The 288,358-nt window shown below is 38.8% G+C and overlaps 2 long non-coding RNA genes across 4 annotated transcripts; one reads left to right on the top strand and one right to left on the bottom strand.

Moving 5' to 3' along the window:
* Positions 1-84,914: 84,914 nt before the first annotated feature.
* On the bottom strand, positions 84,915-272,973 carry LOC122462565. 3 transcript variants are annotated; one of them, XR_006285201.1, is made up of 4 exons: positions 272,696-272,971; positions 272,154-272,270; positions 153,274-153,312; positions 84,915-86,364 (listed from the first exon to the last, which is right to left on the bottom strand). It is a non-coding gene; the product is annotated as an uncharacterized LOC122462565 (long non-coding RNA). The 3 variants fall into 3 exon arrangements; XR_006285199.1 differs by lacking the exons at positions 84,915-86,364; positions 153,274-153,312 and adding an exon at positions 234,548-236,326; XR_006285200.1 differs by lacking the exons at positions 84,915-86,364; positions 153,274-153,312 and adding an exon at positions 266,328-266,763 and having other exon boundaries at positions 272,696-272,973.
* LOC119563700 lies at positions 110,215-144,702 on the top strand. The gene is made up of 4 exons (XR_005222245.1): positions 110,215-110,288; positions 131,794-131,843; positions 138,629-138,685; positions 144,569-144,702. It is a non-coding gene; the product is annotated as an uncharacterized LOC119563700 (long non-coding RNA).
* Positions 272,974-288,358: the final 15,385 nt, after the last annotated feature.

Genomic DNA, 288,358 nt, shown 5'->3' with positions numbered 1-288,358 from the left:
AGTGTGAGCCCTGCTAGCCTGAGTCTGTTGACCCAAGCTAGGAGGCTTGCTCCATACCCATAGACTAATCAAAACACTCCTTAACCTTTTCTTTGTTAGACTATATTGAGCTCCTTGAATCTACCACTATAAAGTGGTAGATGTGGTATATCTTGACTTTAGTAAGGCTTTTGATACTGTCTCGCACGATCTTCTCAAAAACAAACTAGGGAAATACAACCTAGATGGAGCTAATATAAGGTGGGTGTTATAAGGTTGGAAAATCGTTCCCAGAAAGTAGTTATCAGTGGTTCACAATCACTGGAAGGGCATAACGAGTGGGGTCCCTCAGAGATCGGTTCTGGGTCCGGTTCTGTTCAATATCTTCATCAATGATTTAGATAATAGCATAGAGAGTACACTTATAAAGTTTCATAGATTCATAGATATTAAGGTCGGAAGGGACCGAGTTTGTGGATGATACCAAGCTGGGAGGGGTGGCAAGTGCTTTGGAGAATAGGATTAAAATTCAAAATGATCTGGACAAACTGGAGAAATGGTCTGAAGTAAATAGGATGAAATTCAATAAGAACAAATGCAAAGTACTCCACTTAGGAAGGAACAATCAGTTGCACACATACAAAATGGGAAATGACTGCGTAGGAAGGAGTACTGCGGAAAGGGTTCTGGGGGTCATAGTGGATCACAAGCTAAATATGAGCCAACAGTGTGACGCTGTTGCAAAAAAAGCAAAAAACATCATTTTGGGATGTATTAGCAGGAGTATTGTAAGCAAGACACAAGAAGTATTTTTCTGCTCTACTCCGCACTGATTAGGCCTCATCTGGAGTATTGTGTCTAGTTCTGGGCACTACATTTCAGGAAAGATATGGACTAATTGGAAAAAGTCTAGAGAAGAGCAACAAAAATGATTAAAGGTCTAGAAGCCATGACCTATTAGGGAAGATTGAAAGAATTGGGTTTGTTTAGTCTGGAGAAGAGAAGACAGAGGGGACATAACAGTTTTCAAGTACATAAAAGGTTGTTACAAGGAGGAGGGAGAAAAATTGTTGTTCTCAACCTCTGAGGATAGGACAAGAATCATCATCATCATGTTCCTATTACGCCTCTGGCATTTAGGGCAGGATGAAGCTCCTCCATTCCTGTCTGTTTCTGGCTAGTCTTTCAACGGTTCCCCAGCTGTGCCCCAGGTTTTTCAGCTCAGCTTCCACAGCTCTTCCCATGTTGTTTCAGACAGCCTCGTTTCCGCTTGCCTTCAGGAGTCCATCTTATTGCTACTCTGGTGATGGAATCAGTTTTCATCCGAAGCACACAACCGATCCATCTCCAGTGCCTCCTGCCAATGATGGTGCTCAGATCCTCTTGGCTGCACTGTATCAGTAGATCTTGGTTTCAGATTGTTCTGGGCCAAAAGATACTGAGGATTTTTCTGAGGCAGGTTGTATGGAATGAAGACAATTTGGGCATGTCATACTTTCAACACTACTTTATAATGCAGAATGCTGGGGAATGAGAAAGTACGCAGCTCTGATAAATCTTGTGTTTGGTTTTGGTGTTGTATTTTGATGATTTCCAGACTGTATTTAAGCTCCTGAATGTGTTCCTGGCTTTACTGATTTTGTTCCGGATGTCCTGGCTTGTTCCACCATTCTGGCTGATGATGCTGCCCGAGTATGTGAATGTTCAACATTGGTGAGAACATAATCCTCTATCCATATGGCGATGGTGAGGCAATATTAAAGGTCATGATATCTGTCTTATTGCGGTTGATTTTCAGTCTCCAATTTGCTGGCTGAATGGTTGAGTCGAGTTGTTTTTTCTTGTATATGGTGTTGGGTATGTGATAGAGCGACACGTTTTCTGCATTATTATCGATCATTCTTAAGGCTACGATTTAGTCACGGAGGTCGCAAAAGTCATGGAATCTGTGACTTCCAGAGACCTCCGTGACTTCAGCGGTGGGGAGCTGCAGGGACCCACACTGCCTGCGGGGCTGGGAGTTCTGGGGTACCCCCACCACCTCTAGAGGCCCCGCAGCTCCCGGCAGCCGGATTACCTCCTGAGCGACATAAGTTACACAGACCTAAGTGCCGGTGTGGGCAGCGCTATGAGGGTGGGATACCAGAGTTACCACAGCTCATTGGGGGGTGGATTAGTTAAGTCGATGGGAGAGCTCTCTACCCATCGGCTTAGAGCGGCTACACCAGATAGCTTGCATTGGTGTAGCTGTGCCGCTGTAAGCTCTCTAGTGTAGCCATAGCCTAAAACATTTGCAGAAAGAAATCAGAGAAAGGCACAAACACAGTTGATTCAACATTTGCTCTCAAATCTGAATGAATATTCCTGGGGATTTCTCCCCCCTCCTCCTGCCCTCCACACTAGTTGCTTGGCTAAAGACAACAGTAAGTCTAGTTAGCAGCAAGAGAGGGAAACCAGAGAGCTAAATAAGAAGGAAAAATTGGTGGTGGATTTTCAGAAGAAAGTGATAGGAAGCAAGTAATGAAGGAAGGATTAGGAAAACAAAAAGGTGTGAGGAGTGAAGGCCATTAAGAGGTTAAAGCAGCATCAGGGATAAGTCAATTAGAAAGGGTTTAGACAGCAGGCAAGGTATAGTATGAAATATGTGCAGGTTACAAGAATGGGAAGAGGGGATTAAGGTCAGTGAATGCTGGAAAAATAGGAAAAGTTATGTATATGCAACACACACTTTTTTTTTTTTTTAATAGTAAAACAAGTGGGGCCTGATTTTCAACTTGCCGATGCACAAATGCCATTGTATGCCAGCTTTACATTGGCAGAATAGTACATGTGAATATACACAAGTTTACGCTGGGAATTTACACAGTGAGCAGCTATGCCATGCTCTGGGCACTCTCACATAACTTAACTACAAGCACCAAAATCACACCACAGATTATTCTCCCACCATGACAAATATATAGCCAAATAAGACCCCATCATCATAAAAACCTCCCCACCCTCAAAGTGTCTGTAATAAAGTGTCAGGACTTTTCTGTTTACTCACCCAGTTAGCAGATATTAGATCCCTACGGCAGGTGCAGTTTGTTAACTCCACTCTGACTATAAGCAAGGTGGGAATGACTCTGGGTAGAAATGCTCCACAGGAGGACTCCTAAGAAGAGCCAAGCCTGAGGAAATGATTTGGGCTGGGCCTCAGGCTGTATTAATATTATTTATCTTGTGGATAAACCCTAAACCCAGGAAGGAGTGAATTTGACCTTAAAGAACACGTACAGACATCTGTTGTAGGAGATCACAGGATCTCTCAACTCTTCCAACTGTGCTCTTCCCTGCTAAATTTCTCTCGAGAGAAGATAGTCTGGCAGACCTCCTGGGCAAGGAGGAAATAAAATCCAGGCCCAAGAGGCCTTCATAAAGAACTTCATATCAACTTATGTTATAGAGCTGGAGGGAAGGTTTTTCAAATTGTTTTGACCAAAAAAGTTCCCTTTTCAAAACCAATATTTTTTGCTGAGAATTGTCAACATTGTGGTTTTTGTAAATTTTTTCATCATTTAAAAAAAAAAACCAACTAATTTTGCCAAAATCTTGCCATAAGCTGAGAATGGCTGACAGGGGATGGATCACTCAATAATTACCCTGTTGTGTTCATTTCCTCTGATGCATCTGGCACTGGGCACTGTCAGAAGACAGGATCCTGATCATTGGTCTGACCCAGTATGGCCATTCTTATGTTCTTAAAATGGTTTCCCAAAAACAAAGTGCAAACTTTTTGTTAAAACAAGAAAAAAAATTATTGTAATAAATATTGTGAACAATTTAACATAAGGGGTCCATTTTGAATCATGCAAAACTTAAAACAAACGTTTTGAAATTTCTCATTTAAAAAAAAATTGACTAGCTTTTTTATATCCATATGGCTTTTTTGGCCACACTTCGAGTAGTACCTTTGTCTCCAAATAGTCTCTCTGAACATTTTAAACCAAGAAAAACTATAAAAATTGGGTATTCATAGGATGAATTCTCCTTTTTCAATTCAATGGCAAAACTGTCTCTGATGCTAGTGGAAACAGCAAAAAGAACGAGGAGTCTTTGTGGCACCTTAGAGACTAACAAATTTATTTGGGCATATAGGGTTCTTTCCTAAGGCTTACGGCCTGATGTAAGGCTCATAAAAATCAGTGGGACTCTTTCCATTCACTGCAATAGGTTTTGGATCATCCCCCATATTCCATGCTGGCTAAGGCTCTGTACAATCCTATTTAATCAGTCTGGATTTACAGTGTGTAACGCAAGGCAGAATGTGGTTCTGATAGTCCACAACGGGAGCAATCTGGAAGAAGTTAAACACGTTACACAGATATAGCATGTTTATCTAAGTAACAATGCAAATCAAGAAGGGGTAAAATTCTGAGACAACAAGAGTCAGGTTAAATGTAATGATGGATGGTCTTGTTGTTCTAAGCTGTGTGACTAAAAAAGTAAGGGATATAATTTTAAAAAATCTGCCCATTTTGATTGTGTGTGTTTTATAGGTTGTTGTGTATGTATATAATTTATGCCCTATTTTTTCCTTCAATTTTAACCTGAAAAACAATAAATTATATAAATAAAAAATAGTTTAATTCCCCAGTTCAATATTTATTTGATGTGAAAGTTTTTATATGACTACCCATTTTGGTGGCAACAAGTTTTCTGCTGAAACAGGAGTTCATCTGGGTCCCTCTGCTGTAATTTTCTGACCACAAATATATCACTTCATTCAGAAAAGATTAAAAGAAGGGTTTTGCATTTGGAAAGCTGAACGTTTTCAGATAATTGTGTTTACACAATAAACTGTACCAGGCAATGTTACAGTCTGAGCTAGATTCTGTCCAGATTTATGCTCTGAACAAGTTTGGGAACCACTGGACTAGGGCAAAGAGATGCAAAAGTGAGGACACAGAAAAAGAGAATCTGGCTGAAATAAACAAACTCTCAGACATAAAAATGCCCAGAGCAGCACTTGTGTAACAACCACCATAACACAAGGCTTCACTGACCTTCATCCTTCTTTCCTGCCTACTTCCTTCCCTCCCTCCTGAAGGTCACTTTTAATTAGCCTTATCTTTTGCCTTCCCTCAATTTGTCCCAAATAAAATCATGTTAACAAGAAGATGATTACAGATACTTTTGCTGAATCTAATGTTTAATTTTCTTAAGATCCACTGGAACCTTCTGTCCAGAACTTTCAGATTCCTCTGAGGTTCACTTAAGTCCTCATGTCTTGCTCTGAAGAGAGAGATCCTACAGACAAATTGTACTTGAACACAATCTTTGTAAAAGCCTGTTCTCAAGCTTGAGAACTGGGTCCAAAAGTTTTCTGGAGATTTATTCTGATTCCTGGCATACCTTGCTACTAGAGCTGGTTGGGAAACTTTTTTTTCCCCCACAACAAAAATGACTTTTTTCCCATTTTCATCAAAAAGTAGATTTTTTCATGAAAATTTCTGTTTTCATGAAAAAGCCTTCTTCCATCAAAAATGTTCTGATGCAAAGCTTTTGTCCAGCTGTTACATCAGGGGGGATACTGCAAAATATTTGGTAACATCTGGTTGAATAAGAACCAGAGATTCACTACAGTATCCGTGACCCATGCATTTACTTGTCACTCACATTTATGCAAGCTTGGCTGTAGAAAGAGCTGTAAACAAATCATGCAAAGATCCATTTGAATATGTATTCCTACAAGTGTTTGTGCTGTTATCTGGAAAGTTCTTGGTGGGTTTAGGAGGTATCCAGTCAGGGAGCAAACACAGTACCATGGGCCCATTCTGATACTCACCATGAATGGGAGCCTTACTCCAGGAATAGTCCTCATGATTTCAAGACACTACTCCTGGAATGAGATAGCAGTGCTCAGGTTGCATTGTATCAAAATCTGGTTCTATCTGACTGAAGTGATCCATGGTAAGACAAATAAATAATAATAATAAAATGGTTCAGGGTGGCCACTGAATTAGGAATACTGAACACTCAACAATAGTCATGACAAACATTTCCCACACAATCCATAAAGTAACAAATATTTGCATGAACTGTTCAAATAATTCCGGAAATACACTGTTTGCTGTGAATACTTTCCCCAGCTCTAATCCCTGTAGACTATGCCAGCAAAGCACAGCCCTACACAAGGGTATGTGCACCTGCACCACCCTGCGGAGTGAACGAGAGGTGTTGGTCTCTTTATGGGGTGCAGAATACTTCCCCGACACCAGCAAACCACTCCAAGTGGAACTGTACAGTGAGGGAGGATGATGGCTCCTGTAACAGGGTGCTGGCCACAAGGTTCTGAGCCAGGCCCTTGTTAGCCCAGCCCCAATTAAGGGGTATTAATTGGTGCTGGCTGGGTATGGCTCGCCTAAGGGCTTCAGCAGAAACACCTGCTGGCCTTATCAGACAGGCGGCTATATAAAGCTAGCAGAAAGGAAGCTAAGGGGGGAACTGGAAAGGGAGGAGCCTGTGGCGATAGTTCCCTGCTTGCTGAAGAAGCTATCTGTCCCCCAGGGAGCTGGGTGGAATGGACTGTATATAAACGGTGGTGGGAACTGACACGGTGAATAAAAGGGCACTGGTGCTGGCACGCTACGCGGTCTCCGACTGATTTGTGGCACGAGCAGTGAAGGGCTCCATTACACTCCTCTTCTCCTTTCGTGGATGCTAGGGCTCCAGTTGAGCCTGTGCTCTTGAAGGAGGACTGGGATAGTGGCTAAAACTCCAGTCAGTTTATACACAAGCCACCTAAAGAGGGAGAGGCCCCTTACTCCCTACTCCCCTCAGCAAATGTTACATAAGGGATTAGTATTACTAAAAGAATTTAGCTTTGTGTTGTTGTCTAATTATCGAAGTATACAGCATCTGTTTGTTTATTTGCTGTTCCGCAGACAGACACACACCAAATTCCACAGTCCTTGCACAGAGAAAACTCCTATTGACTGCAATGGGAGTTTTGCCTGAATAAGGACTTCAGGACCGGGATCAGTATGTTAGCAAGACACATTGGAATATTTTTTTCTTAAATCCTGTTATTTTCAAACTCAAGACTCCCCCCAGCCCTTATTCATCTTACAAGTCCTAACCATAAAAGGTGACTAGTATTTAAAATACCTTTCAAATGTAAGTGCTACCTATCAACATTGTAGCATGAAATTTAACAACTACTAACCAGTCTGAACTCAGAATCTCTCATTAAAGTAGGGTAAAGTTTTAAAATTCTTTTTTTGTTTCTAAAGTGGGAAATATTTTGCATACTAAATTTAAATAATATTTAAATAATCTCATTAAAGGGGAGGGTATTTCTTGTCCACACAGCTCCAAATCCATCCTAACATTTACCGAAGCACTACTTTGTAATTGCTATGCTGACGAAGAATCCCATGTGTTCATACTGTCACACTACAAAAGTAAGTCAGTTGTGGATTAAGTTCCATATGGTCATTTAATTGATTTAACAAACATAGCTAAGATAAAGATACTTACGCGGTATTGAAAAAAGCGCACACTAAGACCTGACCATCTTCTGCATGTTTCCTGCGCTGCATTCTGTTGGCACTTCCTGTGAGAGCAATACAGTCAGCAGGAATTGAAAGGCATAGACAATACACAGAGAGGTTTTTTCCCCTTGTAATCCATTACACAAAATACATACCATAGGCCCAGTAGCACTTTTTTTTTTAAATTAAAATATCAAAAGTCTCTTCCTTTTACAGCTGAAAATGACACACTGGCTGAGATTTCAGCACAATGTTTTCAAGCTTAATTGCCATGGTTTCACTTCCAGTCCCACTTTTAATCCATTTTTAATCTCTTAAAGAGGACACCGTTCAACAACTGAAATCTGATTTCTATACATCCCAGTGAAATACAAGCCTTAAAGGAATATTTTACTGCCCCTCTGCTCCTTCTGGAGACCTGATCTCTACCTGACTGGCTGGCTTTAAGTTTTAATCTTTGAGTAGATAGGTTTGTGTTTCTTTGGCTACCCTGTGTCACATGCTGAGACAGTGTCAATCTGTAGGAAATTTCTAGCCCATTTAGAATTCTACATTTTATAAATAAGGAGAGCAAATGTAAGCTGTGGTCAGTTTCCTAACCTTTTACTGCTGAGTTTATTAATCACCAGTCCCTCTTACTGCCTACCTCCTGTGCGAGTGTTCAAAATCCTATTCAAATTGCCAGAGCTAACTTCCTCATCAGAGAATGATACAAACTCAAAGGAGGACAAGTGTTGTTTATTGGCAATTACCATGAAAGTCCTTCCTGTAATTAACCCCAGCTTCATGGACACTACTATTTGCACATCAGCTCTCTCATAAACAGGGGCTCCATTTCTATTATTGTTGGGGAAGATGAGTCACTGGAGAAGAATGCTTATCTCAAGTCAGTTTTTAACTAGCTTTTGTCTGCATGAGATATTAGTCATTGGTACCTACACGATTGCAAGAAAGTCAGGGTTTGGGGCTTTTTTCCCCCTCCCTTCCTCTCCTCCCCTTTTTCATGCATTCAGGATGCATGAGTAACAGCATCAAAGCGGAGAAACTTATAAAATTCTCCTTTCAGTTAAACATAGGCTTTGCCTGTATGATCATTGAATCATAACCAAGAAGAATTCCAGCTTCTGCTTGGCTAACAGGAGGTCTAAAACATCGAATAACCAGATGCTTGGTCTGTAGGCCATAAAATGAATCCTTCGCCATTGTCTCTTTAAGATTTTTCAAGCATTCAAAGAAAGATGAGCTACAAGTCACTCACTGTCTGCCTTGCCTGACATTTTCTGCAAAATGAAACCCCTGCTTACAAAGAAAAAGGAATATAAGCAAGCCCACTGCAAAGCAGTTTGATAGTTTTTTCTTCAGTTAGAAATCCTTCATTTATAACTGAAAAGTTTCAACAATAGGAAATGCCACTAAATACAAAATCATACTGAACGTGGACATATCTGTCAAATCATCCAAGGAGTCAAAAGGCGGCTGCAATTCCTTTATCTCTTTTAGGACCTAGTTCTGCAAGGAGATGCATGTAGGTGGGAACCCTCTGCCCATGCAGGGTCCTATGGACTTCAGTGGGGGTCCACGCAGGAGCACAGATCTGCCTTCACTAATCTTATTGCAGGATCCGGGCTCTTGGCTCTGATTCAGCAAAGCACTTAAGCACGCACTTAAATGCTTTTCTGAATAGGGATGAAATTACTCATGTGCTTTGCTGAATTCGGGCCTTAATGAAGACTTATCAGTAACAGAGCACAAAGCAACCAGCATGTCTCCTGGAGCATGACTACACATCATATACAATACTGGAGAAGATGAGAGAAAAAATGTCAACCTGAACCTAGGTGTTCTTCAGTTAAAACTCCATTGAAGGGAGTTTTCATTTGTCTACTTTTATCTAGTTTATCACATGTAGCTCCACTGAAAAACAAAAGCATTACTAACTGGGATTTAAAATTCGTGCCACACGAAATGTTTTGAATAGCTTCATTTTAAGTCTCCGGAGTACTGATTCCAGGGAGTTAAATAAAATTCTGCAGCAGTTTGTACAAACTGTGAGGCAACAGATAGGAATATTCCTCTACTTTAGATGCAATTTGAATGGGTAGTTGACATTTTACTCTTAATTTTCTCTTGTGGGAGACAGAAGAAAACAGCAGTGCAAAGAGGGTTGGATTCTCAACATGCAGAAGGCTATTTTTTAATGCCTACATTATGGTAAGAATCTATATTTTTACCAGAAGTCCTTGTTTTTTAAGGGTAAACCCTACATTTGACCAAAGCCAAGATTCACTGCTATGCCACTGACAAGATTTTTCCAGCACACCCCGTTAACTCTAACCAACTGCAGACATAAGTTGTGTAAAAGCGTCATTCCCCCAGCCCAGTGCGAGTGGCAACTGAAATCTGGATCTTTGCCACATCAGTTGTGCAATTCAGATCCCAGTATTTATAGAAGCAAGATGGTCAGTGCACCAGCATACTAATGCATTCACCCACCAGACTGGCCAATGTTAGCATTTTATAATTAAAGAAAAAATACACATTGACAATAGAGGCTACAGATAAAGGCGACATGACGACCGCATCACCTCTGAGCTTATTGTCTATTTAAAGTGTAGTTTGTTAACCCATTTTTAATGATTTTAGCCAATTTAGCCCTGGTTTTGTTTTTAGTTTTCACAAATAATCAACTAAAATAAAGGCAAATGTCTCTATTATGCTGCTTTATTCCACTTCTTTCTGTTTTGCACATATGAATACTTCTCCTTGAGTATGCACAAATGCACAATTTTTTCCCCTCTGAATTAAAATCTCTCTGGTTAGTATGAAAAAAAATTAACTGCTTTGTTTCAGGAAAGCTAGCTTAAAAACATGTTATCAGGACATTTAAAGCATTTCACCAGTTGAAAAATGTATGATGCTCCATCCAATAGGTGGTTATTTTACTGAGACTTTTCTCTTAAGCACTTTCCTAGGGATATAAGATTTCCAAAAAGGGGCTGAAATGTTTTTTTAAAAAAATCTCAAAATCAAACGGTATATCTCTTTAGTTTGCCACACTGAAATTAACAAAACACCAGTCTCCCAAAGAGAAAGAAAGTGCAAGGCTTGCATTAATTTTTACAAGTCTGATACTATATAAAGCTTTTGCCATAAAAAATTTTTGAATTCAAAATTTACCGAGGGTAGGACAATAGAATTACAAATACTGGTATTTTTTTTAAAAATCCTATAATGAGGTGTAAATGTGACACTTTTTGAGCAGAATGTGGTATAATTATTTGAATATAAAAAGTAAGATGTATTTATTAATTGTCTTGGAAGATGATTCCCTTTTGCATGGGAGGTCTGGGAAGGGAACACTCTTTGCTGTTTCTAGGTACTGGAACTAATTACATGCAATGGAGTTACTTTATTCCCCCCCCCCCCCGCCCCCCTTGCGTTTACAGTTTACGTTTCTATAACAAAACGGTCCCTTGCTCTGTCAACAAGTTGTGAAGTCACTTGCTCAACCTTTTCCCTCTCATTCCGGCTGCTATTCCTCCTCTTCTTGGGTCCTGTTTAAATTTTTGCATTTCCTGATTTTTATCTTGGGAAAACAAAAGGCAGCTGCTCTAAGTTACATAAAACAGCAAAGTGACTCTGCTAGGTAGTGATTTGCAGGTTCTCAACAGTGAGTTGTGTGAACTGAAAAGGGGAGTGTCACATTGCAGAGCTCTTTTCTCTCTCCCTCTTTCTACAGCTGTATTTCTAATCAGCAGAAGATACATCTTGCTTGGAGTCAACCCTTCTTTCTCCCTGCACATTCTTAACCTTCTATCTTATACATGGATCACTGGTTAGCTTAGAAATGCACAGACACAAAAGGGGGAGCTGACATGTGAGGCTGGATGGCAATAATGGCTGTTTATAAGCCTAATCCATCACATTTAGTAGACACCTCCATTTTTGTCCCTCTGAAAAGGTATAAATAATAAAATGGTATAGCTTCAGCTCAGAGGTGCCTTGGTAAATATTTTAACTATTTACAAGATTGCACCAATAACAAAAGCAGCATCTGTACCATCAATATCGAGGCCTCTGAATCATTAGAAGAGAACCCAGATGGTTCTTACAATTCACCAACAATAAAGTGCCTTCATGACACAGCTTTTGTTAACACGGTTAACATTTTTTTCATATGATGTTCAATATTTCAAACTTATTCCTTTTTCTCTGAAGAATGGCTTTGTAAATATCCTTTTTGCCTTAAAAAAAAAAAAAGTTAATAAGGGCCCATAAAGACGAGGGAAATGTACATTTCTGAGCCCAGTTCACATAGAACTCCTAACAGTTTGGAATCATTCATTGTAAATAACCCAAATATTTAGATTAGCGATGTTTTCTTTTTCACCCACATATTATCTGGAGCACTTCAAGGTTAGCTTTGTGTCAAAGCTCTCGATAAACTCAAACTGCTACTTGGCTACTTGGGCAGTGTTTATGGTTTTTACTTGATTTTACTTCACTTACGACTGCATCACATCAGATCAACAGCATATCACGCATGGTAGTAAAACACATGCCAAAAAATTCAGCAGAGACAAAATTACTCGTGTGGGTTTTCCAGTTAAAAGCAGACAGGCCATCTCTGTTTGGGGATAAAATGATGGTTTTGCTGTGCATCACAAAGTGAAACTGCTTTGAAGTGGTAATATACCACAATTTAAATAGTGCTACAGATCACAGTTTGGATTTTCAAAAAATGACTATTCACTTTGGGTGCCAAATTTAAGACCCCATGAAATAGCCTGGATTTTGAGAAAGTGCTGAATACCTACCATCTGAATACTCGGTGCCCTTTAAAGTGTCTCATGTTGGGCCCCCAGAAATTGAGACATTTCAAATTCTTAGTCACTTTTGAAAATGTTGGGCATGCATGTTGTAAATCAGATCATGCTTTGAGGGCCCGATTCTGCAAACAGGTCAGTAATGTTACTGACACAAGCAATGCCATTGATTTTAATGAGACTACTCACAAAAGTAATGTTAGTCACTTTCTTAAGTAGTAGCAGAATCAGGCCCTAAGAAACAAATTCATTTTAGGTCGTGAAGTTTATATACTTCTGATAAAACCTTTTGTTTCTACTTAATCAAATGTTTGGACAGATTGTGAGAAATCAATGGCTGTAAGTAAGCAACCCTATGTAGGAAAATTAGCACAGGTAAGAAAGAAAAAGAAGAATAAATGCAAATCAGGTTTTGCTCCTCTTCCCCCAGCTTTTCAAGAAGGAAAGGAAAGATAATGTGAAACAGAAAGATTGTTAACCAAAAACAAACATCTCTCCAAACATACAAGATACTGTTACATGGAGTTCAAATACTTTCCATTCCAAAAACTATGCAAAATAGTACCTTAGAAACCAATCTATTTTAGAAGCAATCCCTAAATATTGGTGATTCCCATTTTGAAACTTTGGTCAATAAAATTAACAGCCGTCTTATGAATGGAACATCACACCTCTAAATGAGCTCAAGCTGGTGTTGTTATTGTCCGTGGAATGTGAGATTTACATTTCACAGCTCCTCACCAAAGTAATGAATGAATCTGATCTCGTAAACAAACAATTCCAGTTTCGTGTTGTTTCAATGGCCTTCCAACAATGTGCCTTTGCCACAAAGAAAAATATTTATCATGTTTGTGTTCGCCTCTGATTCTAAATGGGACCATAATAAAACGACACCATAAAAAACATTTTCACAGCTGAGTTTGCAATTTAATAAACAGATGCAGACAGCAGTCTTTGGAGACCAACAATTAAAAGTAAATAAACGAGGCAGAGGTTCCCTCATATCACAATGGGAACAACACTTAAATAGGCCTCCAGCAGCATGGAGAACAGACTGGGGTATGCACAGTGCTCTTGAATTTTTGTCCAGCATCTACCTTTGAAGTATGTTGTTTACCTGTTATCATGATGTCAATGAAAAAGCTTCAGTCAGTTCCAATGATTTCAAAATAAGACCAAAACACACCACAGATATACAAATTGCATAACTTTCTTATCACCACATATTGACACACTGGGCAACAAATATTTTCAAGCACAGAATTCCTGTTGGTCAGGGTGAAATAATTCACTATTCAATTCTATTCCTGACTCTCCATGTTCTCAGAAAATGCCATCAGTGTTTCTTTCAGTGGAAAAGTTATTGTTTCATTTAAAGATCTATGTCCTGAACACAAAAAAAGTATATTTATGTCTTCGCATTACTATAGATTCCAGGTAGCATAGCTCTGGCTTCCATTGAAATTGATGGGAGTTTTGCCATTGACTTCAATAACAGCAGTTAGGCCAAAGCTAAACACTCTTGAAAATCTCACCTTTAGTGAAATACACTAAAATTATATTTCTGAAAAAATGTCTACTGTAGCTGGCTGCAACCATCTTCACCATTTTTTTTTTTTTAACTTTTATCAGCAGCCGCACACAATAAACCCCACTTGCGCTATTTGGATCAAATTCAGCCCTCAGGTAAGTGGCTACGTCAGCAGATGCAGTTCCCACTCTGTTTCTAACAAGTCTACACACACTTGATGTGGTCCCTTGTTTTTATTGCTAATTAAAAAAAAAACATCAGCTAAGCTTTCTCTTGAGCTTGGCTCTTTCCAGTGTTTTTCCATGCAGGAATCTTCTGTCACTAGCCATTAGTTGTCCCTGTCTCTGAGAGAAAATCAATTCCTTTCATAGTCACAGGTTGGAGTTACTAGGTCCTAACTGGTCTGACATCAGAGTCAGTCAGCGCAGGTATCTTCATAGCTGTACACGGTCCCAGCAACTCTACTCAATCCTTTGTAGGAGCAGGCCATATGTTGGGCTAGTTTCAACTTAATATTTATTTCACCGATGTCCTAATAAATACACCAATTAGTTCACTTTAAAAAAAATCCTCTAAGGTTTATTTATAACCCCCCATCAAAACAGCAGTTTTTAATTGAAACATTGGGCCTGATACAGGGAGTTTTGCCTACGCATGGACTGCAGGATTGGATCTAAAGACAGATTTTAACTACAGAATCATGAAACAAAGAAACTATCAGACACACACCTGTTTAATACGCAGAGGATGCATGGGGTTTTTTGACACAGAGGCCCATTTCTGGTTCACTACTCTGTGTCAGCAACTCTTCTTAGGCCTCACATACTCATAAGAACATAAGAAGGCCATACTGGGTCAGACCAATGGTCCATCTTGCCTAGTGTCCTGGCTTCTGACAGTGACCGCCGGTGCCAGATGCTTCAGATGGAATGAACAGAACAAGGTAATTTATTGAGGGATCCATCCCATCATCTAGTCCCAGCTTCTGATAGTCAGAGATTTACTGATACCCAGAGTATGGGTCTGTGTCCCTGACCAGCTTGGCTAATAGCCACTAATGCACCTATCCTCCATGAACTTGTCTAATTCTTTTTGAACTCAGTTATACTTCTGACCTTGACAACATCCTCTTGTAACAAGTTGCACAGGTTGACTCTGTGTTGTGCAAAGAAATACTTCCTTAGGTTTGTTTTAAATCTGCCTCTTGATTTCATTTGGTGACCCCCAGATCTTGTGTTACGTGAAGGAGTGAAAAACACTGCCCTATTCACTTTTCCATGCCATTCATGATTTTATAGACTTGTATCCTATTCCCCACTTCTTGAGTCATTTCTTTTCTAAACACTCCCAGTCTTTTCGTATGGAAGCTTTTCCATATGTCTAATCATTTTTGCTGCACTTCTTTGTACTTTTTCCAATTCTAATATATATATATTTTGAGATGGGGTGACCACAACTGCCTGCAGTATTCAAGGTATGGGCACACCATGGATTTATAAGGTGGCATATATTTTCTGTCTTCTTATCTATCCCTTTCCTAATGGTTCCTAATATTCTGTTAGTGTTTTACCCTGCCCCTGCACATTGAGCAGATATTTTCAGAGAACTATCCTTGATGGCTCCAACATCTCAAGTGGTCACAGCTAATTTAGACCTCATCATTTTGTATCTACTGCTATACACATCATTCAAACATGGATTTCTACCCATAGAGATTCAATGGTACTATTTCATAGTTAAGATTTTACAATATTTGACTCTGCTTTCTTTCACATACAGTGTTGCTCCTCCACCAGGTTTATGTGATGTCTATTATATCAATATAATCATTTAATACCAGGCATTCAAGATCATCCATCTTAGTATTTAGACTTCTTGCATTTGTATACAAACACTTATAACATTTTTGAATATTGAACTGTCTGCCTTCAAGTGATGTAACTGAATGGGAGTCCTTTACATTTGACAATTTCTCTTCAGTTCCTACCTTTATTATATCAACTTCTATCCTCTCCTCTTTACTAGGATATAGTGTATCCCCTTTAATAAATCCTCCCCTAAGGGATGTGTGTGTCTGACTCATGTACTCCTCCACATCTGTTGGCTTCCCCAGCCCTTAGTTTAATAACTTGTCTATGACCTTTTAAATTGTACATGCTAGCGATCATAGAATATCAGGGTTGGAAGAGACCTCAGGAGGTCATCTAGTCCAACCCCCTGCTCAAAGCAGGACCAATCCCCAATTTTTGCCCCAGATCCCTAAATGGCCCCCTCAAGGATTGAACTCACAATCCTGGGTTTAGCAGGCCAATGCTCAAACCACTGAGCTATCCCTCCCCCCCAATGGTTCCATTTTCTTGCTTGCTTCTGGTACAGGCCCCTCCTTTCCCCAAAAGTACTCACTACACCTGTGTTCACTGTTGTCATGATATATACCCAAAAGAGGGCATATAATAGCTCATCAGAAAACTAATAGCTCACTGATCATTAATAGTCCTGAATGAGGTATATATAGGGTGTGTACAAAGAGTTATGGATATGTGTTCGAATTATGTTCTTAAAATGTGTTTGGCAAGTAGTGCATAAGCCAGTCTGCCCTAGACAAGGCATGTATATTTGTTTATCTGACCTACCTGGTTGTCAGGCAGAGAAAATGAAGATACATTTACATACAAGGTAAACACAGCCATCAAGTTAACAAGGGGAGAAGGTAACAAGTGGGAGAGGGACCAGCATGAAGTGTTCACCAGACCATATGGAGTCTCTTCCCAGAAGGTGAAAAGGAACTGTATCTGAGAATACATTTCAATGGTTTACTGGACTTTAAAGATGGGATCTGAACCTCAAATGATAAGTAATTGAATCAACTGATTGTATATAATATTACTGTATTAGAAAAGTGTATCAAGTAAGGTCTTTTCTGAAAGCGAATGACATGATTAAAATCACTGCGAAATGTATGTATTAACACTACATGAGGAATTATGAATACTCACTGATATTATGATTTAAAGTCTATGGCCAAAGGGAGAAAAAGGTTTTCTTCCAGACAGGATAGAATGCAGCTCTCTACCTGTTTCCAATGAAACTGAGCAAAGTGTGACCAAAAACACGAGAAGCCTCATTTACATATCAATCAGCAGGGGAATGGGAGGTCCATAGAAAGGGAAGAACAGCATGAGGTCATCCAGAGATTGGGAACAAAACAGTGAGTTTGGGAATATGTGTAATGATTTAATCTATTTCCCCATGTTAAGTATCCTCACACCTTCTCGTCAACTGTCTAAATGGGCCATCTCGATTATCACTACAATTTTTTTTCTCCTGCTGATAATAGCTCATCTTAATTAATTAGCTTCTTACTCCACCTTTTCATGTTCTCTGTATGTGTATATATCTATCTATATATTTTCTTACTATATGTTCCATTCTATGCATCCGATGAAGTGGGCTGTAGCCCATGAAAGCTTGTGCTCAAATAAATTTGTTAGTCTCTAAGGTGCCACAAGTATTCCTGTTCTTTTTGCGGATACAGACTAATACGGCTGCTACTCTGAAACAGGACAAGCAGTGACAACTTCTGACTGGTCTGAATTGCACCTCAGAATTGACAATAACTGACATCTTATTAGGTTAAAATATTAATTGAAATTGTTTCAGTATGCAGAGGCAAATCCATCTAGTAAACTTGTTCTCAGGTGATTATTTAGGCTCTGATCCAAAGTCCAGTCAAATCAATGGAAGCGTTTCCATCGACTTTGATGTGCTTTGGGTCAGGCGCTTACAGATGCAAATGTTTCATTCAACCACCGTGTTAGCGCGGCCACTGTTAATTATTGAATACTTAAAAGCCAACCGAACATTTCTAAGGCCTAAGATGCAATTGCCAGTCTCTGTAGAAGAAGCTACTTTCTTAAAAAAAAATTTTATGTGAATTTAGTGCTTCTACCAGGTGAGAGATCTAGAGTATTAAGTTGTATATTTTGATGCAGGAGGCTTGAAACAGATCCTCAAAGTTATTTAGGTACCTAACTCCCATTGTGGCACCTAAGGATCTGGATCCTGGTCTTGTTCCTGTTGAAGTCATTGGCATATCCCTACTGTTGTAAACAAGAGCCTGAATAATGGCACTCAAGGTTCTTCACTGTTCCTCAGTCTTGAGAGTTTCCAGCTGTGGTCTCTGTTGAGACAGTCTACATTGGAGCCTACATTGTCAATTGGAGTGAGGGTTTTTTTTTGTTGTTTTTTAAAAGGAAGTTTGATTGCCAGAGTTGTGTGTTCCTTTCTGTGCCTGATCTACAGAGGATGTGAATTTATTACAGCACCCTGTACACAAGCTAGGTCTCTTGCTCAAGCTGCATCGACTCATGCTTTTACTTGTGGAGGTCTCCATTTCAATCACTTCGATATTGGCCAGGATTGTATTAATTACATCGATACTCCACCAATCGTAAATGGATGAATTAGAGTCTATTCCCTCCTTTGCCAGAAGATTTGGGCAAATCAAGTTCTTCATGCCTCAGTCTGCCTATTACTAAATTGGGATTAATAATAGTACTTGTAACAATCGATGTTTTGTGAAGCTGAATTTAGGAATGCTTGTAAAGCCCTTTGGAGGTCTACAGAAGTTCAATTATTAATATTGTTAATTATGTGAAATAAAGAAGACCGCATTTTCTCAAATGTTGTCGGTTACTATATAGTGCAATCCATGGTCTACAAGCACTTTGTACACATATGTTTTATACATTTGACTGGTTGTGAGCATATAAATGTTTTAAATTAAATGTTTGCAAACTCAACAGCCCCAGCGCTGTCCATTTTATTGCTTTGCTGTATTCTTGTTGCTGTATGCCTGCCAAGCTCATCTAATCAAACACAACTATCTAACTGCAGTCAAAGTAAGTGGGAGTATTTATGAATCAATCTACTGCAGAAAATATGAAAGAATACAGTCATTGCAATATTTAATAAACACAGCTCAGAGGGATCCAGAAAGTGGCATTTCCCTGCTTATTGTCTGGTCTTTCTAAAACTGTGTGCTGCTTTTCTGTGCCTTGCATAATTTCATTTATACTTTTTTTAAAGAAGCATAAAGGCCAAATTATCTTTAAAAATATACTACATACAAAAAATCAAGCTAAAATTGAAATTAGGAAATGCCAGAGTAAATATTGTCTGAGCAACCTCATTTGAGTCTCCCTCCTCAGCCTACTCGTCCTAGTCTCTCTCCATCCCACTAGTTCCTTGCCCCAGACTCTTTGCTCAGCCACTCCAAGGCATTTGGGGCCAGCTTCTGATCTCACTCACATCAGTGTTAAGCAGGAGTGACACTAGTGAATTACATGGACATAAGTGAGACCAGAAACAGGCCCAAAGTGCAATAAAATGGGAATATCAGACCCAGGGTATAAAATATGCTTCAATTTTATGGGATGCTGTCTTCAGCTATGCTTTACAATTTTAACAGGACTGTCGGGCCAATTTTATCCTTGGTGTAACTTCAGTGGACTCTGACCTCAAACAACAGTTATGCCAGGGATGAATCTGGCCACTGTATAAGGTGATGGTCTCTTAAGTGGCTTCTGCCCCTGTCAGCATGTTTTGGTGCATTGCTTTTAGCAAATTATTACACTGCAGTTAAAATGTTGAATGGGATCATCTGACCCCTTTTGGCACCGTTTGATTTAAATGCTGTGGGATATCCTGCTAATTTACACAGAAGAGCTCAAGTTTCTGAGCAAGCTTGAGTAGCCTGAACTGACCAGTCAGAGGCCACAGTTTTTCTTCAGAAAAGGAATAAAATTCTGCAGAATACAAAGGATTCAGTTCAATTGTTCAGCTCAGAAAACACTATGAAAAGAATCTACAAATATTAAATCTCCTGCACTCTGTGGGGCCAGAACTTCCTCTGGTGTAACTAGCATCAACTCATGGAAGATGACAGAGCTACAGAGGATCTAATTCTAAATCTTATTTGTGATCAACACAAGTTTGGGTTATCTGCTTGTTAAAGATTTCAGACTCTATTCTGTAGTTCAATATCCCTTTTATAGAAACAAAAATTGGATAGCTTGCTCTTTGTTTCAAATCCATTAAGCAACTCATCTTATCAAAATGAAAACAAAAGCAATTCTCTTTGAAATGGAAAATATTAACAAATAAGGCAGAGAAAGGGACAAAACGAAAATTTTAAAGACATTATTTAGAAGTAGGTGAAACTGAAGCATTCAAGGATAACAGAAATCTGGTAGATATTGAATACGTTCAAGTTCACAGCAGCTGCAAACAGTTCAACTTCAACCCTATCATTGTCAGCAAAAACAAATACAAATTTGCCCTGAAGCAAAATAACATTAGAAAAATCAGGAAGAGGATAGACAGACAGACAGTAAGTTATGGATATAAAACTCTTTGTACCCAAACCAATTAACCCTAACCTAAGGCAACCCTTTTTCTTCTAGCCCTTCATTTAAAGGTTTTACGATTTATAGCCTGTTTTTCTCAGGGGAGGTCTAGCTCTGCTCTGATTTCACATTTCACAGCAGTCCATGTGTAATCCTGCTGCGTCACAAACCACACAATCTAGCTGAGATCAGGAAATCCACTTTTCACAAGTTGGAATAAACTGGAGCTAAACTGCAGCCAGAATCCACTTCTAATCCAACAGGGTGTCCGAGTGTGCTATAGGAAATGACATCCTGAGAGTGCTGGTCATCATAAGCAGCTGTTTTCTGATACGATGTCCTTTGGAAAGCCAGGTTGTTTGAAACTGAGATGAATATTTAAATTCTGAGCTGGAAATGTGGAGTTGAGCTATAAAATGTAATTGGTTTTAAAGTTTGTTAAAGATAAGAAACCCTCTTTATTTCCATAAGTGGACTCTGGTTCAAAGGACAGAAAATGATATATACTGAGTTGAGTCACATTAAAAGAGTCACATTCATTTAAAAAAAATAATGTGCTCTACAGCCGCAAAAAATAATCACAATTATTTGTAAGTAAAAGACAAAAAAAAAATCCTAAATATGTAAATCATTACAAGTAACTGATCACCCACTTTCAATTGTTTCCTCCTTTCCTCCCCACGCTGGGGGTTTGTCTCTCTCTATTTCCCCCTCCCCCCCCCTTTTTTTTTGTGCCAGGACCTTTGCCTTTAAATTAAAAACATATACAAATTGAGTTAGTTGTCTGATGCTTATCTGCTGTCTGTCTTGCACTGCTGTGATTTCAAGGAGCTTGATTCCAGCTTCTGCCTCAAACAAGCATCTCCTGCTTTGCTTGCTCCCTGTGCAGGCTTTGAAACACCACCCATGATGCCTTGCAAATGCATTGACTTTCTTCCCCTTTAAAATGGGACATGCTTGAAGATGAGCACACTGTGGAACCAGGCATGGAATTCTGCTCACTTTTATCCCTGCACACTGATAACCACGGGAGGAGAGCTCACTGGGAAGTAAGTTGGAAGAGGATATGGGAGCAGGACCCTCCACAATTACTGGTTCAAGAGGGATAGAAAAGTCCAGCAGGAGGGAGCAAAAGAATCGGCAACCCCAAGCGTTTGGGAATCATGAGATTATAAAATTTACATTCTTTTTATTTGCCTTCTGGCTTTTGAGCCCTCACATTGCACTCAGATCATGTTTCCAAGCTTTTCTCTGCAATTAGCAACTTGAAAACTTCCCTGCAATTAACAGCTTGAAACTTACTTTTTAAAAAATAAAAGCGGAGATTCTGTTGGAATCTCTTGACTCCAGGAGCTGGGGCTTTTAGAAAAGCATCAAATTATCACAAGAGTTGACAACACTAAAGGAGGAAACTGCTGGAGAAGCTTGATGCCTTAGGCCCCAATCCTGCAAGGAGTTCTCTGATGGTGGACCCCTATACCTATGTGGAACCCGGCTAAAGTCAATGGAGCTCTGTGTTTGTGCAGGGGACCACTATGTGGAGTTCCTTGCAGGATTGCATACGATCTGCCTAGGAAACAGAGCTCACCCTGTATATTTTGCAATGTGTACAAAGACATGACATAACTGATCACAATTTTGTTACTAATTTAATGGGGGGAAATGACTTTGCAATGAAATAGGGACATTCTGGCATTCAAAGACAATCAAGTCAGGACATGGGATATTTCTTTGGAATTCAGGACAATTGGCAACCTCAACATGAACACCTAAAACAGAGCTTCCTGAGCACTTTAGGCATCTGCTGTTAAAAGGTAAAAATAGAATCCTGAAAAAAATGACAAATGCATGTAAGTACCTTTTGGAAAATATCTATAGATGCTAATAGGGGTGGAATGTAAAGTCTCTAAAATCCTATGGAATGTAATAAAGATTTGTATCCCTCCTCTAGAATTCTTTAGGTTGGTTTAAAAATTAGAAGAGTTTGACTAAATTCTATAGGACTTTTACCCACGGGAAAACAATATACTGACAAATAGATTCCTCCATTCCTGTTTAAGGCTGTGATCCTGGGAAAGGCTAGTGCACATGGTTGGCATTATACGTTGTCCTATTAACTTCATAATATGTGAAGTTAGGCCTTAGTTCTGCACAGACATATGCTCATACTTAAGTCTTTATTGTCAGAAATGTTGGTCAACTCTTTCTTTTTTCCCCCCTCTATTATTTATAGTTTTACCATACTATCTTTGCAGCTCCCATTTTGAAAGTCCTCTGAGAATACGCATCACTCATACGCAAATGAAGAAATCCTGGCCTCACTGAAGTCAATGGAAGTTTTGCTATTTGTTTCAGTGGGGCCAGGGTTTCACACAAGGTGTCTGCACGTCAGTAGACTTCTTTAATTTTGCAGACTTCGAGCAGAAAAGATGTTCACCTGCTCCACAAATACAGAAGCAGAGAAACATACCTACATGAACAAGGGAACACAGATAAATGAAGGGGGAAAAAAAGCTTTAGAATGCCTTGAGCCAGACAACTTTATTATGGTTTAATTTGCATACCATAGCTCCACAGTAAATAGGTGGAAGTACAAGTTTCAGGATTATATATCCTCCCCCTCCATCACCACTACGAAAACACTTGTGCTAAACACCTTTTGTTTTCCCATTGTGAAAACTAGTTCTAAAATTGTCTTATTGCTTGGGAGGAAATACTCATCCCACAGTGGTCTGGAGTAAAATACGTAGGGATGCTCGTTCAAAGACACAAAGATGTTTTGTTGAAATTGTATGATGCCTACAAAGTGCAGCTGTGCCTCTTATTATCACTATATACATTTATTTCTGAATGTATATTTTGCACATCTTAAAAGTGGGCATAAACCAAACCTCAAAAAGGAATCAACATTGTTTCCAAGTGTTTTTCTCATTATTTCAATAGCACCTTGGCAGATTAAGTTAATAAACTCATTTTAGGGAACAAAGAGGAGAGTTAGCTTGTAAACTGTGGCCCGTACTATCACCAGCTATCCTGCCAGCAACTCACAGATGTAGATCACCAGGAAGCTGAAAATGAATTTGAAGAAGTCTGAGGGTAGATCCGTATGTCTAACATATGGTACCCATCCCAAGATGTGATTTTGCATCTGTTGCATATTTAGGTGTTGATTTTCTTATAATCTATGGTGAAAATCTCTGCCCTTTGAAAAACTCTAAAAGTAAATAGGGAAATTTGGCCCTAGTATAAGCAGGTATAATTATATTGAAGTCAATAGAGTTCCATGTGTTTACAATACGGATGATTTTTCACCCAGAAAGAACTGGCCAGGAACTATACATTCAGCTCCCAGTGAGTTCAAGCAGCTTTAGGAAAACTGCATCTTACAGCTGCCTGTGCAGGCTCAAACACACCATTATGGCAGCCAGGACTCTCCAGAGAACAGTGTGCTCTGACTATATCCTCATCCTCTGTGACACAGTCCCAGCACGCCCACTGTGCTTAGGGCTGGAAGGAGAAGAGTAGGGCTGACTCTCTGCCATGTAGAGATTCCCCCATAATGAGAAAATCCCTAACTGGCCATTTACACCAGCTTTAGGGCTGACCTATGTGACCAAAGTGGCCTTATTGTGGCTGTTGACCTGACCCTACTATTGAATAGCGATAGTCCCTCACTCTCTAATGCCTTATCTTTTGCTCTTTTCGGTCTGGCTGAACATTGCAACATACCAACCACCGTGCAACATTCAACCTCTCTTCCTTACAGTAGCTCTTCCTACCACAATGTCTGTGTCCGAGTACAAAGGTTTATAGGTAATTCAGAACTGTTAATTTGCCACAGCTATACATTCCTACTACCATACCCTCCCCCACTCCCATTTAATTCCTGATTGAGCTGGTTACACCACAAGCTCACCCAATGGGTGAGCAGGGAAGCAAGACTGCCAGGGAAGCATTGGTAAAAATGAAAGATTCAGAGATCTTGCAATCAGTAACTACTAACTCACCTTTTAGATACATGTCCTAATTTCTTTACATGGAAAGGATCCACTTTGGATCTTTGCAATGTGGTTGGCAATTTAAGAAGGGGGCGGACGAGGTAAGAACATAAGACCACATGAATGGCCATAGTGGGACAGACCAAAGGTCTATCTAGTCCCATACCCTCTCTTCTGACAGTGGCCACTGCCAGATGCTTCAGAGGCAATGAACAGAATGTGGCAATTTATCAAGTGATCCATCCTCTGTTGTCCAGTCCCAACTTCTGGCAGTAAGAGGTTGCTTAGAGAATGAGGCTGAATCCCTGACCATTCTAGCTAATAGCCATTGATGGACCTTTTAAGGCAGTTGCACTCCTCTTACCAATAACAGACTCTGTCCATGCCCCTTCCTCCATTACTCCACTTAGCGGTGGAGCTGGGGGCAGAACGGGGAATGGAGGAGCGGCTGAGGCTAGAGGCAGAGCTGGTCTGGGGGCAGAAAGGGAGTGAGGGAGGAGATAGAGCTGGACTGGGGGCTGAAGAGGGTTGGAGGCAGAGCTGGTCTGGGGGTGATGCAGGGCTGGAAGTGTGGTGCTCCCTCAGTGGGGGCTGGCCCCAAACGTTCCTCCACATCCCCATGAGTGGGCACGCCCCACAATTCGCGGACCACTGCTTTAAGGTAAAATCCTTAAATTCTTTAAACCTTTTTTGCATTTGTAGAGACAAGGAAGAGCTGCCGTCCTCTTCCCAAGCTTGGCTGCGCTGTGACTGCTTTATTGAAGTCTAAGGCCGATTGCCCTGACTGGCTGCTTCTAGGGTCACTTTCTTATGACCTGTCTGTCAGGAACTCTTGCTCTTCTTGAGTGCTACTTCTGTCTCCCTTATGTCCAAGTTGGGTGACAAACCACATGCATTGATGACTTAGCAAAACACACTTACCCCTTTTCCCAGGGTGGGGTGCTTCAGGCAAACATTGCCAGCCTGTTACATTTGCCTGAGGTCCTTACATGCCCCCCGCCTATTACCCACCATACCCAAGCACCTCAGATAGGCGCGCGCAGCACATTTCATTAGGGTGTGCACCCAGGGAATTTTTTTTTTTTTAAAGGCGAACATTTATTGAATACTCAATCATAAAGGGCATTATTTTTATTCATCCAACAAACTAAAGTAACTAAAACTTAACTAAACTTAATTATTTTTAATTAACAACTAAACCTTACTTAAAAAATACAAACTTAAAAAATGACACACAAAATACCAAATTTTTGCTGTAGTGATAACCAGGTGTATACAAAGATACAGTCAATTTTCATGATCTTTATCTTTAGCCAGATAATGAGCTAACCCAAATTGACCAAAACACATTAAGGTTTCTTCATCTTCCTGTCCTGGAGAATGAGACGATGCTCACCAGTTGTTATGGACTTAAATTCCTCAGTCACCTCATTGCAATTAACTGACGAAGCCAATTCTTGTTCAATGTACAAAATCATGAGTGAGTCGAGGTGCTGTTGGGACACTGTACTTCTTAGTTTGTTTTTTAAATGTGCTAGTTTCGAAAAGGCTCTTTCACATGAACAGCTTGTAACAGGTAAGACTGCAAAGCATGGAACAGATTTCTAAAAAGGCCTGGAACATGGAAGACCGATCCGATTCCTTTAGCCAATCAAGCCATTCTCTGGTGGTGTTCGTAGTGCTATCTTTAGGAACAGATCCGTCACAACCCCGAAGCAATCTGACTTCAGCTTCCAACTCATCCAAGGACACTTTAAATTTGTTGGCAATGATTCTCATATCATCCCTGCCAATGTCTAAGCTCAGCAATTTTTCCATTGCGGTCACAATTTTACAAGTCTCCTGTTCAAATCGCTGGTCAATGCCGGTAATCATTGAGTCTAGGAGTGGGTAAAATGAAGTTATTCTCTCCTGCTCCTCTTTTGTATCAAAGTGATGCTGGGACCCAAACTGGTCAAAAATAGACTGAGCATCAACTGTTAATAGTCTCTGAACAGACACAAAATGTTCAACTGGACTATGTTTTTCATTGCCAGTTTCTGAATCCCTTATCAATAAATGCTGGATCGGTGTGACCTTTCTTGCTGCATCATTAGAGGAGAAGAAATGGCAGTAAAAGCAAAACGCTGCATCCTTTGATGGGCTATATTCTAACCACCTATACTTTTCATACCAATCGGACTGAAAACTTCTTTGTTTATTCCCTATTTTACTTCTAGGAAACATGCTCAATCTAAGCTGATAAGGACCTCTAGATAATCGAGACCAGAGTTCTAATCTGTTTTTTGGAATATCACAGACCGAGTCATCAGATGGAATGTTTGATGGCTTTGAATAGAAACTATGCTGACCTGAACTAAGAGACAAAGTCTGTTTCTGTTGGTCATTACTCAGTTTATTGCACGCACTGGAACTGGTGGCGGCATTCTCTTCACGTAAGTTCTTAACCAAGGAGTCTGAAGTATTTGCACTACTATCAGCACATTCATTATAATTCAGTTTGTCTGCTCCTTTTCTTATCTTAACAACGAACCGATCCATATTTTAAAATTAAAAGGGGGTATCATATGAATGAATTAAAACGTAAAGCCATGGGCTTGTTATGCTATTTCAGTAGAGTACACGCGATAAAGATTACAAACACTTTAGACACTGCGCTGGGAACACCTGACGCGGCCGCTTATGCAGGTCAAAGAATTTTCTAGAATAGTAGTTGGAGGGGGAGGGAAGGACCAATGGTAATGCAGTGCTGCAGTAGTGGGGACACATACTGCGAGCAAACATGGGCTTTCTATACATTTCTACAAACCTATATTATGCAATTAGGCGCTTATTGCATAATATAACAACCCATACTTTAAAACTAAAAGAGCGTATCATGCGATTAAATTAAAATGCAAAGCCACTTTTTTTTTTTTTTGAGACATTAGGGTGTGCTTGGGTACACCCAACACACCCCATACGCATGCCCGTGGCACTTCACAATCTTTAGTGTACCTGTACTCACAAAACCCCTGCAAGGGAAGGAAGTTCCTTATTTTATAGATGGGGAACAAACAAACTAAGTGACTTGTACAAGATCCCACAGGGAATCTGTGAAGGAGCAAAGACCTGAACTCAGGTCTTCCAAGTCCTAAACTAACCAGTGCACCATCCTTCCTCTCCTTCCTTACCGTGATGACTTACAATTTTACATACTCAGAACAGTAAAGCTGATTTTTTCCCAAGCGCTTGAGGATCAGGACATTTTTCATAATCTATAGAAAACATATTGGACCCTACAAATGCTCAGAGCCTTCCCAACAATCTTAACAGGTGATGTTCATACTTCAACAGACCTTAAGCAGTTCCTTACATGTCTAGTAACTCGGAACAACATCACCAGTAGTTTGTTTAAATCATGTTCCAAAAACAAGCAAACCCTGTCAGATACTAAGCCATTCGGAACATCATTCTCCTGGGGTTGTCTAGTACTTACATGTGAGCAGTCTTACTGAAGTCAGTAGGGCTGCTCAATGGGTTAAAAACAGCTTCATGTGAGTAACGGTGCAGGATCAGTGCCTAAATAAGAAAAATGACCAGGGGAAAAAAATGATGATTTCCCCCCATTGTTATTAAGTTAGAAGCAAACGTTTATATTACGGTAGTGCCCAAAGCCCATCAAGATCAAGGCCCATTGTGTGATTGGGCACTGTTCAAACACAAATTAAGAGATAATCTGTGCCGTGGAGGGTTTATTACCTCTAACCAGACATGCACCGTTACCCTATGACGTTGATTGTAAGAGCAGCATTTATATGCTGCCTTTACAGAAGGAGCAGCAAATGTTTATTCCAGAAAGTTTTTCATGACCAAGACAAATGTTTGCCTGGAATTTATGATCATTTCTTTTGAAGGGAGACCTTTTACTTTACAAGGTCTCTGTTCATATTTGTTTCACCATTAGAGTCGATCCTTTCACTTTTTCCATCCTATTTCACCTGTTTTCTGCAGAAGTCTCCAACGTTTCACTACTGATTTTACACAATCCACCATGTATTAATGAGTGCGTATCTTTTTCTTCTCTAGAGTCCATGTGTCTGAGCTACATTCTTTTACCAGAAGCATATATCAAGTATAAACATTTTTCATATTAAGTGTGAGACTGAGTTTCACAACGTCATTAGGCTGAGATTTTCAAAGAAGCCTCAGGGATCTAGGTGCCCATTGAAATTCAGTGGGAGTTCAGGCCCTTTGAAAATTCCAGCCTTGACCTTTTGGACTGTGGTACTACACCGTTGCCTCTCGTGAGATTTTTTCTAAATTTGTTTTACCAGAGAAGCTATCCAAGGTTGATATATTCCACTTCTTTAACTTCCTGACTTCCAAAAGAGTTACTATTTACAATCCCACATATGTGGATCTCTATGTAGCTGTGTACCAGTGAATATGGTTTTCATTGGGCGCAGGTAGCATTCAGTCCCAATTTCTATTTTGAAATGTTTTGTACTTCTACTGGATGAGCAGGTCGATATCATCTCTGGATCTCAGAGAGTTCAGTCACTGTTTTCCTATGGCTCCATTTTATTGGGAATCCTTAAGATGAAGTGTGAAGAGCTTTCGCAAAAAGAAAAGGAGTACTAGTGGCACCTTAGAGACTAACCAATTTATGTGAGGTGCCACTAGTACTCCTTTTCTTTTTGCGAATATAGACTAACACAGCTGCTACTCTGAAACCTGCGAAGAGCTTTGTAGTAGACCTTTCTGATTTCCAAATGTGAACATTCTTCTTTATATTTTGGCTTTAAGATACTTATTATTGTGGAGCTGGATGAAGGATATTTTTAAAGAGTTGACTGTTGCCATTAAAAACATCCTTGAAGTCTGTATGCTAAATACTGATAGGGCACTGGGACAGGTCACAGTAAAAACATGTGCCCCAGCTGAGAAATATGCAACAGAAGCCAAGTACCACAATCCCATGGCAAGGATTTAACTGCCAGGGGAAAATGTTCTGTATGTTTATATTACCCCCTTGACCTGACATTGAACCACATATGAACCCAGTGCAGAATATTCCTGCTCAGATTAGGAATAACCTGAATAAAGTCGTTAGGATGGGGGGATACGCTCACTCATGGCATTAGTGTATCTGACTTGAACCATGAAGCAGAGTTCCAGAATTTAGCCTCGTGAATATAATGGACAGCTGTAAATTCCAGTTAGCCATTTTCCAAGTATAACTGATTTATCATATGAAGGTGGATTATTTTGACAACAGTTCAATTAGAAAGTTGTTTATCAATTGGTAAGAATTCATACCCACAGTGCCTGAATTACTGCAGTTCAGTGCAAAAAACCGCTCAGCTCACAAAACCTCACACAAAAAACTGTTACTGACACAGAGAAACAAGACTTTTATTGACACAGGCAGTAACACGAGAAGTTTGTTGTTCCTCTGGCCTCTTTCGTCATTTGTTTTATGTGAACACATCTACAATAACACTGTTCTCTGGGATGCTTCATTTTGATGTATGTTCTGAAGAATTTTACAGTGCCCTTGGATAATATGCTTTCTGCATCCCTTGCATTGCAAGGGTGAAGAGGGGTTGGGGGGAAGGATGGCACAGAGAGCCTCTTTCACCCTACAATCCCTCAATGGCACATACAACAGCAAAGTAGGATATATTCCTAACCTGCTCTTCAGTCACAGGTATACAGCAGTATTAAAATTACACAGGTGTACTACAGCATTAGGGAATGTAATCAGCCAGCTAGAGAGGATAAATGGAGTACAGGCTGGCTCCCTGCTCATGTACCAGCATAATATGCTTTCTGAAGTAGCATAAGAGGTGACACATTCTACATTTCCCAGGATCACTGTGAGCTTGCTCAGAGAACCCACATCTTTAATTTTTCTGTGCTTCCCTACTTATTTTGGCTTCTGGATGCTTCAGGATATTGGCCTTTCTGGTTTTAAATAAATAGCTATCTTCTATATTTTATCTACTAGCCAGCAATAGATGTCTTGTCTCTCTGTAACTACTGTTCCATCATTTTCCTTTAGGCAGAACATCCTATTGTCCTGCTCAAACCTTACCTACCTTCTGTTTCTCCTGCAGGCTATTCTTTACCATTTTGAATTGTTTTGGTGTCTTTGTGCCTCAGCTATTTGCTCTATACCAGCGTTCCTTATTTCTGTCTATATATTTTTGTTCAGTTTCTTGACACAACTTTACTACACCAAGACCCAGACACCAAGTGTTGCTGCCATAAGTTAATGGCAAAACTGAGTTCAGATGGGAGCAGGAGTCTGCCCTTTGTTTGCACTGCTACCTTGTACTTCTCATTTAAAACTCGTGTTTATGGTCTTTATGCAATGAATGGAATCTATTCTTCAGCTGGAAACTGTAAATAAACAGTAGAGTACAAATGTGAAGAAATCTAAAATTGCAAAAAGGGTATATAGAGGGTGCCAAAAATAAAGTAGATTGGCAGAAAATAGTTTAGCAAATCTCAAAAATACTGTGATACAAATCTTGTAAATCAACAAAGACTGATATTTAAAACATGTTTAATCCATGTACAAATTTCTAGAATATATTGGGGAAAGTTTTAGTATAAAATTACTGACGACTGGAAATTATCTGCAGAATTTTATAACTAACTACTTACAGATGGAAATATAAATTACTTCTCAGACAACATAGCTAGCATAATGAAACTCATGTTTAATAAAACATGAATGCAGTTTGTTTTTGCCAGGTTCAGAGAAACCATCATTATTCTGATGCCAGAAAAAATGTTGCATAAGTTTAGCTTTCAACACCAAATTTTGCAACCGGGCATTCAATCTAATTATCCTGAGGTAATATATATTTTGTTTTAAAAGTTTTACTTTTTTAATTCACAATGTACAGCATTTGAAGTTACTAAGAAATATGGTTCTTTCAACTATACTTTAAGAACTGCAAACTTTTAAAACAACCATAGAAAAACCTACCATTTAAAATTTTGAAAGGAACATTTTAAAATATTTCTGTTACATCAAAATATTATTTATCACCTAACAACAACATTTGGCTAACTTATTAGCTGTTGAATAATAATCAGCCAGGGCAACCAGGAGTCATGAACTTGAATCTTTTGCTAAGTAGAAAGAAAAGTTCCACACTTTTGGAGGTCATATTTCAACTTTCCAGGAAAACCACTCTAGGTATGTTTCACCTACATCACTGCTATGCTGAGTATTTAGGAATCCATATAAATAGGCTATGGGTAAGGCTGTGAGTTTGTCACGGAGGTCACGGATTCCGTGACTTTCCGTGACTTCTGCAGCCACTGGTGCAGCTGGGGCAGCCTCAGGCCACCGCCCCTCCCCAGCAGCGGCAGGAGTTTGGGTGGGGGGCTCAGGCCTGGGGATGGGGTGCGGGAGGGGGTGAGAGCTATGGGCAGCACTTACCTTGGTGCGGGGGCTCCCCAGAAGCGGTGAGATCACTTGGCTCCTAGGGAAATGTGCGGCCAGGGGGCTCTGCACACTGCCAGCCCTGCCAATCTCCCTCCTGCCCCACCCCCAGCACCAGCGTTGGTCCTGGGCCTCACGCGACCGCCAGCGGGGATCCCGGGCCACATGTGCCGCCCCCCGCCATCCCCCCCCCCCCCAGCACCCACGGTGCCCCCAGTCTGCCCCCTCCCACCCAGAGGACCCGTGTCACTTCTGGGCCGCCCCTCCCCCAGATCCCCCACCCCCTGAGCACCCGCAACACTCCCAAGCCGCCCCCTCCCTAAGATTTAGTCAGGGGTATATAGTACAAGTCATGGACAGCTCACAGGCCGTGAATTTTTGTCTATTGCCTGTGACCTGTCCCTGACTTTTACTAAAAGTACCCGTGGCTAAAACGTAGCCTTAGCTATGGGTAACATGGCCTGGGGGATAAGGCATCCCAGTAAAGCATCACTGATGTTAGAACTCTATTATTATTATTTGCAGGCTTGGGTTGCATGTTGTTCCAAACATTTATATTTTTATATTTCTAGAGGATTCCATTATTTCCCCTCTTGAATGTAAAACCCACTTTTCTATTCTATTATATATATCTGAAAGAACTAGTGTATCGTAAGTAAGAAGGAAAGGTGACTAAGTTATCGACAAAGTTACATTCTGGCATTTCTGTACAGCTAAGATTTCTTCTTAGTGATCTTTCTGATAGTCTGAAATTATAGCATATTGCAAAAACTAAGCATACAAACTTGCTTGCAAAATGTGGGAGATGCCATATATATATATCAGATCTGGTTAAAGTCAATTAACAACCCTCATTGATGTTTCAATCATCCAACAAGAGAGCAGGAACCAGACACTGTGACTATTGGGCAACTACACAATGAAGAATGAACAGGAACAAGTCAGAATGTATAGTTTGCAAATAAACCCACAGGCCACTTTAGCGAATACTTAAGAATCATGAAGGAAAATCAGGATGTGTTAAAAAATGACTAGCCAAAAAAGGGGGCAGATTTGTAAGGAATATTTTTCCTAACCATTTGACCAGTATGTACGCACAATGACAGAATATTACTAAATAACTGTGGCCCAAAACTACTAAAGCATGAAAACACGTGCTCAACTTTAAGCATGCATTTAAGTGCTTAATGTTAAACACGTACTTATGTGCTTTCCTGATCAAGGTCCATATTGTTCCTAAATGGAACTGAAATTCACAACTAATTTCTGTTGCACTGACAGAAGCAATGATCTATTTCCCAATAGCCTAACACTTTTGTAATCATTACAGAATTTGAATCAGATAATACAAGAAACTAGTTCAAAAGCCACATCCAGAAACTGGGCAACAGAAGAAGATTAAAATATTTTTTGTTTTGTTTTTTTCTTTTTTGGCAGGGGCATATGACATTTGGAGTTTAGCCTTTCATAAAAGTCCATATCATTTTGTTGTTTACCCTTTCTTCTTTCTATTCAAAATCCCTTATCTGCAAACAAAGTTTCTCGGAACTTCACTTGTTTTTTAACCAAAAGTATCACAATGTTTTGAAAAAGAGATTATTTGAGATAGCGCAAATAGAAAAAAATAATCCCAAAGCAAAATTTTGTATATGCACAGAATGCTGAACTGTTGCATTGAATTTCAATTATTATATATATTTAACCATAATTTTTTTACTACAGTTCTCAATTGACTAAACTTTTTTGACAAAGAAAGAGGCAATGTCCGATTTTATATAGGCACAAAGGATATTGTTCCCCAGGCTATTTCAGTAAATACAGGCTACCAAAGAAATTACAAAGCAACTACTTGTTTTAATTGTGGAAGAAATGCACTCCTGGGTAGTAGTGACTCAGAGCTAACCCAAACTCTCTCTGTGAGCATTATACCTCACACATGACCTAAAGCCCATAATGGAAGGCATCCAGAAAAGCTGAAGTAGGATAATGAGAGCTTTTACTGAGGGGTTTCTCCTGAAGCCTACATATTCCCCACCCCCACCCCGCGGCCCTTTTTTTTGGTCAAGGGAAATATTTCCCAATAAATATTTGTGATGGCCTCTAGCTCCATACTTTTCCTCAGATATATCAGCCAGAGACTATCTCTACTGCTCAGAAAAATCTAGGTTGGGGTAGACCTATTACTTATTTTTTATGTGCTTTAGTATAAATTCCTCAGCCTGTGAGTGTCAACAGATTATTCCTTTTAGAAGGGCAATTGAAACAAAGAAAAAGATAATTGGTTTCAGAGTGGTAGACGTGTTAGTCTGTATCAGCAAAAACGAGGAATCCTTGTGGCACCTTAGAGACTAACAAATTTATTTGGGCAAAAGCTTTCATGGGCTAGAACCCACTTCATCAGATGCATGGAGTGGAAAATACAGAAGCAGGTATAAATACATGAAAGGATGGGAGGCAACTCCCAATAGGATGTTAGATGTCTAATTACCTGATACGCATGCACAAAGGCCACTGCTGTGCACAAATCCAGTTGGGGCATGCAAATATACAGGCCTCAGATTGTCTTCCCAATCACATGGTTGTGCAAAAGTAGGCTCTGATTCATCAAACACTTATTACTGATTGCAGCGCCACAAGGAATCCCACTGAAGGGGTTCCACAGCCTGATCCAAACAGGCCCGTTGGAGAATTTGACTTTTTATCCTCACATGAAATTTTCATGTACCATAGCAGTCTGCATAAATCTTTCTTCTGAGACTTGTTTTAATCTAAAAAGCCAATAGATTGGACTAAATTCTAACCTAATCGAGGGTCTGTTTTTCCTACCACTGAAGTCAAGGGACTTAAATAAGAATAGGATCTGGCCTTACTACTTTGCAAGCCAAATCCAAAGGTTAAAAAACTCACGTGTATGCCCTGCAAAATCAAATGATTGGCTTAAAAGTCATGAGGCTTTTTTTGTTTAAATGTCATATTTTTATTTGTCTTCAGGCTTTTGGATCTTCAGGATGCCGTTCAGGTCACATTTTTAAGCTTTCCTCAACTGGTAGGGCTAGAAACATGGTTGCTTCTTTTTATGAAAGCAGAGAATCTCATGTGATTATTTGTCTCCAAAAGCTGGGGCTTTAGTAAAAACATCAAATATCATGAGAATTGCTATAAAATTCAGTGGAGCTCTATGGATGTAAACAGAGGCAGAAATTAGTCCAATGAATTTATGTAGTTCTCAATAGAGAAAGTAACTTTTACACTGTTTTTACAGCATGATATTTTTAGCAAGTTAATTCAGCTTCAAAATGTCATTGGCATTAAAATTCCCACATAGCGATATCCTACTTCACAGAAATGCAGTAAGTTACATTCTGCTATATAAAGGCAATTGCTAACTACATGTATAGATGTGTGCAATATGTAACTATACAGTAAGGATACATAAAGTATACACAAACAACCACAGGACATTCAACCCATTATTGTATGATTCTCAAATTACCTCTCTTAAATTACAATAACTATTCTGACAAACTCCATTTGCTTTCATAAATGCACTAGTTTTACCTTGTACAAGTCTTTCTAAAAATGAACTGCAACTAGGCCTGGTCACTCTTACACTTTCCCTGATATATGTCCCTTGAAGAATCTTATTTTTCTCTCAGTTTTAGTATTTATAGTCCCTTAAAAGCACAACCCTGCTCTTCTGAAGAAGCAGTCATTCTATGGTATAACAAATTATCTATTTCAACATGGTTGTAATACAATATATGTTGTAATACAATATATGCATTGTTTCAGAGTAGCAGCCGTGTTAGTCTGTATTCGCAAAAAGAAAAGGAGGACTTGTGGCACCTTAGAAACTAACCAATTTATCTGAGCATAAGCTTTCGTGAGCTACAGCTCACTTCATCAGATGCATTCAGTGGTTAGTCTCTAAGGTGCCACAAGTACTCCTTTTCTTTTTGCGAATATATGCATTGACATGAAAGTGCCGCACCATGTCAATCCTCAGCCCTTTTATAATTTTTGTACTATCATATCAGAGAATCATTTACCACCAACCAGTAAGCCTTTGAGGACCAGTACAATGATTTTCAGATGTAAGGAATCTCCTTGACAAAGCACTGCTGTAAGTAATCAGCTGAAATGGGCTCAGATGCATCTCTCTTGTGGCTTACTATAGACATCAATGATGCCGATTTTACCTACATCCATTGAACTGACAGTGGTAAAAGGGATTCATGAAGCTCACATTTGCTCATCTTCCCAGGGTCCAGGTATTGCCTTAAGGTATTCAGTACTAATGCCCTCATTTTAGAAGATTAACTTCCAAGTCCTAAGTAAAACTGAGATTTACTTTATACATCTGCAAGCTAGTATGACTAATCATACTGTGAACATTAAGTTGGATAAAATGGCCCAGGTATAGGTTATGACAATCTGAACACATATGTCAATTAAGGGTTGTACTGGGATCTAAAAATAATGTCAGCAAAATAATAGAGAAATAGTTAACATGGGATATGTGATAAATTAATAAAACCAATTTAATTTCTTTTACAATGAGAAAATGTTGACTTAAAATCTCGTTTTATGGCAACATCAAAGTCGCCCTGAGCCAGTGGCTCCTTGGGCTGACATGGTTAAGGCATGTCGGTTTCATAGACAGCAGTACACCACGAAGTGATGTGGTCTGCACCATGTCTGACTGCCTTTGACTGCCCTAACCCCATAGATTAGGTACCTATTTTGCAGCTAGGTGAACTAGAGGTGGCCGTTCAGTGTGAGATTGAGCATCACTTGAACCCAAGACCTTCAGGATTGTTGTTGAGCACTTTAACCACTCAGCCTCTGCACTTCACATGGGAGGTTACAAGAGCAGCTCTCATATTTTTTACTTCTTGTCTCTGCGGTAGGACTATGTTTCTCTGTTTCAGTCAGTAGACTAGCTGTACAATCTGTCTCCTGTGACACTTTTTTACATTAAAATATTCTGTGGTGGGACTGGGTGCCTCAAATATCTGGTAATGGACTATCAAGACTGTTACCTCTAGACTGTAATGTACAGTAAGCACACAGGAGCACAGCTCGTCAAAATTCAACATTTCTGTTTCACAGGAAATTTCAACATTTTAAAATCTGTTTTCATTCCAATTTGGAACAAACCATTCTGTACTGTTATGCGGATAATGGACTTAAGCCTTCATAACTATCAATCTGGAACTCACAAACACTAATTCATGAACTTTAATTAATATGCAGATGAGAGAAGTTGGCCCACTGCATTTGAAGTCCACCCAAACACTACGTTTGAAATCTGACAGTGAAATGGAATTTTTTTAAGGCCTGTGTTTCATGTGTGTGGAAAAAGCCTTGTCCACATAATGGTCAAGCAAGTTCAAGAACGAGGCAGGTGTCTATGTACATGACCTTCAGCACCAGAGTCTTCAAAACCAGAAAGCACTTACAGCCTCTTAAGATCCAATAACCAATTCTCGCTATTAACAATGGACCTGAAGGGTTAAATGAGTAACTAAAAGAGTAAGTTAAAGAGTAAAGGTTTTTAACTGAAGTTAAAGAATATGAGGATTTATATTGTTCAGTAAACAAAACATCTGCATTAGCCAAGCTGTTCAAACGAACAGGTATGTGAGGAAGCAGCTTGCCGCTATCTAGCACATTTATACGTGGCACACCATTTTCTCTGAAGTGCCACATAAAAACAGCCAAGTGGATTCTCCCTTATGTTCATTTTTGTACACAAATGTGTGTGTGGGAGTGTGTGTTCAAACACAGTTAAGGGACTTAACGATGGGTACCTGATCATTTGGGGACTGATTCTGGGCCACTGAAGTCAGGGGCAATTTTGTCACTGATTTCAGTGGGAACAGGACTGGAACCTTAGTTGGACAATTCACCATTTCACTAGCAGAAGGAAATGTTTTTACATCCTCAGATTGAGCTCCCTGGAAAGATAACTAAGCATTTTGGTAGCTACTTAAGTAGAACTGGAGGTGTTTGGTTACCAGGCTTTTTTCTTCAGCACCCGAGGGCAAAGAGCAGCTGTTAATGACACACTTACCGGAAAGAAGGTTAAGACTGTTGACACTGAACTATTGGCAGTATTACACTTCAACACTTGGCCTGCTCTGACTCAATATATTTATGCCAGTTCATGTTTTGCAGCTTCTCAGAGAGCTGAAATTTAGACCTCTGTAGGCAAGAGGGGAGGAACTGATGAATCACCTAAAAAAAATGAAATACATCTTTGTTTCTCTGATTTCAATAATACATGGAGCCCTGAAACTTGAATGTGTTAATTACAGGTGTTTCCAAGCAAACTATAGCTTGTGGGATGTACGTGTAGCTCTACTGAGCATGTTAACAATACACACAAAGTAGACACTCACAATAGTCTGAACCTGAAGGAATATTTAGAGTCGAAAGACAACAATTTATGTGAGCTGAAATCATAATTAAAATGTAATAGAAATGAACTCTTTCTCCAAAGGAATAACTTCAATTCAAAATAAAAGATGATCACACTCCCATATGCTCTTCTTAGCAGCAGCATCTAACTTTATTGCTGGAACAAAACGCCCTTTCTACCAAAGTATATAGCTAATCTTTAGCTACAAATAAACTGCAGAAAATGGGGGAGGAGAATAGTAACCTTGTATATACGCTAGTCCTTTCAAACAAGCACGTGCTTTCATTTCATACTGTGCTTCCTTCTCATATGTCTGTGATTAAAAATATTCACCAAAACACCACCAATCCCCTCTCCCCCCGCCATATTTATAAAACCCCAAGCCCATTTCCCATCACCTTCATCGTCCTCCTACAGGAAGGAAATGGGCCACGTTAGCCACATAAAACAATAAGTATGTCTAGCTGCAAAGAATCTAATGCTTTGCAAAAATGAGGCTGATGGAGCATGTGCTCTGTTCTCCTCTTTAGAATGTATTACTGGGAAAGACTGTTCGGCCTCACTCATTTATACAACAGCTGACATGCAACAAAACACACAGTTACATAGCCACAGTCTCATATTACGGAGAGGACGAAGTGCAATACTGTGGACATGCACCTCCACAGCACATAGGCACTATAGACAGGAGGGATGGCGGGATAGGGGGCATGGGCAAAGGGTCATTGCCCGACCCCTTCCTCCTCCCCCCACTTCAACACACACTTTTGAGAATCTAAAGTAGTCAGGCCGAGTTTGGGTGGCTTTGCAACCTTGTGCACAAGGTCACACCACCACTCACATTTGGTCTGGATGGAGAGGTGGCCAGGCCAAATTTGAGCGAGTGATGCTGTGACCTGTACACAAAGGATTGCAACTGCACTAAAATCTGGCCCATTTTGGGTTCCTTGCCCGTTGCCCTGCTACCCCTATTTTTGCAGTCCTTTTGGTGCCCATGCTACAAGCAGGAAACTTGCAAGCTTCAGGGCCCACGGGAGCTCCCAGCTTATACATCATCTTTAAAGAAGGTGCAGCATTTACTCCCTTCTGCAGATGATCAGCTATGGGTCTGCCACCTTCCCAGTGCATTTTTGCACAGTCTAGTTCCTTTAGTCCTATGGGTGAGATCCTCAGAAAGGGTAAATCAGAATAGTTTCACTGAAGTCAACGGAGCTATGCCAGTTTACATCAGCAGAGGATCTGGCTCAAAGACTTGATCAAAGATTTGACATAATCTGGTCTACGAGAAATATTACAAAGTTTATGATGGAAAATTATTGCCCCATCGTGGATTGAAAAAGTGATCGATAGTGGTATGCACATGAAATATATTTTTCACTCTAAACTATAAAAGTCTTCCACAATTTTACATCCAATCCATCTTAAATCCATCAAGCTGGCTAGTATGTTGCAGGTCTCACAGGTCTCTGGGCTCATAGAATTTTGGAATCTACCATATATTAGTGACATGAGCCGAATCAGAACCTATCACCCTCATCTGAAAGTTTATTTTTCACAAGAAAAATAAAATTAAGAAAAAGATGGGGCGGGGGAGAGGATAGTAGAAATTACTTCAATCAATAACCATGGGACAGGTTGTAATTGGTAACATTTTTTCGGAAAGCTTAGTTCCAATTGATGACCAGTGCTTACCGGTAGTGGAGGGGCCGACTGAGGCAGCTGGCTTCAGCAAAATGTTATTGAGCATGCTCAATCCATGTGAGCATGCTCAGTACAAGCCAAGCAGCAAATCTGGTGGGCACGTGACTCCACGTGCCCCCCCACACACACACACCATGCGTGGCCTACAGAACATTTGGTATGAGTTAACACTGGAAAGTATTAGAAGTCAGTGGTGTGACGGTGCTTAAAGATTTTCTCCTCTCTGCATGATGCAGTAAGAAAAACAAAGAAAGCAGGAAATGCCTTGGAAGTTAAGTTATAGAAGTCACTGCACTAATGACATTTTAGTACTAGAACAGAATATTTCTGGGAGAATCTGACATTTGATGGACAGCCACTACAAAACAATCATACAAAGTTTATGCTTCAAATAAACAGCAGAAAGCAGCCAGCCAGCCAGCCAGTGTTTAGAAGCCTTCTGGGAGTCTACCATAGACAGTGATACCATGATTAGAGAGCCCTGTTCATAGTACTGGCAATACAGTTTGGAATCATGGATAAAAAGAGAGCTGAAAAGAATCCTGTTGAAAACCTTGCTAAACAAATATGATGAAACTTGTCTCTCTGTCATGGTGCTCAGCCTGGAAAAATAAAACTAAGATTGTTTGAAACCTTTCTCTCCCTCTTTTCAACTGGGACCAATGGCAAGTGAGGATCTGGCAGTACCCACCACCCAGTCGGAGCTCTTATCTATCAGTGAGACTAGCAGAACTAGTTCTGTTATAATTCAAACTTCTTGCATTACTAGCGTTAAGAAGGTTTTAAGTCAGCAGCCAACATTTTTGAACCTAGAGGCCTAGAGTTAGGCTCCTAAATCCACTTTTGGCACCTAAATAAATGTGGCTTGATTTTCAAAGGTGCTCAGCACCAGCAGCAAAAGTTGGTCAGTTCCTCTAAAAATCAGGCCAAACTTGTATTGAAGTGTCTAAATCTGAATTTATGAGTCCTATTTTAGGCACCCTCGTTTGAAAATGGTGGCCAGAATACACCCATGAAAGGGCGTCAAAGGCTGCAGCAGCAGTCAAAAAAGCTAACAGAATGCTGGGAATAATTAAGAAAGGGATAGATAATAGGACATAAAATATCATGTTGCCTCTATATAAATCCATGGTACGCCCACATCTTGAATATTGTGTGCAGATGTGGTTGCGCCATCTCAAAAAAAGATATATTGGGATTGGAAAAGATTCAGAAAAGGGCAATAAAAATTATTAGGTGTATGGAACAGCTTCGGTATGAGGAGAGATTAATAAGACTGGGACTTTTCAGCTTGGAAAAGAGACGGCTAAGGGGAGATATGATTGAGGTTTATAAAATCATGACTGGTATAGAGAAACTACATAAGGAAGTGTTGTGTTATGAGAAGTAGTAAACAAGAATTAGGGGTCACCAAATCAAATTAATAGGCAGCAGGTTTAAAACAAATAAAAGGAAGTATTTCTTCACACACGGCACAGTTAATCTGTGGAACTCCTTGCCAGAGGATGTTGTGAAGGCCAAGACCATAACAGGTTTCAAAAAAGAACTAGATAAATTCATGGAGGATAGGTCCATCAATGGCTATAAGCCAGGATGGGCAGGAATGGTGTCCCTGGCCTCTATTTGCCAGAAGCTGGGAATGAGCGACAGGGGACGGATCACTTGATGATTACCTGTTCTGTTCATTCCCTCTAGGGCACCTAGTACTGGGCACTGTCGGAAGACAGGATACTGGGCTAGATGGACCCTTGGTCTGACCCAGTAGGGCCATTCTTATGTTCTTATCTACAGCGGTTGCAGATTTCCCTGAAACTATTGTTTCCCACCTTTCCAACACACAGAGGTTGTGTGGTTACTGGAAAAGACAAAAGCCTATTGATATAATGAATTTGGCTAACAATTATTTCATCCCAGTCTCCACAATGGCTGACAAACTACTGAGACAGAGGTGTGTAACAGAATGGATGGATAAACCAATGAAAAGGTGTGGCCGAACTTGCAAATGAAGTTTGGAGAATGCAATAGGGCAAGCCTGCTACTCTGACAGAACAATCTGAAGGGATTACTTTACAGATAACAATAGAGATTAACAGAAAAGCATTTTTCCATGGGAACAACTGATTCTTTAGGCACTGTTTGACTAGCAAGCATTTAGCAGTGTTGTTATGCAATTTCTGTATAATTTCAACAGTATTTCAGGACTTTCTCTGCTGGGCAAACATAGGAAGAGCACGGATATGCACTAATGGGGGGCAGAAGGAGATCAGAGTTTTTCTAACTTCCAGAAAGGGTGTGGGTTTGAATTCTGACTGGAGGTTTAGGTCAAATAAGATGTTACTTTATCAAAACCAGTCCAACAATGTCCAGGCCCTGCTCCTCGACTGCAACCATAAAGTGCTAGACACAGCTCAAGAAGTTCCCTTTACTCAGCATCTCCCCACCCCCAAACCTGGACCATCTGGGAATAGGTTCAGTCCCCAGTGTAAATCAGAGCAGCCATCAGTTACGGGAACATTACAGCAGCCTGGGATTCGAGAGGTACAGGGAAGCTCCAGCCACACCCCTTTTTCCTTAGCCACCCTCTCTCTGTGGCATCATTGTGCAGCGATGCCACTGAAGTCATTAAACCTTTGGTGTCAAGTTGTTCAGAAGGACCTGCATGTGATCAATTCTCTGTTTCTTTAAAGGATGCACAGAAGAGTTTTTATTCATCTCCAAGATGAAAAATCCACAATGTTTTATGACAACTTCTGTGAAGGTAATTCCTTCCTAAATACAGGGCACTACTGTGTGCAATGGTTCTCTTGCAACTTGCAAGCTAACTATCCATCCAGGTTAATTTATAATGTACTGAATTCTTGGTAAAACAAACACATGCAAGTACATTTGTATGTTTAAAAATATCCAGCCAGTTTCTATCTATCCTGTGGTGTTGCATAATTGTGTTCTAGTTATAAAATTCGCTATTGTAAATTACAAATGCAAGCAGTAATTTACGGGTCATAAATTAATCTTTAACCAAAAGCTCAAACTTACTTTGACACACAGAACGCTTAAGAACAACTTGAATAATTAATTTGCCAGGCTATCACTTTGGACTTGCAAACATTTTATGCTTTTGGCTTGCAAAAAATGAGCATCTGCTAAAAGAGGATCTGGTCTCTCATGAAGGAATGCTTGATTAGCCCTTTCACCTGACTGAATTTTTAATCCTAATGCTTCTGGAGGTTTAAGGGATTAATAGAACAATTTGTTATTGTTTGTTATTTCTGTTTTACTCCATTAACCGAGCTTACTGCTATTATCATTATTACTTCGAGCAGCATGAGGTACACATATATTTTATCAATAAACCTGTTCTTGACAATCAAGTACAGCACAGTGTTATAATGCCATGAGCCATAAAAAGGCAATGTCCATTGCAGTAGAACTTCGTGTTAGAACTTGTGTTAGAAACTTACATCAGCAGCAAATTTTAACCACAACCTATTTAAAACGGGATTTTTTGCATTAGAGTAACCTAAAATTAAGACACTGTATTCCTTTTTTCTTGTTGTTGTTCAAATAGGCCAGCATCTTTCATTTGCATAGGGAATTTCTGCAAGTGAAAACTAGCATTGAACTACCTTTTGCCTTCTTGTAGATGTCTGACTCATGCTATATCCTCAAGTTAGCCATCACACTTTTTTCAATGAATAAAAGCGAGTAGCTGGTTTCCGCACTTCTCAGTGGAAAGATAGGCTGCTTGCTGGGGGGAAGGAAGTGATTAACAAGAAAGAATAATGAATGACCATTCAATTCACTGTGATTGCAACCACAAGGTAGTCGTTTGGATACTTTGAATTTAGATCTACCCCATCTAAAGAGCTGCACTTAATTCTAGCCTACTGTGATTGCAGTATGCAAATAGCTTTTGCAGGAGTCAACAGGATGAAGTAAAAATATGCCACAGACAACTGGCCAATGTACAGCACATACTGTGTGCAATTCACCTCGGTGAAAACAATTTGTGGTATAACATTTTAAAAATGGAATTGTTTTAAAATGAAAATCATGTCACAAGGTTTTATTTTCTTTGGATATTTTTAAGTAATTAGCTACATTTTTTTTAAAAAATATGAGGCACACCATGAAGGTTACTTAAAATTAAGGCTCCAGCTAGTTGACAAAATATCACCTAGCTCTCTGTTGCCCCCTTCTCTACACACTTCCGTCCGCAGTCTTACTTCCATCATCTGTAGTGGAGCTAAGCATCGTTCAAATGCATTAAAGATGATCGGATATACTCAAAGTCAGCATATTTCATAAAGCTGGTCCATATTTTTTAATGTGAAATTTTATATAAATTTTATTTAAATAAATGGGGGAATGAAAATATTTTCAGGGGGTTTTTTTTGGGGGGGGGGGGGGGGAGTTAGAACAAGATTTACAGCTGGTTGAAATTTATCAGATTTCAAAATGATGAAATTTTTCAACTTTTAAAAATGTTTACCCTCCCCCCAAAAATAAATAAATGGGAAAATATTTGGAAGTTTTTATAATTTTTTTCCCTCCTGTTTTTCTATTGGATCTAGAATTTCAACAGTTTACTTTTATGTCAGATGAAAAAGCTTATCCTGACTGTTGCTGTTTCACTTTCATTTCTGAACAACATACCAAGCAGCACAGCATGCCTTCCAGGACGACGACTGGAAAAAGTATGATGTCAGAGACAGAAATGCCTTAGATTATTTATTCTGGGTCTGGATCTGTCTCACTGAGATGCAGTTGCTGAGATTCCAGAGCTAACATTCTCCCTACAGCCCAGTGGCCACCATTGCAGCTGCTGTAAAACTATTTGACTGCAAATACTTACATGAAAAATAGGACACACTAATGATTTCAGTTTTGCTGATTTCACCATTGGCCACTTTCCAGCCAAAGCTTGTCACTATAGCAACAGTATTGCCAACCCCAAAGACGCAGAAGTTATGCGTTAGACTGCCTCAAAAAAAAAAAAATCACAAGATTGGGCCAAAAATCACTTTTAAAAAGATTATATTGTAGTTTTGGTCTATCTTTTGATTTTTGAACTCTCCCCACCCCCAGGATATGTGTGACAATTCATGTCACCAACTCTCCCAGATGTAGAGAGTACAATGATTTTGTTTCCCCACTCTGCAAGCCCTCTGCCCCCCATTAATTCTGCTCCCCCATCTGCTTACCTCCCAGCCCCCATATCAAATCTGTTCATCCCCATGACATACTTTTGCCCTGAATTCACCTCTTGCACACGATGGTAATTACTGTCCTGATTAAATACGTGTGGCAACATTGTACACAAAGTTATAAGATTCCACTGTTTAGTGTTACTAAAACACATTCCAAGTCTGTGGAGTGTCCAAACCAGGTCCACAGAGACAAAGGGCAAGCTAACTCCTCTGCCAGGTGGAAACAAGGTCAATGGGCTATTACCTGTTAAGTGGCTATTCATTGGCAGGAAAAGGGGCATGGGAGAAAATCTACTTCTTAGCAAAGAAACAGCATGGGGTTACCGTACACACAGTCTGCCTGGCACCATACTCCCAGCTGAAAATACTTCTCAAAGGGAGGATAAGACTATAAAAAGAATACCAATGGACGCCACCCATCCACCACCACCCCGTCCGTTGATTCACTGCAAGAGAAGGAACAAAGGAAGCAGCTATTACACAGGAGGAGTAGTCCTGGCCTAAGAAGTTCGGGCAGTAAGACTGTTGAGAGCATTTGGTGAGAAAAACTTTACTTTGAATGTAACATAGTTTGTTAAGTTAGGCATTAGTTGCATTTTATCTTTATTTTTCTTGTAACCACTTCTGACTATGATGGCTCATTACCTGTATTTGCTTAAAATCGCTCTATTTGTAGTTAATAAACTTGTTTTATGGTTTTATCCAATTCAGTGTGTTTGAACTATATCGAAAAAACTCCATTTGGGGTAAGAAGATTTGTGCATATCATTTCTATTAATGAAATGATGGACTTTAGATAAGCTTGTATTGTTCAGGAGAGGGCTGGCCAGTACAGGACATACATTTCCTGCAGTGTAATTCAGGCTGGTAAGAGCTGAGATGTGACTGGCAGGCTGCAGGTACATACAGACCAGGCTGGGAGTGACTTACACACTGACTGGAGGCTACAGCAGCAAAGCAGAGTAAAGGGCACCCCAGGCTATAGGGCAGGAGAGGCACAACTACACTCCAGTCTAGATTGTACTCTGGGTATGTCATACACCCCCCACCCACCAGCTTCACTTCGGCTCCTCCTGCAGCTCCAGGGGTTCTTCACCCCCTCTCCCAGGACTGGAAAGCTGCAGCAGGGTCCCCTTCTCCCAGTTCCAGGTTGGGGGGCAGCTGAAGGAGTTCTTCACCTCCCTCTCCCCCTTCCCAGTCTGGGTGTTGCAGGGAGGGAGAGAAACAGAGGAACTGTCCTGTGCTCACAGGAGGAGTAGGGGGAAGAGAGAAAGGAGAATGATTGGCTGCTCTTCCGCAGATGGCAGGGAAGCAGGGAAGGCAGCCAATCAGGGGGCTTCCCCCACACCCCCACCAAGCAGGACTGAAATCTGGTAGCTGAATGGAGCTTCTTGTGACATTACAAGACTATCTCCAGCCCTGGCTGACATCCATTGACCCATGGAAAAATTACAGGGGTGAATGAGTTTTAAACAATTGGTTTAGTACCTTAATGTTGCTAAACCCATATTAGGAAGTGGGCCATTGTTCTTTGGCCACTCATATGAAAGGATTACCAACAACCTCTAGAGACTCCACTATCAGCTTTCTTTTCTATCCTGCACTAATATGTAACCATTTCTCAAGTGTCAGATTTTTCAGCAAAAGTTCTTCATTGCTGTCATGACATCATAAACACAAACCTTGCAGGTTTCACCACAAAGTGTGCCGTCCCTTTAGATCTGCTGTACAGTTCCGTCTGTTACCAGTATGAAGGATAAAACTGCACAGTATGAAGATTTTTCCCCAACACAGATCCAGTGTAAAGTGGAAAACAAACAAATGCACCCTTTTCTTTATGGAAACAAGGTTATGAAAGCTATCGGCCCCACGTTTGGAATTTTATTGACAAATTAAAATGAGTTGGATGTGACTAGCCTAGACTGACATATATAAAACAAAATCGGGGTCCTGATTTTCAGAAATGCTGAGGACAACTCAATTTTAAATCAGTGGGAACTGCAGGTGCTCATGCTTAGTACTTATGAAAATCAGGCCCTAAGTTCATTTAAAAATGGTTATATTTACTATTCACTGCTGCATAGTTCAAATAGGTGTGATAACAATAATGACATAAAGAAAAGGAGTACTTGTGGCACCTTAGAGACTAACCAATTTATTTGAGCATAAGCTTTTGTGAGCTACAGCTCACTTCATCAGATGCATAAAATCTCATGGGACTATTTTTGTTTTTTCACAATATTCTTCCAAAGTATCTATTAAGTTTACAGTATTGATCAAATCCCCAGAAGTTCTCCCAATTGATAAAAGGTGGTATTATTAATCTCTCACAAGAGGAAGCAAAAAAACCAAGGGAGAGGTGATTGGAAAGTAAGAAGGCACCTGGATTTCTGCTTGATAGAAGTTTGCTGTTGAAACAATCTGTTCAAATTTAATGAGCGGTTACATCATCAAGAACATTCTCTGCCATCATTTCACAGTAGCCAATCTTAACTTTTTAGAGCTTTTTTGAGTATTGAATTCAAAGTTATTGTGCAGAGGAAACAGGTAAAAATGGCTTATAGAGATGGTACAAAAGCTGCAGAGGGAAGAGACTCAGAGATCTTAATAGGAGACACCACAACCCCCCCCTCCCCATGCTTCTTTATTGCTAAATGGCAGGTTTCATTTCTGATGAAAGGATGAAAACCAGCCAAGGAGGTATAGAACATTTTAAAAACATTACTTTTTAACAATGATGAGAAACAGAATGGTACTATTTTAATATCCATATGTTATGAAGTCCATTTTTTATTTAGGAAAATCTATTTTAAATTAAACATCATAAGGCCACGAGCCATAACAAACAATATTTTTACCATATGTTCTGAATTATTACAAAGAAAACTGTTACCCTTCCTCCCCCTCCTTTGGACTGCCTTAATATACAAGTGTATTTGTGTCTGTCTGTTCAAGCTGAATGACTGAAACCACTACACGCCATTGTGTTAACTAATGGAAACATACCAGAAAGGATGTGTTCCCTTGGGGTACTTTATATCCCACATCTTTCACCAGCCCATTTTCCATATAATCCCCTTCTTGCAGAAGCTCCCCACAGCAAACCCCCAGTGATGATGACCATCAATCCAGATGATGTGGAAAGTTGCTATAATTTCTTTCATCTGTTGTTTTCCTATGTTCATGTGCTGTATGGTTTGATGGCAAGTTCCCTATACCAGGTGCTAAGAAATGGAAACTCATTCTGTAAGCGTGTGTGTGCGTACAGACAGACATGAGAGGACTGACCTGCTCAATGTTGGCAGGAGAATTACAGACTCCCTCCCTCTAAATTGTTCGGCAGCAATGCCAATAATTACTTTTGAAGACCAACTTTTGTTCTGCAGCCTTTGCAGTGTAGAATATCACTGAAATTATCAATGCATGGGGACACTGTTGGAGTTTTTAAATGTCTGGAAACACTAATGATGGAACTGCTTTGGGATTTCTTTGCATTTTTTTTTTAAATACAACATGCAGAAGTTTTGAGGGCTGAGTTAATGGCTACTACAGGTGCTCATATCCATGACGGCGCACATCTAATACTTTACAAGACTACAGTGTTAAAGCGCAAATAGTAAGCATCACTCACATTGGGTTGCCCTGCAAGTGGCATTTAGCTGCCATGGAACTTTCAGAAAGAGAAAATAATGTCAGGGCTTTGGAGCAGAGCCCGCGGAGCAGCTCCAGAGCCGTGGAGCTGCAGGTTTTTGCCTGGAGCTGGAGTGGAGCTGGAGCATAACTCCAAAGCCCTGAATAATTTCAATAAATTAAGGCTTTTCCATAACAACTAAGCATATAGCAAACATGCTATATACTAGCTCTGCCACTGCTTCACGTAATACAGCTCCAAGTACTCTTTCAAGAAGTTCAGTTTAGTACAAACAGAAAGCCACAGTGTTTAAGGTGGAATTCCAGATCTATTTATTTATTGTAAAGAGGCTGGAAGTGAAATTTACAGGAGGAGTGTCGGATGCCAGCCCTGGTGCTGGATAACTGAAGTTATCATGCGAAAGGGCAATTAACAAAAGTCTCAAAAGCCAAAACCTGCAAGATATTTAAAGTAAAACTTAGTGGAATTTACGCAAAGACATTTCTGGATTGCTCTGAATTTCATATAAACAAACAGAGCAAATGTGTTGTTTTATGAAATTTACATTAAAATTAAATATATTTATATGTTCAGTGTGGGGAGAGGGTGAAACATTCCTGAGAATCCTATCTTGCCGGAACATGCTATAGGATACATATTAGGCTACTATATTGATAATGGTGGCTACTTATGTGAAAGCAACCTTGATTTCTTGGGAAAACCTGGAACATATTGATAAATTACAGAGACGTAATTGTATCTCGCAGTTAAGGCCCCAACCAGCCTTTCATCCCTAATTAGGGTGACCAGATAGCAAGTGTGAAAAATCGGGATAGGGGATGGCAGGTAATTGTGCAGAGACAATAGGTAATTTGGGTAATTGGCAACTATATAAGAAAAAGCCCCAAATATCAGGACTGTCCCTATAAAATCGGGACATCTGGTCATCCTACCCCTAATCTTATCTGTTTGTTTTCCCTCTAACTCTTGTCTAAAAGAGTTAGAGCAGAAGATGAAAATTGAAACTTCCTTTGTTTCGTCATTTGCTCTGTCACTGATTCACTGTGAGGTTTCAGACAATTTGCTTAGTCCCTTGATGTCTCCGTTACCCTTCTGCAAAATGGTAGCATTATAGGAGTGTTGTGAACTTTAATTTACCAATAAAAATGAACAGATAATTTGTAGTGACTAACTGAATTTGCCTCTTTTCTATTTATTTACTGTCCCTCAATTTACAATTTTCTTTCAAAATACTTGCAGAATATTTTTTTCAAAAAATTATTGATATTTAGATTGTTTGCAGCAGTCCTTTGCATCAGATACTTGAAAATCTGAGCAGTGATGGTTACTTTTGATTGGACACAATTTTGATGGTTCCCTCTTAGAATCAGGTTTCTGGTGCAAACTCAAATTCATTTACAAATTCAAAATTTACTTCCTGTGAGTATTCTCAAATATCTGCATGAACTTTGCTGTTTATATGACTATTTCCTCCACTGTACATGTTTGCTAGAATATTCACGGAATTAGTGTGCAAAACTGGCAAGCATACTGTCAAAGACACTTCATTTAAAAAAATTAAAAAAGATACTTTTTGCAGAATTCATCCATCTCCGTTAATTAAATATTCATAAAAAGTTTGAGAGATTCTGTTCAAGTGCAATAAGTACTATTAATATTAAAACAATCAGGTTTTAAATATCTAGACAGGGGCCAGATTGTTCCAACTTCCTTTTCATACTACTAAAGATCCAGATTTGACACCATTACTCATATTGAGTAATACCTTACTTCATGAGTAATTCAACTGAAGTCAGTCAAAGTTTACATAGAGTAAAGTACTAGTCAATGTAAATAAGAATGGCAGTATCAGCCCCTAACTTAAAGGCTTAGCAACAATGGGACAAATCTGGAAGATTTTACTGTGTCAACTCTTAGGCAAACTCCTGACTAAAGATCAAGCTAAAATTGAGGACTATGACATAAGGAGAATTCCCCAGTGAAGTCACCACAAAGCATGTTGCCTCTTCTTTAGGTCAACAGGAGCTCGGCTTAAAGTCTGATGGCACAATCAGGCCTTAAATGTGGACTCTAAGATATGCCCATTAAGAGTATATTTATTAGCCAGTTCAACTAAGATATCTATTTCCTTGGCAAGGAAAGTTCAATAGTCAAACGGTTATTCTTATTATTGATCTCTGGAGCATGTAAAAAAAAAAATTAAGAGAAAAAAACCTAGTCACGCTAACCAGGAAATCTTCCTTAGCTCACTCTCTATAGTTTGGTGTCTGGTAACATGAACTTCTCACAGATGACTAGTAAATGTAACCAAGCCATCTTCCCACACTGACGTTTCCCTAAGCCAAACATATTTTAACCTCACTCAGCCCCCTCCAACAAATAAGCTGTTTTGAAAATGATTTCCAGGGCGATGCCTGTTGCCATAGAGATGACATTAAATGAAAAGGACAAAAAATATAGAGGGTGATAAACTGCATGCTTGGATGACACACTTGACTTCCAAGCTTGTGTTCAAACGAGGAATACATGCCAAGATTTTTATGAAAGACAAAATTAAAATGTATCGCTATCAAGCTGTAACTGACAAGGTATTGTGTTGTGGGCTGTTAACATAATGCTCCATATATTTATTGTTTGTCATTTTTCTGGCCTTGACAAAGGTCTCTCAGAGTTGTAAATCATACTATTAAATCTGTCCCTGGAAATGGAGGCTGTTTTGGAGAAGAAAAAGAAAACATGCAACTGAATCACTACTTATGGGTTTCTTGTGCATGACAGGTGACCTTAACTATCACATAAGGGATGACACTCAGAGTTTGGCATGTTTACAAGTGTCAGATTCTTGGCTTGTGACCTAATTTTGGGGGGAAAAAAAACAACATTTTTTTTCCCTTGAAGAAGACTGTTTACCTCTGCAATTTACTGTACATTTCATATGGATTAATTTAAATGCTCATAGTTTAATTCACAGGTTTTACAATATTTATTTTCTCAAAACACATGCACCTATTCAGAAAACTATTTTTTTCTCCTTATTTCTCTTATGCAGTGGGTGAGGATGCTTAGTAACCAAAGCATTCAAAAAAATCTCTGTTATTTTTCTATATATTGAGATACAACATAGTATACATTTTGGCCTCTGCCTACCAAAAACAGAGTTAAAGAAACAGCTGATGAGGTGACCAAGTGCAATCTGAATATACACAAAACAAGAGAGACAGATTTATCTGAAAGCAGTAACTACGCCCAGGGAAGTTTAAATAGAATTGCACCTGAGGCTGCTGAGAGGCGGGAAAAAACCCTCTTAGTGTTGTCAAATCTTAAAGTTGCAAGAAAAATGAATGCATTTTTACTTAGAGTTACAATACACGGTAAACCTAGTAACTGAGAGAACAATGCGTAGATGGTCATTGTTAATATGTAGTAAACTTCCATTGACTTCAGTGGTGATTCAGACCCTGACAGCATAACTCTAAACTTTCTAAGATACACAGAAAAATGTCGGGCCTGATACAATAAACCATCTGTACACTGAATGTCGGTGAAGTAAATGGGATTTCTCTGCATAGCGGGCTTATAGAATTTGGCCCTACACCTGACTGAGTTCTGTAATAAGAACTGTTCTGTTCTTTATAATATGGAAACATAACACAGCACATCAAATTCTATTTGACCAGTGGGGAGCAAAGATCGATCCTGGGTATGGCTGGGGACCATTCAAGTCCCTGGCATAAGTAAAAGCACACAAAAGGCTGTTCCAATTTGCAACTAACTGCCTATTGCCCCAAGGAGTTGATCCAGCAGCCAGGGATAGTTAGAGCCCAGAGGTGCTCTAGCCATGCCTCCTACATCATGGGTGTGTATTGTACGCCTGCTACACCAGCTCTACACAACCCAAAGTTCTCACTAGAAAGCATCCTTCATCTGCAGTCTGGTTTCCAGAGCAGAGGGATGAGTTTTGGATAAAGTTCAGAAAATCTTCTGATGAACTTTGAGTACTTATCCACACAATCTGCCAATCCTTTCAAGTTTGTTCCTCAAACCAATCTCCATTCCTCATGTTGGACTACAATCAATTTCCCCTTGACCTCAAAATGGGAATGTACACAATGTTTAATATACTGTATCCCTCTCTCTGTCTCTCTGTTCATTTATCCATTATCATGCATCTGACTGTCTGGACCAGGTTGAAAACTCTGGTACAACAATGAACTCCAGGACTTTTAGAATAAAGGCCATCTAACTAGACAAATACTGGTCAACAAAAATAACCCATATCTCTATTTATTGTGAGGCCTAGTCTTACCAGGCCCCCTTCCAAGGATACCATATATTGCTCTACAATTCCTGAAGGCACCACAGATTTTCATTAATTCTTCAGCTACTCCATTCACTATACCTCTCTCTAATCACTCTTTTTACTCTTTCCCTGAGCTGCTGTCTGCCACTTAGCATTGCTCTAAAATTAATCAATCCACGATAACATTGTAGCCACTCACTAACTTTATAACTCTCTCTACTGTTAAATCTATTCACTGCTTTTTACCTGTTAAAATGTCCCCTTAACCCTCTTCACATGAGGTCAAAAATCTCATGAGAAGGGAAGGATGAGTGTTTCTCTCCACCCAACAGAGATTGTGGATAAATGAAATGGTAAAGATGGCTTTATGCTATTAAATGCAAGACTGGTGGTTAACAGAATGTAACTATCCATGATTTAATTGAGATGAGCCCCCAGATACTATATATATCCTGGGTAGATTATAATGCTAGACTGATTCTGGCATAGTTAGAGTAAGTAGCTGACTATTCGGTAAAGCAGGAGCCTTTTGCAGCACCACCTACTATTGTAGACTGCCCAGTAATAATCATAAAAGTATTCTGAACTATGCTTTATAAAACTCTATTGAATTGGCCAAGTTCAAACAAGAGATAAGCTGCTCATTGCAGCACAAACTTCAACCAACCAATGCATTCTGCTGCTTACTTTTAAAAGTATGTCCTTCAGGAGTACACATGAGGAAAAAAAGGTGTAGATTACTAAACTCAGGTTCATTTGTTGTCATATAAAATTAGATGTTCATATTTCATACATAATTCTCTTTACAGAAAACTATTTTCAGTAGTTTTCAATTGGTGTAATATGATCAGACGATCACCTGCATTTATTTTCCTTTCCCAGGCCATTTAAAAAGGGTTGTAAAAGATCTTTTTTTTACGTTAATCTTCAAAATTCTCCTGAGATATAATCCTGAAGTCATCTTAAGTGCAATTACTATTAAGTTTTCATTTTTAACACAAAAAGGAAATAAAAAGCCACCAATGTAAATCCCTCGCTGCCAATGTGTTCTATATAGATAACATTTTTCAGACTTGTTTCCTTGTTTAAATCATAATAGGCAGTTGATTTCAAACTTCTTGTAGGCTAATGTAAGAGACGTGAGCATGGCAAGATCTATTGTGTTTAATACCATGTTAAAGGCATTCTAACATGTCCCCTTTTTCTCTTTACCTCTGTTCTCCAAGGAAACTGTATTGTTTTCATGTACTATTACTGTATATATAACAATGTATCTAATACGAGTGTTATGCCAATCGTAACTCAGAAGGGATTCTTTAATACTATTATAATCTTACAAATATATAACACCTAATGTATCTAATAAGTTATTCTGTGCATTATTGTAACTATTGTAATTCTGTAAGGCCACAGTTGCTTTAAGGTTGAAACTATCATAAGCATCCAGCTGAAGGGTCTGTGTAATCTCAACATAGCAAATAATTAAAGACCTAGGCCAGTCAGACTTTCTAAATGGTTTCTTCATCTCCAGAAGAGAAGAGCTTCCACTCCAAAAATGTGTGGTGACATGAAGATGTGACAGATATGGATATTATTTTGTGCCTTGCTTATACTTAAAAATATGTGAATCTGAAAGATAAATTAGAAGCCGTTGGAACAGAAAAAGGTGAGTTGACCACTTAGTCTTAAAAAATGGTCATCAATGATATCTAGGAATGAATTTGAAATGATCACTACAGTTATAGAAGTTTGACATAGAAATGTCTTCTAGTCATCAAATTAACTCCTCTGCCAGTACAAGATTTTTTCACTACTCTTATGTAGACCTGTAATGCTTTCCAGGATTAATGCAAAGCAATGAGACTATTCATGTGAGTGAAACAAACAGTATTTGGTCTTAACTATGATATCGTCTATGGAGGAAATTTACTCTGTGCAAAGGTGCAGCACCAGCTCTATGTATTACTTAAGTCTCACTTAAATGCTCAGCTACTTGAATAATTACTGTAAATGAAATTAATGTAAGTCTAACAAGTCAAGATGACTAAAGTTGCATTTAAGCTTCCTTTGCTGTAGACCTAACAGAAGCCAATAATTCTGAAACAGCTTCTGAAATCTCACTTCTTTTGTAGTCTAATTGGTTACATCAGTAAATTGCTGGCTGAGTGCTTTAAAAGGATGCAGAACAGGAATACAACTACAGCTTTATGGGAAGTGAGGTGTGAGGCCATTAAATGTTTTCAGTGCATCTGAATGTTTTTAATCCTACTGACCAATTAACTAGAATGTATCTTGGTGCAAGTAAAAATAGCAGTCTTGTTGCTAACTATCACAAAATATGTGATCCACGCTATAAAAACCACGTACATTAATAGGTAATTAAGTTTATTTTAAAGTGATGAAATTAACAAACACTAGAATGTTACCTACAAAAATGTTTATTTGATGGTGATACTTGCATGTTTTTGTGAGCCACGGAAAAGGAAAGAGCAAGGAGGAATGAAACAGTGCTAAAGGCAAGGATCTGAACCATTATCCAAAAAGGTTGAGTTAATTTTAAATTTACACCCACCAACCCACACAGACAAAGACACACATACATTTTTACATTACTACACTTTTTGGGTTCTGCCATGACTGAAAGAATCCAAACACAGGGAAAACCCTGGCCAAACCCAACAAATGGAAATCTCGTGAGAAAGCTGGACTTTGCCAGACTTCCAGGCCAATTTTCATATAACAAAGGTTCTGTGCTTTGGACATTTATGTGAACCTAAGAGATTCTCAGTTAGTGTAAATTGCCATAGCTGCCATGACTTCAGAGCTGTGACAATTTACACCAGTTGAGGATCTCCCATCAAACTTCTAAAATGTTTGGAGCTTGCATGTCGCAAGTACAGAGTACGGTACTATCTATCTGAAGCATGGTCAGCAAATTCAGTTTGGTTTGAAGACCTGCTTTGTTGATCCCATTTAGTCTTGATGTTGGTTCTAGTTTCTAATTTGATTGTGAGAACATCATGCTAGCAACATTAGATCAGGGGTCTATTCCCAGCTCCGTGGCCTGTTGGGTGACCTTGGTCAAGTCACTGCCTCTCCATGCCTTAGTTTCCGCAACTGTAAAATAGAACAATGATACTTACCCCCCTTTATAAAATACTGAGCTCTACAGATGCAAGTGCTATATAAAATATAGATATAATAATAATTATTATAATCAAAATGAAAACAAACTCAGATACAACATGGTTTGCTAAAATAAGGTTAAAGCTATAGTAGCAGCTGAAATATGCACCACTTTTGAAGGGTCAGATCTGCCAAGACATGGAAGGACCAAATTTGAAGTCTATACGAAATCAACCTCCAACCATGTGTTTGCTCTCTAAGACTACTCCAATTCATGCAGTGTCAGTTGGCAAACAAAATCACTCCTGTTTTTGTTGTTGTTGCTGCTTTAAAGGGTTATTAACAAAGGGAACTGTTTTATGTGGCCATTTTACTGGCCAAGGAACAAATCAAGGGACTGCTTGAGAGATCTGAGCTGAAGTGATTTGGTCTCCATTCTTCATAGGTCTATGATAAACTGTTTTATTAATGTTCATTAAGTAGTTTACATAGTTAAATTACAGACGGGTCGCTGTCAACCCTGGTAGAGAGGCTCTACTTGCAAAATTTGGATTTGAACTTCTTCAAAGTTCAGGGAAGAGAAGAAGACAGTGTATCTGTTGCTCTGGTTCAGGGTCACGTCTATTTAAAAATCCAAATAAATATTTACTGTTTTGTAAACACCTGTAATATTTCTTGCGATTTATTAGCCTAAACTGGAAGATACTTACATGTGTTCTTAATTGAGTATGAGTCTATTATTAGGGTATGTATTAATAAATATTATCATCATTAACAACATTTGTTTGAGTTTACATATGAACAGATATGTTTGACCTTTTGGACGCAGATGCTCCCATATTAAAATCCCTCTGAAATTTCTAGGAAAAATAATAATATAAACCTTCATCTTATTTAATTTCCATACATGTTCTCCGGGCATTTGGTTTAGCTTCCAAATACTTGACCAAAACCACTGTAAGTATTGGAACATATTCAGCAAAGCCAAGGTCTAGAGAAGTCAAAGAGACATTAAAACTAGAGGAAAGCAAGTCTCAGACTCTGATAGCATCTCTTCTGAGGACGAATATTCTCCCTCAGATTTTGGAGTAAACAGAGCAACATTGCACCATTTCCTCATCTCTCTGTCCTACAGAGTTAATCAGGTCAACGAGTGACTTTTCATTGTGATGGTGCCCACAAATTTCAATCTAAATATCAGCTTGACATCTGTGTAAATTGCTCTACTTTTTAGAGGGGGAAGAGTAAATTTTGGCGAGGGGGTTCAAGAATTAGTACTTGCATCTGGACCCAAATTTTGCAAATGGATCCCATCTCTATACTGGGATAAACCAATATCCAAGCTGTAGGAATATCTGAATTTTGGAAAGTTTGAAATTTGTCTCCGGATCAAAAGTCTGCAGCTTGGGCCCATATCTAGAAAAAAGGGAACTCCTCTTAATCTGCTCCTCTGCCATACTGATCTTTGGGAATTTGGAAGCTGCTGATGCAAAGAAGAGAATTTTGCTAGCTGCAAAATCTCTAAATATTTTCAAATGGCTATTTTAATTTTAAATTACATATTAGATATGTTCTCAATACCATTTACAGTTTTTATATCTTTTTCAGGATATATATGACACACGTGGTTTATTTAAATGTATTATTTTAGTTTTATATAGAATATGGTTATAGCATAAAGATTATAATATCATTTGGCAATGTTAAATTACAGGGCTCAAATACGACACGATTTACTATGCATTACAAATTTCAGCTACATAGACATCTATTGAACAAATACTATATAGTACAACAACATACATATATATAGCATATATATGCTGGATATATCATGGTAGACTGGTAATTGTGCATATTAGGTCCAAAAGTAATTATCGTGAAACCTACACTCTCATTTTGGAGACTGAAATAATCAGGTATGTGCTGTGTAATTACATGGTGATTCAACATGTAAATATCATGTTACCATCAAGCACTTACAGTATCATGTAAATAAAGAGAACTTGTCTGATTATTTGTGCTCCGACTTGAAAAAATACTGACATTCAAAAGTTTTGAATTATTTTCTAAATGATTTTTACAAACAAAGCATGAGCAAATGCAAGAACAAAAGCAGCAAAAAATATATGACCATCCTAAACTAATATAATCCACTAAAGAGGACACTGACACACAAATTTTATGGATATCACAAAGTCCTTAGACCAAAAAAAACAAAACAGTTACATCATCACAGGCAAATTAGAGAAAACCCCACAAAAATGGCAGTTCACTACTTTTTAATACAATCCACAAGACAATGTTTTGTGCTCCATCTGCTGACTCGACATTATTCATTCCTAGTAATATATTCCAAGAGCTACTGTGACAGCAGAATCTGTGCTGCCAATAATACCCAAACAAAGAAGCCAGTGACACAAAGGGGTCTTCAACCTGCTTCAGTCAGTCAACTGAGCATACCCTCAGCAGGTGGAATGCTAAGCAGTAGCAGCTGGCCATAACTGCCTTCTTTCCACCTGCTGCCCCACAATGGGCACAGAAGACATGCCAGAGTTGAGGAGGAACTCAGAGAAGCCTTTAGGCTGCCCCACAGTTGGGAGGAAAGGAGAGATGGGTTACAGCAAGCTTTTCCCCTCTACTTCCCTCTCCGCAGCTGCACTGAATTGAACCCAATCACACTACAATTTTAACATCAGGTTTCAAACATCATGGTCTGGGATCATTGGGCAGATCGCAATTCTGTTCTTCATAAGGATTGTAAAAATAGCAGTCCGTAGAAAAGGATAAAATAGGTAATTTTTTAAAAAAATGTACGCATTAAGTAGCTGTCCTAATTGCCATCTTTCTAACTCTGACCTCCAACAAAATTAGTCTAGCCTTTTGTCCCTGGGGCTACTTTTCCTCCCAGGTCCTTGTTACAGGAATACTACATCTCTGATACTGAAAACATTTAAACATGTGACTAAACTTTATGTATGTGAGCAGTCCCATGCAGTTCAATAGAGCTACTCACATGTGTGAAGTTTTACTCAAGTGCATAAATGTTTGCAGAATTGGAGCCTAAATGTTGGCAATATGATTAACTTTTATACAGGCAAGGAGCAAATAATTGCTATGAATTTACATATTATTAGTATTATGATGGCAGAGATAATTGCTTTATTCAATTCTCAGGACCCACATGTATTACAGAAGTTTAAGAATCAACCATGCCTGAAAACTTGGAGGCTATAATACAAAGAATAACAGATTCTTAGTTATAGGCGTATAGGCAGTATGCCATATTTTCCCAAATTATTCACCATGCAGGACAACTGAGTTTGGAAATGAATGATTGCTTCCTGTATTTGTGGAAATGGACTGAATTAGAGTAGCAATTTATATTACATCTTCAGGAATGTCAGTCACTACTCACTCCTCTCAGCCAAATGCTAGACAAGCCATTATGAAGGACTCCACTCCCATCTGCAAATCAGAGGTAGAGAGTATCAAAGCATAACAACAGAAGAGGAAAACCCGATGACATTCTGTAGCATTCTCTCCTCATCTTAACTTGCTGCATTAGAACCTTTACTTACTCCTACTGACAACTGTGAGAACAGGAGGTTAGCGTATGCATGTGCACATGTATAGGGAGGTCAGGGAATAGGGAAGGGGCCTAGAAATCAAGGTGGTGGTATAAAATATAATAATATAAAAAGTTCACCATCATAATGTACCCAGGGCTCTGCATGTGTTTTCGTTGTGTTGTTGCTGTTACATAAAAATTCTGCAAATAGCAGAATGGAACCAACTAGCATTAAAACATGAATGGAGGGATTATAGGCAGAAGCCTACATAACACTGGTTACTCCAAAGCTATGTATGGTGACCAGTTATACACGGGTGCACATTTGCAAACGGAGAAGAGAATTCATTTCTCTGTTTCTTATTATGCATATGTTCAATTCCCAGTTCTGTAGGTCTCCATGATGCTACTGTAAAACAAATATTAACAGCAGGAGCCACTTGGGAGTTTAATTTCCATATTTATTCCAAGATAAATTTATTTTTCCTTATATACCAAAACCAGTTAAACGGAAAATCTATTTTGGTGAAGAATTATTTTAAGATTTTAAGGGAATTTCGTTTTTGTGAACAGGACAGGATTTTGAAAAAGGGGCATGACATCTAGTAATTAGGCAAGCACAGTTACTATATGCCAGGCCACAACAGTGCAAGCTTTCTCCATTTTGCCCTGATAACATGCCTCAGTGGTGATCTAGAAGGACCAGTCTTCATGGCCATTCAAATCTCAGCCTTCTATGCCAACAAAGGTATTTATTGCTTAGTGCCCATTATGGCAGTGGTTTCTGTCTACTAGGAATTGGAAGGAGATTGAAAATTCACTTTGCGCAGGCTGACATACAAAGGTTGGACAGAAACAGATTTCAGTTACCACAGACATAGGCCTGTGAAATAGATGTGAAAGGATCTATCTCACTATCTCCCAGTCAAGATAGGTTTTGACATGTCAATTTTCAGCAGATGTAATGTCCATATTTCTTTCTTCCCTCGGTATACTGAGTTTGTATTAGTCCACTCTGTTCTGTTGGGAGTTACCAAATTTCATTTGATTGGTAGATGCCCAGAGTTGCATCATTCTCAACATTAGCTCTAGGGTTCACATTAAACTCCTCCAAGAAAAAAGGATTATGATGACAAATAAATATAGGTACTATTCATAGCTTCTAGATCTATTAAACAGTACATCAAATCTTCTCAGATGATGAAAGAGCAAATATACTTCTCTTTTTTAGAATGAATTGTAATACTCACAGCAATATTTTAAGATAATTAAAATTCAATGAAACATTTAACAAATATTACACCAAGTGTTTAAAATGAAGGTATGAACTGAAATTACTAACTCTGTATGCACTGTTTACGTGCAAAACGACATCCATGGATTAAGCTATACGTTTTCTACAGTCAGTAAGAAGGAAATAAAGTCTCTTTTCTTTAAAAAAAGGAAAGGGGAAGGTTAAGGTATTTGAGGTGATTTACTGGACCACCATAGGTTTCTGAATTGAAGTGATCTTTGGCCACCAAGTCCACTAATGAGTAATGTCAGAGCCTGTTGGAGACTGGAACATACAGGCCTACACTCTGTCTCGTATCAAATGCAGAAAAGCGGTCCCCTGTAAATTTTATGACTGCAGTGTCAAAAGTCTTCCATCCAAATAGCAGTAAATATTCTAATGAAGTCTGGAAGCAAAGCTATTTGTAATTGCTCGGGGCTGAGAATTAAGATAGCCTGTTTCTAGTTAGTCAGTCATTAGAAAGATCTAACATCCATGGTAAATGGTTTCCTGTTCTGAGTACTTAAATCTAGTTTTAGTAAACACAACTTCCTGAACATTTATTTAGTTTCAACGATATACCAACTGGTCAGTTGTTGTTTTTTTTTATGGTGGCCACTGACTCTTCTCAGAGCATCACCTGAATACAGTTATTTCAAACATATTTCTTTAGTAAACCAAGGGGCCCAATCTGGTAACCACCTACACGTGTGTATTTGCAGGATTGGGCCCCAAATGCATAACACCAAAATACAGCATAGTAAAAGTAAAAGTATAATCAACATATTGTGGGTATCCAATTGTGAAACATCCTCCATCACTTACTCAGAGTGTTTAAGAAGGATGCGGCAAGGATAGCCATTATAACCTTTTACCTCTCAGGATCAGTTTCATTTGTCATTCTTAAATCATGGTACTAAATCAAAATTATAGCTGTGAAGAAACTCATTGATACTGGTTTGAAGGGATTTGTGCAAATATTTTGTTCAATTTGAAATCTTCTTGGATCTCAACCTATGAGTTTCACTTTGAGTTTCAGCTTCAGGTGTTGACATAATTGAAAACAAACAGCAGACAGAATCTCTGAGTTTTATCTGGTTTCAGCATGAAATCAGTCATACCCAAGTCTCACCATACTGTGTCCTGGTACTCCTGAAAGTTTAACTGTATTGCAAACTTTTTAGGCAAACCTGGCTGAGTTTTGATTTTGTACTGAAATATGGTGAGTTTAGAGTATCCATAGCATTAAAAATATAATGTCCCCTAGAGGAAGATGTTTCTGGTTCTACACAGAGAAAGATATACACTTTAATTGACCAAACATTGGACAAAGATTTTAATTAATCAAAATGTAAATTAAAATGTGTTACTTGGATCAGTCCTTGTTAAAAATAACATAAGTTTGCTTTTAGGGACACAGAGCAACCGTGGAATTAAGTGAACATTGAATGTACAATGTATATCAGCAAGGTTTTCAAAAGCGATTGGTGATTTTGGCTGCCCACTCAGAAAAAGCTTAATGGGTCCTGATTTTCAGAAAATGCTGCACCTGAACCTCTTAAAATCAGGCACCTTAAAATTGTCTCAATTTGAACAGACAAAAATAGAGGCACAAAAAATCTCCAGTCACTGCTGAAAATCTTGTCCATCATTTTACTTTTAAAGCATTTGGTGATCACTGGGGAAGAAAGACGCTATTATAAATAAGAGATCATTAATCAGAGAAATAACTTTTCAAGGAATTTCATATGCAAATGGTCTTGTTTAAGAGTGAAATTCTCCCCTGGCTTAGAAGGAAGTTAGCAGTAAAAATACATAAGATTCCTAGCAATGCTAGGTTTGAAAATTACGCTCAGCCTAACTTTGGTCCCTGTGACAAAATCCAGTCAAAATTTTCTTATTTCCAAAATTTCCCCCTAATTTTCCTATAATGTTTTTAACTGGGATTTTCTTTGAATTGCTTAGACTCCTTGGAAAACACCACCTTAATCTCACATGATATTCAAGATAAGAAATGTTAAAGCATTCTTTTTACACATTTACTTCCTTATCAAGAAATCATTTACAAATCTTTTAATTAAGCGTCAGTAAGCTATTTGATAAAAAAAAACCCAGAACACCTTAAGTGAGAAACCGTTGAGCTTATTTTTTCTATTTTTGACATCAGCTGTCCCAACTTTTCCCCAAATAAATTGTAATGAGAGGTTTCTTCATGCATTTCAGGTCAACAAATCTGAATTTGTTATATTCCCGATGTGCTCTGAATAGTTCAGTGGGCCATGTTCTCAGTCTTAGATTTCACATTACTGCACATAGCACTCATAATTTAGAAAGAAAGAAAAGATCAGAAATACAATAACAGTCCTCACTATTTATATTTCTACACTTTCTCAAATAAAGATTTTTCATTTAAATGTGTATTTGATGGAATAAATGTCCCATTTTTATGTTCTTTGACAAAAGCTATGAATTATTAATTTGTCATTGTATTCACTGAACAACTGTAATTGCAATTAAATGTCTGAAGTTAGTGAAAAGAATTAAGGAAAAAGATTTCTTTATAAAAATTCATGAAAACATTTCCATAAATTCTTTTGAAATAATTATAGAGCCTCATAATTCTTTATGAAATTGCACCTCAATATTCAATGCACCCAAAATTATTATTTTAAAATAATTCATTTTAGCATGAAAAATAAAGACTTTTAGTTGCTATTCAACCTGCTTTAAAATTAAAGCCCTGATTCAGCAAAGTAATTCAGCATGCTACTAACTAAGCATGAGTAGTTTGTTGAAGTCACTTGCACTCTAATGGCAACTTCATATGACCTTGTATCAACAAATTGGCACATCTGACTGTCACACATTCCAAGTATTTGGAAAGTTAATCTGGTTTTATGTTGCTGAGGTTGCCGGTAACGTTATCTATTGGCAACAGACTTGAAAGCCTTATATCCCTATATATACACATATATGACAGCGTGTCCAGCAGTTCATTCTTGACTGCCTTCTAGGTTTGGGGTTCAAACAGTTGGTACCAATCTCTCTCGGAAATAAACATAACAAAAGTTCTTAGACTACAGTCATGAAACAAACACTGTCTTAATGCAGGTCTACAGTTAATTTCCTATATTGCACTAACAGAGAAGCTGAGGATAGTGGCCAAAGGCAGGCATTGGAAAACATTTTAAGGGAGGAGCAGAGCATTTTCCCTTTTTAGGTAGGGGATGGATATGGGCAGTCAAATGTACCTTAGTGATATTCAGAAACATTTGGTTACCTTGAACAAATGGACAGGTTATTTTATTGTTTACCCATGACTAGTTTCTAGCCTGTAAACACCTGTAGAGTTATCACATCCCCTCTTTCCCATTGTGTAGCCAGGCTACCTACCTATGTACAAGACCTTAAATTTTGTTTCTCTTCTCTGAATTTTCTCCAGTTTGTCTATATCTTTCAAATACGAGATATACATAACAGAATGCAACACTTGAAACATTGTTTCATTAGAGCCCAATACAGAGGTTAACCATCTCCCTGCTCTGTGTCCTGATGGCTCTGAATATGCAGCCCAAAATCACATCAACTTGTTTTGTTGCTTTATCACTCTGCAATTTCATATTTAGTTATCTGGATACTATTACTCTCTTTTGGTATCACAACCTCTCCACTTCCTCCCTCTGAGCTTTGCTTTATTGTATGATTGTACCTATATATCAGTTGAAATATTTTTAGTTAAAAGATATGCAGTATTAGGGTTACGATTTCAAAACTGGCTAGAAATGTTGGGTGTCGTGGTTTCGGGGTACCCATCCTGAGACACTTTAAGGGGGCAGGTACTCAGCATTTTATATAAAATCAGACTATTCAGTGGGGTATATATACAGTCTGTGGATTAGTATGTATTAAATCATGTTTGCTTCCTCTGTTTGTGTTTGAAATCTAATAAAGAATTCATTTTATAAAATGGGGAAGTAGATTCAAAGCTATCTCCAGAAAACCCAGGAATTTCTCATTCTGGCACCAACAGAACATATCACAAGTATCTAGCACATGAACAGTTGACTACTTATTCTTAGTCCTCCATTTTTAGACTTCTCTACCCCATTCTGGCTTAACATTATTATAAGAGGAGTGACGACAGTTGGGATACTGCAGCGAGAGAGCAGTAGCGAGTTCTTTGGGGTGGGGGGGGTTGGATATTAAATATATATGTGCTAGTATTTAAATCTGAGAAAGGATCATTTGGGGTAGAGAACATCTTGCAAATTAAACAATGCTTTCCTAATTAAGCAAATGTTTGCAATTCTTGGGTGAATGATCTTTGCTGGAGCTATGAAAAGATATATAAACCATAACAGAAATTAACATTTGTAAGCTGGGCTCTGACCCTGGAACTGATTGTACGTAGGTTCAGCCCTGCATCCTCAGACACTCACTTGAAAACTGGCCTTCAATTTGGACACAGGTTTTATGTGAATACATCTTTTGTCATTCACTGAATACACAAAGTTTCATGGGCCTCTGTTTATAGTTAACATACCTACTGTGGATAAATTCAGTCAGATCAGATGCGTCTACAAGTGAGATACAACGTCTTCCATCAACATCGTCATCTCTACAGTCACAATGAGTGAGCACACTAACTCAGTACCAGATGACTATTAGTCACAGGAGTAGACAGCAATACAAGGGTAAACAATGCCTTCATTTTAGTTTATGATTCTGCGGTTTATGTTCCAGGAGTTTTCAATTTTTGTCTCATGTAGTCACATCAACTCACAGAACCAAATAGGGAGATATATTTTCATATAAAAACACTGCCTCATGGCCTTTACAGTTATTTCAGGATGAGTAATATTCAAGAATATGATTAAGTAACTGCTTACTTACTTAAGTAACTGCTTACTTACTCACAGGGAACATATATGTGAATTTCCTAATGAATACAGTTACTCCTAGGTCAATGAGACATCTTTATTTAAGGTCTCTTCCTCACTCTTACCCTAAAGTCATCATAAATCTCCCTAACATATATGACAATCACTTGTTGGTACATGAATCAAGGGACATGACATCAGCCAAATATTAAATTACTACCCATAAAAGCTATGCTTAATTGCTAATTCTGTTTTTTTAAATCTTTCCATTCTTTTTCAGACTATCATTTTCCTTAAGTGCTCTCCAATTATATGGGAAAGAAAATAAAGACAGAATTTCCAGAGTATTATTTGTAATCGTGCCTATAGTTTTTTATATTATTTGTATCCCAGTATACTACTCTAGACTTTAATTTGTCCTTTGAGTCTCTGCATTTAAGAAACTAATTGGTTGCATGTTTCCAGGGTATACTGAAAATGAACTCTGACGGGAACCAAATCAGAATCTCTTTGAGAGGCACGGGCTTGGGGGGAAGGTGTACAATTAAAACTACACCCTATTATATTTTTGAAACTATTTTTCTACTCTAATTCTGGGATAGCCAAAATCTTGTTAACAGCAGGTTTTTGTTAATGTTCAGCTGAAGATAGCACAAATCTCTCTATACACATCATCCCCCTACCCATAAGGTCATAGTGTGAGGGAAAGCTTTGGCTAGACTGGCACTGAACAGACACGCCTGAGGAAGGCACCTCTTTCCCCCTTGACTACTCCATCCTCCACATGGAGCTGTGGTGCGCTGGGGGCGATGGCAGAGGCTCAGCCTTTGCTCCCATTATGGTATTTGAAAAGTACAAAAGTACCTCATTGGTCTTAGAGTGCTGGGAGGGGCACAACAAGCTCTATGCAGGCAGGGAAGACCTATCGGGTAGGCAGAATGGCTTAGTGGATAGAGCACTGGATTGGGACTCAGGTGCCATGGGTTCTATTTCCAGCATTGCCACTACCCTGCTGGGTGACCTTGGGCAAGTCACTTCAGTTCTTTGTGCCTCTGTTTCTCCATCTGTACAATGGGGATAAATGATGCTTATCTTCTTTGCGAAGCACTCTGCAATCTGCTGATGAAAAGCACTGTATAAGAGCTAGCTGTTATTATTGTCTAGCAACCCTTCCTAGTGTGGTTTAGGCTGGGTTGTTGAAAGTTCAGTGCTGAGTGTCTCAATGTGATTTGGAGTTTCATGACCATATCATGATCATGGGAAGGAAGTTGGCCACTACAAATCAGTGAGGACTGTATGAGGTTTTCATGGCATTGGGAAGCTTGACTGAAGAATCTTGTATGTTTATCTTGTTGCAGCATGGAATGGTGGTGGTAACAATGGTCCAATTTTCAGGATCCCAACTCAGAGCACAGGGCCTGGAAGCACTGGTTAAGACCACAGTCTTAAAATGTCCAAGTTGGCTTCAAAAACAAAAAACAACCAGGCTACCACAAAGGCTGAACATCTCTCAGCATGAAAGCTCATTGCCGGATCCAAGTTCAGACTTAATATAAATGAATGTAATACCATTTAGCTTGTTTATATAGGCCAGAAATCTGTGCAAGCAGTCATGGTATTTTCCAGGGTCACCTATAAGACTGATGCCTCCACCTTATTTCACTAAATAGAACCAAATACCTCTTGATATGAGGCCAACTTCTTTTCTAGAAAAAAGAATTTCTGCTAAGAAACTAATGGTTTCACAATATTGTTTTGACTATTCACATACACTTAACACATTCTTAAATAAAATATAATAATCCACAAGAAAGGTTATGTTGTATTTAAACATGTCAGCAACTGGCACCATTGCCTACTGTTATAATTCAAGGACAATCAATGCTATGCTATTGTCATTAATATAAATTAATCAATAGGCAGAAACTTTAATATAAGCCTAATTATGAGTGTCTCTTCGCATGAAACTAAAGATATTGAAAATGTTGACACTGGGGAAGTGTCCTTGGACCAAAACTCATGCATAAGTCAATAATCTATTATGATTTTCATTTTGCAGAAGAAGTGCTATTATTTCAAAAGGTCTCCAAAAATCAATTTAGCATTTGGTATATCTGTGTAATCATGACATCCTAATTAAAATATCCAATCTGAACAGTACACAAGATGATGTTTAATCTCTAATCAATGAGTACTGAGTGCAGAAATTATAGATGCATTAACTTTTTTTAAATGCACTTTACTACTTTTTCATAGATTTCATATTCTCTTATACTCCTAGTAGCCTTTTTTGTACCCCCTGAAAAAGTGCACATAAAATAATTCTTCATTATAAAAGAAAACAGATAATTTCGAACATCAGAACATGAGAGAAAAATGCCTTGGTTTGGTTCTTTTAATTGGTACTGTATTTATATTTGTTATCATTACAGGTAATACTTACTTGGTATACTCTGAGTTTAGATAGACCCAGCCAAAAGATTTTATTGTGAACTCTTTGTAAGATTAGGATGCATGTAGTGAAGAAATTCTTTCACTAACACCTCAGTTACCTAACATGAGGGATCCTATATTTTTAAAGGCACCCTTAACCTTATATTGCCTCATACCTCCCATCACTTTTTCATTTTCCAGCTACTCTGTTATCTGCATTATTGATTTTGTGGATACAGTCACCGAATAACAAGAAAAAGAGCAGAATTCCATTTTGCTTGCAGAGTAAAATACCCCACGTACCACCCAGTACATTTCCTTTTGAGAGCTCATCAGTGTGGAGGATAGATGCTCCATTATCTGTGTGTCAGATGATTATCTAAGAACTTAATTTAATCTCCATTACACCCCCCTTCATATTTCAATTAAATATGCTATCAGAATGTTAACATCTTTGAACCTGATATTTCTTCAGTTAATTTCCCACTAAGAGGTGCTAGAGAGTAACAGATGTTATAATTATGCAATTATTAAGCATATTTAACAGTCATTCTCTCAAGGGTTTGTGGTGGGACTGGGAACATTGGAAAATTAATCTAGTGGCAGTACGCTTCTGTTGTGATCTATACCACTACAATCCGCTATAGTCCTCCTTATATGTGACACAAGCATTTTTGTACTGGTGTAAAGGAGGTTAACATATTAGCAGATTATGCTTCAACCTAGATTTCCTATGCTAAAGTGATCTAAGGATTTATAAGTGCATGGCCACATTGTGCTTATTCTATGGCATGACAGATCATTCTAAAGCTCTTTTGACCAAGGTGTCAGGAATTATAATAATAAAATATTATCGACTTTTGATCACCACAGTCAAATGCTTCCTTAAGACCTGCAGATGATGAGCTTCTCATTTTCAGCTGGACTTAAGTGTATGCAGCACCTCCATGGATCCACAATTAAGTCCTAAGATATCACACCAGGCAGCTCTTCCACTGAATTGTACTATGTGTGTGTTATTCTTCTCCCAGTTGCAAGGAATCATTCCATTTCCAACTTACAACAATCACAATTTAACATGAGATTTAAAAAAATCTCTCACTGCTGCTGGTACACTGGTAAAATGGCAGCGTGGTCAATCAGCACAACACATAGCTCAAGATTCCTTTCCTTATAAGAACATAAGGATGGCCATACTGGGTCAGACCAAAGGTCCATCTAGCCCAGTATCCTGTCTTCCAACAGTGGCCAATACCAGGTGCCCCAGAGGGAATGAACAGAGCATGTATTCATCAAGTGATCCATCCCCAGTCGCCCATTCCCAGCTTCTAGCAAATAGAAGCTAGGGACACCATCCCTGTCCTGGCTAATAGTCATTGATGGACCTATCCCCCATGAATTTATCTAGTTCTTTTTTGAACTATGTATCACAATTGTAAACTAAAATATGTACCAATAAGCCACATCTAAATATACCAAGAACTTTAAAACCATACAGATTTTCTAACTGCTTTTAGTGATTCAAATTTAAATTAATTGTATGTTCAGATTTTACGCTTTTTATTAATGGCAATCTGGACATGCAATTGCCTCTTCTCAACTTCCCCCTCCCTCCATGCTGTTCTGTCCACCCGTCTGTTAATTTTATGTTCCTGGATTTTATATCTGCTGTTTGCTCATGATTTTGATCTCTACCTCTTCCCCATGCCCTTTAGGACCCCTTGCACAATCTATTCCCTGGCAGATTTTCTGTATCCTGTAGTCCCAAATAGTAAGATTTCCCTGTGCCTCGTATTAAGCACATTTGAAAGCATGACAGGTAACTGTGTTACATCATGACCTGGTGTTACCTACACTAGTCTCATTAGGGGCCTGACTCCAAAGCCCACTGAGGTCAATGAGCTCAATGGGCTTTAGATGAGGGTCTCAAGAGAATTTATCTTCTGTAACTGAAAGTGCTGAAAAATTCTTATGGGTGGACTTCAAAAAGTACGTCACTTTTTATTATAAAAACAAATTTTAAAAAATTTCATTGGAAGAGGCTTTATATATAATGTAAAATAAAATAGATAAGCTGTATGGGTTGCAGTAAGTGCATGGAAGTTACCCATATTCTTTAGAATAGCAAAAACAGGAATACGAGCTGCCTTTAAACACATGGGCCTCCTTAGTGCTCCTGGCAGGTCTTAAATGGCCTAGCTGGACATTTTACTGTAAATCAGATTGTAAGCTCTCTGGGTCCAGGACTATCTTTGTTTGTACAATGCCTAGAACAATGGTGGCCTGGTTCAATACAAATAATGAACAATAATAATATGTTAAGTTTTCAGCCATGTCTTTGTGGTCACTATGATTATACCCAAAGCTGGAAATCTGAACTCCTGAATTCTATTCATAACTCTGCTACTGTCTTACTAAGTAATGCTAGGCAAGCTACTATAGCCTAAACTTTCAAAAATGGCATTCCTTGGGACATACATAATCACTGAATGTAAAAAATAAATAATTAAATGGACATACCTACCGTCCCACTGTACCTCACAGAGGTTGAGAGAGATTTGTTAATGTTTATAAACCACTTAGAGCTCTTTGGGAGAAAGGTGCCATGCATATGCAAAGTATTAGTATATTTTAGTCCCCTGACACAAAGGGGATACAAAAATATCCCTTTCATAATAAATAAATAAAAATAATAAATAATAATAATGCAACTGATTTAAATTCAAATAAAGCATTGATCTGTGTATTTAATCTTTTGCTTCAAACACAAGCCAGATCCTGACCTTTGCAGCAAAAAGTGGTTGGAAATCTTAAACAGGCAGCTGGGGATTTTTGAGTAATGGGAAAATCCTTTGTGGTACAGAGTGGAAATAGGGGGTGTGATGGGGAAATGAGAACCCAGATTAATCCTAGGATCAGGGATGCAGAAAGGTACCATAAACCCACCCTGCCCCCACCTCCTAGCTGTGTTGATTGACCCCATAATCTGGGGGACTAAAAATGTTGTGAATAAATTGCCTTACTCTTCTTTTCCAGCATATTGGTTAACTTCTGTATGCAAGAGGGTTTTATGTATCAGAAATGACTATTTTTACACACTCTCCCCTTGGGGTGCAGTACAGTATAATCTATACTTATGTGCTTTTTCATGTACTGTGCTTGTAGCCAAAATGCGAGACCAGCTATGAGAAAATTAAATAGAACAAGAGCTGCCATGTGCTCCACAATTAAAGGAAACACTAAGTAGCAGCAATGGGAATTAAACAGGACAGTGTGTGATGCCAAATACCAAACGTGCAACCAAAATATCTGCCAAGCCTCCCTTATTTGTTACGATTTTTCCATATTTAGGTTAATGCATATAATTATGTATCCTGCAGTGGTAACAGGACTATGCTCAAGACCTTTCACAGCATATGTTGTTGGCACAAATATCCTCTTTGGGGGGGCGGGGAAACTTGGCCAAGATTACATTTGTTGATTTTATATTGGCATCCTGACTGTGCCTAACAGCTGGCCCTAAATGTAATGAAACCACGTTGCATTTATTCAATTAAACAACTATGCAGATTCTTCAAGCATATATGTGCATGGATCTCCTATCTCTCTGTATATTCTTTAACCAGCTTTATGACTGGATGACCCCCTGTCTATTAGTTTTGCTTTTTCTTGACATTTGCAATGGGAGTGTGAGCCAAAATTACTTTGATTTTTTTGTTTTGGTTTTAGTTTTATTGCTATCCCAATTCATTTAAACTGTATAGACAGAAATCCAGTTTGAAACACCACTGAATGTATGCTGATACACTTTTGACGGTGCTTTAATGCCTGAACTTCCTAGGTGACATTAACCCACGCTGTCCTCCTTTCTCTACTTGATATTTTTTCCACCAAGGTATTCGAAAGTACTTTAAAAAAAAAGGGTTTGAATACTTATTTAAGGATATTCCAATGAGCTATTTGCTGTAGAAAACTAGTCACTCTCAAACATCCTACTCCCTGAATGATTCTGAAGTTAGCACCTCTGAAACATTTTCCCCTATAGACGTAGCATGAGGCTTGATTCTGATCTCACTCCTTTGGTGCATGAGCCATAATTCTCCGATGTGACAGGGCAGCCTACAGCCAGATTATCCAACCATACTAGGACCTCTCCAGTGGCATAAGGATCCTCGGGTGGTGCAGAGCTGATGTAATGAGCCCAGTGATCTCTGGATGCCATAACAGTCCCTTTAGGCTACCGGTAGCCCACGCAAATTAGAACAACTTTCAGGCTACTCTAAATAACACAGGGGACCAGTGTAATATTTTTATTGGCATTTGCATCTTGTAAGACAAAGTTTGGACAGAATACAAAAAGAATTTTGAGACGATTATAGCTACATTAGCATTTTTATTCAGGACCTGAGCCATAACATTTTGAGCTTCTAAAGGACTCAAGAATATATGATAAGTTATCTGAGCCAAATACATAGGGTGAAATCCTGGCCCCGCTGGGAGTTTTGCCATTGACTTCAGTAGGGCCAGCATTTCACCCAATAAAACCTAACATTGATTTATTTGTTCTCTCTCTCATAGTTTAGTGGCGAAAGCCCAGAAACATATGGAAAAATCTATCAGCAAGACTTTATTGTACAAATTAGCTAGTCCTGGGGTCAGATCGTCAAGCTATTAAGCCATTTGAGCTATAGAAATGGAGTTACTACTAGACTTGTGGGAATAATTAGCAAAAAAATAATGTATTAAAAGAATTCGGCCCTAAGTTTCTTTATCAATTGCCTGTGAAAAAATTTGATTTTGTCAAATATATCTATTATTCAGAACTGATCATGAGGGCCTAGATTGCAAGATCGACTATTGGAGCATGCAGGAAGTGTAGGATGTTCCTCCATGTCAGGATGCAAAAGTCTTAGAACATGGGACTTCTTAGGAGCTGAAGAAAGTGTTGTATGCCCCATTTTAAATCCAGGAATCTCCCTTTTCAGATGGTACAAAGCTCTATTTATCGATCAAGTCCACATTTCCATAGCATCTGTGTGCTTAGCACAAGATTTCAGATGCTTTGCTTGGAGGGCAGGGAGATAAGTGACCTCCCAGTATTAGGGTAAAGTAGAGGAGTGAGAGGTATATACTGAAGTCTGCTAATGGGATGGAGGGGGGAGTATCTAGTCTGTATGTCCTCTTTCATCACCTGTGGAGATATTCATACATTTTAAGATAAGAAGAGAGTATGATGATTGTTTAAATCTGACCTCCTCCATAACAGATCCCAAAGAACCTCACACAGTAATTTATTCATCAGGCCCATAATTCTGTTTGAACTGTAGCACATCTCTGAGAAAGATACCCAGTCTTCATATCTATAGCCATGTGAACATTTATCATGTGCCTCTGAGTATTGCCACCCGTGCCCACTAATTCATCTCCTCTGGAACTATTCTAACATTCCAAAACACTGAACAACTTGAAATATCAAACCAATATCAACTTGAATAGAAACAGGCAGAGAAAAAGTTGTCATAGAAACTGTGACTGGAGTCCCAGGGGAGTCAACTGAGGTCACTCAATTAGGGTGACCTGCAAAGAATGGGACAGACAATCCCCAAAGCTCGTGGATAGTCCAATACTTAGATTTATCAAACCAGCACAAAACAGCTTCTATAATACCTCACTGGTTACCCATAAGCCAACAACACAGTTCCCTTAGAGTAACCCAGCCTCAGGCCTCCACCTAGACACCCAAGTCAAATAGGATGAGGACTACTGAAAATCTTATTCATCATATAAAAAAGTTCTACCAATCCCAAATGATCGGATACACTACCTCCCAGGTTAATGAATATTCCAGATCTTACCCAAATACACGCTTACAGACAATTCTTATTAACTAAACTAAAATTTATTTTAAAAGAACAGAGAATTGGTTAAAAGATCGATATACATACAGATATGAGTACAATCTTGAGATTCAGATTCATAGCAGAGAGGGTGAACTTTGTAGATGCAAACAAACAGTTAATAGGTTATACTCCAATGTTTATATTCAGGACAGTCCAGTCAGGACTGGGATCTCAGCCTTATGGCTTAGGCTTCCCCTGCATGAAGCCTCAAGCAGATCTGAGATGACAGGATCAGGCCCCAAGCCATTTTTATACAGTTTCAGGCCTTCTTTGACACCTCGGAGTCCTTATACGAACAATAGGCACTCATGGGGACTTTGAAGTGGACCCATTTCCTAAGCATTGTTGACCTTTACCAACATATACGTAAATACACAAAATCACAAACATTATCTACCCATATGTTTTTAAGGGTTGAAGTCATTTATCCTGCAGGATACTTAACCCTTTCTGGGTCACAGAAACGTTTATTTTTTTCCTCCAAAAAGTGGAATTAAAATAGAATTTCCTATATGCTACCAACTCCAACCCCCATCCCTTTCCCCAAAACACTCACCCAAAGACCAGCAGAGGCTAGATTCACCTGTGTATCATTTACAGTTTTTTTATGTTTAAAAATGTCATGACTTTAAAGTTCGCTATCTTGTACTCCTACTCCTGTAGAGATAGATAAGGGAGTTTTATACCATTGTAAAGGAGAGATTCCCAGCTTCTAGACCCGCAAGGCTTTCAGATATCAGACTTTAAAGCTATGACATGGTTGAATATTGAGAAGTTCTTTCACACAACATTTAGAGGTTTTTTATGGCTCCCACTGTGCATAATATACTTTGACTTGTGGCAACTAAGGCACCTGGTTTTACAGAGGGATATGAAAAATAGTGCTAATAAATTTTATAAAAACTCACTAAAACATTCCCAGAATAGCTTTTCTCTAACATCTGTGACATATGTAGAATGCCTGATGGCAATGGCATGATGAGCTATTGTTTGGGATGTCTTATGGCTTAGTCACTTGAGAATAATATACCCATTACAAAGCTCAGACTGATATAAGCTTTCATACCACACCACATATTCCGTATTTTATTTTATATAAAGGATGGCCAGCCAACAATCTACTTCCAAAGGGAATTGCAGAGCCTCTACAAAGTATAAGAGGGATGCAGAGCCCCAGCCCTCAAAGAATCTATGCTACTGGTGCCTCACTTGCCTACAGAAACTACAGAAAGTTTACCTACCTAAAGAATTAGGTGGGCCACTTTTGAGAGCACGGCATGACAGCCTGTGCTCACTGGGGCTAAAGTGGTAGCCCAGCTTTGACGCATTATGTACAGCCATTTGTTGGCAGTTTTCTGTAAAACGTTTCAGATTAAATAGGGCATTATCCAAAGCCCACTGAAACCAATGAGACTCTTTCCACTGACTTTAACAGTCTTTAGATTAGGCACTTGGAACCAGATTTTCACCTAGTGTAGGTCCACTGACTTCAGCAGAGCTACCCCGATTTACACCATCTGAAATTCAATCTTGTCCTTAATATTTATACTGTTGTAAATGGTGCATGCTTTTATAAATGTAAACAAAACAAATATAGCTGTTTTCCCGGGTTTATGAACACAGTACAGCATTTTGGTCCTTTTAGAAATTGAGATATAAATCACTTGGGGGCAGAGTCTTAGCTGGTAAAGATCTACATAGCTCCCTTAATTGTGATTTACGCCAGCTGAGGATCTGGCCCTTGGGTCTTTGTTTTTTCTAATTGCAGAAAGTACCTGTCCACAGCATGTATACATTTTTGCTTAAAAACCCCATTCTTTACATAAGAGCATGATTTAGAAAACATTCTGAAGCCAGAAAATGGGATTTTTTTTTAGTGCTGAGTCTGAACAATGACTCTTCAGATTTACTTGTTTATAAAAAAAAAAATGTATAAAGTCTGAAAACTTATTTGCCAAGTTTCAGCCTAGCGTAAATAAAAACAGTTCAGTTAAATACTTGTTAAAAAGAGTTTTATAATAGAAACATGACTGGCGTAGGCCCTTAACTACACTGGTGCTGCCAGGTGACGCTATACTGCAGTGTTTATTTAAGGAAAACCACACAACAGGGTGTGTGTCCGTAAAGTTGTACACACATGCCTTGGGTACATTGTGAAGCAAAGGACCAAAATGCCCTGTGCCTTCTCTACCACAGAAGTGCGCACTGTAGATCTTTATGACTGTACACTTGAAGTGCTGTTATTCCCTACATAAACACTATTATAGCAGCGTCTGGCAACGAGATATAAAATTAATTTTACTATATCTAGTTAACGCTATATTACCTTATATCACAGATAAATGTTTTAGATCTTTTCACAAAGTTTGATAGATCATTTTATTTTATTCCACAGATTAGGTTTGGCTTTGAAAAAGCCTAATAATGATTTTTTTTAAACCATACTAGTTTCTGCTAGTCACCTTCACTGGGAACATTTATCTATATGGGCTACATATTAAGTGAATTGAAATAAGAGGAACTGTTGCTTTCAATTATGTTCTATTATCTTTGCACCAATCTTACATTTAAAGTTACAACAGAAGCAGTTATAATATAGAAGCAGAAATAATTTGGCATAATCAGGATCTAACTCTATTGAAGTAGACAATTATAAATTCGGTCCATTTGAAAACATGGCTAAAAAGAGGTTTTACCAAATATTTTAACAAAATTATGAATTCTTCAGAGCATACCAATGCCTTTGTGAAATGTAATGTAATCCTATAAATAATCATTCACTCCTCTCGTCCCTATTCTTCTATTTACAATAAAATAAAGTTGGGAATATTTCAAGTAAACATCCATATCTTTTATATAGACAAACACACACATAAAATCTGACCCTCTGTTCTTAATTTAATTCAGCAGTTGGCTACACATGGCCAGAAATAAAAAGCTGGAGATTTCCACTGGCTTTAAAATATGATCCAACATTTTAGCAGCAATTACTATTCCCATGACACCTAACCAAGTTTAACAATGCATAGTAGCAAGCAAGCTACAGATGCTTCTTGTCATGAGAATATTAAAAACAGGATAGAAGATTATGTAATTCATTCTTTCTACAAATCAAACAAGCTGGCAATGAACTGAACTGATTCAAAAATGTTTTTGCAGTTTTGGCCTAAACATGAAGACCATATGGAGACTGTCACATATACTCAACTTAATTGCCTCTTCAATGTCACATCCAGAACTGCCTATGTTGGAAAGTAAGACATCCATAGATTCTCAACTTGGGCATGGTGAGACAAACTCCTTACTCACATTGGCAAGCAGTTATTTACAGAGTGGCCCAGTTGACTTCATTGGGACTACTCATAGTAGTAAAGGTATCAGATCTGTAACATAGTCCACAGCCAGGTTACCTTTGAGTAGTGTAAAACTAGATAGTATCTTTTAAAAGAAATCACTGGTCACCATTAAAACTTCATCATTTGCCAACAGGTTTTCTTTGTTTTTTAAAAACAGAAACAATGTAGGTCTATAAGGGCCTGTGTCCACAAGGAAATAGACCATCACAGCTATAGCAGAATAATTACTACTACTTACAGTAATTATTCCACAATAAAGTCACTTTTATTCTGGAATAGAATGCCAACCTAGGGGAGTTATATCAAGTTTGTCTGAAGTCCCAGAATTACAGAAAGGAATGAACACCCTCTTTTGTAAATCAAGCACCTTCAAGGAGTAACCATTTGGGAATTCAAAACTTGAGACATCATGTCACTTATGAAAATTTTGACCAATTATTGTCTTTTATTCAAGCTGACAATTCTTAATCCAGTATTCAACAGATTCTGTATTTTCAAGTCCTTTCCTATGTGAGGGACTGTTTTAATACTCTAACTTCATGAAACTTACAGAGAATTTTCACAATGAACCTTATATGCTTCTCCATACCTATAGTTTGGTAATAATCAACGTTCAGGGCGCCGATTCTGTGGTTTGTCTTAAAAACACTTGAGAGTCTGAAAATGTTCAGCTAGTGGTATTTCTAAGAGACAAGGTGGGTGAGGTGATCTCTTTCATTGGACCAACTTCTGTTGGTGTGAGAGAGACAAGCTTTTGAGCTTACACAGAGCTCTTCTTCAGGTATAAGATTGAAAGCTTGTCTCTTTCACCCACAGAAGTTGGTCCGATAAAAGAGATCACCTCACCCACCTTGTCTCTCTAATATCCTGGGTCCAAACAAGGCTGCAATAACATTGCAAACAACTATTTCTAAGCCGGCACTTTACAAACTCTCAAGTGATGTTGCTTGTGGAAGTCTGAACTTAAACTACCAAGTAGGGTGACCAGATGTCCCAATTTTATAGGTACAGTCCCAATTTTGGGGTCTTTTTCTTATGTAGGCTCCTATTACCCCCCACCCCATCCTGATTTTTCACATTTTCTGTCTGGTCACCCTACTACCAAGTACATCTTGCAAAGTTGGCTTCACTGCTCCCACTCCTACAAACTGAACCCCAATGCCAAACAAACCCTGCAGGGCTATGGATGTAACAACAACAGTCAGAAACAATGATTTCTTCTGTGTTTCTTCCAGAAATGGTCATTTTCTATGGGAAGTAAATGGCTGACATCTAGTATTAAATATTATTTTTATTAGTAACCTCTAGTATTTATATAGTAATTTTTACCACAAAGGTGATAAAATCTTTCAAGATTACAGATCAAGGCGGTATGCCAGCAGACCACAGCTCACTTTACTATAAAAAGGTTTAAAATATATTTGGGATATATGAGGCTCCAGATGTTGTACTGATTTGCCAGTAATAGGAATATTTTGGATAAGTCAGCTACTTACAAGAGTTATTTATTGGAAAGCAACTTCAAACACCACATTGTATTCTAGTCTTGTATTATTTGCTCTGAAGATGTAGCATTTTGTAGATCCACTGAATTCATACTAGGAATTCATACCTCTTCCAGATCCCAGGTCAATTTTGCTTGTGGGGAGAGTATCATAATATCTTTGTTGTGATACCTCACGACATGTGTGATCTTTTACATATACATGTTAGAATCTTACCAACTTTGGTCCTGATTCTGATCCCCTAAATTGTATTGACAAATAGTAACTTTTTGAGTACTCTCACAGAAGTCAGTGGGACCACTGAGAGAGGCAGGTACTACTCAACAAGAGGAAGGAAATCAGAATTTGGCCCTTCTAATCTAGGAACGCTAACCAATACTAAAAAACCCTTGAGCTTTAAGAACTTATTTTCCTTCCTTCCTACCACCAGAGAGAAAAACATGCTTCAAGAATTTCTGCCACCTTTGTTCAAAAAAATTTGGGGGGACTAAACCTAAGCAATTCAAGCACCCGTATTACCTTGGGTCAATCCCTGAATTCCATGAGAATATGCAGAATAGGACTGAATGAAATAAGTGAAAAGTTCTTCCATTTACTCTTGGTGAATAACACCCTACTTGTATTGATTTCAGTTATAGGACTTGTGGAATGAGGTACTACACATTGTGACTAAGAGCAGCAGAATATAGCCCTGAGTAAGGACCCCCAGATTGGTTCAACTGTCAACTAGCAAATCTGTAATAATACATGTACAACTACATAAATTGCCCATACTGTAAATCAAATATGACATATGTATATACACACACATTTTATATGCTATATTGTTTTTTCTTTTTCAATTATTTGATTCAAACTATAACTTTTTTTATGAAATTGAACCTTACTGTAAAAAAATCACACTGCAAATTAACAGTGAACATGCCATTAAAATGCTAACTAGAGATTGGCACAGAACACCTAAGGAATTCATAAGGGTGTTTACAGCTAAGGAATTTATAAGGGAACTTATAGCTGGGAGGAAACTCAGTGATAAGGACACCAAGCTTGGTGCCGTCTGCACTGCATATAAAATTAGACTCTCTCGCTTCATTAATGTGTTGAGACGAATGCCTGATGACTCTTTAGGTTACCTGAGTGTTATAAGTAATAATTTTGTTTAAAAGGATATGACAGCTGTATTAATATAAATGCCAAAAGGAAAAATTACCATAAGAGATAAATTATTACAACAGATAAGTGATTATAAGCACTTCCAAAGCACCTAGCACCTAAGAGAGATTTACACACATCTAGTAAAACTTTATTTTCTCTAATAAATGTATGTGTAAACACCATACACCTTTATAATCTAAGTCTGATTTTCTAGATTTTTGTTTTTTCTTAATTTATTTCTTCATTGTAGGCTACAAGGCTCTAATCATCCAACTTTGTTTGTAGGTGCACTTCAAAAGCTTTCTTTTAGAATCTTACATTTGATTTCTGGGACGTATTTTCTTGTTAACTTTTAACATATGTACCCTGTAGGCATGATTCACACAAGTCTCTGGAATTCTAAGGAAATGATGATCAGTCACGGAAATGTGTAAAGATTCAAGAACTCTGGCAATTTTCACTTCAAATGTTGTCAGCGAGTTACTATTATAAAAGTACTTTTTCTCACCACTTCACTGTAAAAGAAAAAAAATCCTTAATACAACATAGCTTTGAGAAAAGTAGCACATTTAATGAACGCCACCTCCTGAAGGTATATTTCCTCAAAGTTGATAACTGAATCAGTTACATTCAGAGAAATGCTAACTAGAGATGAGGTGCTCAGAATGGTTTGGAAAAAGTTTATACCTTGATGCAAGAAGGAGGCTGGCGGCAGGGAGTAGCTAACCAACCAACAGACAAAACATATGGTTGAACATTAATGGTCCTAATTAAACACAGAAATTAGGTTCCACAATAGTCTAAATGTCAACATTACTTTTTGTTTAATGGCATCTTTGGAAAGGCCAAGTCAGATGCCTAATATACATGTAGATATTTGTTTAAGTAAGTCATGGGTTGCTTTTCAAAACTTGAAAAGTGCTCCTTGACTCAGTCAAGAGCCGGTAAAAATTAAAAGTAATGAGCTCATTTCAATAAAAATTTATGAGACTGGTTTCATGCTGGCAAAATGGGTCCTGCAGGCAGTGTCCCTCCACCTGCTTGCCAGAAAAAAAAATTCCTCTATTTCAAAATATTTTACAAATCTTTTAACAGGATATTAAAGATACAGCTGCATCTGTATAGGAAAGTTGTAAAGGCTCTGTGTGTCTTTGACATTATCAGTACCAGCCGTTTTACAATGCAAAAGGAAAACGTTAAAAAAAATCAGGAGTCGTTATTATATTAATTGAAACCTCTCATGAACATGTATTAATTATGATGAAAATGAGTGGTGTCACAACGTCAATGAAATATTTTTGAACTTTGTTATGAAACTACAGTTAATATAGCAAGGACAAAACACAAAATTAAACAGAATGAAAGTGTTTAATAAAAAAGGATCTAACTCAGGCTTCCAGTAGTGAAGCTGTCACTTGTCTTGCCACACTGGACCCAATTCAACCTTGGATCTCTTGAGTCAATGGAAATAAACTAGGGATGATTTTGGCCCATCATGCCTATGATAAGATCAAATGCATTTACGGTATACAAAATGATCTACAGTTAATGGAGACCTGGGGCCATATCACAGAATGATCACACTTTTCTTGCAGTGTTTTCAATGACTTGTGAGGGGTGGGTAGGAAGGGGGTGTTCAGAATGGAGATTTGGGATCATCTTTGAAGGACATCTGAAAATGCACCCACAAATTTGCAAACACATTTATTACCATTAAAAAAAACCTCTCAGATTCACATACAAAACAATAATTAAGTATTCCAAAAAAACCCCTATCATTATCAAATGGATACTCTAGCAAATCACACAGATACATTTGTGAAGGCCCTTTTGAAAATGGGGTCCTCCAAGAATATACGCACACAAAAGAGATGAGTAAATGACTGAGAAATTCTTAATTCTCTTGTTTTGCATTGTGATACTAAGGATATTTAACAATTCATAATTATACGTAGTACATATTGAAAATAAGATGGTTGGGTGTCCAGTTAGAGATTTGTAACACAGAATTTAACTATCCTGAGAAGATCAGAATAGCAACTAGCATGACGACAAATTCTGACCTGGACGTTCACTGTGAATGTTACATCTGGTGAGAGATCATGAACAATAAGTGACTTGTAACAGTGAGCCCTTGCAATCAGTGAGCCTAATTCTGCACTCATTTACAGCCGGGTAATGGGGTGTGTGTGTATATCTCACTGAAGAATTGGACCCTATGTATTCTGAAATGCTTGATGTGGCATAATATATTAATGGAATATAATGCGAACTGACATATCCTAGTGAGCCCCGTCGGATATACACACCAGACTACATTGTTTTATATATTCTAGAATGGAAGTAACTATAAAAAACTCCTAATACTGCTAAATAGAAACGCTTAACGGCTTAGAATGACCAGGTAATGTACAGCAAATTTGAAAGGGTTTCACACTAATATTTTATCTAAAACTATGTCACTTTCTTGTTTAAAACTGGCGTTTACATTTTTCCTACCACTGGCTCAGGTGCAACACCTAGCATGGTGGAAGGTAACTTCAGGTGTTAAATCAACACTGACATCGTGTGCCACTCAGAATGTCAAAGCAGATGCTGGCTTTCTCTTCTTGAAAACACTTTCTTAGGCAGCTTCAGACATCTGTGACACTCATTCACTGAATTGGGGCGATATAGCCCTCACATACCCACAGGGTGTGGATAAAGTTATCTACCATCCATGCTACTCATCTTGACGGTCCAAGTTTCTTAATCAGTGATAAATCTGTGATAATTCTTTGCTTCGTTGAATGTGTTTGAAGAATGGGGCTATGTGATCAGATTGATTAATGCCAGATTGGGACTGTAGAGAAGACCCACCTATAGAGTTGCAGAGTTTCAGGAACGGTTTTCTACCAGTCAAATTCTATGTACCGTTACCAAGGAGAGTGGTGGTGAAGGAGGGAGGTCATCAAACTGAGGCTTCCACAGTTCCAAGAATGACTGTAGCTCCATTACTGAAGGGAGAATGCACTGATGCTTAATCATAGTGAACCCAATGAATATGCACATGGATATCACATGTACAGCCTTAAAAATTACGTTGTAAATCAGCATGACATGGAAATTTAAGTGCTACTCTTATACTTTTCCAAAAACATTCAGGACCATAAGCTGAAACAGCAGGAGGACAGAAATAATTTATACATGTCTATGTAGAGTTATACTGTATATTAACAGAGCGCATTCTGTAAAAAACAGTGTCTGAGACACAGCTCTTCACATTATAACCATGCTACTAATAAACAAGTAAGCTATTCTTAAAGGAACGTGCACATAAAAATTCATATGTTTTCTTCCTACCTTGCACCAGTTTTTTTTTCCGTATTTATTTTTCTATATTTATAGTATTACCATTTCAAAATATGGGCTGTTCCAACCCCATATGTCTCACTGAATTTATCTACGGCATGTGCAGCCATCAAATTTCATTTAAAATTGGCTAAAAGGGAGGAGGAGTAACATTTGCAAGGGAAATGGTATGGAGATTTTTGTCCTTATCCTGTGTTTTGCCTTTGCTCTTGTGTATTTAGATATTTAGATGTTATAAATACAAGAGTATTAGTGTCCAGACCCAGGGAGCTGCTAGGTGCTGACTCTTTCTGGAAATCTGGCCATAAATGTGCCAGGGTGTTCTTCATTTCCCTGTAGGTTTTTCCAACGTATGTATATTTTTTTCTATATAGGCTCAAACATTAGTGCATTGGAAGATCATATTCCCCCAAAAATGCAGCATGATAGTAAAAAGAGAAACATCTTTGTTAAAAGTAAGATGCAACATCAACTGCACAAGTTATAAATCCACTTTCTTTTAGTAAAATGTGACCTTAGCACTACTGCATTCTGTTTTTCTTCTCTGAGGTGTTGTTGACACTGTCGGCACCATCTTCAAAAGCACTGTATGCCTTTGTGTGGTATAAAACCAGTAGGCTTCTAATTTTGCCATCAATCATATTTAATAGCATATGCTATTAATGTAATTTTGTTATTGAAGATTCCAAATCTATTCAGTGGATTGCATAAGACAATTATGGTTTTTGTTACATGCATGCAATCAGATATCTTTTTAAATTAGAGCAATTAAACCTGGTCATTATAAATGGTAGAGTATGAAATATTCATTAAATAACAGGTGATATGGCATTCTTTTGTTTTGAAATAAATGACATTAGAATAAAATAATGAGATTTATTTTAATTATTTCATTTTTAAAAATATATATAAAGATCTGCTTAATGGAAAGCATTTCTGAGCTTGGGAAGTATCACTTATCCTTTTTATGTGTGCTCTATCTTGATTTTGCAGATATCTGATTAACAACACCTCCCAACATTGTACAATCTGAAGATCTGTAATAGACTTTTGCCAGCAATGAGGAAGTTCTCCAAGTTTTTCTATAAAAACCCCTCATATAGACTATGTGCAACTTTTTACCTGCAATTTTAAGGGTTCTGGACTCATTTGACCCAATTCATTTATCTGAACAAATTGTACATATTTTATATAACAATATCATGTGGGTTGATAAACTTTTTCATTCCAACGTTTTCTATTGCTACGTGTTAATAACTGATTAAGGAATGATGTAGCAGCCTTGATGACCATACAAGTACTATAGGGTGAATACTAAATTGAGAACACAGCAAACTTATAGGCAGCAAGACACTATTGGAAGAAAGATATATAAAGCATTTGGGATTATTTTCATTAGAAGCCTTTAAGTGGTCAAGATGGAACTTAGGGATGTTGAAAGAATTAGAATAGTTATTGGTCTTTTATATTCTATTTCACGTGTACACTCACAGGCACACTCTTATTTTCATAATTATATAGTGAATATCATGTACACCCCAGCTTACTTTTTAATAGTGACCATCTATTATTACTCTAGGTCACATCTGGAGACAGTTCCATTAGCTGTGTGTGCATGAAGCAGTGTGGGCCAGTGAATTTCACTTTTACTGAACACTACACACATGCCAGCTAGGACTTGAAAATGGTGTGCAATAAAAGCCATGGTACAACTTAGCTGCGTTCCAGAATATGTAATACCTAACAGTATTAGGTGAATAACTTGATCCCTTGAATATTTGAAGATAATGACTATCTCCAATGACTGGTTGTCTGGATATTTTAGATGTTTGTTTTGTGGTGACTCCTACAGTTCATAATTAAAGACTTAAAGGAAGGCTTCAGGAGATTTTGCTGGTCAGACCAGAAAATACACATGTAGTGTATAATAATAACATAAGCAAAAAAGAATTTTAAAATGACAGTATTATTCAATAGAAGACATTTTAATACACATTTCATATTCATATTCCCTAAAATGCTCAGTGTTGAACATCAGAAAAAAGGAAAGTGTGCAAGCACAATGCCGTTTAATTATTCCTTTAGCTATAGATAAGACAACCATCAGTGCTCTTAGGAAGAAAAGCAAGATTTAAGACCAAAACTGTGCCCCTACACACTTAGGGGACATTAGACTCGGAGGTTCCCATCACTGAGTTCTCTGCTTTCATTCATTGGGAGGTATGGGCAGGGTCTACCCCCAAAGAAGATAGTGATGGTCTGTTCCACAAACACCATAGATCCAGGGAAGTCACAGAGGACACTGATCCATCTATGCAGTGTCCTGTGCTTCTGTGTGGAACTCTGGGTCCTTTCCTGGGTCTTTCGCAACATGACTCCAGAGTTACCACAGTAATAGGCACCCCCCACTCCAGAACCCTCTTTCAAGTAGCGGTAACCCACAAAGGAGCGCGCTGCAGAGACCTGAGGCTGTGATAAGTTTCTCTGGAGAATACTGTGCAGCCATTAAAGGGGGGAAATGATGTGCATTCTGCCTAACCCTGAGCCTAGCCCTCACATACCTCCTCCAGCCAGCTCACTAACTCACTGCCCCCAGATGGATCCTGGACATGCAGAGAACTTGACAGAATTTGTAGAACGGAGGAAACTGATTGAGCTGAAGCTTCACTTCCAGGAAATCGACACAGGGAGAGTCCTCTCCACACACGCTGAAGAGGGGTACAGTCAGGCCCATAGTTGCGTGCATTGGTCATGTTCTTCTAATGCCGGTTCTAATCAGCCCAGTCTGTTCTCAAAATCATTTAATTCTAATTTGGAAAAAAAAAAAAAGGAGTGGACTAATTTTAGCGTCAAACTACAGGCAGATCATTTACACTTTAAAACTTTCACAAGCAATAGCGTACGCAATGCTGCTGCATGTGAAAGGAAAAGAAGCCAGCAATAACGGGCACTAGTTTTTACAAAAAGTTTGCTGCAGCTCACAATACATATTCTAAATATTCATCTTGGCAGTGAACCTTTGATGGGGGCTGAAATTTAGAATACTAGGTCTCTGTGCAGTAGTAAATCATATTTTTAATAAAAAGCCAGTTTGGTTGTTTTTAAGTATGAGAGAGTACAGCAAATACATAAGTCAATGTTTCTGATTGCTTTGTGCTCATTCAAATGTGTTTTTATGTAATTAAATAAAAGTTGGCAACTATTTTATTTCAATAACGTGGGATAGTGCATTTGTGCAGTGGTTAAAACAAGTGAGATATTTAACTTGGAAAAATGCTACTATCCATGTACAATCTGTACTTTTCATAAAGCTTATACATGATGCAACATACATAAACTAACATCTGCTTAGTCTTCAGTTAGGCAAATTTCTGATCCTCCCTACACCAAAATAAATCCATCAAATTAAGCCCATTCTTGCTCCTTCTACCAACCCAAACCCCTCATTTGAATGCATAACTCATCTACCTCTTTTTTCCCTTTTCTCTTGATACTGGTGCTACTGGGTTCTTTTCTTCACTCCTTCTGGAACTGCACTAAGGAATGGCAAAGTAATTTAATCGTCCTTCATTTAAGCACGAGTAGTACCAGCTAGGTTCAAGATAAGGATACGTTTTAATGCTTTACTGTATCAGGGCCTTAACTCTCAATCTCATGACCACTGTAGTTGATGCCTGCTTGGCTTCCCATTCTTTCTGATACGCTACCATACATTTTTTTCATGTTAACCTGTGGAAGATACTGTCAGATTTTCCTATAGCTATATCGAGGTGGGCAGATGTGTAAGCCATCTGAACAAACATAGCTGGACCACCTCCAAGTCTGTTAAGATATGAGCTTGCAGTACAGTAGTTTCTTAGATTGGAAAGAGGTGTTCCAGATTGTACAATGAAACACCTGCAGCTTCTGACTTTGCACAGATATTCCCCTTGATAATGAAGTCTCACAATAAAATGCTTCACATTCTGACGTAGAATGTCAGGCATCTATTCAGAACTGAAATTTAGGGCAAGGTCCTACAGGGATGTGGAAGAAGATTAAGAGAGAGTATTGCCACCCCTGACCACAGTGCTTTGTTACTTACAAACCTAAGAAGTGTAGTAAGATGAGGACGGGGAAGCTACAGACTGGCAACAACATATAACTCAACATACAGGCATTAAGAAGCTGGGTGTGAAATGCAGGCCTTGATATTCCATACATCTTGCAGTAAGAAAATATCTTTTATGCAAGAACTCAGTTTTATTCAAAGGAATTCAACCTGCATCGTAAAATACCCTAAAAATCAAGTGGATGTATAAAGCTTGAGGATCGTGTTTTCTTAGCTCACTGAATAGAATATAGATTTTTCCACTTGCAAAGAGCAGAATATAATATGTTTATACATTTGGGGCCTGATCCGCAACTGGTGTAATTTGGCATAACTCTAGTGACCTCAACAGAGTTACGCTGATTCATTGCAGTTCAGGTTCTGGCCCTAGAAATCTACCAAGAAATCAAGGATAAATATAAAGTAGAAAGGAAGCATTTGGGGGAGGGAAGGATAGCTCAGTGGTTTGAGCACTGACCTGCTAAACCCAGGGTTGTGAGTTCAATCCTTGAGGCAGGCTATTTAGGGATCTGGGGCAAAAACTGGGGATTGGTCCTGCTTTGAGTAGGGGGTTGGACTCCTGAGATCCCTTCCAACCCTGATATTCTATGAGTGTAATGACATTTAACTGTGTCATGGTTTGGCGATGAATAAGAGAAAGATACTTCACATTTCTGAGAGTGCAAGCTGCCCTCATGGTTGCCCCTGCTCTCTGTCTCTTAGAAGTGCAGCTCTTAAGTATACTAAAGCAAGTTGCTGCTTCTGGTTAACAGGAGTAGTAGCTGATACTAAAAATTGCCTATTTACATTCACATGACTACACGTACCATCTTATCTGGGCCTTATCTTTACCCTTGTTGTACCCACATTTCCCCTAATCACCACCAGTGGTCAAGTTTAGAAACATTCTAGAGATTTAGAAATGTTTACTGGGACTCTTTTCTATATCACTTCACTGTAAAGCCGTAAGTCCAAATATGCAGGCTTCTTACGGAGAAATAAATATAGCCAATCCATTTTTACAATAGTTAAAACAGAAATTTCTGAAACTGCTCTTCTGTGCATACCAATGAGTCAAATTTAGATACCTTCCAGGGGTAGAACACATGCCATGTGATTCCCGTCTCCACCGCCAATTGGAGTACTGAGTATCTCTCTCCCATTTTTGATCCTGAAGGTTTAGGAGACATTAGGCCTTTTACCTCTCCCTGGTAAAGGATTGACTAAACTGCTATCCTCAATCCCAGGCCCACATGTGGTTTCAAGGGGACAACAGGGAGAAATTCCACATTTGAGAGGAAAAAGGGAAAGATTTTTATGGAGGCTGATGTCTGTCTGAAGCTGATCAAGGGTTTGGAATGATAAAAGTAGCCCTAGCTGCGGGGCGATTAGTACACAAGTTGACAGTCAAAGGCATTTGTACAGATAACATGAGTAAAAACAATGAATGATATAACGGGGAAGAGAGAGGGGTGGCAGTAAAGGTGAGAAGGAATAGCCCTTTCTATGCAAGGATCTCTAAGCACTTTAGAATCATTAATACTTCCAGCACAATTATTGACAGATAAACCGGTAAATTAAATCCACTGTATATGTGTGTAAACTAATGAGACCACACAAACAAGCCCAAGACAGGTCTGTGAACAGAACCCACAATTCCCAGTGACCACCACCTTTAATTACTATAACCCTTTTATATAACAAAAATACTATGTTCATTATCACAGAAAAACTCAGAACTATTTGCTCTTCCTATACAATAAATTTAGGATATCAAGAAGGTGAAACAAAAAGCAAATGAATCAATCACATACATTAATGGATGTTTCAAATCAATTTAACCTGGATTGTAATACATTTTCTTAATGACAAATCAATGTCAAAAATAATGAAAGAACTAATGATTTTGTCTGTTTCTCCAAAGTCTCACTTGTTACGTATGGTTGTATTGTCTGCCAGACCTGGCAGTATTTACTGAGTCCAAAAAGCTATATTAGAAATAGGATTCTAAAGCTCTCATGCTTTTCAGTACAAAGTATGTATACAGAACCTTCTCCCCCCACAAATTTCAAGAGGCATGAGAGAAAGAACTGCTTAAGATGCTTCATTCAACCTTTGCCTACTCCCCACCAAAAAACAGCAGGTTAGATTATGTTATTTTTAGCTTTGCTTGAATTAAAGACTGCAAACTGAATAAACATTACACACTTCATCTCATTTGGGTGGCTACTATTGATATAATTTTGCTAGCGTGTCTTCTAAGTTCTCTCCCCTTTGAGACGCCAGAGCTAGATTCAAAGCTCAAGCCTTTGAGACAAGCAAAAGTTTATGGGACTAATTCTCATTGATCTTAAAGCTGCTGTTCAAGGGTGTGGCAGTATAAAGGCCTTAAAGAAGGCACAAATCACTTTTACATATTATTAGTATTTATTTATTTCTATTATATATTTGTACAGCATCTAGCATGATGGTACTAATGTAACAAAGAGACAGTCCCTGCCCCAAAAGCTTACATTTCTAAGTGTAAGATAAGACAACAGGTGGATATAACAAAGGGACAGATAGAGCATAAGGTAACAATGGTCACAGCACACCAGCTACTTAACTATTTTTTGTAGACATCATGGCAGAGAAGAACTTTAAGGTGAAATTTGAAGACGACAATGGGTTGGCTTTGCAGATATTTACGCAGCACTCCTCCCATGAAAAAGGGATGGACTGGGATAAGGTGGAAAAAGTGCTTGATGGATTTTTTTTTTAATAGGTAACATTTGCAAATGAAGGTAGGGGATGGCATTTCAATACTGTCTGAGAGAGGGTCAAGTGGAGACAAGCCGTAAAGGACCTTAAAAGTAGAGATAAGTAGTTTGCATCTGATGCATAACAGGGGAAGTGGGGGGGGGGGTGGAGGATGGGAGGGGAGGGGGGAAGAAACACTTAGGCTATGAGCCAGGAAAATTATGTTTAGAGCAGCATTTTGAATGAATATAAGAAGTATAAAATGGGATTGTTAAGGCCAGAACGGAGAATGTTGCACTGGTGAGATACGAGATGAACAGGACCTGACGAGAGATTTATAATTACATATGATGCATTTCTTTATTAAACAAGCTTTGTGGCTACCATGGTACAGTGATATATACTGGGTACACAAGGAATATATTATTGCTGGTTGCAACCAGGATGAAGATCTATGGTATTGATAAAACTGGTTCAAGTATTGCTAAAACACATATTTGTACACTATAACCATTGGAAAATTTTAGTTCATAAGAATGCTTTTCAAGTAAGCTGCTAATACGCAAAGAAAGATCACTGAAACTCTCAAAGATATGCAGATCAAAGATACGTTTACACAGAGGCAAAAATGGATCTGTATAAACTTTTGTCTCTGATCATGCCAAAATAATATATAAAGGGCAGTCAATCATTTAAAGAAAAACATTTGCCCATTCTTTATTTTTATTTATTTTGAATTAAACCATAATTGAAAGGTGCCCAGCACCTTAATACACAGATTATATACTGTTGTACCATGATACATAATGATCAAACTAGAGTGAGGCTGAAATACGATCTAGGAGATTTGTAATCCCATTGAAATCAACAAGTTTATGAGCAGCATTTGGACCACTTTTGGTTGGTGTCTTGACAGTTGATTCTTGTGATAAAAAATGACCTGTTCTTTCTGTGCTTTTAAGGGGCTGATGGGCACTGTCTAGTGCTAAACATAATGCATGGCAGCATCTTCAATACCAAGTTCTGCTTATATATTGTACCTCAAACCTAATTTGCAATACCTGTTTCTTTTCCAGTGCTGAGCCTTTTTTGGACACCGATAAAAATGGTGAATTGTTACAGATTTGTGAAGAGGCCTAACATCCATCCGCAGGGGGCTATGCTAAGGTTAGCAAGCTAATTTCACTTGTGACCCAAGACAGACTTTTGAACCCATGTCTTCAGAGGTGAAGAACCAGGATACTAAACTTGAATCATTCAAAGCTCCCTTGCCAGCATAACCAATGTTCTTAATAAGATCGACAGAACTGTTGGGGAAACTGTTCAAAAAGAACCCACACCATTCCTTTAACATGTAAAACTTAATAAAATATTTACAGTACCAGAAGACTGATAAAAAGCATCAAATTATATTAACTGTAGCCTATGAAAATTAATGACAATCTTTACTATTGGAAACATTTTCTAAGACAAATGCATGTTTAAAAGATGAACTGTTTTAAGTATCTTTAATGTGTACATATATGTCCATTGCAAATAGGAAGGAAATACAACAGTTCTGAAAAACCAAAGGGTTTTTATCCTCACCATTTTTTTTTTTTTTAAAGATTGTGTGGCATTTGAAAGAGGATACACAATTTTTGCTGCTCTCCTTATCTTTCGGATTCCGAGGACCCAACCCCATTAGAGAATACCCAAATGACTTCAATGGGAATTTTGGATGACTATCCTAATATAGGGCAGAACTGACAATTAGGGCCTAATCCTAAAATATACGCATGCAACTCCCATTGCTGCCCATGGCACCTGAAGGCAAAACTCCAGTCCTAAGTGAATTTCAGTCTTCAATTTTTATTATTTTTTTATATTACTGTAGCACTTGGAGGGCCCCAACCAAGATCAAGGCTCCATTATACTAGGCACCGCAGAAATGGTGCTCACTCTTTTTGTGACCTTGAGTAAGTAATTAACCTCCTTGTGCCTCAACCTCCCCGGCTGTAGAATTAGTTGAATGAAAAACAGATGCTGCCTCAAAGGTGAGCTCTCCTGGGCAAATAAATTAAACAAACAAACATTTTACATTTTACTGGCGAATAGCTCTTCTGTATCTCCTTCAAGCCAGTAGTTACAGTATCTTGGTAGTCTAGCGTAGTTCTAAAACTTGACTATGGATAAGGATTCTTGTGAAGAAAGACTGTTGCTAGCCATCCTTTTATATACAGCACGGCAAAGCAGGCAACTGCTCTTCATGAGTTACGCTCCTTCACTGTAGTCTTCAACATTATGCACTTGGTTACAATTTACCATCTGCACGATGTATGTTAATAGCTAGTTGCTAGTATTCAAACATACAAAAAACCACATCCATCTGCCATGTAGTTCAGCCACACATAATTCAATCCCACCTTTAGACAAAACAACTGCTGTTTACTCACAGGCTGACAATGAAATTAAATGATTGATGACATGTGCAGCTACCATCTAACACTCAACCAAATGCGCTCTTAGCATTTAGTCTTCACCTGTTCCTGTCATAAAACAAAATGGGCTTTTTCAAAGTAATTATTTGTAAAGGAAAAAAAAAGTTTCACTTCAGCCAAAGCTCACCACTCTGGTGTCTTCAAGTAACCACCAGCAAAATGGTAGTGTTGTTTCTCTTTCCCGGGCCTTATTTTTAGTTATCCACTTAGGTGAATTACATTTTCTTTATACGTTTGTAAGATGAACACATACCAACATGAAAATAAAATTCTGACTGGCACATGATATAGTTTTCAAATAATTTAGCAAATGTCTCAGTGCATCATAAACTCATACTTTTAAATGATTCCATTTCTAGCAGTAAAATAAAAATCTTCCATTATAGTCACAATTACTAGACGCCTATTATTGATACAAACCAACCAACATTCTAACTCATTGGTATTAAATAACATCTCTCTAGGATTTCAATCCATTCTTGGAAAGCAATCAAAGACCTCTTTTCTGTAAGACTGTTATGCATAAAAAAGCATTTGATTGTTGCATTGAAGTGTGCACTCTATGTGTAAAAAGGTGTTTATGGGGTTTAGTACAGTACAGTTAATACCCAAGCAACACCAAGCCCTTTTATAATAGAGAACCCTTACTGAGAGGATATATATTGTTCTTTTCTTCAAGCACACAACATACACTTGCATTGACCGGTGGTCTATAATATAAATCTGAGCTGAACTAGTTTCAAGCTCACAGCTCTGTCCTGCCCCCTTTAAGAACAGTAAGGAGAGTGGTCACTTTAGATAAGCTATTACCAACAGGAGAGTGGGTTTGTGTGGGGTGGGGGGGGAGAGAAAACCTGGATTTGTGCTGGAAATGGCCCGACTTGATTATCATACACATTGTAAGGAGAGTGATCACTTTAGAGATAAGCTATTACCAGCAGGAGAGTGGGGTGGGGGGAGGTATTTTTTCATGCTTTGTGTGTATAAAAATATCTTCTGTATTTTCCACAGTATGCATCCGATGAAGTGAGCTGTAGCTCACAAAAGCTTATGCTCAAATAAATTGGTTAGTCTCTAAGGTGCCACAAGTACTCCTTTTCTTTTTGCGAATACAGACTAACACGGCTGTTACTCTGAAACCTGTCAGTAACGCTTTTGTACTTTGTTCAAAATAAACAGCAGTGTTTGAGAAATGCGTGCCTACAGTATTTCAGTACAATGTATTGTAACAGCAGCATTGTATTTACACTATGCTCCAAAAATCAGGAAACAACATATGTTGTGTAGTAGGAATACTTTTTTACTTCAATATCTGTGACCAAATAGAAAGTGCATGGGAGTGCAGAGAGACTCAGATGAACAACCCTCCCCACAAAAAGAGAGAGAGAGTATAAAATTGATATACAGTTACATAAAGGATGAATTTAGCTTACACCGTTTATGAATTCAAACCCTGACCTGGCAAAGTACCTACACACGTGCATAACTTTAAGCACATGAGTAGCCCAACTGAAGTCAATGGGAGCTGTAAGCATGCAAGCCTAAGGGCAGAATGTGGTCCTATTTATTCATTCCTATGGGGGAGGAGGGAGGGTTTCAGTGGGTGGAGCAAGGAGGAAGGAGGAAAGAAAGTTGTTCCAAAAACTGAATGCATAAGCAGCAAAAATAGGGAACAGTTCATGCAAGATTTGACCCACGGTGGGATTTGCAAAAGCGCCTAAATGACTTAGGAGTCCAACTCCTATTGAAAGCCAATCTGAGCTGAGCTCGAAAGTCATTTAGGCACTTTTAAAATCCCACCCTGGGCCAACGCTTGCATGAATTGTTCCCCTTCAGTATTTATAAAATTACTTCATTTTGCAAGCAATCATCGTACCCTTGCACTAGCTTGGCTGTCTAAGTGTGGAGGCAAATAGGCATGGATTTTCTATCACTATGGCCCTGATTCTGCAAAGCACTTAAGCACATGCCTCACTGTAATAATGAGCAGTTCCACTGGATCCGTTGGGATGATGTACATATTTAAGATGTAACACATATTTACCTGCTTTCTTGAATTAGAGCCTATTTCAGAAGAGACTAACCATTTCTTCACACAGGTAACTTGCAATTTTCATCCTCTGCACTCTGTGTGCATTTTGTGGCAAATATGTCTATATGAGAGACTGAGATAGTACTAATCTATTGCTGTAGACCATGTAATAGGAAAACACCATACATTCAAATAAAATGAAAAAAAAAAAAAACTGATGGAAGAGAATACTGGCTCCAACCACTGTGGTGTCCTGTCTCTCAGACACTTCAAACCATTCAAGTTCATTTACTGAGCCAACCTGAGTTACAGAAGCACTATAGCTGTTTCATGACCACTTACTGCAGTCTGTACACAGGCAAAACTCCCACTTACTGTTCTTCAGAGAATACTGCATAAGTAACAAAGAATGTCTGTATTGAATGGCACGAGATGCTTCTGGGAAGTAGTGCGGAGTATATGTATATTTATACTTATTGTTGCAGAAACCAGACCAAACAAATGTAATATACACTATGTAAATCAATATTCGGATGAACAGAGGGCCAGATAACATGGATAAGAAAGTATAAACTGACTCACCATCCAACAATTAAGTCAAAGTGAAATATAGAGTTAACATCTAATTACAAGAAAAAACTGTGAAGTATGTTATAAAGTCAAGTGTTTGCACAGAAACATTTTTGCTAGAAAGCAAAGTGGTAGCTCATTTGCATGTTTCTTTTTGTTAGCACACAAAGGAGTCAAACTGCTAAAATTAAGATAGCAAGTTGTTTGAAAACCTCATTTTTAAGCAGAATAAATTAGGTTGAAAGCAGTGATTTTATATATTCCTGATATTTAGACTGTGCATCTGAAGTCCATGTCTGTCTGAAAAAACAGTTCTGATCCATTAAATGTTCATTTTGATTTGCCATGGACTCTTCTGATTTGGGGCTTGATCATCAAGGTGATAAACATGCTGGCCCTGGTCCAGCAAAGCCCTTAAACGCAGTGTTTACTTTAAATGTGTAAGTAGTTAAGCAAGTGCTTAAGTGCCTTGCTGCGTAGGGTCCAGATCAAGAACAAAACAAAAGGAAAGTCCTCAAAGTAAGTTGCTTCCATGCTTTTACAAATTATTATATTTCCTTCTTCACATACGTGTCAATAGTTTACACCCCTCTGCCATGGTGTGAGAATGCCAAACGAGAGGTGAGCCATGAACCTCCCCTGCTCAAAAGTGAAAATGTGTGAATACTATAATGTGATTCATCCGGCTGAATTTTCAAAGCAGTGTAGGGGAGTTAGCTACACTTCTTCCATTAACTTGAATGGCAGGCAGGTGGCCCAATCTCCTGCCCTGCTTTAAAAACCTCAACCATAGTTCTTTTCCCCTGAGACTCTCAACATTTTTTAGAAGGATTAATTAAGACTCAACACTCCTTTTAAGGACCGATCTTGCAGTATTCATACAGGCATGACTTTTACGGACACCTCGGAGAGCGTGGCCTGCACAAGGACTGCACGATTTGGCCCCTCTAGGTAACTGCTACAGATGGGTGATTAGGCTGATCTGGATTTTGAATTTTGATCTTGGATTTTGGTCAATTTCATGGTCATTAGGATTTTTAAAATCGTTAATTTCATGATTTCAGCTATTTAAATCTGAAATGTCATGGTTTTGTAATTGTAGGGGTCCTGACCCAAAAAGGAGCTGCGGGGGAGGAGGTCGCAAGGTTATCGTAGGGATGGTTGCAGTACTGCTACCGGCTGCTGGCATGGTGTGGTGTTGCCACTCTTACGTCTGCGCTGCTGCCTACAGAGCTGGGCCCTCGGTCAGCAGCTGCCGCTCTCTGGCCACCCAGCTCTGAAGGCAGCAGCACAGAAGTAAGGGTGGCCTGGTACGGGATTGCCATCCTTACCTCTGCACTGCTGCTGCTGGCTGGGCGCCGCCTTCAGAGCTGGGCGCCCGGCCAACAGCCGCTGCTCTCCAGCCACCCAGCTCAGAAGGCAGCACAGAAGTAAGGGTGGCAATACCGTGACCTCCCCAAAAATAACCTTGTACCCCCCCCCATAACTTCCTTTTGTGTTAGGACCCCCAATTTGAGAAATATACAGATTTCACGGTCCGTGATGTGTTTTTCATGGCAGTGAATTTCATAGTGCCCTACCTATCATGCTACCCTGGAAAGGCAGATGAGGGAGCTGATTCTCTTCCTAACCACACTGAAGATCCAGGAAGGCATATAAAGCCCCACCTCCTGCAGACAACTTCAGGAAAGTGAGGGAGGCCATAGATTTGTTGTGAGGGAAAGGGAAACATGAAAATCCCATATTGGATTAGGCCTGTAGTCCATCTAGTCCAGTATCCCATCACCCATGGTCACCAGAACCAGATGCTTCAGAAGAAGATGCAGGTGTGGTATTGGGAAGAGAAGACACAGAGGGGAAGGGGTAGGTTTCCAGAACTAGGAGGCCTCAGAAGCTAAGGTTTAGGTTTTATCTGTGAATCTGAACATTAGGGCCTCCAAAAATATTTACACACTTGGGAATGGGGATTTCCCTTAGGGCCAGCCTAGTGTAGGGCTCTCAGTTCCAGAAACAGAGGGGTAAGCAGTAGTGGCAGACCCCTGGTTTTTATCCTTTTCACATTGGCCCTTATAAATCCATCCACATCTCTGAAGAGAGAGCTCCATCTGGATCTTAAGATACAGGGTAATTCTATCTTGCCAGACCCCTTGAGGAAGCAGCAGGGAGTAGTTGGAGGAGCCAGTCAGACTTGACAAATCAAGAACAGTGAGGAGACCAGTCATCCAGCTCCTGCAGGCTTTGGAATCTGTTGGGAGGAATAGTCAGAGGTGGGTCCAGCCTGTCTTCTCATGTCCCTACATTATTTCCATTTGCCTCATGACTCAGATTAATAAACTAAACAAAGCAAATAACCCTTGCTTCTTTCCAGACTGCCTTACAGCACCTAGACATCTATCTGACTTGTGCTTTCAACACTGTCTGTACGCTGTACCCACTGCTAGGCACCCATTTGTCAGTTCCATCTTCCCCTACGGTATTCATTAGGTAGCACACATTAGCTTCCCACACTTGAAACCAAACCAACACAAAGGCTAGCAACTGTGAGCTCTTACCATTCCCTAGTAACCATCTAAAAACCAAGCAGATCATGGATTTCACCGCGCAAATGAGAAGACATTTATTAGAAGGATGTTTTCTAGCTGTTAAATTCTTCCTAACTAACACTTTAATTTCCTTTGGTCTTTTATTTTATAAAGAGGTTTCCAAACTACAGTTTTTCCTTTTCCTATAAGGAAATCCCATGGAATCCCTTCAGAACGGATGGTACCTCCGGTCCCTACCCTATATGCACATAAAATAAATAATTTAGTAATGTCAACACTGGGAGATAAAATCCCCCAAATGCATTAAAAAATGAGCAGAAAATAAAAAATGCCATAGCACACTACGGAAAACACAGACGAAAAGCTTGACTGACCTGTGCTAGTGAAAGTGGACACAAACTATTTCCTCAGTTGTTCCTAAGCAGTGGAATTCAGGTTAGGGAATGGAAGTGGTTTTTTTGCACTGGGGGTTTCACTGTAGATGCATTTAAAGAGTCCTGCTGGCAATGACTGTCTGAGATCAGCTGGGAGATTGCTTAACTGCACCTGAGCACCATAGTTCTAGCCCTATTTGGGGAGTGCTGTTCTGACCAAATGTAGGTCCCTTCTTGGCAGATTTTCCACTGCTGGAGACCCAAACCAAACACAAGGTGTCATATAAGCCAAAAGATAAAGTGACTAAAATAAAAAGGGAGTGGGAAACAAGCAAGGATTAAATAAGAGTAAAACTGAGGAACATCTGTTTTTCTCCTCCTATCTTAAAAAGAAATGAAAGACACTCGAATCAAACAAAAAAAACCGTGGTCAAGATAGGTAGGGCCCTGCAAATTTGAAGATATCCCTGGACGATGTCTGCGGAATGAAGATCGGATGCAGACACAAAGATAGGCACTATCTGTGCCATTACCAGTTTAAATAGCATTAGAAGATGATGTCTTGAATTTCAAAATACCTATTTACTTAAAAGTAGAAGAGCAGTTGCAAACATTCCAATCACTAGCATGGAGGAGTCTGTGAAGGAGTTGTATAAACCTGTCCTTCTCAACATAAAGGACAGTCTGCCTGCCTTAACTGTGACATAAGCCTGCACAAGATTTGCAGGGGGAGAGGGGGGGAAGAAAGGAATACAGTGGAAAATTGATGATGAGGGAACTGTAGCTCGTGGGGAAATAAATATGCTACCCCGGGAGCTTCCTACTATTCATGATTTCTCTAGCGACATTTATGATGGTTGGTGCTATTCCAAAAATGCAGTCATTTATCTGTTGGGAGCAGAGAAGGCAAGTAGGTTCAAACACTTTTTCTGATGTTTTTCTAACACCCACTCACTTTCCTTTGCATCTGCCACAGCTGAGAATATGGCCCTGTCTTTCCAACCTTTTGTACACAACTATGCACATCTGCAGCACTGCATACTGATAATAATGAAGTGATGCTTGGGTGCTGAGGAAGGGAACGGTACACATACTTACCATAACTTGATACTCAACTCAAACTCAACTCAAATTTTCATCAACTGACCACTATGTCCTTTAACACACTGCTGTTTCCCAGTGACACTTGGGGAAGAGCTTGCAAATGAGTGCATAACCCGAGGTTGGCCTCAAGAGAAATCTATGCCATCTCAGGGAGTATTATTAGGACTTAATATTGGGATTTGAGGAGTATGCTCCTGAAAACTTATTAATACTCAAATAAGGATGGTAAATCCTTGAAATCCTATCAGCAATGTAAGCATTAAAGCCTAACAAATCATATCAGAAAAAAATCTGTTCATGTAGAGATTGAAGATTACACTATTTTATGTGACAAACCAGAGTTGAATGACAATTACTAACAAGTGAAGTCTAATTACATTTACAAAAAAAAAGTCTGCAAACAGTTAAAAATTGTTCTGCAAAGACTTAGAATAAATGGACCAAATGACTTCACATGATTATATATACCCAATGCAATGATACTGTACACAACCTAAGCCACATGTTTGTACAGGAGAATATATTAAACTCCATCTGTTTTAACCATTTTTAATGTTATAAATTAAGAAAACATCAAAAATGTCAGGAAACAGCAAGTACTTCTTTGTTGTCTTTCAGCTCTATATTTATTAGACAAGTTTGTTATCAAACTATTCCTCCAAACATGAAAAGAACAGCAGGCCTTCTGGAAGGCCAGATGGCTGCTGTGGTTTCGAAACATGTTCTGGAAGGGTTATATAGTTTACATTTTTCTTTTTCGTAAAGAATCATGTGGGATGCGGCATGGTTCTCACAGAAACAAAACTGCTGCAAAAGAGCCAAAGGGTGGGGGGAACTACTAGATGATATAAAAGAAAATTATCAGTGTCATTCAATCTCGGAGTCCTTCTTCCAAGGAAGGGGAAAAAAAGAAGTTAGCTGCAAGGAAAACAGAAAAATAGTGAAGAGGAAGAGAAATAGAGGAGTAATGCTTTTAGAGTTGGTCAAAACATTTTTGATTAACTAAAATTTTGTTGAAATATGCTTTTTTCAAAGCAGTAACATTTCACAGACACAGCAGTTTCAATGAAAACTTTGGCAAAATGAAAGGAAAGACAGGAATGTCTCTTTCACACTACAGCCTGGTGGTTAGGGCACTGTCTTGGGATGTGGGAGACCCAGGTTCAAGACCCTAGAGAGTACCCTCCCACTTTCCAGGCCAGGACTCTAACCATAAGCCCATACCCACCCTACCTTCCCAAATAGAAAAGCTCAGGTTGCAATCCAAAACATGGACATTTTGACACAATCTGGTTTTGAAAAAATGTTTGAAAGGTCTTTTCATTCCAATGTGGAATAAAAACACTTCAAACCCTCAGAAGTTGCCATGAAATTGAAATGTCTTTCTTCAGCCAGCTGTAGTCCTGAAATCTTTGAGGAAAGAGGCGTGCAGAAAGACTGAAGGTGTGGAAAGGAAAGAACCACCAGTGAATGGAACAAAGAAAATAACCACTCGTAATTGTTCCCTGCCTCTGCTTCAAAGCCACTCATCCCCTCAGAAGCATTTTATGTCACTGAAGGATTTTTCCCCTTAGAAAACTTGCATGACATTGCTGAATTTCCATCTCAAGGATTTTTTGAGAAGCGAGGGTCTCCACAAACCATGATAGGAGGAGGTATTCCTGAAGAACTTCTTATTAGCAAAGAAGAACATAAACTAAGTAAGAAATAAAAGGGTTTAAAGGTTTTAATTTCTACAAATGTGAATTTTCTTTCTGCCATGATTTTTCATCTCAATAAGACATCTAGGGAAAGGATATGCATATGGTATTTCAGGAGATGCCCCAGGAATGCTTTTGATCAGTGAGATGCAAGATGCTAGCAAGACTTCTCTCTTGATACAAATGGCAATACGAACACAATGAGAATTTTTCTTTTTTTACAATTACAACTAGCCATCGCTATTTGATAAAATGCAGATGTGATAAATTGTACATGATAAATTGCTTTTACCATGCAATTCTGGCCACTTCCCATGCCACCCTGCACATTTATCTATCTCACCCATTTCAAACCGCTGAGCAGCTTCAGTCTCTCTTTTATTTCCAGCCCTGTAACTTGTAGAGAAATGTTTTTCCCCCCACTCCTACTGCCCATCACATGATATTTCCCCATCAAAAATCAAACAGCCAAAGATCCCAGGCATATTCAGTCCTTCAGGATTACTGACAAGCATAAGGTTGGATATACCAAAATTCACCACTTTCCACTGGGATAATTTGTCCTGGGATGTGTCCTGTCCAGGGAAGCCCCAAGATACCAGTCTTCAAAGTCCTGACATCTCGATATAGAGAAAAATCTATCTCAAGTGGTTTTGTGAGGATTTAAAAATCCACTGGTTATATTTTTCCCCTCTCTGCCAAGTTGGTCTCACCTCTTCTGCCTATGAGATTTCTAGTACTGCTTTCAGTTCTAGAGTCCACTGGTCTTTGTACATCAAGAGCACAAAGACTGTGTGTGTTGGCCAGGTTCACAAGGGATGAACGGGACAGCTCCTGGCACATCCACACAGGACTGGGCACAGCCTAGTCCATTATGCATCATTTTAAATTAATACAATATTTTGTAATACATAGGTACAATCATTGCAAAAGAACATGTGATAGTGTGTGGTGGGGTAAAAGGTGTATTGACATACATTTGGGTTGGCTGTTTTGTTCCCAAAGAATGAAGCCCTATGTGGGTTATACTGGACTTCCCAAATGAGTGCCAAGAAAATATGAATAACCCCATAAGCCATCATGTATTCCACTTATCCCACAATCAGACAAGTTTATTTAACCACTATGGCTGATAATTTAAGTCTCCACCTCTGCTTTTAGCTGCGTTGCCCAGGAAGAGCCCCAGGAAAGAAGGAACTGTGACTCAGAGAATCGCAACTCCTTCCCTGCTTCCCATTTGCTTGTGGGTAAATTAATTTTGCAACATTGCCCTGCTTCGCATCTTCAGTACAAAAAGCAGTATAATGGAATCAATGACAGTAAGACTTGCACATCTGAAGACAGAAAAACCTCAGTTCAAGGCTCCTATGCATCAGATATAAGAATCAGAATGACTGAATTAATCAGTGTTTTAATACGTTCATATTACTGGTTGTACCCCACGGAGGTGGAATCCATTTTTAAACAATCTACTCTCCTTTTTAAGTGGGATTCAGTGTTTGGGCCGGAGGGGGGGTGGTGGGTAATCTTTCCAGTGACTCCAAGACTAATATTCCAGGCAAACACGTTCTTAGTGTTCTCAGCAGACTATATAAAGATTAGAAGAGCCTTAACAAGAAAAGCTTTGGTAGAATAATGAGAAATAACCAAAATGATAACAAGACACTTTAATGCTATGTATATCAACTGATATGATACATTCTTTGAGAAATCCAAGACTTAATTCGACCTTGCAGGGGAGACAAGGCTGTTGTCCATGCACCTGATTTGAAGTAACAACAATACTGGGTTTTGAATGCATGTTGTATGTGGGTTTGTTTTTTTTTTTAGCTGAAAAACTGTTTTTAACTAAACCATATCTAAAAAAGTAACACTCTTGCAAGGGCATTGCACATATACAACAAAAGGAGTGATTCAAAGACAAAGGCCATCACAGAAGCTTTTGGGTTTCTCCCCACCAACGTATATTTTTGATCCAGATGATTTATAAGAATCCTTAGTCCAGGCTAAAAATAAAATTTTTAAATTCCACCTGCCTTTATTACTTTTCTCTTTTTCCTTCTCTTTTAGTTGTCTTTTTAAACAACAAATTTACTTATTTTATTATTTTGCTTCAAACCAGTATTTAATAAACTCTGAGTTCTGTATTTTAGTGTTCATCACATACTTAAGTGAGCTCAAACAAAACTACATTTTCTTCAGCCAAAACATATATTTTATTGATGTTGTGCCTGTGATAATGATGCAGGTGAATTTTATCATTCCTTTCACCCTACTGGTAATGAACAAATTCACTGCTTATTACTTTGGACTTGATCTCTGGCAAAACACTACTGGAACAAACAATTTGATTTGTCAACACCTTTAGAAGGACTCCTCAATCAATGTCACGAATCCAAATTTAAACAGCAAAGCACATTTGACTGCAAGACCCCAGACTGATTAGAGCTCCGAGTTCAGTGAATTGCACCAGACAGGACAGCAATCAGATTATTAACTCCACTTGAAAATACTCTCTGCTGCCTGGGATTAGCATGCATATTTTGATATAGATCGATAAGCAATCTCCTTTCTATAAGAAATGCCTGCAACATTCATTTGGCTGATCAAAGGTATATATCAGCTTGCTGTGACAGGTAGCTATTGTTTCCTGTTTTCTTTACAGAAGAGTCTCTATTAAAAAAAAATCTTTGGATCCCTTTCACCTAGTAGTGGAAGCCAACAGAGAGTCACAAAATTCCATCAACTTCTCAATATTGAAACACAGTCACTACAGAAGGGACTTTTGACTCTTTTGAACAACTTAACCCATTTCTACTTCTTTATTCTTTTTTTCAAGAAACAGTGAGCTGCTTGCCTTCTTTCCCAGAGCCCAACCTTTTCCTGATATTAGCCTCCATCTTACCTACAATTTAATTAGAGATGGATAAAACTGATTTTGTGCTTTTGCATTTTGCAGACTTAAGTAGCTTGGATATGAACTATCTCTGCTTCTGGATCTGCAAAATCTGAACTTGCGTGGTGAGGTTTTACGTAACCAAACCACCTTAGTTAGACTAAACAGAGAGGACTATCCACATAGCCATATCAAATTTTGGTGGTTCAGATAAAATGAAGTCCTGACCTGGCTAGTGGTTGCAAAATGAAAATCTAACTGTTAAGGTTTTCCAAAACAAAAACAGCCTTCTCAGCTCATTCCTTAACTACTTCTGGATTGGAACATTTCCCTCCTTCTGTACTTTTGATCCTGTTGAAACCAGAATGGAACCATATTTTAACCAAACACAGCATGGGAAGTAAAAGAAAGAACTATCTACAATGAGACTTGCAGAATGCAACTCTCAAAGTGTGTGTGTACATTTCCATAATTTAAAAACAAAATAGACAAGATGATGCCTAGTGCATCACCTAAACACAGTTCCCCAGCATAAGCTAAACAACCATTCCCTGAGTATCATGCCATTCAAAAGTAGATTAATATGACACTGCTCCAAGTAGGACACATTCTGTCAGACCAATGTGGGAAAGTGGATTCCAAAATCGAGGGCTCTCCTCTAAGAATGCATCCTGGTACCCAGGCATTCAAACCTGGGGCAAAAATCAATCTGACTGCACTCATCTGTTGTAATGAAGCACAGTGGTTACAGCAATAGCATAAGAAGCCAGAATGCAGGTGTCCGTCCATCACACACCCAACCCCCAGTATGATAAATTTCATCTACAGGTAGAAGAACAAAGTGTTTCCAACATATCTTTAATTGGTGAAAAGGCTTCCTGAAGCTACAAGCAATATACAGTACATGTTCACATGCAGGGTCTATAATAAGAAAATGTTTCATTTGTATGTACAAATTGGTCTTTGCATATGCAAACTCACTAATCTGCATACTGTATTCAGTAAGAGCAGCCCTTACCCAAGCTGCCTAGAGCTGCACTCTCCAACGCATCATCAAGGATCTACAACCTATCCTGAAGGACGACCCATCACTCTCACAGATCTTGGGAGACAGGCCAGTCCTTGCTTACAGACAGCCCCCCAACCTGAAGCAAATACTCACCAGCAACCACACACCACACAACAGAACCACTAACCCAGGAACCTATCCTTGCAACAAAGCCCATTGCCAACTGTGTCCACGTATCTATTCAGGGAACACCATCATAGGGCCTAATCACATCAGCCACACTATCAGAGGCTTGTTCACCTGCACATCTACCAATGTGATATATGCCATCATGTGCCAGCAATGCCCCTCTGCCATGTACCTTGGCCAAACTGGACAGTCTCTACGTAAAAGAATAAATGGACACAAATCAGACTTATAACAAGAATTATAACATTCAAAAACCAGTTGGAGAACACTTCAATCTCTTTGGTCACTCGATTACAGACCTAAAAGTGGCAATACTTCAACAAAAAAACTTCAAAAACAGACTCCAACGAGAGACTGCTGAATTGGAATTAATTTGCAAACTGGATACAATTAACTTAGGCTTGAATAGAGACTGGGAGAGGATGGGTCATTACACAAAGTAAAACTATTTCCCCATGTTTATCCCCCCCCCCACCTCCCACTGTTCCTCAGACGTTCTTGTCAACTGCTGGAAATGGCCCACCTTGATTATCACTACAAAAGGTTCCCCCCCCCCCCCCCCCGGACTCTCCTGTTGGTAATAGCTCACCTTACCTGATCACTCTGGTTACAGTGTATATGGTAACACCCATTGTTTCAGGTTCTCTGTGTATATAAATCTCCCCACTGTATTTTCCACTGAATGCATCCGATGAAGTGAGCTGTAGCTCATGAAAGCTTATGCTCAAATATATTTGTTAGTCTCTAAGGTGCCACAAGTCCTCCTTTTCTTTTTACTGTAGCTCAGAATTTTCATAGCACTGAACACCGTGAGCATGGCCCTTCCTGTGCCTGATTTCCCCCTAACTAGCCCCTGCCATGCCTCCTATGCCATGGGAGGCAGTGTAGGGCTATTTACATCAGTCCTATATGGTTTCTGTGCTGGTGAATTCTCCCCTGATGCGATGCAGTCTGTTTATATGGTCAGAACAGCATACAGGGGCTGGGACAGGGATTTGAACCAATGTGCGTAATTTATTTTCAACAGGAAATAATTTTTAGATTCCTCATATAGCTTCACCAGTGTCTTGCCTTGCAGTGTGGCTTTTATTCTACTCCGGGGCCTTCCCTTATCAGAAATGTGAGACTACTATTTAAGGGATTATTTATAAAATTGAAAAAACTTCCACACTGGACTGGAACTTCAGGAGAACTCTAAGTTCCAAAATAGTCACTCACCAAACTATAATTGTGTTTCTCTTATAGTACTTGAAATGATGAAACAGGATTAGGAACATAAACGGCTTTTCTCCCTTTCAGGGTAAATGCTGTGTGATGTGCTCATTGTGCACATATCCTATGATACCATTTCAATTATCAAGTCCCCAAAAGAAGATGTGCAGCCATGTTTGTCTACATAAAGCAGACAACACCCAGAGGCATTAATTCATGTGTGGTGATTTCAACAGGTGCACCAACATGCATAAATATTAAATAAGACCAAAAAGCTTGTCATACTACCATCATCATCATCATCTGCCAACAGTTACTAGACACTAGTATCTGACAGCACATTTTAGCACTAGAAAATAAGAATGGAAATAGCTGTGACAAAGGCTGTTGTGATTTTGTAATTATTCTGACCGCTGTATTTATTTCTAAGTTAGACTTAAATCATGTCCAAGGAAAAGGCAGCAGTTTTCTGCATATGTTACTGGCTTTCCTTTTTAACATTAAGCAAATCAAGCACACTTTATACTGTAGCAATATACCCTGAGTGTTAAATACAATGTATTGCACACGATATGTTTTTTTAAATAGCTCTGCAATTAGTTACATTTTTTTTAAAAGATCACTTATACTGTGAAATGTTTTGTTTTCGATATGCAAGATGAATAGCTCTTTATTTCTGTTCAAATGAACCAGAATTACGTGTCACAAAAAAGTGGAGCTTACTTTCTCATATTTTAACGGTTAAAAGACTTTTTGGACCGTATACAGAGTTCCTTAAAAACAAACTGCTCATCCCCAAAAAATCACAAAGAACCCTACGAAATGGTTTGCATCAAGTCTCAACTGTTTGCTCAAAAGAATGATTTAAAATTAGTTTTTGTAAAATAATATTTGTGGTTATGTAAGATCAATATCCATTTTTCCCTTGCATATTTCACCAGTGAAGTCAAATAAAACATTTGGTAAAGTCATACTTTGTATATTACCTATAAAGGGTAAACGTCTCTTTATAAACTAAAGATTAAATCTGCAATGGTTATCCAGATTACTGAATTTGCTAAGAGGATCAATGGATTTAATATTTTTCTTAATTCAGAATAGGGTAATTGCTTATTCTTCCTGAAACTAGTGGACAGGACTGGTATTGCCTCATTATCTTTCACAACAGCAGGAAGTTCAAATAGACAATACAAGTTGTTTTCCTGTAATGGCTCTTTGACAACTGTGCAACCTACATTTTTATACTGCTCTAATATTTGATTAAGGAATCTTAGATTAAGAAGAAGGATTTCAAGATATGCGTCCTTAATCTCTAAGCTTCTTAACATGCTAGTGATTTCTTTAATGTATTAAAACAAACCACATAATACATTGTCCGATTTCAGTTGTGAAACTCTTTGCTATAGCATTCATTGTATTGTTACGTAGAGAAGAAAAGTGGGTCATCCTGTTAGATACACACATTCATTTTTTAGTCCCATTTAATCCCATTTCCCATTTAGTCCCACTTTAGTCCCATTTCTTTTGTGTAGAGGAACGTTGTAGCAGACTCTTTAAATACGAGTCTGAAGACAAGGTCCTTGGCCAAATAGGTCGGGGCTGCATTCAAGTACAGTAAATGTTTGGAATTTATACTTTTAATAGTAAAATAATTAACTTGGTTTTCTTTAAAAAATGAAAATGTAATATCTGCTAAAACCTTGTTATAAAAAAACTTGCTTTTGTGTTTTTAATTTCACTATTACATGATAAGCTACAGTAGGAACATAAACATAAAGGGGAACACAAAGAAAAAAAACTTTGGTTATAAAAAATAGTTTATTCCACATCACTATGAATAGGTTCCTGGAATATTTGCAAAATTTTGGTTGCCTCCAGTCTCACAAATAAATCATAATAAATGTAGACTTAGACTCTTAGGTCAAATGTCTCTATAGGAACTTTTACCAGTGCCTATATCCATACATCCATTACCATTCATCCTGTTCATACCACATTAACTGTTCTGCTGACTCCTTTCTCTAGGTCGGTTTCAGCGTTAACCTAACTGATACACACTTAGCAATGAAGCCAAGGCGGCAGAATCACTGATTTTAACAAGAGGATTCCCTGAAAAGAGTCTAAAAGCCAGCAGAGTCTTCTGACAAGAGGTGTGTCTTCTGACCGGCGTGTAGGAAGAGGTGGAGCCAAGGTTCCACCCACACCTCAAACATTGTTGCTCACTTGCAAGCAGGAGGGAGTAAGCAGAGGAGTTACATCGCTTGCTCCTACCTACCGGGAACGAAGATAATCGCAGCACATACAGGAGTATAAAGTAGAGTAATCTGAGCAACAATCTAACTGAAAGTGACTCAGTGGCAGAGATACAAAGAGCAATCAGAAGTTCTTGTATTTTAGTCCTTATCTCAGACTACACCTTCCTCTACTTGAAATAATCCATCTAATTTATGCTTGTTAACTTTGAAATGTGTGTGCAGGGGAAATCTGTTTTTCGTAGAGCATCCATTTGGAAGAAAATTAATCTTTATTAAACTTAGTGGGAGCCTAATACGGCACCTGCATTAATTGGACATATTTTATTTACTCATTCAGCACTTTATAGTGCATCCATTGCCATGGCATGCAGGTTCAGCTACGAAAAACAAACCTCATTTTTAAAATTTGTTTATCATGTAATATCCCCGCTTCACTGCAGCATGGCAAGTTACTAACCAGAGGGCATATCTCAGCTAAAAATAAAAAAAAGAAACTGGTTAAAAATAGTTTCTTCCATATCACCAGAATTTTGGGGTATGTTTGTTTTTAAAACAAAGATGGGCCAAAGCTGGTACCCTGTATCCAGACACACCAACACAGGAGACGTTTGGATCAAGAGCTTTTTCTATCATCCACGTGTAAACCTAAACCCGACTTACCAAAATGGAAGAAAAAAGTTAGAGGTGGGCTTTAGGCTTCCCCTGAGTGGTGATTTTCTACCTGGGTTGTGGCTGCCCTCAATATTTTCCTTCTACGTGGCTGTTTGACCATTGAACTGAAGCAGTTCCACTCATACTGCCATTTCATTGTCTACGACAAATCGTACTGTCTATGAGACTTCTTCAGATTCAATAAATCATATTAGAAATCAACTGTGGGGACTGAGGTTAGCCGAAACTCAGGGTATTCATTCACCTCATCCACTGCTAGTTATAGGCTGTAATTAGAACATTCAAAACCACCACCATATAGCTGACTAGTCTTTATCCCAGAACCGTACAGCAACAAGAGAATTTCATATTTTAAACAGAAATATTAGTACAGCATACTCTAGCACCATCTAACTAACTTCCCAGGTAATTATCTCCACCACCTATTTCTCTCTCTATGGAACAGCCACAGTACTTACCAGAAATAACAGAATGCTGAGATAACACATTGTTTCTGTGTCAAAGTCATAAGTCGAGCTAAAAATTAACAAACATAAATTTAAATATATTTACAGTAACACCACAATAACCAGCATAACAAATGGAGCATTAGAAAGAAAATTGACATTAAGCTACAAATGACTGGACTCTTCCCCTGGTGAGCTAAAACTAGCTCAGCCAGCAGAGAGACGTGACCTATCCTGTACAACATAAAGCAGCATTAATCATGTCATACATTAGTCTGTACAACACAGTAACTTAGGCCTTTGCACATCAGTCCAGGTTGGGGCAGGAACAACCAAGCAAGCTCCAGCCACTTCTGAACTAGATCATCCTTTTCAACGGAGCCTATAAGAAGATGTGATACATGGGCACACAAGCCAAAGGTGAGCACAAGGAGCAATTTCCCTTCATTGCACCTTACAGAAGCACAGTTCCCACTGATGGTGCTGGGAGGGTTGGCAGAATAATTTGTGACATTCCTTTAAGAGGTGAAGCATGCTTCCTCCTCATGTGTCCAGCCAGTTACTCTGGCCAGAGAGTACAGGGCAGGAGCCATGGCTCTGCCTATTCCCTCCCCATTTGCTTCTGTGGAGATGGAAAGCAAACATTAGCACAGCTAAAAACGTGTGACCAAGGTCTGCTTAAGAGGAAGGGAAACCTTACTCTTCCTATTCTCCTAAACACCCAGTAAGGGCTTGGTACAACCTAGGCTTCTATTAACAGCATTCAACTGGGGTATTTCAGGACTTGTCCATCTCTAAATAGGAGACACAGTAAAGCAAAGCTAAATGTTAAAGGAATTTTGGTGCATAACTCGTGTGTGTGTGTGTGTGTGTGTGTGTGTGTAAAAATGTTGCCTGAATTTGGGCCTAAATATCCTCTTTAAAAATAATAATAATGTATTATTCTGTGGACAAGGGAGGGAAAGCCACTATGTACAATGACAAAGTCAGTTAGCATAGCTAACATCTCCTCTCCAACTCTTGTGTTTGAGGTGTTAGCTTGGCTATCTTCAACTGGCATTGTTGGTGCATAAACACAAGTTCTCAATAGGAGCTACTGAATGCCCAGCACAACTGATCACCTGACCTGTATCATGCAGTCTAGGACAACAGAGACACTGCCTCATCAGTGATTCTTCTCTGTCTTAGGCCAGGTCTACCCTACACACTTACTTCGATAATCTACGTCTCTCAGGGGTGTGAAAAATTCCCACTCTCTATGCATATAGTTATACCGATCTTAACTCCCTGTGTAGGCAGCGCTATGTTGGTGGGAGAATGTCTTCCAAGACGAGCTACAGCAGCACAGCTGTGCCGATGCTAGTGTGTAGTGTAGACCTGCCCTTACAGTCTACAAATCCACCAGTATAAAACTAGTGTAAAAGTGAAGAGTATAAATTCCATACAATTATTTTAAACACGTGACTGATAAAAACCCTCCTACCTGTCAAACAGAAAAGCCTTTGAGTTTGACAGTTTCAATGATAATTTCTTTTAACTGAAGATTTTGATCCAGGGAATAGGATACTATTGTTTAAATGAGGGTATATTTAGACTGCCATTCTATAGGAGCTGGATGTACTCAGAGGAAAATAAGATAACAAGATTAAATAACTGCAATAATGTGGCATACAAATAATGGGAGACTCTAAATTTGCATTTAACAGACTAGGGAATACAGTATCTGCTGTTTGTGGCCACTGTACTATAAATGTGGAAGGAAATCCCCAGGGGTCTTATAATAAGAGAAGAGAGAGAGAAAGAGAGAGACAAGCTTTCAAATGATCACTGCTGAACTGTGGTATGAGAAAAAAAATTTAATCTGCTCAGGACACTTACTCCTTATCATAGCGTGTCTTCAAAAGAGATTTAATTACTTAAGCTTGGATATGTGTGTCGGTATATGGCATGTTACTATATTGGGATTAATGCTCTGAAGCATCTTCCCTTGTCACCTGAGATTTTCTCTGAATGATTCTCATGTATAACTAAACACCGTGTTTAGCATTTTGAGTCTTATGTAAGAGTCCTTCTGCTTCAGTATCCACAGAGCTAAAAACAAGTGACCAGTTTAAATGACATTCCCAGGACCTTTGAGTGTAATTAGTTTTGTATCTTATCAGTGGTAGAGACTGTAGATGTAACAGAGAGCGGCTCTTACCTACCCTACGTACGTGTTCACAATTGAAGAAGATTGTGATTAAAAAAGGGGCATCTAATAGGACATCTCAGATTGTTAAATGTATTTGAGCTATTTATTATCCATCTTTTTATTTACAAGTGGCAGGTATGATTAATATATATATATAGCTAGTAGGAATGGTGCAGCAGATTATATATTTACAACTTTTATCATTTTAGAGCCATATGATCCTCAGGAAAGAAAAGAAATTAAAAAGAAAATTTCTAAAGGACAGCAAGGCCAAAAAACCACTCAGACTAGTACCGACACTAATCCAGTATTCAGGATAGTACAATTATTGTATGTGAGAACAGAAGGTAGCCTGGAGATGGCTCTCTTTGTGTTGAAGTATTTCATCAGGTAAATACAATTGATAGTTTCAAAGGTGGTGTCATTTATAAAAGGTAAAATACAGTTTACTGCTGTTCATGTCATTTTAGGCTGGCGCAATCCAAGAACTGGCACACTGAACACAAACATAAGGGGGCCAATTCCTTTATAGACCCCAGCATACTTTCAACATTCCCCAATAATGAATGATGTATTGTGAACTATTTAAATATAATTAAGCACCACAATGTTCCTATCATAAATATAAAGAGAAGGGTAAACCCCTTTAAAATCCCTCCTGGCCAGAGGAAAAATCCTCTCACCTGTAAAGGGTTAAGAAGCTAAAGGTAACCTCGCTGGCACCTGACCAAAATGACCAATGAGGAGACAAGATACTTTCAAAAGCTGGGAGGAGGGAGAAAAACAAAGGGTCTGTGTCTGTCTGTATGCTGCTTTTGCCGGGGACAGAACAGGAATGGAGTCTTAGAACTTTTAGTAAGTAATCTAGCTAGGTATGTGTTAGATTATGATTTCTTTAAATGGCTGAGAAAAGAACTGTGCTGAATAGAATGACTATTCCTGTCTGTGTGTCTTTTTTGTAACTTAAGGTTTTGCCTAAAGGGATTCTCTATGTTTTGAATCTAATTACCCTGTAAGGTATCTACCATCCTGATTTTACAGAGGTTATTCCTTTACTTCTATTAAAAGTCTTCTTGTAAGAAAACTGAATGCTTTTTCATTTTCTAAGATCCAAGGGTTTGGGTCTGTGGTCACCTATGCAAATTGGTGAGAATTTTTACCAAACCTTCCCCAGGAAGTGGGGTGCAAGGGTTGGGAGGATTTTGGGGGGAAAGACATGTCCAAACTACATTTCCCAGTAAACCCAGATACAGTTTGGTGGTGGCAGTGGAAATCCAAGGGCAAAGGGCAAAATTAATTTGTACCTTGGGGAAGTTTTAACCTAAGCTGGTAAAAGTAAGCTTAGGAGGTTTTCATGCAGGTTCCCACATCTGTACTCTAGAGTTCAGAGTGGGGAAGGAACCTTGACAGTTCCCATTTCCTATGCAATGAAAACTGTGGCCCCAACACTGCAATCGGATCATTGCAGGCAGCCCCCGTCCCCATGCACAGCCACAGTGATTTCACCAGGGGATTTGCATGTGTCCGGGGTCCAGCCACGCAAATCCAATTGCAAGATCATGGCCAGTCTGAGTAATAAAGTAAATAGATACATGCAAGTATTTTTTAAAAAAAATATGTCATTTTACTTTTGGCATGTCTTAACTCCTAGAGCAATAAGACTCTCAGCCACAGAACACGATGAGATAAAACTCTTTTGTCCAAACGCTGGCAGAGTTATAAAGCTGCCTTTATTTTCAAAGTATGTAAATGGCATTAAAGTTAAGGTCACAGGGATATGTGGATTGATTCTGTGTTTTACATGTCAAGAAGCAGTTTGGCATTCTGCAGAAAAAAAATAAAGACATTAATATTAAAAACCTCCCATGCTTATAAGCCAACCTGAACTGAATTTTCATTAAATACTCTACGCTTTTGCATATTTAACCATAGCAATAGGTGAATACTGAACACAGCATAATTTAGACACAGCAGTGTCCATTTATCAGCCTTTCACCCAAACAATGAATATTTCTTTAACCAAACAGGTTATATTCTTTCCACCATTATCTACTTTTGAGCATAAGAGCTGGAACTAGGGGTGCTGCAGCACCTCCTGGCTTGAGGTGGTTTCCACCAAATACAGGGTTGGCAGTTTGGTTCAATGTCTGTCAGCACCTCCACTATACAAATTGTTCCAGCACTCCTGCTTTTGAGGGAATATACTGCCACCCTCAACTCAGGTGCATGGGATGCAGGAGTCAGAGGACCGGGTGTAGCTCCAATATGTATTCGTGTGGGTGGGGCAGTTCTATACATCCCTCAGGCTTTAGAGTATGGAACCATTTGGAGCCCAGTGTGTATTAATATGCAGGGGTTTGATCAGTTTACAAATGACTCTGCACCAGACAAAACCAGATGGGGGGGGGGGGGGGGGGGGCAGGCAGGGCAGAGTGACCAGGCAGCTGCTGCCTGATTGCTTCATGGTCATCCTTCCAATCCCTTCAAAATTGCCTTGTACAAAGCTCATTTTCTCAGGCTTTGCCAAGACCAAGAAGATTTGGCCTTTGTTTACAGCAAGAGTAAATGACACTTCAGTTCCTGAGTGACCCTTGGCCATGTGACTGCTATTGTACTAAAAGGTTTTCTGGTATTCAAACCTCCTTATGCTTGAAGCCTTCACTTGCTACAGAAATAAGGTATTAAAGAACCAAGAACAAAATTCCTTCTAATACCAACCAGCTTGTAAAGTAACTCCCTGTAAAGAGCAAATCTAACATAGTAAATTGGCCACTGGTCTTCCAGCTCTCAGTGGCTAAGTGAGAGCCAGCCGTTTGGCATGCAGATAAAGTATTCTGATAGACCTTTCAGCAGGGTGGGAGTTTAGAAGATGATTAAATAACTGCCAAATGATTCATTTGTGAGCAAGTAAGCTTTTTTTTTTTAAAACTGATATGTTTTACTTTACAATACATGCTTTCTTTAGCTTCTACTGCACTGGGTTGAGCCCTGCAAACTGTACTTAACATTTTAATATGAAATCATTAAAAGAAACATATTTTGCTTTCCAAACAACATTCTCCATTTGTGATTAATTTATATTAATGAAATTAAGCACTGTTTCCCTAGTGCCAACTGAAAATTACTCTCTCTAAACGTCAGCAGCACATTTCATGCCTGTTTGGTCCAAATTAGGACTTAGGGAACAAGACTACAATAGCTGGGCTGGAAGATAGAAAGGCAGAAAGAACGCCAGTGTTCTGTCTGTGTCCAGAAGCTTTAATAAAGAATAACGCCTTTGCATTCAGTATAACAGAGTCTGGTTTCTCCTCTGCTGTGAGAGAACACTACTCTATCCACTGAAATTGTTTCTGCTATTAAACACATTTGAGAGTCCCTCTAAGATCTTAATAACTAGTCTGCTCTGGGCTAAGCATATTAAAGAACCAACACTGAAAGATAAGAAAGTGCCAGCCAGCTACACTACCTGGAAGTCTCAGACTACATGAGTCAGTTCAATTCATGGTGCTTCACTAATGCCAGCTCAGTGGGGAAAAAAGAGGTCAGTATTAGGAACAAAGGACAGGGGACTACTGAAGAAAAAAGAACATTTTCTATCTATATTTTAAGGGCTTGGGGGAGGGGGTGCTCAGAATAATTATAGTAGCACTGAAGTAAATGAGCATACTTTTAAATATCATCCTGATTCACAGGTGCCACCCACTTAATTGCTTCTTTCATAAATTCTGCACGTTCTATACATCATGTGAAAACATCAAAAAAGGTTTTGCATGAAAAGCATGAAAAAGGAATGTTATGTTGTAGTGCCTCACCTACTAAAGGTAAAGCCTCCCGCTGCTTGTAACTAGAGCCAGGTTCATCATGTAGTCTGTAGGCAGATGATGTAGGCAGATGATATTTTGTGTGTGAGATAGCACAGCTAAAATATTCTGTTAAGGAGAGTTGTCTTCCATTCCTGCTCTTAGATAAAATCTTCTTGTTGAATCCTAAGAATGAGGGCCATATTTAGCTCATGAAGACTTGAAACTACATGACTGAATTTCCCCCTCCTGTAAATTCTGCAGAGGTCATAGCACCAGAAGAAAGATGTGCGGCTAACTGGTGAAGATTCTTTATTATTATTTGCTGGATGAAAATCACTTGTGTGTTAACTAGCTATATCAAGGAGGAAAGAAACTTTATCTGGAGCAACCACTGAAAGAAGAGGTGGAAATCCGCCTCCTGGAACTGCCCTTGAAGAAAGAGATGCTAAAACCTGCATTAGATGCACCACTAGTCATTGCAGACTACGAAGAGGTCACCCTAACCAAGTTTGTTAAAGCAGGAACAGCTTGTTAAACTTGAATGGCAATTTTGAGGGAAGGACTCCTGAAAACTAGAACAAGACAATACCTTGTAGCAGATGATGGATAATTGCTGTGATTTTTGCCTGCTTGAAATTCTCTATCTGTATTATGTGCTTTATTTTGTTAAGAAATGGCTACATTTCTTCTGAAATCCCCCTGGAGGAGTCAATCACATACCTGTGCCTAGGACATAATGGGAAGACTAATGCTAATGAATGCTTTTCTGAAGGTAAATTGTATGTTAATACTATTTTCACGTATGTATAAAAAAAACAGGTAACCCTAAAGCATTACTTCTATAAGAAGTGAAAAACCATTCATATTCGCACAAATATGTTGGGGTCTGATTCTGTGCACAAGACCGGACCATAAAAGGTGCCTAACTAACATACATGTTTTGGATGCCACACTTTAAGAAATAAATCAGAAAGAGTCCAGAGGAGAGCAACAAAAATTATAAATGGTTTAGAAAACCTGACTTATGGGGAAAGATTAAAAATACGGGTCATGTTTAATTTTGACAAAAGACTGAGGGGGAACCTGTAACATCTTAACATATGTTAAGGGCTGTTAAAAAGAGGATGGTGATTGATTATTCTCCATGTCCACTGAATGTAGAACAAAAAATATTTAGCTTAACCTGGAGTAAGGGAGACTTAGGTTAGATATTAGGGAAAACTTTCTAACAATAAGGATAGTTAAGTACTATAATAGATTACTAAGGGAGGTTATGGAATCCCACTCATTGGAGGTTTTTAATAACAGTTTGTACAAACACCTGCCAGGGATGGTCTAGGTTTACTAGTTCTGCCTCAGGGCGGGGGGATGGTCTAGGTCAGTGGTGGGCAACCTGCAGCCCACGGGCTACATGCAGCCCATCAGGGTAATCTGATTGCCACCCACGAGACATTTGCTGATGTTGACCATCCGCATGCACGGCCCCCTGAAGCTCCCAGTGGCCGCAGTTTGCCGTTCCCAGCCAATGGGAGCTGCAGGAAGCGGCAGGCCGCAGGGACGTGCTGGCCACCACTTGCTGCAGCTCCTATTGGCCGGGAATGGCAAACCGCAGCCACTGGGAGCTGCGGGCGGCCATTCCTGCGGACAGTCAAAGTCAGAAAAATGTCTCCCAGCCCGCAGATTACCCTGATGGGCCGCATATGGCCCGCGGGCCACAGGTTGCCCACCACTGGTCTAGGTAATATTTAGAGGTCCCTTCCAGTCCTTCATTTCTGTGATTCTATGTTCTCCCAAAGATATTCAGTAGTTGCTCTTACAGAGGCATGGGCAGCCTTTCTGGGCCATCTTCAGTCAATGCTGCTAAACCCTCTTGCTCCCTAAAGCTCAAGTCATCCTTCAAAAGATTTCACATTGTACAGATCCTCCACAGCAAACAGCGACAAAATAGTTAGATAGCAATTTTTGCTGACTAACACTGCTTTTTCTCTTGGTCAATGGGTAAATTTTTGCTCTTTCACCAAGCGAATGATAAGAATGTCCTGTTTTCACTGTGCACATAGCACAGGGCATAGTTGTAACCAAGAATAATATGGTTACTGCAAAAAAAAGACCTTCAAATAAGCAAGTGTCCACATTGTTAAGGAGAAGAATTGGACACAGTATATCTTCTAGAGCTCTCAAATTCTAAACACAACTCTCACCATTTAAGTCTGGGATGTGATGCTCTACCACTACAAGAGCTGAGAATCTCCTATCAGGGATCTCTCTCTTTCTGTCACAGAAACATAAATATTGCCTCACTGATAATTTTGCAGGGGGTTATAAACTATATAGAGTAAAATCTTTAAAAAATGACTTAGGAATCTAAGTCCCATTTTCAAAAGAGCCTTACGTGCCACTGCATGTTCAATGTGACTTAGGAACTTTTGAGAAGTTGACCCACACTCCCTTTATCCTTATCAGAGAGGAAAAATAGTCTAGTGGTTAAAACAGCAGTGGGGACTTGGGAGACCTGGGTTCAAAACCTGCCCTCAGCATAGACTTCCTGTGTGACATTGGGTAAGGCACTTAGCCTCTCCGTGCGTCAGTTACCCATATATAAAATAGGAATAATAGTATTTCCCTATCTCACAGAGGAAGTGACAGGTTAAATGCATTTAAGACTATGAGGATCTCAGATACTGTAATATGACCCCCAATTCAAGTTCCTAGAGGAATAGCTCATTAGGGAGATTTCTTTTTGATGTGTTGTGTGTGTTTACTAAATGGTATACAGTCACCGTCACAGTCATGATTTACTTGACACTTGCCAAATGCCCAACCGATAAATGTGGAGGACTCAGACAGAAAAGACACCACAAATGCTAGTCAAAACTGTACTGAATTGGCCATAAACAGAATTCTGCAAATAATGAGAAAAAAATGCCAATTTGAAAAAATGATAAAAGAAGTGAATATCCAACAAATGTTACACAACCATCTGTAGAGCCATCATCTTTCCATACCACTGATAACATCTTTGGTCTTCATAGAGCAACATTTCATATGAGAGAATCAGCAGGAAGTGCTGGGGAAGCTGCCAGATATAGTAAATGTCTGAGCACACCCTTCCTTTAACCATAAAGCATTATGCTCGGTTTCAACTACTGCTTTTGGCCCTTGTAACACCAAATGCTACCATTCAGAGAACAATTACTCCCATCTTGCCAGACACTCCAATATGGGATATATGGAGCTTGATCTTCAGAAGGTGCTACGCACCTACAACTCCAAGTGAATCAACAGGAATTGTGGGTGTTTGGCACCAATGAAAAATCAAGCTCATGTTGTCTGCTTAGATAGCCAATATGCCGTTATCATCTTCACAGCGGAAGTGTGTGTGCAACTGTAAAAGGCAGAACTGAAAGTAATGAGCAAATACTTGGACAAGAAGATGATCTCCCTAGGATACATGGACATGAAAAGGTATCAAATAGTTTTTTCAAGGTATTCTTCCTATCATAAATCATTAACTAGATGAGACCCATCTAATGTCCATTTCCACTATTGTATGCAAAATTATTCCATGGTGGTACAGTCCTTAACTGAGAGGCAACCTAAAATTGTATCCTTCATATGAAACAGCAAGCACCCCCGACAACTACCACTACAGTAAAGGTCTTTTTCATTTAGCCATGTGAGAAGTGGGCCTGGATGGAGATTGGAAGAGACCATCTAATACACTGGTTCAGGAATTTTGTAAGACTTTGAAGGGCAAATTTTATTGTAAGATGTCCTCAGACATAGGGTTTAATAAAGTTCCACCTCCTTAAGGGCCAAACGGGATAAAATTTCTCCTCCATTTTCCCATCCTGCCATTTGAGTGAAATCTCAAAAATAGATACTACTGTATTTCAGTGTGTTTCCATTTCATTTTTTAGCGTGTAATGTTTTGCTAGTGCTCAGGACCGGAGTCAGGCTGATCGGGAAAGAGAAAGAACACTTTTAATAAATTCCAAAGCCCTCAGTTCTATCTGCGTTTGCTTGGGCTTCTGGAAAATATCTAGGCATACTCAGCAGTTTACTGCAGACCTTATCTTTGCCACTGTCATACTAACATACTATCTTCTCATTTGCATAGTTACTTCCATGCTAATCACTTATTCTATACCTTGCCAATGAGCGGAGAGCCAGGCTTAACACTCACAGGTGGAGCTCAGCATAAGAGGTAGTGTATGAGGAAGGACTGACAGAGGTTTCCGTTGCAGAGAGTTGACTAGCATGGTATTTTACCATTTATTAGTGGTTCACCAAATACTAACTCTCTCCTAATACAACTTCTCCATTGAGCACATCTGTGGATCTTGCCTCCAGTTGACAGAATTTTCCGTGCATGACTCCAAGGACCCACATCATACCCACAAGAATATCAATATTTCTCTCAAGGAATAATGAGCATTAAAAAAGCTTTCTAAAGAATGAATCATCCAAATTTAACAGCAAACACAACCCTAAATATGTCCTGCAGGACTGCACAGACGGTTTTCTGTTTTTAACGCTGAAATGTTGTAGTGTACCCTGCACACAAACAGTAATAAAAATCTATCACTTAATCATTTACATGTTGTGTAAAACAGCAGTCTCCTCTTAGTTAAGAGCTGCTTTATGTTGTTTTCATCGATACAAATGTTGCCCAAGTGATTGTGTGGGAGAATACAAGAACAGACTGTAATAAAATTAAAAATAACTTTCCAAGGAAATAGTATTTGGAAGGATTAATTACAGAAGTTCAAACAGGAGGCCATATGCTTTTCCCCTCTTTATAGTAGAACATACAGTGTGCCTGTAATAAAATCAGGGGATGGAGATGGGGAGGGGGGAAATTGTGTGTGCTTGTCAAAGCATACGATAACATCGAAGCACCAGATAAATAAGCAAGATATTTTTATGATTTTATAAGCATCCAAATGCAACCTAATTTCTTTGGCTGCTCCACCTGTGCATTAATATTTTAATTAATTGTGGTCAGTTGTAATATAAAATGGAGAGCAGATTTATTTTTGCATATATATTTTTATTTCTGAACTGTTAAATATCTGTATGAATTTGGGACTGCATATGTCATTCATCTCCTCTCTGGGTTTATTATTTTAAATGTAAAACTGTCTTCTCAGTTCCAGTCATCTAAGTTACAGAGTAAGAGCTATAAGAACTAGCCCAGAAATAAAGGTTTTCCTTGGAACTTAAAAGAATCACATTTATTCTTGCAGTCTCTTTTCAAGCAGACAGAACAAAAATGAAAATATAACCTTATTTTATTTTATCCTGGTGCCAATATATTTTCATATATACTCCCAACATATCAGGTGTTTTAAATAAGTGTTAGTGTTTTAAAAGATTCATAGTTATATAGGAGTTCTGACAATATGTTTTAAGGACTTTTTCAGCATGGTACGTCAAGACCAGATTTATGTACATTTTATGTCAATCTGAATAAAAGTACCTTATGCTTGTAGCACAATATTTTGTTCTGCTTAAAAATTAAGCTTACTTTGGAGAGACTCAGTGATTGATCCTGCTTGCACTGCTATCAATGGCAAAATCCCATTGATTTAAGATGTATTAGGTTCTAAGGACCAAGTTCTGTAAGGTGCTTCACTGGGACTACTCACATGCTTAAAGCTAAGCATAATGGGTACACTCAATCAGGGCCTAAAACATTAACTTTGGGAACTGGAGTCCAGCGTTCTATTTTCAGGGAAAAATCTTTACATCTTTTTCTTTGGCCTGACCAGTTTGAGAAAAATACCTTGATGAAGAGCTCCATAAGGTACAACTGATCAGTTTTGTTTTTTTCAGCTAGGATTGTGGAGTTGATAGAATTAAACTAGAATTTGTCAATGGAAAATCAGAATAAAGATGTAAAATGAGTTAGAGAGGGCCATAAACTTTACTCCCAGCAAGGCAGATATAAGCTGCCAGGAAACCAAAATCCCTCTAAGCGGGGAGGGATAGTTTAGTGCTTTGAGCATTAGCCTGCTAATCCCAGGGTTGTAAGTTCAATCCTTGAGGGGGCCATTTAGGGATCTGGGGCAAAAAGTGGGGACTGGTCCTGCTTTGAGCAGGGGGTTGACTAGATGATCTCCTGAGGTCCCTTCCAACCCTGATATTCTATGATTCCTTTCAGATTTTTTATTTTAATTTCTATTTATAGTGGTTTTGAATTTAGGATGATTAGTCTTTCCACCACCATTTCTACATTCTTTGCTGCCATTTCATTAAACTAGATCTCTGGGATTTTTTGTAACTTTTCTTCATTTGGGTCACTGTCATATAATTCTCATAACAGTCTGTTGATATGAGAATGCTAAATATTTTGAAACCTAAGAACTCAGTTTAAATGAGATGAAGGCCAATGACAGGAGTTAATGTTACTAGATAACACCATTTTATAGTGTGTTGCCCTGGGATATCATGTTGCAATGCAGGGAAAGTGTTGATTCATAACATACCTTGAATCTTTTAGCCTCTGCTAGTAAGAGTTCTTAACATTGTGTTAAAGCATCATATTTGAAAGATATAAGTTAGAGAAAGAAGTTGTATTAAAAATGCAATAGATGAATAGGTAAAGTGATTGGAACACCCTACGTTCATCAAGCTGCAACTACTTTAGCCAATGTTTTCCTATAAAATGTTAAACTGCTTCAAACACAAAAAACAAATAATTGATCAATAGCATGTCTATTCACATATATTTAAATAAAAACCTAGAAAAGGAAACTGTAGATATATTGATATATTCTACACCAGGCAAAACAAATATATTCTAAATTACCTTTCCTGCTTTCTTTACATCAGTCTGTTTCAAATTCCATTGTGTGTAATAACATATCGATGCACTGAAAGTTTGTAATGTAAATCCATCAAGACTAAAGTGAAAAATCCACTAACAGTAGAGCTGGTTTCTATATTGTTTGGACATAATGCAGTACTCAGCCTAAATCATAAGGGAATAAGGCACTTAAAATAGGGTGTCACATTTCAAGGTAATAAATAGCAGATTGATTCAACCTCCCAGTTGATCCTGCAGTTTACTTATATACAAGATGGAAAATAAAGTACCGATGCCATTGTGATTTACTTCTTAGAAATGAGACACTCTATATTAGCTTAAATGAATACAAAAGTCCAGCACTAACAATTTATTACATTCCTAGTCCAAACCCTGTTCAGATCAAGTTGCATTCTTTCTATGCATACTGCACCACAGCTTGCTTCAGCTTCAAGTGAACTCATCATTGACTAAACAACATTTCAGCTCTTTTTTACACAATATCTGTGCTTTTATCTCCATGAGATTCTCCTTCAACAAGTCTAGGATTAAAATAAAATCTAATTGCATATTAGGTGTTTATTTCTCTTCCCCCCCCCCCACCCCCTGTATTTCAATAATTAAGAGAAGCTATTTTACTTCACAGTAACATATGCCACTTTTGCAAAGTTTCTTTCTTTATGAGATTCCTGGATAGGATGCCCTCTCCAATACAACAGTAGATGTGGGATTTTTAAAGAACTCTCAGCAAAGGCCTCTCTCTGCTCCTGCGGAAGTCATTTTACTATTGCCTCCAATCGGAGCACTTTTGCGAATCCAACCTTACACATGCAGCAGTTGTTCTGATGCCACTGATGAGGAAATACCAAAACTCTGTGTGCCGAGTCAGTGAAAGTCCTTCCATTAGTGGGAATAGGATTGGCACCTAAATTGGCATTTAATACTGAATTACTTAAACAGACTTACAAAAAGTAGGGAGGACCATTGTGTTGTGGTAAGCCATTGTTATTTCATCCATTTAATCCCTAGAGTCTTGGATGTTTGCTTAATAAGAGGAAAACTGTTTAAATTTCATTTTGAAAAGATTTTTGATCAAGGCCTTAGAATTAAGAATGGAAATTAGTCTTTTTTTTTCCTTTATGTTTTGACTTGCTAAAATTTACTAAATAATTTAATTGAAGATTCATTTATCTATGAAAAATTTTATAAAAGACTTTGTGGCATGTTCCAACCTGCCCCTTGACTTTAAACTCATCTAATCACATCTACATCCAAGTCACTGAAGGACAAATGCCTTGCCTTTATTTCACAAGTCAGACCTGTGTCCTGAACCAAATACAGTGACCTGGATCCAACGAGACTCCCAGAGGATCTATTTTAGATCTCTTCACCTGAGAAGTTTTTTTAATTTATTTTAGACTCAGCTGATCCTACAGAGCAAATTTACAAACATCAACCTGGCCTCTAAAAATACCAGTGCAATTTGACATGCCAACTGTTTTGTATGTGAAAAAAACCCATAGGTCTGTGCAAAAGACTTCTTTTGTGCATTCAAACTAGGAATGCACAAAAAATATGATACCTCTGCTCCTGATACAGCAAAGCACTTAAAATTAGATAAATTCATGCTCACGGATGTGAGCAATCCCACTGAAGTCAGTGTCAGAATTCAATAAGAGTTAGGCCAGTACTTACATACTGGAGCCTAAAACTTGCATGTACAGAAAGCTTGGTGCGTTTATCCTCTGAAAATGTGTCCCAGGTAGGTGTTTTTAATTATTTAAGTCACTTTAAATAATGGCAATAATAAAATATAAAAGTATATTCTATAAGTACCATAACACTCTATTTGAGATTACAATCAAGACGAGAGAGATACAAGTAAACTACAGTTCTCAGAAGTGGTTGACAACAGAGCTAATTTACAGAAAACCCCAAGACACTTTATTTACTTCCATATAAATGCTCTCATGTGCAAAAGTATCGAACACTGGTGTCATCTAGTGTTTCTCTAAGTCCACTGCAGCTTTTTCTAATAAAGGTGATAGGAATATAAATTGCATAATCATATGCACAATGCATTTTATGTTCAAATGAGTTTTCAAAATTCTAATAGTGCAACAGTGCAAACGCCAATACTTCAATTTCATGAAATTCATTTTATAGAGTAGTAACGTTCTTCAGATATGCATGGTTAGCAATGCCCTATTACTTTTGTTTCAGAGTAAGAAAAATTCATTGCTTCCTGTGGTTATCCCAAAACTATTATTAACCATCAGAGCATTAGTGTTCAATAACCAAATTAATTGACCACCAAAGAACTTACTAGAATTAACAACTGAAGTTTTTCTCTGGTTACCAGGGTTGTCAAATTTTGTTGTTTTATTGCAAGTCTTATTGGTGTTCTTCTCAAAGACCCAGCTCCTGGAGTTCTGCAATTATGTGAGAATCTCAGCTTTCATCAAAAAAAAAAAAAATGTTTCTAACGCTCAAAGTTGCAGAGAAAAGCTTGAACATATAAACTTTCAAGGCTTAAAAAACAAAAAGGCAAATGAAAATAACCCCATAATTATTTATTTTAAAATCTCTTGATTCTTAAGCCAATCTCACGATTTTGGGGCCCTGAATCATGAATTTCCAACACTTGGTTTGGCAATACTTACTGGGTCATTAGACAAGCTCTAATACTTTTTGTTAGAGTAGGCCTCTGGCCTGGTGTTCAGAGTCAAAATGTCCTTTCTCTCTCTCACCCTGCTGATGCTGTCCCATATCTCTCGACTCCTGTATGTATCTAGTGTGTGAGGCACTCTGGGATGGAAAGGGCTATATAAATGTAGTATAGGATGCTTCACAATGCATGGAAAGGTACTATATGCAGAAATCACACAATGCTGATAATTCTGGGTTTCTTCCCTCTCGATGAGGAATAGGTGAGTCCATAGTTAAGGAGTGGGGGGAAAGGCCAGCACAATAAACTTGGATTTGGTCCAATTTGATAAACTCTCCCTCTAAAGAAATTGACTAAATGGCGAAAACTGCTTGATGGAGGGAAAAAATGACAAATTCAACCCTTTTTGCTGCCCTAATCATTTGTCTTGAGCAGCAGATCAAAATTGATGTTGGCATGAAAATAAGTGTTTTGAAAAGATTGGGTTTGAAATGTCATGTTTTGGAAGGTAGGGGGGACATTTTGGGGGGGTGGGGGGATTGGGATTTTTTTTTTAAATGCAGGAAGCACTGTTGCTCTGCCCTTTATGCACTGTTTACTAGAGGAGATTGCTGTTGCTACATGCAATAAAGATAAGCTTTTTACCCAGTGGTTCTCAAACTTTTGTACTGGTGACCCCTTTCACATAGCAAGCCTGTGTGTGTGACCCCCCCTTTTAAATTAAAAACACTTCTTTACATATTTAACACCATTATAAATGCTGGAGGCAAAGCGGGGTTTGGGGGGGGGGAGGCTGACAGCTCACAACCCCCATGTAATAACCTTGTGACCCCCTGAGGGGTCCCGACCCCCAGTTTGGGAACCCCTGTTTTTACCATTCCCAATCACTTCTGCAATACTAAAACCACACACATCTTAAGTTTTCAAACTAAGCCCCTGAAATCAAGACATGGCTGAGAAGAGCAATTCAGGATGGTCTGTTTGGTGACAGAAACCCATTTAGGAAGCAACCTGGGGCAGTTTCTAAACTGCTCCCCACCAAAGGAGCTCCATTAACCGCAAGATGCTCTGGGTGCAATTCTCACTTTGTCAATCTGTGAAGGAAACATAGCCACTGGGAACAAAGGGAAGCTCCTCAGTGTATGTGAGCACTCAGTGATGGTCAGCGTAAAAAACAACAACAAACATGATGGGACGTGTGGGCTCATTATTTCCAGCACTCGCTGCAACAGAGTACAAATTATGTGGAGTAAGAAACACCATCAGTTTTTACATCAGGATTTCCTGAAACTTTTCTGGTTACTGCACCCTTTTAATGTCAACAGGTTTTTTTTTTTTAAAAAAATCTCCAAAATAGTGTGAGCGCTTGTGATCTTTTTCACACCAGACCATGTGAAATTCTGATTGGGATAAATGCTTCTCTGTTATTACCTACAATGTTTAGAATAAATTCGGGGAAGGAAGAAGGGACAGGATGCCCATGTGTTTCAACAGCACCTATCATAATGGGACCCTGATTCTGGCTGGCACCACTGGGTGCTATTGTAGTGTAAATACTCAATAGTATTTATAGACCAGAAAAAAATGATAAAGCAAAAGCCTTTTAAAATAGCTAAATGTGCTTGAATATTGAAAGAATCAAACAATGTAAAGGAAGATACTTGGGAGAAGTCACAAGATTCCTTATGGCCCAGTTTAGCAAAGCAGTTAAGCACATGTTTACAGCAAAACATACAATGGCTTTGTCTACACTACGCAGCTTTTAGCGCCACGGTTGTGTTGCTACAGCCGTGCTGCTAAAAGCCACACAGCGTAGCTGCAGTTTGTCAGCTCTCCTGCCGACAAAAAGCTTCCACCTCCAAAGAACAGCATTAGCATTGTCGGCAGGAGAGCACTGCTTGCTGTCGGCAAAACTTTTGTCTTTCGGGGGTGTGTGTGTGTGTGTAACACCTCTGGAAGACTAAAGTTTTGTCATTCAATTGCCAGTGTAGACAAAGCGTAAGTGTTTTGCTGAATCAGGATCTACTTGATTAAGTTTCATTCTTAATATAGGATTAAGGCATGGTTAAGGTCCCTGCACAACTTTGAAAACCTCAACCTAATTTCTTTGTTTTTCTGGAAAAAATAATTTATTGATAAACACAACTATTTTGGTTATAAATAACTTCATATCTCTATTGACTTTACCTAGGATTTTTAACACAGGCTGCAGAGGATATGTATTGTATTGACTGAAATGGTATTTGAGGCTTTTTTTGGTAATGACATTAAATGTCACTCATTTTTGTAAAGATACAATTTACGTATTATTATGCTAAATATAAATAAAATGGGGGGGAAGTGTACAATGAATGTTTCGACATTTAAATTACTTATCTTTCTCCAATGGATTCCTATGATTAATGGACCTCAGTTCTTGCAGATATTTCTTTCAAGGCTTGGTCTCTTCTGAGATATCATAATTTGTTCATATTCTCCCACTGGTGTCACAATTTTGAGTTCAACATTAACCGCAATTAAAAATCTCCACAGGTATCTTTAAAATAGTGCACTAATTTCTGCTCTCCAGCAAACTTCTATTTCTGATGGTGGCAGAGAATTTTATTGCCTGAAAGCCACTTTGCAATGCAAAAGTTTATAGAAGGACTATGATGGAATATTAAGACAGATTCCGATATATAATGGACCCAATTATGCTCTCACTTTACACCAGTATAGTTCTATTGACTTTAGTGAGTTACTCCTGATTTTGGAGCGAGATATCAAATTCAGGTGCAATAGGCTTTTCTTTCTCTTTAAAATTTTGTGCATACTATCTGGGTGGCCTTTTTCTATGTCTGAGTGGAGGCACGTGTTTGTGCTTGTGTATGCATGTGTCTAAATACACTTCTTCCCCTCCACAGACTTTTTACATAGATTGATCTGGCAAGGTAATTTTCAAGCAAAGACGGGATTTTTGACTAACACAATTCTTTCTGCTACCATGAAAACTAAATATTTGCTGAGGAATAATGGTAGGGTAAATTTTTCAAAAAAAACAAACAAAAAAACCCAAAAACCAAAACCCCAATACTATGGTAGAAGTTTAGACGCAACAATATTTTAATGGCGCCCTAGTAAAACAGTGGTTTTCTACAGCTCTATCTGCTACCTTTGTGAAAAAACCCTGATGTTTGCAAGCATGCAATTACAGAATCACAGAAAAGTCCTTGCATTCAAAACCCAAACTAGCAGATTTTTTTTAACGATATTAAAGGATTTTGAGAGGGAGTGGTTCAGTACTTTAATCTACTTCATTTTTATTTAAAAATTGGTCATGTGGGCCTTAACGACTATCTTTTCACCAGGTGCGTAACATCTTTAACACTCAAAAAAAAAAAAAGTACTGTGTATATATACATCTTATGCCATAAAAAACTAGTTGATGTAAACATCAAAGGGTTTACTAGAGAGTGTAAATTTATAAGAAAGATTAGATAATTACCGCAGAACAGGTGCAATTCAGGAATACTAATGGCACGTGAAAGAGTATTTCAGGACGTTGAAACAAATTGCTGCTGAAAACTGCTTTTCATTTTTCTAAAAAAACACACCATGTTTGGAAAAAAAACAAGGTGGTATCATCCCACTTAATTACGAAAGTCAAACAACACGATGACATTCTCCACAAAATGCATGTGAAATTCTTCCCTATTTTAGGAAGCATTTTTGAGAGATGCTGTTGATTCATAATAATTATAGGAAGCCCATGGGAACAGTAAATCTCTGCATTTTAATAATAAGGGAGGGATACATATTTTCATTAGATTAAGCTACTCACTTCACCAAAAGATACGAGAGCCAATTTGAAGCAGACCAATAGATCTTCGTAGTAACTTTATGTGAGTAATTTATGCCATCTATTCCTCTGCTTTTGATGATTTTTTTGATGTTTGTTCACTGGGGAGCGGAGAAGAGAATAGATTTGGATATTATTTTTCTTGCTGGCTTTCCTGAACTTTTACCAGCAGATTTTTCACTCCTCCTCCAGACTTACGTAGCTCAAGGTAACCTTACCTACTCGCTGCAGATAAAGTGATTAAAGTTTAAAATTGTCAGTTCCTTTAGCATTGCCCAAACATCTGCAGTAATCCTTTGGCATTCCCTATACTAAGTAGGAAATGTCACAAAAATACAGAGGAAAAGTTACCTAGTTTTCTAAGGCCACTGCTGGCAGGAATCAGGGATGGTAGCAGAGCCAGTCTGGAAGCAGATCCTCCAGCAGAGCAAGTTAGGGCAACCTAACAAGGGCAGCTGGCCTGTAGTACCCTGCCTTATGGCTACACCATCCGATTGGTTGGAAGGCTGGATCCCTGGCTCTTAAGCCCAGCAGCTGCTCAGCAGCCGCTCAAGGCATTTGCCCATGGCTGCAGTAGCTCCTGCTTCTGCTTGTTCCCAGCCCTGCTCCTGCCTTGGCCCCAGCCTTGTTCCACACCAGGTAATCAGGTTCTGATTCTCAGCTCATATTGCTGACCTCTAACTTCAGCTCTTACCTTTAGCTCAGGCATCTGGCCTCTGACTCCGGTTCTGACACTGGGCTCCAATTCCTGGCCACCAACTCCTGTTTTAACCATTAGGCCTGAATCCTGCTCTGACCACCAGGCATGACCACCCGTATCCCAAAGTCACTGACAGTTGCCACTTTTTGAACACAAGCACCATATACTGTACTAAGCAGGGTATGTTGTACTAAATGGTAATTTTATCTAAATATGAAGGCTAAACCAGAGAGCTCTGAGGATCATCAACATACTTGCTCCATTTGTTCAGGTTGCCCTTTTCAGCTTTGGGCTTCAATCTCAACTGTTGGCTTCTGGTTAATATTTGGCCCTCTCTAGTACTGACAGAATGAGGGATTCATAAATGCCATGGGTATAGCTGAAAGGACCCTTAGTGATAGCGAGTTCTTTCTGCATGATTAAAGGGTTATCAATGAACATGGTAACCTGCTATTTCCCATCTAATATCCAGCAATGATTCCATTGAGAGGGATGGATACTGTTCTGGGTCCACTAACTTTGGACAGTATTTTCCAATTTTCCTTGTTGCTAAACTAAGTTTTTACAAATTTGGTATCAATTTTCATATGTTTGGTATAACAAGGCAAAGCACTGTGCACAGCTGTGAGACACAATGGTCTTTCCCCTCACTCTCTGGAACTGGAGGCTGATAGTGAATTTTTCAAATAAACTTCCCCCCTATAAAATGGCCTCTTTCTGAAAACCAATTTTTTGTGTTATTGACTTTTTCAAAAAAAAATTGCAGAATTTTTTGTTACAATTGAATTTTTGAATTGAAAATGTTATCAAAAATGTATCAAAAATTGAGTAAATAAAATTCAAATATCCCTTATGATAACTATTTTGGTAACACCTTCAATAAAAAATAATCAAGTTGAATGAAAAAATTTAAAATTGAAAAATGTTGAACCCTGTAACACAACTTTGAAATTTTTTCATGAAACTGTTTTTCCATTTTTCAATGACCTCTAGTGCTTTGCTTTTTCCATCCAATCCTTGATACTCTGAAAAACAGCCCATCATTTCCAGCCATTTCACATTTTGTGAAAAGGATACTCTGGTGGTTCACATTATTAGTAGATTGTCCAAACAAATCCAGCCAACCATATCCCAGACTTCCTAGCACCCTCCCGAAATGTGGCAGCAGTGGAGTAGTGTGGGAAAACTTGCCTGCTCACCAAATCTGACTGTCCAGGGGACAAAGAAAGCCATCCCATGGGATTATGGGATCTTGGGTCCAAGCCCTGTGTTGGCATGATTTGTGTGTAGTCAGAAAGGGGGTTAGGCTTGAGCCTGAGTTTGAACCCTAGGCTTAGCCTGCAGTGTAGACTTACTCTAGTTTCACTGAGTGTTCTCTCTTTATTTGCATTGGCAAGTAGGCTTGACATTAGTCAATTTTGTTGAACACTGACCTCCTGCTATAGAAGCAAATCATCGTCCAGAACTGTATTGCACACAACATTGGGTTTACATTAATTCTGAAATCTCCAAAAATTCTCAGGGTGCTGCCCTTCAATAAGAGTTCTCCATTTGCTATGAGTGGCAAACAGCAGCACCCATGCCTAGTTACATGTTTCAGATCTCCTGCTGCAATGGGGTCAATCCTTGTCTTGCAACATTTGGGCCAGCTGGCTGACTTAATAGTTGGATTTTCAGTTATGTCTTTCACACTACCTTGTTCTCCTCTGAAACAGAATTTATTTCTGCATCATTGCAGATAAGCCTATTTCACCTTCTAATGAATCACTGGCCAATTCGGCAGGACCCTTTCAAGCCACAATCAACCTGGTAGAGATAGATAGTGATAATCTACCTTCTTTATCCATGGAAGCCCACAGTTATGGTCATCAGTTGCCCTACAAATTTCTACACCACAACTTTGTTTTGTTGCAGGGGAACATGAGTGAGTTTTTCTTCACGTAGATGAAATGGAGACGGGATGGGTAAGTAAGTTACACATCATCATATTATGGGTGTAAATAGGTGCATGGGATTTTAGGGGAGTTTAAATTAGCATAAGAGGAGACAGCAAGATGATACAAGTTATTCCAACTTAGACATAACTCTCAATTAGTTCCCCTGCAGTGCCGTTGATATAGCAGCTTCTCTATCGTCTTTCCTTCCAAATTGGGAAGGCTCCGACAGAATAACTCAGAAGAAGAAATGAGCTTGCATATCTTCACTATGTTCTTTTTGGTCCTGCCACAGAAAATGCAAGCCCTTTTTCTTGCCTCCTCTCACCTATTTAGAATCATAGATTCATAGACTTTAAGGTCAGAAGGGACTATTATTATCGTCTAGTCTGACCTCCTGCACAACGCAGGCCACAGAATCTCACGCACCCACTCCTGTAACCTAACCTATGTCTGAGCTATTGAAGTCCTCAAATCATGGTTTAAAGGCTTTGTACTCTTTGTCAACCATGTTCAATGTTTCCTTTTCATCCTGACATAGGCACATTCACTGGATATCCCTTTCTTCGTGCAGTGATGTTCAATGTTGCACTTTCCACCACAGTGTTAACTTAAGAGGTCTCTCAACCAACAACTCTAGACAGACAGACCTATCTGATCCCACCCATAGTGTACCCACAAAACTTGAGTTTGATTAAAAATACTACACTTCTGTAGTGCATTTAACACCTTTTGGATTCCCAGGCTGCAGTTTTCACTGAAACTGAAATTTCCACAGCCTCTTCAAGCTCTGAAAATAAGTACTTTGTAGAGCCACACTGTATATACCATAGAATAGCCTGTCATAAAGGATCTCATTTAACAACATCATTTTCGCAATGTTGGGCAAGCCTGTAAGATTGCCATAAATTGCAAAATAAAAAAGCTCCCTTTTCTTGCTTTCTTTTGTGAAACAAGAATCACCAGAAAAAAAGAATAGGAATACTTGTGGCACCTTAGAGGCTAACAAATTTATTTGAGCATAAGCTTTTGTGGGTTACAGCCCACTTCATTGGATGCATGCAGTGGAAAATACAACAGGAATATTTTATATACACAGAGAACATGGAACAATGGGTGTTACCATACACACTATAACGAGAGTGATCAGTTAAGGTGAGCTATTACCAGCAGAAGGGAGGGGGGGGACTTTTGTAGTGATAATCAAGATGGGCCATTTCCAGCCGTTGACAAGAACGTGTGAGGAACAGTAGGGGGGGGGAAAATAAACACGGGGAAATAGTTTTACTTTGTCATTACAAAATGTAATGTAATGACATGTAATGACAAAGTAAAACTATTTCCCCACGTTTATTCTTCCCCCCACTGCTCCTCACACGTTCTTGTCAACTGCTGGAAATGGCCCATATTGATCATCACTACAAAAGGTGGGTTTTTTTCCCCCTCTCTCCTGCTGGTAATAGCTCACCTTAACTGATCACTCTCGTTATAGTGTGTATGGTAACACCCATTGTTTCATGTTCTCTGTGTATATAAAATCTTCCTACTGTATTTTCCACTGCATGCATCCGATGAAATGGGCTGTAGCCCACGAAAGCTTATGCTAAGATACATGTTAGTCTCTAAGGTGCCACAAGTACTCCTGTTCTTTTTGCGGATTCAGACTAACACGGCTGCTACTCTGAAAAGAATCACCAGCTGATTCAGAGAGTAATACAAGCAAAGTATGTTCACAATCTCTGATTTTGTTTTTGTTCTGGTGCCACAAGATTGCATAACAGGAGGAGGTTTACCAGAGTGGGTACAAGCCACTTTCCAAAGCAATAAAATAGAACATCCAATGGGACAATTTCCCTGCTTCAATTCTCATCAAAACAAAGTCCTGTTTCAGCGGACAGCTATTGAACAGTATCTTGTGTGGTATACTAAAAGCATGTGTCCACTGCCAACAATGCCTTTTTGATTTTAATGTGCATCTTAATATTTCTCTCACTTAGTTTCATTTAACTGCCACAACCCTTCCTCCCACCCTGTCCTTATGCTGAGTACTTTCTTTTCTCTTCAGAAAGCTTCTCTTTCTCATTCCAGGACCTGGGAGACTTTGCCCCATTCAGGCCCATCAGATTGGCTTCTCCCTCACCTACCCAATCCTCTTACAGACAAAAAACTGTAACTTTACCAGACTGTTTGCTTTTTCATTTTTCAGAACAACCGGCCCATTTTCCGGTGTTTTTTTCCCCAATAGCAGTAGAGTCATTTCATTCTCATTACCATTATTACCTTGAGAATTTAAATAGACTATCACACAAATAAAAGGTGCAGGAAGCATCTGTGGTCAGAAACAAATTTGTGTCATCATTTTTCTGCAGAGAACACAGATTTGAGCTGGCTGCTGCCACCCCATAATTTTCAAGGTTACCTATTTCAAGTGAAATAATGGGTGAAATTTACCTTTGTGAATAGGAACGGTACAGGCCCTATGTACCACTTAAATCCCACTTACCCACATGGGGTGAAATTCTGGCCTCACTAGAATGACTGGCAAGACTTTCATTTTTCATCTTTCATTGATAGCAATGGGGCCAGGATTTCATCAATAATTTCACTCTCTGTGAAGAAAAAAAAACCCAGAGAATATCTGTAATATAACAGTTATGTCCCAGTGGCAGGCCTGTGTGTTCCTGCACTAATTCTGATGTTCTGTGCTTGCCATTAAACAGCCTACGGCAGTTCTCAAACTATGGCCATTGGGTCTCCAGTGTTCAATCAGACACATATTTGGCCATCTAGAGAATGAAAAATGTTGAGACTGAGCCAGTGAGCACTGGGAGCCCATGAGACAATCTCTCTCAAAGTGGCCCACAGAATAGAGTTTTACGGTGAAATCCTGACCCCACTATCTCCCATTAACTTCAATGAGAAAGATTTCACTGCTCAGATTCATATTTTTTTGGTAGGCACTATTACCATGTGCAAGCGAACTTCCTCCAGTGCTTGTAAACTCATTTGTTATGCTCCCAATGACAACTTATATGCAAGAGCCTTCTCACATGGAGTCCTTTTTCTGATGGTGCATTGACATGTTTTCACTCCTACTACTTGGCACCAAATTAGAGATGTAAACAATTGGATAATGAAAATTGACACATCCCTTAAAATTCTTATAGTTAAAATAATAAAGCATATGTGTGGAAATGAACGTTGATTGGAAATGTAAAAATTAATGGTATGTTATAAATTGGTAAGGAATGACCATCCTTATCTTTGATTATGTTATAATATTCACAGCGTTTTGAGAATAGATCAGTTTGATTTCTAATAAGTAGCTGTAGTCAGAATAAGAGAACGACTTAATATTTTAATTAAAACAGATACATATCTAGTTGAAATACTATCCAGTCACTAAAACATTTCCAAAGGAGGTGGTAACATAGTTTGGCGCACAATCCTAACATACTTTTCCAGACAATTTTCATTATTATTCTGAGGAGGACATAGACATATCAGACAGGACTGCATCATTATGTATGCAACAGACCCCTTTATGAAATAACTGAGGCATCAAATGAACTTTCATTGTTCATTTAAAATATGGAAACATTTAAAATATTTTTCTGTAAATTACAGTAGCTTACATGTAATATTTCATTTCACTGATTTTAAATCTACACTGAAGGCAAAACTAGTATGAAGAAAGTCTCTGATCATGCTTATAGTTGTAGACAGATTTAATTATTTCTTTCTTTGAAGTTAGACTTCCCCAGTAATTTTTACATATGAACTCAGTTCACTTGGAAGTGAGCTATCAATATCAGGAATGTAAATACATACCACCCTTTTTCCATTTTATTTTCTACAGTCTTTAAAGCTTTTTTCAAATCCTAAATTTCATTTATTCAAACACTGATGAAACATCATTAGATCTCCAAAGCTGGAGCCAGAATCATTATAAACTAGGCAGTAAGGGTGGGGTTTTCATCAGAGATCAAGATTGGGCTAACTCTGCTCTACTGAAATCAACAGTTCAAGTCCCATTGGCTCTATTGGGAACAGAGTTAGGCCAAAGGTGAACACTGTTGAAAATCCCACCTAAATGCATTATGCATCCTCTAATTGTGGACTGGTAGGTTACCAAAAAAAATCCTTATATTTAGATATTGTCTTTCATCCCAAATACCATCAAAACATTTCGTATCGTCAGTTTAGTATCACTGACAGCTGGACATTAAGGGAAATATTTTTTCATGCACAACATGTAGCCCCAGACACAAACACTTGTGCATCTATGTTCCAAATATGCCAGAAGAATAGTTAGAGGCACAAGTATTCAGATTATCACTTGACATTAAACAGCAAGTACAAAAATATCAGCATACTTCAGTTGCTGTCACAGGTAGCACCCAGAAGAAGATGGCTGCTCTACTGAAACTGTACGCTTTGTGAGGGTGTTGGCTTGTGGTAAGAACTTTAAATCAACATATCTAATCCTGACATGGAATCTCTGTGTCGCAATGGGAAAGTCACTTACAAACTAAGAGCGAGAGGTTGGGTACTTAAAAAAATAGTAATCCAGCACCCAGCTAGATTTCCACAATGAATGCACCTTTTTTTAAGCCAAGAGGATTCCAATAGAGCTGGTCAAAAAATGGAAATTCAGGTCTGAATCAGACTGACCACCGGACATTTCCAAGTTTCCAAAACATTTGAAAATGTGGAGGTATCAAAATATTTTGTTCTGATAATGTCAAATCATTTTGATAAGGTAAAAATGTATTGCTTTGACAATATTTAAACCTAATATAAATATTAAAATATATTCTATATAAATATATAATATGTGACCTGTGGATATTACGATTTTAATTTGAAAGTTTAAATGTTTATTAAACGTTTTGCAATTATTGAAACAAAATGAGAAAAACAAAAATGATTTAGACTTTCTCCTTTCAAATATTTCAGTGAAATCAAGATGTTCCCATGAAACATTTCAATTTTACAAAACTGCATTTTCCAGTGGAGAACTATTCCACTGAAAGTTTTTCAACTAGCTCTAGATCCCAAGGAGTTTTGAGATGAAAAGTAGCAGAAGTAACAGCTTGCAAAGAGCTTTCTGTAGCAGCTCTCCTTATTTCTGAAAAGCCATTTCTCCAGATAAAAAATTCAGGCTAATACACTCTAATGATCATACAGAACACAAGTTCAAGAAGAAACAAACAAGAAACTACTGCACTGCATTCTGAGTACTATCTTTTGCATTGTTCTGACAATTGCTACATCTAAATTGCTTATTTGAGACACCCTCATTGCTGAATTCAAATAATGAATGAAAACGCGATCACTTCGGAAGCGGTCTCTCTCTGGAGGGTTAAATCCTTCTCCAAGTTGTTTACGAAACTGTCACTTGTTGAAAAACAATCTTTGTTTACTTCAAGTGGAAAAGATGGGAAACTAATTATTCAATTAAATAGTTCAGTACCTATCAGTAAACTATTTATCATGTAATGCTTGATTTCTATACACGGTCTAAAATTCTTCTGACTTCAGATCTGACATGCAAATGAGCTAGCATTCATTACCTTGGAACATTTCATTACTTTTCATTGTTACATGACATTGGCAATTTCATACCATAATCCTTTTTGTTGAATGGTTCCTAGATTAACTCAGTGTAATCCATTTGCTACATTTTACTTAACTCTGCCAAAATATACAAATAATTGATTTAGACTGTTTTCTACAAAATAAACCCAGACTATTGCGCTGCCCCCCGCCCACCCGATATACACATAAAGCATAGATAGCATTTGTTGAGATGAAGCGAAAACTGATATATGAACCAGTTCATTTTTCAGGCATGCCAGCAACATCAAGAAGGTAAGAAAGCTGATACGCTACCTCTTCTGTTTTGTTATGAACAAGTGCTTAAACTGGGTAACAAACTGTTTAATTAGCATGGAGTAATTTAGTATCATGAAAATTACTTGTGCATAAACTGCAGATAACCTTTTTAGTGAGGTAAGTATATAGCCGTAACCCGAGAATAACCTAAAGTAGAACAGGTTTCAGAGTAGCAGCTGTGTTAGTCTGTATTCGCAAAAAGAAAAGGAGTACTTGTGGCACCTTAGAGACTAACCAATTTATTGGAGCATAAGCTTTCGTGAGCTACAGCTCACTTCATCAGATGCATTCAGTGGATGCATCCGATGAAGTGAGCTGTAGGTCGTGAAAGCTTATGCTCAAATAAATTTGTTAGTCTCTAAGGTGCCACAAGTCCTCCTTTTCTTTTTTCTAAAGTAGAACGTTCTCCAATTATCATCATTTCCAGTCATCACATTTTCCGTACATAAAACATTTGGTCTAAGACATGACAAAATCTCTTTCTAAATTACACAATAAAGCATTGGAAGTGGACTTTTCTATTTAAAAGGAAGTATGAACTCATTCACCTGTGGGGAACACTTCATAGTAATGGACATGTAAAGTGTAACCAATTGTAGGTTCCATTATCCTACAAAGCTGCTGAGACTGTCCCATCCCCTCCCATATTTGACTATAATAAAAGCATTTCTCCGCTAATTAAAGAGACCACAGCTTCCTTTAGAGAAAAAACGCAAAACACGACTGTTCTATGACCACCAGTAGGTGTAGCTCCACCTCTGCTGTAATATAAAGCTTCTGACCACCTGTATATCAAAGAGAAACCTTTCTTCCTAAGCTTTCCATATTCATCTGTTGAAATCTCCTTCCTTGTACCGAAGGCGTATCATCTTATTGTTCTTTGTTAAGTGCTGACAAAATGTTCATCTCTGTTCCAGACCAAATTAAGACAATCCCAGCTCCAAGGAGCTTACAGAGGAAAAGGACAAACAAAGGTAAAATAGGGGCACAGTGGGGGAGCGCATGGAGATGTTAACTTAGACAAACAATGACAAGGAAATATGATTGGCTGGTTTGTGACAAGGGGAGGCAAGGCTACTTAGGACTAAGTGCATATAGGCGTCCTGACCCATTCCCTCCTTCCAGCACCCCAAGAATGCCTCTCCTTGCACAGTACCCCATAGTTGTCCAAAGGGGATGGCCAACAAGGAAGTGGTCAATGACCTAAATTCTTTGGTGTATTTCATAAAGCCATGCTGAAATATTATTTCCTGCTTTTATAAAGTGAACATCACTCTAATGCATCACCAATGAGGGCCTGATCCAAAGCCTAGTGAAATCAATGGGTGTCTTTCCATTTACTTCAATGCATTTTGCAATACATAGTCTACTGTTGGCCATTGAACACAATGCTATGTAATCTCATTACTTCCATAAAGTTACCAATTTCAGCCTTGATAGTTCTCCCAGTACTCCAACATCTGCACCCATAGTACATGTATCTATACATATAAAGGAGCATTTCAGGGGTGCCTTATAAATCTCAGTTCTGATGTCAAACGAACAACTGTTATTAGCAATATAAGAATGTGACTTTTCGAGGTACTCGGGAGAGAGAGTCACCTTGTTCTCCCCACCCCCCGCCTTCAGCATGAGGGACACCTGAGTGTGTATAACTGGCTGTCAGTTCCCTGACACCTCCAGCCTATTAGCCACCAAAGCAGCCTTTATTTTTTTTGCTTTGCAGGATAAAAATGGGTACATCCCCATCCCTGAACCCCATTGACACATTCCCCAGTTGTGCCCAGCCCTTTACACACTGAACACTCACAGAAATACCAGGTCTGCTGTTCCCGAGAGAACAGTGTACACAGCAGCTTGTATAATTCAACTCAGGATCAGCAACCTTACTTAATATCACAGCACTGAGTTATATTCATAGTGAAAACAAGGATAAGTTTATTACCACAGATTCAAAAGAGAGTGAGTAAGGTTAATGGAAACAAAGGTTTACATATAAAAGAAAACAAAATCATAACATGTTTTCTAGAGACTAAACTGAACTAATTAGGTTAACTTCCTATCTAATGAAGTTTATCTCATCCAAAGCCTTTTGCACTGTCTTCAACCAAGGCTGGTTGTGATACCACGTTCATCAATGTGTATGCATTGCCTGTTTACTTCCTAGGTGCAAGATAAGAGTGCATGGATATCTTCTTTGACTTTTAGTTATACCCCCAAAGTTCATGGTCTTATACTTGGTCTTGTGTCCTGCTTCCCTGTTGATTTCACATCTCTCTATTGACTCCATACATAAATGGATATCCATTGTGTTTACAGTGCTTAATCTACATCTCAGCAGGGAGACACCTGAATGAACATCTCTCATCTGAGAGAAAACCTGATTGCCAACTGTGCCTTGACATGGACTTTAAAACATTTTCTATTATATATATTATTATACATATGTAAGGAGCTGTGTGTGTACATACACACACACACACACACCTCTTTATATAGTATCTGTACATACATTTCACAATGATATTAAATGACCAATGTGATTCTGTGTTTCATTTCACAAGACATTCTCTGGTGAACCAGAATGTACATACCAGAATCAGGACATTCTTGTAACCTCCTTGCCAGTTGGTATTAAGGGTTCTTATCTCGTGTAATGTTGGGGTTCCTCCGAGATCTCTTCCACTCAGTTCCTCAAGAACTGGGTTCAACTCCAATCTCGTCACTCAGGTTCCTTTATTTGGCATACAACTAAGCTACACTAAGTTGATCAGGTGCAAGCAAAGGTTGCAGGTACAAGTTACACAGCAAAACTTTTCCTTGTATATTTTTTACTAACACCACCTGCATTCTTAACTATACATTGCATCACATGCTTAGGGATTGGCTTGGTTACTCTGCAGGAACCAAACCCTGTACATCATGCTCTGTCCACACACTGTGCATGCTTGACTTACTCTTTACCTCATCTTACATTCCAGGCTTATCTTGTCCATTGTAAATAGTACCGGGTGGGGGGACATCTCAGCTAGAACAGAAAGCCTGTCTGTAACCTACTGATGCATTTACTTTCCCCGGTCATGCCCACTAAGAAATGAGGCAAGTTACTTATGTGAAGTTACTTATGACCAGGCCCACAGGTCACAAAGAACATGTACCTAGATTACAGATCATTAATAGCTGTGTGTACTACAAACTCATCCAGATTTGGTAGATGATATCACCACACTGGAGTGGATATTAAAACGTAACTCAATCTATAATGCTTTTACATATCTGCTACTGTGAGTAGGGCATCTACAAAGTAAGTCTACAAAGTAATTCTGTCACCTGAATTTTCACCAGATTAAGGCCTCCATTGCTCCATTAAGGACTTCCTGTATGACTGACGGTAAATATTTATACCTCAGTTCCCCTTTGTAAAGTGGGGACAATAGTACTTCTCACAGGGGTATTGCAAAGCATTCAAATAGTATGTACTGGGTGCCATATAAACATGTAATAGATTACAAACACAACATCTTATTTAAATATATATCCTCTGTACCACCTTGAACCTGGTGCCTGCTATTATTCTATTTGACTTTGTTAGCTGTTAGAACATGAAAAAGGGATTTATCTTCATATCCACTACTTTCTGGTTAAACCTGAACAGCCCCAAGCACAATGCATTAAATATATTGCCAGGACACCTTATTTTTATTTAAGTTTTATTCTTTGTGTTCTGCACTTTATTTGGGGCTAGAAATTCCATTAGTAGTATTCTGTTATGGGGTACCATCAAATCTAAACTAAAATGGAATATAGGTACGTTTACTTTCCCATTCCTTAGCTAGAGTCAGATAGTTCATCTCATCAGGCACATTCCAGCCATGGTACAGTATCTGAAAATTACATTTTCCCACTTATGCCATTTTGCAAACCACCTAGATTGGCCATTCCTTTGACCACACTGTGCATCATCTATCCTTTGAATATATTACCTGTGGTAATTCTCTGTTCATTTTCTTGTATATCACGGAGCAGTGAAAAAACCTAGTGTATTTGTTGAGCTACATTTTCACTCTCCTTACTTGCCAGCAGATTTGACACAAATTGCATAGACAGGCTTTAAAACATACCCTTAATTAACCTTGAGTACTTACTGATACTCGAAAATCAATTTTTGTTCAGGTAATCATACCTACATAGTTAGCTCCTCATCTGAATTTTGCCCAGAGATATCCACAGCCATGAGGGTACTGATCTTCTGTTATACAATGCTGAAAACTATCACTAGCTTTTGAATGAAAAGCACCACGCTGAAGTCCACTAAACCTGATACTCTCTCCCTCTCTACTAATTTAACTCTGCAGCTCATCTCCACAGTGCTCCAGTCCCTGCCCCATGCCTTCACTAGCTCTTTGCACGTTACTCAGCACTAAATCACTCACAATTTTAACAATATACAAACTACAAAAACCTAAGTCTCCAGATTACCAAATGGGGTACTTTGGAAAAGAATACTTTAATGAAAACAGAGTCTTATCTTGTGTGGACTGCCCCCGAGTCTAAACATTTCAATTTTAGTCAGTTACCCAGTGAAGAGATATGCAGAGCACTCCTCTGAATCTTTTTCTAGAACGTGTCTTAAAGCAACAGGTTCTTGTAGTATTTATATCTTAGCATGCATGCCATGATGTGTATTCTTTCTGATCCGCCTTTCCCTGTGTAATTCTTGTGAAAGAATGCTAAGTAGACTCAAACCCTCTAAACTCAACCATCCACCATCTTTACTTGTTCTCATTCCACTCATGCTTGTTGCTCTTGTTGTAGATACAAATACCACTGTGGTAATTACAGTTAATGGCTGCCTTTCCATGCCACTAAGGACTGATTCTTGACAACAGTTCAACACCCAATGATATGGTTAACTTTTACCCACTGTTGTCAGGCCGGCAGTCAGGCCGGCAGTCAGATGGCTCACCTGTGTTCTAGCAAAACTACAACTATGGCCTGGACACTTACTGTCAGTAGCGCATGGACTGAAGAACTGGAAGTCGTTGTTGCGGATCACATCTGTAGAAAAGTTAGCTCTCCTTTCTCGTGTGCCCTTCAAGCGTTCTTGATGTACCTCCTCTGTATGTGTTCATGCACATTTTACCTTACTGCTTAGTAGCAGGACACTGTAGGAATTGGATTTTTGCCCTTATTCCTTTTCACCACTCTATCTGTCTGGCACTGGCAAATTATTAATACTCAGTGAATATTCTTGCCTCTCCCATGTGCTGATCATTTGGCACAAATAAAGAAGATGGAGAAGGTGAGTATCCATGTTAAAATCCATGTTAAAAATGGGTCCTCTTCCACTAGATCCCTCAGAGAAAGTTCCCTACATCACTGTGCCAATGAATTTTCTTAGAGCAGCCTCCATCATAAATACTCTGATTAAAATGTAAATTCAGCCAACCTATCAGCTTCCCATTAAGAGGACTCTTTAAAAACACCATTAATCAGCTGAGAGATATGTAGTGAAACACCACTTATCAATTGTAACTGCTTATGACAGTTAACAAAGCTTTATATTTGCCCCAAACATGCGCTGATCTATCAATTATGCCAGAGTTCACTCTCACGCTAATTGTACATTTTTTTCTCTAATGCATTTTTGCTGTTATCTCATAGGCTAATGAAAGCCGGGAAATCAATAAATATAAATTATACATGCAAAGAAGGACTGCTGTGAACATAAAGTTTCTAATTAATTGCACTTGATTAATTTATATCCTTTAATTATCTTGCTAAGCCACAAACAACATAAATATCTTTGCAATCTGGTTATTGCTATGTCAGTCATAAAAAAGCAGACACAGTAAATCTATGAAATCTAGCAAACTGCATTGCCAGAAAACATAGTATGGCATAGCACATAAATATAACAAGACACCCTATGAATAATTTTAGTGTGACAAATTACCACTAAATATGCTGTATGGTTATTTGACTAAGGTTATAATGATGTTATAACTTTAAATGTAGCATATGGAGTAAGCAAAAATGTGGTGTTAACCAGTAGGATTATAGAGGCTGCTAGAGATATAAATGTATTTTAAAAATATTTCCATTTGTACTGCAAAGTTAACATTGCTATGATTAGGTGTGGCCAAGGAGCAAGTTATTTAACAGTATTCTAAATCAGAGTATCTGTTTTACTGTCTCTTTGCACTTACAGATAAGATCTCAAAGCAATTTGTTTCTAGAATGATTTGAAAGTCAGAAATGAACACAATAATCAGAACATACTAATGATACCCAACTTTCCACTGAGTTAAACCAGTGCTACGCTGTTGTCCTCAACTAAGAAGAAACTGGTTCGTCCTGACATTCTTCCATTGTGTTTTACATGTGAAGTGTTTTTTTATTCTTTCAAATTTTATCTGCCTTTGCTAAACCAACCATCTGTCACTGATCTGAAATCTAATCCGATCAGTCCACCAGGCTTGCTCTTTGTCCTGTACAACAGCATATTATTGAATATCTATATCTACAACTTTCATAAATGTGTAAAAAGAAACTATCGGTCTATGGAGAGACTCAGACAGAGACCATCTGTCAGTGACTAAAGCTATTCTTTAAAAAAGAAAACATTCATCTGGGATTTGCCCTTTACAGAGTAAACCCACTTAACCTCCCAATAAGATTAACTGTTATTTGTTTCCATTAAATAAAAATGACCATGCTAATATGCATTTAATAGTTCTAACAATGAAAGAAATGTGAACTATTACCGTTTAAAATTCTTTGCAAAATCATACTTTTTTAATTTAATGGCAGGTGTTTTTATTATTGATGAGGTAAGATATATTTTTCTCTTGCAGATCTTATTTCCTTAAAGCTGAGACTACAAGGTTGAAGATTTCATCAGGATAAATATGGAAAAGTAAAAGACAGCAGGCTCTTGAGTCTGCCATGCAGAGAGCAGAGGAATGACTGTATATAAGCCTGACTAATGAAATAAAAAAACAATACCTTAGCTGCACTCTGATGATTTTCACCTGTGCCCTCAAACATCCATGCATTTATGCAAAGAGTTATTTACTAGGCTGATTAAACAAGGTTGCCTTCACGGCAATGCCTGTAGCAGAGTTAATGCAATGTAATGGAGATTGTGCTCCCCTCTGACGCAGCCATTCAGAGAAGTACATCACTGACTCTCAGGCCTGACAAAACATACAGAACTACAGTGCATGATTACCTCTTCTGCCATGGAAGACCACATAAGGAGTGGGCTTGGAGCAAAGGAAAACCCCACAAGCGCCCCTCAGTGTATTGACTGCAGGTCATTCCAACTGGATAGGCAAGGGGCAAAGTTTCTTGTGAAATCTCCCACTCTTGGCCCTGCCTGGAACCTCCCTGCTCCCATATGCAGATTCCTGAACCTTCAGAGCACCCTGAAGGGGAACAGAGTGGATGAGACCATAGATGAAACATTCTCTCCTCCCTTTGTGCAGGCCTGGGGAGATCCATGCAAAAGATGGTTACCCGCTGCAGGCATAATCCAAAGCCCACTGGAATCAGTGGGAATATTTTCACTGACTTCAATGAGTGAGACTACCTGTTCCATGGGCATTAAAACTTCTTCAAAGTATATCCAACTTCAGTGCATGCATTCTGCCAACAGTTAGGGTTTCTGCTTCCCTTACTGCACCATTAAGCATGTGAAAATCACTTCTGGATGAAAATAAATAAATAAATATATGGGGTTTGTTTTGTTTTAGATAAATAGTGCTAGATTTGAATACACTATTCATATTTTTCCTTTTGCTCTACATATATACATGTGAGTAACAGTTATACAGAGTGACTTATGAGAAATTATTAAAGATTTAATTTTAGACCTATAGTTCTGGACTCAAATTCCACCTGTCTTGGAGATAAGGGTTCTTTTTTTGAAATACGAACTGACTGTTATTCACTGGAATTCACCTCACTGTGCAGGAAATCCTGGTTGCATCAGATGGAAGTTTAAAGGCTCAGTGGGCCAGAATTTGAGCTGGTGTGAATTTCAATAACTCCACTGCCTTCAGTGGAATTATTTCCATTTATACCAGTGGAGAATCTCACTCCTGAAATATAACAGGATCCAGAAAATAGCAGCTTGGCTGATAGAGAAACAGTTTTTCTCAAACATGAGATTTAAGAAAGGTCAAAAATAGAGAGAAGATACAAATATCTAAACCTTGTCCTCTTATTCTACAATTATGCTTCAGTTAAATGTATTATTTTGAAGATCAAGCAATGAAGGAGAAACAGATTTTCTCACAATTGTACATATATTATGCAGTAAGGAAGTAGTCATTACCTATTTGTTCAGAGTTGTTCCTCAAACTCGATGAGACCCCATCATCTGTGAGCATTTATGCATGCTGTAACTCACCACAACCCTTCACAATTCAAAAAGCCTTTTCTTTCTATTAACCCTTATACAGCTGCCAGCATATAATTTTCCAGACACTGAAAGCAAGGAGTTGACAATATGTTTGTAAAGTATTACATTCCCATTCTTCCTGTCCTCCAACCTCAGGAAACAGGCCCACAGACTGATGCTGCTCAGTCAAGTATCCCAGCATTGATGTGTTGCCTCTTGAGGCAAGGCTGGAGTTTGTATTTCATTCGTTTTTACAATACAGTGCATGAGAAGCTGGAGAAATGGAGAGAAGCAGGAATTGACATGGGTCAGGATGATGATTTACTAATGATGCAACTAGCTCCTCTGTCTGCTTATTTATGATACAAAATCACCAATGAACAGGAAGACAACTATGGCACATGATATTCATGGATCCATACCTTTTTTTTTCCCTGACTGGAAATTGGTAAGAAAACACTTTCATTCAGTTGAAAAAATACCTATTCATCCAACAAAAAGGAAGTATGTAACTTCCACTGGAGTTCACTGGATTTGTCACTTCAGATATAAAGCACCTAGATAGAAGCAGAGTAGCAAGGTTTGACTGCAATTACCTTATCTTTCCTATTTTTAGAGACAGGACCAGATTATTTTAAGTGCATTTTATAGAAAACCCTTCTTTACTGAAATATAAAGACTGTAATAAAGACAATACAATGTTTTGAAACTGTTTTAAATCCTTCACTCAGCTTTGCCTCTACAGATTTAACATGTAGGGGTTCTAATCTTACTGCTACTAATTAGAGCTTTAGTGTAATTGTGCCAACAGGGTGCTTGGCATAATAATTACTATTGAGAGATTCTAGGGGAGCTGTAACATGCCCACATAATACAGATATGTCTAGTATTACAGAGCAGTCACCTTTGTATGTTGACTCTTAAGTTGGATTTTAACCAAGTAAGGGATTATTTTGCGTTTATTATAAAGCTCAAAAGGCATAAAGATATGTATGGTTTAGGTATTCATTTTTTTCCTCTGATTCTTTTGAATATTAATTAGCAGGAAGACTAGAAGACAATGAATACAGCACTTTTTATTACACATTTCATAATTTGGTCTAGCCTAGTAGGGGGATAATGCACAGAAATGCTTAATTTGACAGGTCACATTATATATTTTTCTCAGTATAATGTTCTCAGTCACAAAATTTACTGTAATATATAATAAACAGGACTAAAAAGTAGGGATGGATACTTTAAATAGTTGCATTGGAAAGTGCCTGTGTTACATTTCCATTACTGTGTTACTGATGTCCAAATATATCCTTACACATCTATTTGAATAGACACATTTAAGGTAAATGCAGAGATCTGAAGTCAAATATAAAAAATTACCTTTACTTAAAAATGCTCAGAGGTTGTTGAAAAGAGACATTTTGCTTCCCTGATCATTCAATAGGTTTTCCTTAGATTATTGGCTCAGTCCCAAAATACAATGATTTCCAGATTTAACCCTTTATAATTGTGAAAATCCAACATTTGCCTACAGCAATTTTTTTCAACTCTATAAACCTCAGATTCGGCTCTATAATCATAACTAACCAAAAGTGTTTCTTAATTATGAGGATTCTGTAAGAAGGTACTTCAAAAGCAGGTCACTTTTTTTTTTTTTGTTCAAGGTACAACCTGCTTATTTGGGTATCCAAAAGCCCGGTTTAGGGAGTAACATGTAAGAGGGTGTAATAAACTATTTTAGGCACGCTGGAGCGATTTTTTTTTTAATCGTTATACACACTTTCAAAAAAGTAGCATGTAATGGCATGTAGCCTGAACCAGAACTCCATTTAGAAGAGACAGGCTTGTTTTTACTGCCCCTTAGTGCTTCAATTTTAAAGTGACAGGAAACCAATTTCTGATTACAAATCAATGGGTTAGAAGTCACCTTCAGACAGCAGTAAATTTAGTTGTTGATATTAGATCGTAAAGGAGGATATTAGAAAAGCTCTGGTGTTACCATTTTTATATGTCTACTTTGCAAAAGTAAAGCAAAATAAGATGAAATAATGTTGCTGCAAAGTCTCTGGGTTTCCTCTCTGTGCAGTCATTCACCTTTTCCAGGACCATTTCTCTTAATGCAACTAAAGTGTGAACTGCATCATTCGTTTGTGCATCATCAGAATAATAAAAATGCCACTTATAGCCATAATTATATACATATGGTGTGCGAGTTAAATGTCCCAGGCAAGAATTCAGTAAAAACTTCCTGAGCTGAGTGTTTTTCTCCTTATCTATACAGTGCATTTCTTTGGTAACATAATGGAAACAAAAACTATGTATGTTCCTGTCATGTAAGATACCTTTTGATGAAGCCTCTTTTTTCTTTAAGCTTTTAAGATAATCTTAGAGAAATCATCAAACTATAAAAAGAAATCAATAAAACAGAAAAGGTTCCCATCATCCCTAAAAAATCCATAACTTTTGCATTTTAATAGAGACACTACAAGACTATACCAGTCATTTTCTTTCTGATGTGTTCCTTTGATTTCACTCTTATCTCACAGGACTCTTGACTTTCCTGAGAAAGGGATTATTGAATTGTATGTCTCTCTCAGATGCTCTTGATCATTCAAGTAGTCTGTACTTAAGAATGTTACAGAGTCTGCTCAGCTGCTGGCTCCTTAGGAACTCATCAGGGACTGTCATCTTAATATTAATTGGGTTTTGTACAGGAATCTGAGTCTCACAATGAGAGGGTTTCAAGAGAGAAGATTATGCCCAAAGCCAGATATAAAGACAAACATATTTAGCACAACAATTATGATAATTGCAGAAACACTCTGTTGAGAAATAAGTAAATCTGATTAAGGGCACTTCTACATGATCAAATATTAATCTGATGTCTTCACTCTAACCTGGTTTGAACATAAGAGGCTTCTTATGGTTTTATGTATTAACAGATTTGTAGAAGCTGAACTCATAGTACCTAATAATATAGTACATCCAAGTCACTACAGTAAAAGGCTCTTTAAATAATGTAATCCACTTAAATTAAAAATAGACACAGATTGAATCATAAAGTTTAAATTAAAATTAAAATACAGTCAATCAATACAACTTTTTATATAAAGCCCAGAATGAACGATTTTAGTACTTTTTTCATTCACAGCATAATAATTTGATATATTTCTTCCTGCTTAATAAAGGCTTAATCTCTTCGTAACAAATCATCATAACTAATATTATCCAGACAGTGACTTAAAACTTTCCAGACATACTTAATACCCACACAAATAGATTAGGGAGTGAAATATGTATACTTTTGGCTAAGTATGAGAATTAATGTTTAAAAATATGTACAGTAGTCACTTCTATATTTAAATCATTTAATTAAACCTGGTCTTTACCATCACTACAACTCAGATTTTTCCATTATTAAATTCACAGGCCAACCTTGTGTATTTGAGTCATGTTACTGAAGCGCAACCTCAGCATGTGATAAGAAAGCTGAAATACAGATAGGAGATTAAAACATCAGCAACAGCAATTGTTCTATTGGTAAAATATATAACTATCAGAAAATACTAATCTTATTATTCAAGACGACCTTGTTGTAATATAGTTTATTAAACAGGTTTTTAGACTACTTTTAAAATTCTGGCACACCATATATTTCACAAAGTAAAATATTATGCATATATCAGACCTATATACAACAAATATCTGCATCTATGCATACGTTTTTGCTGATATTCTGTAAGTATATTTGGGCCTGCATGTTCAGTCTGAAAGTATGCCTATTGTAACTCTTATATAACCATTTGAAAACACATAACAGAAACATATCTGTATGTGGCCAAAGTCTATGATAATGAAGTCAAAGATAATGAAAGCTCATTATCAGACACCTGCAATTTATTTTAGTAATGTACTAATTTATATACATATACACACACACACGTATATATATATACACACACGCACCAACCAGATTTTTTGTAATGCTCAAATCAAAGAGAATTTTCTAACCTTCCATCAGCATTTTCTTTATGTATCTTTATTTATTCAGAAGAATTAACCACATATAGACCTTGTGGAAGGTAAATCTTGCCAGCATGGCTTATCTCCCATAGTAATTAGGCTTGTGTTTCTGCTTTATTAACTCTGATACAACAGTGCCCTGCCCTCTGTCACCAGGGGTACTAATAGATGATAATCACTACGATTTGGAAACCATACAAATTAAATGATGAAGTGAGAGGAAGTGAAGTAAAGCAATGAGTTCTAGGACAAGTAGGTTAGTCATTTAAATACTCATTTTCAGAATGTTAAATAGGAACTTTACATTTAAATGTAAAAAATCATTTATTACAAGGTATAATAATTTCCAAGAAGATAAATATACACATTAATGTAATATTAACTGTGTAAAGATGTGAGAAAATATTTTGTTTGATTATTTTATAGTATTTTACAAGATAAACTTTGTCCTAAAAGAGAAGTTTGGAAGTAAATTTTTTCAAAATTTGAATACAGTGCAATACAGCTTAATTCTCTTTAAATACAATTTTACATTTTACTTTTTGGAAACATCAAGTGTATTTTTCCTCCTATGGTAAATATTTCAACAGGACTGATGATAACCTCCAGAATTTCTCAACACCTAAATATATTTTTGATTTGCATTCATACAAACATTATCTGAAGATATAATTTCTATTTCTTAGATAACACTTTTCATCCACTGATCTCATCGATCGACTTTACATAACTCCCCCTTTTTAAAATTTAAGTGTTTTAATTATCAGAAAAATGAACTGAGACTATGGAAGGAAAACAAAGTTATGCGGTTTACTGAAAAACTGCTACCATTATTTTCCTCCATTTGATAATATTCATCAGTAGTTTCAGCTGCTAAAACATCCTTTTGGCAAAGTGATTTCACATGTAGCTTTAAGTTTTGAATGGCTTGATTAAGAAGTGATAAAGCTGCACAGAGATATGCTGACATGTCCAAATAATTGTCTTCCCCATAAGAAGTGAGTTAAGGCAGGTACAAAAACTCAAAAGGATAACACTGAAAACTGACAGGACATTAAACAATCTTTGCAAATCAATATTTCTATTTTGTATTATTAACACAACACATGTATGAACTCTAATGTAACATCCCACTGTATCATTTTAGTTTGATTCCCACATGGGAATTGAAGATCTCGGAGATCTAAATTACAGAGAGCCATTTTTCTAGCAGATAAGGAAAATGTATTCATACATTGTCCAGAACAGTTGTTTTTAAATCTTCATTTCCTGTTAAGCTAAAGCTTCATGTCAACCCCAGTTTTATCATAAGTAAGGTAGGTGAGTGCTGCTGTGTAAGTAAAATACCTCATTATACCATTCAATATAATTGTTTAGATGAACTAGGTTTGTTCTTCAAAAGTGGACTAAAGATTTATCTCAATGTAAACTTTATTATTCCAAATGTAGAGTTACTTTCTCAAGAATATATTCTGCTATATTATTTCATCCCAATATTTGCAATTTGGAGTTCTCCTAGTTAACTTGGCTACAAAGCATCATGATTATTAACACTTCTAGCTTTGCAAGGGCCTATTTCATGCATTATGAGAATATAAATATCCACAGTGATAATTTATTTTGGAAAGGAAGTACAAGGACCAATGCATTTTTACATTAATACATCTGTTCTAATGTACACATGCACAATATTATACCACACAATGCATGCTATATATAATAAAATAGGTTTCATGTTAAAATTAAAATGTAATATGATTTCAAAAATAGATTTCATATCTGAATACCTAAACAAATTTCAATGGTATAACAATTTTTTTTTTTGCAGAAAAATGGCCATTATTTTGCAAGATGTGCTTCAATGCAGTGCTGCAAAACCTCCTGTACAACTTAAAATTACATCTTATGTTAAAAGCTACATCCACGTTAGTGAATTAGAAAAAGCCTCCTAAAAATGATCATTTCCACCTTTGGAGAGGAAAAGATTTACAAACAAAACACAAATATTGATACTTAGCTAATAATCATCATCCAGCTAGCCTCTCTGTGTTCTGAAGAATTGTATTCCATAGTTAGCATGTTTAGATTCTTTCAATTCTAGCTGCAGATTATGGCAATTAGATATTTATCCTCCATGGGTCTATTTAATGTACACTGTTTTTATTTATGTTGAACTTGAATCCATTATCAGAAACAAAGCTGCATACATATAACCCTAACCAGTTGCTAGAGATGCATACAGACTACTGCTTGTTTACTTTGGGAAGACTAATCTTATTGCATGCATTAAAAATGTTGTACTTGTCACTGACTAACACAGCAAATTGAAATCTTGGAACAATCTTATTTACAATTCAAGGGCTCCACATTTAATTCTTGCATTGGAATTTTTGCTTAACCCTTTTGTTAAAAAAACTGAGGCACAGGGCAATATACAAAAATACCACAAACTAACCTTGAATGCAAAATCATTTCATTTCTCTAACACAATATTTCACTTAAAGATGTATCTAGATGTCATCAGATTAGTCAATTTACCATCTTTACCCCTTGGTTAATATACACTATACAACTGGATATTTTAACTGTTTTGTGCTATTCACACAGCTAGGGATGTTAACAGAAAAATTACTCCGTCCTTTGTATTTCTTAAGTAAAAGCTTAGCTGCTGTTTTTACTTACAGTTCTCAGCATTTCTTTGTCTTCTAAACCATTTTAGCTCTTAATATGAAAGTTTTATGAGTTATTCTATCAGAAAATTCAAACCTTTACTAAGTGACATGAACAGTTACAGTTGGTTTAAGTGTAGTTGGGTACCCCTTATTCCAAAAGAAAAAGCGATATATGGCATATGTTAACATCTAAAGACTGAAAACATAGCCAGTAAAATAGTCTCCCAGACTCAAGGAAATCACTACTTAATTCAACAAACATTTGTTTCAGCTCAGGCATTGCACTAGAAACTTTTAGCAGCTTTCTGGTTCAATAATACTCTGTTTGATATGTAGACTCATAACATGCGGCACAGCACCATCTGCTGGCTTGAACAATGGCTTTGGAGACTACATGGTCAGGAAACCAAAATCAGTGATTCTCAAATCTATCCAAAATACAAAAGGAAGGCATTCTACTCACCTCAGTTCACCAAGGTTTCTAAGACTCTGCACAGATTCACTATGGAAAAAGAGAGAGAGAGAATTGCAAGGTGTGTGAAATGACATTTGAAAAACATGTAATCTCAGATGTAATCTCAGCACAAAGGCCTGATTCAAAGAAATAAAGAAGACAAGTTTCCTTCTTTATGGTCCACAGAAGATCTGCTTTTAAACTCTCTCTCAAACATTACATTCTTGTTCTAGTCTGCATGTACCTTTATGGGTGTGGTGGGTTTTTTGGCTCAACCCAGGGTTCAATCAGTAACCAAATATAACAAGTAGTTGTGTCTTAACTTAATCGTCACTGAAAGTAGCATTTCTCAAGTAAAAGGGCAAAGTTATTTTATGTTTCTACTTGTTTCACATAGGCGTAAAAAGAAAAATATATAAAAAATAAACAAAAATGACAGAATTCATTTTCATTTTGTCAAGACTTCATACACACAAATGGAGCAAGTAAGCAAGCAATATTTTCAGTAGTACCATTAGAGGGCCATAGTAGCTAAGACAGCCTCAAAAACACCTTTAGAGATGTCTGAATGATTGGTTTTCAGTAGCTGTTTAAATAGAAATCTTAATTCTCTTTATTAGTGCTATTTCAGGAGACACTGATATCCATTTCACTTTTAGGTGTTAAAAAGTGTATTGTGTTTGCCGATTCATAACAAAAACCAAATATTTAAAAGGAAAAACTGCAATTGCATATTTAAAAGGAAAAAATGCAATTTCCATACCCACACCAACAAAAAAAAAGCACTTTTCTAGTTCCCAAATAGCTGAGCTATATATCTGTGTGTGTATGCAGGCAGCAGAAGCAGATTTGGGGTAAAAATTAAGAGCCAAATTCTGCAACATCAGTAGGGCTGCTTGCATGAATAAGTGCTACTCAATATGACTAAAGCTGCAGAATTGGGTCCTAAGTCTTTGTTCAGTCTTACAGCTGAGTGAACCCGCTCATAGTAGCAGAACTCTATAGACTGGAAACACAAATTCTAGTTACACTTGTCCCTGTAAATTATTTTGTTGACTCGATGCCTGTTTCATGAGGTATGTAGAGGCCTTTCCTGATGCAAGTTCATACTGAAAATGTCACACATTTAGTATCCACGGTGGGGTTTTGATTACGATTCCCTTTGTGCCAGCTTGGAGATGCGAAGCAACTGAGGAAGAGTGCAAGGCATTCTGGGAAATATTAGCAAGGCACAGTTGACCAACATTAGCAGAGTTACCTCTTGGGCATAACTAGCAGACTTCTTCCTTAAAATCCTATTGCTGATCTTCCCAGGAAAGCACGTGACTAGGACCTGATCCAGAGCCCACGGAAATAAAGAGAAAACCTCCCACTGACTACAAAAGGAACTGAGTCAAGCCCTCAGAGCACAGCATTAAGAGGCAGGAGACCTGGGCTGTGCAGCCTCGTACAAGTCAATTAGGGCCAGCTTTTACTCTCATTTGCTCACACACACACACACACACACACCCCACCACCTCTGAAGTGGCTCTAATGAAATGAACGGTATTACTCCATTTTTATACGGGTATAACTACAAAGAACATAATCTGGCCATTAGCCTCTGTCTCTCTGTTTCCCTATTTGTAAAATTGTGGATCAATCCTTCTTTCCTATCTACCTACCTCACTATGAGGTTTAGCTACCGTCTGTAAAGCTCTACATACCAGAAGCATTACGCATTATCTAGCGTGTACCATATACATATGTATGTAATGAGATGGAGTGATCTGGATTAGCGCATGTGTGAATAGGAAAAGAACAACGCAGGTAGTAAGAAAAATGTCACATAAAGGGATCGATCCTGCACCTCTAATGGGAGTTTTGTCACTGGTGGCATGATCGTGCCCCAAGATGTGCAATAACAAGGAAGGACTTGAGTTTAATATCATCTCTGCTATGTCAATATTTCTACAAAGTTTAATTCGGTGAGATTTAATTCTATTTCAAATTATAGTATATAACTGTCTCTTTCCTTTTACCTTTAGTGACTCTCGGTGGTTGGTACTTATTAAGTATAATTTTATTTGTCACTGTGGTGACATGTAGTTTCCTCAGACAGTATGATGTGGCAAGAAAGTTTGTACGCTACGGTGCATCAGTATGCAGTCAACAGAACTCACTGTTTTACAGAAGAAACAAAAGGTAACCAGAAGTGATATCTCATGGTAAGGCATATCATTCACAGACATCATCTCACTGCAATACAGGAGGGGAAATGTGCATTGTCACAGTATCTGTACAGGACCAATGCATGGTGCCACTACAAATGGCTTATTATTTTAACCCCTCTCAAAGATTCTAGAGGGATAACACACAAATTGAAGGAATGATTGAGATTTAATATAAAACAGAACATTGACAGATGTCGTGACAACAACAACAAGAGATGTCTGACAGTCTATTCCTAATCCCAGGGCCCAGTACTACAAGCTCTGTGCATGCTGAACTCTGATTCTGTAAATTTTTGTTTTGACATTTTTGCTACAGTATTAGACCAACTCAGTTGTTAAAAATAGATAGAGTTAAAAATTATCAATTTACTGTAAAATACATTTGTCCTGTAAAAACAATGGACTAAATCTTGCAACCTGCCAATTGAAATCAATGGCAGTTGTGGGTGCCCAGCGCATCTCAGGGTTAGGCACATTTTCTCCTGTTGGCAGAGATACAATATTACGGAAGTAACAGATATTACTTCTGGTTGCCTCTGGTCAGTTTTCCATTCAACAGCATGTTACCCGAGAAGAGCAACAAGTCACCATCACTGTTTCAAATAAAATCAGCTAACTGAAGGCAACAGGAGTTTGGCCCTGAGAGAGCTTGAAGGTTCAGACGCTTCAGGTAATTAGGGCTACTGTCTTTCTACTGACTTGCACTTTGGGTCAGACCTTTGCACTGTTAAGTTCTGTGGGGCAGGAACTATACATGTTTGTAAGGTACCATGAATGCTAACAGTGCTCTCTAAATACAAAATAAAACTAAAAACAAAAAACAAAAAACCAACCCTCTTGACAAGCTATAGCAAGTTTTGAAAAAGCTTCACTTTCATTAAATACCATTACAGTCAAACCCATTAAGAAATCAGGATTATTTAAAAAAAACAAAGAATTGCTGCAGGTCTGTATATAAGAAAGAAGATAAACCCATTTATTAGATACTGAACGTCATTTGCCGGAAAGAATCAAAATACTAGTATAAAAATTAACTCCACAAACTTTAAACCAACTATATATAGAAACGAGCTCTTATGCTTAAAGAAGACATCCTGTAATGAGTTACATCCATTCACAGTTCTTGCTGCAGGTGTCAATCAAGAAAACACACAAATAATTTTTACCTTTCTTAGGGATGAATTTTGAAAAAGCGATATCTGTAAATACAACCACTTGTGTGCATAGTTGTGGTGTTTGCCTACAACAACAGGTCCACGTCATGCAAGTATGCTCTGCATGCAAATCAGATAAAGTTAAGGAGCCAGTACCTAGATTTGCATATAATGTTCAAATGCAGTAATTAATGCAGATTCCAAGGCTGCAGTTGATACCATTTAAAAAAGCACGGTCCAGTGTTACCGGATACAGACAAAGGAAAATATTCAATATATTCTGCTCTCTATGGTGAGCGTCACAAAAACATGCCTGCCCTGCGAGAATGAGTAATAAAATAAAAACAAATTTCTCCATACAATAAGTACAGTTAGGAAGAGATTTTTATGAAAAATAGGAAGAGATTTTTATGAAAATTTACCACTTTTTAAATCCAAATTTGAAATTTTGACTATAATTGCCAAAATTGTGAATACTGAAAATTTTCAACAAGCCCTAGTTAAAAATTAATCAGCAGGATGAAGCCTCCAAACCCTCTTCCACTGAGCTTTTTCCCTCTACTCCAAGTGAAAACAGTTACTTTAAGTCTAAGGATGAAGTAACTTCACCAGCCATAAATCCCAAGCAAGCCCATGATAGCTTAAACATCCCTTGGGATGGGATTTTCAAAAGCATTCAGCCTTGGCCTAATTCTGCCCCCACTGTATGCAACGGATGTTTAACCATTGGTCCCACCAAAATCAATGGTAAAACTCCCACTGATGTCAGTGGGAAAAAAGCTAGGCCAAGACTGAGCACTCTTGAAATAACCTTACCTTAGACCTTAGTCCATCCTGTGCTTTGCTGCACGCTGGGCTACCCACATTTGCCATCCTTCCCTGTCACCTGCCCTTCTCTCCAGATCTGCCCATTTCATGTTGAGGTGCTTGATGTCATTCAGAACTGTCCGTTTCCATGTTAGTCACAGTCTTCCTCACTTTCTTCTTGCGTTTTCTGGCTTCCATTCAAGGGCGGTATTTGGTAAGCATTTTTTTCCATTCTCAGCACATATCCCAGCCACTGATGTCCTCTTTTGTAGATTATTTGTGAGATGGTGCCTTGCCCAGTAATTTTTCTGACTTCTTCATTCATCTTCCTATCTCTACATGTTATTCCCAATATTCTGCTCAGACATTTGTGATGAAATGCATCCAGCTTTTGCGTATCTTTCTTGGTAAGTTGCCATGTCTCACTGATATATGTTGTGATGGCAACAATTGCTTTGCACACGTTCAGTTTTGTCTTGAGGGAGATGTTTTTGAGTTGCCAGATGTTTTTGAGTCTTCCAAATGCAGCGTTTGCCTTCCTGATTCTTATTTCCTCGGAACTAGTACCATGTTGGTTGATGGTACTTCCAAGATATGGAAAACTGTCCCCCTTCTCCAGTTTCTCTTCTTCAATTTTGATTTCTGTCCCTACAGTCCCATTAACATGACTTTACATTTCTTTGCATTGTATCTCAAACCTATCTTCTCCATTACTTCTTTTACTTGTTTGTGCATTTTTGTAGTCCGTTGGCATCTTCATTGATAAGAGCAATGTCGTCACCAAAGTCTAGATCAAATAACCTTAAGTTGTTCCATTTTAGGCCATATGTACCACTGTTGCATTGTTTTAACTCATGGTCGATGACTAGCATAAACAAAACAAAAAAAACCAAACACCACTTGAAATAACACCCTGAGTTAAATAGGAAAGAGTTTATTAGTATGTGCTTCTTCATGCCATAGAGCAATATTGGCCCAGAGCTACATTTGTACAGGAACATGATTTTCAGAAGGACAGTCACCCTGCTGCTGAATAGGTTGGCCTACCTCAGAGCCAAGCTCTACGATTTTCACTATTTACACAGTTTTGTGGACTGCAGCAGGACAGCCAGGCACAATTAATTTAACAGGCTGTTTCCAATTTTGTAATCCCTTATTGTGATGTTTGTAGCTCTTCTGCACCCTTCCATTTCTGAGTAACCTGACAGTCTGTAAGAGTAGCTGCCATTTTGCACCATGGCCTTCATGCAGCCCATTACAGAGGAGACCCACACTATGTCCTCTTCTGGGCACTTTACATTCTTTTTTCCCTTCATCATAAAGTAAAATTTTTCAGATTGAAAAAAATGGCTGCTTTTTATGCATGAAAAAATAAATATGCATGAAAATCTAGAGCAGTCATCTCAATTTGGCAGTTTTGTTGCACAGCAGAATACTATGGACCAAATTCTGTACTCTGTAATGCATGCCAATCCTATTGGGATTCACTCAGGTTGCACACTGACAGCAAAGCTTTGTTCAGAAACTTCTAATGCCTTAAATTCTTATTCTACTTTCACGAAACGTATCCAATTGTTTGAGTGCCATATTTTCAGCATCCCATAATAGTTCAACTTTCCTCCACAAAGGGAGCTATGGCTCCAACTCAGCAACTTTATATGAACACTTACCTAATTTTAAACTCGTTAGCAGGCACACTGAAATCAATGCAACTAGTCATATGCTTACAGTGAGTTAAGTGCTTAAAAGTACCTTACTCAAACAGGGCCTAAATGAGACTTTTAGAATAGATGTATTACAAGATACAACCATTTGAAGTAGTAGTACCTCAAAGCATTCATTCTCTCCTCCTTTTAGCTTTACCCTAGCATAAGGTCATCTTTGTCAAAACTCTGAAGAAATCCTACACCATAAAAATAAGAGCCATAATGGTTCCATTCATATTACGTTGAATCCAAATGATGATGTATGTCCATTGGTTTTCTGAAGGATCATAGGTTATGAAGAGTTTGTCTTTTAAAAACATTTTCCCCTAATATAAATGAGGATTCTGATAGCATATCCAGCAAGAGGCACCGTAGAGTGAGCATAGCATGGCTAGCCTTAAGGAAATTTTTTCTAAATGTTCTTGCCTATTTTTAGATTAGCACACAAAATTACTGCCTGATTGTGAATAGCTCTTGAATAAATAATGAGCATAATGACCTACGAAAGGCACAAATGTGCTACCGGTTGAGTCAACTGCAAAAGAACAATCTATGAATCTTGTGCTAAATTAATTATCTCATTAACCTTGACCACTTTCACGTGACCTTAATAAGAAGCTAAGAAATTAGACGATAGATATGCAGGTATGTGTTTGAAAGGATTTCCATCTGGGCATACACATTAGGAAACACTGCACACTTAGAGAAATTTGTAAATCTAGTAAGGGAGGAAATTAGGAGACTACGAATATAGCGAGTGTGAGAAAATTAGAGACTGCAGCCTCTGTATTATGGCACAGTTCTAGGTGACAGTTATAACCTTCACCTCTGTCAGTCTTGTCAAGGAGCATAACAGCAAGTGAAAACAAGGGGGAAGAGGCTTTGTTTTGTCACATACTCTATGGACATAACTACAGTAGGAAACGTGTCAAAATCATAGTGTAGACAAGGGCATGTTGTAGTCTGAACAAATGTTTCTGGCTCAGGTAAGCCATAGGCTCTCCCAGTTAGGGTTACCATTTAACACACTAACATACAAACTGCCCTGTATACATTAGGGTTTTAACTAACATATTAAACACCTTTTTTCCTAGTGAGGACAAGCAGGCCCAAATCCTCTAGCAAGCGCACTGTTCAAGTAAGAGAGATGTGAGCAGGGGAGGTGCACTGGGCTGCGGCATCACACTACTCCAGAGCCTCTATTGCAGCTGTTGCTGGTTCACGCACACACATGCATGAGGGATGGAGTCCAATGAATCTGCCTCTTTTTGGAAACGCCCCACAGGACAGCTCCCTACATCCTGACCATCATATGCAGAACCTACTGAATTCAGAGCCTTGCAGCATCTTTATTTTGTGCCAGAGGATTTGGCCTTTGGTAGGTAACAGATGAAAAAGGCATTCAGGGGTTTGTTTTGCTAAAAGCTCCCAGTTCAGACACAGACACAAGTAAATGAGCCAAACCGATTCTACACATACAGAGAGTCTCCTAGATGATGTACAAGTGGCAGTGGAAAAACCTTAAGGGCATATATGGGTCAAATGGTATTATCACACATCAGCTGCAAACCCCAAAACTCTGGGCATTCGGCTGAAGGGAGAGACAACACAGCAACTCCAATCACATGTATATGCCATCCCCACCCCATCCGCAGGGTTCCATGGTGTGTCACAATAACCTTTTTTGCCTCCTGGTATCTCCACAGGCATTAGTTAGTAGGATGTACCATCCTCAGCGCTACGGTATGCTGACCACCACTAACCCAGGAAGGAAATGGAGCTGTTTATTTGCACAAGCTCCCACCACATTCTGTAGCTCAATGGGTCCTGATGCCAAGCTACTGTGGAGCTAATTCACTGCCCCTTCCATGCTACTCAAGACAGGATGTTGTCAAATTTGACATAGATGGGAGCAAGAGTTTTCTGTGCTCCTTACTCATGTATAAGTCAATGTCAGAATGGAGCCCTAATATCAGTGATGTGAAAGTAATTACATGTGGAACTGTCAATTCCTTTTCTGATAGTGAAGCATCCACAATCAGATCCTGACTCTCAAATTCATTCATTATTAACTATTTCTTAAAAATGTATTTCTGCAAATAGTTCTTTGTAGCCTGTTTGCAAGAAATATATTGTATTTGATAGACGAAATTCAAGTTGCTTTGACTGGCTATATCACAGTGACATCGTATGCTTTCACTTCCTGGCTGAGTGTACACAATTCTTAGAATGGGATGAAGACTGGAGAATATATTCTTCTCTGTTTTTCATTTTATTTACTATATGCATTTGACAGTACTTTGTGCATATGCTGTTTTACTAGTTCTCCAAAACAAACAGTCAGTTCCCCTATTGTTTATGGGGGGTTCTCCCCACAGTAATGGGGAGGAGAATCTTTTTACAAAAATTTGCAAATAATATTGCAAACTAACAGAGTTGACAAGGGGACTCAAGGCAAGGGTAGCTCTGAATTTCCCCTGCGCTTCCCATAATTTCTCCTTCAAAATTATAGTTGCTATTGGTGAATATCTCCTGATCTAGACTCTTATGGAACTAAACTAAATGGCCCATGACCTTTAATTCTCAAGTATGTTATCCTTCACATATAAGCCAGAATTAAAGGGCATCACCTAATTCTCAGTGTATGGAACTCACATTGTTTCAGGTAACTAATCATGAATCAGAAGTAGAAGTAGAACCTGCCATCTGAGGAGCAACCATAATGTTGTATTTACATTCCTCTTTTGGGGGTGAACATTTTAAGGTTCTTTAAGACAGTTTCCAAAATAGTCTCCTTTGTTAATTTGTTTTTAAATTGGCTAGTCTACAAACTCTGAAAGTGGAATTACAAAACACCCATGAACAATTGGTGCTTTAACTTCAAATGTAACATAAATCCTAATTATCAGTAAACTTTCTAAATGAAAGACTGTGTATTTACAGCAGAAATATTCACTATTTGGTTTAGAATATCCCATAAATTAGAATGCTAAAGGGAGCAAACATTGCTAGGTTTTATCATCACAGTATCTGAGTACCTTAACAGCATCTATGAATATTTATCATGATACACTATGTATTTCAGGTGAAATCTACGATGACTACTGGAGGTGGATGTTTGGGTTCTGGTTAGATATCTGAATTATCCACACACCTGGAATCTGCATAACTCAGCTAGAAATCTCAAGAAAGGGGTCTTATGGTATTTCCAGTCTTGGCCAGAATATGGAAGTGAAATGATATGTGGAAATGGACACTAACTTTAAAAAAATCTGTTCAAATTTAATTGTAGAAATGGGTAATTCTCCTCAAGGAGGTTCGGATTTTTCTTTTCCAAACTGGTCTACTCCCGAGATGACTGTAAGAAGGAAAAACAAAAAACCTCAAACCAACCTGTATGTTGCACAGCCATGTGCTTTTATCTGCTGAAGGCTTAATCGCAAGGCTCAGACAGTAACTATTTTTAAATCCCTCAGTAAATCCATTTTGATTAATGCGAACACTGTACAATACTCCATCTATAGTAGAATAATTACGGTGCATTGAAAACCCAATCACCACTGAGGCAAGTAGTGGGAAATTGTTGACCTTACACAGATCAGTCTAGTCTGCAATTCCGCACATTCATTACTGTGAAAAACAAAGTCATTAAAAGAGTTTAATTCCATGCCTTAAGAAACAAACTAAAAAACAAACAAACCCACTTTCCACTATCTTTTGTCTGTTAAACCTTATTCTTTCATCATTTAATATGTGAAACCCATTAAGTGAATGGACATATCAGTTCAATATAAGGCCTAGTTGAGATTGGCCTGCTGTTCAGTATAAGGCTTATATTGAACTGATACATCCATTCACTTAATGGGTTTCACTTATTAAATGATGAAAGAATAAGGTTTAACAAGCAATAAAAGGAAGGTGATGTCCCCTTAAGATAGGGAAGGTTTCCTTAAAACAAAACAAAAAAACCTATGAAAAAACAATTTGCTCTAGGGACTTTGGTCTCAACTTGGGGGAGCTGCCTAGAAACATAAGTGAAGATTAAAAAATGATTTCTCCATGTTCACAAACCTTGTCAGGGTAAAAACTTCAGAGGCTTTTGGAAGTCAGGGTGCTGACAGAGCTACCTAACATCAGCCTTTTAGTCCAAGACTCAGGATGTAGCAAAAACTGCTTCGAAATTCTCAGGACCTTTGTTGGTGCCACCCCGAATGTTGGGTTACACTGCAATTAGACATCGGCAGCTGGCCCGTGCCAGCTGATTCTGACTCCAGGGGCTCAGGCTAAGAAGCTGTTTAATTTCAGTGTAGACATTCGGGCTCGGAGCCTTCCACCTTGTAGGATGATCCTAGAGTCCCGGCCCCAACCCAAGCCCGAACATCTAAACAGTCCCTTCGGCCAGGCCTGAGTCAGCTGGCACAGACCAGCTGCGGGTTTTTAATTGCAGTGTAGACCTACCCTAAGGGCTTAATCCTGCAAGGTGCTGAGCCCTCTGGCCCTGATAACTTAAGCAAATACATCACTACATATTTAACTTTAAGCACATTAGTAGTCCCACTGAGTTCAATGGGATGATTAACGTGCTGGAGGTTAAACACATATTTATTGCCTTGCTGGATCCAGATTCTAATAAGTTTGCCTCAGCTTGCTCAGATCCCTAATGTCTCTCCTTTCCACTAACGTTTGAGAGGTCAGGTTTTACTACTGTCACTTGTACCTGCTGAAAGTGAATTTCAAATTCACATTAACTAGTATAAGTGGAAATCAAATTTTAAATTCACACATCTCATTTATATCTGCACTGTTTGCACACTCATCCAATCAAGCAAACAAACAGTGCCTTGTGACAGCAGGCCAATCTCAACTAACCAAAACGGCTTGAATAGCAAATACTGAATATTCACACAGAAGTGTTTGTGTCTAAGCTGCAAAGGTAGAAAAATATGAAAAAGCTTTGAACAGTGAATACATTCGAAGAAATAGCCATCTGCACCAAGATTCTGCTTATGGAATATCTATAAGCAGAACTAGAATTCAAAAGAAAAAGGCATCTACAGTAATTGGCTCTGCTGTAATGTTTTGCTCTTAGATGTTTACATTATTTACCACTTGCATTCACTGTTGTTAGTACTCTCATCCCTTGAAAAAAAGAGTTATATTATCTCTCTTTCCCTCTCTTCTTTTTGCCTGGTGATACAAAATGCATACTCAAAAGTATTAGTGCTCATGCTTATGTTACACACATAGGTCCTCTCCATCACTACTTTTTCTTGCACAGATTAGTGAACTCTTGATCTCTCTCTCTCTCTCACACACACACAAAGAGTATGAGATCATGATTAAATGGTCTCATTTCAAAAGTCAAACTCTTCTTTCAGCATTGTTGCTTCCCACCCATGAAGTAGGCTGCATTTCCCACTTGTTCAGAATTTTCATGTTTCATTTAGTGTAAAGTGCATTGCGTGTAGGAAAAAATGTTCTTCATAGTTATATTCTGAACTACTGACCACATTCGGGCAATAGTGAACTCACCAGCTATGAGGGCCTTTTCACCAGAGTTTGGAACTCCACTGAACACTTTGCTAAAGCTCTAATTTTGACATGCTTTTCAAAGGCAGTCACAAGATGAATATCAAAGAATAAGAGTAATCCACATTGGGAAACCTGTCAGAAAATTGTTGGGAAAATAAAGTGAATCAATAGCATGTCAAGAGACTCAAATGGAAAAATATTGAATATTCATTTTCTTGGTTTCAGAGGGGTAGGGATTTAGTAGAACTGGAGCAGCCTGTGGGATTTTCGGCTTTCTTGGAAACATTCAAATAATTTTTGTGCTGAGCATTGGATTCGTATTTAATTAGTTCCTTTAAACCTGTATTCTGCATCTTTATGCCACTTGTTAATGCATATGCAGCATAGTTAGAGGAGCTAATGTGCAGCATACAACAAGTGAAATGGGATACGTAATATCACGTACTGGTTTCGGTATGTTACCTTGTTGACCAATATGAAAACTAGCCATTTGTTTGGAAATGCTGCTAAGAAACAGTAAATATCAAGAATTACCTTAGTTAAATTTCAATAATTTTGTCAGATTTACAGCAGGTAAGATTTATTTATTTTTTCTAATGTAGGTCACACTCCCAGAAATTTGATATGCTGACACAAGCAACTCCTAATGGAGAAACACTATGTCTGTGCAGTTTGTGACATACAAAAAATAAATTTGTAGCCTATTTGTCAAACTGTTTTAAGCATAATCCTACTCAGACCATACTTATGCAATTTAAGAATTTAAACAAACAGAAGCACATTTCTCTGTTCATTTATAGAAAAAAACAAATGTCAGGCCGCCTATTGCCACAAATGCAACGCAATGCAGCAAAGATGATATTTTGAAATAGCAGCCCCACAATGTGTCACTCATGAAGCAAGGAAAAAAGGAATTGATTGTCCCTATTGCTTATTTACTTTTGCCTATAACTATATAAATATATTCAGGCTGCCCCAGTAATCCATTCATACAGAGAGGTATGAAATTTCTAAACTGAATTCAAAGCTTTGCCATCCAACTGACCCTTGGACCACCTTCTTTTTACTTTTTTTTTTTCTCTCCAAAAGAATGCTTTAGGAAGTTTAGTGATTGCTTGAAAATGAAAAAAAGCTCAGTGAACTAGGTTGTAAAAATTCACCCTTTTAGGCCCAAAGTGCAACTGATGGCAAAATAAAGGGAAATATGCACAGTAATATTTGTAAACAATTAGAAAAACTTTAGAACATTAGAAATGTCCAATATATAGAGTAAGAATACTGTTACAGCATCATGTAACAGCATAGGCCAAGAATTTCAAAAGTGACGTGATTTTGAATGCCCAACATGAGATTCATTAAACAATATTGCCAAATCCAAGCATTCATATATCATGAGTCAGGCCTCAAAATGAGACTGGGTTAAAAACCATGAGCTTTTAAAAAAAATAATTTGGGGTTCTTTTTCTCTGTATCCCAAATGCTCGGAAACACTCAGGTCATGTTTTCCATATTTTCTCTGCGTTTAAGCGGGTCATTAATGTACTTTTTTTTCAAAATGAAAGCTGAGATTCTCACCAAATCACTTGACTCCAGGAGCTGCGGCTTTAAGAAAAACACCCAATAATATCACGAGGCTTGTGATAAAAATTACAAGAGGAGACAAAACTGCTATATAGGGGGTGGATTCCAAAGTTTGGATGCTCAACCCTTTCCAAGTATCAGCCTCCAGGAAAGGAGTCTCAAGCGGCACACTCCAAAAACAGGGCAGTGAAAAATCACTACCGACTTGTGCAAATCGCAGCCATAACCCATGCTGTGTACGCACCAGCATTTTAAGATTTTCTAGCTCTCCAGTTAAAAGCTGTCTCTTCGCCTCTCCCTCACGCACAAACAATTATGGAACTATCATGTAACAATTTAAATAGATTAACTACTTTTGATAGCATGGGGAAAATACGACCTCTCTTACTGGGCAGCAAAACTCTCTCACCATTCTTAAGTAACAGCAGAAATAATACAATCTAAAAAAAAAAAAGTGCAATTAAATTTGGTTTTTAGAACTGTTCCTTCCCTTGCCTGAGAAGATTAGCTTTCAAAGAGATGGTGAAATCACTGATGTACTCTTTTTCAAGTCAAATGAAAGAGAGACCTGTAAATACCAAACATTTGCTCTTTAGAGCATGAAAAGAAAGAAAGAAAAGATGACCAGGTTCCTAAATGATATTAAGAACAAAGTATTGTCCAGGTAATAGCTTGTTAACACTAGATCCATTTATTTAAAAAAGTTTGTATCTATTACCAATAAATATGCCTCTTACAAATCATAGATTTTCTCCCAGCTCCAGCCCAGCCTCGCACTCGAAAGGTGACTGCATGTTATTAGCACACTCCTTACAAATATTTTCTCCAGCTTATTATTGGAAAAATAATTTCACAGCCTTTTTGCTCACTTGCATTATTACTGCCCATTCTAATGATGTACCTCTATTTTGGCCAGAGTTCAAGACTGCACTCAAGCTTGAATTCATCCCTACTCAGGAGAGCGCTTAAGCACATGCTTAAATTGAAGCATGTGCTTAAGACCCACTAACTTCCTGAATCAGGGTCTTTCTAGATATGGAACCTCTCTCAAGACAAAGGAATATTTCAAAAGAGAAAAAGGGTCTTTCTTAAACTGTAAGATCACTGGGGAAAGGCCCGTCTCTTTGTTCTGTACTCTTTGAACAGCACCTAGCAAACAGAGTTCTGGTTTCTGACTGGGGTTCCTAGATACTATCACAATACAAATAAATAATAACAGAACCCACTTCTCAATTGACATCTACTAATTTCTCCCTAAGTCATGCCTTTGGCAGAACCACAGGAAATGAGCTGCAAATATTTATATCTAATTGGAAAGAGCAACCTTTCAGTGAAGGGGTGCCCAGTTCCTGCTGCTTATTCTGGGCACTAGGCTACAAAGCGGGAATGTTTATTCAAACACAACTCATGTATTGCTACTTTGTTGTGACTTTGAATTCCACTATCTGAACAGAGAGTACCCCAGCCAGCTAAAAACACAGATCACAGAGCCAGAGTACAGCTTCTATAGCCAAGGTTACATCCAGATTGCCATTGGAAGCCATGTTTTCTACCCTCCTCTAACTTCTGATTGGAAGAATCGTTGTGTGTGAACACATATGTGGTGAAAGAGAAGTTAGGGAAAGGATTTTGGCTGGGAATTTGCAAAACCAAAGATAAAACACTTTTAAGAATAGCTGGTTTTAAATTTTACAGTATGATTCCTCAGGCAACCTTTTTTCAGTTCAGGAACTCAACATTTCACATAGCCCTCTACACCTCCATGGACAGGGCAGTTTTCACAGAAAGGGCATTGATCTTTGCCATTATGGGCTGGGTCTTCACCTATCACTTAGAGCTTGATTTGCTTTTCTCACTCATCTTAGGTGATTACGTGGAAATTACGTGGAAAGTGGTGTTGTTGACTTCTTTAGGATTTACCAGCAGTTTAAGGGACTAACCATCAAGGATAAGGGTGGCAGAATCTGGCCTTCAGAGATTAAAATGTCAATCTCCTCACAATTAAAGATTTGATTTCTACGCAATTAGCACTTAAGGCTGACATTTTCAACAGCCAATTCCAGGCCTGAGATCCAGAACTGGGGGGAACTGCGGAGAGCTATGATTGTTGGAAGGACCAGATAGAGGGGAATGCTCTGATCTCTGGCCTGCTAGTCTCCGACAGAGGGCTTCTCTCCCGCAGACCTTCATGGAGAGAGAAGAGTGGAATAGGACACCACAGTATGTAGAGAAAGGGAGTGGCTGGGAAGCAGAAGCTCAGAAGCAGGCCTAGCCATGAACTGTTCCTGACTTGGGGGCTGGCATTGCAGACAGGAAAAAAGTACTCACTGGGGATTGGAGCTGAGTAACGAAGGCTGAGACTAATTGAGACACTGGGGATCTGGGCTGTCCAGAGAGCCAATAAAACAATTATATCCGTTTCGGGAAAACTTTGCAAGCCTATCAGAGAAAACTGTACCTGACACCAGTACCGCCAAGCCCAGACATTCGGCAGCAGCTCCAAAATCAGCCAGTCAATCATGAATCGGCTTAAAAAACATGAGATTTTAAAAAGTAATAATTGAGTACTTTTTTTTCTGGTTTCTGAATCTTTATTGGGCACTTGGGTCATGTCTTCAAGCTTTCCTCTGCAACCATGAAAGTCTATTACTTTCTTTTCTTTAAAAAAAATCACAGGACTCCAAGAACTAAAGTGTTAAGAAAAACACCATATATCTTAAGATTTAAGATAAAAATCGGGAGAAGTGGCAAAGCTGTGACACTCAAAAGCCTTTGGAGTGCAGAGTTTTTCCATAGAGAACAGCAGGAGTCTAGCATTATATGAAAACAGGGTGCACTGAAACAAAGGAAATTCCCAAACAAAATACTTTGTTTAGTTACAATGCAGTTTGCATCATGCAGTTCAAGAGAACACTTGTGTAAATACCTCAAACATTGAAATCCATAGAAATCACAAGCTCATGTTACATAAACAACTCTCACAACAGAAAATTCTTGATGACCATCAGCCAAACAACCTTAACTGTGCTTCTATAACATAAAGCTCACAATAAGTACAAAGTGTAAACCCACCTTTTTCATTTGTCACATGGCTTTTTTCAGAACCTTTGTAAATATGTAGTTATACAAAGGTTACAATAATGGAGCGCATAAAACCAAAGATACTTTAATAATTCAAACTAAGTATCACCTCGTCTCATGGTTCTCTATCACGGTGGTTTTCAACGCCTGGGGGTCCACAGACTATGTCTAAGATTTCCAAAGGGGTCTGCGCCTCCATTCGAAATTTTTTTAAGGGTCCACAAATGAAAAATCATCCATCACTACAGTACAGAAATACATCACTAGCAATCTTTTCACACTGACCAAAATAATTCCAAATTATCAGTCAAAGTTAGTCTTCACTCATACATAGTAACTTTACAACTGCTCACAAAAATATACATGACATCAAAACAGGAATTGTTCAGGTCATAATGAATTTTCAGACTTGATAAGGCAGAAAAAAGAATATACCTACATACTCAATTATCCAAACATATAAAGGCATAAGACTCAGAGGTCCATTCCACTCCGAGTAAAGTCAAAGGGAAGACTATCACCGACTTCAATGGAAGTCTGAATCAGTCCCTAAAATATTATCACAAGTGCAGGGGTAGACCTGGGTCATAGAGAATATTTCTGTTCAGTGGTCTGTTGTGTGAACTGGGGCATAAAGGTTGGTGTCAGAGTTGTTCACAGTTTGTGACTTCTAAAATTTTTAATGTTTGCAGGTGGTTGGGGTTTTGTTTGTTTGCATTTAATGGTACATCTCCACATGAACGACACTTACTAACATGAACTGTAATTTAAAGGTTTGTTGTTTTGGAGTTAGCAATAAATGCTGGCCATATAATATATTTTATCATGTTGATCTTTTATAATACTGTACTAAGCTCTTATGCAGTATTTTAAAATATCAAACGGCTGTGCAAGCATTAAATAATTACTCTTCCTAACAGCCCTATGAGGTAGGTAAGAATCATTGTCCCCATTTTCTAAACTATGTGTCCCTATAAAGTATTTTTAAAAAGACACATTGTCTATGGTAGTTTTAGTGTCTTACAGACGGGAAACTGAGGCATGGAGATGCCTAAATCCAAACATCAAATTAGTCATAGAGACCTGAGATTAGAAATAGGAGTTCCCAATCATCAAATCAGCACAGCAGAGGTTAGAACCCAAAGCTCCTTGACCCCCATCCCTATATACAATCCACTAGAGACGGTCTGGTCTCTCGCTGGTTATAAATAAAAGCAATGCAGGTGGGATATTTGAAGTGCATTGGCTAATTTTGTTAGAAATGTAAGAAGTGTAGATATCTTCCTTTTTAAGGAGAATGGCAATGAGAACAGAGCAGAATTGGAAGCATTTGCAGTCACCACGCTTCTGAGAGTGCTTTGTGAGAGGCAGGCAGACACTCTAGCACATTCATAACATCTCTCAAGCATCTGATCCAACAGTAAAACGAGTGCAACTGCTACAGGATTAAAAAGTGAAGAGAACACAAAACGGGAGACCAGGAAAATCAGCAGACAATGACAACTAATGTTTTAGGAGCCCCCTTCTTACTTTAACTCCTCTCTAGGCTAAAAATCCCTTTTGAAGCAATACATGAAACCATGTGAAATTTACCTATTTTCAGGTTTGAACTCAGAAATGAAAGTAGCCAAGCTATGTGTGAAAAGATTTGGGTGTCAATGAACCCTTTGTCAAAACTCAGTCCAAAAGCTGAGACTGTCTGCCGTCTGACCCACATTTTTAATTTTGCTTTCATTTAAAGAGTTAAACCAACCTTGTAACAGTTTATCGCATGATATATCATCATATCAGATGAATCCACCTGAATACATACAACATCTTCAGATCTTAACACGGCCTGTTCGTTCGGAGTTTCATCAAACATGCAATGTAAAGCAATACTTACACCATAGCTACCAAGTTTTGCACGGCTCCCTGTGTGACGTTTTATCCAACCGTTCAATTAGATCATTAGCATATTTAAAAATAATGTGCATAAAACCATAAACTTCACCTTAAAAAAGGGTATATGGATTTAGTGTTGGCTAAGTCATCGACTTATTTCATAGCCCTCGTGAATGAGGCAGAGCAGCAGGGCAACCCACATATACAGCCCCTGCCTTCATACATTCCCACCTGAGTGCAAGGGCAGGGGATATCTAAGAGCAACAGGGCTAAGTCTTAGACAGTGGGCTCTGCGGGTAATTAAGGGTTTGGGGTCATTCCCCCTCCCCTTGCTGTCTCCTTTAGACCCTCCAACCCTCAGTCTCTGTCTCAGGTCCTTCCTTCATCTCTCTTCTTCCGATTCTCCTACTATTTGCAGCTGGAGCACAGGCTCTGCTGATGCACCATATGCAGCAGCAGCCTCCAATGGCTAGCAAGAGGAACTGGAACTCTGTCACGACTCCAGCCCAGCTGCAGGAAGTGTGACGGAGCTGCCAAACACAAGTGTCATGTGAGATACATGAACCCTGGCAGCCCTGTTATAGGGTACCACACATCATCAGCTGTAACTGGTGGAAAAGTTTGTAACCAAACTACCAGCTTTCACATAGCTCTATCCCACTTCCAACGCTGAAGAATAAATAGGCATGTATTTAGAAACTGATCCCTGTACAGATTGAGCACTTGAGGCCATTATCCTGCAACCTTTAATCATACATAGTTCCACTGGAATCCAAAGGACTACTTCAGCGAGTAAGGTGAGCTCCATTTGGACCACAATGTTATAATTTCCATTCCTTTTACATGAAAGGTATCTTTCCAGAGAGGGCAATTGGAAGTTTACCCTCTATTAACTTATACTCTCAGAATATTGAGCCCACCTGCCCACTGACACCTGCTTTTCGCTTCCCATTAAGATCCAGTTTGTCTCCCACAACATATACATTAATATCCAAAGAAGAGAAGTCCACAAGTCAATAGCATCTCTTTTGGTAGCATGTCCGCTTAACTAACTAAAGACCTCTCTGTTGCGTTCCTTTTTTGCTTTCTGTCATATTTCACACAAATTTCACACTTTGCTTTATTAAGCAATTTAAAAAGTATTAGCAACAGCAAGTTTTTTGTGCAGAACATGTCACTACAGAAAAATTCACTCCCTTAGCAACCGCAAGCGGGGAAAATATCTCTTAACAGCCTTTGTACAAGCTTGGTTTGTTTGTTTTGACCAATTTGCTAGCAGAAGTAAAATCATGATTATCTGTTTAGCAGCACAAATCAACATATTTGGTGCCAAATACTAGGGTCCTTACTTAGTTTTCACTCCGTCCTGAGTATGTATCTACTGAATACTGATTCTGCCACCTTTGCGAAGCAGTACCTTACCTCACAAAGAGTTCCACTGAAAACAATGGGCATCAGTGAGTAAAATACTATTCAGTGTCAGCAAGGGTGGCATGGTCTGGCTCTGAGCATGGACTTCAGAAATTAAGTTCCTCCTTAAAAAACACCAGATTTGTTCTGTCACCTCTACATGTAATCATATATTTTTAGAGAAATAATCTCTCTAAAAGGGAGGACAAGTCTAGCCGAAGGAGTAGGAGGAGAATGGAAAAAATGGACATTAGGACTACAGTCCTTCTGAACCAACTGGCCAGCTATCTTTATCTCACTCAGCTAAATCCCTGGGGCTCATGGCCCTCTTCTGGAAGTTCAGGGGAGATTTGCATAATTATGTCTCTGCTCTAATGTGGAGGAGGTAATCCAGTCACAAATAGAGCTAAATTATGCCTTTATGCTTGATTTTCAGAGGTGCTGATGTAACCCACACACCTTCTGGGTGTGGTGTTCTGTCCCGTCTAGTGGCACCGAGACCGCTTAGGGAGAGTTAAATGAGTCTGCTTTACAGCCTTAGCTAACAGCCAGTTGGCTTTTAGCTCTTGCTGTAGAGGCTCATGCACTAAGCTCCAGAGATCCCCAGTTCCAGAAGAGGTGATAAATCTGCAACAGCCCTTTATAGATCGCAACATACTCTTCCCCCATCATGTCCATTCAGCTCTGCTGCCCTCTGTGTATGGCTCCACCCGTCTTTGCCAGACCCCCATCCACTCGCTTGCGGCTGCAAGCATCAGCAGCCACACAGTCCCCATTCTCTCCCTGCACCCAGAGACATGCTCCATGCAGGTCTAATGCAGCTGGGCAGGATAGGGCCTTACTCTCCTGTGTAGCCACATCAGATTCTGCCACAACCTAGCCTTAAAGGAGGCAACCGTTTCCCATTATAAAAGCCCTACATTTGTCCCCTGCAACTTTAGCATGGAAAACTGGTTTGGCCTGAACACTGTCAGATATAAACAGATAGCAAAAGGGAAGGAGTCTGCAGAGTATGACAGAAATTTAGCAAATGGTTGGTGAGTTACAAACAGAGCCGGTTCATATTTTTCAGGCAAAATGTTTTCTAAAGTCAGAAATCTGCATGAATGTATTTGGGCATATACAGATCCAAGGTTTTGATCCAGGCCCAACTCTAACATACATTTGACTTGAAAGTAGAATGAGGATGACAAAAACTTTTTGTAATCTTCTAGAAAAATCGTAATTTTTAAAATGTATCTTAAACATGTATTTTTAAAATGTATCTTAGTTATTCTAAGTTCTGACTGCACTCTGAACAATTAGAAAAGGCAAGTTATTTAAAAGTATGTATTTGCTTCTAATTTGATTTCCATTTAACATTACAATCAGGAATTTACTTTTTAATAAACACATACTTGAGCTGGTAACAGTAAAAGCATCATTCAAATATCATTTCCTGCTCTAAATTTTACCCATATTAATAGACTTAGCAAAGCATCAACCACAAACATGTTGGTGATAGAAATTTCCTAATGCAAGCAGTCTTTATAGATTTCTGCTATTTCAACGCAAGTCTCCAAGGACCATTTGAATCCATATTAATTTCCTTTCTGGCAGTTATGCGGCCGAGTATGAACTGCACTATTTCACTTTTAATCTGTCAGTAATTTAGTAATGTGTAAACTAATTATGCACAGATATTAATGTAATCGGTTTGGGGAGCTATAAAATCAATGTGCTTTTACAGACTGCATTAAGGAGAACTGCGTTATTATAATCATATGTCAATTGCTGATAATGTTATGGAATTAAAAAATGGATGTCACCCACATGTCAATACACATGTATTCACCCAGTCACTCAATGATGCATTCTTAGAACTTCCCAACGAGTACAGCCTGTATGTCTCAGTAATATTAAAATTAATTCCTCCAAAAAGAACCAGTCTGCTTCTATTTAAGGCTAACATTTAACTGACACCTCACATTTGCTATATGCAACTAGAAAAGAACTGGTTGGTAATAACTTATCTGCAAATAGCCCCCAATAGATAAGTGCATGGAAATACAGGAGTTTGACTGGACGCCCCAACTCTTCAACAACATATTACTCATGAAATAGATCACAGCATCTCTCAAATGGCCTTTTAAACTATTCCACATTAGAGTTCCACCCTTTGCGGGAAGTAAATATTGCCATGGACAAAATCAGAGTGGATGAGGGGGTATGCTAACAAAGAAAGGGCCCAGTTTTGTCCTGAGACACCAACCTGCAGCTCACAGTGCAATCATTGGGAATTGCACCCATATAATAGAGGGCAGAACTCTCCCGTAAGTAGGAGCCTCCAAACATCTCTATAATCTCACCTATTTTACATTTCCAGTTATTAAAAATTGATGCATTTCTCCTATTTTTTTCCTCCATAGACCCTTCCACAGTCCCAGAGACAAGTTCCCTATAAACCTGCGGCCCCACTGATTTAGCTGAAGCAGCCCTGAGGAACCCCAGGAAATACGCAAGATGACCCAAGACATGCAATTTTCATGGAGGTTTTTTTTTTTTATATATTTTTTAAATAGGCTCTAAAAAAGCTCTATTTTTTCAGAACACTATCATCTGGAAAAACAATTAAACCAGCATCATCTTTGCCAAAAAGAGAAGTTAGAACCCACTAAACTATAAGAAACACTGTAAGAGATCCTCTTAAAAGCTAATACATTGCACTGCTATCAGAGAATCTAGGAATACCACACAAACCCTAAGTCAGACCACCATGGGTTGTTTATCATCAAGGTAAGCAGTCAGAACTAAATAAGCTGCTGCAGCAGAGGGCAGCTTTCCCTTTGCATCTGTGCTGAATATAAGCCTTAACATGGTTTTAGAAAGTAGGGTGCTGATGGAAGTGCAGTATTTCGCACGAGATATAAAACCAAGGTCCTGACCACTTACAGTCACTGATGACCCCACAGCACTTTTTATATATTGTTGGTGTCATGCCCAAATACTGGCTCAGGTAACTCCATCTGTCTAGCTAAACTCCCCCTGCAGAGTCAAATGGACGGGCTATTCTTCTTCTTCACTTCTTACCCTACACTGTTAAGTACTACTATGCATTTCTGAACAGCTTCTATATTCCACACCAGATATGGCTGTATTTCAACTATCAGCAAAGCAATTCCCTTATATCCCTTACTTACCACAAAGGGATGCTGCTGTAAGACCTAATCAATTAATGCATGAAAATTAGCTTTAGGATTTTAGATGAAAAAGGCGCCATATATTAGTAATTGCCAGTTTTCATTAGCCTTACAACAGCCTCTGAGATAAGGAATGAGGCACATAACAGCTGAGAATGGCAGAGCTGGCAATAGAACCCAAACGTCCTGGACGCCAGTCTTGGGCTCTAACCAATAGATCACACTCATTTCTCATATTATCTATGAAAGAATTAGAAATAATATGGGTTTGCAGAAATAACCGGTTTGGTTTATCTCTAGATACTTAAATATAGACTGGTATTTGCCAACACATGGGCTGTAGAGGCTTAGAATCCCTCCACCCCATTATTCATTAGTAGTTCATACTTTAACTTATGACATTGCTTAATGGTCACTTTTAGAGAAACAGCATGCAGCAAATTAAACTAGCCTGGAGGCTGGACCTGTTCTTGCAGTTAGACCCTGGTTTTGGCACTGTTTTAGGAGAGGAGTTTTAAAATGGACTCCGACCTGATGGAGTACAACGAATCTGAACTTCGGACGTTGACTAGAGCAGCAACAGAACAAAGCATTGGCACTGATTTGGGGAGCAGCATTAGCACAGACTCCAAAAAGCCACTCACACATTTACCCACTTTCCCAGATAGGCACATTTGGAATGGGAAGGAAATGGCAGCATACATAACATAAAATTAAGACGAGATGTTTATATACAATGCACAAAGCAAAAGCCACACAATTATAGTCTAGTACAGAAGTGGGCAAACTACGGCCTTCAGGACTGTCCTGCTTGGCCCTTGAGCTCCCAGCTGTCCCCTCTCCCCCACAGCCGCACAGAGAGAGCGGCTGGCTCAGGCCGGGCGGCACAGCTGCCAGTCCTGCCGCTCTGAGCAGCATGGGGCAGAGAGCGGTGGGGGTGGGGACTGGATAAGGGGCAGGGGGGCAGGGAGCGGTTGGATGGGGTGGAGGTTCGGGGGGGGGGAGTCAGGGGATAGGGGGAGTTGTATAGGCATGGGAGTCCCAGGGGGCCTGTCAGGGGGTGGGGGTGTGGATAGGGGTTGGGGCAATCAGGGGACACGGAGGGTTGGATAGGGGGTGGAGTTTCAGGGGGGCAGTTAGGGGACACGGAGCAGGGGGGGGTTGGATGGGTCGGGAGTTCTGAGGGGGGCAGTCGGGGCAGGAAGTAGGAGGGGGCGGGGGCCAGGCTCTTTGGGGAGGCACAGCCTCCCTACTCGGCCCTCCATACACTTTCACAACCTCCATGTGGCCCTCAGGCCAAAAAGTTTGCCCACCCCAGTCTAGTACTTAGTAGTCCCCAAACTTTAACATTATAAACTCCTATTTTGAATTTAAGTTCAATAAAAATACCTTTCTCTGCGAACTGAACAAATTGAGTGCATTTCCTTGACATCAACAGAATGTCTTTTCTTTTGAGCAAATATACCATACTGCCCTCAGTCCACCTTCTCATCTCCTGCCATCAGCGAGAGTTTGCATGCCAAACAAGGGTAGTATAAGGCCTATAATACAAGAGTAGGAAAGGGAAACCTATAGTAGTCATTATCTTAGGCTCATTATCTTAATGCCTTCCCTGCTGTCCTGGTAGCCTGCTCTTCTACCAAAGATGCTCAAGCATCATAGTCAATACAGGCTGGTGTCTGTGTGTCACTGTGAAAAAAGAATGCTGGAGTACAGGAAGCGAGATGAAAAGAAGGCTACCAAACTCAGAGCTGTGTCCTGCACAATAATAGTAAGTTGTGTTCTGTAAAAAGCACTGTACTCCCTCATTAGTGAGAGTAGGCACAAAACACTGCCTTGCCCTGTACAGGGATACCATCCGACCCTGGGGAAGGCAGCAGGGAACCTCTCCCCTCCCCAAGCAATCCTAGGCAAGAGCCAGACCAAAGGCTGAGCGAGAACCTTCATGCATGCTAGGAGGGGATCAAGCAAACTCGCACACCTGGGGGCATCTGATGCAGCTAGGCAGATGGTATGTGTGACCAAGCACGCCCCTCCCATGCATGCTCACTGGCATTGAGAAGCAGCTGCTGGGGAAGGTTATGCTTCACCTTTCCATCACAGCAGCCAGGCATCCACTCACGCGCAGCCCTAATACATGCTTAAGAGAGGAGAAGCCAGGTGCAGGGCTCTTTCCCACCGTTCTGCAGAAATAGACACCTAGGGCTTGTACCTTGCAGGACTGTTGCTCTTCTGCTCTAGGCAAGCCAGCAGCACCAGCTTCCCCTTGGAAGGCACCATTTTAGAATGGCAGTTCTGGGAGTGCCACTGATTTATAGCCTTGCCCAGCACCACCTACTGGCAGAACTGGAGCACTGCAGCCTCCCATTAAGATGATTTTCAGGGCAGACTGCAAATGCTACTGTGTTTTTATTTTTGGTTTCCTCTCCCTTTTTGTCATGCTTGGTGGTTTGTTTTGGCAACCATTGTTCCCTTCCTTAATGTTTAAAACAAAATAAGACAAACCAGCTGTAGAATAAACCATAATGGAGCTATGTAATTGGATCAAGCCAAAGAGCTGGCCTCATTAACATACCTATAAAACTGGTCCACCTCCCAGAGGTCAGGTACAGTAGGTAGAAGCCATGAAAATGTCAGTCAGCTTTTGCCATTAAAGCATTTATTTCCTGACTGGGGGGGGGGGGTGTGTGTGACCATTTTAATCTTGGATACCATTGTGCATGGGTTACTGGTTAGCAAATGCTCACATTTTAATAGCCGCCACTGTGGCTCAGGTTGGGAGTCAGTCTGGGTCTGAGCTTTACAAGGGCCAGCATACCTCGGCATCAATGGAGGTCTTGGTAAGGGATGATTCAGTTCATTTTAAATGGAACTTTCAAATAAAAACATACATATGTTTATTATATAACAATATCCTAGCTGGACAGTCTCTCTTTATAACAACATCCTAGCTGGACAGTCTCTCTTTCTCACACTGTTCTTAGCTTCAACAATCTATATGATTCCACAGTCCATGGTTCCAACTCTACAGCTTAAGTATGACCCTCGGGCAGGTAGAATGGCTTAGGAAACCTCTTCTTGGCCACTTCAGAACTCAGAGGGGAAAAAAGTGGAATTTACCCTTCACGAAGAGCTGCATTCCACAGATCACCAAACACAGAAACTTTATTCCTCAGTAAAATAGGATTGGTCAACGAGACAACATGCACCAACATAACTGAAACCTAGATGCTTCCCAAAAAGAGGAAAGTTGGCAGAACACATCTGCCAAAGGTCCACATAGAGAGGGATGTAACAAGGAAAGAAACTAACAGGAAGGTGCAAGCATGTGTAAATTGAAGATGACGACTACTTCATCTTAAACATGCCTACCCCTTCTTCTGGCTCCTTATGCCAGTTTAAGCTCCCTTATGCTTACACATCAGTAAATGGATGTAAGTGACCCAGTTTACACCACCTTACACATCACCAATGAGGCTGTCCACCATCCTGAAAGAAAAGAAGAGCTTTCGTATAAACCTCTTTGCGAGCAGTTTGTTTTCACATGTAGTGTTCATCTCCTTGGAAAATGCATAATTAAAAAACTGACATGCTTGAAAAATGCTACTCAGTAACTTATTCCAAGGCAAAAACCCTCTCCTCCACTCCTTTAAAAATCCTGGATGAAATGAGTGCTGAGGTTAAAACAAACTTCTTTACACCACACTTGCAGTGCTATGCGTGGGCAGACCAGCTAATTAGGCAAGGATTGTGTCCCTTTATTTTTATAATTCCACTTTTAGGAGCAGAGCATTTGATTGACTATATAAAAGGCATTTTTTATAGCCTCAAGTACTAGTGCTCTTTAGGACATAGGGAACATCAGAGCCCATTTAATTTACACAGGAGATGTTAGTACTATTTAATGGCATGTAAACATTTTAAAAGGTAAGCTCAAATAACGGGAGATTTTTTTAATATACTTCGGCAAAAAGGCTCACAAATGGATTTTCGTTCTACTTTATTGGACCAATCTCTGTTATTGCATCAGAAGCAAATTGAGTTTTAAAAGGTGTTAAGAGTTTTCAGTATGTTTTGTGACACTGTGCAGAATCAGAAAGTATACATAAAACAACCAAATGTGTGAATTAATTCCAGAACAAGTGTAACAACTAGCCCCACAATCAGATGTAATTATCTGTATTTTGGGGCTATAACAACCATGGACAATATGCATTTCTTTCTTTTCTATTCCTTTCTGGCACCATAATTCCATCCAAACATAACCAGAATCCACCCAAAGACACCTTATCAGTATTATTATTTATTATTTACATTGTAACAGTTCCTAGAAACCCTGAATGAGATTGGAGCTCTATTGGGCTAGGTACTAAACATAGGGTCCTACCAAATTCACAGCCATGAAAAATGCATCATGGACCGTGAAATCTGCCCCCCGTTAAATCTGTATAGCATAGGGTAAAAGCACACAAAAGACCAGATTTAACAGGGGAGACCAGCTTTTCTGAAACTGGGGGGCCTGACCTAAAAGGGAGTTACAGGAGGGATCGCAAGGTTATTTTACGGGGCGGGGGAGGGCGTGGTATTGCCACCCTTACTTCTGCGCTGCCTTCAGGGCTGGGCTGCCGGAGAGCGGGGGCTGTTGGCCGGGTGCCCGGCTCTAAAGGCAGTGCCCCACCAGCAGCAGCAGCAGAGAAGTAAGGGTGGCGATAATATACCATACAACCCTTACTTCTGCGCTGCTGCTGGCGGCTGCTCTGCCTTCAGAGCTGGGCTCCTGGCCAACAGCAGCCGCTCGCCGGCCTTCCAACTCTGATGGCAGTGCTGCCGCCAGCAGCCGTGGAGAAGTAAGGGTAGCAGTACCGCAACCCCCTCCCTGCTGCCCCCGCAAAAAAAACCCCTCCTTTTCCGGTAGGACCTCTACAATTACAACACTGTGAAATTTCAGATTTAAATATCTGAAATCATGAAATTTACTATTTTAAAAACCCTATGACCCTGAAATTGACCAAAATGGACGGTGAATTTGATAGGGCCCTAACTATATGAACACAATCCCTGCCCTGGAGAGCTTACAAACTAGAAGAGGGAAGTATCGTTACCCCAGTTTTACAGAGGAGGAATTGACGCTTAGAAGTTGAAGAGACTTGCCTCAGGTGACCCAAGGAGTCTGTGATACTTAACCTAGATCTCCTGAATCCTAGCCCAGTGCCTTAACTACAAGACTGTCCTTTCCCCTAGAAAGTGTATATGTTAAAGAAGAAATTAGGTGTGAATTTAGTGCATATGCATCTTGGCAGGTCCAGAGATTATATTTTCTCCCCTCCTGATTACGCACTATAGGAGGCAGAGGTCATTAGAGTTCTAGTCTAGTACCTATCCTACCCTAACCTCTCCAGAGAAGGGGAAAAATCTTCATGTCCCTTTGCCTCCACGGAGGGTGAGAAGATGATCCCTAGTTTTTTCAGGGAGGAGGAGAGAGAAGTCCTAGCCCCAGACTCTCCCACCTACAGAATGGAGAAGATTGCTTGGTAGCCTTTGCAAAAAGTGAAAATTATGGTCATGGCAGCAACATGCCCCCCTTGGTATGTGTGGTGGGGAGCAGAGGGAGTTTCAATAGTTGCCCTATTGTATTGCATGATTGTGGTCTAATTGACTGTGGGGAAGTATTAAATAAAGAAAAATGTGATGATCTTGATGCTGACAAAAAGCAAAATAAAATAATGTTAACACTTATTTGGTTTAAACAACATGCCTAAAAACCTGCTTAAGTGAAAATGCTGTAACTGCAATTGTTGAATATTAAGTTTTTGAGGTGATTAATTGCACTGGAATGTAGTGAATTATCTAGTTTTAGTGATGCTTTGTACCATTTCAAATGAGAATTCTGAGTTAATCTCTATTTCCCTCTCAATGCATTCAGTGAAGACACAAGGTCCCATACATTTCCCAATATACAGTCAGTTTAGATTAACTTTCATCATAAAAATATGGATATTTACTCATCTGAAACATAATTTTAAAGAATAAATATTAGGACAACATTAGGACATTTCAGAATTGCAGGAGTAATCTATTTTTCTTCCTATCGTTTGTTATTAAACACTAATATTAATCTCTTTTGCCCTTGGATTTAATTTTCCACAACAATTCATGGATTGTCTGTTCATTTCCTGCCTCTTCCATTTTTTAAGATTTGCATGTCCTGACAAACTCTCTTTTCAGAGGTCTTAAGGTTGGCAGAGCACAGCATTTAAAATATCTTTTACTCTGTATTTCCACTGAGCAATTATCACATATAAAACATTATTCAACCAGAAAGTGCTGCATAATTGATAACTGAATATCTACTATGTTCTCCTAGTGATAAAAAATTGTACAAAGAGACTTAAAATGGCATCTGCTCTCGGTCAGATGCACAGAATGCAGTGTTTGGGTCAACACACAGGTGGGTCTTATATCTAAGGCAATATCATAATGCTGAACTGTATTTTCACACAATAAGTGATTTTTTATTAGGAATGAGCAAGTGTTTTATTACTCATTTGCCCACACGTATCTCAATAATATTCTAAGGACCTGCTGTGATCTTTGCTGAAATAGTCTACTGCCATGAGTAATTTTTAAACATAGCCACTATACTGTATTTTATAAAGATAGTGTAAGTAATACCTACTGCTTATATAGCACTCTTCATCCACTGATCTCAAAGCACCTTATAAAGGAATTAAGCATCATTGGTCTGATTTTACAGACAGGAAAACTGAGGCACAGGAACAGTGAATTCCCCAGGGTTATACAGCAAGCCAGTGGCAGAAATGAGAACAGAATCCAGATCTGCTTGGTTCTAGTCCAGAGCCCTAACTACTAGCCCACACTGCTTCCTGTGTAACATACATATAATGTGTAAATATGCATGTTTACATATAGGATGTAAGCATGGGGGGAAAATCCCTTAAAATTACCAATAACTATGCCACACTACTAAGCATGCTGGTGCTCTTGTTTTGATAATGTCTGTACTGCACAGACACACTGCTAAAGACTTGTAGTGTAAAACACATTTCATTACCAGTAGCTATGAGTGCATATCAGTTTATGGGGATGATTGTGCAGGCTGTGGTGAGTGGTATAAATATTTATGAGAGTGGAAAGGAAAACTCCCTCCTGAAGGTGTTGGAAAGGGGTTCTCTGTTTTAAAGAATGTTGAAATCCTTCCTCACCTTTTTTACCTGACTCTAAATCATTGAACAGACTTCCACTGTCTATATACCACATGGGATTTCTACCAGCAGCAAAAATTGAGCTTTTCAGTGTTCCCAAAGCATTCATTAAAAACTAGTTTATGCTAACCCAATGGAAAGAGTCTGATCACCTTTTTTAATATTTCAATGATGAGTCATCACTGGCATGATGTGCAGGAAATGTTAACAACAGTTGTAGATAATTTCATCAAAATTTTCTAATCAGATATGATGAACATCATGCAAAATGTCCATGTAATTTGCCAGAATACCATTCTGTACACTTCATATCAGATGTGAAAGTAAAAATGAGGATTTCAATGAAGAGTTTTTCTGCACATCATCTTATCTGTTGGCTTGTTCTATATTTTATATTTGTTACTAAGCCGGAAGGTTTGTAATAGTCATTCAACTCTGTCTTAACGCTCTGTGTGTGTGTGTACGCACACACACATTAAGAAGGGAATTTGTATAATTAAAGGGTGAATCTCATACAGGGTACCTGGCAGCAAACTCCAAATACAAAAGGCTACGTAGGGAGGAGGGGGTTGACGTATGACATCTCTTGCACTCATTATATAGCATCTGATGATACTCTGTATCCCACTAATAAAGGCAAAATGCCAACAGTATGGGACAAATTCAGAAGTGATACATACAGTGGTATAAATTAAACTCCTTAAACTCCCCGAGACCTACTCACATTGACTCTACCAATAAGTGAGTAGAGTTACAGCTCCTTTCTCTAGGGATGTGTAATTTGCCCTAGCTGAAATATGTATCGGATGAGATTTTCAAAAACAGGATTTAGAAGAACAAACTCTACTGACTTTCAGTAGGACTTGTGCTCCGAAATCAGAGTTTTGAAAATACCGCCTTTAAAGTACCACTGCCACTCTTTTTGCAAGGGGTTTCTCTTGGGTGCAGAGCAGACTGGCCTATCTTTAACTCCATACACAGATGATGTTCTAGCTGAGTATTTTTAAAGTAAACCAATCTTTAAAAACAAAACCAGGGTTTTTTTGAGGGCCAATCCCATGTTGTTGGAAGAAGCAAAACTTTTACTAGCCTTTGATAGGAGTTTAGTCTGCAAAAAGGGGTCATATCAGATCCTTTATTTGGTTCCATAACGTGCCTCAGATCCTGCAGCACCAGGATAAGAAAATCATGTACCCAAAGTCACCATTCGTTATGGTGGGATATTTGTAATTGTGGTTGATTATAACTCATTTACAGAACACAAATTCCATTTCTTTATGAGTGTAAATACAATGAAGGGCACATAAAAGTTTAGTGAAAGGGGCCCTATTAAAAGCAATAGTGACATTCACCATGAGAAATGAATAAAATCATAAAAACACATGGTTTCAGTAAAGCGGTATGTGGTGGTTCTCTCCGGTGTCTCAGAAGACTTGGTATTGATCTAACTATGAAGCTGTGACAATATAACTGTACTCTATTGACTGCAGCTGCAAGGTCTCCAAATACTATTTATTGAGGCAAGCAAATCAGCAAAGCGAAAGCCCTGCCCCAGTAATAAGTGGTAATTGCTGGGAAGTGAGGCATTGCACTCCCTATTGACCCTCGCATCCTGAAATTTCGATGGATTATATTTAACTCTATTAGGATTGGCCTTATCAAATTACATAAACCACATTTATAGAACCACCAGCCTCCACTGAGATCATTGATTTTTGATTACACTGATCATCAGCACACTTCAGAAGCAGCTCCTGTTATTGGCGATATGATATTAGTGTTGATCGGTAGGGGAGAAGTGCAATTTCATAACGATCAGTTAATTAAATGGTACTTAAAATAAAATGTTACCAGTCCTCAAACATCCTGATACAAGAACTCCTATAAATGGCAATGTTTGTGGTTGTCAAATTATATGCCTTATAAATCTGAATGTCCAGAATGTTCTGCAGACAGCGTTCTGAAAGCCCTGAAATACCTCCACTTTAAACTTAGCAAGGCAGATCCTCAACTGGTGTAGATCAGTGAAGCCAATGGAGCTATGCTGATTTACAACAGGTGAGGTCCTGGCCCAGTACCTTTCGTTTTTCTGATAAAATATTATAATTCCTGAAGTTTCTTCTGATTAAAATGAACAGATATTCAGTGAAAGTGTAAAATAATGTCAGGCAATTCTTAAACTGTAACATTAAATATATTAATAGTCATCACGGTATCCTAATGAACAGTTCTAAAACAAGATTGTGAAATAGAAACAGAGCAGTTTTATCTTCAGAGATGAGAATAGTTGCTGTTGACTATATTCTAACGCTACAAATAGACTAGCATTGGTGGTAACATCTATGGATCCAAGTGTGCTTTATAGGGTGTTAAAGACCATTTGATTTATTACAAAAAGAGTTCATTCCAGTTTATATGTCAGCCTCTGCTATAGAACTGTCCAATATGGAGGTCCAAAAGCCACATATATGTTCAACCAAACTTTACTGAAAGCATCACTACCTACACATCATCAATAAGAAGTTGCATCAGGGTCACCTCTGTACGTAAGGGAAAGGGCCTGAAAGACCAGCTAAAATATATAGGGCCATATTCTGGCTTCTTTTTGCAGCTCAGAGAGAAGCTCTCAGGCAGGGAGAACTAGCTCAAGTAGGAGCTAGCAAGGGACAGTTAAAATAGAAGAGTCCCCAAAATATAACACATGAATGCAAGCAACTGAATAGTATCAAAATGTACAAGTGATTGCATACAAATGATAGAAGTCTAAATGTTAAAATGGGTGAACTAGAGTGCCTGGCGTGAAATGAGGATATTGATATAATAGGCATCTCATACATTTGGTGGAATGAGGATAATCAATGGGACAGGATAATACCAGGGGACAAAATATATAGGACTGACAGAGTAGGTTTCACTGGTGGAGGAGTGGCACTATGCGGAAGAAAGCACAAAGTTAAATAAAAGTAAAACTCTTCAATGAATCAAACTGTACCAGAGAATTTCTATGGATAGAAATTCCAAGCTGAGTAATACGAGTATCGGAATAGGAACATACCAGCCACCAGCTGATCAGGATGGTGACAATGACTATAAAATGCTTAGGGAGATTAAAGAGTCTACAAAGGAAGAAAATGCAGTAGTAATGGGGGAGTTCAACTATTGACTGGGTCTTGTGTCACTTCAGGAAGGGACGCAGAGATAAAATTTCTAGACACCATTAATGACTGCTTCTTGGAGGAGCTTGTCCTGTCCCCACAAAAGGAGAGGAAACTCTTGATTTAGGTATAAGTGGGCCACAGGATCTGGTCCAGGAAGTGAATACAGCTACTTGGTAATGGCCGCCATAATATAATTAAATATATCATCATTGTAAGGGGAGGGGGTGGGAAATGTCAAAGAAATTTACCACAATAGCATTTAAGTCAAGTGTAACAGTATAATGAGGCAGCCCTAGGAAGAATGTGAAGAGCAACTAGCTAAAGACACAAAAATGAACAATTTTTTTGTTTTTAGTACATCAGTTGTTTTAAGTACATCAAAAGCAGGAAGACTGCCAAAAAATCAATGGGGTCACTGGATAATCAAGGTGCGAAAGGCGCACTCAAGGAAGAAAAGGTTGTCATGGAAAAGCTAAATTAATTCTTTGCACAGGTCTTCATACCTGCTTCAGTTTCCCTCCTTCTGAGTCCTCAGAAAGAGTCAATAAATGGTGCAAATGGTCCCTGTGGGGATCATTTATTGTAGAAGTCCTGGGCACATAAATCATTACAGAGCATGTCCCATAGTCCAGAATTCTCCCAGCATACTCCAAACAGTACATGCAACATACAACCACCACATCCCTCACTATGTCCCAGCTCCCCAGTGCAGCCCCCGTGTCAGTTCTATTCTGTCCCTCTGCCCCGCCTTTCCAGCTAGAGTGAAACACTGCTCTTCCCAACAGGAACCCCCAGATCCCCTCTGCTGGGACATCACCTTTACCAAGGGAGCATCCCTCACTCCCCTGGCCCTCTCATTCTTCCCTTCGATTCAACTCTCCAGCACAGAGACATCAGTGTGTAGGCCCCTGTGATATTCCCCTGCCTTCAGCCTTCTCTGGCTTTTGCCTCTACCATAGGGCCAACAGGCACCTCCGTCTGCAGCGATACCTCCTGCTTCCTTCAGGCCTCTGGCCTGGGGAAGTCAGTCAGCAAAGCTCTCTTACTGCTCTCCCTGCCTTCAGACTTCTCCCAAGTCCCAAACATACAATCTCCTAGCCAACTCCTCCCTACTTCCAGGGCGTGCCTACAGAGAGCTTTCTGCAGCTTTCCCCAGAGACCTCTCCCAGGCTCCTGACTGACTCTCATTAAGACGGTCTCTGAGTCTCCCTGGTCCTTTATAGCTCCCAGTTGCTGCCTATTAACTGACCAAATGGGAGCACTGGTCCTGGCACAGGACACTGGATCGACTGCATTCAGAGCGACCAGCCACCCCATGACATCTCACATATAAAGGTTGTTTGGGTACCTGGATCACTTGGACTCTCCCAGTTTTGAGGGACAGCCCTGGTTTCCTGGCCAACTAAAGTCAGAGCTTTGATCCAGTTTTACTAACACTGGTGGAGAGGCATCTCGCAAATGGATCACTTATCCCTAGTTCTTCTCTGTGTTCCAGCTACCACAGGTATCGCTAGGCTCTCTGACAGGGCAATATGCACTGACTTCCTCTGTAAAGCTGTTTCGTCAGGTAACTGAACCATTTACCATGCTAAGGATGCTGAGCACAGTCTAGGGCGGTTCACTATCCACCCTGTAATTGCAAGGCCAATTAGTAGAGGAAGCAGCCAACAGAGAGTGAAGTGGCACATTCAAATCTAGCTCAGGCATTTATAATAGCAAGTGGAACTTTCTGGGACATCACAGGAGTAGCAGCAAGAGAAATTTAGCCTGACCAAAGCCCTTACCAAAGAAAGGTGGTGAGGTCTTCCAAAGTACAGGGATAGGAAACAAGTAGGGAGCACTGTGCTAGAGGGTAGCTGACTGAGAAAGGTAGGTTACCTTCCATGCCTGTACAGGGAATGTGGAAAAGGGGAGTCAGACTGGGAATCTGCACACGTGGAAGAAAAAAAAAAAAACCAAAGCCTAAGCATGTTTTAAATATTACCTGCCATCCTTCACCATCAGCAGTTAAATCCCCACTGCCTAGGCTCCTCTCCACAGCGTCAGGCAGTGCACTAAAAAAAATATGGGCACCCTTGGTACATGTGTAACCCACCTGCCAGTGTGTGTTATGTATCCCCTATGTGCCGGATTCACAGAGGATATGGGTCAGGTACGGCACCTACCTGTAGAATTGTGTGGTTTTGCTCTAGAGATGTCTGTTTCAGTCCCCAGCATGTAGGCCAGAACAGTGGCTATTGCATGTGTTTTATTTTTCTTAGAGTTTGTCTTCAGGAAGTCAGTCCCTTTATTTCTCATGCTGAACCAGGCCTCCATTTCTCACCCTGTTCAGAAGATGATGGATTTGATTTCATTTTTAAACCTGTTCCTTGTTATGGCCACAGGAACAACTAATGAAAAGGCTGCAAAAGGAAAAGTTAATGGAGGACTAAAAAGGTGGTGCTGAGAGAGGCTCACCACTTGTAAGAGTGGTGATTAAAAGTGCTCTCTCAAAAGCTCCTCCATTCATTTCCATTAGTGCTCAATGTGAGGATTAGTTTCCAATACTAATTATTCCAACTTGTAATCTTTCTTCCTTTTTTCTTGGCATCAAATGAATGTGTTTACGAAAATTACCAACGTGTATTTTCCAGCACTCAGAAATACCTGGTGAGGTGGGTATTTTACTCCCAATTTACAGCTGCAGTTTATAGTTCAGCTGCCTAGTCAATGTTCTTCTTCCAAAATTAAAGATGTGTAAGAATAAAGAGAATTAACACAGAAAGGGGCGACTATTCCGAGGTCATATTCAGAGCTCTCGGAAAGATCCTAAATACTTCAGACATTTGAGTGAAATATATTCTAAAAAACTGGGTAGACTTGAATGACACCGCAATAGAGAGAACTTCTCCAATGGTCAATAAAGGGTAGGGTCATTGACATGGCAGAACATGGCCATGCTGTCAGAGGAGGGAGACAGGGACCCGACGGATAGGATCCTGAGCAGGGCTGATTGAAAAATAGTAAACATTTCACAACAAATCATCATAATTTTACCAAAAAAACCCACCCAACAACATTTAGAAAAATTTTCACCAGCTCCATGTCTGAACTTACTGTTCATAAATCAGGCTCCCTCGAGGTATTCAAAACTAGACCATTAGAAATGGGGAAAGGCATTTTTTAAGCCATGCCATTTCTCAGTATGAACATGTCCAAGTGTCAACACCCCACCCTCTTCCAATATGAATACTAATGGCATGACATGGGCTACGATAAGAAATGTATGTAGCAGGGATAAGCCTGTTTGTCTAATGCATTAAATTTTAATGATGAATTTAACAAACCATTTAGTGATTGTGGTTTCAAAATGTGCAGTGAACAGCTGAGGAAAATGTTCAGAAAGCCATAGCATATAGAATTTCTGTTTGGTGATAAATGTCCACCCATGTGTACCAAATGTAGCTAGCTGACTCTTTAATGCTGTAGTTAAAAAATAGGTTATAAGCAATCAGACTAATGACTACAGTGTTATAACAGTTATCTCCCCTCCTAGATGTAGCTAATAATTAACGCTGAATGTCATACAGCAATATGTCATAGTATGGTCTCTTGATTTTTGTTTCACTCACTCTTGGCATTTCAGAACCATGATGCTCTAGCTCTAAAATGAGGCTCTTAAATTGAGGATTACAAGAACATTCTATATTAGCAAGTGTTTGCATTTGTAATTTATAACCAGAAAGACATTTGATACTGAATCTGTCTCTAGAAACTTTGGATACTTTTCAATTGCTATACCCTATCAATCAAAAATTGAAATTTATTATGTGATGAACAGTGACAAATGGAATTATGCAAGACCTGTGTGAACCAAATATTAAATACCATGGAACAAAAGGGATTAATTTTGTCATCAAGGCACTGGCACAAATTTCTGGCATTTGAAGTCTATTTTTTTTAATAATCTCTCTCTCTGACAGAGAATGACTTCAACAAGAAGTCAAAACTGAGGAAGTGATGACAGCTCTTTAGGAACAGTGTCTCTATATGTCATTATATGACATTTTAGTAAACTGTACCTGGTTTGGATTTATGTTGATTCTTGGTTTACAACAACAGCAGCCCCTATAACCTATTTGCCTTTTCCATTTCAATACCTATTTGTCTGGGCTTTGTCATTTTAATATACATTAGGGTTGGTTGACATGTGGCATACAACTCTCTTACTCAATGCAAATATCTTTCTACAATTGACTGTCATATTCGCATTTATTCTACTCACATTACATTGACAGCCCATGTCAATAATGTTTCCTTACTCATACTAGTGGAACTAGAGAAAGGATTGCCCAGAGGTTAGGGTGTTAGCCTAGAACTTAGAGGACTGGGTTCAATTCCCAGCTCCCAGAATTGGCCTTAGGGCTGTTGATGGGCGGTCACCCTGGCTGCCAGCTTCTGGGGTCACCGCATTGCACAGACGTTTGGTTTTGCTCTGCTACTTGGGGGTGAGGTGGGAGCAGCCATGGTGCTGGTTTTCTGTCCAACGCGGCAGAACATCTAGGCTGGCCCTGCCTAACTTATCAGTACTGACTGGAGTCAGGACCAGGAAAAGGGCTCTCCACAGACCAACATGTCTCCTTTTTAAACCCAATTTTGGGTCCCTATCTCTGTTGACCTAATGTGCAATTCACATATCGGGGCATCTGGGCTATATATGACCTAGAAGGCTCCACATGACTGCTGGCTAGGGTCCTATGATTGCAGGGTCTCTCTCTACTGGACCTTTATTGGAGCTTTTATGTCAAGAGCCAGAAAACAGAACACTCATTAAAAGATCAGCAACTTCCTACTGCTCTTCCTGGGTGGTGACACCAAGAATTTCCTCATCAAATGTCTCACTGCTAGGCTCGGAGTAGATCTGGGTGTTCTCAAAGACTCCTGCCTGTTGGGTGGGGCTAACCAGTACACTGTTATTCCAGCCTGATGTACAGAGTTTGGCCTCATCTTTCCTGTCTGTGTTTATCTTATGAGCTAGGTTTTGGGATGGTGGGGACCCAACAGAGATGTTATCTGGAGTTATCACATATAATCAGAGTACATGACGGCCCTCTATCGGCAAAGATAACAGAATCGTTGCTGCTGTTAGTTTGGAAACAGAAAGCACAGATTACAGTGCCCTGCACAGAGCAGCAAGCGATGGCATCTTGTGCCAACATTGCCAATTCAGCAGTGGCTGCTTGACATGCAGCGAGAGTGACTAGTGGGGAATGTGTCTCGAGGGAAAGAGAAGCGGGGGAGGAGGAGAGGGGAAATTTTCTCTTTAAAGAGGCGTGGTTCATAAACAGGAAAAACTTACACTTTTACTTCTCCCCTACACAGCTGCTCTGCTGCTTGATCCTGCTCTGTTTCTTATGTAGATACTTTATCAGGCATAAAGGAAACCGGGGGAATGCTATGCAGTCCAGACTTCTCTGGGTGACAGGGGAACCTACACTATATCATACCATGCCATGCAACTGTTGGACTCAATGTGGATATGTAAGAAGCTACTGACATCATAGATAAGCATCAGTTGTCTCTAGATAAAGCAGCCTGCACAGGAAGAGGGGAATAGCAAATTTGAACATCTTGACTGAAACGACTGCTTAGTCTAATCGGGTGATTTTATTTATATCAGAAATGCTTCTATAGTAAAATATTCCTACCACTTAACAACTGCACAAGAGAATGTCTATGTGCAGTAATGTTTTAAAACTCTGCATTTCTTTTTGTAGGATCCTGAATGATGGCATCGGCTATGAAATTCCATTCCAAAAACCAACAATGACAGCTGCAGAAAAGCACACAACATACTGTACGTGTCCTGAGTTGCAGTGGGAACCTCTTAATCTAAACTTATTTGCCCTATTCAAGTGATTCAGCATGTAATTAAAGTCTATCACATAATAAAAATTACCTACAGATCACCATTTGTTACAAGGGTGACTCATCAAGGCTAAGCCTGCTTGATATTCTAGTTGGCAGCAAATGTTCAAGGGCAGAATCCAGATCAATACGAGCACAATTTTTTTCCAGCTTCCCTGTGGTAGGGTATGGTACACTTCAGTACCTTGCTTGTGCCAAGTGCAATGAAAGAAATTGTCATTCAAAATAAGAGCATTTAAAAACTGATGTCTTTAAAAAATGCTGTTTTCTCAACTACCAAATATTCCTTGCTTTTTTCTTTTTTTTTTTTTTTGGTCCTCCATGTTCAGTAGACCACCGTGGCATGAATTGCCATTAATATGTCATTTCCCTTTCCTGTTATCACAATATAAAGGACCTTAGCTCTGACCTTTCTATCAAAACATCCTTTGTTTGGAATGAAAGCTATTCACTGTTAGACCCTTATCTATAGAGCTTAGCCAGCGGATCAAATCCAAAGAGCAGAATTCGTTTACTTTGTATTAAATGAGCTCAGTTAAGAAGTTTCAATTTTGGCAGAAAGGTGCATTAATCACAAGGAAAAGAACAGATCTCACTTTTCACAGCTTCTGGTTTACTTTCAATACAGTTACACAGTGAGGCTTTTGTTCCTTAAAAGTAGCACTGTATTTAAATACAGTAAATATAACAAAATTACCTTCTTAAAATTACACTACAGTTCCTACAGTACAGGATGTCCATAATGACCTCAGTGTTGCATGACTAACTTTACTGCTTCAAAAAGGTTCTAAATTAGTTTGGACAGATGGGTTTTATCCAGAGGAAATCAATGAGTTTTTGTGAGGCCTGACTTAATTTTTATGCAGCCAGCACTTTGAGATGAAATTAAAATATGTATGAAAAACATATTAAAGTTTCCCTTGGGTTCATAGTTGTTTGTACATTTACAAGGTGTTAAAGAGATGATTTAAAAACTAACTATATAAGGGATCAATGCAAGTAGACTATGATTTATGGCCCTTCATGACATTTTTGACACTTCTGGCTTCATGTCTTATGTGTTTTGAACCACTAATTATCTTTTAATTCATAAGGGTTTGGTGGTATTTTATAAGTGTAATATAATATATAGAGGCTGTATCACATGGAAAGTCTTAGGGAAAACACACTTTACAAGTTGTGCTGAGTAGGTAACAGTTGTAAATAAAAGATATGCCGAATCAGTTAAAAAACCACTGGAGCACAGTACCCCCCAATGGGGTGTTAGCTGCCTGCCAACTGAGCTGTTGGCAGCTAACTAACTGTTCAATAGATTGGGTTAACATCTGTGCAGGTTTTGATCAGTGCAGTTTGAACGTGGTTTTTTTTTTTTTCCTTTTTAAATAGTGAGCCAAGAAACAAAAAGTCTGGCTCTGCTGGATTAGTCCTGTTTCTCTGCAGTAGTGCAGCTAAAGATATTTTTCCAACTTCAGGCTTTAGCTGCCTGCTTGGCTAGGATGAACTGGCACTACTGGAAACGGTGTTTCCAGAAGAGGCCAGCAGGACGCATCCGGGGAACCGGACACATCCTGGGAGCTGGGGAACAGAACAGCAGCTGTAGCCATGGCAGTTCTCATGCTTTGAGAGAAGAGGACTGGAAAAATTCTCAGCAATTGTGAAAACTCCAAAGTTCGCTCCTCAAATTCCCTTCCCCCCCTTCCTTTGTCACAAACACCTAGCAATAGTTCTCAAAGGAACAGTGTGATAGCAAAATTGGAAAACATTTCTTCAACAGATCTGCTGACGATGTGTCGAACTTAATTTGGCATAGGTTCGCAGGAGGATTTTTAAAATCTTTTTTCGAAGACCACCGCTCTGGTCAGTAGCAGAAATTCAAACATTCTTCCTTGACCAAATTTGTGGAGAACTAATAATTTCACACTGCTCTGTCGGAGGACTACTGCAATCGGCTCTGTGTGAGCGCAAAGGTCTGTCTCCTCTGGTGCAATTTCATAATTGGGGCTAGAGGGTGGGATTTTCAAAAGTGCCTTCGGGATTGTCTACGTAGCAAGTTAGTGCAGAGCAAGCCAGGGAGAGAATCTACAGTGCACTAGTTTGCCAGGCACTAGCTTGTCACACAGACAGCCCAAAGTGACTTTGGAATAGAAGATCCATTGAATTGCCATGGGAGTGGTGCTCCAATATCTATTAGGTGCTTTTAAAATCCGACTTGTAGACAGGAAGGCTCAGATCCTTGCAGATATTTAAGTGCCCATCTCCCTTTGAAATCAATGGGAGTTAGACACCTAAATACCTCTGAGGATGTGGGCTGACATGCTCATTCCTGGTACTGTAATTACCTGGCAGGCTGAAAGTTTGCATTGCTGGTATCTCTTCCTAAAATTGGTTTTGCTTTTAAATATTATCCTCAAGGCACCTCAAAGAGAGGCTGTGATAGGCATATTTTATAAAGTGAAAAATACATACAAACATGAAATTAACTGAGTCCACAGAACAATACACCACCAGCAGCCTCAGTGCACATTTCCCTAGGTTGCAGCAGGATTGTGCCCAGTGGCAGTGGTCCTGCAGGACCATGTCTTGAGATGTGAAGGTGGATCAATACAGTTCTTTTCTGATTAAACTGGTAACAAGGATATAAATTAGTGCTAAATGAGTTTGTGCTCATATCCTAGAACTACATGTCCACTAGGAACTGGCCCAGGAGCACCAAATCACTTCAGATAGCAACTTACATGGGTTTGATCTAGGAAACAGCAACCTGGAAATAAGACCCCATCATTATTCTCCAAAGCCAGCCAGGGTGCTCAGATATCACATAAGCTCCTGGTGAGAGATGAGCAGATAAATAGATTAAATCATGGGTTCTCAACTTGGGGGTCATGAACCCTCCTCCCTTTCTTTATGGCCAGATGGGGGCTCCTGAAACTTTTTTTGTTGTAACCTGAGGTCATCTCCCCAGGAAACGTCATCTTAGAGGGGATCAGACCTACGAACCTTCAGCTGAAAAAGGCTTGCTTATTATGACTCTGAGCTAGCCACCTTTTCCTTTCCTATTCCTTTCCAGTCTCCTCTGGATTGTAATACTGTGGTCTTGTTTTGGTGGTTGGGTTTAGCATATGGTGGCTCGTGGTGTTTGTTGGTGGCATGTGATATCGAGAAGGTCAGCCTAGATGACATAGTGGTCCCTTCTGGCCTTAAAATCCATGAGGATTTTGAGATCATGAGAAGTGGTGATGATGATGATGGGGAGGGCTTCTCTGGTTATGTTTATTACTAAGGTGAGCATAGTGTATCACACAACACAGCCAAGATACCACAGTATGCTCTATATTTTGTGTTCAGGGGACTCAGATTTTGTTTGTCCTAGACCTCATAGTTGCTCTACGCTCCCTACAAAATGTGTGATATCTACAGTAAAAATGAAAAGAAGAACGAAAAACAGGTGTATGTTAAAATTTTCAGAAGTATCTAAATGACTTAGGAGCATGGCTGGGAAAAACATTTTGGACAAAACTTTTTTGGGGGGCCAAAATATGCAGATCTGGGTCAACCAAAACATTTTGTATATTTGTGTCAAATTCACTGACTTGTTTTAGTTGAAAACACAAACACACAATTAAAATAACAGAAATGTTTGTTTTGACATTTAGTAAATTAAACTCTTACATGACTCACCATCCCGGGGCACCCCATAGCAACAAGACCCAGTGTTGTGGCACTTCTGCCTCCATTTCCTACAACATCATCAGCTGACACTTCTCAAGAGTCTGAAAACAACATCAAAATGAAAGTTTTCAACCCCAACGGGCTCAGCCTTCATCACCAACACCCAGCTCCTGGGCTCCAATCAGCCCAACCACTAGGTCACTCCTACTAAGGGCTTCTGGCTGGCCATAGCCTTCAGCCAGTTCACAGCCTGGTTACTTGCTTCAACCCAAACCATCCCATCTATTTGCCTCTCCAGTCAGCCCTCAATCGCTGAGCTTTCCCTCTCTTAAATCCAACACTCAACAGCAGTTGAGGGCTGACTGGAGAGGCAAATAGATGGGATGGTTTGGGTTGAAGCAGGTAACCAGGCTGTGAACTGGATGAGCAGGGTGGGGATAGAGCTGACTGTCCCTAGGCCTCCTGGCTCTTAATGGCGTGGCTGTCCTGTTACAGAAGCATCTTGATTTTTTAATTAAAAAAATTCATAAAAATATTTCCTTCCATTTTATAATAAAATTAAAAAGCGCTTAAAACTTGCAAATGAAACAAATGTTTTATTCAATCTGAAATCCCCACCTCTCACACACCCATTTTCTGGAATGACCATCTAACAAAAAAAAAAAAAAAGTCAGTTATTCATACTGCTCTACTTAGGAGCCTAAATCCTATTGGCTTTCAGTGAGACATTGGCTTCTAGGTGAAGTAGATGCTTTTGAAAATTTTGCCCCTATCTGATTTGTAATTTTGTGTGACAGTTCATTCCAGGTATATTGGTCACACCCGTCCTTTCTTCATTTTCTCACAAGCTGTTGATTCTTCCAGAACTACTAGATGTAAATTCGTACAGAACACACACAATAAACAAGAAACTAGAGAGCAGTAGACATTGGATCCCACTTTGAAACACTCAATCTGATCCCTTCGGTACCCTGAAAAATGCAGGTGGGGTGTCCCTTCTGAAGATATGCACTGAACTTATGCAAAATGAAGTGTTCCCCTCTTCCTCCCGCCCCATAAGAATAGTGATAGACAAGCTTTCTCAGCATTCAGAGACTCGCAATCCAATGCTGTGAATGTGAGCTTTTTTATTATAGGAGTCCTGAATTTAAATGTCCCCTAAAATGAGTTTGCTAATCTCATTTTACTCCCATCTAATGGAATTGTGGTAGCTGGCAGCCTCTGGTCAGTGAAAGCCTAGAAGGCAACTCGATTTGATTAAGGAACTGTTGAAAAAAATATGCTGAGGCACTTGTATGACCTCTGCCTTCATTGTCTAGCTGCTGATCTTCCATCCTCATTTTCTTATGCAATAAAGTTAAGATTTCCCCGGGTAGGGGTGGGGGTGGGGATGGTTTAGGGCCTATACACCACCTATGTCTGATTTCGGACCTATTTTGAGGAAGTGGAAGTTTTGTGATGCACAGACCTCGAGCAGGCCCTCTGCACAGGGTTGCATTTTATCCTTGATGCACCCAATTAAAAGGTGTATTTAAATAAAAATGAAAGAATATAAAAATAGCAAGCCCATTGTGAAAGCTAGGAGGTCTCCTCTCTGTAAGAGTGCTGTCTCATTTTGCTAATTTGGGGCCTAATTCTGCACCATCAAAGTCATTGGGAGTAGAAGCAGACCCATACAAGTGCTCCCTGGAACTCTGTAGTTTAACATGTATTTATATTTCACTCTCTTTACAGGTTCATGCTGGTTCCATAAGCTCAAGGCAGAGTGACAACAATGGGCAAGAGGAAAAAATGCTCCAGTTCCCCAGAATGGAGTGTAGTGAAGACCCTGAGTAACAACCTGCCATAGACTGCCTGCACAGGAGTGAAAGCAATACCCCAATTCTCTCTGCCAGGGTGTGATAAAAATCCAGCCTGCTGGCTCTAGGGCGTGGGCACTGAAGAGGTAACTGAACACAGCAGAAATGAAGAGAACAGGAGTTCTAGTTTCCACAAGTGGCTAGCACAAAGATTCTTAAAAATCAAACAAACATCTTTAAATATCCTTCTCTTTGAGGGGAAAGCATGTCAAACCATTAGGTCAATGGAGTGATATGAACGGGTGAATCTCCATAGGCACTTTCTAATCCTCTTTATGAATAAACTCCTTCATGGAATCAGAGAGAGACTGAACCATCTGGACGTGAATTGCACCACAATAGCACAACCTTCAGTTCAGTTTGGCCTCAGTTTACAGGACACATGTTGTCAGGTGTTTTGTGGGTGGATGCTTGTTTGTTTTTATATAGTGTATTGGTAAACACTCTCCTGCATTCTCCCTCTATCCCTGCCCAATGCTAATGACTATAGATCTGTGCCAATATGCCCACCCCAACCACTGTCTAATTTATATCTAATATGAATACACACACACATACACACACTCTCTCTACATGGATACTAACTGGGAAAAGCCAAAAGTAAAATTACTATTATTTTTATATTCAAAATCTAACCTTCAACATACCATATGCAGCTACACTGGAAAAATCTTACCCCTACAGGGTTTTCTATTAAATAGATGGAATCTGCACGACGTATCAAGAAATCCATACACCCAACATCTTGGCAACAGTTATTTTTAGCAACATATACAGAGAGGAAAGTTCAATATCTCTAAATGAATAACATACCTGCATGTGTAATTTGGTTACCTTCTAGTAAAATGAATCATACTACTGTTTATCCCCCCCGGGGCAAAATTTTTTTTTGAAAGAGTGGATTTGAATGTCTATGCACAATAAGTATAATGTAAGCAACATAAAATGTTAGAAAACATTGCAATTAGATGCTAAATTACTTTACAGTACTTAAATGTATTAATCAAGCTGAGAAATAATTTAAGCCAAACTCATTAATCTAAGTCAAATATAAGACATTCCTTAGTTAATGCTCCCAATCCATGAAGCTTACATACAGAAGTCTTTCTTTCTTTCAGAATGTTTATATGCAGATCAAAGGAAAATAGCCACCACTTACTGCTGCCAGTATATTGGCAGTTCCAGTGAAAACATCCTGAAAACAAATTAATAATAAAAAGATTGATTATTAGTAGAGGTGGATGAACCAGTTCATATAGCAAAAACTGACTCAAATCTTTCCCTGGTACTAGAACTGGCTCAAAAGAGAATCTTTCATAAGGTTCAAAAATGGTTGGTTTTGACAAGCTTTGATAAGTATTCAATCTATAGGATGCTTTTAAGCAGAGCTGAGAACATGTAAAGTTTTGCACTAATAAGGGGTTATAAGAAAAAAAATGTGTTCAATACATCTGGTAAATTCCACTCAACCCAAGTTTAATTTGGAATTTTAGGTTTAAAAAGAAAATAAAAACTGAAAGTGAAATTGAGCTGAGATCCCCATATTTTGTACAGTTTTACATCAGAGCCCTCAAAACTGTGAATTTTTCCTCCTTTCAGCATAAAACTATAAATCAACCCAGGTTTACTCAAACATTTAATTAACCTTAAGGTCAATTCCTCAAGGTTAAATGTTATGGTCAAGGGGGGGAAATGGGAATTTTGCCATTGACTTCCATGCAATCAAGCTTTAGTCCTTTGTGAATTATTTAAATGAAAATGGTTAATATAAGCTATTGGAATAATGTACAAGTATATTTGTAAATAATTATCCAGTGGAAAAAATGCCAACATTCTCAGTCAGTAATATTTGTAATTAATTGTTCAAGCATCTCTCCGGTCAGAGTTTAAAAATGTTATAAAAAAAAATCAGGCAAGGTGTGGGATTTTGGCTGGGCATGTGACCAACTTTTTTTCATATTCTACTCAGAGGTGGTGGGGTGAAACTCAAAAATTCCAGTGGGGATGATTATCTATATTCCTTTGGTATAGACATTGGGCTGAAATACTTGCATTATTTACAGTTCCTGGTTTTGGTTGGGCCAGACATTCAACAGCATATGGGGGGGGGGGGGGGGGGGGGGGGGACAGCGGCGAGCTATAGTTTTAACTTTTGTTATTGTTTGTTTTTCACATTTGGGTCTTAATGGCCAGATTTTCTTAGGTATTTAGATACCTAAAGATGCAGATAGGCATGTAGATAGCAGATAGTAAAAGGGGGCATACTTTCAAAGGTATTTAAGTATTGTTGCACTGAGTGTTGCAATGCCTAACTGATTTAGGAGCCTATATCATGTCAAAAGGGTTTTAGGCACTTAGGAGCTGTCTGGACTTAGGCTCCTAAGTGTCTAAAACCCTTCTGAACATGATATATAGGCACCTAAATCAGTTAGGTGTTGCAAAACTGATCTCTTTTAAATATCTTTAAAAATCTGGCCTAAGTGCCTACCTGCATATTTAGACACCTAAATACCTTGGCAAGTCTAACCCTTAATCCTTAACAAAACCAAGAACTAATGAGGTAAATGAATACTTAAAAATCAACACAAAATTTAACTAAACTTTTTCACCAGTTAATAAAGATTGCGAGAACATGTTGGTTCTGAGTACAATTGAAATCATTCAGTTGTTTTTTATTCAATTCCAGATAGTTTGTCTGTCCATAATGCTTATCCAAACCAAATCACCAGACTTTTTTGGTGTTTGTCCTCAAATAGCATGTAATTACACTCACTGTTTGCAGATTCCTCCAATCCTTCGACATAAAGGGGCATATTGAATTTTATCACCAAGTGTAAGATAGTTTTTCAGCATACTTTATAAGTGTTGTATATTTATCTGAATGCCACTATTCTGATACAGGGATGGAGGGTGAAGTACAATAGTCATGAATGAGCAAAAGGGTGAAGATGAGGGAATAGATGAAGAAAGCACTATCTTGAAGTAACCGAGCAAATAAGCAAAAACACATATTTTGAAAAGACATTTCATTGTCTAGAAAGGGACATGATTAAGATGCATATGATAGTTTTTGAGGATAAGCCTATAGTGGGTGTTCTACTTCAAGTAATATATTCTTTCAAATCTCCTTGGAAGAGATCATGGTTTGTTTGCAACCAAAAGACTTGAAAGTGATCAAGGACCCAGTCCAGCTCCTGTTGAAATTAACTGGAGTCTTTCCATTGATATCAATGGGAGCTTGCTTTTGAGCCCTAACTGATTAAGTTTTTTGTGACAGTATAATCACATATTGCATTATATTTGTCACAATATACTCTAGGTCACTTAAATATTAAAAGTCACAGTGTATATTTGGGACTGATATGTTGCTTCTGGCCAGCGTCACCAAAACCTACTCTCTTTGTTTACTCTTTTTTTGTGAGCATATTCCTAGAAAGTCAGTGCTCATTAGACATTCGCACTATACCCCCATGCCTTAGGTCCTGCCCAAAATATCACATTGCACAACTAACTGACAGTATATCTACACTAGAAACACTAGTATTGTACTGCTTGTAGCAAAGACACTACAGTGATGGAATGAGTGCTTCCAACACTGTAGTAAATCCACATCTCCAGGAGGCGGTAAGTAGGTCAACGGAAGAATTCTTCCATCGACCTAACGGTGTCTACAACGGACTTAGCTCAGCTTAATTACATTGCGTAGGGTGTGACATTTTTCACAGCCCTGGGCAGCGGGTACCATAGGCTGGGGGTGGCTGTGTCTCCCCAAACACCCAGGCATGGCTCTGCCCACGCTCTGCCCCTAGATCCCCTGGTTGCGCTATGAGGCCTGGCTCCAGGGGCTGGGGACATGCCACCCTGCCTCCCGGTGATCCGGGGCTGCGGCCAAGCCACCCACCTTACCGCCCTCCTGGCGCGGCCGGCTGGAGGGGTTCTGGGCTCTGGTGGAGGTGCGGAAGGGGCAGGACATTGGACAGAAGAGGTGGGGCTGGGGCTAGCCTCCCCAAGCTGGCAGTTTACATGCTGCCAATGCCTGAGCAATGTAGTTAAGCCAACCTAACTTTGTAGTGTAGACCAGCCCTTAGGTGGAAATTAGCACATTATCAGTTAGATATTATGATGTAGCTTTTCCTTTCTGTATCTCCTGAAGCGAACAACTTCTGACATGGAGGCACCAATCCAATCTCTCTATATGGTCTGCATTTGGACCTATGTCATATGTTGTCACAACTCTCCCTAGAACTGAGTTGTGAGGGTGTGGGAACATCCTTCCTGCCTTTTTTTTTTTGGGGGGGGGGGGTGCATCTCTGCAATAGAGAAGGAAATCCGCTTAACTGTACAACAGTATCTGGAGAAGCTTATATTTGCATAGTACCTATCTTTTAAAGGGGGGAAAAAGAGGATCTGAGGAATTTTACACCTATCAAGCTAACTTTGGTCCAGTATTTTTCCCAGGAACAAATTATTAAACAATCCGTTTGTAAGCACCTAGATGATGATAGCCTTGTGACAAATCCGTATTGGCTATTAGTTAAGAACAAATCATGTCAAACCAACCTAATTTCCTTCTTTAACGAGGTTACTGGCACAGTGGCTGGGGGAAGAGGAAGCAGTAGATGTGACATATCTTGATTTTAGTAAGGGTACTGACAGTCCCACATAACATTCTCATAAACATATTAGGGAAATATGGTCTAGATGAAATTACTATAAAGAGGGTGCAAAAGTGGTTGAAAGACTGTACTCGAAGTGCAGTTTTCAGTGGTTCACCATCAAACTGGGACAACATATCTAGTGGGGTGCTGCAGGGGTCAGTCCTAGGTCCAGTACTATTCAATATTGTCCAGTTATGCTGAAAGGAGGACAGGAGACACTGGATGTGTTTTAATTAGGCCACAACTTATTCTTAAATGTCTGGAAGTACTCCCTAGATAAAAGTGTATAGTACAGGTAATTCCAAAATCATTTCAGTACATACCTGGGGGGGGTAGGAGGGGCGCGATTCTGTCAGCCCTCTTCCTTACCCCTCCTGGTCCCCAGCCAATCCATGACTGGGACCTCACCACCACCCCCATCTCAAATGAGGGTTAAAGTCTGTGGGGGGGGGAAAGGGGGCTGGGTGAATATTTGCGGAATTAGGCCCTAAATACAAAAATGACTGATACAATCAATAGAGTAGCCTCTGTGTTATGTATTTTGTTAAGTAAATTCCTTTCCTGGGGAGGCATGGGAAAAGGACATTACATGGGTGTATCTATGAAAATGGTCAGCAGGGAAATAGCAGTGTTGACTTTTAAACTGACATCTTTCGGTATCATTTAGCACCTGATCGAGACGAATAGCTCCTTTCAGACTGGTTAGACTGTCACTGGACCAGAAAAATTGCACTGATTTTCACTGGCATGTTTTCAGTGTTATCTTTATATCCATTAGGCTAGGAAAATTAAAAAAAAAGTTAAGCTGAGATTCTGGAGCACAATTCTGCAGTAAAGAGTGGATTTATACATGGGGTCTTAAATATAGTTCTGCCATTCAGTTCCACCTGAACACCCCTTTGTGCTACATAACTGAGTGATATATGTATTGGGATGTAAAACTTTTAAGACCTGAATACTGGTAAAATGACCCCTCTATTGGTCAGATTCTCCCAAGACCCAGGCCAAGAAATACCTTTATATTACACAAGTCTGTTAACTGTTTATAGACTATACTCAAAGAGGGTACCCAATTATCACCTCTCTGTCTCTTTAGAGATGGCCAGGTGACTTAGCTCCCCTTCCTGCCTATACTCTGAATACCTTAGGGCCTGAGGAAAAGCCCACTGAATCCAATAGGAACCTTTCAATTGACTAATTGGGCATCAAGACCCTGTCATTACACTCAGTCTCCAAATCCCATTAGAAGCATCTTCTGTGGACAGGTGGCTTTCTGCAGCGGTGGGAACAGAAAATCTTGCTGATCTTGTTGCTTTTACTGCTATTGTGACTTGTTAGAGTCAAGAAACCCCAGAGTACATTGGGATAAAAGAATAGGATAAAAGGAGAGACAGAGCTAAAGGAGTTCTGAATATACACTCCTAGCCCTGGTCTTCTGTTGACAACAGGATAATACTATGACTGTTACCAACAGATAAGAGTTCAGTGACCTGCATTTTCTTGAATGGAACATTGCCCAAATAATGATATTCTGACTCTTCCCCCCCCCCCACCTTCAAACAACACTAATATTCAGCATTCATCTTCTTCAGCAAGTTTATTTTCTAATTCTCTCATCCCTAGAATGAACTGCAGTTAGAAAGTGGCCAGCACCATTTTCAATGTTCATGATGAATTATGGCCACAGTTTTGAATAGAAATAGAATTTTAAGAAACATTTCTCTGAATTTAACCTTTACTGTTAACTTTTTATAAATGCCTGACCATACTTTACTATCATTCTTTGTGCAAACACCTTCTATGAGCAGGCATTTTACATGAACATTGAGAATAGAACATGTTCAGGGTTTTTTTCAGTCCAACCTTACATGGGCCTCTATTTCTGTGCCTACGAATTGTATATGGAATCTTTTTTTTTTTCCAATTATTTCTGCTTAACTAACTGAACTGCTAAGTATCTGATTTACAAGCACAATCAAGGATTTAGATGTCCTACTCACCTAATTTTTGGAAGCAAACTACTACACACAAAAATAGAAGCCATTTTCTGATATTTGGGAAAATCTAAGGCATGAGAATATTGGTTGGTCTTTCATGCACACTTTCAGTATAAATCCACATAAATAAAATAGTTTAACTTGATTAATCAATTACCACTGAAATTCATTTTCTTTCAAGAACACTAAGGCATGGTTTTTTCAATACTATTGTAAAGCTACAGGCAAAAAGCTGTCTCGTGGGAGGGTAAATATCTTAGGACAAACTTATCTGATCCTGAACTCTTAATGGATCATAATTCAAAGCGATAGCTCTGATTTTTGGCATTATGGGATCTAGTTCAGATTATAAATGGTATACAAATCAATTAATACAGATGGTACCACAGTCCATAACTGCTAGATGAGGGTCATGATTTCTCATTAGCCAATAGACTCCTATGCAGACTACATTATTTCCTGGAACTCAGTGCAAGCTATCTATCATAAATGTGATATTTTTACACCACTTAAAAGAAAGGTAAGTGAAAATACATCATTCCTGGCTAACACATCAACCCTTTCACCTTATAAATACATGAAAGGATCCAGCCTAGGATTCAGTGATTCCCTTGGCAGATTTTAAACTTGGATACAGAGCACATTATATAGTGTAAAAAGAAAAGGAGTACCTGTGGCACCTTAGAGACTAACCAATTTATTTGAGCATGAGCTTTCGTGAGCTACAGCTCACTTGCAACCGATGAAGTGAGCTGTAGCTCACGAAAGCTTATGCTCAAATAGATTGGTTAGTCTCTAAGGTGCCACAGGTACTCCTTTTCTTTTTGCGAATACAGACTAACATGGCTGCTACTCTGAAACCTGTCATTATATAGTGTGTGTATCACATTTTGGAAGAGAGTAACATCCTCTTATTCACTTGGTAGCACATGAAAGAGTATTGGTGGCCTCTCCAGTTAGCAAAGCTTGAGTGGTTTGTCATATAGCCAGACCCTTCCATTGTAACAGCAGCCTTAGTCAGCTATTCTGTATCATTTCTCCTAGCCTCATCTCTAATCATTCTTCACCACCTCATTTCTCTACCTACTTTCCATGACCCTTTTTGTCTCCTAGGCTTGCACCTTGGAATGTGCAACCACTTTTGCCAGCAGTTGGGATTGTCATCCCATTATTTTCTCATTTTCCAATGTAACAATAAGGGCAGCTACTTTTTGGAACCTATTCTTTTTTTAAAAAAAATAAGGACCATGCACTGCCTTGAGTACTGGCAGTGTATATACAATACACTTAGGGCCACACGTACAGTACTACATTGAAGGGCAGGTTAATAAAAATGAACATTGAGTATGTCCCTAGTTATTCCACATTAAGTGTATGCAATTCCCCAATATTGCTTCTCTAAACTGAATTTTAAATTCACCCACTCTTCTTACTGCTGCATTTGGTTAATCTATGTTAAGGCAAACCACTATAAAGGTTATTTGGTGAGATAACTGAAGGATACTAAAAGTTGTAATAATACGTAGGTTCTCCATAGCATGTTATAACTCCTGCACAAGAATGATGAAAAAAGGTTTAGATTCTGTTCTCCTTAACTAGAGGTTAAGCATCATTTACAAATGTTTTAAAGTTAACAATCCTATGAGAAGATTTCAAATACCCTACTTCTCTGGCTATTTTAATGTTCTGTTACAAACAATGACATGAAACATTTAAGGACAGTTGTGATTGTCAAGGGAACCACCATGGGATGCCAAAGGCAGAATGAAAAGAAGGGAAGAAGTCAAATAAGGGAAGGAGGAGGTAGAGCAGTAGATAGTGGCAAGGAGGCAGAACAATCACAGCAGACAGAGAGAGAGAGATACCACAGCAATACATACCCAAACTGTATATGTGAGGCTGCAATTCCATCACTGGATCCTGATAACATTAACAAAGCACTTGAACTTCACTCCTGGGGTTTATGCTGTCACCAGAATCCATTGATGGAAATGCAGAATTCTGTGTATTATTTGACACAATCAATAAAAAAAAATAAGAGCGAGAAAGTGAATTCATTCCATAATACCCCAGGGGTCTATTCTGTCACTGATAAGTGTGCATAGCATCCATTAACAGTGATAGAAGTTACAAGTGTATATCGACAGTAAAAATAGACCTCCACTATGCTTATAGGTTCACAAACTCTATGGAAATGTGAGAAAGATATTTTTCTTCCAGCTGAAAGCTCAATTTTATCAGGGTAGATTGCTCCCAAATGACCTTGGTACGGAGTTAAATATTGCTCACTGGTACTATTGAGAAAATATTTACAATGTTTAGTTGGAGGAATGTTTTCCTGTTTAGAAAAAAACATTAAAAATGAATGCTGCAGTGAACTGGTCAGAAGAGAGAGACTGCTGCTTCTATTTAGCTGCTATAGTGTGTTGCTTGCACTGAGGCAGTTAGTGAAATCAACACCAAGTGGCAGATACAGAGAGCAGCTTGAAAGAAGCCCTGGGAAAGGATGGCTTTACCACCTGTACTATTTCTGTAAATTGTGGCACAACAGGGCTCAGGCTAGGCAGGAAGATCATGGTGGTGGTTTGTTTTTTTTTTAAAATAGATCAGTTATTTTGATTCTGATGGATGTGCAGGTGTTTTGAGAAGTCAGAGGGAAAACTTTTTTTTTTCCTTTAAAAAGAAATGGTCCGTAAGTCGACTATTTGTCAACTAAATATAAGATAGATAATAGTGTGGGGTGATCATGAGGGACATAGTATCTCTGAAGATAGGATTCAGCTAGGAAGGACAATAATTTTAGAATGTCACTTTAAAATACACACTATGAGCATGTTTTAAAGTTATGGTAGGTCACACTTAGGTTTGTGTTTTTGTTTGTTTGTTTAGTATTTAGTAAAGTAAAAGGAAAGCTTACCCACTAGATAGGTTCTTCCAATCCTGCACAGCTCTTGTTAAAATATTGATATAAATGTTTTGCTGCCCACTCTCCCTCCTCATGCACATGGTATGGAGGTCAACATGCAGAAGATGTGCAGAGTTATTTCAGCTGCTCTGCATTACCCTACATGCTCTGCTAAGGATATCAACAATTTGGCCAGTGAAGCTGTATAATCAAGAATGGGATGGGGAAAAAAAAAACAAACAAACAAAAAATCAAGGATTTCCAAAGTTATTTTCTCTTAAGCTGTAAAACTCAAATGCCAAAGATAAATAAACTTATTTTGAGTGCATCAAATGGGTTCTTAAATGTGTTTAAAACTGTTCCAAGCTGCAGATGCATTTCAGTCTGGATTCTGGTGCCCACTTTATAACATACACATTAAAAAGAAGGGTGAGTTTAATTTAAAAGTAGGACAGTGTTCCACGTCCATGTGTTTACATTGGGATTTTTGTGGGGGAAGAGGGTGACAGCACATGTCATTTGCTGATGTCTGTAGTCTCTTTTTTTGGACTTTGATTGGATTGATTCTCTTCAAGTTTAATAGGTTTGCCACGATAATCTTTAGCTGGCCTGGATATGATTCCCTGCTATTTTTAATATAAATGTAGTATTTTTAAATCCATCTCAAAACCAGATTTTGTCTTAAGCAGCTGTGCTTAAATTGTAAAATCTCACCCTTGGGTCTGGTTCCACATCTGGTAACACCCAGCTAGCATTTACAAGTTACTTAGAGTAATTAAAAGAGGTTTGAAATAACCCACAATATTAGAGAGAGAATTCACGATTTAAGATCTATTTTGATTCCCAACCAAATTCAGTGAGAATTTTATAAGTAGCTGGGCACTTCAGTTATTTCTAAAGGTGTTGATCAAAATAAGTACATGTTGAGGAAAGTAAAGGAAGGCTTGTAAATGGGTGGAGATTGGGTAACATTAAGCCACCATAATTACTAGTCATCATTATGTCTCCACTTTGATGTCAACTATGTGCTTTCTTTTGTCTCTCAGAAAGGAAGAAACTTCAAAAGCTTTAATTTCAAGACAATAAAGGGCCCATATTAATGTATGTGCAGACTTTAACTGCAAATGGAAAAAAGTTTTAGTCTGATGAGATATAAAGGGAGTTGGGTTAGTGCTAACTATGCTTTATGTGTATTATATATATTATACACATATGCAATTATATATATGTGTGTGTGTGTAATGAAATGATTAATTCTGTCATGTTTCAACATTTCAACTAATAAATATATATAAAGTCTCTGTATAAAATTTCTTGACACATTTGATACCAAATGGATTTCAAATGTGACAATATATTTAAAACATTTACTATATCAACAATTTTCTGGATGTCCAAAGTACAAAATGTCAAAGCTTACAACAGTATAGTGGGGACTGATTGGGCCACGTTATACAGTCATTGTAGCCATTATCCCTGTTGACTTAAATGTTTTGCACAGGTGTAGCAAAGGGAAGAATTTGGCCTGCTATGATTTATTTTTAATTTAAAAACACATTGGCATAGCAATTTGCTTTTGGAATGAAAACACTGTGGATGAATACGAATATCAGTGCAGAGCTCCAAGGCCCCAATCCAAATTGCGGAGCTCCAAGGCCCCAATCCAAATCCCTTTGAAATTAATGGGAGTCCTTCCATGGATTTCAACAGCCTTTGGATTTGGCTCTAATGATACTTTAAAGTACAGATTAAAACTATATTGCATTGGTTCTTCGGTCTTTGATGCATACAGGTGCATCCAGAGAGGAAGGAATAGAAAAGGACACAACAAAGAATGCCAGTGAGGGAGATCCATATACCTAGATCCATGTACAGCCCTTGATTCACATCCACATGCAATTCGAGCAGACATCAAGCTGCTGGAGCTGTATACATGGATTAGAAGCAGTATATTGGGCCCTAGATACTGTTCTGACACACTATAAATAAGAGAGAGTTATATGTTACCAACTCTTCAGGGCTGCTCCTGCAAAGTGCCGTGTCCCCACTCACAGAAGGCTGATTGACACCTCATCAGACAATTTGAAAATGTGATATTTAGGATCAAGTCTTTGTATATAGTATTTTCTCTACTACCGTCTCTTTTTATTTTCCATCTTATATAAGAAAAGAAGATTTGAGTATTCCTGCTGTGCACCACCACCCGAAGAAACAATCTTTTGTTTGCGATATCAGCACCACTGGTTTCTATGGGGCAGATGAACTCTTAAATTCACAGATCCTTGTTTCATGTAATTATCCATAATACTGTGAAAGAGGGAAAAGAAATCAGGAGGATGCATGATAGAGCCAAACCATTTCTGAGCAGAACTCTCTTTCCAGGGTACCCGCATCTAATTCCCGTTCTCAATGAAACTACAATTGCAATCTTGCGCTTCTTATGTTATGTCAGACTTGTGTTGCTTTATGCCAAAGGGGTTCCATGCGCTGCTCGTTTTCTGGCAAGATAGTAATTTAGCCAACATTACTAGAAATAAGGAATAGCCTTAACATTAGAGAGATGCCATTTGATAGCAGTCATGAGAGGTCTAGGTACCCAACATGTCCCTACTTCTCCATTAACAGTGTCCGGAACAGCCGTATAACTCACTTTTGAGGAAAATCAGGATAGAACAGCGTACTGCACACAGTAACAATGGACAGCACAGTAAACGTAGATCTTGGATACAGAGAATGGTAAAAATAAACCATTCAAACTATGCTCAAAAGCCAATAGTTTCAAACATGAGTACCTAAAGTTAGGTATCCATAGCCACATTAAGGTATCAAGTCAATGGGAGCTGTAGGTTTAGTCAAGTTTTTCATTTAGATTTGTAAATATGGATTGAGGTGCCTAAGTCTGGACACAGTTTGAACATTTTGGACTGAATATTCAATTTTTGCCAGTCTAAGAATGAGCTATAAGGAAGACTTTGGAGTGTTATATTACAGGTAGTTATGGGACAATGGAACTAACTTACGATATAAGATATTTGTGAAAATGTAGGGCTAAATCCTAATGTATCTTCTCAGGTTTGATATAGCACTCTGACTTCCAAATCCTTTCTCAGACAAAACACTTATTGAACCCAGTGTCTGATTAAGGAATGTTGGATCAGGCTTTTTTTTTTTTTTTTAAACTCAAGGGGAGTTCTACCTGAAGGAGGACTGATGGCACTTACAGGATTTGACCCTTAATAGCTGAAGTCTAGTATTCATATTTGGGCTACAAATAGGTGCCAGGAATTACTCTTTGCCAGTGTTGCAATAATTGTAAAAGATAAGCTATTTTATCATGGGAACAAAATAGATCACAACTTTTTAGAAGCTTTCTAATTGTGGCTTAGTTTGGTGCCAGCTGTTTTAATACTATAAATGGGAGAAAACAACACTGGAATGGACATTTAATTCTGTCTCTCCAATAGCAAACATTAACCACTGGCCTGCAATTGGACCACCTGCAATGTGTTAATCATTAGAAAGGTCACTGTTACTGAACATTTTAAACTGTGAATAGCTTCAGATTAAATTAGGTGTAAAGAAAGTCATTTCCTTTCAGTGATAAACTAAAACACCTGCACCACAGCTCAAGTTTACCATGAGAGATATAAACTCTCTGAAGCTATACCATTCATGAAGGCACAGGAGCACAGTTTTGTGAGATAAGACCTTTCTAATCTCAATTATTTTGGTTTTGCCAAGTTCTGTGATTATACACACAATTATTTAGACAGACTGCAGGTTATTTTATGCTTTGTTAGGCACAAATCACAACTTTCATTTGTGCGTGCATTAAATTTTATTTTTTTCTTTTCTTAAGTAAGTTTGCTTACATTGCTTCAACTCCTCTCCATTATAAGAAACCCAGCACCTTTTACCCAAAGGGATGGTGAGCATATTGCAGATGCTTCTGCTACAGATATTTATTGGTCCACTATGAACTTGAAAACTTTTGGCATAACTTCATATTTACTTACTACTACTAGAAACACATTTTTAAGCAGAGACCTGAAATATAACCTATACAAATTCAATGTGTTGGTTCAACATAGTGAGTTATTTTTTAAACCTCCAAGCACTCATAGGCAAAAGGTAAAATGAGTCTCATGATATAACTCAGGGATAAGTGCCTAGTATATGCATACTCCTCTGGCATTTGTATTCAGGGATACCTCATGTGAATATCATTAGAATAGAATATGACTTCACAATGTACAAATTATATATGTGCAAATTATATATAGGACTTCATAATGTACGAACAATTGGAAAAAAATCAGGGTGGTGGCAAGGGGTATTTTAATGGAAGTGGTATTTTGACCTTATCTACAGTATTATGGGAACTACCACGACTGCTAAAATAAATGTAGTTGATGAAGAAAAATATACCAAAAGCTTTTAAAGACGGAATACTGCAAAGCTTGGTGCTAAATAGCAAAGATAAATCTATGCGGAAAATATTTGCCTTGAAGTTCTATGACTGTGGACCCTAAGCCAGAGAGAGTGGAGCTTTGCCAGTTTACACCAGATGAGGACCTGACTCCTGGCGTTAATTTCTTGTACATTTTGTTTAAACCTGAAGTCAAGCTTGTTTGCGTTTCATACTCAAACCTGTTGTCATCAATCATTTCTCTAAAGACAAATCTCAAAGTCTGCCTCCCAAGTGACTTCTTTCAATAGACTAGAAAGCTGAGTATTGCTGTGCTAACAGAAATGGCTGCATTAATGTGGGAACCACCTAACCCTTTCCCCATGTCATATCACACAGTGTGTTGGGTGTTATGCACAGTTCTCTTTTGCTGAACCAAGCCCATCATGTAGATAATAAATTGCTGAGGCCTGACTTAGTAATAGCATCCCTGTTTGTCTCTGAGCAGAGGCTGTCGACATGAATGGCCACACATTTTCCAGATAATGGCCCAGGAAATATTGCATAGTGCAGCTGCTTTTGGGGAAGGCATGTTTGGAATATATTATACAGCCCAAGAATGAATATACATGGTAACTGAATACTTTAAAAAAGAGGAGGTCTTGTGGCATCTTAGAGACTAACACATTTATTTGGGCATAAGCTTTCGTGGGCTAGAACCCACTTCATCAGATGTATGAAGTAAAAGATACAGGAGCAGATATAAATACATGAAAGGATGTGGGTTGCCTAACACTTGGTAAAGCAACCCACATCCTTTCATGTATTTATATCTGCTCCTGTATCTTTTACTTCATACATCTGATGAAGTGGGTTCTAGCCCACGAAAGCTTATGCCCAAATAAATGTGTTAGTCTCTAAGATGCCACAAGGACACCTCTTTTTTTTTTGCTGATACAGATGAACACGGCGACCACTGAAACCTGAATATTTAATCTCATCATATATATTTGTATTTCTATTGTATACCTAACAATTATAAGAAAACTATTTCAATGACTTATTTTTAGAAGCAGACCAAATCTTACAGTCAAAGCAGTTTTGCCTAAGTAAGGACTCCAGGATCATCTGGCCCTTGTATTTTTTAATTAAGATTTGAAGTTACAAATGAAAACAAAATGCAATAGTTAAAATACACACAAATATTTAGGTACAAGGGGAAAACATTCCTAAATGTGAGAATTCCATCAAAGTAAAGTTTGTTAATTGAGTTAACCCACTATTAATAGAGATGAGCTCAAATTCTGAGTCTGACCATCCCCAAATATTGGGAAAATTTGGAACCGTAATACAAATTATTTCCCATAGATGAATAGTTATGGACATTATGCCGACATTCTAGTAAGCAAAGTAAAACGTGAAGTCACCATTACTCAATTAACACCTTGGAGCTAAAGCTGGATGGTAGTTAAACTAGGGAGAGTCATCGAAAATAAAGTCTGAGATTCACTTCAGACAGCATTGTCACTCCTTGTTTCAGTAGTAAAACAGGCAACTCAATACATTTGGGAGAGCACGTCTGAAAAATGAACTAGGTTAAATGGGAACAACAACTCTTTGAGAAACATATTTAATGCCACCTATTCTGTTTATTCAGGAGTAAGTTACAATGGCTGTGGCTTCAGTACATTACAGATTCATATTCTATGATACATTGTTTAGGTTTTCCAGAGCCAAACTGACACACACTGTCTTCCGGGGAAGAAGTCTTCAGCCACATGACAACTATTCTGACACACAGTACGTGCAAAGGATAGAATTCCAGAGGATACCTAATATAGTGGGGTTTCAAATTATAATACGTGAACCACCCATAGTTCACAGAATCCAGGGTGTTAAGGATTTTGAAAACCAAACAATGGAGGGTTTGAAGATTGGGAGCAGGAGGTGAACTATGAAGGAATCTTATTTTGTGAAATAGTCCACAGAATTAAAAGGTTGGAGATCCATTGCTGTAATTGAATCTAGGCTGCCTGCAGAAAATCCACAATGGAGACAGAAAGAAAGATATGCAGAGGTATGCGGTAAACAAACAATTGGAAGTATTGAATACTACTTGGACAGAAACAGTGTCTATTTGTGTCTTGTGCAATGAATCACACTGTCAGTGCTTAATATACACTCAACACAATAATAACCATGGGAAAGCTATGCTAATGGATGTGGTGGAGCCAACAGAAAAACAATTGAATAGAATTTGTAGGAGACCTAGGTACAGTCATGTACAACAGAGCACAGCAACTGAGGAGAAAGCTACCAGGTTTCTAGGATCTCTAAATAAATAAATTTTAAAACAAAGAAAATATTGGGTGAGGAGTGGTTGGGAAAGGGCAGGAAATGGGACAGGGGTTGTATGCTGCACTAGGTATGCTAGTGCAGAGCCTGGGGGAAACTGGGAAGTAAAGCGAGAGTCTGAGTCCTTGGTCTGCTTTGCAGAAAACACAACTATGTACTGCCCCATGCATGGAGCTTGTCAGAAAGGCACAACTGACCACATATTGGCCAATAGCTGTGTATGTTAAAAGAGCAAAGACATACCAGCAGTACACAGGGGTGAACTAGCATCTCTCTTCAATTTAGTAGTTTGTATATTTTATGCTTTTGGAATTTCTCCTTTATCTGTTCAATATTTCCCATCAGGAAAAAACCTACTAATCCTTTGCATGAAAATAAAACTTCACTCCATTTAGTCCAGTGTTTTCTTTCTGTTTTGTGGTTCCCGAGTCACTTTTCCACAGTTACTTTAAATATAATTTACAAAATGTAATAATGCCTTCTGTCAATACCTTCTATCAAGATTTTTCCTGACCCTAATTTAGTGCCCCCTGGAGCCCTGTTAAATCTCTTGAATGAGACGAACTCTATACTCTCACATAATGCTTTATTCTGTTTGAAACCACGTTCCATTTTTTTTTTTTTAAACTTATGAGTTCTCTCACTCTCTCCATATTCTGTGTCTGGATATTTTTTTTTCTGCTAAAGAGCTTTTCACATTTTGGGGCTTTCACGTGTAGCAGCCAATCCCAGGCATACACTAGGCCACTTCAGCTGGTGTCTGATTTTCGAAAACCAAGCATGTACACAAAGAAAACTTACTTGCACTTGTGTACAATAAGCACAACTGTGTAAATTTGTATTTCTAGATACATAACTGGTATATTCTCATGCAATCGGAATGATTGCACATGCAGAGTTTGTAAAATGAGGTCCTTATTGTTAATGTGAATTCAATTTTTTTGCATTGACAGTATGGAACCCAATCTTCATCAGTATTAATCAGTGTAGCTTCATTGACTAACGGAACTACACCAATTTATATCCATTATTTTTTGTGATTTCCTTGAGATTCTTTCTCCTGTGTCTCCTGTTATTCTGCTGAGTGAGCTAGGAAGAGCTCCTGGATCGGACAGCTTATAGAGAGCGCTCACCAATCCACTCAACTTTGCTTGAAGGGATGCTCATTCTGCACCTTTGTTTGGGTTCAATAGTTCCTTATTCCTCATATATCCCCACTGGACTCATGCCATTCAGGGAAAGCCCAGCATTAGGGGCTATGCAGATCTGCAGCACCACAAAGGCACTTACGGATGAATCTGCATCAAGGTACATTCCTCCTAGATCTCCCTGGAAGTCAGGGAAAACATGTCCGCTGTTAAAGCCTCGGAGGGGTGCTGCTTATTCCCCATTACTTTATCTCCTCCCTTCCACTCAAATATGAAAAGTGAGCAGTTCCTGCATTGCCACCTACACACAAAAGACCCAGCTCTCCACCTAATGTAAGTCAACATTATTCTATCAACTTCAGTGGAGCTACACTGGTTTATATTAATCGAAAACTTAGTGCAGGCCCTGGGAGGTTGGGGAAGGTTCTCCATACCCTACTCTTCTGCTGGCATTCACTAAGCGTTAGTCACAATCTCACCCCTTCAGATCAACATGGCTACTCATGGAGTAAAGCATTACTTATTGTGAGTAAGCGTGACAGAAATAGGCCCATAGTTGGCAGTAATCAGTACAGTATTTTTTCTGGTAAACATCAGTGCCAAGGAGTGCTTATCATGACTACACGCTCTTCAAACCATCACCTTAGGACAGTAGCAGAATTAAATATGTACATTTAAAAACCTAACCCCTGTCAATGTGTGTAACAGCTCAATATTTATCTTAATGCTCTATGACCTTTTTTAAAAAAATTATAGGTTGGATTAATCACTCACTAATTCCAACATAAATCAAGAGCAACTAGAATTAAGACAATGGAGATGCATAAACCAGTTTGTGCACTGGTGAGGAAGCAGAGCCAATCTTTCTCTTCTCCTAGAGTGCTAAATCATTGTAAGTATTGCGTGAGGAGGCTAGTTGAAAATATTTAGTAAATATATATTATATATTTAAATAAAAAATGCTTTTTCAGAATTACGCTGAATAAAAACTGGCTGCTCATATGATACTGGAAAATTTTTGTATCATTCAAAATATTCCTGAAATATTTCAAATTGGAAAAACATTTCTATTTGAACTGTATAGATTATACGTGAAAACTTTTTAGTTTAGGGGATTTTCATTTTTACCTTCCAATTTATCTCTCTGAGAAAACCTCCTAAAATTAGGAAACATTTTCATTTCAACAACACTTGAATAGAAAACATTTTGTGTCTGGAATTAATTCAAAATAAAAGTTTTTGCTTTGAATCATGTGTCAAATTCAGGGAATTCTGTGAAAAATTTCAAACAAAACGATTTCTCCTCCTCCCCATTGGAATTGTTTTGTGGGAAAGCGTTGCCAGTTTTTAACCACCCTTAGTTACGAGATCATCAGAGAAGCATGGTCAGGGGACACCAGTCTGATGATAATGGACATTAACATTTTTTCAGTGGCTGAACTCTGAATACACCACAGATCCTTAGTAATAGGATATTTATTTTTCTGGGCTATAAACAGGACACATGGAATGTGAACTACTAACATTGGAACTTCTGTTTAATTAAGATTTTAATGCTAGAGGTATTCAAAACAGATAAGAGACCTGTCACGTATGCTTTGGTAATATCAGACCACCAGTCATGCCAACCACATGCCTCCTGAATATTTTCTTCAATATATACTTGGGAATAATAGTTTTAGGCTTCATCCTGCAGTCTCTACCCAAGACAAACATGATCCATTGATGCCAATAGAAATATTGTTTGCAAGATTAGGCCAAAAATCTAATCGAGGAGCAGCCTTAACTAAAAGTTATTTATGACACCAAAAGGACAACTCACCTATGTACAAGATAGCATAGATTAAATCAATAACTCAGAATAAGTTGGGACAGGAGAAGTAATATTTTTTCTATATTTGAAAATATTTTATGGAATATTTATACTAAATCACTGCCAGTAGCCTTAATATCAAGGGGTAGCTATTAGAAGAAATCACTCAAAGTAAAAGGGGAAAAACAAGCTGAATCCAGACTACAACCTATGGAGCAGACTATTTCTCTGCCATGGAGTAACTACTGTAATAGTAGCTGACCCATGAAGGCCTGGAGAACATTCAAGGCCAGCACCAGTGTAAACTTATTTGGTTGTAAGCATGGCCCTTAATCCATCAAAAGAAGAATACAGAGTTCCAGCTTTATAGATTTCTGAAAAAAACCCACAGTATTCATCACATCTTTGTAAAAATGCTTGTCTATTGCTGTGTTAACTTACGACCTCAAAAGGCAAAGCTCAGCTGCTTGGCAAGGGTAGGGGATGAAACGAGAAAAAAATGTTCTTGTGATGGTTTAATTGCTCAACAAAAAACAGTTTTCTAATGGCTGAATTAACATTTGGAAACTGTATTATTAATTTTATCTCCTTCAATATTTTTACAGCTGTAATAATTAAGAATTTTGCTAGTATTTTACATTGTAAAAACCCATCAACTCATATAGATCTAGTTCTCTAAAGCTGTAAAATATATGCAAATTAGTTTTAAGTGATTCCAAATGGGGGAGGGGGGACGACGACGATGACTCTTATAGCTAAATCCATGAAATGTATATGCATGAAGTAGTAATGTATATATACAAGCAGAGAGCAAAAATTCTCAGCTTACATTACTGGAGAGCTTTTTAACCAATAAATATCCAGCATGATTTATGTTATGGAGGAGAGATCTTCAAATAGACTTGTTTCAAACTCCCGAATGTAAATAAAAATATATGGCCAGATTTGCCACTAAAAAGTGATACAAATGCAAAGTAATATTATTATTTAAATGAACGCGAATGTTTTGTATGCCCGGTGTCCTCCAACAGTATCCGCTCACAGCCCTTGTGCCTCATGTCAGTGGGACTCTCCATGGGCCCACGAACCATCCTAGTGGATCAGTGGGAATTAGGTGCCTAACCTAGGTAAGCACTTAATCCCTCTAAGCACCTATATGCAGTTTAGCTGCCTAAAGACATCTGTACATCTGGTCCTCTGGGCCTGCTCCTTCAATGGGAATTCCATCAGTCAGTAGGAGTTGATAAAATGGGAGTAAAACATTTTGCTTGGTGGAGACTGCAGCCTGGGGCCCATGATTGTGGCTAGGACGACACTGGGATGATCATAGGACTTCCAGACTTACATCTGACAAAAGACTGCAAGGGATGAGGACTATCAGATTACTGTTTGGTTACTGGTTTTAGTTAAGGTTTGCCAGTGCTCGAGTTGCATGTCTGTGTAAGCAGTGGAATGGGATTCAGACAGCCCCCAACATCTTTGTCTTGTGCCTGGGTCTGGGAACACCCAGCAGGTGCCCGAGGGCCTGGGAAAAGTTTTGGCTTCACCCCAAGGGTATTAGGCAGCAGAAAGGATCTGGTTCAGGGACTGTAATTTGCTACTGGCATGGTCCAGTAACAAAATACAATATGCACTATACAAGCCTTAACGTTGGTTGTACACTTCTCCAAATACTGCAGGTCCTCAGCTCCTGACAAATAATACTTGTAATAATAATACAATATGTATAATAATACATAGTGTAAGTGCAGAAAGAAAGACACTTAACAGACATTAGACATCAGATTGCATTGCAGTAGGTAAGCAAAAAAAGGACCATGTAATTTTATGCTGCCTATTCAGAAGCACCACACTAGAGACAGTGAGAGGTCTCTGTCAACATGCTCTGATACAACCATATCTGGAACTGGTGTGTCCAGATGGCCACTTCCTTATCGAAAGCTGGTGATAAATTGAAGGGTATTCAGAGAAGAGCAACAGGAGATTAAGGGCTCAAGGCAGATTTATGAGAAAAGGTTAACAGAGCTAAATATAGACTGGGGAAACAATGACTGAGCAGGGGATATGGGGCATGTTAGCAATCTATAAATATTTCAAGCATATAAATACATAAATGGTGAAGAATTATCTAGTTCATGGGATACAACTAGGAGTTGGGGATGAAATTAAGAAAGGGGGGAAATGAATGTTGAATGTCAGTAAAAACCTCTTGACACTGAGATGCATTAAGTTGTCTCTGAGGGAGGTGGTCTCTAGAATAACTGTCCTATTGTTGAGCATGTTCTAAAAATAGATTAGACAAGACTAGTGAATGCATAATGAGAAAAATCCTGTATTTGCATGGAGTGACCTGGACGTTCAAAGAGATCTTTTCATTTTCACCATCTACAATTCCCTTAATATAATTAGAATAGTACTAGAACTGCTGTACTGCTGATCCAAACCTACAAAGGAGAAAGACTGGAATACTTTATCCTCCTGTATAAAAAGTAAGGGTGTATTTATGAATTTTTTGATGGTTGAGGAAACTCCTCTTAATTATCAATATCATGGAAAGCTGAGTATCTTTTGGTGACAGATTTTGTGACTGAACAGGTAAATTTTCCAAGTTAATATAGAAAATTTTTGAATTGCAAATTGTGGAAGCTTTTAGAAAAATGTTTAGCAGTTTTAGAACATTCTGCTGAGTTAATCAAGTTGCATACAAGCCATGGAATTACTTCAACCTGCTCTCTAAAAAGATAAACTGACCGCAATTCTTACTCCTGTATTTTATTCATCAACACCATACTGCGTTTTCATTTAGGATAACCTAGCCTTATAGAAAAACGTTGCTGTTTTGTAAAATAATGCCTTTTAAATGTTCTTTTTACAGGGGTAAACCATATGTTTTAGGCTTCTATCTCCCAATATTATTATTTTTTAAATAAGTAGACTAAAATAACTTAGAAAGCTGTTACCTTGGATAATTTCAGCCAAAATCCATAACTTTCCCCTTATATTTTTATTACATAAAAGAATTTTTATCCATTTTTAAAAATACCGTTGCCTATTAGTTAAAAGCTCATTCAAGCTGTCAAAACCTTCCACATTTCCCATAAATTTCTAGCCCTAAAACCACACCTGGTCTGAATTAATAATCATCCAAAAACTTCTTGTATGTGAGTTTTTATTGACTCAACTCACATAGGAGCACAATGGAAAATTTTCTTAAGTTTTGCATTTTTAATTCGAATGCTTTTGTGAACACAGTCATTTGGTGATAAAACTGAAAGACTATCACTGAAACACATTATCTGAAAGAATTGCGTGCTAACAGGAAATGAGATAAGCATTATCCACATGTGAGGAGAGGAACTACATAATGAGCTACTCAGTTCTTCAACTCCACCACACCAGTATCATTATGAATGAAAGTGCTATTTTCCTAATCAAACCTAGGTTATTCAAAATCAATTTGATTGAGCAGTTTAGGACCGATTGTGATTTAGTGGCATGTGTAGTCACAGATTAGATATAGATATAAATAATAGGCAACTAGAACAGCCTGTAAAGAGAAATGACTGAAAATATTTGCCAAACTGTGCTTTTTTGGGGCCCTATCGAACCCAAAAGAGCTGCTATGGCTGTTGGCCATGTGAAGCTCTGTAAACTTCCTGTGCTGTGAATTCCAAGCAAACAGGCGTCCGCTTGCCAGCTGAAACCTGCTCTTATATGGCACAGGCCTATCTGGATGATTCAGGTGCTTTCCTTGGGATATCCGAAGGGAATTCATTGTTGTGGGTACACAACAGCCGCCACTTTTTGGAGAAAATGCTTGGAAAGTGGGAAAACAAGCATGAGCTAAAAAAAGTCACAATTTTCTTTAGAAGACCATGTGTTTTATTTGTGGTTCATGCTGCATGTGGATGAATTTTTTTTTTTTAAAAAAAAACCCAACCCAATGTGCATATTTACAGATTGCATTTAAAATGTCCCAGTCTGCCTGGGAAATGTAAGTGGTTGATTTCTATTACTGTATTCTTAAAAAGAGAAAAATCTCACAATGTAGGATCGGGAGAGGCTAAAATAGGGAAAGAACAATTTAAAAAACTACTTGGACAAATTAGATCTCATCAAGTCACCAGGGCCTGATGAAATGCATCCCAAAACACTCAAGAAGCTGACTGAGGAGATATCTGAGCCATTAGTGATTTTTGAAAAAAGTCATAGAAGACTGGAAAGATTCCAGAAGACTGGAAAAGGGCAAACATAGTGCCAATCTATAAAAAAGGGTAATAAGGACAACCAGGGAATTACAGACCAGTCATCTTAACTGCTGTATCTGGAAAGATAAGGGAGCAAATAATTAAGCAATCAAGTTGCAAACATCTAGAAGATAAGGTGATGATTTGTCAAAAACTAATCACGTCAAACCAACCTGAAAGCTTTCTTTGACAGGGTAACAAGACTTGTGGATGGGGAGGAAGCGGTAGATGTGGTATATCTTGACTTTAGTAAAGCTTTTAATACGGTCTCGCATGACCTTCTCATAAACAAACTAGGGAAATGCAACCTAGAAGGAGCTACTATAAAGGTGGGTGCAAAACTGGTTGGAAAACCATTCCCAGAGAGTAGTTATCAATGGTTCACAGTCATGCTGGAAGGGCATAACAAGTGGGGTCTTGCAGGGATCAGTTCTGCAACCGGTTCTGTTCAATATCTGCATCAGTGATTTAGCTAATGGCATAGAGTGTACAGTTATAAAGTTTGCGGACTATACCAAGCTGGGGGGGGGAGCAGGGGGGATTGCAAGTGCTTTGGAGGATAGCATTAAAATTCAAAATGATCTGGACAAACTGGAGAAATGGTCTGAAGTAACTAGGATGAAATTCAATAAGGACAAATGCAAAGTACTCCATTTAGGAAGGAACAATCAGCTGCACACATACAAAATAGGAAATGACTGCCTAAGAAGGAGTACTACAGAAAGTGATCTGGGGGCCATAGTGGACCACAGGCTAAATATGAGTCAGTGATGCAACGCTGTTGCAAAAAAAGCGAACATCATTCTGGGATGTATTAGCAGGAGTGTTGTAAGACAGACATGAGAAGTAATTCTTCCACTCTATTCCACACTGATTAGGCCTCATCTGGATAGCGTGTCCAGTTCTGGGCACCACATTTCAGGAAGGATGTGGACAAATTGGGGAGAGTCCAGAGAAGAACAACAAAAATGATTAAAGGTCTAGAAAACATGACCTATGAGGGAAGATTGAAAAAAATGGGTTTGTTTAGTCTGGAAAAGAGAAGACTGAGAAGGGACATGATAACAGTTTTCAAGTATGTAAAAGGCTGTTACAAGGAAGAGGAAGAAAATTTGTTTTTCTTAACCTCTGAGGACAGTACAAGAAGCAATGGGCTTAAATTGCAGCCACGGAGGTTTAGGTTGGACATTAGGAAAAACTTCCTAACTGTCTGAGTGGTTAAGCCCTGGAATAAATTGCCTATGGAGGTTGTAGAGTCTCCATCATGGGAGATTTTTAAGAGCAGGTGGGATAAACACCTGTCAGGGATGGTCTAGATAATACTTAGTTCTGCCATGAGTGCAGGGCACTGGACTAGATGACCTCTCAAGGTCCCTTCCAGTTCTATGAAAAGTAAAAAATAAATTTTAGAGAATGCATTAGAACAGAAACAGCCTGTATTTATTGACTTTAGTTGGTGTTTCCATACACCAATGTTTTTCTGGCTCAAATTCTTTAGTGGCATAACTCCACTGACTTCAGTGGAGTCACACAGCAGATTTATATTTTTTTTTTCCTGGACAAGAGTGTTTCCTGAAAACTTACGATTCTCCTACTATCCTTTTGAATTCAGTTGTTTGTGATCCTGCAAGTAATTTGAAATTAAAGTTAAAATATAGCACCATAAAATGTTCAATAAATACTTTACCACATATGTGCTAATGACTTTGGTTAGAATGTAGTTAATAATTTGTAATACCCTCTGGCCCAGATTTTATTTTCCCACATGGCCCTTGTTTATCTAATATAAGAGAAAGCCTGTAACCCTTCCTCAACCCCCTTACCTCACTGACTCAATAGGACTGTTTGCATGAGAAAGGACTCCTCATATAAGTAGAGTTTTCAAAAATAATGTACAGTATACATACAATAATGTTGCAGCTGTATTATGGGCCTGATCCTTCACCATTGTGGTCAATGGGATATTTATAATGGACACAAAAAGGTGTCCAATCAGGGCCTATGTATCAGAGATTGAGAATGAGCCATAGCAGAAGATAGTAAATATTGCCTGTGATTTTTATAGTAACTATAAGAACTAAATTTGAAATATTTTAAAGTTAAATATTGTTGAGGCTATTAATGTTTCCTTGCAAACATATACATTGTTGCTTAACTTCTAAAACTTTTTTTCTTTACGTTAGTTTTACTTTACTCAAATATTGGTATATTATAGTCTTTCAGTATCACAATTACTACAGCTCAGTTATGCTCTTGCATATGTCAGGTACACTACAGTCTAATTTAATCTTCATTACACATTGCCATATTGCAATTATACATGCTATCAGAGTGTTAACACATATTTAAACCTGTTATTCCTTTGTCACTGATTTACAAAGAGGTACCTGAAAAGAAGCAGATGTCATAATTACATGCTTATTCAGCTCATTTTATACTAAATCTCAAAGCAAATTGCAAATGAGCTAGGCATGTCCTGAAATTAATGTAGTGATAGTACACTAATGCTGTGATTCATTATGGTTTGTCAATGTGCTGCACTTCTGGAATGTGTGATAAAACTATATTAATACTGCACAGTAATGAGATTAATGAATTTGTACACTGAGAAGAAGAATGGTTCTCTTTGTTAGACTATTGAAAAAATAACAAAGGTAATTAAAAAGAATTACTCAAATCCCATACAACCTCATTTATATTAAATTAATTTGTCTGGTTTCATTTCTAATAATTGATCACTCTTTGCAAATTATAAAGCACTTCCAGGCCATATGAACTACTACTGTAGGAGTAGCAATCCAGAGTATTATGAACTATCAAGGTGGTCCCTGTGGGTTCATATTAATTAAGGCTTAACAGTTTGGAAAATTGTAGCAATATTTTATGATTCATGTAATTAAACTCTAACGAAATGTCACAACTGCTAGTTATTTCTGTGCCTGTGATTAATATCTTACCCTTATTTCAAAGGAAGCATAAGTAATGAAATATTCTTAAAACACACAGACAATCAAGGGGAAAATGTACTCGTTGTTTTTAGCATTCATAACTAATCACATTAGCATTTCACTGCCTCTACTTCAATCACTAATGGTCAGCATCAGATGATGCAAATCAGATTAACATTTGACACCATCTGGTTTTCAACCTAGGGTTTTTGCACCTGTGTAACTCCACTTATATGAGTTGAGTTCTTCCCAATTTGGACTATTAGATCAGAATCAGACCCTTACCTTCCAGCCATTATGAAATATACTTACAATAAAGGCTGTGCAAAGGCTAGTACAGTGTGTGCAAAGCCATGCTGCTCCTAAAGAAAGGATTCCTGCAACCCAAAATGATGAATGTTGAATTTAAGCATCTTACTGGGTCATATTAGAAGAATGCTTTTGGAAATGGTTTCTCTTGAGGAGGAAGAAACTGGAAGGGTTTTTGGAACACCATCTCATTACATAATTAATGGAATGAAGGTGTTTTTTCCCTTTGCTAGGATTCTTGAAGTGGTGTTGCTTGGTAGTTACCAGAAGTGGTTGGGATTTTTTTATTATTATTTATTTGTTTGTTTATTTTTTTCCAGAATTTTGCTGGAAAATGCCAAATCATCAAATCCAGAATGATTCATGGGAAAGGGCTGGTTTCAACAAACTTCTTATTTCTAAAAAGATTAATAAAAAGTTTTGAAATCATTAAAAACATCCTATTTTGACTTTTTCTAAATGAAAAAAATATAGTTTTTTGGGTCTAACTAGCATGTCATTAAAAATTTAAATTAATTTACAATAAAGGCTGAAATCAAAATTAGACATTTAAAAACATATTGAAACAAAATATTTTGATTTACTTGATCAGATTTATTTTCCTTTCTTCCAGATTTTTGGTTTGCCAAAAAAAAAAAGTGTGATGTTAACTTTTTCTCCTGATTTGGGAGAAGAATATTTTAAAAATCTTGAAAATTCTCAAAGTTTCCCTCTGAGCTTTACTATTCATTAATTCAGACACACTGAGTGTTCTATAATCAGAGTATATTTTCAGTATAAATCTTAACGGATGGTCATCAACCACTAAGTTTTGCTGTATGCTTTTTATTTTGCTAATTATATTTAATAATATTCAGCAAGTATTATTTGTCAGGACCTGCAGGACCTTTGGAGAAGTTTGCTATGCTATGTGAAGTGTACAACCAACATTAAGGCTTGCATAGTGCATAAAGGAAAAAATGTAGGCATCAGATTGCAGAGTCAAATGAAAGCTGCCATCACCAATCAGGCAGTTAAGCATTTACATTCTATAATTTGTGTCCACAGTTAATTGTGTCTGAAAACTTAGATGCTAGTGTTCAGAATAAGGTCAAAATGGGAACTACACAGGTAATCCTCAATTTTCCAAGCTACGTTTCTTGTTCCATATGCAAAATCCATACAGAAACTAAAATTTGATTTTATATAACTCCAGTTTTACAAAACTCTAAGGATAAGGGCAACATTTGTGCCTTGGTCACCCTATATTGGCTCCCTTTTCACTGCCATTTGCGGTTATAGTTTCTCTGTATACAAAATGCATATGGGTTGCATTTACCTGTAACATTTTTAATACGTGTTGGAGATGTGTTTCCTGTGCTTTTATAATAATACACAGCCTCTTTCTTTGGTGAAAAGGGGTGTGCCCAGTCAGTATCTCCTGTTCTCATACAGCGAAGGGCACCAGATAGATATATTGGTTTTGTCAAGTAAGTGCCAAATGCAGCGATTTAAGGGGATGATATAAAGCCCATTGAAGTCAGTTTTAATGGATTTCAATGGACTTTGAATCAGGCTCTGATTATGTGGCACAAACCAATCACTGCCAGTAAAGAAAAATTTTTTTGGACAAAAGAGGACAAGCCACCTTCATGTGGCATTCAGTCTATGCTCAAGCAAAAGTAGCACGACTACCCTAACATCTGTGGGCACAATATTAACTTAAAAGATGGACAATATTTTAGCCAGCACAGACATGACTTGCTCAAATATGTTTGCCAACCCGTAAAATCAAAATGACTTCTTTTGGACTTGAATATCTCTGTGTCTAAAGGGATAAGGCCATTCTTAGTCCACCTTTGAATGCTTTACATTAGAAACTAGCTTTTCTATCCATGGGCAGTAGTGCTATAAAAGTGAGTTAGGGGCACCTTTAACCAAGATTTATATTCCCAACAAAGAAAATTGAGGTTTTTGTACATGTATGAATACAAGTTGTGTGACAGGGGGGGGTTCCTCTCCTGTAGTGTTCTCTGTCTACACAGACTATTCCGAGATCTTTAGTAGCTGAACACCAGCATGTCATTTACTTACACTGGATCTGTAAAGGTGGTGGAAGGAGCATACACCACAGCACTTACAATATCAGCACCTCCTCAGCCCTCTGCTGAGGAGAGGAGAGGAGAGGAGAGGAGAGGGAGGAGATCCCTCCACTGAGAGATCCTTCTTGGTTCTGGCTGATAGCCTGACTCTGCCCCCAGCACTTCCTTCCTAGGCCTTCTTCTAGTCTCTGTATTAGTGTGCTAAATAGTTCTTCAGTCCTCCCAAGACCATTCTAATCTGCTCATTAGACACAGTCATCACTACCCCAGGGGGAATTAATTGGTGTTTGAGTGATCAGAGTGCTGGCTCAGCTGTTGGTTCCCAGCACTCTGTTACAGGCCCTGATTCAGAAAAACATTTAAGCACGTACTTGTGTCTATTTATATTCAGGGAAGCAATTAAGCATTTGCTTTGTTGAATTGTGTTCATATTTTATACTAGCTAGTGTGTTTTCCCGACAGTGTTATGCTTTTATTCTTGACAGTGAAAGCTCATAGGTACAGTAGACAACAACTCTAACCTAATCTAGTTATGACAGATTTAATATTAATGGGACTAAGAAGAAAGTCAGTTTCCTGACAAATGATGATAAAGTGAAATCTTTAAGCAGTAATCAGAATCAACATGCCATATCACACCATCAGTCATTCAAAAACGACAATCAGAAAGAACCTGCTGAGACAACATCCAACCACAAGCATCATCACATTTATGATTTAATTCCCATTTTAGCCTCAGAGCAGATTAATAACTGCACTAAAAGAAAATGAAATCCTAAGTGTGTTTTCTCTTTAAAGCGTTATGATCTGAGAAGAAAATCCCAATTAAATCCTAAACCAGCTATATGTTTTATACATGTGACACCTGTAGCTTGCACAGCATTTTGAATTGGCCCCATAAGGATTTTCATCATAAAGAAGGACTGACTTTGAAGCAGCTGCCACAAGCTGGATTAACATAGACCTTTCCCTTCTTGCAAAAGTTCTAGTAATGAAGATTTTCCACTACTTTAGCGACTGTACAGCCGTTTTGTCTTTGTAAAATGTAATACTGTGCCAATTAGTGATCAGAGTGGAACCCCGAGACAAAGCTCCTGGCCAGTGTTTTTCCCGCTGCCAACACTGCTACTGTGTTTGCTCCCCACTCCACCCCTGAAAAAGTTTGCAGCTCATACCTTCCTTCATCTGCCCAAGTTGCCTATTTAAACAGTTGGGTACTGCAGGAATATTCTGTTTAAGCAGTGTTTAATTTGTAATGAAAGAGATACTGGGGCTCAAGTAAGTAGATGTTGGGGCTCAAGCAATTTTTTTTAAAACTTTCATAACTTACATGGCAAGCCCAGAGGTGCCAGGACTATAAACTGCCACACCTAGAGGTGCCAGGGCTCAGCCCTGGCACAAATTAAGCACTTGCGTTTAAGGGATTTAGAAAAGTCACTTTGGAACAAATTCCTTCATCATCATTCTCAATGTCAGTGTCTAGAGTATTTCAAGCACAGAAATTTTAGCAAAGTCATCCTTTGCTCTAGTTTATTATACCCTAATAAAGTAAACTTTAAAGCAAATATATTGCAACGGAAACTGACAATGGTTGGGAAAGTTAAAGGAAGATTTAGTAATATTACGTTGTTTCAATTCTTCCCTCTTTATATTTCTCCTACGATTGGTTTGATCTTTTATTCCAATCCTATGCTACCTTTTGAGAAGTCTCATTAGAAGAGAGTGTTCCATCATGTAACTTTTACAATGGCAAATTCAGGACAACTGCTCCTCTGTCTGCTACATGTCTTAAATAAATGGCTGTTTTTCCTGTTTAAATAAAGGGGGGAGGATTAGAATGTTAATTAGAATGTCTGTTTGGATTACTTACTATATTCTCCTTCCAGTTCATTTGGTTGGCAACAAGATTGAGAAAGCATTGGCAGTGGATGAGTTAAATACATATGTTAACGAATGGGTTTCTGTATCCCTGTTACAAGGTTCAACAAGGGAATACAGTTAGATCAAAATCTATGATCTTTTGAAAAAGTCAAATAAAGGTCAGTCACAATAAGCCACCATAATATGTGATAACATCCTAAAAACTCCTCTTTATAAATCACTGTCCTATTGATGACATTAAATTACTTTCTGCCTCTTTAAGCTTAACATGTTTTAGGATCTTATAACATGAAAGTCTTATTAAAGATTCTGCTGAATTATTCAGGGCTAAATCAAGATGTGAAGACACCTTTCTTGAGACAGAAAATTGGCAAAAACACTCCAAGATGCCTTACAGCAAAAAAAAATTCTTGCTGCAGCCGTTGAATTTACCATGAAATTGATGCTATAAAAATTGTTACCTCACATGGTCACATGAGGTCCATGGCCTGCTGTGGATGTACCATATTTTCTGGTATCAAACAGTTAATTTAATAGAATTATGGAAATGTAGGGCTGGAAGGGACCTTGAGAAGTTATCAAGTCCAGTCCCCTGAGCTGTGGCAGGACAGGTAAACCTCTGAGAGGTGTGTGTCCAACCTGTTTTTAAAAACTTCCAATGATGGGGATTCCATAACCTCCCTTGGAAGCCTATTCCTGCGCTTAACTACTCTCAGGCTATGTCTACACTACCGCGGTAAGTCGACCTACACTATGCAACTCCAGCTACATGAATAATGTAGCTGGAGTCAATGTACCTTAGGTCGAGTTACTAGGTCTACACCTCAGAGGGTTGACAGGAGAAACTCTCCCGTTGACTTACCTTACTCTTCTTGTTGAGGGTAGAGTACAGGGGTCGACTGGAGAGCAATCTGCTGTCAATTTGGCAGGTCTTCACTAGACCCGCTAAATCGACCGCTGGTGGATTGATCTCAGTGTCGATCCTGGCTGTAGTGTTGATGTAGCCTTATAGTTAGAAAGTTTTTAATATCTAATTTATATTTCCCTTGCTGCAGATTAAGTCTATTACTTCTTTCCTACCTTCAGTGGACACGGAAAATAATTGATCACTGTCCTCTTTATAGCAGCCCTTAACACATTTGAAGACTTATCAGGTCCCCGATCACTCTTCTTTCCTCAAGACTGAACATGCCCAATTTTTTTTAAACTTTCTTCATAGGTCAGGTTTTCTAAACCTTACATAATTTTTGTTGCTTTCCTCTGGACTCTTTCCAGTTTGGGCACATCTCTACTAAAGTGGGGAGTCCAGAATTGGACACAATACTACATCTGAGGCCTCACTAGTGCCAACTAGAATGGGACAATTCCTCCCGTGTCTTACACGGGACATTCCTGTTAATACATTCCAGAATTATATTAGTCTTTTAAACAGCTGTATCACATTGTTGACTCATTGAATTTGTGATCCACTGTAACCCCCAGATCCTTTTCACCAGTATTACCACCTAGCCAATTAGTCCCCATTTTGTAGTTGTGCATTTGATTTTTTCCTTCTTAAGTGGAGTACTTTACTGACTTTATCTTGTTGAATTCAGACCAATTTGTCAAGGATGTTATGAATTCTAATCCTCTTCTCCAAAGTGCTTGTAACTCCTCCCAGAGTGGTGTCATCTGCATATTTAATAAGCATACTCTCCACTCCATTATCCAAGTCATTAATGAAAATACTGAATAGCACTGGACGCAGGACTGACTGCTGCAGGACTCTGCTAAATATGTCCCCCAGTTTAACAATAAACCACTGATAACTAATCTGAGTATAGTCTTTCAACCAGTTGTGCAACCACCTTATAGTAATTTCATCTAGACCACATTCTTCCAGTTTGCTTATGAGAATGTCATGTTCCACTTAGAAGTTTCCTGAAATGTTAAGGTCAGCTTCTAATGCACTTACTGACTTAGGATCAGATTGTGAGCTCCTTAGTTACATTGGTAGCAGTCACTCAACTCTTATAGTCTCATTGACTTCAGATGAATATTGGAATGAGTAACTGCTCACCAGTATGAGTAAATTAATGTCAATCTAGCCTTTATTAACTTCACTGGGACTGTTCCTCAAACAAGGCACAGCTCAACATGAATAATGGTTTCTGACCACAATCATTCCACTGAATACATCCGATGAAGTGAGCTGTAGCTCACGAAAGCTTATGCTCAAATAAATTGGTTAGTCTCTAAGGTGCCACAAGTACTCCTTTTCTTTTTGCGAATACAGACTAACACGGCTGCTACTCTGAAACAAATCATGTAACAGATTTTCATTTTAACAAATTCACGTTTAACATAGCTTTCTATCTGCCGTTTATATATATTTTTACAGCGAGTAATAGTCTGAAATAATAATACATCCCTATGTCCGGCTGGGTTTCAGAAATACCATTTCATAAGTTTATTAAAGAGGCACACATAACTGGGCAAAAATGATCAGTTGTTCACTGGAGATTTATTTATTAATTTTTGCAAGCATAGTGGGCTTTATAGACAATTAAAGACTGTAGTCTTGACTGTGGGATTGTTCACGAAGGAGTGAGAACTTAATTGATCCACAGTACTAACCAATTTCTGATGCATTGGAGGAGGCTAAAAAAACCCACCACAACACAATGGGTTGTTTTCTACGTCACAAAACATAGTGATCATGCCACTTAACAGCAGATTGCACACTGACTATACTGTGCAGTGCACAAATACACACACACACACACACAATGTTTTAAATGAAATGAATTTTGTGCTTATGATATGTACCACACTGGCAGTCCCACAAACAAAAAATTTCTATTCACCTGCAGAGCTTTGTCAAGCTGATATGCCATTGAGTTTCAGCCCTATTCATGGTGGGATACCAATAGCCCTGGATTGTTACGTAGACCAATAACCATCACCTAAGAACTTAATACAGGCCAGATGGCTGCCACTTTCAGTCATTACCAGCCATATTCAAATTTGTGACCTAGGAGTGAAAGACAAAACTTTTAGATTAAAATGAAGGCAATGGACTGGCAGAGAACATCAGCCAGGAGAAGAATGCTAGATTGACCACATTGAGACAAATACCCAATTCTTTTTAACTTTATTCACTACTGCTTATTTTCAAACCCCTAGGTGAACATTGCTTGACAGGCCCTTACTGGTGTGGTACCATCCACTGCAGTAATGTTGTCCATAAACTGTCATCTGTGGAACCAAGCCAAAACATAACATCTGCTTGGTAGTGTACCTGCTGAAGATGTTTCTTTATAGCTATGGGGTGAAATCCTGACTCTACTGAAGTCAATGGGTATTTTGCCATGATTTGGCCAATATTTCACTCATAGGCTGTTGCCAGTAGGATTTATATGAATGTCAATGAGAGAAGATTTTGTACCTTGTCCTTGTAATGATCATCCTTTCTCTTATTGCAAAGAAAAACTGTGATCCAAGCATCAGGGCCAAACTCCGCCCCCCCGAACTCTGCTTACGTCAGACTACATTCATATGGGGAGCTTTGTAGCTGGCTAATAGTATTGGTGCGCAGGCACAGGTGAAAGCCGGGGCAAAAGAATGCCATTGTTTTGGTGGCCCTATCAGCAAAGTAGCTCATGCTTCATATGCCTTTTCAAATTATTTTCTTTGTTTATAAGAGAAGGAAGCAGGATACTCATTTATCACTTTGTCACTTTTGAGAGTCTAGCAAACATGCCCCAGATTTCCCCAGTCTTGATATATGTAATTCAATCATCTAGCAAACTCATCTGTGCTAAGGTAGCTATCACAGGTCACCATAATTCACCGTTTGGAATCGCCTCATGAGATATTCTTTACCCGTTTCTGAAATTTCGATACAGACACCATAGTAAACTGACTGCCCACAGGGTGCAGTTATAGAATAAGATTAGATAAAACCAGAACTAAATGAATAAACGGCACTTCCAGATCTGAAGAGAAACCTCCCAGTCATTGTGTGGGGAATGGATTCTGCTTCCTAGTGAACAATCCAGAGTTGTTCTCCTGACCCGTGCTTCTCTTGAGACTACATGCTTCTCAGTCAGTTTTCTGAAACCATTTTACTTGTGTCTAACTAATATTAAATATTGAGACCATGGAGGTGTGAGGTGATGCATCAGTACAACAGCACCCCTTGTGGCCAAGTGTGGTTCAACCCCTGGGCTCACACAGCCTATCAGGACTGTCAGTCTATTCCTGATGCCCAGGAGTCTGAAAACCCTTTCTTCACTCAAGTCCATCAAGTGGTTGGCAGGGGAACCGAGGACTGCCCTCTTCACTGGGTTCCAGCTCAGGGCCTTCAAGCTAGGTAAGCGCGACTCTGACAGTGCCTTGAGCTCCTTCCTACCTTCCCGGGGTCTTGGCAGGATCTCCAGCCTCTTGGTCAGTTCATCCCCTTCTGAGCTGTTGTCTCTGGGCTGCTCTTTAGTAGTTTGCTGGCAGGAGTTCCTTTCTCCAGCTTGCTCACTGCTCTGGTAGCCAGCCCACCCTTCTGCTTTTCAGCCCTTTTATCCTCCCAGCTGTTGTGAGGGCTGCCATCAGCAATGTACATAACAAGGGTGTTTCATTACCATGCCTTCTCTAACTCCTTTCATAACTATCTTACTTTGCGGCCCTTTTGCTAGTCAGTTTGTTGTGTGTAAACCAATACATTTTGCTTACCTTTGCATTATTCAAGTTATCTATCTTGGCCTTTGGTATGTTAGATTTTTTTTAAACTATCTAAATTTCAACTGTTTGTACAATAAAGTAAATAAAACAAAATAAACCAACAGAAAAAAAAATAGAAAATATCCTTCAGTTATGTAATCAGCCCACAAAGAAGCTATTAGCAACCTCCTCTAGTCTTTCCCATCCCCCTTTATATAGTCATTTTCTTCTCCAAGCACACTGGCCTTATTTGGGAAAGAAGACCTACTGCCATATGCTGTTAGAGCAACAGTATGCTTTATTCTAACAGCGTCTGTATAGTGATGCACCCATTCTATCTCACCCCCGTCACTTTGCTGTGCCACTTGGTCTTTCTCTGCTAGCTTACAAAAAGAATCCAAAGCACCAAAACGTTGTGCATGAGACACTCAACATCCGAACCACTGTTCGGTGAGTGGCTAACACTGTGTATATCAGCCTCACAGCAGGGCCAGAAGCTGAAGCTTCCCAGGTACTTGGAACTACAGAAGCATACACCTGCACACTACCTTTACCGTACTGCTAAATAGGAGGGATTCCTGGCTAGATGAAAAGAGAAACTCAGAGGGTGCAATTATGGAAAAGGTTGAGCCCCACTAAACCAAAGCATACTTCATAAGGTTCTTCTTCTTCCCCTTGGCTTTCATTCAGCTGGCCAAAATTTTGTGGCTCATCCATTGTTTCATAGGGCACTCTTATTTCAGAATTGTGTGGGTGTAAAATCAGAATGCTATGGCTCAGATCCTCAGCTAGTGTAAAGCAGCATTGCTCTACTAAAGTCAATGGAGCTATGCTGAATTATGCCAGCTAAGGTTCTGATCCTATGAGGATAGGTGTTCTTATCTAACTTATATCGCACCACTGCAGGGCTTCAGCATTTGGCCTCAATTTTCATGGCTTTTAAAAATAAAGTATTAAGGCAAAGTTACAATAAAACATTAACATACTACATTGTACTTTGAATATTAACCTGATCATGAATAAGTAAAGAATCTGGCTAAAAATGGCCTCTTTTTTCCATGAGTAGACCCCTCGTGTGGACACTGACATCTCTTCTACATTCTACCCTGCAGCAAAAGAGGAAGGAAATGGGGCCTCTCTACTAAAGATGCGCCCTGAGGTCTCATAAGGAAAGGACTTATTGTTTTTACTAGGGTGACATTGATCTCCCCAGCTGTATACCCGTAGCCACAGTATTAGCTCGTTACAATAACCATTTGACAAAATGCCCTGGGGGAGATCTTGAAAGGCTCAACTGGCAGTTAGATGCCCAACCCCCATTGACTTTCAATATTTTCTCCTCCTGGCTCCAGAAATTATACTTGCAAAATGGACCATGAGCAGAGTGAAAGAATGTCATCCTCACCCGAATGACCCTGCTTTATAGACATGTGGAGACAGGACAAATTGACTGGAGAAAACTTTTAATCCAGCCTTTCATAAATAAATCTGAGAGAAAATTATTGCACTAAAATTTGGAAAATAATTCTTATTTAAACACAAGCCTAATTACAAATGAACATTGGCTATAGGCTATCAGCTAATGCTGTTTATTACATTCAGTATAACAGGGAATCCCTGGGGTTAGTTTCTGAAATAAAGATTTAATTTGAGGGTAAAGCACAACAACAAAAATGTAGCTAATTGTAAACAATAGTATTCCAAGCCCAGCTGACTCCATCAATATAAAAACAGAAATTAACCTCATCCTTCCATTACTGTAAACATATTAAATGCTATTTATTGTGATTACTTGTGTGTGGCCTGTTACAGCCTAAATAGGAACATTTTCGTGACTAAAAGATATAAACATCAGATAACGCTAACATCATTATTCCAGTCTGAGAGATATAAAACCTAAATATTAATTTTAATAGAAAGGTTAGCAAATTAGGAAACCATACACACTAAAATCATTGCAATAACAACCAACGCTGGTAAAATGCACATATTCCAAGAAGATTAAAAAATACAGGTGGGATCAAGCAGTAGTTTATATGATATCCTGACACATGTCATAAACAGAGGTTTTATACAGAAAAAGAATGCAGATTTTTAACCAAAAGCAGAACAAGGAAGAAGCAATGAAAATGAAGAAATAGGAGGAAAACAGTGTTTATAATGAAGGGGTGGGAACGGGAATGAAGCTTGTAAAATTGTGTCTGTGGGCATTATTCTCAAGGATACTGCATGGCATTGGGAGCAACCCAAGGGCAGCACACTGCTCTTCAGAAGAAATATTGTGAGTAATGGATCTTCGCAATGATGTTTTGATAGTGTCCAGAAATGGGGTAAAGGTAATGAGAGGGAGAAGAGATAAAAAGGGAGGCAGTGGATGCAAAATCCTGGCTTTGTTTATACGTACATACTAGAAGTTGACCTCAAATAGCTGGACAAAAGAAAGGATAAGGGATCTGTAACTACTAGGGGCTAAGCAAAGATTGGCCTTAGCTCAGACAGTTGCGGGACTATGCCTTGGAGCCACAAATGGATTCTTGTCCTACAGGCACCTATTTTACTTAGGTTTTAAACTGTTCAGGGCAGAACTGTTTTTTTGTAATGTATTAGTAAAGTGCCAACACCGTAAGCCCCTGGTCTATGATTGGGGCACTGTGACAATAGCACCATACAAATAAAAATAGCCTGTTGCTCTTGACTCATCCATTTGTTACAAGTGGGAGAAGGGAGAACTCAGCAGGTAAATGAAAAAGGAGAGAGAAACCTTCACAGCAGCCAGGGAACCCTGAGCATGGAGGTGTCCCTTGGGGATGTCCCATGGGACAACCACAGCAATGGCTGTCATGTGAGAAGTCGCCTACAGAAGGGAAATCACCAGGGAACCAGATTAACTGACTTTACGATTGATTTGCTGGATGGACTGACTTTTATCACAAGAGCCGGGCCCAGTTTCAGAGGATAATCACCAAGGGGACATTTGCTTTTTCATAGAGATAACTTTACTGTTTTGTAGTTCAATTTAAGGAAAAACCTTGATTTGCTAGACTGCTTTTCCCACCCAGCTCTGTATCCATACTGTGCCTAATTTCTGTCCTTTCATTTTAATTCCTCTCAGCGATGATTCTGAACATACAGTGATATTAAATGTCCAAGATCTGACACGATCGGTCACCTTCAAGGTGCAGTCCCCTTTCTTCTTCACGTGGTATTATTATACTGAGCATTGCTTTGAATAATCAGCTGGTGGCCTACAGAGACTGGGAAGAGAAAGGTCAGATATTTTATGTGACATATGATTTGCACAGCCTGCAAAGGGAAATGAGTCATCGACACAATATAAACAATGATAACTTAGTTAAATATGACTGAGATGTTAAAGATAAGGTGTGTTTATAAATGAATAAACTTCCTGATCACAGTGATACATTACAGTAAAATGAGAAAAGGAATGTTAAATGGATTTTTACAGTCTGCAACAGCCATTCAATTAGGTATAATACCAGATCACTCTACAGATGTACCATTACTCCTTTCCCTGTGGACATTTTTTTTTAAATTAGAAAAGCATCAGTGGCCTATGGCAAGCAACAGAACCCACTGTGAGCAGCTGAATTATTTTGCATGCAATATTTGAGTTGCACATATGTAAGGATAATTACATAACGACTGCAGTAAGAAGAGGATATTCCTTATGTAGGGAGGGTTATTAGAAAGGTATGTAATGTATGCTTAAAAATGGTTTCTCATGGTCACATCTGACTTTCATTTTGGAGCCAGGAAGGAATATCAATCTTTACTTATTATTCCTAGCTGCCCTCTCTCTATTTGTGTGAGAACAGATCTTGCAGGTAAAGAATTCTCCAGCCAAACTACATAAGAGAAATTGTGGAATCAAATCTACACCTTTTCTCATTAAAAGCAGAAGACAAATCCCTGGTTTCCCTCTACTCCACCGCACAAAACCCATTTGGAAGAAGGGCTGATGGCAGACTGGTATAAGTAGATAGTGGTTCTTGTGGAGGCTGAGGACCCACGGGGACAGGAGGGTGAGTTCTCACAGATGAGAGTCTCCAAATTGCCATAGCACTGGTAGTTTGCCAGTCTGCCCCATCATTGCCTGGCTCCCCTCCAGCCGTGCACTGCCCCATTGCTGCTGCTGAGTGCAGAACTCAAGACACAAAGAGCAGACTATTCTCTCTTTTGGCTAACTATGCCCTGCAAGTTCTAGCAGAACCCACAACAGCACAGCTATTCTTGCAGAGGATCTTCAAAGGCTTGGGGGAAAACATATAAGCACTGTAACCGTCTCTCTTTCTTCCTGATTCCTTCGGTGATCCCATTGGTTCGTTTCCACATTGCACAACAGTGAAGAATATTTGATCTGTGGTTAGGACACCTCCCAATGTTCCCTATGTGAAAGATTCAACTCAACGAGGTGATTAGGAATGTTGGACCCTGGTATGAAAGCACTACAGGATAACGAGCTCAGATAATAAATCAGAAATATTCAGAACACTCCAGCTCAGAGGACTGGAGTTGAAATTAAATATCAGACTCAGCGCAATGCAAAAAATTCACAACGAGAGAGAGAGAGAGAGAGAGAGTGTGTGTATCTTGCATAGTAGTTTAACCATGTGTGGTCTTAATATTCAGGATAGGGAGTCAGATATGAACTGGATAAATCCACTGTAATTTAAACCAAAATCTTTGTTGTGCACCTACAACTTCATAATCTAGACAGCCAAAGGTTTCAGCTGCAGTCAATTGAATCTCAACAGCAAACATTTCAATTTACTTCACTAGTTATTTACAAGTGACTGGTAATTATTTGTGTTATCACTGGAGCTGAAAAGTATTTTATCAGTAGTGCCATTTTGCAGCATTTTGTATGGTGCTTTTAACTGTCATAAACCAGTACAACAGTCTGCCAACATGGAATAATTAATAATTATTATGCGAATGATTGATTTACTTTGAAAAACATGAAAGGCCACTAAACCTGGAGTTTCCTGCCTCACATAATGTGCATAAAGAAAATGAGCATCAGTAATCACTGTCAACAATTCCTTGTAACTAAGAATTGAGTCATTTATCTGTCTGCATGTATAAATTATCATCATTTCCCATTTCACAGTAAGGCCTAATGACAATTTATGTTGGAAAAAATGATAAGATATGGGGATTTCATAGAATTTACTACTTTATTTATGTTTTCGAGAATGATACCGGAGAACATATGCAGACCTTGACTGAGCAACGAACTTAAGCACGTGCAATACTTAAGCACATATCCAACTTTAAGTACCTGAGTAGTCCCATTTACTTCAAAAGAACTACTCATATGCTTAAAATTAAGGTGAAGTTTAAGTACCTTGACAGACTGCAGCCCTAGATACAATGAACCATATTTGGCTTTTAGTTATATCCATGTGAATCCAGGTTCAAATTGCCATAAGAGAGAGCAGAATTTGACCCAATGCATTTGTTTCTTAATAAGAAGCTCTCTCAGCTGCATATTTTTCACCCTATTCCTTCATTTTCTATCCACTGCCATCTTGTCCAATGTCAATAGTCGAGAGTTGTTTAGTTCCCAACCATTTTTGTATGCAGTGTTGGTATACCCGTGTCGGTGCCAGGATATGAGAGAGAGAAGTTGGATGAGGTAATATCTTTTATTGGACCAGCTTCTCTCACCCACAGAGGTTGGTCCAATAAAAGATGTTACCTCACATACCTTGTTTCTCAACTTTTTTTGATCAGAAAAATGCCAAAATTTGCCAAAATCAAACCGTTTGAACAAATTTTTCAGCTCAGTATTTTTGGGAAAATGATTTGGAAATTGTTGAAATGAAATGTTTCAACATTTTCTAAACAAAAATTCAGTTTTCCAGTTCAAAACAACTTCTCTTTTAGAAATTTATGTTTAATTAGAGTAAAAGAATACTAAAGAAAAAATGAAAAAAGGGTCAAAAATAAAACAAAATCTTTGGAAATTAACAAAAAAAATTAAATTGACCCAGACGGATTTCCTCGCTCCTTCCCTGCACTTTTCAGTTTGCAAAATTGTGACTTTCCCTCGGGATAGGAAAACATTTTTGATCTCAAAAATTTTCATGGAATGGGGCAGCCATTTCCAGCCAGCTCTTGTTAATAGCAATTAGCTGCAAGTGTTTGAAAATATTTCAGTAAAGAAAGACCTGTTTGTCAGATTCAAGGACACTTACGGTTTGTGGACACATAAAATGGTATCTTTAGCACCTGTGATCCTTAATTACATATGATCTACTTTCCACGTGATAGGTTTCAGAGTAACAGCCGTGTTAGTCTGTATTCGCAAAAAGACGCAGTCTTAGGCCAAGAGTGGAGAGGGAAGGGCCTGGAATAGATAGTCTTTATGGAAGAGTCCTTTAGAATTTTGATATTAAAATAAGAGTCCTATAGAAATTACTCTAAAAATCTATTAGCGAGACAAGGTGGGTGAGGTAATATCTTTTATTCAACCAACTTCTGTTCGTGAGCGAGACAAGCTTTCAAGTTTATACAGAGCTCTTCATGCTTGAAGAAGCTTGTCTCTCTCACCAATGGAAGTTGGTCCAGTAAAAGATATTACCTCACTCACCTTGTCTCTCTAATATTCTGGGACTGACATGGCTATAAACACCATATCTGTGGACACCATATATCTAAAAATCTATAGGATTTAATAGAGATTATGATCCTTTCTGTATTTTTTTAAGCCATCCTATTTTATTCTACAGTAGGGATTCCTTTCTCTATTAAATTGTGTTGGATAGTGTGCAAAGACATGCAAAATCATTATCTCCTTACTCCCCACTTGCACTGGCCAGCATATAAGGTAGTGGTTTGCCCCACTTCCTGCCTGCTCCCCACTTGCTTGTATAGTGGAAACTATCAGGGTGCAGCCCATATGTTCCCACTGATACCCAATATCTGAGCAAGGCTAACGTAGTCATGTAGGGGAGCGCAGTGGGGGAGAGGGGCTTTATCCCCCTTCTTCCCTTATGCAGCTGCATAGGTACAGACACATTCTAGGCCATTCTAGAAACTATTTGAATAGCTCCAAAGCTTTTACTCATTTCCAGCCTCTTTTGATTTCTCCAATCCCTTCACTTTGCTGAGTTTGGAATATATTTTTGTCAATCATTTTTAAAATACAATTTACAAGTGTTTAATCAAGAACAACTACTTAAAACTATTCCAAAGGACTGGGGGAAATGGGGAAGAACACACATAGGCAGGCTTTGTCCCTGTTCACTGGAAATACATCCCATAGAATGTTGTTAATTATGTTAAAAAGCTAATTTAAGAAATCCAATTGTTGGAAAGGTCCCACAACCAGAAAAAGCTCCGATTTCACATTAGAAGAGGGATGGGGGAAATCCAATCTTAACCTATTTTTGTTCTCCTGAAAAGATGATTTATAGAAGTTATATTGAAAAAAAAAATCACAATTTCAAAGCAGACGTTAGTGCAAAGTACGTTCTAAGTTATTAAACTGTTCTGATAATGCCATCTAAAAAACTTGGCAGTATTACTGGGAATGCTGGTTGTTTTTCAACATGTCCATGGCAGAAAAACCTCTGTCCTAGGCTGGTATTGATTGAGAAACAATCTTACACATGATAAATGGGAGCACATTTAGGAGAGGATTCAGTCATAAGAGCTCACAAATCAATCAGCTTGTCAACAGGCAGGCTAAATTCAATTTTTATTTTTAGTAAACTCTTATTTGGTGGTAGACCATTGTTTCCTCTGAAATTGCTTTGCAAAGGGGAAAAACACGGCAAAAATAATCTTTCATAAACACGTTAGAAGCTGAGGTTTTTCATATAGGACTGAGATGAAGAAAATCTGATTGCACTTAGTATAGTGCAAAATCTTCTATCTCCTAGTAGTTGATCAAAAGCATTAGGTCAGGTAGTGCCCTCTATTTGCAGTAGAACTCCTGTGGATATAAGTCTCTTAGGATGACTCATGACAATGCTAATTTGTAACAGAGCCTGGTCTAATTGGCACATCATATTCCAAAGCAGACATGTGACATGTACAAGAGATGCTACAACGTTCTCCTACACATTGCATATTTTTGATGAGCACGTTCCATTCTGTAGTGCTTGTTCACATGTGGAGTTGCAGTAAAAAGATGAAGTCAGAAAAAAGCTCACACATTTTAACCCAATTGGAGCTAGATTCACAAAGAAACTGGGATTCAGAAAGCCTGAGTTCAGCGCCGAGGCTCTCTGTAAAATGAATGGGGATAGGCGCCGCAGAATGGAATCCACAAAGGCTAGCATGCTAGGAAGCTCCTTGCCCAGGGCAGTCTATGGGAGATACCAAACCAACAGATGTGTGCTAAACCTTACCCATCTCTTGGAGATTGGTACCTAAATCTGTTCTGCAAGGAGGCCCCTCTCTGTGCTTGGGAGTCTCAGTTGAAAACCCTCTTTGGCGTTAGACACCTATACTCTTTAAGTAAGAAGCTGAGGAGCAAGAGGTGGAAACGGTGCTGATGCCCAACTTATAACTTTTAGTACAGTGTTTAGAGCACTCACCTGCGAGACAGAAGATCCCTGTTCAAATCCCTTCTCCCCCACAGGTAGCAGGAGAATTTCCATTGGTGATCTCCCAGATCTCAGGTGGAGGGCTCTAACCACTGGGATAAAAGTTATAAGGTGGGAACCACCACCTCCTCAGGTTTTGTGTAAGCTTCTCTATTGGGGCCCAGTAGGCAAGGTCTGAGCCCTTTACCAGCAGGAGTTAGGTAGAGGAATGCCCGTCTTCCCCCTATTTGTGCATCACATTGGGGCTCAGGTATCTAGATGCCTGGCACGAGGTGGCACTGCACATGCTCAGGGGCAGAAACAGGTACTGCAAAAATGTGGGTGCTGAGCAAATTTAGGAACCTACAGGTTTCAGGGGCTGCTGAGCACAAGCTTTGTGTATCCCGGGGGGCCTGATTGTGAGATTTAGGCACCTAAAATGGCAGTTAAGCACCTAAGGCCTTTTGTGGATCTAGCCCTTGGAATTCTGAAGTTACAAGATAAAACCAAGTTAGCGTAGGAGGTTTATAGCATATATATTTTAGTGACTAGTGCTGAGAGACTTCTTAATATTAGAAATGGCAGCATGTTGGTCCTGGGGAAATGGAGAGCTTTCCTTTAAATAACAAGCAGAACTAGTGTCAAGCCACCTGGTCTCTCCTCACTCATCAAGCTGCTACTGAATGATTGATTTTGGTGTGATGTAGACAGAGTTGGATATAGCCAGTGGCTGCATCCTTCATACCAGATTCTTCTTCTTAAGTGCCTGATCCCACTCTCTTTAAAGTCAATGGGAGTCTTTCCTTTGACTTTTATATGAGTTGGATTGGCCTTTAGACATGGTGAGTAGCAGCTGTGATGAGGGAAAACATTCTGCCTCTGGTGAAGTAAGCTAATTCAAAGCCTAGATTATAGTAAGGGGGCCCTTCCAGGATGAGTTTCAAGCGAGTGGGGATGCATGCCACACATCTTGCCTATGTCCCCTAACTGCACGCTTCAGTCAGGGAGAAAGCTCTTGCTCCACAAGTCCATGTCCAGTAGCAAGATATCTTAGCTGTGCTTATCTCTGGGAGACAATTCTTCAATTTATAATGTGCGTGAACTGTCATGTGTTTCTCCCAAGCACTGCCTCCTATATGTTTAGATGTATGCGATAGCCTGAACTGTACCACATTTGGATAGTTCTGTCTTTCCTCCCATCGTGTATTTTTCCTACCCCTACTGGTAAACTATTGCTAGCTCATGAGAACCATTACTTTCCACATTCAGTGACAAGTGACACTCGGGGAAATGGATTTTAGAGCAGATGTCCCTGTAAGCTGCAAGTGGAGTAAATGTCTCACATTAAGCCCTAAATCTCTGGTGTGGGGTGGGTAGGATCGAAAGAAGGATTATTATTTGACTATGGTAGCAGAAGAGGGAGCAGGCAAACTAATGCTCCCAGAAGAAGAGGTGGATAATAGAAACAAAATAATTAAAATCTATTATGATGGCTAACTTCACCTCACACAGTCTGTTTCTATGTCTACCCTCATCCCACATTCTTTGTCTGTTTTGTCTATATAAACAGAGGCTAGGCCTCATCTTCTATGTCTGTACAGTACATGGCACTTTTTCAGTGATGCTGTAAAATAAATCAATTATAATCTGTGTAGGTTTTTATGATGGCCCCCCATCACTATACTATCTCAGTGCTGACCTAATCACAGAAGCCTGGTTTTCTGCACATATTCTGCACATTATCTGTGCCACCCTAAAAAGGATGTGGCTATATTTAGCAGATAAAAATGCAGTGACCAGCCTGTTGTACGTCATTGTGTAAACTAATAACTCTACTTTAATAATTCATATCAAAGTATAATTCACATATTGACTGAAGGAACAAAAATCTACCAGGTTATTTCCCAAACTCTCACGTTCCTGAATGGGAGATTTGTATCTGAATCTCTGATTTAGTTAACAGTTGCGTGATATCACTTGCATTGTAGATCACTTCTTGCTGACTATACCACTAAGGAAGCATTAAAAAAAAAAAAAAAGTCCCTTTGTGGGCCAGCCGTACTCTATGACACAGAGGTGGTCCAAATCAGGAGCGTGGGATCACTCGACGAAGGACCTCTTCTGCAGCGAAACTAGAATAAATAATCATTTCTCTTACGTATTGCACATCAGGAACAAGGATGATGTGCAATGATTTCAGTTTTATTGTGAGGAGAGCTGGATTCAGAATGACAATACAAATCATCTTTTTCTTTGAATGTCCATTGCAACTCTTCAGTTATTGTATTATGCTAGTCATGAGCCTAGACCAAAAACTCAGCTCTGAATATCCTCCTGGATATTCAGAATCTTAAACTGGATTTGGATTCAATGGCTGGATTTAGAGTTGTAATGGAATGTACCAGAACTCCAGCTCCAAAAATCCCTGATCTAAGGGTATTTGAAATTCTGATCTAATTCTACGCCTGGTCTACCTCAGCGTTATAAGGGATAGAGGTTGGGAGAGCACAGATAAGTTGGAACCCACTCTTTCACTTATCCCTTGTTTAGAAGAAATAGCAAGGAGCAAATGCTGTTTCTTTTATTGCAGGTCAGTTCTTTTCTGTTCTATCCTGCACCCATCACCATGGTGTCTGAGCTTCAGTTGTTCTGGAGACTTAAAAGTCATTCTCTCAGTCAGCCTGGGGAAGTTTAACCTCTTGAAGACATCTCCACGGTAAACAAATAATGTCATTAAATGTCTTCCAGCCAGCCCAAACCCCTCCCTATTTCTCTTCTTTCTTAAAACAAACTTACAGGAACCCCCCAACAAACAAAGCACTCGGGGGAAATATTGTGTTCTTTTACTTGTGCAGTATAGGAAGGAGACAGGAGTATCTCATTTCACTGTTGTGTTTTAATGAGAAAAACTACCCCTTTGGTTTTTATCCTTCAAACTCAGAGCACATGAGCAGCATATTGGAACCCAATAATACTTCACTGAATGGCCAGTAAAAACCTGCTAGTTCCATTTATTTTAAAATAATAAAAATTACCAGACCCATGTGTCAAGCTGAGCAATCTGCTAAGTGTCGACACTGGTAAATGACATTACTCGAACAATCATTAATTCTTATATGACTTGGAAATATATATTAAAACTAATATCAATCAGTAAGTTATTTGTTGTATTTTATTGGATTTTAAACACAGGTCATTTGTTTTCATTTCCTTTTTTATCATATATATGATATATATATATAGCGAGCGCTTTCCCCCTTTTTATTGTACAAGACTGAAGTATCATATTCTCTGTTGAAAGCACTATTAAATTACTTTTAGGAAACAAAGAATATTGTATGTTTCTACTGATCTTTTTTAACCAGAAAAAAAGCTACACATCTGGTATATTTTAGTTGTGGGATATGGAATATCTCTGTCCTTCCCAAACATTGTCTACTGTAAAGCAAACTGAACTATAAGAAGTAGTCTTTTCTCACTGAAACATGAACCCTATGGAGAATGCGTGGCACATGTATTAAAATGGATGTGAAAAAAGTCATTATTGGAACAAAGGGATTTTTTTTAGACAGCAGGAACTAGTGTTAGATTGAAAGTGCGATCCATCCACAACTTCGTTGAGTAGGATATTCAGTTTAGCATTATGATGGAAATCAGTACTGGACCCCAAATCAGGAGTGATATGCAACAAAGTTTAGATAACACATTAGTAAGTGGTAATGAATCAGTAAGTGGATGTAAGTGCTTCTAATGGATCCTAAATGCAGTATAAGGGAATCCAATTTACAAGTTTAAATGATACATTTCAGATTATAATGAAGGCTTAGGATCTACCTCTATAGGTTTTCTACATTGAAAACAACATAGCCTTCTTGGTGACAAATACAAAGTCAGACAAAGGGCAACATTAGTTTCATAACCAGCGTTAAAACAAAAACCAACCAGACTTGCTGTACAGGCAAGCAGGCATTGCCAAATTGTAGCCTATGGCTATAGCATTACTTATAGAGCATCTAAGCCATGTCTGCAGGCGGCGCCCTGGATTCCATTATTGAGTCAGACTTAAGGTTTTGGATCTCATCTTCAAAGCCCTCCTTGGATTGGCCCAATTTACCCAAGGGATTGCCCATTCTCAACAATCATGATGTATTTATCTCTCTCTGTGTTTTATACTGCCATCCATCAGGTAGTATCTGAGCACTTGCCACATAAAATCAGTAGCAATAGCAAAGTCCCTCCCTCAACAGCTATGTTCCATTTTAATGGAGCATTCAGTCAAGTTTTGTGTCCTGCACACCTGGATAAGTTTTTTGCATGGGCAATAGGAAACAGCCTAGCCAACTGTGCAGTTGTGCACTTCACATACAGCCCTCACTGATTCAAGGAGAGTCCAGTTATTTCATCTCAAAGACAAAAACTCAGACTTCTTGTTACAGTTAACAAAACAGAGCCTGCCTAACTGAAACAGAAAGCTGTGACAAATAAAATACAACCAGGAAATTGTACAATACATACAACAACAGAAACGATACTAGGTGTTAACAATCAACAATGCCATACAATACAGAAGGAAACTTAAAGAATACCACAAGATAAGCCAAAGCCCTAACCTATTCCCTATGGCCTGGAAGCGGGTGAATGAGTGAGGAGGAAAGGGTAAGGTTTGAATAGGGGGAGGAAAAGAGCTTTGAGTTGTACCATGGGCCCTCTTAAACCATCACCAGAGTGATGGATGACAAGCATAGACCCCTTTTATGTAGGGCAAGACTACGATTGGCCCAGCATATGAACAAAGTGAAAAAATGTATTAGAGAACTGGAGCAAGAAAACAAATCTTCTATTTCTATTGGACACTTTGTACCCTTCCTCCCCACTCATTTTATGATGCATGCCTCCAATTGCAAAGTACTATAAAAAGCTTCCTGAAATTCTTGGCACTGCCACAAATTTGATTCCACAGTGGCTTCCAATGATTAACAAAATGCAAGGGAGTGCAAGACAAACAAAGGTGAACAGGGAAAAGAAACTAGAGTATCGTAAAAAAGTGCACATAAACTACATTCCATTTACCAATAGAGCTAAATGCTCATTAAAAAGAAAAAAGAGCATACTGTTTGAAAATGACTCCATCCAGTTGTGTGCAAAAACCAGATGAACCTGCGTGAATTGTTTTGAGATAGTACTTTCTGTTTATGAATAAATTGGAACTACACTGTTATATCCTAAGTTGCAGAGAGAGAAACACAAAATTTGAAATCCAAGTGGTTCACTTACATTTCACTCCATTTCTGGTTGACCAACAGGAAACTTGATCTTCTGCAGATAGTACTGTAATAATGTAACTAAAAGGCTGAACAATTACGTAACTTGACTACATTATAATTTTTGTTCCTCCAAGCAATTCCTTAAAATGTATATTTAACTAATTTATCCTACACTTTGTGCCCCTGTGGCCCTGGAAGATGCAGCAACATCACTCATAAGAAAAAGGAACGTTAACTGTTTATCAAGGCATCCGTGAAACAGAAAAGCAATAAAAGCGTTACTGCATACACTCAATTATTATTGAAATGAATATCACAAAAATTATTCAGTGTCAAAAATCTAATTTTGTATGATATTTCTATATATTTTGGCTGTTAATTTTTTTCAGTCTTAGTGAATTAATATTCTTTGAATAGCCCTCTAGCTACCGCGGAAAAATGGAGCAACACACTTATTTAGTGCTGCTACCGAAAGCCACTAGACAAATTTCCTTTACAGCAAACCATTGATGAATGAAATGTCCCATGCTAATGTAAGAATAATCAATTTAGAATGCTTATGACAATTAACAAAGCTGGAGATAAGCCTTGAAAGCACCATGCTTTGTCAGCCTTGATTTGGATTAAACTTGCACTAATGGGATCATTTTTCTTCCAAAAGGTATTCTTTTTAGGCAGATCTATCAATTAATATGAATTATGCATGGATAAAAGGACTAATGTCATTAATTAGACAAATTAATTTTTATGATGCAGTGAATAGACTAAACACTAGATTGTATGAGATACCATCCACACAGTTCACATGTATTTGAAATAAATGAATAGTTTACATTTGCATGGTTATTACAGATTCAATCATTATTAATCAGTGACACCATGTTGGACAGCTTCATATAATCTGTTTAAGTTTCTTATGGTTACCAGGTATATCCAGTTCACACTTTTGGGAGCAAAAGTTTTAGACTGTCATAATACTATAAATGCTGGAGAGGTGCAAGGAGAAGGTTCTATATCCTTTGTAGTTCAGTGCTTTAGGAATGAGGATAAAGGGGAAAAATAGTAACACTTATAGCTCTAGTTCTTTGCACATCAATTTCAGTTCAAGAACTGAATGCACACAGTAGCTTAGAGTTGACTTGTCTGAATATACCACCAGTAAACCATCTTCTACTGTCACTTTCTCCTCTGCCCTTAAAGCCAAACACATATGTTTCAGAAGGCACTGAAAACCTTGACAAGTTACAAATTTAAAGTCATTTGAGTGTCTCAGAATCTCCCAAAGTACACTCAATTTTGAACATTTTAAGTGTTTATACGGCAAACACAGTACCTCAGCTATTATTTAAAACCACTTAAACAACATTTAAAATCTTGCTTAATGGTATCTTATACATGGTAGAAATAATTAATAATATTACAGCCTTAATAATACAGCCATTTCCCCTGAAATGTGTTAAGGATTATTAACCACTTTTTAAAGCTATTTTAAAACTTTTCTTGCTTTACTTTTAATTGAATGAGCCAACAATTTAAAGAAAATATACTTTTTAGGCACATTCAGTTCTTGAAAATTGCTTTTTGCCACATAACTTCTTTAACCCACAATTTAAATGTTAGCTGTAGCCCAAAAGGGGAAAATAAAATGTTCCCTATCACCGTATTTGGCTTTCAGAGAAACAGAATATCAACCCACAAAGAAGATTTTCAAACAACCAATCCACTGATAAGGTGCCAGTCTTGAAAGAACATGTCCTTTTCATGAGCTACAGAGAAATTCAAAACAAAAGCACACAATCCAAGAGCCTAGCTCAAAAGACTAAACATTAATATTAAAGGCACCTTCTTAGGCCTAACAGCCGGTAAAGGGCATGTTGCATTCTTTCTAAGAAGTTTAAAGCCACAGTGTGCACAGCTGATAGGGATTTTGCTCACTACAACTTCCTGTAGTGGTTCTATAAAGTTCTATGTACACATTATACAAATGCATCAGAATATGTTAAACATCACACCTTTGGATTGATCCAAAGCCCTTTGAAGTCAATAGACTTTGGATCAGATCCTTTAACATTCAGTCCAGGACCACAGCTGATGAACACTGACATTGCCAAATTGAATCAATACAGCTCTCTTTCCCTCTCTTTGGGTGCATATTGACAAATGTCATTTATTACAATCGGAAGAATGTGTACATATGCGTATTGTAATCCCCAATGTATTGAGAAACAAGCAGTCATTTGAAGTGAATACCTGATGATGCAATAAACCATCCATTCAAAGCAAGGATGTAAAAGGTTTTCTAGTGTCTGCCAAAAAATGCTATTTTCCTCAGTATGTAGGGTTCTGTCCACCAGTACTCTTGTGGTCATATTTTTCATTTATCTGACAAACAGCAAAACCTACCAAATGTCCATATTTTAGAGTCTGCTTTGATTTACGTGCATAGAAGGGGACAAATCTTTCTCACCTGACTCATGTGTGTACTGGCATATTAACTTAGATAGAATATATGGACTAAAAGGTGTTAACATAACCCAGTCACTGTGCAACATTAAACAGCGATATACAAGGTCCAGAGTTTGGTATACAGAAACCTCAGCCTGATTAGTATCCTGGGAAACACATCATTAAATATACGTTTAACCTTTTATTAAAGATAAAAAAGAAGAAAAAAATAGTTAAAACATTTGAAATATAAAGTATTAAATAAGGCTTTCATTTTAACAAACATCCTTGTTCCCTTTCGCTGGAGAGTGTTTTTAGAAGAAAACTCCCTTCTTCTGGCCATATCTTAGATTGTATCAAGGATGGTAATAACTGCCCTTTTATGGAGAAGAGAAAAAGTAAGGTTTAGATGAACTGGAGCTGTTGGTGTTGCTGCTGCTGTTACAGTCTGATCCCATTTCATCCCAAGTGTTGTCCACCTGTAGCCAGTAGAGATGGCTGTTATCTGAGTCCCTCTCTCTGGCCCAGCACATCTCTCAGGATTAGAATGACGAAGGCCTGGAGTCCCATGAGATAATGGGGATGGCAGCCATGATGGTGAAGCTCATTTCAGTAGCCTGTGTCCTTATCTTCCGCTCAAAGACTCTTTCTTTAATGATCCAAAAAGGGAGTGGTGGGTGGAATAGCCCATCCCATCATTATTTTGTCCTCCAGTTAGGCCTAATATTGGCACACTAATTTTGGTTCATTAATCTCCAGACCCATATTTTCTTGTTTACCAACCATCATCTCAACACCGTTTTTCAGTTATATCAGTAGGCTTTTGTGTTTGAACTAATTCAGTTTTTCCATCTGGTTGTCTTGCACCTGTTAGTGTGACATCTTATGAACTGAACTTCAACTGTAAAAAGTGAGTCACCTCACAATTAGGATACACTTGTAGGCCCAATTATCACAATAGTACTCCCATTGACTTCAAGAGAACTGCATATCTGAGTAAGAGGAGCAGGATTTGCACAGTATGCTGTTTTACCAAAACTCCAAGTCTCAGCAATTCTGTACCCCTACATTCAGTAGTGATTATGTACTAGGAAATGTTAATTTAGATAACTGCTCCACGGGGGATTGCCTGGGAGAAAGTAGGCCTTGTGCCAGTCATTCTTAAGCTTCGCCGTACTGTGCCCCACATTACAACAGAAAAATTTTGAGTCCCATAGTTTTGGGACATGCCCCCTATCTAATCATAAAGAAAGAGAAGATGGGGTGGGCACAATCTTCCTAGGCCTGGGCATTTCACCATCTGGGAGGGCTCACATTTTACCCCAAACAACAGCAATATTTTTGGTTAAGAATCACTACAGAGGGCTCAGAAAATAATTCTTGGAATGAAATAGTCCACATATTTCTTTGTTCAGTCACTGCAGCCCAGATTTTTAAAGGTATTTAGGCATTGCAGTGCTCAGTATTGCAACGCCTAACTGATTTAGGAGCCAAAATCTCCTCCTTTGGAGTTTAAATCCCATCAACTGTCAATGAGATTTTGGCTCCGAAATCAGTTAGGTGTTGCAATACTAAGCACAGCTTTGCCTAAATACCTTTAAAAATCTGGGCAGTAGTGACTGAACAAAGAAATATACTGGTAATGGCCTACATAACTTTAAAAATCTGGGCTGCAGTGAATCTGCCAAAACCCAAATGTGGGACTAAGACCCAGAATGAGGGACACAAAAGAGTTATGCAGCTTGGAAACTTCAGTATTGTGGGATTGAGTCCTTTTGTATGATTAACATCCATTTATGTAAGAAATAAGGCATGATTAAACAGTTTTCAACAGCAAGAGTTAAGGAAAAACCAATTTGCACAGAAAGTAACTAAGTTTGGGACTAAACCGAGTGACACCCGTCATTATGAGGGACAGCAAGAGCATACATACTGCCACATACTCATTATACTCTTCTAAAAATCTGATTCTTGATAATAGCAGAACCTATCAATACCTATTTGGACTTTGCTTTGTACAAGTACTAAGGGTTGGACTTACATTTTGATTTGCTTTTTTGAACTAAGGAACGATACAGATAATTTCTACATGCTTTTTACAGAAATGTGTGCCCTCAGTCATAATATACTGTACCTCATGATTTCTAATTTAAGTTGTTTTATTATGTATTTATATTACAGTTGCACAAAGAGGTCCAAAACTAAATTGGGGTACCCTTAGTGCTTGGCCCTATACACAAAAGAGACAGTCCCTTCCCTGAAGATCTTATCTTCAAAATTATGTTATTGTAAAATATACCTAGATGACTATCTAGCAACATATCATTAAATACACCCTGGCCAAAAATATATATTATATAAAATTGCAAGGCTAGAGTACAAGCATGTTAAATCTCCAGCAAGTGGAGACATACTGCAAAGGTCTATATACTGTAACTCAGGGGTTCTCAAACTTTTTCTTTCTGAGGGCGCCCCCCCCAACATGCTAGAAGAGGTCCACGGCCCACCTGTGCCACAATATTTTTTGCATATAAAGCCAGGGCCTCCATTAGGGGGTGGCAAGTAGGTCAACTGCCTGTGGCCCCACATATAGGGGGCACCACAAAGCTAAGTTGCTCAGGTCTCACCTTCAGCCCCGGGTGGTGGAGCTCGGGACCCCATGTTGCAGTTCCACGGGGCGGGGCTTTAGCTTTCTGCCCTGGGCCCTAGCGAGTCTAATGCCAGCCATGTTTGGCGGACCCCCTGAGTTCTGCTTCCGGCTCCCCCAGGGGCCCCTGGACCCCGGTTGAGAACCGCTGCTATAACTACGCGCGCACGCACACACACACACCCTAAAATGTTCTGGAATTGTAGTCTACCTTTGAACTCTTATTCTAATATTTATTGTCCCAGTTAACATTTGTTGAAGTTAGTATACTATTTGTTTGTACAAAACTATTGTTTTCACATCAGACCCTGAGACATCTTATATGTATACACAGAAACATAAAAGTCTATATTAATTAGCAATTATAGAATGTTATTTTCTCTCTACAAAACAGACAATAAGTACATTATAATAACTTACTTATTAGGTGAACCCTCATAAACATACAAAATGCTCCAGTGTATGATTAATTATAACTAATATATGGGAGGTATGGACAGGTCTGAACAGATGTTGAAAACAAATGAGGATACACAGAACACCACAGCATGGCATAAAAATCTAAGTTTATATGGTACAGCTGGCTATATATAATGCCTTTTTAATTTATAAAGCTATAGCATCTGGTCCTCTACTCTCATGCTTTGAGTTTTCAGAGAGCCATGATTTTAATTTTAATTTTTTTTAGTTATAAAGAAGCTGCCATGTTCCCAGATATTTTTGCAGAAAACTCCTAATGGGAAAGAATCTGGTAAAAAATGAAGAAAGTGCTCAAAAGTGTTAAATTAAACACTGAAGGGTGTCACTGTTGCTTTTTCCCCCCCCTCAGCCAGTGCCGGCTGCACAAAGTTCTTTGAAAGAATGTTTAGAGTAAAATTCCTCGGATCTTGATCTTTTATGGCAAAGGTCGTAAAATAAGTTAAGTTACACTTGAAGTAGCAAGGGGTATAAAGAAACCAACTGTTAGTAGGGATAGAAAGTGATTAGTAATTTGACCTTGTTTCTTAGTATCTGTCCCCTTTGTCATTCAGAATCCATAATCACCAAAATACTGCATTTTAAAATTGTTAGCATCATTTGAAAATTACAGGGTGATCACTTAGTGCAACTGATCCGAAATACCCAGGGTTTTCGATACCACGATGTTGAATATTTAGATGCATTTCAAGGATGGACGGAGGACGATCATCCTTCTGGAAGTGCTATTCCAACTCTGAAACTCTTAACAGTTACGCACGGGAAGAGATGGGGTCCACCTAACCAAGAATGGGAAACGCATCTTTAAACACCACATAGAGAGGAGGGCTTTAAGTTAGGTTCAAAGAGGGCAGGTCACAAAAAAGCGGTAGGTATAAAAAACGCAGACATTAAAAAAGGACTTCATGTTGGTTAGGAGGGTTAGATAATTATAATAGGATCATAGAAGCTACATAAGGGATAACAGTGGGGGAATCTGCTCAGCATCTTAGATGTCTCTGCACAAATGCAAAGAGTATAGGGAACAAACAGGAAGAACCAGAAGTATTAGTATATAAGTTAAATTATTACTTCATTCACATCACAGAGACTTTGTGGGATAAATTTCATGATTGGAATAGTGGTATAGAGGGGTACAGCTTGTCCAGGAAGGACAGGGAGGGGAGGAGGCATTGCTCTATACATCAAAAACATATGTACTTGTTATAAGGTCCAGAAGAAGGTGAGAGGCAGACCAACTGAAGGTGGGGGGGCCAGGGGCAATGTCATGGTAGGGGTCTACTACAGACCACCAAATCAGGAGGTGGTGGTGGATAAGGCGGTCCTAGGAGAAATAGCAGAAATATCAAAAACACCAGGCTTGATACTAATGGGGGACTTTCACAGCTCAGACATCTGTTGGAAAAGTAATGCTGTTCTTGGAATGTACTGGGGACAACTTTTTGTTTCAGAAGGTGGCGAAAGTAAGCAGGTTGGTAGCCATTTTAGGCTTTACTGACCAAAAGGGAGAAACTGGTTGTGAATCTGTAGGTGGAAGGCAGTGTGGGTGATAGATTTCTTGATTCTAGAGAAAGGAAGGTGTGAGAGCAGCAAAATAAGGACAGTGGACTTCAAAAAAGTAGACTTGAACAAACTCAGAGAACTGGTAACTAAGGTCCCAGAGGAAAAAAATAAGGGATATAGGAGTTCAGGAGAGCTGGCAGCTTGTGAAAGAGACAATATTAAATGTGCAATGGCAAATGATCCAGATGCAAAGAAAAGACTGAGAAAAAATTAATAGACCAATATAGCTGCATCAGATCTTTAATGACCTGAAAATCAAAAAGAAATCCTATAAAAAGTGGAAACATGGGTAAAACACGAAGTATAAAAGAATAGCACAAGCACGTACGGAAAAAATCAGAAGGGCTAAAGCACAAAGTGAGTTACACTGAGCAAGGGACATAAAAGGCACTAAAAGAGATTGTATAAATATATTAGGAGCAAAGGAAAGTGTAGCTCCTCTACTTAGCAGGAAAGGAGAGCTAATTACTCATGATACGAAGAAGCTGAGGTATTTAATGCCTATTTTATGTCAGTCTTCACAAAAAGGTTGATTATAAGAAGATATTTAACACAATAAATATTAACAAGGCAGACAGAACAGAAGGCAAAATAGGAAAAGAACAGGTTAAAGAATATTTAGATAAAGATAGATTTATTCAAATCAGCAGGGCCTGATGAAATTCATCCTTGGGTACTTAAGGAACTAGCTGAGGCAATCTCGGAACCATTAGCAATTACCTTTGAGAACTTGTGGAGGATGGATGAGATCCCAGAGGACAGGAGAAGCACATATCTTTTAAAAAGGGAACAAAGAGGACCTGGGAAATTATAGTTCAGCCTAACTTTGATACCTGGAAAGATACTGGAATAAAATTATTAAGCAATCAATCTGTAAGCACCTAAACAATAATAGGGTTGTAAGTAATAGCCAGCATGGATTTGTCAGAAACAAGTAAGGTCAAACGAACCTAATTTTCTTCTTTGAACACAGCTACTGATCTAGTAGATGGGGAAAAGTTGTAGACATGATATGCCTTAAATTTATTTAGACTTTTGACACAGTCCCACATGACATTCTCATAAGCAAACTAGGGAAATGTGGTCTCGATGAAATTATTTGTTGCAAAACTGGAAGAAAGACCGTACTCAAAGAATAGTTATCAATGGTTCACTGTTAAACAGGGGGACTTATTCAGTGGAATCCTGCAGGGGCCTGTCCTGGGTCCACTACCATTCAATATTTTCATTAACGAATTGGATAATGGAGTGCAGAGTATGCTTGTAACATTTTGCAGATGACACCAAGGTGGAAGGGATTGCTAGCATTTGGACGACAGGGTTAGCATTCAGACAACCTTTACATATTGGAGAATTGTTCTGAATTCAACAAGATTAAATTCAATAAAGGTAAGTACTACAGAGAAGGGAAAAAAAATCAAATACACATATACAAAAAAGGAAATAATTGGCTAGGCAGTAGCACTGCTGAAAAGATCTGGAAGTTATAACGGATCATAACGAGTCAACAACGTGATGCAATTGCTAAAGAGGCTAATATTCTGGGGTGTATTAACAGGAGTGTCATATGTAAGATATAGAAGGTTATTGTTCTGCTCTATTGGGCAGTGAGAGACCTCAGCTGGAGTACAGCGTTCATTTCTGGGTGCCACCACGCTAAGAAAGATATGGACAAACTGGAACAAATCCAGAGGAGAGCAACAAAAATGATGAAAGATTCAGAAAACCTGACCTATGAAGAACGGTTAAAAAAAACTGGGCATGTTTAGTCTTGAAAAAAAAGACAACTGAGGGGGGGGACCTGATAATCTTCAGATATGTTAAGGGCTACTATAAAAAGGACTATGATCAATTGTCCTACCTTCAACATGGTGAACAAGTAGTAATGGGCTTTATCTGCAGCAAAGGAGTTTTAGGTTAGATATTAGCAAAAAATTCTAACTATAAGGATAGTTAGCACTGGAATAAGCTTCCAAGGGTGGCTGTAAAATCTCCATAATTTGGAGTGTTTTAACAACAAGTTAAACCAACACACAGGGATGATCTAGGTATACTTAGTCCTGCCTCTCAAGGTCCTTTCCAGTCCTACCTTTCTATAATTCTATGATATAGCAATTGTGTTTCATATCCACCTTCCACAACCATTCATGCTGCACAAATCAAATGAATGAATATTTAGAATGCAAACACAAAAGGCATATTTTGGTTGTTTTTTTTTTTAAGTTTCCTCCCCCCGAAGAGTCAGGAAAAAAATACAGGCACTTATAGCAATGAATAGAATCTAAAGAAAGTTGTGCGGTGGCACAGATGTTGCCAGGTCCCAGCTGACAAGCTATCCCTTGCGTAATTTGGGGCTAACTTAGCATGTGGGGAGTGCAAACAATCATATTGAGCAAGGCAGATAACCGTTTTTCACCATATATCAATCTTTCAAAAATGCACATATACCTGCTGTGCAATCACAGAATGGTATAAAATACATATGTTCAATAACTAACACGACCTTCTTGTCCTTTGTAGTACCACACAGGAAGCCACAGTAGGAAATAGCCAATATTAACAGCATAAGAAATAAAATGGATGTTACATAGCTACTACCCACCCCCATAAATGTAAAGCTGCTAGACATATTGACGCAAAAGGAAAAGGACAAAGCTTCCCAATGTTTGTGTGGGCAAACGGATAACGGCAGCCGAGACAGTGGGAGTCTGACCATGTCAATAAGCAAAAGGGACATCCTATTCATGTACACACATGGGTCCTATGAATATAGCTGCATGTGGGTTTCTGTGCTGAACACTCTCCACTGGAATTACGGGGCTGTTTTCTTTAAAAGCCCTGGTTATTTGTACATTTTTGCACCGTCCTTCTGCTCTGTAACAACTGCACTTCACAAATCTTACTGGCCAATTTTGGTATAATATGTTTGAAATCACATTGAAACCAAAATCCTGGTCCCTTTGGGGTCTTTCCATTAACTTCAATCAGTGATGGATCAAGCCCTTAAATAGAAGAAATCCCATTAACGTCAGAGGACCAGGTTGCATTAAAGATTCTGCTTTTCTACAAGGACCAAATAAAGCACTAGCATTGTGTCTCACCACTCCCAATCCAGCAGGAACATATTCCATTATACACATAAGACACAGTGAATCTCTACTTCCGCTGATCAGGAAAATAGCGTCATACAAATACTTGACTGATTCAGCATGAACAGTCCAGATAATCTGACAGATGAACAGGTTGTGCTTGCTTGATATCTACTGCTCTACAGCTATGAAGTTATGATTTGGACAGAAAAAGAGTGAAGTGAAAGACAGCAAATTCATGTGGCATTGTGTGCCACATTTTTTCATGCATTTCAGATAATGCCTTTTTAGAAGTACTTTTTGAAGCTAAGAATGTTTGCTAAATTGTAGTCTTTGTGCAGTGGATTTTAAAAGCATTCCCTGTTCAGAGACGGGGTCCAAAGGCAGAACATTATCTAAGATTTGGTGGGTCAGATAAAAATGGAACCTGGAGTTAACCCTGACCATGTCATTTACCTTCTCATTAATTCATGAATCATGTTATTTAGATTTCCTCATGATTTCATTTTTTTAAATAAAATACCCAATATACAAACAAAATTCCTGAAGTTTTAGGAAAAGTTTGGGATGAAATCCTGGTCCTATTGAAGTCAATGGGAGTTTTGTCACGGACTCCAATGAGGCCAGGGATTCCTGGATGGTGGCAAAATCTGGGCTCGAAGTCATGCATGTTCATTTGAGAACAGAGCTTCTCCCCTAGTTTTAGTGTTGGGAACACTAGCATTATTAAATCTATATCTACTATTGTTTTAAAAAAAATGTAACCTGAATATAGTGGGATTAAAAATGGGAAATTCACCCAATTATGATTGGCATGTTAGGATAAAATCTACTGTATCCACAAAAACTTTATCCCTCTCTGCTCCAAGGACAATTCCAATGATACTGAGCAATTATAAGGTATGTTTTCAATACAATCAAATGCCGCATGCAATCTGACAGTCCAGTCCTGCACCATAGATCAGGCAAACTCAAGCTTAAAAACAGTACTAACTACTAATATTACACCTGCTTCCTCTCATTGGGTTTATGTTCTCTGGACAGGGATTCTGCTTTTAATGGATTATGAAGTATGAGAATGGAGTGTTATTAATTTCTAACCAAACGCCATGGTATATTATTGCATCTCTTTTATAAAGTTGAGAAGTATAGAATGTTTATATATGTATAATTTTTATATGCTAACTCATAACTTCTAAGAATCTATTTTCCAACCAAATTAAAATATCAGGTGACTTTCAGTGTGCTAAAGAATATTTACAGTTTTTTTCAGTTTATTGTACTGCTCTATTACAGAAAATGTCACACTATTCAACAAAATAAGCCGACATACTCGTTTTAAATTTCCTTGGGTTTTATTCTACTTGTTCAGTCAAATATTTCACTTTTTACTGAGCAACTAACCACCACACAATCTGCTGTGACATTTTATCATCCCTTTATTTTCTTGAACAGTTCTATCAGAAGCAAATAAGCAAAATTCAGCAAATGAAGTATACAATATTTTAGTATAATTTGATATGATTGACAGGGAATCTTTAATCAAAAATTGTATTTAACAATGAGTTACAAAGGGTAATATATTCAGAAACAACCTAGAGTGTAACGTATATAGGCCTTATAAATAATTTATAAAGTCTTCACACTGCAATACATAAACTACTTACACTATCATTGAACATGCATTTACTTTATTTTAAGGGTTATCCTTTTCATCAATCATAGTTGCTGTGGCATATAAAATAAAACAGTAATCCTTTTAGAATGAAATAAGTAACCTTAAAAATAAGAAAAATATTTGTGGTAAGTTTTGATCAATAATGACTGCACATTTATATATTATAGCTATTTAATATGGTATATAACCCATAACAAGGGACAGGGCTGCTTCAGCCTACCCACCAGGACTCAGCTCTGAGTCCTAGCACCCTTCCCACACAAGGGGGACAGAGGATCTCAGCAGGGTGAGGACCTCAGCCCATGAAGGCCACAAGCAGGGTGAGGACCTCAGCCTGTGAGGGCCACAAGGTCTCACCCTATCAGAAGGGCCTAAGGACCAACACCAAAATCCCAGGTCTTTTACCTCTGGGAACCATTCATTTTATTCTCTTAACTGCACTGGAACCTGACTGCAATTTGCAACGAATAAACAACTCCGCCCCAGTACCTCAGTAAGGTCCTAAACGTGTTCCTACTCAGCCCACTGTGGCTAGAAGGTGCATTGAGAAAAACTCCCTGGTCCTCTGCCAGTTGGCCCACGAGAGAAAAAAATTCATTCCTGATCCCCTAAATAGGTGATTGGCTAGACCTGGAGCATTTGTCAGGCTGGGTTCCCATTCCTAGTTCAGGTGGGTAGCTGGAGCAGAGCCAAAAGAGGTGCGTTATAGCTTGTGCTGGGCTAAATCCTGGGAGTGAGGAATGCTGGCCAATGGGTGCCAGAGACTCCCAGGGGAGGAGCTACCTATTGTCCTTTGGAGAGTGTCCCCCTTTCACTGCTGGCCCCATCAAGTTCTCCGAGTGTGTGGCATTTCTATATTATAAGCAGGGTCCTGTGTAATCTGTAGCACCATGGACCCAAATTCTGCAGCAATGTTAGTTAGGGCTTCATCCTATGAAGCGCTTAGCACCCCTCCACTTCCCTACAGTTCAGTGGGAGTTGAAGGTACTCATAGGAATCATTTCCTTAGTAAGCAAACGTCTACCATAAACAGAAGACAAAACAAGCCATTTAGATACTACTCATAACCTGACTACAGAGTACTTCACCAAGTTACCATTTACAAGAAATCCAAACCAAACCCCAAAGCCACATTACAAACTTGGAGAAATGTCAGATCCAAATCAATCATTTATGGCTTGTTCCTGTCTCTAAGAACCCAAAGGTTCAAGGTTCTCAGCATGCTGGAATTCAATGAGTCAATGAGAGTTCAGCTTCTCACAGGAGATGCTCAGCATTTTGGAGAATTGGGTCTTAAGGACTTGAATCTGCACCACGGAAGTCAATGGAAACTTTGCCATTGAAATGGGTGAAGAATCAGGCAGGAATGAAGAATGCACCCTGAAGCTCCAAACACACATGCAATGAGCCTGATTACTTCCAGTGATATTAATGGAACTCCTCAGGTATATAACATTAAAATGTGTGTTTGTATATATAAAGTGTTTGCAGGATCACAACAAAGCAGATGGGGCAGATTTGTGGGAGGGGTTTTACTGTGGGGATTCGGATCCCCTTGAGGGATATTAGGCATAAGGTAATGTTACAAAAAAAAAATTAAGTCGGGCAGGTTTGGGCTATATTGTAAAAAGACAATGATTTCACAGGAAGGAGTTGATGGCAGGGTAGCCAAGCCATTCAATTGCCTGTGGAGAACTTGTGGGTTTTTTCCCCCCTGAGGCTTGGCCCTCATGAAGGCTCCTGGAGAATACTGATTACTTCAACACCTCCTGGGGTTCATAATGACACAGATACCTTGTTGCCACTCATTCTGAAGCGGGGTGGCAGCAGCACAGCTAGTGAAGGCTGCAGAGGCAATTCAGGCAATCGGGCATTGGCAGGCATGCAAAACGTAGGTGAGACCCTAAGAGGCAAGTCAACATTAATTTGTTGTAATCTCATTTCAGATGTGGGAAGACCAGCCATGCAGATGATGGTGTGGATCTGCAGTCACAGTATTGGTTTTTGGGCACATAGGCGGGCACCCAAGGTGTCTGAAGGCTTGCAGCTGGGGTTCGGCGATGACGCAATCCTGAGTTGGCATGGAAATGGAGGCATACCAGCAGACCAGCTGATGCCATTGCTGGTTGCCTGTCAGCAGTCACCAGGTATAACTGTGGGACACCTTGAGGAAAACGATTGGGGAAATGTGTAAAGGGGTGGAACTAATGCTCAGAGTGGAAGAGAGACTTCAGGCTGATCCTCAAACTTTTTCTAGGAGTAAAAATTGTGGGGTTGGACATGCTTCAACACAGGGTCTGGTGGGAAGCTGTGAAATCCCCCCAGGCGGACAAGGCAAGGCAATATGTGAACAGGGAGGTAGCCACATTCCTTATAGCCAGAGGAGGGTGGGTAATTTCACAGCCTGGCATAGCATATGGAGCACCAGAATTATTTCAGGAGGATAGGGTTCACCTATCAGACTTGGGTGTCAACATGTTTTTGGATGCTATAAAAAGGGCATTGGGAGATGTCTGAGAACCTGACGGTGTTTGTGTGGGGGGAAGATAGCTAAGCTAATTGCTAACATCTCCTTACGGTTGATGTACAGTGGAGGTAGTCCATAGGGAAGGCATCCAGCAACCAGATAAATGACTTGGTAACGGACTTAAAAAGGAGGTGTTAGTTAAAGGAACAGAATGGGGGGAGGTTTGGGGCTCCCATGAGTGGTACGGCACCCTAACCCTACAAGAGGGGTGGAGGATGGTGAGGTCCCAGCCATGGGTTGGTACGGGACCTGGATGAAAAATGAAGGGGAGCTAGCAGAAGCTATTGCATGAACATGGAGTTGCCTGCACTATACATTTTCACCTGCCAAGTAGTCCCAGACATCTAATAATAAATAATAATATTGTAGCCTGATTAAATCCTATCAAGCGTCGACTTTTCAGTGGAACTGGACAAGAGTTTTTGGAAAACAAAACAATCATGCTATAGTTAACTGTGAAGTTTAAAGAAACAGATTAAGATTTTAAAAACTTGTGGCAACAATCTGGTATAAATGATCAGTTCGTCAAATACTGTACTAGTATTATGAAATAACTTACGTTCCCCTCTCCCTCATTTTCTTTTTAAAAAAGTGAAAGTACTGAGCACGACCAGTAATATTCTCTCAGTCGACGGGTAGCCTTATCCATATTTTTATATATGAACAATAGATTTTCTTCTCTGTTTATGGGAGTATGATTATTCAGATATGTATTACAAGTGTCTACAGTTCTAGAAGCTGCATATATCCTTAGTTCTTCTGTCACAGTTATGTGTGTTAGATCTGCAGATCTACCTACTACAATGGCAAGTTATCTTCTTAGATTCCACTTGTAACCTGGAGAGATTGGGGTGGTATGGTTTGCAATTTTCAGGCCAATCCAAAATTTCATTGTGTATGTGCGGGGGGGTGGGGGTGGGGGGATGTATGTGCGCCTCTGAATGCCTAGCATCCTACAGAACACACCCACACTTTTACAGGAAACACAGCCAACTCTGCTAAGCCTTTACCCAGGCCCTTGTAAACATAGTAGATTAAGATTTAGATAGCATCATAAATATAATCCAATATAACACAGAAATACTGGAAAGTTAATTTACTGGAAAATGTGAATAGTAGATGAAAGTATGCAGTGAAACTTAATACAATCAGTTACATAAAAAAAAAACAACTAATGCACGGCCCTGACAGAAGTTTATAATTTATTGTTGGTCCGCTTCTATCAATGTACAATTGCTTTAAAACACTGATATTTCTCCACTGTCCCCTTCTTCTGTATGTACTGCTGTTAGAGTCTCTTTACTATTAGAGGATGCTTTCCCCCCTTCACAATTTAAGTGGGATTTTCACACTTGTATTTACAGCATGGTTTTCAGCCAAGTTGTTTATTTTAGTAAAAATGCCATTCTCTTGCTTTATTCCCTCAGCACTGAGAAGGACTTCTTACAGCGTTGCTGTGCACTGTTTTAGGAAATTAAGAATTTGTTACACCATGAATCAGACCAGTAAGACGGCACAAAAAGAGCACTGTTTCTCAGTAAAAATAAGTTTGTTTCAGGTCAATATTTCTTCAGTTGCAGATTTACAGTATGTTACCTGCTGGTATTTATATAATATACAGTAATTGCTGAGAGGCATGTGGAAAATATACTGTTAGTATTATTTACTTCTAGGAATCCAACTTGAGAAACCAAAATATATCATGAATTTTCCATATTTTTCATAAAACAATGAACTTATTACTTCAGTTTCAATATGGGAAAGAGTAGGGCATTGAGCTGAAATGGTTCTAGCATGCAGTAAAAAAAAAAATTTAATCCAACGGTCTTTGCACACATAAGAGTCCCACTGACATATTAAAGTCAGCACGTTTCATACAGCAGGGCTACAAGTTCAGGTACTAATTAGGCCTCTGGACAAGACCTAGGAAACACTAGTCGATGAACATTGTGCAATCTAAACCTTTAGCTAGAATAGCAGGAAAGCTAAATGACACCAGACCTAAGCACCTAGTCTTGTACTTTTTCCACAGAAGTAGTTCCACTGCCATTTTCTTAATTACATGAGTAAGTTACATGATGATTGAGGGTTAGTAGGGTGGTACATGATCTTGAGTTAACATAGGTCAGGCTTCTGAATTTGGTGCCCATATAGGCATTGAACTCTCTCTCTCTCTCTCTATCGGACAGATCCCTCACCAATTATTTGTAAAAAGTGTCTAAAATAATTTCTTGGCAATTTCCATTTGAATTAATGTTGGTGCTGATGTATTAATCTGTCATCACACACACACAAATTGTTCTGCAGTCTTTGGCGTTTTCCCCATTTCCTTTTCATATTGTGTATTTTAATTCTATGTGCAGCACTTCCGCAAGATGAGAATTTTTTCTTTAAAAAACAAAATGAATAGCGTGGCTGCCAGATACACCTTCACTTTTTCTTCCTCCTTATTTAGGGCCCAAAGCTGCAGCTTTTAGTTAAGTCTCAAAACAAAAGAGTACCGTCCCCCAGTTTCTCAGGGACTAGCCCAAATCAGCACCAAGATCATCATCATGTTCCCATTACACCTCTGGCATTTAGAGCAGCGATGAAGCTCCTCCACTGCTGTCTGTTTCTGGCAAGTCTTTCAGTGGCTCTCCAGCTGTGCCCCAGGTTTTTCAGCTCATCTTCCACAGCTCTTCACCTTGTTGTTTCCAGGCGGCCTCGTTTTCGCTTGCCTTCAGGTGTCTTATTACTACTCTGGTAATGGAATCAGTTTCCATCCGAAGCACATGGCCAATCCATCTCCACCACCTCCTGGCAATGGTGGTGCTCATATCCTCTTGGCTGTACCGTGTCAATAGATTATGTGCTCAAACCAATATTAAAGCTGAACCCAGCCAACACTGCGATAACACTCGAAGGAAGAGCACTTCCAAAGAACTCCATGATGTTCTCTGCTATTAAGGTCTACGTGGTGTGGCAACATGTACTATGGAAGTTAGTTCTTACACTGATGTGTTCATATTTAATTGGTCCATGTAGACCCTGATGATGCACACTAAAGATTCCCAACTGTGTTTTAATGTTAAATCTAGATAGATACTGAAGTTTTTTGTGAGGCACCAAACAAAAACATGGATCCTTTTAATTATACCCTGCCGAAGTTATAGTAATGAAGGTTATTAACATGCCTAATTTTGAGCCAATGTTTGTTATCCTACTTAACACTGGATGATGAATTTAAGTGTTCAGAGCACACTGAAAAAAAGTTAGTTTAAGTATTCCCGAAAAGAAAATCAATTAAGGATGACATGCTTCATGCTGTGCATTTTGTAATTTTAAGTTACTTAGTGCAATTATTTGTGTTTTCCTTTTTATATAGAAGTGTCTCAGCCCTTATGTTTACAAAAGATCATATCAGCTTATGGGTGTTTAAGTCTGTTTTTCCAGGAGAATTGAGCTTAACTGTTCCAGACACACTCACACGGAAGAAAACTAAAAGTTGAAGATGCTATATTTAAACTTAAAAGAAAAATGTTACTTTCTGTAATATAAAGGGTGAATTTTTCAAAGGGGACTTCCGAAACATGCCTGCAATATTTACAGGTGTACTTGTTTCTGCAAACAAAACTGAAAACTAGGACCAGAAAATGTTTTTGCATGACCGATGCAGGGTTTTAGGGTGGGGAACAGGCTTACATTTTTAGAACGTAGGTGAAGACTCTGCCATTAATTTTTAATTCATCCATGTTATTTCAGTGCCAGAGACATGGCAGAAGAGAATCCTGCACAGATGTTTTACAGTAGTAGAAGAAGAGGACATGACTTCAGTATCTGTTAATGCTTGTGGACATGCGATTCTTACAATGGCTTTGGGAAGTGGTTCTCCACCATACCCAGTACCATTGTCAAGGGAATGCAAGGTCCCAATCTAGCTCACATCATTTTGTTGGCCTTTTAGTCAACATATTCATAACTGAATTATGTGTGGCCTAAATCTCACTGCAGGCCATTGCTGTCTACAAGAAAACCCTTGCTTTCCAATAGCAGCAGGATTGAGAAGTGGCAAATTCTGCCCTATTTAATCAATCCACATGGCAAGCACTAGATGGTGTAGCAAAATTGCATCACCGCTTGAAACTAGAGAGGATAGCCAGGGAAAAAAAAACAAAAACACCCCCCCACACACACCGCACCCAGATTTAACACTGCTTTTCAGGTTGAATGTGCATCTGAGTAGATAAGTCTCAGTACTGCCATATTCAAAAATTTGGTTTTAGTCCCAAAAGTTGAATGACTGTGAAACTGCTCGGCTTGTGTGTGGTGTGGAGGGGAGGGGTTTATATGTTATTACCTTCTAAGACTGGGGTATGTGACCGTGATAAAAATGAAGTCAGCCAGGCAGCACGAGTGGCATTGGGACTCACACCCACATTTAGAAATTCATGGAAGCCTGAAAGGCAGCAGAGAATATGGACCACTCACTGGGTATGGGTCATTGTGCACAGAATAATCCTTTGGGGTCCACTGCCGGGGGAAGATATTCAGTTAAGGGAGAACCAGTGGTTGTGGTGTTCCTCTTGTCTAGAAAGCTTCAGCATGGTGCCAAAGGAGGCATTTAAGTGAAACTGAGGAAAGGGGATGACACATTTTGGGGAGCTCCCTGACCAGGAAAGCGTTCTGTCACTACTTGCACTGTAACCTTGGGTGCCTTTATGCTGTGCAGCTATGGCTCAGAACCCTGACATCAACACAAGGTCCTAGCAGCCTAGTTACTCCTCGCAGGGGGACACCAACAGCTCTTCCAGCCCCAGGTCTCCCCACATCAGTCCTTCAGAATTTTTAGCCACCAGGCACTTGGACCATTGCTCTCTGCTTCATCAACCCTGAAGGCATGAAATCAGCCCCCTCCACCCTGACACCAACCTACTTTGGCACACACCCGCCACACAGTTTTTACCCCAAGCAGCTCTCTGTTGTGCTAACAAACAAAAGGTTTATTTATAGAAAAAAAAAACCCCCGAAAAGATTCAGAGATGAAATTGTAAGGGAGAGTAAACATGTACAAGTTATACAGTAAATGAACAAAGATGCATCCTCAGGCTTTACACTTCTATATTAGATAAAAATCTCTTTTCTAATACAAGTTACCTGTTGCCTTTCAACAGTTTTCAAGCACACATTGTAGGTTAGAGGCATCCAGCGTCAGACAGCTTCCTGCATAGAGGCTGGCCTTCAGTTTCTGGATTAAGGAGCCTCAGACAGAAGCCTACTTTTAAAGTGCTTTTCCCTCCCCACTTATTCAAAGTGCAGAAATCCCCTCTTCTCTTGAGAGCTGGAATCTCCCAGTCTCTTTCCATTAACTCTAGTGGTCCGCCATGCTCTCCTCCTAGCTGGCAGATGGGTTGTTACTTGGAGCTGGTTTTGTGTAAATCCTTGGCTTAGGAGATGCCCCTCCTTCCTGTAAGGTGTAGTTGAAATAGTACAAATTTCTGAGCAAAGTTTCCTATATACAGATTATAGTTCTGAATCTATGCATCTCATAGTGACCAGCCAGTTCAGAACATTACAAGTTTTCATAAAAGACCATACCAGATGCACTTTTATAGTACAATACAGTGTGCAATCAGTTGAAGCAACTGCTCATTGTGGGGCATTGAACCTTCTGTTCTCTACTGGGGTGGTGATGGTGCCTGGACTCGATTGTCACAGAGGTTTTAGAGTCCGGCTACAAGAGCTCTGGCAGAGTTGTAGCCTCAACAGCATGCCACATGGAGAGGGAAAATTTGTGGGTGTCATAACTGGAGCTCATTGCACGCTGACTAGTAGGGATATAGATATGTTTACAGTCTTGCCAAGTGGCTCCAGTTTCCTCAGAAGCCAGCACTAGAGTGGTAGCTGCAGCAAGTCTCCTCTTTGAAGTAAAAGAATCAGCAGCCATTCATAAGCAGGGATGCTAAGTCCAGGAGCAGCAGAATAAGCAGCAGTATTGCCACTGTGACTAGACATCTCTGTAGCCATTTTTGTTACCTGAGGGGGCCGTGCCAAACATTAATGACAGTATTTCTGCAAGTTCTCTCTACCCCCACAGGCCAGGAGCAACCATAGCATGAGCAAATGGTCCCTTTGTCCTCTTCCTGCCTACCTGGTCTAATCCTGCCTGGCTACCAAGTGCGTCCAAATTCTCCGAGATATTTGAATTAAACATGCGTGTTTTCTTGCACATGTTACAAGATGATTAACTACAGCCATGCAGTGTTTATTAATAAGAGCTTAAAACGTGGTTAACACATTTCCCTCTCTTGGTATCCAATGTTAACTGAACATATTGGAGGTTAACGAGGTGTTAAAAAAAAAAGCTACGTTCCGTCAGCATTTTGTAGACATACTGTATAATATGAATTTCTACACCTCTGAAGAAGTATTCAGTGCAAGAAAGTTGAAGGGTGGCAACATTTTCATCATATGTTGCAAATATTCAGCCTAGAATGACCCTACTGTGTGAATAGTTAAGTGATTTACAAGACTTTGTTAGATTAAGTTGTGTTCTTATCATACAGTTAACTTTAACGTATATGGCAATCGCACCACAACGCTATTAAATCTAATGGTGCAGACAAGAGCAAGGGAGAATTACATGAATAGTTTCAAATAATGGGGCTGTGACCCTTTTAGGTGTGTCACACTGACTCATAGTAGCAACCTACTGCAATATTCAGGGCATTGCATGGGTCAAGATTTTCCATTTTTTCCCCTCTGCATCACAATGCTGTGGCTCTACAATCTTGCTTTAGAGGAAAAGTTATACTTGTTCCTTAGTGTGAACAACAAATTGAAGTATTTCAATCATTAGCACTGGCATCTTTGTATAATCATGGTGAAGAGTAAGGGAAGGTATACAGTGGAGTGAGTGAATGACAGGAATACTCTTATTCCATATATGAAAAAGATATTTCAGTTTACAAATGGAAATGCCAACAAATTTCATCCTTCCCTTAAAAACACTAGCTTCCAGATGATACAGTACCTCATCTTATTATCAGTGTCAATAATTCCATTTGGCAGTAGACAGCTAATTCTTTTCATGTGCTAATGATTAATCAGACAAGCCTATTTACTAATGTATCAGAATGCATTAGAAACATATGCTAATGGGGGACAGAACATCAATTCAAATATAAATGAACTACACTTACATTGGTTACCTATTGACTCATGTCAGAATGAAGTAGAGAATGTAATATACTTGTAAGCCATTACAATGAATGAAAATAGAATTTCACACTGTTAATTTTATTGACTTCTCTGTAAGCCTAGAGCCATGGTATATTATAACATCTGTATTATAAAAGTCTAAGATACCCATCATAATACCCATAGGACTTATATTTACTCTGTTAAACTCCTGTAATAATGTTTGGTTGAAACTATTTTGTAATGGAAAGAGGTAACATTATCAAATGCCCATAAAAACATATTTGTTTGTATTGCAGGATTCTAGGTCCCAATCCTGCAAAGCCCTTAAGTATGTGCTTATTTAACAATTTAAACACATGAGTAAACAGAACTTTAAGTGCATTGTTGGATTGGGGCCACTGGTCACTGACATTCATAGGACTGTAGCCATAAGACAGTACTTCAAGAATCACTCAAAGGCTGAAAAGCTAGTTTGCTGGTACTTTACCACCATCTAGATATAGTATTCATGGAATGGATATCAACTTCCAAAGTATTAGATTAGTAAGGTACTGTTTTGGGAGTATAGTTAAATGCAAACAAGTGATTCAAAGAAGAAATGTGAAAAGGTATCACACTTGTCATGACGCTAGCCTGAAATGCTAGTTTATTTAGGGCAAAAATATTAGGGCTGTCAATTAATCACGGTTAACTCACACAATTAACTCAAAAAATTAATTGTGATTAATCACAGTTTTAATTGCAATGTTAAACAATAGAATACCAAATGAAATTAAATATTTTCAAAAATATTGACTGAAATCAAAACACAGAATACAAAGTGTATATTATTTTGGATTACAAATATTTGCACTGTAAAAAATGATAAACCAAATACTATTTTTCAGATCACTTCATACAAGCATTGTAATGCCATCTTTGTCACAAAACCGCAATTTACAAAATGTAGATTTGTTTTGTTACATTACTGCACTCAAAAACAAAAATGTAAGACTTCAGAGCCTGCAGTCCACTAAGTCCTACTTCTTGTTCAGCCGCCCTCTCAAACAAAGAAGTTTGTTTACATTTGCAGGAGATAATCCTGTTCTCACTTTCAGGTGACATTGTAAACAAGGAGCGTGCAGCCATTTGCAAGGCACTTTTGTAGCCGGCATTGAAGGTATTTATGGCCAGATATGCTAAACATTTGTATGCCCCTTCATGCTTCAGCTACCATTCCAGAGGACATGCTTCCATGCTGATGATGCTTGTTAAAAAAATAATGCGTTTAATTGAACTTGTGACTGCATTCCTTGGGGGAGAATTGTATGTCCCCTGCTCTGTTTTACCCGCATTCTGCCATATATTTCATGTTATAGCAGTCTCTGATGATGACCCGGCACATGTTCATTTTAAGAACACTTTCACAGCAGATCTGACAAATCGCAAAGAAGGTACTAATGTAAGATTCTAAACATAGCTATGGCACTCGACCCAAGGTTTAATAATCTTAAGTGCCATTCAAAATCTGAGAGGGATGAGGCGTGGAGCATGCTTTCAGAAGTCTTAGAAGAGCAACACACTGATGTGGAAACTACAGAATCTAAACCACCAAAAAAGAAAATCAACCTTCTGCTGGTAGCATTTGACTCAGATGATGGAAATGAACCATGCATTGGTCCACACTGCTTTGGATAATCATCAAGCAGAACTCATCACCAGCATGGACGCATGTCTCCTGGAATGGTGGTTGAAGCATGAAGGGACATATAAATCTTTAGTGCATCTGGCACAAAAATATCTTGTGACGTCGACTTCAACAGTGCCATGAGAACACCTGTTCTCACTTTCAGGTGGCATTATAAGCAGTCAGCATTATCTCCTGCAAATGTAAATAAACTTGTTTGTCTGAGCGATTGGCTGAACAAGAAGTAGTACTGAGTGGGCTTGCAGGGTCTGAAGTTTCATATAGTTTTGTTTTTGAGTGCAGGTTTTTTGTACATAATTCTACATTTTAAGTTCAACTTTCATGATAAAGAGATTGCATTACAATTCTCGTATTAGGCGAATTGAAAAATACTATTTTTTACAGTAAAAATACTTGTAATCAAAAATATAAAGTGAACACTGTACACTTTGTATTCTGTACTGTAACTGAAATCAATATATCTGAAAATGTAGAATACACCCAAAAATATTTAAACAAATGGTATTCTATTATTATTGTTTAACAGTGCGATCACTTGCCAGCCCTACATAATAAATATTTGTTCTGACTATTCTGTAGTCATATTACAATATACAAAAATAAATTGCACTTTAAGATGCAAACACTCCCATGTTATGTCAACCTACTACATCACAATGAAAGACACAGTAAACCGATACTTATTAGTAGCCTTTACTACTACTACATTCTTGCGCTCTGCTATGTTGTATATATATCACTACTGAAGTTTCTATGTGAGAATGGAAAGAAGTAGGAAAGTTAGTACTTTGGCTTGGGACTACTTGGGAAAAAAAATCAAGAAGCTCGAAGTGGAGTCCTGGGACCATCTAAACAGCTTCAGGATAAACAGCTTTAGGATTTTAAGATACAATGTCAGGACAAGCCTCTCTGTATAGTATATTAAATAAAATTCACATGTAAAAATCCAAGAGCTACACGTAAAAGTCCTCTACTATTACATGTTTAGCATCATGACTGAGTAGACATCAAGGTTCATGTGTGCGTACACAGATTGATGCTTTCCACAGTTACCCCAATTTACACATACAATTGTAAGTGGGCTTTTGCAGACTTTGTATGGGGACCTAAGCTACTGTTTTAAGATGAAGGGACCCTTCTGAAAGGCAGTTACTGAAATGTTCCATTGTTACCCTGTGTGTTGATATCATCTTATCAACCCATACACTGTCATCTTGATATGTTTTAGCCAGTCAAATATGACAGCTGAAATATCAATAGTAGCAGTAATGGGTTGCAGGCTTGGGGCACATAAAACCTGCTTTGGAAGGTAGAAACACTGAAAATACTACTTCAACAAGAATGGAAGAGCAAAAAATGAACGCCACATAATATAAAGCAAAAACACAATAAAAGGGGGTGGGGTGGAAAAAGGATGTTCACTCAAAGCAAGTACAAGTTTGAAATGCTGAATGAACATTGTCTGAATTTCCAGTTTGTAAATAGGATAGGGAGAAAGACTATTTTTTTTCTGGTTTGTTTCATTGCATACTGTTTGCACAGGTTTAGTCAGAACAATTATATGAGCAGATGTAGACAGCAAAATACAAAAAAGACTTTTCTCCCTCATTATGTAAAGCACTGACTCTGAATGTTAGCCATCTGGAACTTGCTTCCCAGGGCCATCCAGTAAAAGGTTTCCAAGGTTGGCATATCAAGACCAGAAGTATGACTTTTACAGGGCAGTAAATCAGTGCAACGCAGACATTTTGCTATCCAAGAAGTGGGTAGGTTGTAGCAGCAGTAATAAAATGGCCTTTTCAGTCAGAGTTAGGGCTAGTCTACACTTTAAAGATAAAATTCAGATTAAAGGAGAGTGTAAATTTAAAGCACAATAGCTATTCTTAAATAATTAAGATGTGCAGACACTTATTCAAAATTGATTAATCTAAACGGGAAAGAGGCACCCTACAGAAGAGTGAACTCACCGCTGGAGTAGCAGGCTCCTTCCTCTCAAGCACTTCTGCCAAAATGCACTCTTGTCGCACAGCGGTCTCTTCTCACAGCTCAGCCCTCCAGCCTGATCATGCTTTAGCCCCCTCCTTCTGCGGAGACAGAGTCCAACAAGAAAAGGAGTACTTGTGGCACCTTAGAGACTAACCAATTTATGTCACAAGTACTCCTTTTCTTTTTGCAAATACAGACTAACACAGCTGCTACTCTGAAAAGAGTCCAACAAATAGGTCTTCAGCACTGACTTGGGCCTTGAAGCCCTGAACCAAGAGGGTTCAAGGACCATGAAGTCTCCTCACCCCCTTATGTCAGGGGGTTTCATATCACCTGCTCCAGGGGCTGGTAGGGAAACACAGGCCCTCCCAATCCTGTAGGTTCCAGCCCACAATCTTGTAGGGAGCAGGCAAGGTCTCTTGCTTTTTCCCCACAAACCTCTCTAGGCTTACCCTTCTCTCAGAACAGGACTCACAGGGCTGGCCCATGAAATCCCCCAATAAATCCCAAGCCAAACACATACTTAAAACCTCCTTCTGCCTTCCTGGGACTTGAAGTTTTTCCCTCTTAATTAAATGCCTCTCTGGAAGCCCAGTCTTGCCTTTTTATCAGGGCTCACCAGTGGAGCCTACAGCTCCACACTAGCTGCTCCCCATCTCTCATCCCCTCTTGCCAGACACTCTTCTACTGAGGAAAGGATTCCATGAGCTTCCTCCTTGACTCTGCATGCTCTAATCCCACCTTGTGATTGCAGAATATCTCCCTACAGGTTCTTTGCAAACTGTGCTTCCCCTCTGTATAGTCACCACCCAGGTCCTTCCCCACACCTGGGCTTCATGACTAATTAAGCCTGGACTACCCTCAGGTGCAGCGAGATGCATTAATTGGCCTCAGGCCCACATAACCTATTCCTTGCCTGTGTGGGATATACACCCCATCACATGCCCTAATTCTGGTATAAGGGTGTTCATACATGGACTTATTTAGGAAAACTATTCCAAAATAACATTACGGTATTTTTAGTTTTATTTTGGTTGGGGGAGACTCATGAGGAATTTTGTTGAGCAAAATTATGAAGCGTGCCCAGTATTGTTAAATACAGGCATAACACTCAGAAATTTTCCTCTTCAACTTCTATGAAAACTGAACTTGTATGCACATAAACACACCAATACACATACATATATACACCCAGAGGGATACTGGAAGTACCTGAACACTTCTAATCCAATGTGACTCCTTCTCAGACACTTTTATTATATTTCCAGATGCCCTCAAATTCTGTTTAATTTATGTGGACCGAATCCATAAACCCAAAAAACCCTTGGGCTCTCCATTTCCCACCCACCTTTATATACTTGGAAGAGTATTTGCAATGATAGGATGGCAATTAGAAAAAGAGAGAATTAAAATCTGCTTTATTCATGGGCACAGATAAACATAGAAACTACTCCACTTTATTCCCCATACATAATCTGTTGGATACTGTTAAAAAGATACATGGAGGATAAGCTGACTTTTGTTAATAATGTAACAATTCCTAAAGTGCAGTTTTAATCATGGGTAAAAATTTCAGAATTTGACAACCTTTTCCAGTCCCACTGGTAAAGGCTCTTCTTCAAGAATGTCTAATGCTGTTGCTTAGTTAGTGTTCAATAAAAAACAGTCTATAATGCAATGCACTCTCTTTATGTGATGTTTAGATATGAGATTGATCTCTGAGGACACCCTGGAGTTCTGAAAGTAGGATTATTGGATTTTGTGGCTTTCTCAGATGTCAAAGATCTTTAAACAGTGTCTTGCAAAGTTGCTACATCCCACCTGTCTGTGAACTGCTTATGAACTCATCAGAGAGGGTAGTCTCCATGTTAATTAGGCTTTAAGGGGGAGATACAGCTTCCTACACCATCAAGTTAAATGCAAGAACTGAATTCACTGTCACAAGGTGCAAAATTATTCGGTTTTTGATCAGTAGGCCTTTAAAAAAGAAACAGTTAACATGAGCTAGAATTCAGAGCAGCACAATTAGGGTTGTTAGCACAGATTTTGAAACTGTACGTTTCTACCTGTTCCCTGGAATTGCTTTGGACACTTGTTGAGTTAAAGACAACAACAACAGATTGGTACTTGTACATTTAAGATGGATACACAAGTTTGATGCAAGTAGCATGCAGATAAGGATATATGGTGTCCCACATATCTACCCTGCACTTTCATGTAAATTACTAGAAATGCACAACCATTCTAAGTGTGAAATTTTGATCTTATGGAAGAAGTCAGATCCTTAGGAGTGGAGACTGAGACACTCTATTTAACCACATGAGTCCTCGAGCTGGGCAGAGAATGGCAATTACATTTCATGGAGGATTTCAAGATTTCAAAATCTGGTTTAGTTCCTATTTGGAATGAAAACCAACAGTTCAAAATTCTGAATAAAACAGAATTAACTATTCTCTGCTCAGCTCTAATGCGAGCCCTAGGTCTGTGGCAGTCCACATGATGGGCTATACCCCGGAGGCCCTGGGAGCCCGGCTGGCCAAGAAGTCATGGAGCCTGGAATTCAAGACTGCCAGGGCTTCCAGGCTCTCAGTTCCCTGTCAGCCTGCCAGGTGGGCTGCTGAGGAGCTGGGCAGGTAAGCTGGCAGCAGACCTACCTAATTTCTGGAGGAACTTTATCAAAATTGACATGTTCCCTCAGAACATGCGAACTACTGCCTGTGGGGGATTCTTCCAGCTGGACTAGTATCCTTTAACTCACTCTTCATCATACGCTTCCATTAGTGTCCCAGCATCTGGGCTGTGTTTCTTTTCTCCCTCGTATTCTATCTTTCATTCCCCACCCCACTTACATCCTGCCATAAGGATTTAAATGACATGGAGTGGCCTTGTAGGGGACTATCTTCATTGTGACAAATTTCATTATAAAAGCCTTAATCTGATCTACTTTCACAATGGAGAGTGTATTCCTTTGTTTCCCTTTGGATTGTCTGTGCCACAATTCCACAGGTACAGACTGTCCATAGTATTCATCTGAGCTTGCATTCTGGGTATGTATTAGATATATAGTACTAGCTTCTAGACAAACTTTGCTTAACTCCATTTTTACCACATATTTTGCCCATATTTTACTACTTAAGTGAAGGCACCTGTCGTCACATGACATGGTCAGTGGGCATAGCCAAGTGCCTGATCCCAAGCCCTTTGAAGCCAGTGCGGGTCTTTTCACTTAACTCAGTGAGCTTTGGTTCAAGTTCCAAATTCATAACTGACATTGCTTTTTATTATGAAGCCTACAAATATGCACAGGAATGTATTGCCCTTCCCTCTGAAAAACCCACACAATAGCTACAGGGATAATTATCAAAATACAAATGCTGCTGCTGAAAAGTGAAGTGTAATACACGTAACCTGTAATTATTTTACCATAATTAATGTAAATTCTCTTCCAAAGCAATTACAACAATCTCATAGAAATAAGTACCCACTGGGCTAATAACACTAGTTTTACTGACCATGTATATAAACGAGACTAATACTTTTCATTCATTTATTGATACATCAAAGTAAAGTTTGTAAATCTAAAAAAGGATTATAAACTATTTAATAAAGGAAAGATTTTTATTTTATTTTAAAATGTTGACTGAAGAAACAAGGTTATATCATGATTTTATAGTATACATTTTGTTGGTAGTTACATGGAAAATGTATAATTTTCTTACTTTAGCTACTTTAGACCTTTTCATTAGTTTTCCCTCCCTTTATAGGTTGTCTCATCCCCTCTGTGCAGCACTGGGAAAGTCTGCAAGATGGCATGAAGCCAATTTTCCATAAGAAAGCTGAAGTATGTATGATTTGGGCTTTGTGAATATGAGAATTTGGTCATTCAAGCCCTTGTTTGGGTCCGGCTGTAACATGCATAAGTTCTGGTAGTAGTGGGCCCTAAAGAAACACCCTGCAACTTTTCTTCAGAGGAAGGGGAATAACTATTGAGACAGGCCCCCTGCTTGTGTAAATCAGTGTGGTAGCACTGATGTCAATGAACCCAGTTGCGGAAGACTGGTCCCATAGTTAGGGAGCTATCCTGTGACTCGGGCGGCTAATGTTCAAGTCACTGCTCCTTCATAGGCTTCCTGTGTGACTTCGGGTTTGTCACTTAGGGCAACATTTTAAAAGTGCCTAAAGGAGCATATCCCCATCTTTAGATGCCTGGATATCTTTACAAATCTGAAAAGATTTGGGGGGAAGGGATAGCTCAGTGGTTTGAGCATTTGCCTGCTAAACCCAGGGTTGTGAGTTCAATCCTTGATGGGGCCATTTAGGGATCTAGGGCAAAAACTGGGGATTGGTCCTGCTTTGAGCAGGGGGTTGGACTAGATGACCTCCTGAGGTCCCTTCCAACTCTGATATTCTAGGACTCTAAGTGCCTATGGACCAGATTTTCAAGGTATGTAGGCATTGTGCTGCTCAACATTGCAACAGCTAGCTAACCTAGGAGCCTAATTCTCATTTTCAAAAGAGACTTAGGAACTTGGGAGCCTAAGTCCCATTGACTTCCAATGAGGCTTAGTCTCCTAAGTCAGTTAGGTGTTGCAATGCTGAATAACGCAATGCCTAAATACCTTTAAAAATCTGGGCTTTAGGCCTTTATTTTCATTTATTTTAAATGTGCCTCCATTTCCCATTTGTAAAATGGGGTCTATAATTCTTACCATGGTGATGTTGTGTGAGGATAAATAAATGAAAGCTTATGAGGTACTGAGACATTTTACTAATGGGGGCCACCTTAAATAGACAGATGTGGTCCAGTGAGAGTTTGCCATTGACTTCAATGGGAGCAGATCTGGCCCTTTAATTTTCATATTATAGCCAATATATTACCTCTCATTCCCTCTGTTATTATGAGACATGTGATAATTTAGCATCCAGCATTATCCCCCATTGTATAGCCTAAACATCAAAACCGTGCTTTATTTGCTCACGTTGTACCATGTAACCATTAGTCAATATTCTAACATAGTGAATAAAGTATTGATCAGACAGCATTATCAAAAGGATATATCTCATAGATATCAGATAATATCTAAATAAGTCAAATAACTGTTATTACTTTGTGCCATTTGCTGAATGATTTGCTCTCTTATTAGCGTTAAGGATATTGAAAATGGTAGAAGACAGAATACTGTTAGAAACTATGAGCAAGGTACAACAGGCAACATTTGGAGTTCTATATGTCTAAGAACATCCTATATTGGGTAACGGACTGATACAACTGATGAATGTGCTAGGCTTCCAGTTAGAGTCAGGGTGAAAAGGAAAGTTGTTATGTAGTGTTCGTACGTCAGCGTTAATGGTCAGAATACCATACCACAAAACCAAATTGCAGTTCAGCACGACTGGCAACCATCCATCAAACAGGTCGAAAATTGAATGAATTTGCAACAAAATTATTCCCTGGTCAAAAGAGGGTAGCATTCCTATGGGCTGTGGTAAGACACTTCAGCAGAGTGCCTGCTTGCAGTATACCAGAGCTGTGGCCTTCAGTTCCTGCTTCTACCACTCCCTGAGCTTTCATAAACACTTAACATTTCATAAAAGTTACAGTTTTACACATGATTTTGAAGCTGCCAAAAATGTACAGGGTGCATCGCCCCTCCTGTTCTAACATGTTTTATAAACATAACAAGCAGTAACAGCCAGCCCAGATGTTTTCACAACTTATTTTTTCTCATAATTTAAAATCTGTTCAACCTGATGTTTTGTGCTCCATGCAAGTTTCAGCTGTAAAAAAAGGAAACTGAAATATTATGCATGTGGTGCTATACTGTTACACCTAATTTCTTCTCAAGTTCACACTAAACTGAAATGTCTCTTGGAAGCTTAAAAAAAAGGCAGCAGAGAAAGTGAGGAAAAATGTCAAGACTTGTAAATAAACAGCTGGCTTGCAACATATGTATTTTCCTCTATATTTTTCAGGTGCCACAATCTATAATCCATATCTGCCAGCCCTGTAGCATGCAGCATAATTTAACTGTAATTGATAATGTAAGGGCAGATGGAGAGAAGTGTCAGCTCCTGCACACATCCTCTGGGGATGCTGCAGAAATCAAAGCAGATGGTCCAATTGCTTCTTATTTATGTGTTGCTGCTAGCTCCTCTGCTTGCAGGATAATGGATCATTATTGCCTGCTGTGCACAAACACCAATATGCTTTTAAATCTGGTTCTCAACGCTTATGAAAAAGCACTATATTTCATATTCATTTGTGAAGCTGCACTTAACAAGGACCACATTTTAATTTATGGTTTGCAGAAGAAAAAGGGTCACCCATGGATTCTTTTTTCATAAAATAAGCAACAGTCAGCTGAGATTTGTAGCAAAACTGATTAGAGAATATCCAGCAGTCAATTATATTGTATCTTTCAAATAATAATGTGGTTTTATTTATTGACTGGTGTTTATTAGGCCCATCAATGGAAGCAAATCTCATCTAAACTCATAACTTAAATATCCATAAAATAAGCTGTATTGAGGTCCAGGAAGCAATTGTGATTTGTCTGCACTAAAACCACTTATTAAGCTTATTATAGAGCAGGGACTGTATGCTACTGATGACAAGGGTTAGGACAACATCTCCTGCTGTCATACTCTGCCTTGAACTGAGATGTCCCATTCTAGCTATAAATTAGTCAAATCTTCAAGAATTAAAAAAAACATACTTTAAATTTGGAAATAGATACAGAGTATGGAAGTCAGTGTGACTCTCTTATGGTATGTTTAAGCGGATACAAACCATCATGCTTCAGGGTACGACCAGTAACCAGCATATGAGTGTTACTAAGAAACTTCCCCTGTGGGCAATTATTCCATAATTGTCCATCTTAGAGTTTCTCACACCTTGTTCTGAAGCACATGGTATTGGCCACTTAGCGAGAGAAGATTTTGGAATGGACTGTTGTTCTTTTCGAGTCTGACAATTCCTATGTTCCTTGTTTGAGCAGTTCTAGTATACATAACGTTAATTGCTAAAAAATGTATTTAGAAGGTTTTCTTTACTTTAGTGCTCAAACAAAAAGACTGCCTTTTGTTACGTTCTTTAGAGGTGTGTGTCCTGTGCTACCCTCTCCAACGAAGGAGAACCAGTGTAATTCCACTTCTTGTGGCTGGGAATTCACACTGTATATGTGCATTGTGTTTACCACAGATTCCAAGATCATTGGGGGTTCCCTAAGTGATGTTAGCCTGGGTCTTAGAAATGGTCATGAATAGAGAAGTGTTATTTACCCTTTCCCACAATAAAAAAAACCAGGGTCACCCAATGAAATTAATAGGCAGCAGGTTTAATACAAACAAGATGAAGTACTTTTTTTTCACACAATTAACCTATGGAACTCATTGCCATGGGATATTGTGAGGGCCAAAATTATAACTGTGTTCAAAAAAAGAACTAGATAAGTTCATGGGGGATAGGAACACCACTGGCTATTAGCCAAGATGGTCAGGGATGCTCAGGGCAACGCTGAATCTCTGACTGCCAGAAGCCAGGAGGGGAAGACAGGGATGGGTCTCTCTAGCTGCTGTGTTCTCTGCACTCCCCTGGAGCTTTGGCACTGGCCACTGTCAGAGACAGGATTCTATGCTAGATGGACCATTGGTCTGACCCTGTATGGCAGTTTTTATGTTCTTATGGTCAAATGGAGGAGCATGAATAGAGACAGTGGTTCTGCTGTTATGAAAATATATCAGCAATTTTCCTTCCGCATGCAGGAGCTGCAGAAGAAACCACAGAACAGCTTCACTGCCACAGAGTGGCCCTGGAGGAGAATTCCTTCTCATTGCCCCAGCAGAACCCTCAATGTACAACCCAGCTATCAGGCTGGACATTTGATTCGAGGGTTAAGGCTTGAGTCCAAGATTTTCAGATAGAAACCTAAAACTTGGCTCTTAAATCAATGAGATCCATTTGCTCAGCTCTTTTTAAAATCAGAGAAGTGCCTAGGAATGGATTTAGGATGCTAACTTTAGAATCTTAATTTAAAAAGGTTGGCCTAAAAATGTCATTTTAAAATGCCATCATTCTTTAAACATTGTCAAGTGCTGTGGCTACTGTGTTTTATTAACAACATCTTTCTGAATTTCTGGGTTTGATTTGTCATGCTTGTTGACACTCTTGCATTACACTAAACAGCACAGTGCAAAAAAAAGGACACTATAGATGTGGCTGACATTGGCAGATTTGATTTATCACCTTACAGGAAATTCAAAATGTCATGGCTGTTAGACAGCTCTATGCTTTATTTTATATATATATATATATATATATATATATATATATATATATATATATTTATTCATTCATAGTGCCTGATCCACAGTCCAATGAAGTCAGTAGAAATACTCCCATTGATTTCAAGGAGTCCATACATGCAAAAACGAGATCAGGTGACATCAACGTCTTGATATTTTTCCTTCAAGGACAGTAACGTATCCATCATTTAAAGGAACAATGTTCTTTTTCTCCACTTGGACCAACTTGGACCTTTGCTTCCAATACAGAGCAAGAATTCTGTCTATATATGGTTCTATAATCATTTATTAAAATGTCATTGGGAAGGCCCACAAGGAATTCAGGTGCTTGGAGATAGAAGAATACATACAGTGAACTGAAATACTATATAAGTGCCTGAACATACCTACGTATATATAGGCTCATTGAAACCAATGGGAGTATTACTACTGACTTCATTGGACTGTGGATCAGACACGATGATGCCACTGCCAAAGCAGTCTGGCCCCAGTCCAGCAATGCTCTTATGCGTGCACTTAATTTTCACCACATAAGCAATCCCACTGAATTAAAGGCCTTAGCCCTGGAGTTTCCCTGGAAGCCACTGAGTAGGGCTTATTGTCACATGTATCTGCCCTAGACACAAGGGGGCCCATTGGAGTGGAAGTAGTAGGGAGTACCTAGGTGCTCGTCTCTTCTGCAGAATGCCCAGAAGCCTATTACCACCCTCAACTATGAAGGGGGAAACATAGTTGAAAGCTCAATGTAGTGAATTGTGAATTTGTCCCATTATAGTTAATGCACCATAACATTTGTTAACCTGAACTAGTTTTGCAAACCTTCTCATACAAAAAACAATAGTCACACACCACTAGGACTGGCCATCTTTACTTAAAATTGATCTGAAGACAGTGCATGTTCATATCAATTTATTTTTAAAAAGAAAATATATAAAGGCAACATTTTGAAAATATATAATTGTAGCAAATATTTTCTTTTGCTTATTTTTCAAGAAAATCTGAGATGAGAACAAAATATATCAATGAAATTGTTAGGATGAAAATACTAGATGTCTAACCTATTGCAGCTAATGCAGTTTATTCAATTACTTTTTTTTTTTGAAAAATTATGATATTTCATCAGAACCTTGCAAGGATTAAATATCAGTTACTGTAATTACTGAGCAAACGACTTAAGGAATAGGTCTTTTTCCAAGTATGGGGACTAAGAAGGAACCAATTAACTTGAGGTTAATCCACCACTTATCCTACCCTCAAGGTGAATCAGTGAATGATTAACAGGTCTCCAAGAAAATGTTCAGTGTTTTATGCAGCATTCAATTAATCATTTATCTGATAAAGTGATCTGATGCTCTGATGACTAGAGCAGATATTGAGCCAATGTTTTGTTTACACCACTCCACACAGATACTGTAGTTGTAGTGCCTTGGTTCTAAGTGTGAAGGTGGCTTTGTTGTAGATAAATGAATGCATATTGTGTGCCCAATTTCTTTTTAACATTGGGCTTTGATGTGGTTAGCACATTTCCACAATCTCTTTTGGTCATTAGCACACACAAAAAAGAGAAAAGTTGTGTTTCGATTGATTTCTGTCTATTTAGGAGCCTGAGTGAGTCAGAAAGGTGCTACTGCTTTTAAAAATTTGGGGGCCTAGCAAAGGAATTTAGTGTCACATTCACAGAGGTGGAGAGACAGTCCCTGTAGAACAGTCGCATTCCTATATCTGAGATAGCCCTGGTCTACCCTACCAACTTATGTGAGAATAACTACATTGTGATGCGATGTGACCTAAGGCCCAGTCTAGACAACACTATGTCGATGGGAGAAATTTTCCCATCGGCATAGGTAGCGTCTTCACTAAGCACTACAGTGGTGCAGTAAATAATGTGCACTGTCAGTAAATAATGTGCGCATTTTTTAATGGCAGAAAATCAACCATTGGAACAATTTACAAAGGGTCCTGGTAGTTTCTCTGTCTCTTGCAATTTGAAAATCAAGATGGGCTGTTTTACTAAAAGATCTGCTCTAGGAATTATTTTGGCAAAGTTCTAGAGCCTGTGCTATACAAGAACTCGGACGACACGATCCCTTCTCGTCCTGAAGTCTGTGCTTAGGCAAATTGACTTTGACAGGAATTTTGCATGAGCAAGGACTTCAGGATTGGGCCCAGGCAGAATCAGTTCCATGATAACAGCAAGATAATGAGTGGCAGAGACACGGAACCTAACTATATTGAATCAAGTCTTATCAGCCAAAAAGTTGCGCTGGGTTAAAAGTAGTTTCTGACATATCAGATGAATCTCACAGGTTGATTCATGGGCCTTTTTAAGCATCAGGGAGAGGGCAGGTTAAGAATCACCTGCTTGTATCTGCTTAGAATCTTTGTATTCAAATCCTTAATCCTAATTCTATCTTCTATATATAAACATGTTATAACAGTATTCAGAAATAAAGCTGATGACCCTTTGTCTCAGTTAAAGGGGGTCTCTCATGACAGATTCCAATTCAAAATTCATTTAAGTCCATAGCAGTTTCTCCATTGATTTCAATGGCCTTTGGATTAGGCTCTGTATCCTTACTCAGAGAATGTCCCACTGACTGCGAGTTTGCCTGAGTAAAACTCTCTAGTTTGGCCTCTGGTACAATGGAAAGGCATCAGTAAAATCTGCCTTTTGTGGCAGGTCAGATTATTGTCCTCTCATGATCTTAGGTTTGAAATGCATTGGCAGAGGTACATTCCCTATGTTTTTATATTAATGTTTATTTTAGTACAATGAATTTAAATCTATTTTTCCATATGCATTTCCAGAATATAAATGTTCTCATTATAGGAGGAGCACCTCATCGGCTGACATGTCTCTAATCTTCACTCCTCACAATTCTTACACTAAAAATTATGATCTCTCCCCACTTCTCAGAAAAGATTTAATAGCACAGGCCTGTAGTGGAGAGCTTATTACAATTCTTGTGTAGTCATAACAGCCTACAAAACATTTGCCAGTATAAAAAGACCCCCTGAACTACCCAGTCAAGTAAATACAGTGCACACTATTGCAATGTGTGCATTATATTTCCTCTTTCTTAATTGTTCACTTACTAATTCACAAAATCCAGTCATTTTCAATTCCAGCAGGTCTTCCAGTGAGCGTCTATTGATGCTCACACTTTTATTTTTCAGTGATGCCCTACTATGGAGTTCATGCAAACTCCAGTTCACGTTCTGCCAAAAGAATCCATGCCACTTAAATGAACCTCCTGGCTCCTAGTCCAGTTCTTTAGCAAGAAGGCCAGTTTTTACTAGCAAGTAACAATATTTTAATTACAGCCACACTCTGACATTAGTTCTGTAGATTGGATATAAAAATTAACAGTATAAATATTGGTGGTGTTAGTGCAGTAGATTGGATATGAATACTGGCATCTTCCAACTGGTGGCCAGATGTTAGAACTGACTCAGAGAGTTAGCAAAGTTCCCTCCCCCATCCCCATTTAATGCCTGGACTCACATTGTGTATAACAGGAATCTCCTTTGGCTGTGTAAGAACTGTTGTAATGGGCCCCAGTGTTCATTACAGTGGGCCAGTGAAATTCACCCAAGGGTAGAGTGTTAGTACAAGGCATGTGAACCAACTTAAACCTTCAAAGCAATGCTTAAGTGGGACTTTAGGGGTGACTAGGCTTGTGCTGACCCTTAGCATACAGTTGCATTTCATCCAGTGTGAATATGTTTTACAATATTGGAGGAATATGAAGCACTCAGCTTTGTGGGAAAAGAACAATGTTCCCTTATCGTGTCTCATGCTAACATGTAGGTTCTGCATGCTCTCCTGAATGACTCAAATACAGTTGTCCTTATTAATTCACAAATCTAAAACCTCACTTATTTTATTGTCGGCTCCTTGCTTGCGTACAGTATTTTAAAGCTAACAGAGCCAGAAGTTGGCCCAAAATATGCATATTGTATATTTTGTGTAAGCGGATATAGAAATCAAAAAGAGAGCTCATTTAGCCTTGATTTTCAGTGAAAACTGAGGATTGAATTCTGCTTTCAGTTATACCAGTTAAAATCAGAAACAATTTCAGAGTCTGCAGTGGAGTCATTCCTGAATTAATCTGGCATTACAGAGCAGAGTCAGGCCGCGAGAAATTAAATCTTAATGCAGTAGTACTACTAAAACCTCTTTTTTAAGCCTCATTAACTGCCAGTACATTACAGTCCTGGAGCTGGAACGGTACTCTTGTGGGGCAAATGAAATTAAAACTGACACTGTACACATGGGGGAGCAAAACAAAAAAAGTTTTACAAGAATAAAAAGCTTCAGATTCAGAATTAGGCAACATATTAGCAAACATATTTTTGGAGTTACAGACAGGGAACTAAACACATCATACATCAGAGGGGGATTATTTTCACATACTTTGATAATGTAATAGGATTTCTGGCAGCTTATGTGTTGATGGCATTCGTACTCATTGGAATATGTCAGTAACCACCTTTTCTCTGAAAATATACTTCTGCCTTAAGTCAAAGGGTAAATTCTTTTCTGGCCAAAAGCAACAATTAATCACATGCTTCATTATGGAATGAATTTTACATTGAATAGTATTTGGCATAGATGGATAACATGATATGGTTCCACTTGGTTAGACTTTAACCGTGTGCATCATCACTATTCAAGCATTAATTTGTCAGTGGCTACTTACTAGTACTGTGTAGTATGCACAGTCATTTCCTGGACTATAGAAATTATATTTTGGTGTATTACATAAAATATAAAGTAAATGCTAAGATTTAGGCTCAAAGATTTTTTATTCGTATTTCATTATCTTAATAATGTATTGCTCCTCTCTTTCCAACATAGATGACATTTAGGCAATATTCTATACCAAATGCGTAAGGCTGCTAAATTTCACCTTATAACAGACCCGTACTTCATCACAAATACATATTACATTTGAAAGACAGAATATATTTGAGTGGGGGGATTATTCTAACATCTATACCAACTTTGGTGTAGAAAACTGCAATAACTTTTCATAATCTGATGTACAGACTAATTATTTGGGCCTCAATCTTGCAAAGACTTAATCATAAGGATAACTTTACATGAGTAGTCCCATCAAAATAAATAAGACTAATAATATGTATAAAGTTACATACATGCATAAATCTTTGCAGGAAGGGGAGCTTAGAATGAAAATTCAATTTCACAAGTGCCGAAACATCAAAAAAATGTTACAATATTTCGGTAGAGCTGTTATTTCACATACTTTGAAAAACAGTAAAGCTCCTTATATTATAACAAGAAAGCATTTATTCATGAATTGGTGTTAAAGTAAACAGATCTTTGTTGGTGATTAAAGACTGTCTTCACATCTTTCTGGTTAACAAAAAGTTATACTCTTGATTGACTCAAAGGCTCTGTACTAATATCTTAACAATCCCTAGAATTTCTTCCCCAGTCACATTCCTGCAATAACATAAATTAATGACAATCCAATCATTCCTAAAATGTCTTTAAAACCACATTAGTTAAACCCACCCCAGATTTCTATAGCCTCTCCTTTATACACCTGCTTTGATGAACCTATGTGGGAACTCTCCTTGTCCAATACATAGATAAAGCACTTTCTTTGATATGGGTTAGGCCCCTGCCTATTTCCTTTTGTGGACCGTTAACCCATTCCTGTCTACCTTGGTCTGGATTATGTACACCAATCCTCCAGAACATGCTGAAAGGCACTTCTGCTCAGCAAGGGCAACAAAACACATATATGTTCTGAAGACTCAGTCATTTTGGAGAGAGGATGAGCCAAAAAAGTAGGAACATTTTCAAAGAGTGAACAAAAAGGAAGTGTTTGAGACACTACTGATTTATTGTTGATTTTTTCCCACAAACCTTCCAGGATAATTTCACACTAGAATGAGACTGTCGCATGTGAGATTTCAGGGGGATTGGTTTCTTTTTAGTGGCACATGGAAATAGGATGCAGGCTGAAATTCAGCCTTCTAATATGAAGGTAACAGCTAATGGCTAGTACCACTCCACGATACACATAATGGTTTTCTATTTATCCACTTATGTAATTTTCCCACCTTGGAATAATTCTGAGTACTGTTTCTTAGCTAGATGACTGGAGTCTCTTCTTACCATTCTGGAAATTCCTCTTTTTAAATTTATTTTCTGCTTCTAAGTATTTAATCCTGCACTAAACTATCCTAGTTCATTTTTTTTGGCTGACATGTTGACCTCCAACTACTTGGTTTTTGTGATGTGTTTTACTAGACAGATATAATCTTTGAGTATTCAACACCTTATTAAAATCTATTGTGTTTTGAGAACATGGACTTTAATTCTCTACATTTTACTTTATGATGTTTGTTGTGATTTAATATAGTCAATTTGTTTTTACTTATTCCACAATGCTGTCACTTTAAGAAAATTAAGCACAAGTACTGGCATTCAGCCCTCTATAGCCACTACAGGAGATGAAATCAGGGGCTGTTTTTCACATAAACTTCATTTTCTTCCTAAGAGGAATGAGTTGTGCTATTCTTTTGCACTAGAACTAATGGCCATTATGCAAATAATTTTAGCAACTTTAAATACTGTCAAGACATCCAGAATCCTGCTGGGTTGGCAGCCAATGCACTATTTGATTTTTTTTTTTCTTAAAGTGCAGAACTCCAGGGTTGTTAAGATTTAGATCACCTAAACACTGCCAGCAATTCATGTGCACATTGGGAGAAAAACTGCTCTGTCCTCTGACAAAGAAAATCTACAGTGGATACTATTAAGTACGTAAGATTTTCCAGAAGCCACCACAGCACAGTATCTGAGAGTGCTCATTTTTCTGTTGTTTAAAGGAACAGGGAAATTCTGCAGTATCTCACATACCACTGTGTCATAAATACTGATAAATGCTGACTTTTCTGGACTTGATCCTGCACAATGCAGATTAGGATTTTCAACCCTGTTAATTCTCACTATTTTTGCATGTCTCATAGTTTTCAACACTTCCTTTTTTAAACTTCTTGCGATCTTGCAAGAATTTCCTGGAAGCTCAGGAGTTCTGTCTGAGCTGGAACTAGTATTGTAGTTCTGGCTTCAGCCACTAGAAGCTGCTGTCAGCATCCTGAGTTGCATGTGTCAAGACTGCAGTTGCAGCCGTAAACAGCAGAGGCTCTCATGATTTTAGGCATCAGTGGAGGTTTGTGCCTATAAGCACAAGGTAGAGAGTGAGGAGCAGGACAAGGTGTACAGTAGAAGCAAACCTCTATCAATGGAAGTGACACTGGGTGGTCACAAAGTTCTTCCTCTCTAATAGCAGGGATAAAAGTTATGTGCCCTGTTCTTAGGCGTAAGAGCTTTATTTGCATGCACAGATTCACAGAAAAAATTCATGTCTGCTCAGACACACCCATGCTCCCCTTACATCCCATTCTTTTTTACCTTATGTTTTTTAAAGTAGTGGAATATGTGCACAAAGATCTTGATACCTACTTCCACTCAGTGCTGAGGACTACGCCTACTGCTTAATCTTAGGCTTGATCTACATCACGGGGGGACATGAGTGCCACAGCTATGCCAGCCTAACTTGTGCCTAGAGCAATGGAAGAATGTTTCTCACCACTCAGGGAGGTAAAATGACCTACAATGATGGAAACGCCCTTCTATCATTGTAGGAAGTGTCTACACTGCAGTACTTCAGCACTGTAGCACTGCACTTAGGCCAGTGCCTAGCCTTAGCTGATACACCTGCTGCAGTACAAGAAGTTAGCGCCGCATACACCACTCACAGGGACATGGAGACTCAGGGCCTAGATGATGATAAATGAACATGTAATAACTCACGTTGAGAATGTGCTAGATGTAATAGAG

Source organism: Chelonia mydas, chromosome 12, assembly GCF_015237465.2.
Source record: "Chelonia mydas isolate rCheMyd1 chromosome 12, rCheMyd1.pri.v2, whole genome shotgun sequence".
Classification (NCBI taxonomy): domain Eukaryota; kingdom Metazoa; phylum Chordata; order Testudines; family Cheloniidae; genus Chelonia; species Chelonia mydas.
This window is presented reverse-complemented; position numbering and strand designations above follow the sequence as displayed.